This window comes from Gouania willdenowi, chromosome 17 (assembly GCF_900634775.1).
Source record: "Gouania willdenowi chromosome 17, fGouWil2.1, whole genome shotgun sequence".
In the NCBI taxonomy this organism is placed as follows: Eukaryota; Metazoa; Chordata; class Actinopteri; order Blenniiformes; family Gobiesocidae; genus Gouania; species Gouania willdenowi.
Genome location: NC_041060.1, coordinates 24,030,618 through 24,278,787, shown reverse-complemented (window position 1 = coordinate 24,278,787; position 248,170 = coordinate 24,030,618). Strand labels below are relative to the sequence as shown.

Genomic DNA, 248,170 nt, shown 5'->3' with positions numbered 1-248,170 from the left:
TGCTGTTATTCTTGTATTATTTTATGTGTGCTTTTGGTGTTGTTGGGTTTTTTTCTCCTTGTTTTTGTATATTTTAGCTTTGGATAACTTTTTTGTATAATTGCTATTGTTTTGTGTCCTTTTGGTTATTTTTCAATTATTACTATCTTATTTCTGATTTACACCTTCCACATATTCTAGCCACTTTTGCTAACATTGTTGAGAGACTTATAATAACTTTAACTGTTTGAAAATACAAATAATAATTGAATTATTCTTACTTATTGTTTTTTTATTGTTTGTTTGTTTGTTCTTTAGCTCATTGTAAAAGCTTTTAGGTGAAGTCAAACTTAATTTCCTGATACTGCTGCACTTTGTTCAGATTTTGCTCAAGCGTTTTGATGGAGTTTGTCTCCTTCTGCTGGCAGAATTAGTAATGACACCTACAGCTGGATTAAAACTTTATATTTGACATTAATAAATCTAAGTCTGATTTACGAGGCTTCAACAACATATATTTCTTTAATCAGTTCAAACACAGGTATAAGACGGAAAAAAAAGAAAAAAGAATAAAAAAACTGCAGACTTTAAATCTTATTTATCAACAGTTGAACGGGAAACCATGATGAAAATATGTGATTCCCCCAAAACATGTGGGTAGGGCTATAGTGCGTGAGATAGAGGCGTATGTTTAATTCAGGAAAATAATTCTGTGATTTCTGACCATTTTCCCACATCTTCAATGTAATACTGCATCTGAAACATGCAGGACAGGGGTTCTCCAGGAATGAAAGAATAAACAAAACAAAACAAAACAAAAATGTACAAAAGATAGATTCATTTGGAAAATGAAAATTTACAACAATTCAGAATTAAGTGTACAAAGAAAAGTCACAAATAGGGGATAACACTTGTTGAATTTAAACTTGTGTATGACGAATTTACCATGAACAGGTTTATAATGAAATCAACCTCGTTTTTCTTAAGTTCAAAAAGTTCAACTAAATTTAATATGAATCCTGCGCTTTAAGTAATTTTCCATTTGAGCCCAGAAACTAATTGAATGAATACAGTAATAAAATAAATGTGTAAGAGATTCTAGTTCGTCATTGCAAAAACGACATTTATTGTCTGTATCTAAAAATGTGGTTATGTAAATAAATTTGTTTTTTTTTTCTTCAACAAGTCGGTTGTGACGTCATTCCCGAGCACTGCCATGAGCAGCGTTGCCAGATAAAGGATTTTCCCGCTAATCCGGCGGTTAAAAATATTAACTAATTATGAACCCGCTGAAAAAATCTGGATAAACAGATTTAGGGTTTATTTTATGTTTTAATCATAAATGTAGGATTTCAGAGCTCTTATCACACGTATTTAATATCTTCAATGCGGAGGAATGACTGCTATATATGGCAACATCCTGTCCGTTTCTGTGGAAAAGAAGCAAAAATGGCGGAAAGATGAGCGCCGTGTCACCGTAAGTTTCTTAATATTTTGGCCTTTATTTGAACAAACGGGTCCGGTTCTCGGTGTGCTGGTGCCGGGTGCAGCTGGTCCGGGTCTCTTTGTGGATTTACAGCTCCGTTTATCGACCAGGGACAGAACCAGGCGTAAACTCTGTATCCCAGCTGTATCCATGGTCTCTGATTTTAATGGAATATACAGAAAACAAGACATACAGGGGTCGATGAAGGTAGTAACTGCTATTATAGATTTAGATTTACATGGAAACGTATGTATATGGAAGTAGATATACATGATATTACATACAGAGAGACGTAGTCAGAGGTTTTGCTTTGCTGAATCAATCAATTGATTACAGATGAACAGAAAATGAATCAACAACAATATCAAGTCAATAGGAAATAATAGATGCTCATCTAATGCACAGCTATGGGCCTCAGGGTCGGCTCACTTTTGGGCCTCAAACGTAGATTTCTCAGCGTTTTTATTCTATTTTATTATCTAGTGTTTCTCCTCCTTTGGCTGGAACATGGCTTGTGATTGTCAAACATGAGCTCATCAAAGATAAAGACATAAATAAATGATATATAGGTCAAAGCACAGTTTTCTAAAGTTTAAATCTAACGGTGTTCTTTCAATTAGAAGATGTTTTACATTTACAAATCAACCGATCAGTTATTATAGTTGTTTAAAGATGACATGCTGATATAAAGTAATACAAATTATGTTCAAGATTATTGATTTAGTCATTATTGTTATTTATCATTTAGGTGATTTAGTGTCTATTTGATTTATTAGGTAAATGTATACGAGTTGTTCACTATATAAAATAGAATTATTCTTATTTGTTAATAATTTAGATTTTGTGTATTTTCGCCAAACTGTCTTTTTTTTTTTTTTTAGTGTTAATCTGAGTGTCCCAGTTATTTATATCTGATTTGTTTCATCACTTACGTACTTGCTTGTGTTATTATTAGATTTAGATTAAGTTGAAATCAGATGTTCCAAAAAATAGGCTTTGAGAAAGTTGACCTGCATATATTTTATTATGGGTAAATAGGAGCTATTGGACATTTAATTATAGCACGTTAAAAAAGAAACCATGAATAATCCATATTTACATTCCCTCTTTTCACACTGTTTAACACTGTCACTAAACTATAAACATTACAAATAAGACAAAACATTTAATTCAGAGTGTTTTGATATGTTATATTAATGGTATTTAGACATTATAATATCAGGTTACTTAAAGTAAGCTTGTTGATTTATTTTAACTTTATTTTATCCTTTCATTTTATTTGAAGTTATATTCCTATTTAGTTTACTATTGTTAGAGTGGGCCAAAGACTTTTATTTAACTTTATTAAATTTGTTTGGTTTCACTGTAAGACTCTGTTTTATATACAGTATATATAAGAAAAGTTATGAACAGAACAGAATACATGACTTGTGTTTAAGTTGAATATAGAGCGTGTACCCCCTCCTATCGCCCTATGAGAGTCGTAGACGGGCACCAGCAGACCCTGAAAGGGAGCAAGCATTTCAGAAAATTAATGAATTAATGAATAGATGTAGCTCTATATGGAAATTTTGATGTCTATATATTAGAGGTGTGCCATTTTATGTATTAAAGATTATCGTGATATATTTTTCTTTTCCTCACTTTGTGGCTATTTCATACTTTTAAGCAAGGTATATGTCTTGGTATCCATTAATTAAAGTAACCAAACAAATGTATTCCTGTACTATATTTATATCAAATCACCAAATCCAAGAGAAATCATTAGGGGTGTGTCTTGCCTGGCATCTGGTGATACGATTCGTATCCCGATACATAGGTCACGATATGATACGATATATCCCGATGTTAAAGTATAAGGCGATTATTGCGATTTTTAAAAAATGACTTAAGAAACAATGAATGTGTACACCTTGTGTTTGAAATATATTTTATTGGTATATTTTACACTTAAAACATTGGCTTTAACATGCCATGTGCCAGCAACTTAAAATAAAAAAATAACATACAATCTGCCTGTGGCATTTAAACCAACTTTGTCTTTAGTGCAACTTAACTGAGGTATATGCCTAGAACAATAAATAAATGCAGAAAGTTAGTACTTTCTTTTTAGATTTTATTGAAAAAAACACAAGCTGGTCAACATGCCCAGGTTTCAGATCTCTTCTTTGTGCAGTTACAATGTCTCCTGTTGTGGAAAAGACTTTCCTGGTTAAATAGATTTTTTTTTTTTGGATGCATTTAAGAATCGATCAGAGAATCGCGTGACATGTGTATATCGCCGAATTGATTTTTTTCAACACCCCGAGAAATCATATTACAAAATAAATAAAAGTATGTTAAAAAAAAAAAAAAAAAAAAAATCTGATCTAACACTAAAGCTTATTCAGTAAAAATAAAGACTTCCAAACAAAAGTTAAATGAGCAGCGTAAATCCCACAAGAAACTAAACATTTTGCTGTGCACAATCAAAGCAGCTTTAAAAACATAAAACCTACATCAGCTCTTTTAACACTTGTGGAAATTGTTTTTTTAAATAAAAGGTGAATGGCTAAAATAACACCATTATTAAATCATGCAAATAAATGTAAGTGCAGAGACAAATGTGCAACTACTCGTCAGCATCATCGGTGTTGCTTTGACTTTCAAATTACTATGTAAAAAAAAAAAGGAGCTTGTCACCACGCTCCCACTTCAGTGTCGTCGTCATAGGCCGTTTTGCGCTCCTTGCACGCTGGACGCTACATTAATTCCACACATATCTAGCTTACACAAACGGATGCATATTCCTCCACGGCGGACTAATATGTGAGCGCATAGCCCTCAGCGCTTGCTCTGTATGGACCTGCTTAGGACAAGTCACAGGAGTGGATTAGAACCGTTTCACTTGACTGGAAAAACATGCAAACTCTATCAGGTATGTAGGGCCCTATATCTTCCACATTAAGGAATCATTTAATCGACCAATGCAAATGTAATCACTGAAAGTGTCATAATGTGAATGAAATGCCGTCATCATGAAGGGGACGTTCATTCATTCACCCCGCCCTGCACCCCTCCTGCTCCAGAGCTAAACATGTCGAATCGGTCACCTGCAACATCGACTAAACTGTCAAAAAAAACTGCAACTCATCACGCACTCCTAAACAGAGCTGAGCAGTTCCCGCTTAACTTTGTTAAGCTACACCCGCTTCTGGTGAAGCTACACACAGAGAGAGAGGGGCTGCTTCATCTGCTAAGAGTGTTGAATATGAACATCTCATCAGTGCTACGGAACATCTATGGGAACAACTTGTGTTGTTGTTGTGGACGAGACTGATTCCAGAGATTGTAGAGTCTGAAACATCATATGTTCATGATAACTTGGTAGCTTCTAATATCCACCCCAGTGGTGAAATAACTGATGCATCTTGTGTCTGTATTTGTCTAATCATTTGGAATAATATCATCAGGATAATTTAAATTAGGTTATTTTAAGTTAAGTTGATCAAAACTTTGTAAAAATGCTCAGATTCAGTAAACCATTGATCCCTGAGGGGAAATTAGGGCTGGGCAAAAAATCCATTTAATCGATTAATCAAATTTGTAGATAAAAACGTTTTTTATTTTGCAAATTCAAGTAGGGGAAAAAAAATTCCCACCACAGTTTTTTCGGACTTTTTTGCGTTCCGATGTGAGCCAGCCCCCTCTTTGTTTACATGTGTTTACCCTCTGAGTAGGCTATATGTGTGCCACAGGCATGTTCAATTTTTTATTTGCACTATGCTGAGATGCTAAGGGAAGAGTTTTTTGTTTTTTTTATTGTAATGTTATGTTATAAAATATGTAGTTATCTGATTTCTTAATCAGAAAATTTAAGCTACTGTGAAGTTGCTGTCGCACTTTTGCTCAAACCTGGGATAAAATCTTGAAACTGTTGAATGACAGAACCTCATTTACTTTTTATTTTGGGATTTTTCTATACATTTTAACTTTTGAGGACAATCACAGCAATAAAGTTGCACTTCTGACAATATATCTGATGTCTGCAGTCATTTTAAGTACATTAAATAAAAAATCCAAAATCAAATCGGAACTCAATTTTTTTTTTATTTTTTAATTTATTTATCTATTTTTTTTTAGGCAAAGTCACGCAGCCCTTGGGGAAATATGGTGACATTAATGCTGTTCTCATTCATACATCTTTATGAGATATGATTATAAATAATTAAAAAGGAGAAGTAAGAATAATCCATGTCAGTACAATCTATAGCTACCTTTCATTTGGACTTTACATGTGGTTTTAAATGACACTTTTATTTTGACATAAATTTCTGTTTAATTATGGTTTTCTTTTCTTTTTCTAATTATTATTCATTCTGTTTACTTACAAATGTAGAAAACCAATATTTTCTGATAAATTTTCTTTTTAAAAAAACAAAAAAAAACAAATTAAAAATAACAATGAGGAAAACCCAGAATAAAAAAATAAATAAATGCAATATGGAAAAAATAAAACTTGTTTTATAGTGCCCTATGTAAGTCCTGTTAATGTTTGCCAGTTGTTTCACCCTACGATGAAAGTGCAGTGCAGCTAAGAATAAAGCAAAAGCAGTGGAGAAAGAGCGTGTCTGGTAAAAAGCTCATGGATCAACAAAGAAAACTTGAGAGGCTTGTCCAGACCAAAAGAGGAAAGAAACAAGGCCCATGAAGGAAACTGTTAAAATGACTATAAAACAAGTAACTCAGCTGCAGTGGTGTTAAGTAACAAAGCCAATAACTCTACAAATGTTAGGCAATTTTGCCTTAACATCACAATTCTTCATATATGTAATTTTATAGTTTTTCACAAACCACAACTTGAGTGGTGTGAATACATGTTCAAGATTTGTGTTAAAGTCAAAACATTTCTCTGAGGGATCATCCACCCAGACCCCCAATGATGGATTTTGTCACCTTTTTCATGCCTTTGGTATCTGCATGTCTGATAGATGTATAGCGTAGATGGAAGCATAGATGATCTTTCTCTATCATATGTCTAACAGCGTTCATGTGGAGGCTGATTCCATGCTGATGTTTCAGGTGATCGGAGGAGTCTGAAGGAGGATTTTTGGTCTTCTTAGGCAACAGAGCCAAAATGGACGCCACAGAAAAGGTGAGGAAAGAGTAGGGGTGGGCGATATGAAAAAAAAAAATCATATCACAAATTTTTTTTCTTTGTAAAATCACAGCCTTGATTTTATCGCAATTTTTTTCATTCAGATCATTTGGACTATTTTCAAGTTATTTACTAGTAAAACAAACCAATTCACCTACTTAAAATAATCACCCAAAATGGGAAAAAAGAGAGAAAAGATCATTTAAGTCAGGGTACTTTTTTAAAACAATGTTTAGAATTTATCAAACTGGTTTAAAGTACAATTAACATCAAACAAAAAAGCTGAGCGTATTTCTGCCATCCATCCATCCATCTTCTCCCGCTTAGCCGTTTCCGGGTCGCGGGGGCAGCATCCTCAGTAGGGAGGCCCAGACTTCCCTCTCCCCGGCCACTTCCTCCAGCTCTTCCGGGGGGACCCCGAGACGTTCCCAGGCCAGCCGAGAGACATAGTCTCTCCAGCGTGTCCTGGGTCTTCCCCGGGGCCTCCTTCCGGAGGGACGTGCCCTGAACGCCTCGGCGTTCAGGGGGCATCCTAATTAGGTGCCCGAGCCACCTCATCTGGCTCTTCTCGATGCGGAGGAGCAGCAACTCTACTTTAAGCCCCTCCCGAATGACTGAGCTTCTCACCCTATCTCTAAGGGAGAGCCCAGCCACCCTACGGAGGAAACTCATTTCGGCCGCTTGTACTCGTGATCTTGTTCTTTCGGTCATGACCCAAAGTTCATGACCATAGGTGAGGGTTGGAACGTGGACCGACCTGTAAATCGAGAGCTTCGCTTTTTGGCTCAGCTCCCTTTTTACAATGACGGACCGGTGCAGACTCCGCATCACTGCAGACGCCGCACCAATCCTCCTGTCGATCTCTCGCTCCATCCTTCCCTCACTCGTGAACAAGACCCCGAGGTACTTGAACTCCTCCACCTGGGGCAGAACCTCATCTCCAACCCGGAGAAGGCACTCCACCTTTTTTCCGGTCGAGAACCATGGACTCTGATTTGGAGGTGCTGATTCTCATTCCGGCTGCTTCACACTCGGCTGCGAACCGATCCAGTGAGAGTTGAAGGTCACGGTATGTTGGAGCCAACAGGACCACATCATCTGCAAAAAGCAGTGATACAATACTGAGGCCCCCGAACCGAACCCCCTCAACGCCCTGACTGCGCCTAGAAATTCTGTTCATAAAAGTTATGAACAGAATCGGTGACAAAGGGCAGCCCTGGCGGGGTCCAACCCTCACCGGAAACTATTTCGACTTACTGCCGGCAATGCGGACCAGACTCTGACTCTGTTCATACAGGGAACGAACAGCTCCTATCAGGAGGTTCGATACCCCATACTCCCGGAGGACCCCCCACAGGAATTCCCTTTTCCAGGTCCACAAAACACATGTGGACTGGTTGGGCAAATTCCCATTACCCCTCAAGGACCCTGCTGAGGGTGTAGAGCTGGTCCACAGTTCCACGGCCAGGACGAAAACCACATTGCTCCTCCTGAATCCGAGGTTCAACTATCCGGCGGACCCTCCTCTCCAGTACCCCTGAATAGACCTTACCGGGGAGGCTGAGGAGTGTGATCCCTCTATAATTGGAACACACCCTCCGGTCCCCCTTCTTAAAAAGGGGGACCACCACCCCGGTCTGCCAATCCAGAGGCACTGCCCCCGATGTCCACGCGATGTTGCAGAGTCGTGTCAGCCATGACAGCCCCACAACATCCAGGGCCTTGAGGAACTCCGGGCGGATCTCATCCACCCCCGGAGCCCTGCCACCGAGGAGCTTTTTAACCACCTCGGCAACCTCAGCCCCAGAGAGAAATATCTGTGTCCAAGAATCATCAAAACCATCTGAAAGGGTCTTCTCCACAACTGTGGAGAACACTCCAAGTCTTTGCGACAAGGCAAACATGCTGTTTTTTCTGCACAAAAATAGTTAATCTACCACAGTTGATAAGTGCAGCTGTACTTTTGGTTGATAATTAGGGTGTGCGATATGACGATATTAGATCGTTAAGGATTACAACGTGACTACGATCTCCCAAATCACGGAGATCGTAGAACCGTCTGTAGTTCACATTTTAACCCTTGCGGTGCCGTGTCTTTGTCATATGTCTGTCGTCCATACACAGAACATCCAATTTTTGTTTTCTCTTCCAAATCACACTATTTGCTAGTCAGCATTACAGACATTAATTAAGATTAATTAAGTGCTTAAACGTGGCAGAAGTACGCTCCGCTCCCCCTCCCCTCAGTGCACGGACACACAGAGTTAGCTGTTCTGCTTCTTCCGTGTTGGCGACTGTCTGTCAGAGGTTCAGTGCAGATGTCTGTCTGTCTGTTAAACTCCATCAGTTCTGAGTGTTGAAGCACTGAACTATGTTTGAGGAAACACTGCATGTGTTTCTCTTCTATAACTAACGCTCTGTCGCTGCGCTGTAGCAGAGATCTGCTGATGCTGCAGCTAACGGGGCTGTTTCCACACTCTTAGAGACAGTGTCCTGAATGGGATTTACTTTAAAAACGACTTTCAACAACTCAGAGCTGGCCTGAACAAAGCAACACTACATAATTTAATCACATTTCAGCCTTAATGAAGGAAAAAGTCAAAAGTGACTCAAAATGTTGTTATTGTGCTGCTAGTGATTAATAAAAGGGTCTTTGTGGCTTCACTGACTTTGACCCATTATTGTTTTTCTTGTAAAACTATTGAATAGTAATAAATGGTTTATATCGCCTATTGCCATTTTGAGGAAAAATATAGAGATATGAATATTGGTCCATATCACTGAGGCCTAATATAACCAAAGCAGTAACGTTTTATCTTGTAAAGGATTTGGTTGTCTAAACTGTGTGAAATGAGGCATTCAAACACTGCTTAAAGTAGGATTGTATTAATGAGTGTGTTACCTCAATAACAAATATAAATCACTAGACTGATAAGCTGTCTTGTTATGTAGCAAGTGATGCTAATGCTAATGCTACACCACTTTAGTTAAACAAAGTAAAAAGACTGACTAAAATAACTTGTCAGCCTTTTTGTTTGATGTTAATTGTACTAGGAACCAGTTTGATGACCTGCTTACATACAAAAAAAAGATAATTACCTTGTCCTAAAGGATCTTTTATTCCTTTTTTCCATTTAGAGCGATAATTTTAAGTAGGTGATTTGGTTTGTTTTATTGGTAAATAACTTTAAAATAGTCTAAATGATTTGAATGAAAAAAATCGTGATCGTGATTTCACAAAGAAAAAATTTATATATTTTTCCCATATTTCCCACCCCTAGTTGATAAGTTGTTTTTTTTACTGAATAATTATTTGTTTCATGTCAAATCGTTTTGGATCAAGTTGTTCAAAATGAGCACTGTAAATATTCTCAAATGTTTGTAGCCAAAGTGTCAGTGTGTATATATTATTGGCAAAGTGAAAACAATCTATACCTGGTGGATTAAAATAAAGCTGATGTCCCTGCAGGAAATTAAAGAGACAAAGATAAGATAAATCCATTTGTATTATTTCATTCCCTCACCCAATGTGAATCGATGAGCAGTATCAATAATGGAATCGCAAAATCTTATCAATTCCCATCTCTACTTAAGAAAGAGTTTATTGAAGGTTTTCAACCAACGGTAGGTAAAAACCAGTGTGTCACCAGTCAACATCAGAGTGTAGCATCTGAGCCATAACTGCACAGTGACACAAGCGGCAACTACAACATGACAGTCATAATGTTCACACTACTTTTTTTAATGAAATAAAATGAAAATTCTTGGCCGAAACAGAAAATAATGAAACTAAGCCAAAAACAGAAACACCAAAATAAATTATAATACCATTGCATTTATGGCTGGGACTATGTACTAACTTAACTAGAATCAAGGCATTACGAGTCTATATATTAATATAAATTCTTCAAATAATAAATCAAATAAAAAGAAAATATATGGACTGGTGCCCTCTCCAGGGTGTACCCCGCCTAACGCCCAATGTGAGCTGGAGATGGGCTCCTGTTGACCCCCACGACCCTGAAAAAAGGAGCAAGCGGCTCAGAAAATGGATAGTTGGATGAAAATATTTATTTAGCACTGACATTCCAACAATGCATAATATAAAATATACGTATGGATGTGTTTCAGCTGTTACAATACCCAATAATTTAGTACCTCTAAAACTGATTAGCGATAAAAGAAACATGAATAAAAAACACTATACCATACAAATGAATAACAAAATAATATAGGACCTTTATTTAATGGCCAGACATATAAAGAACACTCTGTTACACCCACTCTTTTTATTAGGGAGAGAAGAGGGCAGGGCTATAGACACACACACAGCACAATGAGCAAAGAAACAGGAGTGGTGCTGCCTGCCACTAATGAAAAATGTTTTAACCAATAATCTTTCGACTCATTTATCAGTTAGTCGACTGATCCAAATGATGTGCAGTGCACACACTGGTGGGGAGGGGAGTTACAATGAGACAAGAGTGCAAAAATAAATAGGTTAATAGTAAAACAACCATTTCAGAAATTTTAATGGTGTATGACACCGACTAATTGTGGCAGCACCGAGCAAGTATCAACATTTCATAACGTGAAAGCTCCACAAACAACCTGAACAGACGAATGTGTATAGTCCACCCTTTAGTGAGACTAATTAGACCACTTGTGTTTTACAATGTATTATTGTAGCCCTCAGTTTTATGTCATTTAAAAATACTTGATAAATCGTATGTTTTTACGGATTAATATTTTTTATGCATAATTTGGTGGTAAAATAATGTAAGCGACCACAAAACCACAGAGACTCATCTTTCACTCATCACTCTGCCTGATATCCATGATGTCCACCAATGCTACGATCCATTTTTAATCAGCAAATGTCTTCTATAGGGATCACATTTTAGAAACTAATGTTTAAAAGGGCTTTGTTTTGTTCATTCTCTGTTTTTGTTCTCTAACTGTTGTACAGGACTCTGGAAACCAGAGTAATGTGAGCCATCAGCTCCATCAGGAGGACGACGCTCACCAAATGCAAACTAACGACATTGACAGGAAAACTCTAGAACTGTTTGCTACAGATCAAATCTTTCAAGTGCAGATCCAACCTGGAGTATCACCTAAACCATACACATGTGAAGAATGTGGAAAGATCTTTAGCTATAAATCAAGACTTGTTGTTCATCAACGAGTCCATTCTGGGTTCAAACCGTTCGGCTGTAGCGAGTGTGAAAAGTCATTTAGCACAAAGTCAAAGCTCATTGTACATCAACGAGTTCATTCTGGATTCAAACCGTTCATCTGTGATGAATGTGGAAAGTCTTATACAATGAAATCTGGCTTAATAAATCACAAAATCATGCATAGTGGAGTCAAAAACTTCAAATGTGACGAGTGCGGGAAGGCTTTTGCTATCAAGAAATCCCTGACCAGCCATCAGATGCTTCACCGAGATGAAAAACCGCACCGATGTGATGAATGTGGAAAGGTCTTTACTTTGAAGAGCTACTTATTAAAGCATCAACTTATCCACGGAGAATTAAAACCACATAGATGTGAGGAATGTGGGAAGACTTTTAAGCTTCCGAAGGCTCTCAGAGCACATCTATTCTTGCACCGTGGAATCAAACCTTTTAAGTGTGAACAGTGTGGGAAGGCTTTCCCATTAAAGTCAAAACTAATTGTGCACCAAATAGTTCATTCTGGAGTAAAACCATACAGTTGTGACGAGTGTGGAAAGTCTTTTGCTCTGAATACAATCTTAAAGAAACACAAAGCCATCCATAATGGAGAGAAAAAGTTTAAATGTGATGAGTGTGGGAAGGCGTTTGCTCACAAGAGCTACCTGACGAAGCATCAGCTTCTTCACAGTGGAGAGAAACCACACATGTGTGATGAATGTGGGAGGGCCTTTGCTGCGAAGGACAACTTATTAACACATCAACTTATCCACAGTGGATTGAAACCGTACACGTGTGATGAATGCGGAAAGGCTTTTAGGCATTCTGGAAACCTCAGAGTACATGTATTTATGCACCGTGGAATTAAACCGTTCAGATGTGAACAGTGTGGAAAGTTTTTTCGTACATCTGGGAAGTTATACAAACACCAGCAGACCCATCCTGAGATGAGGGTCACACAGCCGCACCTTTGTGAAGAGTGTGGAAAACAATTTACTTTTGCCTCGCAATTAGAAAAACACAAACATGTCCATAGTCGTGGGAAACAAGACCAGAGTGACCAATGTGGGATGTCCGTCAAGGTAGAAAGTGAGAAAAAAAGCCACCGAAGGCAACACACCGGAGTAAAACCATTCTCCTGTCACGATTGTGGGATGGCTTTTTATGAAAAACGGTTATTGAGAAGTCATCAATTGATACACAGTGGAATTAAAGAGTTCATCTGTGAAGTGTGTGGAAAGGCTTTTAACAAAATCTACTCATTAAGAAATCATCGCAGAATACATAGTGGAGAGAAACCTTATTTCTGTGGCCAATGTGGGAAGGATTTTAGACAACGATCCACCTTAACAATGCATATGAAGACTCACTCAACAGAGATGTACCCCTGTGAATACTGTGGAAAAATGTATTCCCATAAACAGACACTCACCATACACCTGAGATCCCACACTGGTGAGAATGTGTGTGTTTGTGATCAGTGTGACAAGGTTTTCACAACATACCGATCTTTAAAACTTCACCAAGCCTGCCACTCTGTGGAAAAGCCTTACAAGTGTGATGTATGTGGGAAATCCTACAAGAGTAAAGCTTCCCTACGGATCCACCACAGACATCACACTGGGGAGAGACCCTTCATCTGTGACCACTGTGGGAAGGATTTTATCAGCACTCAGAACCTGAAAGCCCACGAACGTACCCACGCCAAGAAGAATCTGTCAAAGTGTGACTGTCAGGTTTGTAAAGATCTATTCATTTATTATATTTTTACATTCAATGATGGTGTGTTTTTAGTATATCTGTCTGCCCCTTGATTAGAACGTGAATATATTACACTTTAAGGAAAGTTTTGTTAAAGAAAATCCAACTAAGACAAAATGGGTTAGCTGATGAGTCCCAATATCATGCATTTGTTGTAGCTTGTTTAGAGCAGGATGAGAACATTGGTTAGTTTTGTTGCTTTTCACCAAAGACGACATAGACCAGGCATGTCAAACTTAAGGCCCACAGGTCAAAACTGCACACGCATCCAAGTCAGTTCATGTGAGGATACGTAAAAAAAAACATTACATGAAATTTTGTCACAAGAACATTTAGTTCCAGATCTTAGTCCCTCCACGTTCACAAATACACTGTAATTAAGTTATTCATGATATGATTGCAGTAACATTTCACTGCAAATTGTTTGCAAAAACTGTTTTCTTAAATTCAACATTTCTGGCAAAAAATCTCACAAAATTCCTTTCAAATTACATGAAAAGTTTTCAGAAAACTATTGTTTAAGTGGTGATTCCAGAGGCACTGATATCTTAAGCACCTTGAATATTGTTTTTTTTTTTTCTACATGAACTTGGGTGCAATAATATTAAAATCACCCATAATCTGGTCTGGCCCACTTGAGATCAAACTGGATCATATGTGGCCCCTGAACTAAAAAAGTTTGCTGTTTATCCTGCCATAGACACAGAACTATAAGAATGTTAATGGAGAAGTTCAGCAGGTCCTACATGGTGGTTCTTAGGACCTAAAAACAGGAACCATGAATCTGTATGAGAAGATCAAAAGTTGCAAAGAAGCTTGTGAAAGTGGAGCAACACATGTATGAGGACAGTGAAACGGGGGAGGTGGAGGATATGGGGACAGATTAATTGATTTATGGTTTGATGGATAAAGGATTTCAGTAAAATACTTCACTCTGTTGTATTTGTCTGTGTAATGCTGAGTTTCTGTCTCTTGTCTAGCAGAGCAGGACAAATGATGCCCCCTCGGAGCCCTGTCAGCACTGTCAAGAAAGCTGGTTTTGCTATGAATGCAGCGAGACATTCAGCAGTTTATCTGCCTTCGACTCACATCTCTGTGTGCATGAAGACATGGAGCCAGCATCATCTTCAGACCTCAGCAAGATGTGGATGGCACCCACACCTTATGATTACAGTGTTGGACTGAAAAATGTCAGCCCAGTCTGTGACGATGACGTGTAAATCGCAACACCCAAAATTAGGTTTCCCACACTGGGTGCTGGGAAGTAGTTGCTATAACATGTGAATGTGGTGAGGTTATGTATTATAAAATAGTCTGCTGTGCAGACCCACCCAAACCCCTAGTGTCTCTGTGTTTATGGTGTATAAAACCAAGGCAAAACAAGTTTTCTGACTATCAAGCCAGCCTGTGCCCTGCCCTACCTTTACACCTTGCTGACCCTGAGAGCTTTGATATGTAGTTCTTTGGACTATACACAACGTGAACTTAAAATTTGGATCAAGTTGGCACTTAGGAGCGATGGTTTCAAAGTGAGGGAGGCCAAAATAACTCAAAAAGTCACACTTTACAAGTTAAGAAAAGCCTATACAAGCTAAGAAAAAAAAAAAGCTCATGCAGACCTTTTGAAGTGAGCTGTATTTTATATTGTGTGGAGACTAGTTAAAAGCTGCGTGACAGCTGAAGGTGTGAGAGGGAAGCCAGGTTATACATGGAGAAACTGTGAATTACTGTGCTCAAGCTGAGAGAAAAATAAAAACCTGTTTAAACCTCAAATCAATAAAAATGACTTTACTACTAAACTGGGTTAGTCCTGAGTTGGTCTAGTTTGACTTTACAAACTGTGGTACTGGGTCAAAGTAGATCTAAAGAATCTAGCCTAATCGCAGGATGTGGAATTATTAAAATTTATGAAAGTTCCTGGGCCTGCTGACACCCCCACCGACCCCACCCTTTGCGGGACTCCAGACTTGCTATTAAATGGTAAATATGTGATCTTCATAAGAGTGAAGACATCCCATGTTTTATAATAATGGCACCTACTGGTGTCATTTAAAGGGAAAAGAAAATTGGGCCCATTATAGAGTCCTGAGGAACTCCACAGGGCAGATTCATTGAAAATGAGAAACCGTGCATTGGACGAAAGGATTGTAATATTTTTTGGTGTTTTTTTTTTTATTGCAATAATATCTCATGACCCTGAAAAAAAGGAGCAAGCAGGTCAGAAAATGGATGGATGGACATTAGAATAATCCCGCAATAATATCAAAAGTTGATGTAATTGACAAATTGTATCATGTTACAGCTCCTATAATGACAATATAAATTCTGAATTAACTCGCATATTGTGAAACCTGGGTTTGTTTAGATTAACACAAAGCTGATATCCTCAAACACTTATGTTGGTCTACTCATCAAAGACCACTGATGCCATGTTTCGCCTTGTTAAACTAATGCTTTGTTCTTTTTGGACCCATTTGGTCTGAAACTCAGACTCTGTCTTAAGTTTTACTCATATTCAACATGATATCACAGTGTGTCACAAAGTGTAACCTAATATTTTATTGTTACCTACTACTCTCTGCAGACCAGGATGGGTATTTAAATGACTGTGTGCACACATGGGATCCCAGATCATAAATGTCTACAATAGCTGCTTTCTGCTGTACAGCTTGGGTCATTGTCGAGACTCGTGGTCCCAGTCCATGTAGTTAAAAGTAGCCCCCTATAGATCCAAATACCTATCCCAAACAGTTGTAATTTATTACTTGGTTTATTTGATTTTTAATTTATTATATGTATATTGCACATTATTCATTAGTAAGTGATATTAGCAACTATGTAAAGTTTTTATATTTGCTTTTTATCCTACATAATTGTGGAGGGTTTTTGTTCACTTTTTACACAGCATACAGTATATATGAATAAATGTCATGTATATACAGTATATTAAAGAGATTAGGATTTTCTTTTCAAACAGATACCTTGCCAACATAGACAGCAGCAATTGCAACACAGTTACAATTCAACAAATATATTCAAAATGCACACATTTTTATATATATTATATAATTATTGTTTAAAATATGTAAAAGCTGAAAGTGAATTAGAAAAACAAAGCACTGGTGCGTTTATAAAGTACATAATTGTATACTGTCTGAGTGTTTAACATTTTTCATTCAGACTTTGTTCATGTCTCGACAGGTGTGGGAGCAACAAATAATGGTGAAATTGAATATCTTAATATAAAATAAGAGAGGGTGAGGACTAGTGAATGTGAGTAGTCAGATTTGTTTGTGTACGAGTTTAATTTATACCTTATATCTGTCTAAAGTGTGATTGTAAATGAAAGCATGGAGCAGATAGGAGTTTATAATGTGTATCAACTTAAAATGTGTTCATACTGTTCATAAAAGCATGGCAGGACTTCTTTGAGTGAATAGCCTATTGATGTTTTCCCAACTGACAAACTTCCCACACCTTCTCATTTCACACAGTGCGGTATGTTATGTAGGTTCTGCATAAAAAATGTCTGATTGTGAAAACATTTGATATTTATGTAGGCGTTTTACCTTCACATTTTCTTTCTGCAATGGACACTATTGGGTTGTGGGTCGAACATAGTGGAAAACTTCTTCAAAATAATGTTTAATTTAGCACATTTACAAAATCTGTACACGTTTACCAGCATGGAATCTGGGTTACTCCCACATTGGCCTGAATAGGTTGGGTTTATCTCTGACACTTCTCCCATTGCAGTGGATAGAGCTATGTCAGAGATGTGTTAACTACTAGGTGCGTTTCTGTGCAGATTTTCTTCCATTGAACATGCCATACCTGTACCCCTCCCTTCTCTATTAAAAAACATTTTACAGTAAATTTCTTGATCCTTAGGAACTGTCGGCAAACACAAAGATTTGGTTCAAATGTGTTCAATAAAGACAATTACATTAAATTACAGCGAACTAAGATATAATTGTGCTTTCACTGCAGTTAGAACAGTTGCAGGTATTGCATTTATAAAAGTTTTCAAATCATTTCACAGAACAAATCTGATGTCAAAATATCCCCTGGAATCCATTAAATCAACACCATCAACCATTCTATGATACACAAAGACACACTGTGGCTGTTTACTATGTGGTGTAGTGTCAAGCTTCTGAACCAGTTAACTGAAAGATTGCTTTAATGGGAACCTTTGTTAAACACAAATCACATGTAATCAGTGTGTAAATGTAGTTGTATTAAATACTGTATGCAGTGAAGTTTTGTACCTTTAAATAAAGACATGTCCATCTCTTTGTGGTCCAGTTCTTTTAACTCATAAACACATGCAGCGCATGCACAAGATTTTACACTTATGTATGTTGCAGTACATTTTGAGAAAAATTGTACTTTATCCACAACTTTTGATTTTAGTTTTGGTAATGCATGTAAAGATTTGATTTAATTTAACTATTTTTAAGTTAAGAGAACATTTTGTGAATAACTACATCAAGACATTTAATTGACAGCAAACATTGTTTATTTTAGTAAATGTTGCTCTTTATTGTTACAAAGAATCTATTCCCATCATTTCTTACAGATCTATGAAATATAGATTTGTTCCTCTCCTTTGTTACAGATGTATAAAGAATAGATTTGTTTCTGTCCTTAGTTACAAACATGAAGAATAGATCTATAGGGCCTCATTTATAGAGTTTGCTTAGTTACACTATATGGTCTGAAAGTACAGGTAATTTCCTGCCCAATCATGAGAATATGCGTACTGTACCTGTACATCAACTTCTGCATTAACATTCTGGAGGCATGGGAAACTAGTAAGGTGATGAAGCTAGATTCACCTCCTACGTTGATCACACATCAGACTTATTAATCTGCATAATTGAATACTAAACTTGATAATACATATCATAGGACAAGATATTGCAATATTAAAACTTTATAAAAGAGTAACGTTGTGGGCACATGTATTTGGTATTGTGAGTGGTGTTGGCAGGGCATAAAAAAAATTCCACACAGTCTACTACACACCAGATTATTATAAGATTACTTGGACTTTTATTCGGTTTGGTTTGTACAGCAGTGGAAGAATAAAGGATAGTTGGTGACGTAGTGGTTAGTTCGCCACCTTATAGCAAAAAGGTCCTGCGTTCAAGTTTGCGTGGGTTTCCATCGGGTACTCCAGCTTCCTCCCACAATCCAAAAACTTGGCTGTTAGGTTGATTGAAGTCTCTAAATTGCCCGTAGGAGTGAGTGTGAGTGGTTGTGTGTGTGTGTGTTGCCCTACAATGGACTGGCGCTCTGTCCAGGGTGTACCGCTGCCTAACGCCCAATGACAGCTGGAGATAGGCACCAGCAAAACCCCGTGACCCTCAAAAAAGGAGCACGTGGGTCAGAAAATGGATGGAATAACAAGGGCAGCTAAATACAACAACATGAGTAAATATAATCGTGTATCAGTGAAATCAATATTTCGTCCCACGCCTGCAGTGTTATAGAGGTCTATGTATGCAAATATGTTCATATGAATGGCCTACGTGATTCATAAACTAATTAATTCACAATCTGACTAATTTAGTGCACGGTGGCTTGGCTCAACACTTGATTTATTTATCCTGATGCGCAACAATGTTGGGAACAGACCTCAGACTACTTGGTAAGTAAATGAACATCTCTTCAATTCAAACCATTAAGATCTGATATATAATTACTCTTCTGTCATACCTTGCAGGTGACAGTGGCTTCCATGGCACTTGATACTTTCATCCCTCAATCAACCCTCAGAGTGAAGATCAGGTCCGCTTCGATGTGCCTATGCCCTTGTGCGTGTTGTGTTGTGGACCCACACCTGTGCTAGACATGAGGAGTTTTAACTGGGAACACTCTGACAGTGCGGTGCCTCTCTCCTCTTGGCCTACACCTTCAGACCAAATGCTTTTTCTTCACCCCTCCCACGTTTCACTCCTTGACACTGTTTACAGCAGTCACTGACTTGTTTTTCATCTATTAGTTATGTCACTACATGTGACCGAAATAGTTGATCAACTTTCTCCTGCCTCCATCATCTAAAGCACGTGTCAAACTCAAAGCCTGGGGGCTAAATTTGGCCCTTTAGAGCAGCCAGTTCGGCCCACAGGAGAAAACATAAATTATTGTGTAAATTACCAAATCATTCAGTTGTAGATGTCTCTGTCCTTCCAAATACACACATTCAATGAAACTAAACAATATTTGCACAGGCTTGCTATTTTTACCTGTGCGTGCATCACCTGACTGCAGTCATTTTTAATCTCGAATTATGGAGAGAACTTTCAATATTTCTAAAATCCTGAAATTTCTCACAAACAATGCCACAAAATTCCTCCAAATGGCTATTGCATAGGTATGGTATAGGTGCCTCACGTACTGTATATATCATGTATATGTAGAACCAAATTAAGGCACATTAATGTCAAATTTGCTCTTTTTTCCCCAACCTATAAACTGTGGCTCACTTGAGATCAAACTGCTCCACATTTGGCCCCTGAGAGAAAATGAGTTTCTAAAATCCTATTTTTCTTTCAGATGTGTGATAAGGAAACTAGGAAGATGTTTTCTCTGTTATTTAGTTTCTCTTTCTAGTAATTTTTAAAACATTTTTGTTGCCCATGCTTTAGTTGTTTTGTGTGTTTTTGTTTTAGATTCCTTTTTGGATTCATGCAGTCATTCCAAACATGGTTGAAGGTTTATAAAAGCCAAACCACTTTTTGGACATTTTTTAAGAGTAACTATGAAACCCCAGGTTTTGGCTGATGTGGCTAATCAATACTCATTATACCTCTCTATTCACAATTCTCTCAATCCAACCTATTCAACACAGATTGAAAAGTCCAACGTGCTAGTTTTTAAAGGAGAGGCGGGGCTAACAGGAACGAAAGAAGCCACCAAAATGTCACAAACCACCATTCTCAACCAATAGCAAAATGTGATTGTAATAGCAACCCATAGAGGGCAAAAATAGGTCAAATGTAAATACTTTGACTAAAATGTCAGGAGTTGGATCAATCAACTAAACTACTTTCAACACACTGCATTTGTTTTCATAAGAAAAAAGTTTAAGCATATGCTGAATTTTGAAAGCTACAAAAACAAAAACCAAAGAAAACCTGTTTATTAATACAAATAATAAATAAAGATATTCTATTACGATTAGGTCTCTCACCACTTAAATTCATATTAGTTCACTTCATTTGTTCTAAGCTTTTTTTTTAGGTTTTGGTCACAGTCCAACTTTCTAAATAATTGTTTTCCCTTTGGTTGTACTTGAGGTTAGGATTGTACCTGCAGGTCACACTGGTAATGACACCCACAGTTTCAATGATAGGCTCCACCCATCCACACACCTGAGCTATATCAGCTACTTAAACTCAGCTTGGTCACAAACAAGCTTTATTCCTGTGTATGTGTTTGGTTTGAATCACCAGTGCTCATCAAGGTAGGAATAGGAGGCTTTCTGGAATGACAGAGAAACACAAAATGTGTAACTGTATTTAATTTCTTCAGGAAATGTGTTAAAGATAGGTTGAATATTACGTATGTGTCTTAGGAAACTCAACAGATGTAAGTACTGTAATTATAAATGATCTCATTACTGTTACTATTCTCTCAAACACTTGAATTAAAGACTTATCGTTACTTTTGACATACCAATCAAAATGGGAAACCATTAATATTAAACAAATGATACTGGCAAAGTGGGAGTGAAATTTTCCAAGAAGTGTCGTGGATTGTATCTACTAATCATACTAACTTAACCTTATACTTCTAGTAATTTATTTATTTTTTGCTTGTAAAATGAGTGATCGCATAGTCTTATTGTGATACTTCTGTGTAGAAATGTGCAACATTCTGAACAGTTTTCTTTAATAAAGCGTAGTGTTTCAACAATTGTCTGCCTGTACATTAACTTTGCATTGGTTTGCAGTGAAAAGCATTAAAGGAGTTTAAAGAAAACCAGTAAATTTGTCTTGGAGTCAAGTCACCCTCATGCAAACGCTTTATGTTTACCTTGAGCTTGTGTTGCACAAGTTTTTTACACAGTCCAAATGAATTATTACATTAGTTGGTGTTTCTAATCTGGCATTGAGTGTGTTTTGTGGATTATTAAGGTGTTAGTTCAGAAGTTGTGTAACTTTAAGTATTGACTTTTCTGCATTAGATGGTTGAAGATTATCACATTTTAATGGAAATCTTCTCTTTTTTTGAAAAGTTGAACATTTCTCTTTCAAGGTCCAGTAAAAAGAATAGTGTTGCAGCTGCAAACCAGGAGCAGCTAAAGGTTCTTTTAGTTTCTTCGTCTCTGAAGAGTGACGATGGCCACAGAAGGATTTGTGCACAGACTCCCTCCTCCTCCTTCAGGCGTCGCATTCTCGCAGCCCAGCAGTGGTGCAGCTCCGTCAGTGCAGCAGGAGTCGGGCTCAGTTCCTCCTCCACAGCCGCCTTTATTCCCCCGACAGGTCTTCTACATGCACGCTCCTCCGCCTCCTCCCCCTCATCTTCTCCATCAGTGGCCGATGCCCTACTATCATCCCTTTATGGGCTTCCCAGGCTCAGGTGCGTTCACTCCAGCCTGCACAGGTTAATGTTCTGCTTGGTGGGAATCCTTTAATCAACCATCAGAAAGGATACAAGCATTTGGACCTATTTAGCATGGCGATAGTTTTAAACCATGTAAAGTTTAAATATAAAAACTATTCGTAACATGTTTGTCTTTGACGATAACATCCCCTTGCATCTCATGGTGGTTTGTTCCACCAAACTTTAATTTGAACTTAAACAACTAAAGTCGTAAGAGATTCGTTTTGGGGCCCTAAAAGTTGCCACATAAGGATGGAGAAATGAAGTTACAAGAATGCTTAGTTTTTAATTTCTAGTAGCTTTATTGAGATTTGATTTAGTGACATTACTAAACACGACAGTGTTTCATTTTGAGTTGTTTTCCATTTGACCTCAGAAGCAGGAATATGTTGTATCTTGTGATGGAAGGAAAAAAATGCCTCAATTGTGCAGAGACTGTAACAATTTAGTTGGTGGTTGATGATTACATTTTTCATGTCAAACTGCTTGAATTGCAGGTTTTTGTGGGACTTAGCTTTGGGAGCTGTACTAAATCAGATGAAGTCTCGCCAGTTGCCCATGTCTGATTAGGTGTTCTCTGAGGTGTTCACAAGTCCTCCCCTGGAGAGTCCCTGTCCTGCACGTTTTAGATGCTCCCTTGGTCCACCACAACTGGTTGTAAAACATAGTTAATTGTCAGGCTTGCTGTAGATCTATAAGGTGACTAGATACAGTACTATCTGCTCTTTGGCTTGAGGAGATGAAAGTCTGCTTTTATTTTTTAATCTTTCAAATAATTTATAGTGAGGTGTCCATCTGATCCATACCATGCATCTGTATTTTCTACATCTTAATCTTATCTTCCCTCAGGCTATGGTATGGTCATGCCCCCCTTCCTTCCTCCCTCCTACTTGGAGCCTTCGGCCTACATCCTCCCTCACCTCCAGCCGGTCGATTATAGACGTCTGCACCACCCTCCGGTAAATGCTCCTGTTCCCTCTCAGCAGCCTCAGAATCAGCAGCACAGGCCCTGCCCTCCTCCTGTCAGAGAAACCATCAGCATCGAGGTGCAAACGGATCCCACGCAAAGAATGGAAGGAGGCTTTGATGATGGACGCTCCGATTCTGGAAACGGGACAGCTTCAAACACATCATCGCCTTCAAGCTCCAGCTCCAAGAAAGAGGGCTCAGAGCAGGTCAAAGGTTCAACGCCGCACTGCAAGAACACGGAAAGCGCCCAGATTCCCGAGCAAGGCTTGACTCATACTGTCCAGTCATTTCTAAATGCAGCTCAAGCAACGCAGCAGTGTAGAAACGCAGCTGGGCAGGAGCCGCCTCTCGTCCTCGCTCACTACAACATGTGGTCGGAAAGTTCTCCCGATGGCATCGTTCCTGTGCTCAGCTCTTCTCAAAGAGAGGAAGGAGTCGAAGAAAGGCGCCGTTCAGTTCCTGACATCCTCATGTTGAAGATTTCCAATGAGGTACCAACGCAAAATCCTCCACTTCATAACACAGGAACCGAATGTGAAAAGTCAGTTTTTCAGAGTCTGGATACAAAAAATGGTTCAGTTGTGGAGGAGATCTCAAGATTACAGGATGATGAAATGCTTTTCAAGATCCTTCGATTTCCTTCCTCTTTAGAGATGTTCAGGAGAGACTCCCAGAGTTTTTCTTACAATCCAGATGAACTTCTTCTCTCGCGTGATGAATCCCATGAGCCTGAAACCGATGACACTGTAAATGATGACACCGCCGAGTTGAGGCGCCATTACGTTACCTCACTGAGACGCCGAAGGAGCAAGAAATTGAACGAATCAGTTTGGTCCGTTGAGTCTCTCGAACCCTACGTCCTGAATCAGGAGTGGCTTCTGCAGAACAATTTCTTGGAGCAGCAGATCATCGTAGATGAAGAGGCGGAAGGAGAGACAGATTTTCTGGCTTGTTCTTCTGATGTACCAATGATGAGCCGGCTTGATTTTAGCACCCCGGCAGGAAAATGGGGTTCCCCGAAGAAACCACAGAATCGGAGTGAAAACGCTGTAGGCCAATTAAAGGGTAAAGATGGACAGGAGGAGGAAGGCAGTCCGATTCTCCTGCAGGATAAAAGCCCCTCCACTCCCATCAATGAGAAAATCCATGAAAACGGTTCCTCTAAAGCTACTCGGAACCAAATCCAGCAGGAGAAAAGTCCTCAAACATTTCCCCCGAACCTTGACACAAAGACAACCACCAAAGGTGTCATGAACCTGCAGAGAGCAGCAGGTGCCGAAGACGAAACAGATGTTCCTCCTGAGAAACGAGGTCCGCCTGATGCTCCCAGGATGGCCGACAAAGGGCCTGAACCTTTGAAGTTGCTGGACTATGCCATTCAGTGTGATCTGTGTGGGTGTCCACCGCACAAAATGGGCATTGGACCAGAGGGGACACCTCGATGCTCAGGTGATCTGCATTCTATATAACGGGTTGGTTTGTCACCAATGCACAGTTTCTGCAAGGTATCATTTTTTATGTTGGGCAAAAAGGATTTAAAAGTTGTTTTAAAAGAATATATATATTGTTATCAATGTGTGGATAGGCAAAAGTAACAGACTTTTGTCTCCTGGCAGGTTCCCTTGACTTTATGTTAAAGGCTGTGTGAGTTATCATACTTGATCTAGCAACTCAGCAAAGGGTTTACACAAGATCTACGTTTGGAGTCTATGCCATGCAGCACACAAATGCCTCTTTGAAAAGCCAATAACTGTTTGTAGAAATTGTTGACATTTTGCATGAGGCAGTATTACTTTCTATTGTTTGATGGCTTAAGAAAATTTTGGATAAAAGTTAGTTTGGAGCCTGCCATTGACAGAGTGAGGGGGTAGCATAATTCCATTGGTAAAAATTGTTTAACTTTTGAACAAGTTGGTGGCTGGATTCTTTTTTTAATGGTTTCATTCCTAAATGATCTTTTTTCAGTTTGGGTTTTGTAGATTTTCATTTTGTTGACGTTCTTCACGTATGACCCCATAGATTACTACCTCAAATGTTGGCGCTGATGCTATGATTTCTCTCAGGTCAGATGGTCATCCCATCCCAGTGCCGCATTCAAGGAGCTCTGCCGAGATATGGGAGGAAATCGAAAAAGGAACACAATCGGAACCGAAATCAAAGTAACCAATGTGAGCATTTACCAATGTTTTTATTAACGATGCGATAACTGATCCTTTTCAACTTCTATGGCAGATGAACAACTCTATACCCCCCCCCCCCCCCCCCCAACCACCACCACCACTGAATTTCACATGTTTTTTAAATAGATTTTTGTTTTTTAACATTCAATAGATTTTTAAATAGAAGTGAAATCTGAAAAACTTGAGCACAGTTTGGGTAAGATGAGGTGATGTACTGTAGCCTGTCTTTATTCATTATTAACATGTGAATTATCATAAATTGCTCAAATTACTTTTTTCTCTTCAGGTGCCAACGGAAGAAGCAGACAATGAAACTTTTTAAAGAAGCTATTTAAAGCCCTAATACAATGTGTTTAAATGTGATGAACTCTTAATAAATATATTCCAATAAACATTTTGTTAATCAATCAGTAAATGGTTTCTAATTGTCATAATTATCCCAACAAATCTCTGTGAAGGGTTAAAATCTGACTTTGCCATAGCAACAGATAAGGTTATGTTCCCTTTTAATGTGAGTATAGGTTAGCTTTGAACACATCAAAGCCCCTCCTTAGCAAATATAAACAGAGGCTGTGAGCACTCTTTCTTGGAGCCCACCTGTGGGAGTTATGGAATTTTCACTTTGATGTATCAGATTGTTTTGGAAAGAATCTCAGCGCTAAACTAATGTCTACAGATCAAATGTATTGAAATGGGATAAAAGCTATTAAAAAAGAAAACCTGCTTTGAATCTTCTTACTAAAACGTAAGACATTTTTGCCAAATTCAGCTTTAAAAATGCCTCTAAATGTGAGGTTTGACTCGTAATCGCAGGTGTTTTTAAATGTATTAATTTAGTTTCTATTTCTAAAGATGATCTCATCTCTGGCTGCAGGTTGCTCTGTTCATGTGATATTGCTAATAAAATCAGACTGAAACAGTGTTTTCAGAGTATTTATTAGTTCCAAGGTCATCTGGCGTTATAAAAAGGATGAATTGAGAGTGATATGAAATACAAGGTTCTTCAGAGAAATCCATCAAATCAACAAACACGCTGACAGACCACCTGAGCTGTCAAAATCTGTAAACCATTTGAGAGGATAATTTAACTTTTTAGTTTAAACTTTTATTTTCACTGTCATTTGCTGATTTGAAAAAACGCACGCCTCCCAGCTGTTTAATCTGATGTTTTGTTGTGTTTAATAAAGAAACGTTTCTAGTCATGAAGTCGAACAAATAGGTGGGTGTTAAAAAATAAATAAATAAATAAAAATTAACAATTGATGGGCAATTATTAAAAAAAACCTGCATTGCAAATCCTTCTGTGTCCACTGGGAGTCGCACTGATTGATTAAAGGTAATACATTTTTATTTTTTTTTATTATTTGTAACGCACTTTTTATTCAAGGAATCGCAGAGTGCTACAAGTAAACACACATTTAAAAACATTAACAATTAAAAGCCTTCTTAAAAAGGTATGTTCGATTTAGCTTTAAAAACCGACCTAAACGGGTGGCAGCAAAACACCTTTGATGCACCCGAAGTTTTGTATTTGATCATTTTTTAAGTGAACTCCAACGTCCCCTCATCACCCCAAATATCAACCTGGAGAAAAAATGGACGTCGACTGTCAGAATCAGAATTCCTTTATTAATCCCAGGGGGAAATTGCTTTTGTTACAGCCACTTAAAGTATCACAAATAAAATAACGTTTAACAAAGACAAAAGAAAGAATAAACGTTAAATAAGTGTATAAGTATGTAAATGACTAGTATAGAGTTTCTCAAGTGATTTTTATTGCTGGTATTCAAGGACCCCCAACAACTTTGACTCTGTCCTTATACTTGTATAGTGAGATCACTAACAGTCAGTGTGTGGGCTTCAGTCCACAGGTGTATCTTCTGCTGGCTGGTCTTCATTTGATAAGCAACTTTCATGGTGCTGGTGCAATCCACAGTTCCTCCTCATAACCAACTGTCCAGACCTGGACCACATTATGTGCCATGTATTATAATTGTCCATGTAAGTATTTAGTACCATAGCATAAGTCTCCTCTAAATGATCCTAAGCTGGTTATATATACAGCCAAATATGTTATATTTATTGAACCTTAGCACATGCAATTAGACACCATGTTCTCACACCAAGAGTAATCAACTTATTTATTCACAGAGGTGAAGGGAAATCTATATGTGCTTAGTTTGTTTACAGTGAGTTTTAGTGCAAAAGAGTTTGATTCACTGCAAATATATATATTGCTCATGAACTACCATGTATGTATAGCGTCGCCTTGTTCCCTAACAGATCACATTTTATTTACAGTACCTCTGCCAAGAAGGGTATGTTTTTGTAGGAATTCATTTGTTTGTCTGGGAAAAGTCTAATTAAAAAACAAATGGACAAATTTTGATGAAATTTTCAGAAAACACCCAAAATGGGATAAGAAGTGATTACATTTTAAAGGGGATCAGGATCAATACACTGATTCTGGATCAGTTTTAAATAATTACTGATTTCCTATGTTCTACAGCATCTCCTGCTGGTGACTTTGAGCCTTTAAAGTGTAAATGATAATGTACCAGGATCGGGATCATTGATCCATCATCCAGATAACTGTGAGTATATCTGGCATGGAGGATATTTGGGGCTTGCGAATGTGTGCGCTCTTGAGTTCTCCTTGGTTTCTGGGTAGTTAGTTGTTGGTTGGCCAGGTATGATAGTAGTTTTATATAATTTCATACTGGTTTTGAGCAGGTTTAATGTTGGTTTCTAACCTTGTTCTCTATCAGCCCCAACTTTAGTTAGTGTACTTTGATGTGCAACTTGATTTAATCCTTAAGTAAAACTCATCAATAGTCAGTAACAAATACCTGTTGTTAATATGGAAACTGTAAAACACTCAGAGCACTTAGTTTACTACAGAAAATATGATACATTTTGAAGAAGAAAAAAAAAAGTCAATAAATAGGAACATTTTGAGTCCTTTAACCTATTGTTATTGAAAAAGGAGGGAAATATGGATTTGTCATTATTTATAGGTAATATTGTTAAAGTGAGGTTAATGTGACCTGAAAGGAGTTTGAAGCTGTTGATCTAAAGTGAGAATTAGCTTTGATTTCTAAAAACGACAGCAATAAAATTCCATCCTGAACCACAAACACATGACAATATCTACACTACCCTGGAACAAACGTGTCATAGGTCAGCGCCCAGCGTGATGATCTCATTCAGCAGGAAGTCAATGTCCTCTGGCTGAGTGGCAGGATTGGAAAACACGCAGCGGAAAAAATTCACCTTGTCTCCAAACGGCTGGTAACCAATCAGAACGGAGCCTTTCTCCATCATCCTGCCTTTGATCTGAGGTGCGACCTGTTCACAAATAAACAACAGGGTAATGTGAGAGGAACTCACATGCACTGTGGAAATACAGGTTCTCAACTCCAGGGTCGCAATCCTAATTTAGCTGCGTCACATGAATTCACCATTAACAAAAAGGTGAAAGAGGGAAAAGCATTGTGCTTTCATTTTGAAGGAATATAATCTATACTATAATGCAAGAAAGGTTGACGTGTGTTTGAGGAGCGAACATCTCCCCGATGCAAGATCTGTTCGTCCTGAAACTTTGTCAACGGCTTCCAAATACATTATTTATTATTCATTATTTCGCCCGGACGGCACATTCATGTTCATCCAGAAATTAAACCTATTTCAGATTTTGATCTCAGTGTGAGGGGGCGTTAACGCACCATCTATATCTGTTCCACTGCACAGCTTCGCTCCGGTGAGTTCCAGAGCCAATCACAGTGGCGAGCTAGAGTCACGTGTGCGGCCAGAGCTCAGATCTCAAAACACGCCCTCACCACACATAAAGTATTTATAATAAAAATTACAAAAAGTACACAAAACAACAAAAATTCACAAAAATATACAAAAAGGCTAAAAAAACAAAACACAAAATGACTCCAAAAAACATATATTACAGGAAAATACACCAAACAATAAAATATGAAAATGACTCAAAATACACAAAACGAAATATTTATGTTAAAAAAAATACACAAAATGACAACAGAAATGCACAAAACTACACCAAAAAAGATACAAAATTACACAAAATGACTCCAGGATCACACTACAATGGCAACAAAAAACAATAATTATACAAAAAATGCACAGAAAGACAACAGAAAGATACAAAAATACACATGACTCAAAAAAACATATATTACAGAAAAATACACCAAACAAAAAAAATGCATAAATGAGTTTTAAAAAAAAAAAACACATTTATCGTGTACATGTCCCATAGAATTAAACCAGGCAAATCGCACATGCTATTTTACTTTACACCCGCAAATAAACCCTGTTATAACACTACATAGTATGAACCTCTTTGTACGTCCAACCTTCAAACACATACTCATTTGGCCATAATTGACAACTCTACTTAAGCTCCTCCCACTATATGAATACATACTTCCAGTGGGCATGTACTAGTTACTTTAATTTGGAACATTATAATAATTACAATAATAGTAATGATTCAATTGTATTCTAATTGGTGTGTGTGTGTGTGTGTGTGTGTTTTTCACCTCATGGAGGCGTCGGTCTCTGTCTGGCCCGGGCTGCAGAGCTCTCAGGCTGGGAGGAATGTACCAGAAACACACGTTACTGTGCTCCGGCTGTGTGAGATACATTAAAAACGCACACACACGCACACACACACACACACACACACAATCAGTCATATATTCTGCAGAATCCTTGTTTGCGTTTTTAACCATTCATTTGAAAACATATCCAAAATATCTTCATGTTTGTGTTAAGGATGATCCTTACAACATGTACATTAGCACCAAGAATGTGAAGTGCAAATACACAATAATTATCAGTCCAATAACGTATATTACTAGATAATGGCATATTTATGAATTATTTCATCAGTCCGATAAGACGATTTGAAACCATAAGTTGTCCACATAACAGATAGCCTCTCCTCACCATCCGTCACCGAAAAAGACGGCATCAAGATGAGGCCGTTTGGAAGATGAGAAGAAGACATTTTTCATCAGCTGCATATTAATGTGCCTTTATGGATAATTTGGTTCATGTTTATATGTTTAAACAGAAATCATATACTGTATTAGTAGAATATCTCGTTGTTTTTTTCTGACGGTCTGTGCAGCGGTCGTTTCATTTTCCTTCAAAATGCCTTCATTCTATATGGAAACTTGAAGGTGATTCTTTGCATTTCCTACTATTACAGATGGTACATGTGCTTTTTTGTATAATTTTGTTTCTTTTTTTTGTGTACTTTTAGTCATTTTGTGAATTCTACTTGTCATTTTTGGGGGGATTGCTTGTGTATTTAGTCTTTTGTTAGTAAATATGTGTATTTTTGCTTTAGTTTGGAGTCATTTAGGACTTTCCAGTCAACTTTCACAAAATGTTGAGAGTGTGGAAGCTTTTTATCAAACAGCTTTACGAGTTTGAAGATGATTGTTACTGCTGAGAGAGAGAATTATTATTGGTATTGTCAAATCACTCATTTTGTGCAGTGCAATTACCGTTGTGTCTCATATTTAATAGTGCAACCGGCTGTGGCAGCTACGATGCACAACAGAGCTCACAATCACAAATTCATACACGTCCAAAGTAACTTCAACACACATCCTTGTGTTATTATTAGTAATTAATGAAACAATTGTAAATAAAGTGTGTAGAAAAACTATTTAAAACCTAAAGAAAGAATGTAAAGACTACACCGGAATCGGTACTTGGCTTTACAAAGGGATGAACATGGCTGCTCCCAATTGTATTTTAAGCTTTAATATCTTAAAGTACTTCAAATGGTCGAAATGGTCGCATGTTTTATTTATTGGTAATAGATTAAACTCATTTTATGGTCTATACATACAGGTCCCCTTTAGGAACTGCATGTATTTTTGTGAACTATGCTGTAAACAGTGTAGAGACGGCAAACAAAGAGTCTCACTTTGTGTTTGAAGACCAACTGGAAATCACTGTTCCTCTTCAGCTGGTCGTACAGATATTCTGCATTCTCCAGACATTTGTTGACCTGAGATCCAAAACCGTCGGAGCCCTGAGCGAGACACGGATACACAAACACGTCGACTCTGAACCACGATACTGCAAAATATGACTCAAACATACAAATTGATGACAGAAATACAGAAAATGACCAAAAGATATGCCAAACCTCAACAAAAACAGACAAAAATGCCAAAAACACAAACAGAAACCCTTTGTCATGTATTATGTATTGTCAGACAAGTCATTATTTAAGAAAAATAAGAAAAGAAGTAGCTTGAGCCTGAATATCAGTAATGAGTCTTATATCTGAAACATGTCCGTTAACCTCATATGACTCATGTCTTTTGTCATTAATGTGGCAGTAATGATGAATAAAGGTCACAGTCAGAGGCCAATAGTACCTTTGCCTTCCACATGAGCCACAGCTTGAAGACGTCGACGTGACGTCCGCACTGGATGCTTTTATCTCCAGTGTCGTAGTTCACGTCGTACGGTTTGTCCGTCTGGAAAAGATATTCTGCTCCCAGTTTGTTACACTCCTGTAGGAGACCCTGAGGAAAGCCAACAGCAGAGGTTCACACTTCAACGTGTAGATGTTAGATTTGATCCTGTGATAAGGTTCACACATTGGAAACCTGAGGGACTAAAACCAGCTTTCTGCAGAGGGAGGAGAGGATTTCTCACCGGTTTCTTAACCAGGATGACGGAGCACTGCAGAGGAACGCACATCATTTTGTGTGGATTCCAGGTCACAGAACAGGCTCTGGAATCATCAGCAGGCACAATGTCAGTTTCATAGAATTTAACACAAACTGAGATCATTTGAAAAAAAAAAAAACATTTAGGTTTAAAACACACTGAGATTGTTCTCACTGTGAGGTGCATCCTTTTTTTTTTTAATAACTCTCATTAGCATAAAAAATACTTTTCAGAAAAATCCTTTATCTGGTGCTGTGCGGTATTTTCATTTTCTAGAATCAGAATCACAAATGTTTTCATGGCCAAGTACAGTTTTTAGGACAGTACAAGGAATGTGACTTGGTAGTCGGGGCGCGAAACAAAAAAAAAAGAAAACAAAGAACAACGAAACAAGTCAGCAAAACAAAAAACAAAGAAACAACCCAGCAACAATAATAATAATAATGATAAATATCAATATATTATTTATCTCCTTTTAGACAAATTTGCTTTCTGTGTTGCTTGGTTGATTTGAATATTATTTTTCTGCATATTTTATGTAACTATGTTGTGTAAGTCTTGATGTAGGGGGACCCTGAGAGCCAAAAAGAGCCCATCAAATTAAAATTATTGTCTCTATTATTAATAGTCTGCAAATTATAGAATATGCCGACTGAGAAGAAGAGCTACAGGCTCCATCGCTCTCACTGATGGCCCAAAGGTTTACAATAATTATATATATATATATAAATATCATCATTGTATGAGGTAGGCAGTAGCGTGAAGGGTCTGGCCCAAGGACCCACACTGGCAGACGGTATATTGCTCATTTTCCCCAGCGGGGATTAGAACCGGGGACCTCCGGCGTGCAAGCCAGGTGACTTACTTATAGGAATTCACAACCCACTTACCACAAATATATACATAAGTTGTTGTAAAATGGAAAAGTTTGTTGGTTTTTCTAGGAAGCTTAAAACACATGAATGATATCATAATAAAGAGATTTGGAAAAAGAAAACACGAGTGCCAAATACCTGTCTCCGACTTGTAGAAGTAAGCAGAACTGCCAGTGCATGTACAGTACATATTGCCTTCAAAACCACCTCAAGGTGCATTGCATAACGTTTCCCATAGCTGGCCAGGTATAGTATATAGGACAAAAACATTCCCTCCAGTTTCCCACACAGACAGTCCGTTTGAATGCTTCCAACAGTGGAGCTGCTTTGAATGAGACCTGTTGACACACGTACCGCTCGATGCCTTGTAGTTTCCTCCTGTGTCTGTCTGACATCAAAAGGCCTCCACCCCAGGCTGCCTGCAGGAAGATAGCCAACACAATGCGTTCACACCCAACTCCCAGAAAATAACATACACACAAGGTGCTTCATGTCACACAAAGCGCTAGGACAAGTGTTTGTTTCCTATGTGGGTTTGTCCACTGTAGATGAACGTAATGATCTTTAAATTAATGATGCTTTCACATTGAGTCACTGAGACAGCCCTAAGGGGGCTCAGAAATGACCTTAAACAACCTCTGGTTATGCCATTAAATCCTAATCTGGGAATCCTTGGGTATATAATCCACTATTGATTGAATACACCAATGACATCAACAATGCCTAATATTTACTGCATGCTCCTTTTAAAATAATATGATTATCAGAGGTGTAAAGAGTTCTGATATATCCTACTCAAGTAGAAGTGATTGAAATTGTACTCACGTACAAATACAAGTAAGTCATACTCAAGTACAAGTAAAAAGTATCTGAATTTAATAGTACTCAAAGTAAAAGTTATTAGTTACTTTCACCCCCCCATGTTTATTTTTGGTAATAAACCTTGCCACGGTTCCCTTGCATACAGTAAATATCTCGTGTAAAAATTTAAAAAGAAAAAACCAAATCAGTTGGAACTTGATTTATTTTCCACAAAGGCATCTGTATAAAATAAAAGGTTTGTCAAAATGTACAATTATAACACCAATGAATTCATTTCAAAATAAAATAAAAAAAAATCAGGCTCCAAGTATAGCTACATTTATGAACTCTAAAACAGAGAAAATAACCAGCATTCAATGTGATGCATTTGATTGTTGTCTGGTTATTTCATTTTTTTTAGTTTCAGTTTGTTGATTATTTCAAAACAAAAAAAATAATAATTGACTCAGTAACTGTTGGGTGTGGAAATGTAATGAATTACTTAACTTCTTTTAAACTGTACTTAAGTACAAGTAAAATGACTGATTTAGAAATATACTCAAAAAAGTACAAGTAAAAGCAACTAAATTACAGTAACGTGAGTACTGTACACCTCCGATGATTAGTCATTTTTATTTTACCATATAAATTAATTTCTAGATGGAGATTTATCGTAATGTTTGTCTCCGCTCGCGTTATTTAGTTTTAAAGTGCTGCCGAACTAAAAAAAAAAAATTGTTAAATTGCTCTGTAATGCATGACATAGATCAGGTGGTCAAAATGTTTTGGCTGCTCTGGCCTTACGTCCACGTGCATCCACAGCCGATGTGTGTGGCAGATGTCTGCAATGGCGGCGAGAGGGTCAAAGGCCCCGTACACGGTGGTGCCGGCTGTGGCGTTCACGTAGAAAGGAAGCAATCCCTGCAGAGACGACCGGATTTAATCAGAGAAACGGGAACATGCAGCACATGTCAGAGACAATCAGAGGGTGAAGGACAGGTTCATCAGATTAAAAGATCTCCACGATCAAAAGTCTGTGTTTGAACTCACTTTTGATTTGGCTGCTAGGATTGACGACTCCAACTCAGCAGGAATCATCTTCCCCCTTAACAATGAAGATAAAAAGTATGATTAGATGGACATAGAGTGCTGATTCAATACGCTATCAAAAAGAAAATGTAATAAAGATAACATAAAATACAAGGAGATGAGATGAGATATGATGGAATGGGAGGCGGTTGAAAACAACCACCCACAGCTCTTTTTTCAAATTGATATTTTGATTAAAAGTTTGTATGAGATAAGCTACAGAAAAAGACAACGAAAAGAGTCAAAATTGAAACAACAAACAAAACAGTTCTATAAGGTTTTTTTTAGATGGCACTATGAACTCAGTGTTATATCTACTAAGGTGAAACATAAACGGTTGTCATATATCCACAAATTTATTAAGATTGTCCATCATGCCATACTGTATAAAACCTTTCCCTTAATCAATACACCAATGTAGGAGGCCCCAGACATAACATGGAAAAAAATGAAACTGTGGCAGCGAAATACTAATTATTGTCATCTTATTGTCAAAAAGATTACACTAAATATGTATGCAGACGAGGTAGGATAACAACAATAATAATAATAATAATAATAATAATAATAATAATAATAATAATAATAATAATAATAATAATAATAATCTATCTATAAAGTAAGGGAGCTCTGTCTGTCTGTGTGTCTGTTCCTCAAATATCTCTGCGTATCAGGCTCAGATTGACCTGAGACTTTCAACATGGCTGCTGCTTGGTTCAAAGGTGTGCAACGTCAGATTTGTTAGGACTGCAACGATACCGTTCATAAATTATTTCAAAAAATTGTCCACCGTGCCAGCACAGTCACGTGCACACCAGAGCCAATCACTGGAGTGCTGGGATTGATGACATCATCACTGTGGAGTAGGACTGATGAGCCTTTGCTGGCTTTGATCACCTTAATTACCAGGTGGCTGTGGCACAATTGGCTGGGTTGCTCGCTTTGGGTGAAACGTGTGTGTGTGTGTGTGTGTGTGTGTGTGTGTGTGTGTGTGTGTGTGTGTGTGTGTGTGTGTGTGTGTGTGTGTGTGTGTGTGTGTGTGTGTGTGTGTGTGCGTCTAAAAGTGTTTCAGAGCACATTACTCCAGTTTTAAAGTCTTTACACTGGCTCCCAGTCAGCCTCAGAATAGACTTTAAAGTTCTGCTGCTGGTGTATAAATCTGTGAATGGGTTTGGTCCAGAATACATCAGTGACATGTTAGTCAGGTATGAACCCAGCAGGTCTCTCAGATCTATGGACACAGATCAGATAGTGGAGCCCAGAGTTCACAGTAAACATGGTGATGCTGCTTTTAGTTGTTATGCTGCAAAGAAGTGGAACAAACTGCCAGCGGAGCTGAAGTCAGCATCTAATGTGAACATTTTTAAATCAAAGTTAATGGCACTTTTTTTCTCTACTGCATATGATTGAGAGAGAGATTTTTTGTCATGTTGTTGATGTAATGATGATTTTACTGATTATTTTAATTGATTTTACTGATGATTTTAAATGTTCTTATTGATTTTACTGATGATTTTAAATGTTCTTATTGATTTTAAACAATTGAATGTTTTATCATGTAAAGCACATTGAGTTGCCTTGAGTATGAAATGCGCTATATAAATAAATTTGCCTTGCCTTGCCTTGCCTTGCCTTGCCTTGCCTTGCCTTGCCTTGCCTTGCCTTGCGTTGCCTTGCCTTAAGTGCGTCTCAAAGTGTTTCTCTAGTCATAACCTCATGCCGGTGCGCTGCTTTTTCCCAATGTGTTCATTTAAATAAATGAAAACACAATAGTTATCACTCTCACATTTCACAACAAACCTAAATGTCCCTGACGTCCTACCTTCAAACACAACATCATTTGGTCATCCATGAAAAAGCTACTTAACCTCCCACTTTTCTATAGCAATGCATACTTACTACGGGCACTGCACTAGCAATAATTCCAGGCAATTCCACAGTATTTTCGTACATTTCTGCTCAATGTGCAAAAATCGGCAACCATACTCCGAGCTTGTATTTTCCTGTATTTGGTTAAATGGTAAATTAACTTAATTTATATAGCGCTTTATTCCTACACTGAAGTAGTCCTAAAGCACTTTACATATCAACTCATTCACCCATTCACACTCACATTCACACACTATTCACGCGCTACTTAGGGTTTAGTGTCTTGCACTTCGACACATAGACAGGTATGGACTGGGATCGAACCCCCCAACCTCTCGATCAGAAGACAATCCCTCTACCACGATTGATTCAGACTAGTTGACTTGCTGATCCCCTATATCCCGGACCTATAGGGGGTCAGCTGACCATCAGTTTCATTAGGCTTTCTCTTGACACTTCCCTCTTTTAGACTTTGGTTTTGTTATCCTGAGGTGCTTAAGTATTTATAAGGCAAAACTGAAAAAATAGGTGAAATACATGGCTTCTCCATACAGTGCCCCACACAACTCCTTTTTGAAATATTTTCTCACGTTAAACCGAAACATGTTACATAATTCAACGTGAGACACAAACAAGCCTTTAGCCTGGGCTGCATTTCAAGCTAACAGGTGCGCAAACATGTCCTTTGTGGTGTGATCGGCTCACCTTTCATCACAAGTCACCACCATCACACTCTCACTGCCTAAACCCAGCACAGCCGCAGACTTCTTCACTGAATAGTGACTCTGAAAGAGAAGAAAAGGAGGAAAAACAGCCTTTGATGCGGCCTTTTTTTTATTGGGATGAAAAGAACAGCTGCTCTGTCTGCTCAACAGGTGAAAAGACATAGAAACAGGTGGAGGGTCAGTTTCGGAGGGTGAAACACAAAATAAATGTTCTCGTTCATTTAATGGGTGCCTGTCTATCTATAAATGCAAGGAACGTCTGTGTGTGTTCGTGCGTGTGGCGCATATCTCCCTGACGCAGTTTCTGATTGACCTGAAACTTTTTTAACAGCTTGCGCATAGGCCCAGGGTGTGCATCCATTATTTTGGACTTATTTGGTGATTATTTTTAAATCAATGCCGAATCAACGCGGCTTAGACCAGATGGGACATGAGTGGGGGCGTCTGAGCCGCACGTACACGTACACAGCCATGTGTGTTAACGCATTAACGTGTTAACACGTCTGCAGACGCTTTAATGTGCATACACATTAAAGTGTATGCACACATACGCCACACCTGTAGTGCACCTAACAAGCATTAATATATCAGTCACACGTAGACGCAGGTGTGACGTGAGTGAAGCTATAGCAGTCAGGTGACCCTCACTATCGATCACTGTCTACGTGACATGTAAACACTTGGAAAAAAATATTAGTACTGTACTGTAAGTGTGTGTGTATAACGGACCACCATTTAGTCCGGTTACAGTATGTGTCATTACACCCGTCCATAGAGTGGTGGTGACTGTAGTGTTGCGCTCTGAGTCAGATCGGTGATGTGACTGGACAGGATACAACACTCAACACATTTACAGACCTGCACGCCTGGACACCTAACAATTTTAGTGTTTACATGTCACGCAGACGGTGCTACATAGTGAAGGTCACCTGATCGCCATAGCTTCACTCACGCCACACTTGCCACTACACCGAACTACGTAAATTAGGTAATAGTGAAAGTTAGGCAGGCAGGTACGCGTGCGATAGACTGGTGCGCATGAAATTAGAAGCGATCCACCCCCCATAGGGCACTACTACTATAACGTACACAGCCGTGTGTGTGTGTGTGTGTGTGTGTCTAATTTGCATTAGGAATTAAATGTTTACAAGGTCAGTTTCAAGAGGATTTAACTTTTATTCTGAATAAAAGAGGAAATAAAGCTCCAATGTAAACCATCCATGAAAAAGCCACTTAACCTCCCACATTTCTATAGCAGGACATACTTCGTACCAGCACTGCACTAATACTAGTAATTTGTACTACATCAATGTCGTTTTATATAATTCTAATAAACAAAATCATTCATTCAAAAACACCTTATACCTGGTTTACAATGATACACACAGATTTATTGACATTTATTATTACTCGTGTACATTCATTTGTCAGGAGTGTGTGGTGTTCTTACGTGCTCTGACGTAAATAGAGCGAGCGGAGGCAAAGCTCCCATTCCTTTGGTCTTTACCTCGGGGCAGACACGGTATCTTGCAACGAGGATGCTGTACAGGTTGGATATGGTTCCTCCTTCAAGAAAACACGGAATTAGGGCTTTCAATTAACTGCTTTCAGCCCTCAAAAAACACGGATAAATCAAACTCCTCAAAGATTCAAATTGACAGGAAATCATGTCACTTAAAGAGCTACAGGTTACTCAAATGCAGCACCTGTCATGAAGTTAAAAATAAGGCATAAAGAAAGCAAAATCCCAGCTCTTTGATTGGCCAGGACAATTTGTTTCCAATAATTAATTTGGACCATATTTATTTCCTGTAAAATGTTATTGACTACACTTTTAAACCTGGACAGAAAATCAAAGATTCGGGACTCATTTTATGAATTAAATTAGTTTAATTATATCACTTTTGTGACACGATAAGTACATTAATTAAGTTCTTCTAACCACAGGATGAACCACATGCTTTGTAATTTCATGAATTCTGATGCATTTCCTACCCGGACAGAAGATCCCATCGCCCTCGTCCTCAGACCATCCCACAATACTCTGCATCTTCTTCAGTAAAACTTCCTCCATCAAAATGAAAACAGGAGACACTTCGTAGGTAAACCTAAAGATGAGACAACACAGGTGTGCCTTATTCCTTGATTGCCTTCTTCTACTACTTAAAGTTGATATCCAGAGTTTCTGAGAAATCTATGTTTTTGTATGATTCTTTTGAAATGCGAAAAAATACCTAACTAGTCTTTTATTATGGGCCAGTGGTCATTCATATACATTAGTGTATATAAGTCCCGCCTTCCTCCTATAGACCCCTATACAAATGCAATAAAGGGCTGACTTTGTCCAGTCAACTTCCTGGAGCGAGGCACTGTCAATCAAAGTGAATGGGCGTGCACCGTCACAACAACAAACAGGTATCACTGAGCAGCATAGCGTCATGGAGGAGCGCTCCGAAACTCCAGTTACCCATTACACGATTGCCAACGCATAAAGCTTCTACTAAAAAAACAAAAGAAAAGTCAGCGTACAAAGCATGTGCTATTAGCTGACTGATCTGTTTATTTAAATATTAGAAGTAACAGCCATAAACTTTCTCCATACTCTTCTTTGGTTGTCCAATCTTTCCTAAACTTTCCTCTTTTGCTTTTCCTTCCTTCATCCAACCTTCGACCCTCAGCCCTGACTCTCGTCTAGTGAGCAACATTTGCCTATGAACGGGTATGTTGGGCTCTTACATGTTGGTGTTTGCTGTGGACGTTAACCACTCTCCTGCCACGCCGATCACATCCAGACCTGAAGAGAGCTGGTTGAAGAAACGAGGATGTCCTGGAAGAGAACCATTTAGAAATACGTCAAGTAAGATTTTGTGTCTGACATAACTTTAATATAGTTAGACTAATCAAAAACACAATTTGTTGACATTCATAATGCATTCAGAGAAAATGCAAGTGAGAATTTTGTACCAGGATTGCTCTGACATTAACCTTGACTGCAAAATGGATTCTCCTGGTGCTCACAAACACCAGAATCCATCTTGTGCTGCTCCAGCCCTTACTGTAACTTCCGTGAGCAAACCAAGCCGGTTCGAACCGATCATGAGGCAGTGTTGTGGTTTAGGGAGGGATATCCGGGAAAGACGAAGGCAGAAGCGTTGAAGTAAAACTGGCGCATGCGCAGTTGCGGGGAGAGGAACTAGCTGGGCTACCGCTATTAGCATAGCGCCGAATCAAAATAGAAAAATGTTGATGCAAGAGGATGAATGTGTGAAAGCTGCTACAAACTCAGTTTTAGAAGAATCCAGCATTTCCAACAGCAACAGCTACAGGCGCTTTGTGCATTTTTGAACGGTAAAGACGTATGTTTTCACCAGCGGAGCCTTGTTGTTGTAGCCATAGCAGTGTCTCTGCCATGTGATTGGTTAAAAGAAATCATGGTGGACAGGCATTTTGCCCAATCATCTTCAAGCATTCTGTTCATGTCCCTCCCTGGTTCCGAAAGGATTTGCCTGACACGGACTCAGATCGATGTGGAGAACTCGAGTTAGGGGGAGGGCTACACATCAATCTGGCTCTTGTCAGGTTACTCTGACATAGCCTGGTGGAGGCTTCCTCTGAGCGAGAGAGAAAGAGAGAGCCCCGGGGTCGTGCTCACAGCCTCTATTTATGCCTCTGGTGAGGAGAACAAACTCTCCTGAATGTCACAGGCTTTCATCAGCAACCAATCAACTTTGAAGTAAGTGCCTTTGAAGTTTAGGTAACAGCTTCTCCTTAGCAGAGGTATAAATAGAGGCTGTGAGCATGTCCTTGGTGGTCTTTCAGTCAGGGAGTGCCTTACATCCAAGGGGCATCAAAATGAGCCTGTGGAACCCTGTGTTGGCATAGAAAGCCCTCCTTCCTTCTTGGGGTTATAGTCCACAGGACCTCTATAGCGGGGGTCTCGCCTCAGTGACGGGGTGCGAGCCTCAGGATGCAATTGGCATAAAAGGCTACAGAGAATACAACAAATGATCTTTACCCCTTGCTGTAAAAAAAATATCTGTAAAATAACAGAGATGCCTGTACTTTACTGTTATTTTTCAGTATTCATACTGTAAAAACTCAAGGTCTACATCAAATGTTTTAACTTTTACTGATTTTTAGAGCAACTCAAAGCAGCGCAAGTTGTTATTTTGACTGAAAAAGCTGCTAAATTATTTTGAATGCTTAAACTCCCATAGAACTCAACAGACTAAAGGGGCTAATCACATCACCAATGATGTCTTTTCAACATGGAGGCACACAGGGTAAAGTAGTCCCAGTTTTAAAAGTTAATAAAATGAATTTGGTGCAAAATAATGCATATTGTTAGGCATAGATCTTCTAATAAGGACATTTCAAAGGCTTTAGGTCACATTTGTAAAAACAGTGGAGGATCCCTTTAAGGGGAATTTTGTTTTTTAAGGACATGAAGCCCCATGAGAAACACTAGCTTCATACTTGACTTAAATCTTTCTGCAGGTGATCATAGGTCTGACCTGTGCTCACTCCGTACTTCAGTGTGTCTCTGCAGTCCACCAGGATCTGCTCCAGGGTCTCTGCATGTTCTGGGAGGTCCAAACTGAAACCCTCCAGACCATCTTTGAGTTGGTGAGGATGATGGAAGTCCAGCACCTTAGACAAACACAGTATTTTCCTTCAAAATAGTTTTTTACTGTTATCAAGCATCTCAATTTAAATTCAAGCAATCTAAAGTATCTTTAGTAAAAAAAAAATATGAATCTCTGTGCAAGCCACACTGGTCAGTACAACAGTCTGCAGGGCATCGACTGCACTTAAAGAGATCCTCTCCAGCTCGGAGCAGCTATTATAGCGGATTCTCACTGAATGTAGACATTTTGTACAGTCTAGTCTGTGCAGATACCTTGTATATGGGTGGGCGAGCGGGTTGAAATGTTACCTAAAACTAACAGTGGTGTGCGTGTGCTCATATCGACAAAACCATTTCCTGGTCAGCAGACCTGTAACACTGACTCAAGATGAAACATTTGGGAAACCATATAGGAAAGCTCCAGTTACTGAAGTTGATTGCTTATATTTATTAATACATCAAAGAAATGTAAAAATGTATACTGCGTGTATGTGCATGCACTGTTTACACATACTATCTGAAGCACAAAGTTACCAAAATCACTGAAACATTCTGAAACAATTCCAATGGGTGCCATCTTCCTTCTGCTGTATATTTTAAATAAATCAAAGAATAAACACTGAAATGTGGTCTACGGTTTGACTGGTAATCATGCTGTTGTGACAGGTTTCTGATGCATTGAGTAACACATTTCAACCGACCTAACTTATAGTGTCATTTTAAGACAAATATTTAACGAAGTGACTAGCCGTACGTAGACGTATGGACAACCCCCTGTGCTATTTGTACGTGGCCGATGACATTACCGGAAGTCATGTGACCATTTTGTACGAACAAAAAATTGCTGAACAAGCAATACAAGTACGAATTCATGGTGGCAAGAAATTCAAATCCACTTCAGAAGGTTAGTGTTAGGGTTAGGGTTAGGTAGTCCATAACGTAGTATAGGGTTAGGGTTAGTTAGTCCGTAACGTAGTATAGGGTTAGGGTTAGTTAGTCCGTAACGTAGTATAGGGTTAGGGTTAGTTAGTCCGTAACGTAGTATAGGGTTGGGGTTAGTTAGTCCGTAACGTAGTATAGGGTTGGGGTTAGTTAGTCCGTAACGTAGTATAGGGTTGGGGTTAGTTAGTCCGTAACGTAGTATAGGGTTAGGGTTAGTTAGTTCGTAACGTAGTTTAGGGTTAGGGTTTGTTAGTCCGTAACGTAGTTTAGGGTTAGTGTTAGGGTTAGTTAGTCCGTAACGTAGTTTAGGGTTAGTGTTAGGGTTTGTTAGTGCGTAATGTAGTTTAGGGTTAGTGTTAGTGTTAGTTAGTTCGTAACGTAGTTTAGGGTTAGGGTTTGTTAGTCCGTAACGTAGTTTAGGGTTAGTGTTAGGGTTATTTAGTCCGTAACGTAGTTTAGGGTTAGTGTTAGGGTTTGTTAGTGCGTAATGTAGTTTAGGGTTAGTGTTAGGGTTTGTTAGTCCGTAACGTAGTTTACGGTTAGGGTTTGTTAGTCCGTAACGTAGTTTAGGGTTAGTGTTAGGGTTAGTTAGTGCGTAATGTAGTTTAGGGTTAGTGTTAGGGTTAGTTAGTGCGTAATGTAGTTTAGGGTTAGGGTTAGTTAGTACGTAACGTAGTTTAGGGTTAGGGTTTGATTGTCTCTAACGTAGTTTAGGGTTAGTTAGTACGTAACATAGTTTAGGGTTAAGGTTAGTTAGTCCGTAACGTAGTTTAGGAATCTACGTATTAATAGTAAACAAAAGTACTGGCCAATGAGGGGCGCTACGTATGAATATCACAACAATTAATAACTACATAGCATGTTCGTACCGTACTTAAAGAATCTACGTATTACTAGCAAACAGAAGTACAAATACTTACACGTGACCTAAACTGGCCAATGAGGGGCGCTATGTACGGGTAGAATGTCGATTTATTGATACTTCTACGTGCGGATAGCCACTGCCAATATTTAAAGACTCCTTTAAGTCTTTGTTCTGAGCAGATAAATGTTTGACAAGTAACCATTTATAATGATAACCAGTTGAAGTAATACACTTAGGTAAATTGCGCTTACGGAACAACAAATGCTTCCAGCAAGTGGTTTGCAAAGTTCTCTGTTCAATTGTTGAAATCTTTACATGACAGAATAAAGATGTGTGTTTGTGTATTTCAGTCAAAATGCAGGAGAAGCAATTCATGGTGTTATGTGAAAGTTCTATACCTTGGAGTTTCTCTGGTTGGACTTGCAGATAAAACCCAGTAAGATGTTGAGAATCTCCTGCAGAAACCCTCTGGTCAGGTCTTCAGCTCCATCAGCAGGTAGCAGGTCTACACACACACACACACACACACACACACACACACACACACACACACACACACACACACACACACACACACACAGACACACACACGTTTTCTGTCTGTCCTCGTCCACTCTAACTAACCCCTGATGATCACCTGTGCTGTAGATCTTTCCAAAGTCTGCAGGTCTCTGTTTCCGCTCTCTGACAGCTGATGAGTCCTTCTGTCTGTCCCTCACCTCAGGCTCAGCGATGATCCTGTCTGTAAATAAAGCACAACCACCACAAATATTATTGATAAGGATTATTAAATTAAAAACTTTTGAAAAATGCATTAAAAAACGAAACATAATGAAAAAAATAATACAAAACGTATAATTTTCATTAAAAAGTTGGACCATTGCGTGTTATAGTTGCAATGATCAACACATTACCATAAACAAGAGCTATAAGTAAAAAACAGTTTAAAAAATTAATAAAACTGTAAAAGCATATAACCTAAAATTAGATTTTTGGTGATATAAACAAGTCATCCATCCATCCATTTTCAGACCCGCTTTTTCAGGGTTGCGGGGGTTTGCCGGTGCCTATGTCCGGCTCACACTCTGCGCTAGGCGGGGGTGCACCCTGGACAGGGAACCAGTCCATCACAGGGCAACACACCGACAGACAACCACTCACATGCAAACTCCACATAGAAAGGACCCAAGTGTCTACCCCAGAGCTGGAACCCAGGAGCTTCTTGCTGTGAGGTGAAGTGCTTAGCACTGACAGTGGTTCCCAAACTTCTTGTGCCCAAGGTACACCAAAGGTCAAGTAAAAATCTGAAGCCACACCTACTGTGCAAAATAGCCTTTATAACACGTGTTATCACTTGTATCATGTACAGTATCTGTAAATGTGCATAATTATTTACTAATGCGACAAAGACAACTATATTACTCGTGAAATATTATTAACAAACTATTAGAAGAAAAAAAATAGGTATAGAGTTAGGCCTCTCTATTTATGAAATGAGTGCATACAAAGTAGTAAATTAAAAAATCATAATTTTTGTGTAGTTGTATAGTACAATAAATTATGTATGGTTGTCACAAAATCCCACGGCACACCCGGACTTGAATGAATTTCCATCCATCCATTTTTAAACCTTAAAACAATAACAGATCAGCAAGTCGGTAAGTAAATAATATAATAATAACAAAGCCAATTCAAGCATAGTATCGTTAAGTGCAACAATAATGGTGTTCATTTGTTTTTGACTATTGATTGAAAACCAGTAAAACAGGAACCTTTGCTTTACTGTATGAAGTTGTCCTGGATTATTATTGTCAGTGCTATCAAGGTCATATGAAAGACATCAGTGGTCAGGAATCAATGTTACACATGTTTGCATATTATTCAAATACATAGAGTTCCATTAGTCTAGATGAGCTGCTATGAGTTCACTTTGATCATCATGGAGTCCACGCGCACGCACGCACACGCACGCACGCACACACACACACACACACACACACACACACACACACACACACACACACACACACACACACACACACACACACACACACACACACACACACACACACACACACACACACACACACACACACAGAGCTGAACAATAAAAGCTGAATTATAACTGTTCAAACAAACCCTGAAGGTAAAATGTGTCCTTTTAAATCAATGAAGTGTGACACTACACCAGACTCACGCTTTTTTCATTTAATCTGATTTTAGGCAACACGGAGGAGACAAATGTTATAAACTTAGTTTATTAATCACAGTTTTACAACATTTCAGTAAGATTCAACCTGTGTTCAGAAATTATTTCAGTTTCTGCTGAATAAGTTATTGTATTCTCTATAGAATAATAAATAACATGATAGTTTTATCATTATTATTATTTTTACATAACCATAAATAATATAATAAATGTTTTGTTATGTTACTTTTTTTTTTAGCATTTAATTGCATTATAATATTATTCCTCAACCTCTATATTAATATTTTTAACAATAGTTTTTAATTTTCTATATAACTTTCCTTAAAATATTATACTGGGACCGTATCTAGTTGTGGTGCTTTTTTTAATTTTACGTGCCTATTTCCCATTAATATTGTACTGGTGGCCAGTGAGCCACCTATCTGTCTGGTTGAGATAGTTGGTGAGTATGTCTGATGATATAAGTGTGATCTGTTTTGTTACAAATTTTTGTTTACTTAAATCCATTAGATTTGATTAACATAATCAAATCTCACTGATCTAATTAAACATAACTTATAAGTTCATTAAATCTAATTGATCTAAGTCACGTCGATAAGTTTGCATGTTATTTAAGTAAAGCTAACTTGATTTTTTCCACAGTGTAGTTTAGACCTGTGTTTGTGATGTATTTTCTGAGTTCCATCGTCTTCTGAATGAGATGTTTGTTGTTCAAATATGTAAAATCGATCAAATAAAAAAAAAAAAAAAACTGTTTAAATTACAATGCTATTTTGCCGACGCTTTTATCCAAAGTGACATACAACACAATTAGTCAGGATTACTGCAAGATACTTGCTCATCACCCTACAGTGATGGCCCAGGCTGGATTTAAACTACTGACCCTCTGATTACAAGCCCGATTCTTTAACCGTTATGCAACCACCGCCACATTATTCATATAAAAAAAAGCTGAGGAAGAAAATAAGTTTCGTGTCCATTCAGAAATATTCCCAGAATTCCTGACAAACCTTGAACACAATACTATGTGGGATGCACAAGTTCTACGTTGTTTAAGTCAATAAAAAATCATATTTTTTTTATACATGTGTACATACATAACCATTGCTTTCCAAAGTTACTCAATGTTGATATATGATGTGAATAATTGACAGGTACCGATCATGTTGAGAAATCTCCCCAGAAAATTATGCAAACTGGAGTCATAAAGCGTTAGTTTATGTAGGTATTTTACTAGAGAAGGGACGATACATTGAGGTTACGATACAAACAATACGATAGACGATAATGGGAATAACAACATAACACTTCGTTTTTGGGAAAGAAAAAAGTAGGGATGTGAATCTTTGGATGTCACATGATTCGATTCGATTCCGATTCTGAGGTTCGCGATTCGGTTCAAAATCGATTCTCATTTCAAACAATTCTCGATTCAAAAATTGATACAATGCATAGTGTGTTAAGGCAAATTATGGCAGCAAAACAATAGAGTTTGCATAAGAGAATTTTAAATAAACTGATTCCACTGATGTAATCACACAAAGGCAAACTTAAGACAAAAGGTAGCATTTATTAATGCTAAACATTACTTACTGTACAAGAAATAACTTGCATAAATAAAATTGCCTACATAAAAGCTTAGACTGGCTGCATTTTAAACTCTACACAAATAACACACATTGGTGTTTTGTGTGATTATTAAAAAAAAAAAAAAAAAAAAAATAAAAAGAAAAAATTAGTAAGTCTCAATTCTCAGTGACTACAAGAATACAGTGTATACAAAAAATATAGCTTCTGTTTATAAATAAAATTGCCTACATAAAAGCTTAGGCTGGCTGCTTTTTTCTCTCATAAAAAGTGCTTATTTCAAAATACACAACAATGAAACTGGTGTTTTCTTTATATTTCAAAAATGAAATTGTACAAATTACACTGCAAACGTTAACTGCTATTTTGTGTGATTTCTCAACAAATCACATAACAAGGGTGGACACATGTAGGGCTTGGTGTGTAGGATTACACTGTCCATAATTGTCCATGTGGGATTACTGTCCATCAGAAAAAGCAGCTGATCTACGTGTTCTGGACTGAGATTGCTTCTCTGTGCTGTCATAATATCTCCAGCGGTGGAGATTAAATACTCTTTCTGCTGTAACACTAGTACCAGGGATACATAGGTAGTGTTTAGCTCATTTGGCTAGTAGAAGGAAAGTTGTGTCATGGTTCCTCCACCAATGAAGGGGGTCTTCTGAGAGAGTCAGTGGCTTTCATCCTGTACTTTGCCTGTTTTTTGTTGTTGTCTTTGTTTTGTGTTTCTACTTGCATTGTTTGACTTACAATTTAAAAAATAAATCAATAATTTTTTTTTAAAAAACTATATATATAAATATTTTTTTTTTAATAATTTTTTTTTTTTTTTTGAAGTTTATGAATTGATTCAGAATTGAGGATGATTAGAATCGCGATTCTTATGTGAATCAATTTTTTCCCCCCACCCCTAGAAAAAAGGCAAATAAATTGCATTTTAAAGATTAACCATGCTTCATTTTAGCCTAATTTAGAGATAATAGTAGATCATGTTTTGTTTTTGTTTTTTTTGTATCTGTTTTAGTGCTAACACTGAACTTAAAAATGGAGGAAAACATTTTATAAAAACATTGATTTCACATGATTAATACAGCTGATAGTAAAAAAAATATAGCTATTATGATTATATATTGTCCTTAATGGTTCTTACCTGGCAGCTTAAGGAAATCCATGTTATTCTAAACCCAGAGGTCCAGGTTTTAGTTTCAGTCCAACTCTTCTGTACAGATGAAAGAATCTCACACACATGCAAACACACACAGACTGAATAGGAAAAGAAGGTAAAACAAGCATTATGTCAGCTCAGAAATATGCCGTGAGTGTGTTTAATAGGCGAGCTGTTTGCAGAGTGACAGGTAAAGGAGGTGTGGTCTGTCAGCACACTCACTGCACAGCAGCTGTGTGTGTATTCACTAGGACAGGGGTCTGCAACCTGCGGCTCTGGAGCCTCATGTGGCTCTTTGACTCTTTTGCAATGGCTCCCTATAGCTTTAAAAAAAAAAAAAAAACCTATTGAAATAAAGAGTTGTTATTTTCCTACAGAGGCTATTATTGATTAATGACAAATAAAATCAAGATATAACAATTTGTTAACCTAAAAATAAATCACATTGTGCAATGATTCAGCACCTTCCTACTTCACTTCCTGCAACATCTACAGACCATCAACTTTCCTGCACCTGTGGATAACCTTAAGTTTTAAATCCCTGGTAAATAACTAAACCAACAAAAACAATATTCTGGAAGAAAATAGAGATTTTAATTGTGTGGGAACAGATTTATTTAACCACCAATGTGCAGGTTAAATATGCATGTTTTATGTGTGGCAAGAAATGAGAAATTAGCATGTGTTGATCACATGATCATGTGTTATCAAACTTCAAGTTACTTTTTGTGGCCCTTTAAATACATGAACTAAAAATAATCTTCTTTATATGACATTGTGTTCATGTAAACTGAGATGTGTAAGAATTTGAAGATGCAAGATACTGTTTAGTTGTTATTTCTTGATGTTAATTTATTTCATTTTATTTTAATCTGTTTTTAAGTTGCCATTTACATGATCAATATAAATCAAATCATGAAATCAAACATTAGTCTATGTCATTTTAACTGTATAGAATTTCATTCACTGTATTGTCTTCATTTTTTCCGGCTCCAGGAGGACTTTAATCCAGGTGAGATGAGGCAAAATGGCTCCTTTGAGAGAAAAGGTTGCAGATCCCTGCACTAGGAGGTCTGCGGCCCACCAACAGCCCATCTTTAACTCTGCATGGGCCCTCATCTTTGAAAGAGGACAGGTAGAAAAATATGGGAAAACAACAACTTTTAGAACAGGAATAAATGAACTGTCGGAAAAAGACAGATAAATGAGAAAATATTTTATAAATATTTTGTGTCTCGTAAAACAATATCTCAATTTGAATTTTATAAATAATCACTAAACCAAATTTCCCTTTCTATATCTAATAACTATGGGTTGGCTAACTATGGGATGACGCTGATTGTAAAACCACTATTTTTTTAGTTACTTTTGACCAGGCTTACAGCAATAATTGTGAAATTTGTGATCTTTTTTTTTTTCATAAAACCATGTCAATGTTAAATCTAAATGTTAAATCTTAATCTAAATGTTCAATGTATATCTTAAATGTTAAATGTAAATCTAAATGTCAAATCTAAGTGTTAAATTTTAATTCTAAATCTAAATGTCACAGTGAAACTTAATATTTATATTAAATATATTTATATTTATATTTATATGCAAATTCACCATTTAGAGTTATAATTTAACATTTACATTTAGATTTAACATTTACATTTACAATGTATATTTAAATTCAACATTTATGATTAAATGTAATATTTAGATTTAACATTTAGATTTAGATTTAACATTGACATCATATTTTTAAGAGGAAAAAAAAGTATCACAAATTTCACAAATATTGCTGTAGATCTGGTCAAAAGTAACAGTAAAAAAAATCACACATTTTTTTAGAAAATGGTTTGTTGCTAAATGTTGCAAAAGTTGCTGTTTATTTTAGCATGCACAGCTTTACAATCTGCGCCCCATAGATAACACCTGCATGTTTTATCAAACGGATATTGAAACTAAAGAACATGTCTTTTTATCCTGTACTGTGGTGAAGAGGTTTTGGAAAAGAGTTCATGATTGGCTGCTCATTGATCTAAAAAATGTATTGAAGTCTTGAAAACATTACAAAACAGAAGCGCTATAAGACTCTCCAAAGTTCTAATGTTCTATGTTGAATAACCCCTGTAAAAATGTTATTTTTTTGTGTGTTTTGTCCCCGAGACCCTGAAAAAACAGGAACAAGCGGGTCTGAAAATGGATGGATGGATGTGTGTTTTGTTTTGTTTTATTTTGCTGCTTGGATATGTGGATTGGATTTTCATTATTGATGCTATTGAGGTAGATTTTTGTCTTTATGTTTCAATCAAAAAAAAAAAAAAAAAAAAATCACTTCAATCAAAAAAACTTTTATATTAAAAAAAAAGTTTACTTCAATCAAAAATAAAAATTTTCAATCAAAGAAAAAAGTGTTCAAATGCAAAAAAATATTTGAGACCCAAATAATTGCATTTGAAACCGTTTTTTTTTTTGATTAAACTTTTTTTATTTTTGATTTAAGTAAAAAAAAATAATAATTGAAAAATGATTTTTTTTTAACTAAAACGTTTCATTATTATTATTATTATTATTATTATTATTATTATTATTATTATTGTTGTTGTTGTTGTTGTTGTTGTTGTTGTTGTTGTTAAATAATGAAGACACAAATCTACCTCCATTGATGCCTGATTTTTTTTTTTGTTTGATTTTTTGTTGTTTTTGAAATATATTCGGTGTGGTTTGTTAAAATACTTGTTTTTCAATAAAGCATGAAAAAAGCAACTACTTCCCTTTCTAACCATTTTGTGAGATTTTTAAATAAAGATAAAAACTCTTGTTGCACCAACAAACAAACACTAGGGGCGCTGTCGATAAAAAAACACACTGAAATCTGAGCGGAAGTTGATGTTTTGGGCGGAACCTTGATCACGAGAAGACAGGGACGCGGAACCACAGTAGTTTGTTTGTGTTTGTGTATTTGCTTGTGTGTCAGTTTGTTGTACGAGGTGAGCAGTGCAGGTTTATGTGAACAGAGATGAGATTAATCCGTCTTTAGTCACCGGGAGTCACTGTCCACTGCTGTCTGACAGGTACCAGGAGCGCCCTTGTTTATCACCTTGTTTGTGTAATTATTTTAACAAGGACTCACACACAAACCCACAATATCACGAAATGTCCAGTCTTTATACTGATTTATATACTAGTGTTCCTCAGTAAATCTATATTTACGAAGGTTGGTGGCGTACGTGAGCGTGGCCATTTCGATAACACTAAAAAGGAAGACATTTGTCAACATTCGACAAAACCAGATAATAGAGCTGCACGATTATGGCCAAAATGATAATCACGATTATTTGGATCAATATTTTAATCACGATTATTCATCCTGTTGGGGAAAACATCTGTCTTTTTATTTAACTTCTTTTTTTTAACAAACAATATGCGAACATTTTAGAGAGCTACAGAAAAGCTTTAACTCTCGGAGCATCTTTGTGACATTTTGGGTGTTTTTATTGGTTCAGCTCTCAATATTCTGCTCATTTTAAAGGCTTGCTATATGAAATATTGACATTATTGTTATTTCATTTTTTATTTGCTTAATTTCACATTCCTGTGTATTGGAAGTGTATAGAAAAGGAGATATGCATCATTCTGACACTTAGTACCCTCATAACCAAATTTGCCCCATTGACTCCCATTGTAACCACATATTTTTCACCCGAAAAAGAACTCCTAAGGACACATCAAAGCGATCAGCCTCTGAGGAAGACTGGCAGTCGAACTATGTCAGGAGATCAAAGTAAATTTCCTAAAGAATATTATCTGAATGAATGAAACCTTAACATTTCGGACATAAAAACAGTTTAAAAATGATAATACATTTTACGTCTATGGATATGTCCGAAATAGTTAAAAAGATCTAATGCGGTGAAGGTAAAAAAAAGTGTATATATTTAGTACATTTTATTGCACTTTAATGAGATGGACCGTTTGTGCACAAGGGTTAAACAAGAATAATGATAAATACAAAACGTACACAGAAATTTAAAATGTACTATGGGCTAACTAACTATATAAATACACAGTTTTCTAGCTTGACTGTCAGATGGACACGAACAGCTGACAGGAGTTTTATGAAGCAACGTTAGCTTTAGCCTTCATGCATTTATCGTATTTGAGTTTGTGATGTTTTTCAGGTGCATGGTTGAACAGATTAGTTGTGTTAACCTGCGGTGCAGACGCACGCACATGCACGCACACAACTCTAACTTTGCTGCACACATACTGTATATTCACCATAGAGATGCACATGGTTAATCAATAATAAAAACTCACCAGTTTTCTCGACTCCCGCCCACTTCTTAATCACGATTAAAATGTGATTAATTGTGCAGCCTTACTAGATAATATACAGAAGAAATGATAGCTAACTCATGATGGGCACCTGCCTGTTATATATCAAAAGAGCCTAGATTGTGTTATTGTTAATTCACAAATTAATTATTGATTTATAAATAGTGATTTACTTCACCCACTGGAGGAACGAACTTAAACTCTTTGACAATTTTTTATCTCTTGTTCAATGCCTTTAAACATGTTTCATTTATGGAAAAACTTGTTTGTTTGTTTTTGTTTTGTCTTTTATGTTGTCTTTCAGCTTTCTCTATAATCTGTAGAAATATGAAAGTTGCCTTATTGTTTGTATTTGTACTTCTTCAATAAAAAAGAAAAAAAAAATCTAAAATAAGAAAATCTGGCAACACTTTACTTGAAGTTTATTACATAAAGCTGACATTACGCTGTCATTATCTGTCATTAGCATGAATAATGTGTCATTAAACTGTCATTAAGTGTCATTCGCTAAATTATGACACCTTTTGTTAGGGTTCGGTAGGGTTAAGGTTAGGTTAACAAAGGTTTAGGGTAATGAACAACACTTAATGACAGCTTTTATAGCACCTTATTCATGCTAATGGCAGGTGTCATGTGATGATAATGGCAGTGTAATGTCATCCTTTATGTATAGGACTTCAAGTAAAGTGTTTCCGAAAATCTAAAAAAAAAAAAAAGTTATTCATGTGTTTTTTAATGTTGAAATTTTAGACTGCACAAACTAAAATCCAGTTTCAATGTGTGTGAATAACCTAATATGTTCACTAACAGTAAAACTACGACTAAAGTCCATGACAATGTTTCGTCGTCCTTCAGTTTCAGTTCATCTATTATGTGTGTTTGTTTGAATCCTGCAGACGCAGAGTAACATCACTCCTCCGATCTTTGCACCTGCGTTCCTCTGAGCGTTCCTGATGGAGCAGACGAGTCGGGAAGCGGTGAACACTGCAGTGCAGCGAGTGGCGGGAATGCTTCTGAGGTCCGATCAGCTGGATAAAGTAGAGCAGTACAGAAGGAGAGAGGCTCGGAAAAAAGCCTCAGTGGAAGCCCGGCTGAAGGTATTATTGTTTATATTGCATTATATTGCATTTGTAAATGTAGCACGAGCGTAATAAGGTTTCTTGTGTATGAATTGTGCAATACATATAATTTGCCCTGCTTTGACAGGTTGTTACAAATACTGTGGTTTGTTCTAATTGGTGTTTGGGCGGGGTTTTTTCAAATTTTTTAATAAGCAAAATAATTAATAAAGATTCATCATGTGTGCAACTACAAAAGTGAGATCAGATAGTGAGTTTACTATATATATATATATAACGTATCAGATGTACAGAAAGCCAGAGACCGAATTTAGACGTTTATGTCAGCTCAGAACAATAAGAATAAGAGGGATGTAACCAGTGTTATTTAGACAAGAAATTTTAATTCAGTTTTAGTTTTAGTCTTAGTCAAGATTTAGTCATCTGATTTGTTTTCATTTTAGTGTGATTTTAGTCGCCTAAAATGCCAAACAATGTTAGTCGACTAAATCAATAACAGATTTACTAGACAATTTTTTTACCGCTGGTATAGGAAACAAACTAAAATTTAACTTTATTTCAATACAAAAGCAGTACTGAATAACACAAACAGACTGTCAAGTTTGAAATTGTATCTTTCTCCCATAATAATGCAAACAAAAGTATTAATTTGCAATTCAAATTATTCAAAACAAATAGTGCAAACGTCAAAGATGTCAAAAATAAACTCAAAAACTAAACACAAAATAAGATAAAAACCAAAATAAATCGGAATTCACTTAAAACATACATTTCTAATTATTTTTAAAAAGCAGGGTTTCAACGTTTTAAATAGTACGCAAACTGCCATAAAATATGTCGACCGGATGTAGACGCGCTTCGCGCATGCGGCCAATGAGAGCCAAACAGGAATAATCGTCATTTCCCCTGCGCAGAGCAGTATCAAAACAAACATGGCAGCCGACACTGACAAGACCATCGCAGCTGCGCTCTGCTCCATTTTAAAAGGATATATAGTTGAACCCACAACAAGAAGAGGCTTTAAAACTGTAAGTTTGTACCGTACGACACGTTGTTTTCGTCTGCTGCCTCCGTTTAGGGAAAAAGATCTACACTTGTCGCGCTAATGTCGTCAGATCCGCTCATTTTTTGATTGGTTACTCTGCACGTGTTTGTCCCGCTCCACCAGAACTCAAACGCCTGGTGAGCATTTCCCGACTAATTGCCTGTATATGAATAATACAAGGCTACATCTCTCCCGTCTTCTCATTGAATTTTCATCACAGTCTATTTTCGTCTCGTCCTTTATTCGTTGACAATAATGTCAATCAATTTAGTCATAGTTTTGGTCTCAATCAATGACTTTTTTAGTTTGCATCTGCAAAATTATATTTGTGACTAAAATAGTGACAAAAATATTTAGTCAACAAAACTAACACTGGACGTAACTTCTTTCTGCAATAAAAACACAAAAACAACAACTAGAAAAGTTGCATTTCCAGTGAGAGTGCAGGTGTAAATTCTGATGGCTGGAAAAAAAGGTGCATCGATCCTTTCTTTTCTGGCTGTATTCAAAGAACCACATATTGTAGGACTTATAAAGTGGTATTGTTAGCAAGTAGGCAAGTATACCTATTTACAGGACATGTACAATTTTAGATGAGAGTTTAACCTGAGGCTGTACCTAGCTGTACATAATAGAAAAACTGAATTAGCAGAAAACGACATTGTTTTCGAAGAAGCATAAATAAAAAGTAGTTAAATATAGAGATAAGATGAAGCTATCAATGGAAAGAGCAGAAGTAGAACAATATTTTATGCTTTAAATGGTGTCAGGTTGAAGTATAGTATATACGGTTAAAGTTGAAATCTCTAAACTCCTTTGTCTGTGCGCTGACAGGCAGCCATCCAGTCTCAGTTGGACGGTGTGCGAACGGGACTGACTCAGCTTCACAGTGCTCTGCTGGACGTCAAAGACATCCAGAGTTCACTGGGTGATGTCAGCAACGACTGGAGGCAGAGCATCAACACCATCGAGAGCCTGAAGGACGTGAAGGATGCCGTGGTTCAGCACAGTCAGCTGGCCTCTGCCGTGGAGAACCTAAAGAACATCTTCTCTGGTACTCATCTCTGGGCCAGTATTCTTAGATTTCGTTCTAATCTGTGTTGTTTTTGGCAGCCTTTTTTGTTTTAGTCTTAGTCTTATGGATGAAAATGCTTATTAGTTTTAGTCGAGGGAAAATCTAAAAGGTTTTAGTCTAATTTTAGTTTTTAGGGGCCAAGCCCGCGGACCTGGGAGCCGCGGCTCCCAGTGAAATGTGCTGTGGAACCCTATTGTAATCTGATTAATTTTCCATTGGTAAAAATGGTGCTGCAGGTTAAACCATGCATGGGAGGGTTATGCAATTTGGAGGATTGGTCCAGACCCCTCCACTTACCTCGGATGCAAAAAATGACATATGTCCGCTTGCAGGAGGGGCTATAACTAAGGTCAACACAGCTGGGTGTGTAGTGGCTTTTATGACATCATCACTGTATGGACTCGCTGTTGATTCTACCATTGTCTGCATGGAGACAGGTTCACGTTCATAGGGGGTCTCACGTTCATAAGGGGCTCCATGGGCGCCGCAAAACCTGGTTCGCATGTGTGTATGCGAATGGACGGGCGAGAGAGAGAGAGAGAGCGGTAGAGCCGTGAGTGAGTGCAGTAGGATACGAGAGTTGGCCTAATGATTAGAGGAAAAGTGTTACTTTAGTTTAGCTGCAAATGTTTGGTGATTAACAGTTAATGTAATAAAGCTATTTCTCAGACAGATGTGTGTGCTGCTCCAATGCTGCTGCTAAAGTGAAGGAGGTTAACCCTGTAGTGATTGACAGTAACTTCAGCCCTGGATAATCAGCCTCTCTGCTTCTTGACCACCGTCAGGCTGCTGATCAGCAACGGTTAACACATGGATCATTTAGTTGCTTCTGAACACCAAGTCCCTTTGTTGAAGCTGCCATCATCCTCCATCAATGAAGTAATTAACTCAATTGCGTGTATGTATGACTAGTGACTACAGTGATGGGCGTGACCGAACAAGGCATTGCTGATATTTTTTTGGCTTCTGAAAGACAGATGACCCACATGAGAGGTGGAAATGTCGGCAATTTTGACCGTCTGACAGGCAACCTACAGTTTCGTCCAGTCTCGTCATGTCAAAGAAAACTCAACCATGTATATCGTCATGTTTTAGTCATAAAAGAGCGATGTTTAGTTTGTTGCGTCTCGTTAACATCATGAAGAAAAGGGGCATCAACGTCATTTCGTCATTGTTGAGGAAAACAACACTGGTTCTAATAGAAATAAGAGAAATGTTCAACATTTCATAGAAACAAGCCATAAAATACTGTTTGGAACACTTACAGCAGGTGTCACTAACAAAAGGAACAATCTGGCTTGGCAGAATGTAACGGCTACAACAAATGGTTTGATGTCCAAGCCAGTGCCAAAAATCCCAGGGTATAGCTGGATGTGCACTTACTGTCAAAATCCATCAAAGTATATCAATATTTAGTTTTATTCAGCTTATACATGTCGGCACACTCAACTCTAAAGCTTCTGGTGTCCACATGGACCTTATGTGAAAAGAAGATTTAAAACAGAATAGGAAAGGTATATTTATCATTAGAAATCAAATTAACTAATATATTTACTAATGTTTTCCTTACATTTTGGCTTATGACGGAAAGAAAATGTATTATTGGCTGCTGATGAGAGAGAAAACTGGAGTCGACAAGGACTTCATCTGATACAAAAAATCAACACATATCTTCAAAAACAAAAAGAAATTGTGAATTTTCCCCAATTTTAAAGTCTATTTTAAAAACCGTCTTCATGAGAAAGATGATTATGCTATAATCTGAAAATTGCATCGCACAATAAAATTTTACAATAAAATGATCTTAAATTAAGTTTGTCGTCGACAGTCCCAGAGATTGTGTCGGAGACGCAGCAGCTGATCGAACAGGCGGACCTGCTGCAGGCTCACAGGAAGCTGATGGAGCTGGAGAGCTCACGGGACGACCTGATGTACGAGCAGTACCGCATGGACAGCAGGAACACCAGCGACATGAACCTCATCTCCATCTACTTTGAAGACGTAAGAGACACGCACACAGTGACCCCTCCACAAAGCACAGGAAGCACTGGACCCTCTCTGCTCTCTTCCAGGTTCAGGGTCTGTCCGACGAGCTGGCCAAGCAGCTATGGATGGTGCTTCAGAGGTCCATGGTGACGGTGCGTCGGGATCCCACCATGCTGGTGTCAGTGGTTCGGATCATCGAGCGGGAGGAGAAGATCGACCGCAAGATGGTCGACCGGAAGAAACAGACGGGTTTCATCCCTCCAGGACGACCCAAACAGTGGAAGGACAAGATGTTTCAGGTCAGAGGGAGCACTTCTGTCTGTATCGGTCTGTTACACTCTGTAACTGTATTTAACTGTCTGTTTGTGGAAATGGCATACAAACGTACTACTGGTACTCATCTCATACTAAGTCTGATGTCAAAATGAGTATGTTGTGCGTTTATTCACGTTAGTTAGGGATGTAACGATTAATCCTAAGGCAGTTAAAAATCGATTCATAGGTATCACGTTCATATCGATTTTCTGAAAATTGAATCACAGTACTTTTTTTATATATTTAAACTTCTCTTGTCCAAATGCTGTGGCGGCGGGCGTAATCTTCTACTACTTTGTTTCTGGCCACCTTCTAATCTTAAACATGTTCATAGATTATTCCTTACCCCTTTAGCACCGAAAGAATATCTGTAATATTACTTGAATATCTGTAAAAGTCAGGTTTTTCTATTAGCTCTGTCTGCTAGCATAGCATCTCTTCTTTACTGCACAGAATATATGCATGCCAACCGACCACTGGGTTACCAACGTCCTCTGCTGGTCCAAACAAATATCTGACATAAATACAGTGCAGACTAGTTTTTTTTTTTAAAGTTCAATTGTTAAGGCACAAAATACATTTTCAGTTGCACTTTTAAAAATAAAAAGAACTATTATGCAGTTTTGCATTGTTTACTATAGAGCCAGAATTTATATTAATAGGCTTTTTCTTCATTTGTATTATTCCTTTATTTAATTCATTCAAGATTTATTTTTAGTTAAATTGCATTGTTTTGAATAGTTTATCAAGGGATTCTTTTGACAATGAAAAATAAAAGGAAAATAGTACAATATTTTCTAGTTTTTTTCCCCAAAAAAATAAAGGAATATTTTACAATCTAAAATAAATCGTGAGAAAATTGTATCGTGAACCCAGTATCGTGAATTGAATCGTATCGGGAGTTGAGTGAATCGTTACATCCCTATTAGTTAGTATGAAAATATTGAATACGTGAGAAATACCCAGATGTATACTATATTGGGACTTTTTTAAGTATGCACAGTGGGCACCTTAGTCATACTCAACCGCCTCATGATGCATTGTGAGCTGAATGTAAAATTGTACTGGGACCGGTTTCAAGTTAAAAGTCAAACATTCCCTTTTCAAAATAAAAGCATTTCTTCTTGTCTTCCTTTAGTTTTTAACCCTTTTGTAAATAGGGCTCTTGTTTTGAAGTTAACCGGATGTTTTGTCAGTAGCACAATAGCAGGTCTCCGAAAATCTCTGAAATGTTTCCGCAAGTTTTATGGATCAAATGACTTCATGTTGATATTCTACTTTCTCACTTAAAATGTTTTCATAATTTTCAAAGGTGGCGAAGCAATGGAGATATTTAGCCTTAGTGTAGGGCTGCACGATTTTGACCAAAAAAACCTAATTGCGATTTTTATGACAGATATTGCGATTTCGATTTGATTTACCATTTTTAAATATGTTTTATACATTTAAATGCATATGCATTTTATTATTTCTTTTCCAAATTCTGTTTTCCACATCAATTTTTTGAAATTCCGTTGTTTTAGAAATATTAATCTTTTTTTTTTTCAGAATATATTAGTTTTTAACTTCTGTGAGGAAACAAAATACTAATACAGTAAATTAAAAAAAACCCATAATTAAACAAAAATTTATGTCAAAAATAAAGTAAGATACAATTAAAAGGAAGATATAAGTTGTACTGTGAGGAAACAAAATAAATACTAATAAAAAAGAAAACTATAATTAAACAAAAATGTACGTCAAAAATAAAAATGTAATTAAAAAAAATAAAGTAAGATACAATTAAAAGGTAGATATAAGTTGTACTGACATGGATTATTTTGACTGCTCCTTTTTAATTATTTATGTCATATAAAGATGTATGAGAACAGCATTAATGTCACTGAATTTCCCCTCAGGGATCAATGGTCTGATCGGGTTTATTGATTAAGTTTTGATCAACTTAATTTTAATTAAACTAATTTAAATGATCCTGATGACATCATTCCAGAACCTAATGATTAAACAAAAATAAATGTGTAAGACACATCACGTGTAAGAAGTGTTTTTTCACCATTAGGGGCCAGAATATTTTACACTATCAGAAGTTTTCATTAATCTACGATATTTAATACTCTACAATCACTGGTATCAATGGTCTCGTCCACAACAACAGAACAACTTTATCCACAGATCTTCTGTAGCTCTGATGAGATGTTTAAACGCTCTGAGCAGGTGAAGCTGATTAAAGCTGACTCATGTTTTTACGGAGCACAGCAGCGCTACATGAGAAACGGACGGAGCTTTATAGACACGTTAAAGTTAAAAGTGGCACTGGTCGGCTCTGATTTAGGAGTCGGATGAATTACGTAGTTTTTTTTTTGCCAGTTTAGACGGTGTTTAGGTGGTGTGGGAAGGCCATTTCCGCATAAAAAAACGTCCTTTCCCTCACGGTGATGGCGTTTAAACCAGATTCTGTCCATTTCAGCGTTCATTAGTAGATTCCGTTTTCTTTGTTCGATTCCGTGATTCCATTAGCGTGGATTGTATAGGGCCCTAGTGTAGTTGTTAGCGCACTCAGAGGCTCGCTGCAGCGCATATAAGCGTGTGTCCTGTAGCCATCTCTGATTGGTCAGCAGCCCAGGAAGGCGGTTCTCTGCAATTCTGTATGGTGAACATATACAGTGGGGCAAAATTATTTAGTCAGCCACCAATTGTGCAAGTTCTCCCACTTAAAAAGATGAGAGAGGCCTGTAATTTTCATCATAGGTATACCTCAACTATGAGAGACAAAATGAGAAAAAAATCCAAAAAATCACATTGTAGGATTTTTAATGAATTAATTTGCAAATTATGGTGGAAAATAAGTATTTGGTCAATAACAAAAGTTCATCTCAGTACTTTGTAACGTACCCTTTGTTGGCAATGACAGAGGTCAAATGTTTTCAGTAAGTCTTCACAAGTTTTTCACACACTGTTGCTGGTATTTTGGCCCATTTAACCATGCAGATCTCCTCTAGAGCAGTGATGTTTTGGGGCTGTCGCTGGGCAACATGGACTTTCACCACCAACAGTCACTCACACACTACATTCAGACTAGGCAATGTGGGTGAAGTGTTTTGCCTAAGGACACAATGACAGATTCCACTGGAGCGACTGTCCCCCACTGTGGCACCTGGAATTCTCAGTGGTCTCCCATCTAACTACTAACCAGGCACAGACCTGCTTAGCTTCTGAGATATAACAAAATCAGGAAATGACAGGCTGGTATGGCCTTTGTGTCTCAGCGTTTTCTCCTTGTGTCCATCAGGTGTTGGAAGGAACAGTCAGCACCCGTATCGAGGGCACCCAGTCTGTGACCAGAGAAGAAGATAAGATGTGGCTGGTACGTCTTCTAGAAATCACCAGAAAATACGTCCTGGACGACCTCATTGTGGTGAAGAACCTAATGGTGCAGTGCTTCCCTCCACACTATGACACTTTCAACAGGTAAAAAGCCTGATCTAAACTCGGGGTCGGAACCCAACCTGCTGCATCATCCTTACCAAGAACTTATCAGCCCATAACTGTGTTTCCCATGTGTGTTGCAGGTTCTTCGGTCTCTATCATAATGCTGTGTCATCCCGTGTTAAAGAACTGGCTTCAGAGGAGTTGGAGGCTAATGAGATTGTGTCCCTGCTAACCTGGGTCCTCAACACTTACACAAGGTAAAACTGTCACAGTAGACACCTGCAGGTGGCACTGTTGCTCACTTTAGGAGTTTTTTTCTCTGTTTTAGTGCAGAGATGATGGGCCACCCCGAGCTCAGCTCAGAGTGTGATATCAATCTGCTGGAGCCTCTGCTGCCTCAGGACGTGGTCGGTGACTTGCTCAGCAAATACTTGAAGACCGTCACAGTAAGAAGAAGACACGCTAACAGAAACGCATGTAAAAACAATGACACACTTCAGGAGAACAACAGAGTTTGTTCTTCATAATACTCCATCTAGTACACCATCAGGTCCAAAATCTAATGTGGATGTGATTTTTGTTATTGTCTCATTCCAAATCAAGATCCTGTGTATGTGTTTGTGTGCTGAATGAACGGCGTGATACGACGCACATCCTGAAACTGTTATTTTATTTGCCATATACAACACAAAGACAGAGACATTTACAGAAAAGAAGAAGGAAAGAAAAAAGAAAATGCTGACAGGTTGCCATAGAGCAGTGTTTCTCAAATGGGGGTACGTGTACCCCTAGGGGTGGCACTACTGTAGATAGAGAGAGTGGAAAATGTACAAAAAAAGTGTCAGGCTTAATCCCATCTAGGCGTGAGATGAAATGATAAAAACTATAGAAATAAATCTGTTCCGGAGCCACTAAATCCGGGTTTTTCAACTTTGAAATTTTTAAATTATCATTCTTTTTTGTTAAATTAAAACAACACTCAATCTTAAACAACTGTATTTCTGTACTTTCACTTTGTGAAATATAAATCTAACTAAAATGCAGTAAAAAAATGTCTGAGCTCAAACATGATCAAAAACTAATTCTAGAAAAGAATTGTCTTTGGGGTCACCAGAAATTCTTGATATCAAAATGGGGTCACGATCCAAAAAAGGTTGGGAACCAGTGAACTAAATACTGTTTCTTTCCACTTATTTACAAAATGAGATTCTTTAAAATGTGTGTTATCACTCATTCATTCTATCATTATGCTCTGTAGTAGTTTTTGAACAATTTTCTATACAAAATGTTGTAGTCGGACAAAGGGGGTACTTGGATTCAGAAATAAGAGAAAGTTTGAGGAACACTGCCATATACGGCATAAACAGTATTTACAAATCTTACACATTATACTGGTAATACAGTAAGTGTGGGTGCGTGTGTGTGATATTCTTAAACATGTTTATAAATGATTCCGTACTGCATTGGAAAAGGTTTTTTCTTTTATTGTGATGAACTAATGGTTCAGATTAATGTCAATAACATCATAACTTCTGTTGAGGGACGTCATCAGTTATAATGAACTCCAGTTGAACCACTACACCCAATATGTAAAACGCACTTTGTCTACAAGTGCTTGTTTAGAACGGGGGACACCAAATATTCCTCCTTACTGTTTCCATCATGCAGCATCTTTCACTACCTTCTTAAACCTTCACATTGAATGGATATGCTCAGTGATTGAGTACAAAACTCTCATGTTTGTGTGAAGTGTATCACACACTGATCGTCTTTCTGTTTGTCTGTCTTTAGTCTAATATAACTGGCTGGCTGCGGAAAGCTCTGGAGACTGATAAGAAGGACTGGCAAAGAGAATCGGAGCCCGAGGCCGACCAGGACGGCTACTATCAGACAACGCTGCCCGCCATCGTGTTTCAGGTAACGTCAGCTTCTGTGAGAAGACATATCGACAAGCGTCACCACTTCTCTGTTGATGTTTTCCTAATGCCTTCTGTTCAGATGTTCGAGCAGAACCTGCAAGTTGCAGCACAGATTAATGGAGAATTCAGAGAACAAGTCCTCAAGCTTTGCCTCAAACAGATGAACAGTTTCCTCCACAGGTAGTTTGTCATTTTACAGCCACGATACACAGATCAGTAGAAATCTATAAAAATATCCTCCTGGCAAGTAGTGATTATGAGATACTGACGTCATAATTATAAGTTAAGAGAGAGTCTTAATTTTGTGATTCAAATGAATTTATTTTGGGATTAAAATCATAATTAGAGATTTTCCAAAGAAAAAAAATGAAGTGATGTCATTTTATCTCATAGTGTTCTGCAGGAAGAGAACGTCTATCATTACACAGACATTTAAAGCACAGCACAGCTACAGAGGAAAGTTAAACAGCACAGACATGCACAAGCACGCAAAGACTCACTAAAAGAGAATTAAAAAAAAAATAATTTTAATTAAAAAAAAAAAGGGCCAAATTAAACATATGTTACAGCATGGAAACCAGTTGACAGTAGACAAGACCAGGTGTGAGGCTTCTCTTGATATGAATAACTAATAAGTCACAAAGACTTATTTAAAAAGAAAAAAAAACAGCAGCAGGAATAGAATTGAATAGAATGACCTTTATTATCATTACACAGTTATACAATGAGATTTGAGAGCTTCTCTCTTTCACATTAAAGCTCCTCAGTTTCCTTATATAAACGCTGTTGAGCTTTTGCTAATCTGTAATTAATGTTAGCATTCCATATCAGTTTGTTGTTGATTATTGTAGTCAGATATGTGTATTCTCTCAGTTATTGATGACCACAGGGGTAAACGATTAAACAGTTTTCTCATGCTGGGCGATATATTGATATTTTAATTTAAATCTATATATTTATAAACACGATATATCGTTTTTGTCGATAGAGTTCATTTTGAGTTAAAATAGCAATACATTTGTTTCCATTGGGCGCAAGTCCGCACCTACTTCTCCGTTCCCTCTCCTGTGTCCATGTCTCTCAAACACAGCCACTCTGCTCTGAATCCCTCGCGCTGATGAACCCCCCCCCCGCCACCCCCCATCCCCCATCCTCCTCTCACTCACCTCTGCAGCGATAACATGCAGACAATGTCTGCTACCGAAAAGTTGGTTTGTACAAAAAAAAGAATGGTTCAATAATTTGGAAATGGTTTGGCTTCAGAGTGTCGGGTCAGATGACCAGCAGCAGAGTGTGTTTTGTAAGGAATTTGTAAAGCTCCGTCCATGCGCTCAGTACAAGTCAGGAAGTAAGCAGGTCTGACTCAAACCTACATTATTATGGCCCTTAAAGGGACAGTCCTCAGAAGGCCATCATTACAGCATGCGTGTGTATCTGTGTGTGTTCATAGTGGTAACTGTTTATATTCTGTATGTCACATTGGACAATAGTAACTGATAAATTCACAATTGTCAGTAATAATAAATAATTGATAGTTATTTATAATAATTAAAATAGAAAGTGTCTGTTTGTACGGTTGCCATACGGACAACCCCCAGTGCTATTGGTACGTAGCGTCTTAGGGTTAGAGTTAGGTTATAACCCCATATTGCAACAATTTTAGGGTTAGGTTTAGTCTTAGTCACGTAACCTAAACTGGCCAATGACTGACCTATCACGTGACCTAAACTGGCCAAATAGGGGCGCTGCGTATGGATAGAATGTCGGCATATTGATACGGCAACTGTACGGATAGCAACTGCCATTAAAAAAAACTGTGCAGCACTTTGGTCAGCTGAAGTTGTTTTTAAAATGTGCACAAATGCACAATTTGTTTCATGAATGTTTATATTGTTTTCTACACTTGTGTTAATAAAGGTCCCGTTGTGACATTTGGCATGTGGCTTTAACTGACTTACCTTATTTTAATGGTTTGCCTCTGAAAAAAAGAAATTAACAGGTAAGCTATGCTATATGTAATGGTTAGGGGAAACCCCAATTACAATTAATCACAGAGAAAATATCAATATATATTGAGTATTGCCATTCTTGTTTGATTGTATGCATCAAAGCAAGGGCAAAATATTGAGATGTGTGTCATACAGTATATCGTCAGATACCTTGAAAATATTGAGATATTGCCCAGCCCTACAGTTTTCCGAAAATCAATTATCATTTCTTTAGTCTTCTTTCTATTTAAAATCAATGAGTTATCAATGCACCTGTTGTAGGAGTGATTTATCTCAGCTCTATGGTTACTCTGTCATTTTTTTATCATTTAAAAGTCCAATCAGAGCAACATCATCAGCAAACCTAATTGATGTGCAACTATCCTGGTCACTAGTGCAGTCACTGGTGTTGAGTGTGAATAAAGGACACAACCCTGTGGCACTACAGGACTAGTGCCGATTAAAGTTGACTGTCCATTAATTTAAACAAACTGTTGCCTGTTTGTGATGAAATTAAATATCTACCTGATGAGGGTTTGATTGATGGCTCTCGGAAAAGAACGCGTTACTCGGTCCGTTTGTCCCTGTTTTGATGCACGTGTAGTGTCTCAGATGGAAGCAGCTCAAACAGCTGAGAGCAAGACCTTATATAAAAAATTATGAATAAAGAGAACTGTACATGTATGTATTTGTTTTAATGTAAAGACTTATTGATACATTATTAAGATGTTGACATTTATTGAACTATCCTTCTACTATAATGAGAAAAGCTAACATTTTAAGAAAATAACTGCAAAAGTATCAATATTGAGCTTCAGTTTATTTACGCATCCCTATTACAACTGACAGACCACAGAGGATTTTACTTTATTTGTTTTGTTTGTATGACCAACAAAAACATCAGCCACTTATCGACTAACTGTGACTCAGCATTTTGCTGTGAACATTTCACTTCTCTGAAGTCCTTGAGGTACTGTGTATAAGTAAACTGTGACATAGGAAATAGTAGTGGGACAAACACTCCATTAAAGCATGGAATACTCAGAAAAAAAGCTGCTGCTCACACATAGTGTTCTTCCATTTGCTCCTTACTGATCATGGAAATGTATAAAACACTGAAAATGTGAACAGCATGTGGCTTGTATTGTATTGTACTATGCATTTTCATGAAAGGAATATAAGAAATGAATAAAGAAATGTAAATGAATGAATGGGAGCTCCCCAGACGGTTTACAACATGACAGAGGCTGGACGCTGACGCCTTTTGTTGTTATACTCTTAAATTTAGTTACATTTTTTTATAGCTCTGCTTATTTTTTAAGTCTATCAGCGCCTACTGTGTTTTACCCCGACTCTCACTGAAACATGGTTTTGTATCCGCTACTCGTACAGTGAGCACCTTGGTTGTCGAATAGACATTTTTTCTGCATTGAAACTTGTAACTGACTTATTGCTTAACATTATGATTTTTCATGGGAATATTGTAGTTTTTTTTTTTTATACCCATCAGCAATGACGTTTGCGTAGATCGTAAACTCACACGTATGTGTAGGTGTGTGCGGTGGTATCTGCCCCGTCAGGGAATTAACTGTGATATGTGTTTGTGTGCAGGTACAAAGAGGAGGCCGTGAATTACAAAGAGGAGCATCTGAGAGACCGACAGCTGCCGCCGTGCTATGTTCACTACATGATAGCCATCATCAACAACTGCCAGACCTTCAAGTAAGTCTTTGTTTTCCACACAGACGTGAACGGAAGGTCACGCTCAGCAATAAGTCATCAAATAAAAGAAAAAACAAAAATTGAACATCACTTAAGTTTGTTCAATTTTTCTTTTGTTTTTTTTTTTCTTTTGTTAATGGGAAACAAAAAGCTATCAGCAGCAGGTTAGAATAGAGCAGAGGTCTAGTTATTAGTTTGATATACTCTATATGTTTTAAAGATGAGTCCCAATGGGTCACTTTGGACCACTGGAGATAATAAACTTATTAAATGGAGGCCTTAAGAGATTAAAATAAAAGCTTAATAAAGTAGATTGCCGTGTGCATATAGTGAGAGTGGATATTATGACACCATTAGGGAGAATTTAGCAAAAAGCAAAGGTGAGAAAAGAAGCCTCCGAGTTTGTGACAAAAAAATGACTCCAAGCAGCCATTATAAGAGTTTCAATAAAAGCTTAGTTAAGATAGAGCAGAGTATCATCTGCATACAGTAAGAATGGATGATATTATACCATTAGAGAGATTACATCAGAAGGTAATGGTGTAAACGATTAAGAAAAGAGCCTCTAGTTCTTTAAGAACATTCAAAAAATGTGATTATTTTGTTAGAATATTATGATAATTAAAATTAAGGAGAGGTAAAATAAACCAGAGTTTTTTCTGCATACCGGGAGCGTGGACATTATTACTCAAAATAGTTTTTATCATCTGAGAAATATCTCCAAAGTGAGGAATCTGCTGTCTAAATCAGATCTTGAAATGAACATCCACGCGTTCATTTTGTCACGTATTGATTACTGTAATTCACTTTTCTCCTGTTTTAACAAGTCGACTCTAAAAAGACTAAAGATTGTTCAGAATGCTGCTGCCAGACTTTTGACCAGTACACCCAGAACAGCCCACATTACCCCCATTCTTTCCGGTCTTCATTGGCTTCCAGTTAATTTTTGTATTGAGTTTAAAATTCTAGTCCTTACTTTCCGTGCGATGCATGGTCAGACCCTCAATACATTGCTGACTTGTTGTGCCCCTACACTTCAGACCGCACCCTTCCGTCCTCAGGCCAGGGTCTCCTTATGATCCCAAAGACTCATTTTAAAACCTTAGGTGACCTGGCGTTCACCAAGACTCTGGAATAACCTACACCAGTCCCTCTGTGAGCTTTACTGTGTGGACTCTTTTATAAAACATTTGAAGACGGCGCTTTTCAGAAAGGCTTTTGGTTAAATTGCTTTTAACTTTTATTATCTTTTTATGATGTTCCTCCTGTTGTTTTAAATTATCTTGTGTTTTAATATCCTTTTGTGATGATTCTGCTGCTGTTCTAGTTTCATTTTTGCCTGTACAGCACTTTGTGATTTTATCTGTGAAAAGCGCTATAGAAATAAAAATGTACTTACTTATTTACTTACTTATAATTAGTGTATTAAAAAAGGAAACGGTGTAAAAATGTAGGAAAGAGCCTCCAGTTTTGTAATAAAAGTCAAAATCTATTTAGATTTTATTTGTTTGACACCAAATACAACAGAGACATCTAATGGCAGGAACTTTCTGCCTTTGTGGGCTTCAAGAAAGGAGGTGTCAGAATAGTTACCACAGAGAAAACTGCTCCGCTTTCATAGCGACGTCGCTTTTTGGATGTTATCTCATCCTGTCATTGAGAAGCAGAGCGTTAATTGTTTATCCACTACTAATAGGGAATGTGGGCTGGGTTTATATCATACTCATAGACAGGTTAGTTTTACCTACTGGTGATGTGAAACATGGTTTGTTTCTGAAGGACATTGGATGAGTTGAACTAAAAACATTGTGAAATGGAGCAGGGTTTCATCAGCATAGAGTAAAAGTCAGTATTCTGATTTTCACAGACAATATTTATATTACTTTATTGTAATCTGTGTTTATCTTTGGTACCATGTCTAAAAGCCAGCTCTCTTACACTCCACAGGGAGTCCATCAGCAGTCTGAAGAGGAAATACTCTCCATCCTCGGAGCAGACAGACTTCGACGCTGCCATTGAGAGAACTTTAAACGAAGTGGCCAAAGAGGGCTGTCAATTCCTGCTGGATGAAGTGTTCCTCGACCTGGAGGTAAAACACCAACACCTCACTGGATTTATAGTGTAAAGAAAAACAGAATGTGTCCATATGAACAGTGAAAGAGACAATGGAAGAAAAAGGAGAGACCTCCAGAATGAGAGAAGTGAACAGTGTAGAGCAGTGGTTCTCAAATGGGGGTTCGTGTACTTATCTAAAAATGTTTTTCTGAATTATTATTCTTTTCATTTTTTTATTTAAAACACACAATCTTAAACAACTGTGTTTCTAAAATTTCAAAGTAAAAAAACAAAAAAAATCTGAACTCAAAAAAAAGGTCTTTGGGGTCTCCACAAATTCTTGATATCAAAATGGGGTCACGATCCAAAAAGGTGTGCGGACCACTGCACTAAATACTGTTGCTTTTTACGTAATTACTCAATGAGATTCTTTAAAATGTGTGTTATCACTCGTTCATTCCATCATTATGCTCTGTAGTTGTTTTTAGACAAAATGTTGTAGTCAGACAAAGGGGGTACTTGAGCCAAAAAAGTTTGAGAACCACTGGTGTAGAGAACATCAGTCAGAATATCACAGGCTGGTTGGACTACAGATACAGATCAGATCGGGAAGTAGAAAAGACGAGATGGTTTAATAATTTAGCTTTCACTTTGGTGTATTTCACACCTCATAATAACAAATAAATAATTTACAATATTTACAAGGACACGGCTGCCTCTGCAAACTGAATTATTAATGCATATGAAATGGATTTCCCAATGATTTAAGTTTTGAATGAATATGATTTGGTTTCTGCTCTGAACAGAACCATCTGACTGAGCTGCTGACCAGGAAGTGGCTGACAGGCTGTCACGCTGTGGACACCATCTGTGTGACGGTGGAGGACTACTTCAATGACTTCAACAAGATCAAGAAACCTTTCAATCAGGTATGAGGTCACAACCACTGCCTTAACTTTGAGCTGCACCCTCAGCACCAGTGTTTGAGCCGTGCTGATTGGGCCTTGTGTGCAGGAGATGACGAGCGAGGCACTGCGCAGGGTGGTGGTAGAGTACATCAAAGCCATCATGCAAAAGAGAATCACCTTCAAAAATGCTGAAGAGAGGAAAGAAGGAGCAGAGAGGATGATCAAAGAGGCTGATCAGTTCAAGTTCCTCTTCAGGAAGCTTTCAGCGGTAAGGAAACACAAATGGAGGGGATTTTAAGGATGTGGACATCTTTTCGTGTCAAAAAACTAAAAATGTTAAACTTCTCAGTGAGTAAGGTTGGTCATCTCCTCTACTTTTGTTTCCTTCTTATTTTCTTCATCCATTCGCCAATGTGTGTTGGTGTTTCCATAGCCTCACACACAGAGCCATCTATTATTTAATGCCACACACACAACCGCCACTACAAACCTCCTGATTTCTCTATAAATCAAGTCACAAGGATAGTTTTAGATATGAGGATTAGGAATTACAGGTATTTGTGTACAAATTTACAATGTAAAAAAAAAAAAAGATAAATACTTATTATGGTACATATACCAGAAAAACCTACTTAAAGAGTATCTAAACCCCTGTTTTCTGTTGACCTGCCACTAGGGGGGAAATTTAAAAAATGCCTTGATTATGGGCGGGGCTCTTGATGCAGTGAGACATACCCACTCAGGTAGCCGGTCAGTGCTGGCAGTTAGAGAGCGCTATCTTCTCAACTACTACACACAATGCACAGCCCACAAGCATAAGCCACACAGACGCTATATTAGTCACAAACAGTTCCTGCTGCCGCCATGAGTCTCAGAACACTGGGGCCTCACACACACTTAAAGACACACACAGCAGCGAGAAGTACATGCACGTTCCCGCACACGCAGAAACAAACAGGGATACACACAATATGTGTCTGTACATACACACATTAGGGGTTGAACAGACTAGTCAACTTCAGTGTAGGATCGCGACTCTGTCCACATGACGTCGACTAGTCGCAGTACCTGACTTTTGCCCAAGATGGCGGCGCAACACACCAAACGAGGGTCCTAGTACCCCTGCACCGAAAGGCAGTACAACATCAAGTGTTTCCCGCTCCTTGCTGGTTTGTGCTCAAACTGAAGCCGCAGCGGTCACAGATTTTTTTGGGTCACAAATTTTGGCACAACACAGGCTTTGGTGAAGAAAGCCAAAGCTACCGTGAAAACAGCCTAAACAAAGTCTAAACGACCAGCTCTGAGGAAGCCTCGGGGCTAAACAGTTACCGTAGACTCACGGTAGGAGAAGCAGCAGTGTTCCTGGGTTTACTTAGCTTCTACAGCATGTCCCGACTGGTCATGTTGTGACAAAGTCTGTGACCCGATAAAATTTGTGACCGCTGTGGCTTCTCTACGGTAGAGAAGAAGAGTGCTACGTGAACTGGGTAAATATCTTCGTAGCTATTAAGGAGCTATTTACTCCCCCTTAAACATGATGCTGAAGTACAGTAAATGCAGACTGGAGAAGAATTACAAACGTGTTTAAGGGGGAGTAAATGTCCGCCGAGAAGCTGCAGGGGTTATAACTGTCGACACCTGTGGTCACAGATTTTTTTGGGTCACAGATTTTGGCACAACACCGGCACTCAGCTGCCGCTCAGCTTCGACTCTCGGTGACGTCATCGACTAGCCGACATCGACTCAACTATGCACATAAAGTTGACTTTTAAAATTATGAAGTCGTTCAACCCCTAACTTACATAGCTTGACGAACCTTCTGAGTAGACCAGAATCTGCTCTTTATAGAAGCTCAAAGTCAAAAACATCACCGCAGGAATGCACGGAGCATCGAATTCCCCAATAGAACTGTCAATCAATGCTCACTGAGGGCCGTGATTGGAGGAAACCCTCCTCCCTCCTCTCAGCTTTTATAGAAGGGGCGGGGCCAACAGTGACAGTTGGTGATGCACAATGGTCACCAGAATCCGTCTCAGCCAATAACAAAAATCAGTTTTAATAGTCGGTGCTCAAACCCTGAGAGGCCAGTGACTGACATTTTACAACTAAATACGCTAAATTAAAATACTTTTACTAAAATTATAAAAGTTGGACTAAGAACAGTTAACAGCACTACTTAATACCCAAATACACATGTATTCAGCAGAAAAAAGTGGGTTTTGCTATTCTTTAAGTAAAGTAACCAAGTACTTTTACTTTGTTACTTCAATCTGCACTGTACTTTTGAACTAAAGAAAGATGTACAGTACGTTGCTTCAGCAAAATGTAGCTTCCTGTTCGTGTACGTGCACAAAAGTTTCATGGTCGAGGTCTGTTCTTGCCTCTATTTATATACCTCAGCCATGGAGGTTGTGTTTTTTCTGGCTTTCGTTGACATTTTTAGGAAATATCCAACATGAGATAAGGAACAAGTGATTAGCAATTTTTACTTTGCTGATGAATTCATGAATTATGACCGAGTGTTAAGTTTTGTTTCGCTTTTTGTTTTGATCATACAACAGCCACGTGCTAGAACGTTCTTCCAAGCCTTTAAAGTGTGAATGATCATGGTGACAGATAACTGGTTTGCGCTCTCTGAGTGATGTTGTTTATTGATACCCGTGGTTCAAATATTAGCTTTTGCAAGTCTTTTGATAATAAAATAATTCTGTTCATTCAGTGATTTTCAACCAGTGGCATTTAAATCATAATTCAGTTTCACTCCTCCAAACCAGTAGATAGCAGAGCAGGACTCTAGAGATGATGGAAATGGTTTGATCATGTGTTGTGGCTCATTGATGCTTTCTATAATGTGGGCCCATCTCGCTGTCCTCTCATATTCCCTGTAAGAAATAGAAGAATATAACGCTCGCCTGTTGAAATAAAGGTTTACTATTACTTCTGCAGCTGCTAATTCTAGTTTAAACAAACCAGCGTGAATAAAATTGTGTCCTTTTTTTTTACTACAAAGTTTAATTTTGAGCGGCTCCTCTGTGCAGGGTGAAGACACCGACCGGCTGTGTGGCGCCATCAGTGCCATTGCTGAAGTTTTCAAGCTGACAGACCCAACCCTGCTTTTCCTGGAGGTCACCACGCTTGTATCCAAATACCCTGATATCAGGTAAACCACTGGTTCTCAAACTTTTTTGGCTCAACTACCCCCCTTTCTCTTACTTTTGAATCCAAGTACCCCCTTATGTCCGACTACAACATTTCGCTCAGAATTCTGTGAAAGCACAACTGATATAGAGCATGATGATGGAATGAATGAGTGATAAAGAATCTCATTTTGTAAATAAGTGTATGAAGCAGTATTTAGTGCTTCCTGAATAGATTTATTTCTATACTTTTTGTCATATCCAATCATCTCCCTCTGAACCTCGTATTTTCAGTTCCTGTTCTAATCAAGATCATTTCTACTATCGTTTTGTGTCATTTTTTGTGTTCTTGGTATCATTTTGTGTATTTTGTTGTTGTTTGTTCTTTTTATTTTTCAGTATATTTTTCTATTATTATCCCCGCCACAAAGTGTGGAAGGTAGATATAGGTTTGAGCTCCCTCCGTCCGTCCGATTTAAAGGGGACAGCTTTTTTCAGAAACTGTTTAAGATAGTATAACCAATTTTGGTGTGTGGCTTCAGGGTATCAATACCTTGATGGAGTTCAAAAATGAGAAGCGCACAATCATTTTTTCCAGAGTTATTGCCCTTGTTCCGTTTTTTGGACTCTGTTCGAGGTTTCTTCGAAGGGGACAGCGTTTCTCATAAACTGTTTAAGATAGGATAACTAAATTTGGTGTGTGGCTTCAGGGTATCAATACCTTGATGGAGTTCGAAAATGAGAAGTGCACAGATATTTTTCCCAGAGTTATTGTTGTTGTTTTTTTGACTCTGTTTGAGGTATCTTCAAAGGGGACAGCTTTTCTTACAAATCATTTAAGATAGTTAACAATTTTATATTCTGATGTGATAATATGTTTTTATGTATACAGCTAAGTTCTTAGATTTAGGACATTTAGGAAAAGGTTGTGCGTTATAATGACAACCAATCTGGCGGGGGATCTTGATGACTGTCTTGTTTTGTGTGTTTTTGTTGTCATTTTTGTGTGTTGTTGGTGTTATTTCAATTATTCTATCTCAGTGAGCATGTGTTGCTGGTGTTGTTTGGTTGTGTCTCATTTTGTTTTGTATGTTTCATTGTTATTTTTGTGTATTTTGTACATTTCTTGCACACAGAGTTTAATTCAGAAGGGAAGGGGTGACAAGGAGCGTCTCACCATTTTACAAACCCGAGCTTTCAATCTTTATTTTGAATTACGTTCAGTGAGGTTTTTCTGGTTTTTCTCCACAGGGAGGACCATATCCAGGCACTGCTGGCCGTCCGTGGTGATGCCAGCAGGGAAATGCGGCAGATGATCATCGGAACCCTCAGTGAAAACAAAGTGTCGTACTCCGCCTCCATTCAGCCCATCTTCAAAGACATCACCGTGCCCACCAACACCATGACGACCATGACAACCATGACCTCCATGGCAACTGCAAAGCTTCTCAAATAGAAGTCACTGTCTCCACCTCCAGTGGTCATAAACAGAGATGTTTGTTTGCCGTGATTAACATTCTGATTTTTGTCTTTCTTCTCTGAAAGATGTGTTTGCTTTAGAAAGGCAATAAAAACAGTTGTAACAATGACTTTTTGTCATTTCTGACAAGAAATCTTTTATTTCTTTTCCACAGCCTTGTAACTATATTCAATTGGTACTACTCATGCCTATAGTATTCAAACCTCCATAAGGTAGTTGACGGAATAACATTGTGTGGTGTCGAAGTGGAACAATTGTAAAACTCCAGTTTAGGGACTCTAGTGGAAAAAGTCAGTCATTTATTCAAATTAACACCAATTTCACCAAAAGATTAGTGAACCTATTCTTTTCTTGTTTCACAGGAAAGGTAACCACAGTGTGGAGGATTACCCCAATGTCAAATAACGAATGAGTTTTTACAGTCCTTAGTGCTAAATCTGATATTAAAGGAAAGTTGATGACAGTTGAAGAAAGCTGTATTTGTTATTCAGTGATGTATGCCTTTTACAGTGTAAGATCCCGAATAGACACTCGAAACAATATTTACAAATTGTGTGTGTGTGTGTGGGAGAAGAAGAAATACTAAAAATGTATAACTAAATTAGAATAAAGGGGAAAAAAATTCTATTGTATTTTATTATTTTTTAATTTCATGACCTTTGTTTAGACCTTTCACGGTTAATTGATTTATCTATATCTGGTTTTTGCTTTGTTTTTTTCTTTCTGTCATCAGTGATACCTAGCAAGGCTCAATAGTAATAGTTACATCTGTGAATATATATTTAAAAAAATGTCATCGCTATTTCAATGTACTATAATGATATAAAGGACTGTGTGTATTTGTTAAAATAATTCAAACATTTAAGTGGATAGATGGAAAACTAGCAGCATTTCTGAGCAGTCATGATAGGTTTTTATTTTAGTGATAGACTATGTTTTGGTGGGCCACACCTGCGATAAATGTTAAACTGCGTCTGGCCCGCGGGCCTCCGGTTGAAAATTACTGACTGACGTAAATGTCAGTAGCATGTTATGTACACGGGGTGGCGCTGTGCAGTCCTACCCCGGCTGATGGAGAAAGGCAGAGGCAGATTGAGGGCGGACGGAGTCTGGATAGCTCAAGATGACCGCGGTCTGTTAGCAGCTGTCCAGGCCTAGGAGAGCGCCGTGTGCCCGGGCTTCGTCAGCGCCGACACCGAGGCTTGACGGAGAGCAGCGGTAAGACTAGGCCGCTAAGCTAACGATGCTAACCGCGGCATCTCACCGAGGCCCGAGATTATCACCAGTCCTGATCCCGGTTCTCGGTCTAGTCCTTCAGATTTCAATCTTATTACTAATTATGTTGGGTAATTGTGTGCTTTTGTTGGAATTGTTTCTCTTATTCTCGAGTTTGATGCTCAGTGGACAGGTGAAGGTAGATTGTTGCCAGATATGGACGATAATCTGCGACGAAAATCTGTTGATAATCTACAAAACAGACGTGAAAACGTGTTTTTGTTAACATTACAAGATACATATAACAGATAGAACGCATGTCTGTTGCAGTGCTTTGCTGTTTTATTGGAGTTTATGAATGCTGGGCCGGTCGAAAACCCTCCAATTTGGCAACACCGGTCAATGGATGCCGCTGTGTACCAATAATCTAAAAAAAAAAAAAGCATACAACAAAGCTATTTAACTGTTTACAGTACTTCTGTTCCCACTGACATTTAGCCAAAACTGTACATATTTAATTAAATTATACGCTGTTTTTATCCTGATGTGAACAGAAAAGTGCAGAACTATGAAAGCTGTCATTTTACTGTTTACAGTAAACATGTTGGTAAAATGAATGGGCATTCAAATGTAAATATAAATTTAACATCAATTCAATATATTTATTTATATACTTTTTCCAGGCACAGCATGAAAAAGTTAACACTCTTAAATAACTGTAACAATAACGTTAATAATTAAAAATGACAGATCCTTGTCCTTTTGATGATAATCTATTTTAGACAGGGGTCCCCAACACGGTGCCCGCGGGCACCAGGTAGCCCGCTTGGACCATGTGAGGGGCCCTCACTCAGGAGCTCTGGTCACCAATGACCTCCGTCTAAAATCTGATTTACTTTCCAGGATTCAAACTCACAAAGATAAATACAGATGATAAATACTGATAAAGTTTTTACTTATTTTCGCTGAAACATTGTGACAAATGTTTTTAAGTCCTGCATATTTGTTGTATGGTCAGTGGTATGTTCTAATACATACTGTATACAGTATATAAGACATGTTTTTAAAAATGCAAGGTGGATTTTTGTAAAATATGACCTCATTTTAGCATTTTATAAATGTTATACGATTAGTTCAAAGTTGTTTGTTAGTAGCCACTAAAATGGGAAGATGATGATTTTCAATGAAAATGAAACCATTGCATTAAAAAAAAAACCTCTGATCTATAAAATGTGTTGCTGCATTAAATGTCAGACGTGTAGAACTTGGTCTTGTTGTCTTTCAGGTGCATTAATCTCACTAAGGTTCCTCCACTGTGACGTTCATCATGGTGGAATATTACCAAGTCCTGGGAGTGCCGCGGGGAGCGTCAGCCGACGACATAAAGAAGGCGTGAGTTAAAACTAGGAATAATGAGACTTTTCTGTCTGACTTGACTTATTTCTAAACCATCAGCACGTCTGAATAAAGCTGTTTTATCCCAGTTGCTAAAGCGTTGGTTAGGGCTGGGCCTTTTTGCCTAAAAAAAAAAAAATCTGGTTTTTAAAGAGAAATTAAATTTTCAAAATTTATTTTTTTTTTTTCAATGCACTTAAAAATGACTGCACTTTTGACAATATATCTGATGTCTGCAACTGTATTGCTTTAATGGTCATCAAGAGTTTAAATGCATAGAATAATCACAAGATCAAAAGTAAATGAGGTTATGTCATTCAGCAATTTCAAGCTTTAACCCAGGTTTAAGCAAAAGTGCAACAGCAACTTCACGGTGGCTTCAAATTTCTGATTAAGAAATCAGATAACTGCATGTTTTATAACATATAACATTACAATTAAAATAATAATAAACTCTTAGCATCTCAGCATAGTGTGAATCAAGAATTAAACATGCCTGTGGCGCACATATAGCCTACTCAAAGGGTAAACAAAGAAGGGGGCTGGCTCGCATCGCGCTACGGTAACCCACAAGGACGGAACACGAAAAAGTCCGAAAAAAACCCTCAAATTTGCAAAATAAAAATCGTTTTTATCTACAAATTTGATCAATCGATTAATATCATTTTTGCCCAGCCCTAGCTTTGGTTCAACCTCACTGTATTTCTGTGCAGATACAGAAAACTGGCCCTGAAGTGGCACCCCGACAAGAACCCTGAGAACAAAGACGATGCGGAGAAGAAGTTTAAGGAGCTGTCAGAGGCATACGAAGTGCTGTCAGATGGTTGGTTCATCACTGTCCCTAAAGAGAGGGCTTTCCTTCCTCTTTCTTGCTGTTATCCAACATCCAAGTTGTTTGTTTATTCCCTTTCCAGCCAACAAGAGGAGCATTTATGACCGATATGGCATAGACGGGCTGACAAACAGTCATGGAGGAAGAGGTCAGTGGTGCTTAAAGTTGAACTTCATCCCAAACCAAAGAATATTCACCTCTAAAGCTGCCCACGATGCACTCTCAGTGTTCCTGCAGAAACGTTCCTGCTGGAGGCTGAAAATGTTTCTTCTGTGTTCCAGGAGCACACTTCCATAATGGAGATCATTTCCACGAACCCTACACATTCCGTAATCCTGAAGATGTTTTCAGGGATTTCTTTGGCGGCAGAGATCCTTTTGCAGATTTATTTGGTAAGGTTGGATGTCAGCTTTCCCAATGAGACTGCTGATTGACTTAATTATTATTTATAATGTATTTTTAATGCATAACAAACCCTGAATACACGATTTATCTACACGTTAACCAAACTATTCAAAGTTTAGAGATGTGTGAAAACTGAAACAGAAAAAGACCACTCCACAAACATGTTTTTTGACACACTTTTGACACATTTTTGACAAAATGCACAAAATGACCCTAAAAGACATTGTAAGGACTCAAAATGACAAGAAAAATACCCAGAACAACTTCAAACAACAGCTAAAGGACATGAAATGAGGATTGTAACACAAAAACTCCAAAAACAAGAACAAAATTACACTAAAAGGACCATGAACAACGATAAAAACACACAAAGTGACATCCAAGTTACACAAAATGGCACCATAAATACTACAAACACACTAAACAATATAAAAAGGACTCCAAAAACGCATCAGAAACAGAATAATACATTTAAAAAGAATAAAAGACAATGAAATATATTCAGAAACCCAGAAAATGAATCCAAAAAAACTATAAACACAAAATGAGACCCAGTTGAGATGTAAATCTCGGTTGTGTGGTGAACTTGACAAGTATATGAAACATTATAACTATAAAGCAGGGGTCACCAACCTTTCTGAAACTGTGAGCTACTTCTAGCGAGTCGTGACTCAATAATCCAAAGGGCTATTGGTTTTAAATACTAAATATTCACAGTTTCACTTTAATTAGACGGTAAAATAATAATGAAGGCTAGCTGTAATCTAAAAGGGTATAAAACGTTTATTTCTCCTACATTATGCAATGGTTTCATTTTCATTACATTTCATAGAAAATGATCATCTTTCTATTTGACGAGCTACGAACAAACAACTTGTATAACATTTGTAAAATGTAACAATTATGCCATATTTTACAAAAATCTACCTTGTTTTTAAAAATGGATTCCATTTACAGTATATATCATATTATATATAACATACCACTGATCATACACCAGATCTGCAACACTTAAAACATCTGTCACAATGTTTCAGTGAAAATAAAGATTTAAAGATGGTTAATTTAATACTAAAACTTTATCAGCAGTATTTAATTTCACTTATTAACTACACGTGTCATCTGTATTTATCTTTGTGAGTTTGAATCCTGGAAAGTAAATCAGATTTTAGATGGAACTCATTGGTGACTAGAGCTCCTGAGGGCCCCTCACATGGTCCATGCGGGCTCCCTGGTGCCCGCGACCACCTTGTTGGTGACCGCTGTTCTAGAGCATTCATTCTCAAGGACTTTGAATGTGTAGTTGCCTTCTGTTTGCTCTCTGCTCCTGGATGAATCCTTCAGAGAGTGAGCGGAAGACTTTGCAACATAAGGGATAAAATATACAGAAGAGTTGGGTTTTATTTTGCAGGTTCTGGTTGTAGCCAAGGGGTAAACATTCTTCACGGTGAGTGAGTCTCAATGCACCTCTCTCTCTCTCTCTCTCTCTCACCCAGGTGCCGATCCTTTCAATGAGGATCCTTTCTTTAGCGGCGGCCGACGACACCACAGCCGGACGGGTCGCAGCCGGACTGGAGGCTCGTTTTTCGGAGGCTTTGTTGGTTTTCCTCCTTTCGGTGCTGGATTCCCCCCGTTCGACCCAGGTGAGCTCTGATGCACCGAGGGCTCAGACAACAGCGTGTGTCTCACTGAGAGCATCTTGTCGCTCCCGACAGGCTTCGGCTCCTTCGGCTCTATGAGCGGCATGGGTCACATGGGTCACATGACCACCATGGGCAGTCTGGGGGGAGGAGGCTTCACGTCTTTCTCTTCAAGCTCCTTTGGAGGTGGAGGAGGAGGCGGAGGCAGCATGGGAAATTTCCGTTCTGTTTCCACGTCAACCAAGATCGTCAACGGCCGAAAGATCACCACAAAAAGGTAAAAAGTGGTCCTTCAAACAAACCCTGGAGCAGTCATGTGACAAATCAATCAACAGTTCTTGTTGAGAGAGATTATTATTGTTGTATATACAGTGGAAACAAACTATAAAAAATAGTGATTATGTGAACCTGTTTATATTGTAATTGTAGGGAACATATAAACATAAATGTAATTGGAGTCTAAAGCCACAAAAAAAACACCACTTTAAAAAGACCATAGACTAATACAAAACCTCTTTACAGTTATTTGGGTCCCCGTACTGCATTCACAGGCTGTAATATCACCAAGTTTATCATTTTACCTGTTGTTAGAGCTACTATCTTTACCTACTATTTATTCCTAGTGATTGTTTTTCGAAATTTTACTGGGCTTTTTAGTTCATTAGATTAGTTCATATCTCCCTTTCGCTCTGCGGTCCAAACTGAAACCATAGACACACACACACACACACACACACTCTCAAACACACACACAAACTGCAGTTCCTATTTGGAACCGGTTCTCGGTGCCCAACCCTAGCGCTGAGTGAAAAGCAGAGAGGGAGAGAGAGAAACACACTCACCAAACCTACATCCAGCTGCTCGTTAAATACAACTGCGACAACAACACGGAACCACAGAACAACAGCTAAGTTAAACAGTTAAAAGATGCTTTGAAAGTTTAAAACTTGCCGTTGGGTTTGAAGAGCTTCCTTCACATTCTGCTCGTGGGTGGAGGGGCTCTGCACTCTGCATCCTCTGTTTCCAGCAAGACGGAGCAGCCTGTGGCAGCCACTCTGTATATAAAGTGGATCGACGAACGCAGCAGAGCGCATCGGCCGATGCCGATACGCGCAAAAATCGGCTGATTAAATCAGTCGATCGCTAGTAAAAACGTTTCACCAGCTGTCCGTGAGAAAACAAAGTGAATCCTTCCCCTGACCTCACCGTCACTTTATTTGGGTGTGTGAGCTGCCAGATGTGCCCTCACACGTCCCCCCCACACCCCCACACACACACTCTAAAACTAGCATGCCTATGTACCGTACTTTAGATACAGTGACAACTGTCAGCACGGTTACGCACCTTCAACGGTTTGAGGGAAGTGAGTTTTGGTGGAGTCCGTTCTATTGGCAGGGACACGTAAAAAAAAGTGATGAATGAGACGGATAACGACATGTTTAGTGTCTGCAATACGTGGAGCTCAAAGATTTCCCGTATCTTCAATTTTCCCCATCCCTCACCTGGAAGGATACACAACATGACGAGGCTTTTAAAGAATATGAAACACAACACAATATAATACATGAAATGACTCCAATAACACAAACAACAACAGAAATACACAATGATACAAAATCCACAAAACGTTGAAACAACAACAATTGAAATATACACATTTACCATCTGCAACGCGTGGAACATAAAGATTTCCAGAGGAGGGAAAACGTGTTCCAGTTTGTTTATCGCTGACCTGGAAAGATGTTTGAAGGGGATATTTCTAAGATGTTTGTTAAAAAGTCCAAATTTGTCTGGAAAATACCTACCATGTTTTCCATGGTATTGGTTGCATTCCAATGATTTAGCAATCTCCCCCAAAAAAATCCATGTAAAGGCTGCACCTTCACATAGGCCACTAGAGCAGGGCACTATATGGAGCAGAAATGTATCATCTGTTTACAATTACAAGGTGAACATTACTGCTTTTGATGTTGGTTTTCTTCAATAATAATAGTCTTTTTCATAATGTCAATAAAACAACAGATATTTGTCTTTAATTTTCTGCCATGCTCCCAGTCTGTCCTAGTGGGACACAGACTTTTGGCAAAGAAAACAAGTAGTTTACGTCAACCTTAATGTGCCCCAGTTTCCAATTCTATGTAAAGTATGTAAGCCACTGACAATATCCAAGCAATAAATGACAAATATCACTCACTGTAATATCTTTACTTTAAATGTCCTTTATTATTTGACCCATTTTTATTTATTTGAGGAAAATTGCAGTATTTTGGAAAAATTGAGAGGTAAAAAAAAAAAAAACCTAAGAGCCCTGCCAATATTGTACATTGAATTTGTGTATTTGAAGGGACTGAGATATCTATAACTGAGTTTTCTATTTAGAAAATGACAGTATCGCCCATATCGATACATATATTTTTAAGCTCATTTTGTAATATATTACTTGTTTTAGGAGTTGCTGCTTTCACTACTTCTCAAAACAGCATAAAAGCACCATTAGATGGATTGTTGAGTGTGTCCTAACCCAGACCTACCACTAAACAAGCCACACTACATAACTCACTCACACATGCTGTCCCTTAGAGGAGAAGAAGCCTAAAGTGACACATATTGTGCAGCTGTTTGTTAAATAAATAAATGAGCTTGTGTGACATTTTGCATTTGCAAATTTAAACCAGAATAGTTTTCCTGGTCTCACCTTATTTTAATTAAATGTATCAAGATTTATATTTGTATATCGCCATTTTAGAAAAAAATATTGTGGTTTGAGTTTTGGTCCATAATGCCCAGCCCCTTCTGGCTGATGAGGTTGCCCTTAAAACGACTAAGCCAATCAGAACGGGCAGGTAGGTGGGCTGCTATAGCAGTTTCAACGGATGAGTTTCCATCTCTACATGAAGTCACGTCCTCGCTGCTCATTTATTATTAGCCCGTTTACAGCTTTTATGGTCACTTTTTACTGGATCCAGACTGATTTCCACTCTGTCCGTTTTTCTTACCGTGAACTTATCGCCTCAGGTTAGGTTGTAACCCTATATCACAACAATTTATTTAAGTCATCTTAGTTTAGGCACAGAAAATAATAACAAATATTCAACAGGTGTAGGAGTTCTGCTGTCACTCGCGCCCAATAAACTGCCCTCCACTCAGACATCGTCCTGCATACGCAGAACAATGCATCCGTCCTGTTATTAAAGCTGTGAGGTCTTTCACTTTTCCTATATTATCCGAAGCTAATTTTTGAACCTTCAGTTCACCGTGATGTTCAGTGGCCGTTCCAGTTCAGTCCTCCTGCTGCAGGGGTGACTGTCTCTAATATTCTGCCTCCAGATATCTGCTGTCACTGGGCAGGTGTGTGTGACTGGCTGAAAAATCCACACATTGGGGCGGATTCACTATAAGGTTTAGGGTTTTTTGAAACGTGTGCAAACATCACTCCACGCGCTAATTAGGGGTATCAGGACTGTGTGTGTTCAGCGCGTCACAATGTGCCCACAATCCATTTAGGGCGTTTCCCTCTGATGAATATGTAAAGTAGATGGATCTCATAAAGGGTGCAAATAAATGGGAGGAGGAAATGCAGATAAATTAATGCAGTGGGTGCAATGCAATTCATCAAAGCAGGAACTGTTTGCAGTGACTGTTTCTGCGCTGAAAAATAGTACGACCCACATTCAGGTGCAAACACACACACAGGGATCATGGCTGCAGTAAATGTTGACACAAAACACAGCGAAGATGGAAAAAAAATGTTCCAGTTTTAGTATAAGAAAAATATTTAAATAAAACAATAAGAAAATGCAGAGTAAAGTGTGTGTGAGGGAGAGAAACAGCTGGAGACATCACAGAGGCGACGTCATTGCCCTTGAGTGTGGTGCTGCGCGTCAACATCAGTTCTTTCTCGGATCAATAATCAATATTATCAACCATTCATTTTCCTGGACCTGTTTATCCTGTGCTGGGACACCAAGCCGAACATGCACGGAGCTCCATATTGTCGATCCGGACGCTCCAGTGAGTTCCTGTGTCTTTCTCTCTATGTTTTGACCGTCAACCTCTCATGTCGCGTTGATGCCAAGGAGCGTCAGGCCAGAATCAGCTGATCTGCTGCGTCATTTACACAGCAATGTCACAATGTTCACATCTGAGCGTGCGGTGACACAGCGCTACGCTCAGACCTGCTGGATGATGTTTTCCATGGACTGATAAGCACATAAGTTACAGGAACTGATGGAACAGACACATTAAATTAGGGGGAAAAAACAATGTTATGGTTTTAAAGTTTATTAAACAGCATTTTTATTTGTTTAGTTTTTTACATTATTGAATGTTTGTGCAGCAGACAGAGAAGTCCATCTGCCTCCAATTTCACTTCTTCATATGTCATTTTGTGCTTCTGTGCACTCACCTCTCCACGTTAAACAAGCAAAGTGTTCATTTAAATAGGGCGGTCTCAACCACGTCTATACTCGCACCTTTACGTGCCGCATTGGTAGTGAATTCTCTTCAGCAGGTGAGTAAACAGCGCCACCAAAGGATTTAGTGACGCACCTGGTTTACCACCCTTTATTTCAGATCTTAATAAATCCGTCCCATATAGCGCAGTGCCACATTGGCCACACCCTCAATTTTAAATTTAAAAAAAAAAAATTGTCCTATAAGCCAGGCAGTACGGTACATTAAAAGTTTTAAATAGTTTTTCATCACTTTTTTTTTTTTTAAATCCACATTTTAAACATTATTATGTTATCGTAGTTTGTTTAGAAAAAGGCTTTGGCTAAAAGTCTAAGGTGCACCAGTGACAAAGTGACAATTATATTGTAATGTTTTTTGTTTTCTGTCCATTTCCTCAGAATTGTGGAGAACGGGCAGGAGCGTGTGGAGGTGGAGGAAGACGGACATCTGCGTTCACTCACCATCAACGGTCGGGAGCAGCTGCTGCGTTTGGAGCACAAGTGAAGACGAACGTCCGAAAAAACTGCAGAAGAAGAAAAGCAACAAAGTGGCGAGGCGCTGCTCCTCATTGGCCGGTGTACATACCTGAGTTAGTTTAGTGCAGGGGTCGGCAACCCACAGCTCTCCAGCCACATTCGCCTCATTGGCTCCTGTCACTGAAAGACAGACTCCTGTCATTGAGTATTGACTAGTTTCCAGTAGCTGACAGAGTAAGGCTGGGCTCGCTCTAACACAAACACACTCCATGATAAGTGACTCCATGATGTTTCCAACAGACTGGTGGTCATGGTAACTAATGACTGAGTCTTAGTGTTAGCTGGTTTGGCTCTGAAGTCAGTCATTAGTTAAAATGGACACCAGTTTGAGCAGAACACCAGTGAAACTTTAATCTGCTCCTCGTGTTGCTCTGCAGTTACACACAGCTTCAGTTTTAAATAGTAACAGTCATGATTTACATGCTGATAAACTTGCTAGTCTTTTTTGTTAGTTTTTAGTCGTTTCAGTTATTTTTGTCTGTTTTTAGATCTCTTTACTGTGTTTTTGAACCATAACATTTAACAACAAATTCCCTTTTTTTTTTTTCTAAAAAAAAAAAAAAAAAAAAAAAATAGTTCTCACCTGGCTATTAGTGACCAAACATTATTGTGTTGGTTTGAATACTTAATGCCAGGTATTATTTTCAGGTATTGCAGTCAGGCTACGATAATTTATAAGACACCTTTTGATGGATATAAAAGCAACAGTCGATCATACAGTGGAGCTTCATAACTCGTACACATTTATCAAATTTAGTTTCCGAAGCATTTTATAAAACAATTCACATTGTACTCGCAATGCTGCCGGCTTTTAAATTGACTTAAACTTCCCATTGTTGCATAACTTGCACTCTCAAGTTAACTTGCACTCTGGATTCTATTGTAAACTTGATGACGGCGTAAGAAAGCTGTAGCTATATTTGTTCTTTCAGGTTTCAGTGATTCATGATGAGTCTTTACGACCACCAGGCTGATCAACAGCACCTAGCAACGCTCAGCATTATCCATCATCATGTATATCAGTGATTCTACATATGATGTGTATATGGGACACCTGCCTGTGATATATACTGCATAGCTGGGCTCTTTGTGTGATGATTGATTAGTGGTGGAAGGTTTGCCGACCCCTGCTTCAGTGTCACGCGGCCGTCGGCACTTTTCTATGCATTTGGTGTGTGTGAGCTGTGCTCAGCTGATGTTCTCAATGTTCGGGACCACGTTGCTGTTTTGGTATGAATTAATTGTTAAATGTGGGCAGGACTTCCAGATGTTGCGCCCCTTCTCCTCCTCCCACGTTTCTGTTGTGAAACAGACCCCCCCTCCCTCCCCCATGGGCTGGTTTTATGTTTATTTATTCCTGCATGTACGTCTTCTGACGTCCAGTCTTAATGTTATGGTTCAATGATGATGTACAAATAATTGAAGGCATTTGATGTAAAAACTATGAAAAGCAGAAACTTTGTGTACTTTGTAAACATTAAATCCTCAGTTTTACCCTCAGTTCTCAGGATTCAGAGGCTCTGGCATTCTTTTGTTTGCATTAAGCTTCACTGGTATTGGTTTGGACCAGTGTTAACTTTATGGATTAAACATTTTTTAAAGTGACAATAACTAGATCATGACATTTTTTAGAATACGTGTTTGCAAAAACTATATCAAAATATATTTATATATTTGTCGACTAATAAACACGAAATTATAATTTGTTCACATGGGATGAAATCCAATCAGAATTTGTGAAGTTATGTATTAATCACATCAAATTTGTGTATTTACAAACATTACTGATCCATATCAAGTTGATCAATAGTAGTTGGGAAAAAATGCATAAACTCTTATGCTTTATATAGTTTAGTCGTCTGTATTTAGTCAACTAAAATCGTAATGTTATTTAGTTTGGTGGTTCTCAACCTTTTCAACCCACAACCCCCAAAATAAAGGTACCAGGGACCCCCACTGTACCTAAAGGTGGCTGAACGCACACATGAACGTTGAAGAACAGTCATGTGGAGACAGGGCCATCTATAAAGAGGAGAGATTTTTGGGGCTCATCCATAAAGTCAGCAAAATGATGGTCCATAGTTCTATGAATCTGTGATAACCACATTTATTTATTTATCTGACTAATATCCACTTTTATCCAGGAAGTTTATTATTATTTGAGCCATAGCATATAGTCATCTTAAAGTTAAATCCTTGTTTTAATCAGAAATTTAAAAAAAATGGGTTAAATGTGACCAAATATGGTGGAAAAGATGGTGAGATGGGATTTTAAAAACCACAGAAATTGGTTAAAAGTTGAAAATTAGAGTGGCCAAAAACTTTTGTATACCAAATAATTTATATTTACATTATTGTTATAATATTACCAGAATAATTTATAACACTTGCAGAAAAATATACTGAATATCAAAAAGAATGGACAAACAACAAAATGACACAAAAACACACACTCTTGATTAGAACATGAACTATAGGTTACTTTTTTAACCCCGGTTCTCTGAGTAATATACAGTAAGTAAGATGTCTCACTATGGGATGTCGCCTCTGCTACAGTCCTCAGAATAGCTATTTCACTTTGCCAATCCTGATTGGCCGGTGAACCCCTCAGTCCGATAGGAGAACCTCCCACCTCCTATAAGAGGAGGAGACAAACAGGTCCGCGTCATTCTTAGTAAGCGAACCTCTTCTCCTCGTTCGAATAAGAAGGTCAGTCTGGTGAGACATCGCACTCATGAAACTGGGGGTACGAAAGTAACCTATAGTTCTATTTCATACTATTTTGTGAGATGTCTCACTATGGGATATGGAAACTCCAGTGCAGACAAGCTAACCAAGCATCACCAGCCCAGGGAGCAGGAGCCTGCTTACATCAGGAAATTAAGACCGCCCTGTGCCATGCACGGGGCGGATACATCCTGCATGTAAAAGTGGGCAAACGTGAGGAGCGAGGACCAGCTTGTCGCCGCACAGATGCCCTGGACAGACACTCCCCTGAACAAGGCCCAGGATGTGGCAAATCCCCGAGTCGAGTGTGCACGCAGACCCTTAGGCTGACTCGAGTAAGCCAAAGCAATAGCCTCCACCACCCAGTGTGACAGGCGTTGCTTAGAGACAGGCTTCCCCTTACGGGGGTTAGCCCAGGAGACGAACAGCTGATCACTCCTCCTGAGGGCCCTTGTCCTGTCCATATAATCGCACAAACAAGACACAACAAATGAGGCCACTGCTCACCCTGTGAGGCAGAAGAGGCCAGCAGGTCAATGGGAGAACATGAACAATTTTCGCATCACTTGGAGAAAGCTGAGCACACAACGGGAAACACCACTGACAGTTCCAAGTAATTTATGTGAGAGTGCTGGAGGGCCGCATTCCAGCGGCCTCTCACAGATCTGCCCTTGTAAACTCCACCTCATCCTGACAGGCTGGCGTCGGTGGAGATCACCTTCCTGTCTGTGACAGCACCAAAGGGTACGCCATCCGTCAGGAAGCCGGGCACCTGCCAGTGAAACAGAGCCGCACAGCACCCTGGCGTAACCAAAACCCTCAGTGCGCCATGACGCACGAGGTTCAACTAAAGTGAAGCCACTCACAGCTAGAATTCCCTCATGCGCAGGCGGCCCAGACGGATCACGAGGATGGCCGAAGCCATCAACCCGAGTAACCGAAGACACAACCTGAACCGAACAGAGTATGCGGTATTCATAGCATATCTCCTGGAAAGCAAACCTTAGGTACTTTCTGTGAGGAGGATATATCGGGATGTGGAAATACGCGTCTTTGAGGTCAACAGACGTAAACCAGTCCCTCTAACGTACCAGACGTAGGAGGGAGGAACGCGTGAGCATCCTGAAAGTGTATTTCCTGAGACCCCTGTTCAGGGCTCGTAAATCCAGAATAGGACAGATCCCGGTCCCCCCTCATTTGGTGACCAGAAAGTACCTGGACTAAATTCCCTCCCGGGAGCGAGAGGCAATTTCCTTCCATTACACGTGGGCTGAATCTCCCCGGGCCCGGGAGTGCACTATTCCAGCAAAACCGGGAGAGACAGACACAAACTGCAGTCTGTAACCCTTCGATAACGTCCGTAACACCCAAGGCGGGGCTGCAAGTGCAGAGCACACTCCTGGATCACTATATTGCCCATGACTTTCCCATAGTCTATAGTGAGCAGGCTTGGGTACGGAGGCACACATCCGTCACCGTGAATATCTCCTCTATTATCGCAGGGTAGTGGGATGCAGTGAAATCCTCACAAAGTTCAGCCTGGTAGGCGTTGAAGAGGGAAAGGACATTCATGGCCCTGACCAAGAGGCCGATAAGTCCTACGGGACAGGTCCTACGGGACAGGTCCGACTGGAGACGGTCCGTTCTCGACAGCAGCATGGGTCACCGTGGAGACACAGCAGGCTGGCATGGGAGCAGGTGTGCCGCAACGAGCGGTTCCATCTGCGGCATCCTGAGCAGTCCACGGGGCTTCACGGCTTCGCAGTCGAGGATGGAGGAGCCTGCAACCGGGGCCCTCCCGGTGAATGGGCGGGTCTGCCAGGGGCAAGCCACTTCCTCAAGAAGCTCGGGGAAGAAAGGGAGTCTCTCTTGGAGCGCCTCTGGAGAGAGGGAACTTCTTCATCTCGTAGCGGGACCTGGTGGTTTCCACGGCAATGGCGGGCCAGGGAATGGCCAGTCGTGCTGCACACGTCCAGGCTTGGAGGATGACAGACAGGTGTGAAGCCCTCCATGTCTTTCCGAGAGGCAGCAAAGGAGGCAGGCAGTCCACCGCATGCCAAAGTGACGAACGCTTTGTCCCCTTCACCCATCCCGGAGAGGGGTAGGTCAGAGGAGTCCCCATCAAATTCTCCACAGTCAATAATGAGGACATCCTTGTCAGGGGGGGAGATATCTGCCAGGTTCAGCTGAGAGCTCCAGCTGGAGCCGTGAACAGCAGCAGTTTCCATGGGGATGTCTTCACTGCGCCCACCGCGACTGTGTTGTGTGTGAAGGAAGCGAGGCCTTGCTCAGGACTCAGAAGCCGCGCCAGTGTCCTGTGGAGGCACTGTGCACTGTGCGTGCAGGAGGGCGGGGATTCGATGGCCACCCGGGTGTGATCGATGACCAGGCATCCGGAGCAGGTCTCGTGTCTATCCTTGCTGGATATATTTCCACCGCATGGACAAAGACAAGCCAAGATGCTTCCCGTTCCCTCGGTCAGAGGAGCCTCATTTTCCATGGCTGCTGATGCAGGCAAGAGAGCAGGTGGTTTAGCAAGCGCTACCACGTGGCTGCTACCACAGGTGCTAGCAGGACGACGAGGACAGTGTCAGCTCGTACGCCGTGGTATAGGAGCTGGGTCTAAGCCAGACACCGTGGTGTGGGCCCAGGAGGGAGACCAACGTGTGCAGGAGCCCGGGGGTGTCAAGGACCGTGGTCTGGGACGGCAGCTATGGTGAGCTGGCGTCCGTGAGCTCTGGTCTTACAGCACAGAGCTAGCAGCGGAGCTGTCACCGTAGTAAGAGGCCGCTGGGGTCAACGTGCACGCCAGAGCGGCAGCGTTGGAGTGGGCAGACAGCCAGAGCAGGAGCTCGGAGCTTCACACCTTGCGGCAGCGAAGGATAGCACTTCACCATAGAGGTAAGAGCTGTTAAACCTTACCTTCCAACCTGGTGTGGTCTAAAGCTAGGCGTTAGCCCTGTCAGCGTTCGTCGGCAAGAAAAGAAGAAAATCCCACCTGCGGACAGTTAAACTGGTCAGAGCCAAAAATACGCGAGGTAGCTGAAAGGAGAAGATGTTTAAGAATGACGAGCACCTGTTCGTCCCCTCCTCTTATAGGAGGTGGGAGTGTCTCCCATCGGACTGATGAACTTCACCGGCCAATCAGGATTGGCAAAGTGAAGGTATTCTGAGGAATGTAGCAGAGGCGACATCCCATAGTAAGACATCTAACGAAATATTATGAAATAGAACAAAAAATACAAGGGTCAGTCTTGGTCCCACATCAGGAGGGAGATGACTAAAATGAGATTCTTTAAAATGTGCGTAATCACCAGGGTTGGGGTCAATTACATTTACAATTATGATTTCAATTATCCATGTTCAATTACAATTCAATTATGATTACAGTGAGCAGCATTTTTTCCACTTGCAAATAAATTACATTTTTTTTTATCCTCTGAAAGTCAATTACAATTACATTCTCAATTACTAAAGTTAAATTACAATAATCATAATTACTGAGCCTCTTGAGTTAGCTGTCTGTTAGCACCTCTCGGTATATATAAATCAGCTGTACAATACACTAAAAACTAATATCTATCATGGTCTGAGCCTTTTATGTGTCAGTGTTCCCCTCGATTTCATTTTTTTTTTTTTAAATGTATGGGAAAACTTGGTATGAAACATACTTTAATAATTGTTGTATGTGTAGAACTGTACATCAACTCTAACAAGGTTCCCGGGTTTAGCTTTAAATTGTAATCGACAAATTTTTTTTAATAGAATTTACATGGCAATTACAAGACAAATAACAATTATCAGTTTTTATCAGTCAAAACTCAATTACAATTTAATTACAATTACAACAGCAACAGATTTTTTAAACTACAATTACAATTATAATTATGCCATAATTGTAATTAATGATCAATTACGCGATTGTAATTATAATTGACCCCAACTCTGGTTCATTCCATATGCTCTATATAATTGTTTTTTTTTTTTTTTTCACAGAATTCTGAGTAAAATGCTGTAGTAGTCAGACAAAGGGGATACTTGATTCAGAAATAAGGGGTACTAACTAGAGCCAGAAAACCTAAACCACTGGTTTAGGTAAAAATAAAAAAAATAATAAAAAAAAAACCTATTAAAGTATTTGGATTTATACTGTAACGCAAACCGTTGGATGGAGAGGTTTCAGCCACTAATTTAAGTTCAACAAAAACAGAAACTTGTTCCTCTGACACATAAACTGTTATTAAAGTGTATTAGTTCTGCAGAGCTACAGTCACTGATCTGGAACCTCAATCCTATTAGTACCGCTCTGTCCCTCCCACACACACGCACACGCACGCACACCCTTCTGTCCTTCAGACGCGCAGTTCCGCGGACACTCTCCACAGGACGCTCCGTCTCCGGGACTCTGCTCTGCTTCCAGTCCGACATGCGGCTCCGCGGCCGCGCATCGGCCGGCGGGGAGACTCGGGGGAGCGGGTAACTCAGCACCGAGCCACGGTGGGACCCGCACTGAAGCTTTTCACCGCAAACCCGCAGTTTTAAAAGGTGAGAGGACGAACCGTGGGGATGATCTTTGTCCTGATCCTCTAAAACTTTTCTTTTCTCTTGTTTTTTTTAATGTAATTTATTATTATTATTTTTTAATCACAAATAAGACATAAATTGTCCTTATTCAACTCTGAATAATGAAGATTTTATTTACAGGCTGTGTTTTAAAAGTGAGAGGCTTAGCATGCAGTGAAGAACATCCATCTTATCCTGATCCTCTAAAACTCTGAAAGTTAATTCTGTTTCTCCTTCTTTTGGCACCTACAAAAAAAAAAAAACATATTTTTGTTGCATTAATAAACGGTACAGGTTTATCACTGAGCTTATGAAAAGCTCCTCTGATGATACAGTTTGTCAATAATCTTTACTAATTTAATCTTTAAAGCTTAGTGTCAAACATACGGGTTGCGGATCCTTTCCTTCAGTCTATATATATATTTATATTTATATGTCCAGTTAATAGTTCAGAAATATTGCTCTTTATGATCATTTCTACACAGCTACAAAAACTAGAATCATTACATTCACGTTGTTTCAGTGGAAGATTAATAATATTAAAATAAAAGAATTAAACAGTTATTAATGAAAACAGAAATCGCACTTTGATATTTACGCTTGAATATCATCTTCATTGTTGGGGTTTTATGTGAAACTTCCGAAGCTTAAGTCTTCTGCAATTACTTGAACTTGTCTAAAGTTTTCTGAGCATTCTTTCAGTTTTCAGAGGATTTCCAAAAGGTTTTCTGAAGTTTTCTAAGGTTTCTGGAAGTTTGTGTGTCTTCATGTTCTCTGACATTTCATGAGGTTCCGAGAGGTTTTAGAAAGGTTTGCACTTCCTGGAGGTCCTTGTCATGTTTTCTGCAGTTTTTTGAAGGTTTTCCAAAGTGTTCTAAGGCTCTGGAGGCTTTCATGGGTTTTCTGAGATCCTTGGAGGTTCTTTGATGTTTTCTAAGAATTTTCAAAGTTAGGTTCTTAGAGGTAGTTTAGGTTCTCCAAAGGTTTTCCAAAGTTTCTGAGTGTTTCAGTGTGTCTTCTTGGAGGTTTTCGTGTGTGTTTTCGGAGGTTTTTGGAGGTTCTTTGAGGTTTTCCAAAGTTTTCTGTAGGTCCTGACAGGTTTTGTATTTAATTTTTTTTTTTTGCTGAAGTTTCATTAGCTTTATTGATGTTTTGGGAGTTTTTTAGTGAGTTTTGCAGGTGTTTGGTGGGTTTTGGACTTTCTTCTGGGGTTATAAACTGTTTTTTTACCATTCTTGTTGGTTTTTGGAGGTTCTCGATCATCCCTGACTAGTCCTATGAGTGTCCCAGCAGAAGATAGACTTCCTATAATTAATCCGAGCAGACTCAAAGCAGTAGGAGACATGGCTAAAGCCACTCCTGGGATTTGTGTCCATTACACAATCAGATAACAGTCAGAGGACTTCTAATGGCAACGTAAGCCCTTTTCACCAAGCGGAGGAAGGTTTGCAGAGCCAGCGTTCACTTTGGGTTTTCCTGTGTCCCTCAGGTTGGATTTAGATGTGTTCTTTACATAACAGCAGAGCTTTCATCATTCTTCCGTTCAACATGGAGATATTTAACAGGTTTTTTCACTTCACTGACCAAAATATGTAAACTTCACTCAAACTCTCCCTTTGTGTCACGCTTCTCCTCAACCCACGAGCAGGTCTATACTTCCTCCAAACCATCTCACTTTTAATTTGAACAAAAAAAGCAGTTTCACACCAAAACATTGTTTCATGAGGTGAGTGACAGAAAGTCATTGAAAAGCAGGAGCTCTTTCAGATCTGAAAACAAATCCCTACCTTTCATTAGATCAATATGGTGACACTCGGCTCGTTCATCTATTGTACCACCGTCATGCCACAAGACATTACAACCTTCTTCTGGCTTTTAACTTTTTACTTGCAAAAACAAAATAAAGTTACAATCTCTGAAGCACGGGGAAAAGGACTGTGACATAATCAGCTTAACAAATATGACTGACGTACAGTACCTTACATCCAATCACCGTAATGAATTAGGAGTGTGTCATAACACAGTCGGCAAATATAGAACCTTTTTAAAACGTAAGTACATTCTTAAATTATGCATATTAAAATAATATAAAACACATGAATTATGATAAACTTAAACTTGTTCTGAAAATCTAAATATTTACACAAATATTACTATTATTAAAATAGTATATTTATGGCCCTTAACAGTATTGCTGATTATTATAGGTTTCTTTCTTTATTTTGGATTTTAAGGTTTTTAAGGAATACAGATTTAGATTAAAATATACTGAATGTTTTATTGTTACCTTGGCTAACAGTGGGTCTTTTCTTATTTTATTTTGAAATAAATTGAATGCATTTATTGATAAATTAAGGGAATTATTCAAATCCTTAGATGTGTTCTATGAAAAGATTTTGCCGCTTCAACCTGTGATGATATTAGTTTTACCTATTTAAAGGTGTAGTCGGCAACTTTCAGATCCCTCCCTCCCGGCTGCTCTCTTGCCCTGCCACCAAACTTTCCAAAGTCCTTCCCTCAGAGGAGCTAACAAGCTAACGCTAGCCCAACAGCAACATCACAGTAATATAACATGCTCTGTTAAAAGCATATTACTGCAACGCTTCTCTCTCTCAATGTGCACAAACCTCAGCAGCAGCAACAACACAGTGTCACTTACAGCAGCCCACACAGAGGCTGCTGCACGCACACAACATCACTACAGAGTTCTAGTGTAACAATTACAAATCAAACATAATGTAAATCAAGCAGAAGTAATTACCTTTCAAGCAGAAAAGTCACCAATTACATCTTCTACTCCTCCAGACCATACACTATAATAAAGACAGCGCTCCAGCCCGGGAAAGGGGCAGGGCCTGTGAGCAACAGCTGTCAGACAGTCCATCAAACACAATCCTGGCTCTGATTGGTTCTTTTTGCGCGGTCACGGTGCATTCTGCCAAAAGCTTGCAGGAGCAGCGGGGGGGGGGGGGCTCAATGAGTCTGAGCCACAAACTACTAGTTTGATGTAAAGCGGTTCATTCATCATGACAGTTTTAGCAAATATGGCAAAAAGTCACTTTTATAAGAGTTGCAGACTGCACCTTTAAGGTAGCCTAACTTTTAGTTTCTACTTATCGTCAGAAAAGATTAGACAATAATCTGCTGCATAAAAATTGCAACTGTTTTAATCAAGGATCTTATACTTTTAAAGTGACCTTTAAAAAGGGGGTTTAAATGGGTTTCTGACCCACTTGAAGGTCCCGAAATGTGCGCTGACAACCTCTAAATCTCGTATATCTATAAGTTTTAAAGCACACACTGAGATCTCAGGGTTCTCATCCCTTCCCCCAAACCACAATTCCTCCACTACCACTCGCAAATGTCGTGACGAGTTTTGTCAAATTAAAGTTTAATCAGCTGTTCAACAACGTTGGCGGGCCACATCACACTAAAATAGGTCCCTCACCCAGTCCAACTTTGACATGTTCACGTCTCGGAAATAACAGGTGAAGTGCCCTTCTTCTATGAGCATTTCAGGTGGCTGCACATCACCATTGTGGAGCACTTATCAATGCTGTCGTCTTTTAACTCATTGGCTGCCAGCCATTTTCAGAACAGCTATCCCCCTGACTGCCAGCCATTATAAAGCATTTTGACTCATCTTTGAAGACCCACAGAATATTTTGTACTATGACTATGTCAAATCTGATTCTGAAAGATTAGACTCTCTATTTTCCTCAGAATTTCTTTTTTGTTTTTTTTCCTAGCTTGTTTTGCTCTTCCTTGTAATCAGTAGGGATGTCCCGATACAACTTTTTCACTTCTGATACAATACCAATATTGCAGCCTTCAGTATTGGCCGATACCGATATCGATGTAATACGATATCAGCACGAATCATACATACTTTTTTTACTTATTTTGTAGTGTGGAATGTTAGAAAAGTCTTGATCATGTGATGTTACTCAAACAGAGAACAATAGTCAGAAAAACAGTAAGGATGAGAAAAACTGACCCATTTATTATTAACCAATTGGTTACATACATTTTAACCTTCAACATAATATCTACAATATTCTACATTTGAAAAAATAATTATAAGACCCTGAAGAATAACCTAAATAAATTCAATAAAAACAACTTGTACTTTTAAAGTGCAAACAATTCAAGTTCACTCAGTATATGGTGGAGGGAGGACAAAAACAACAATAACAACAACACATTATTGTCCACTGTCCACTGCTCCAGTTTCACTGACTGTGCCCAAAACAATGTGATAATTGCTCTGTCTTCACTAAAAAAATCGGAGCACTTATATCGGAGATTTTAGATGCAGTCCGATAAAATCCGATATTCGTTTTCTGGCTGGTATCAGACCAAAATCCGATATCAATATCGGATTAGGACACCCCTAGTAATCAGCAGTTGAATATAGGTAAGTTTCACACAAAACGCCAGCTTCTGAGCAAACCTCTGTCCATTGCGGCTAATCTCTCATCCAAAGGTGCACTGCTGCCACCTACATGGCACCAGTTGGGCACTACATCATAATACAAGGCTGATATTCATGGGAGACCTCCGCCATAGTGTCTCCTAGCAACCCCCATTGAAAAACACAATTGACATACATATACGTCAATGGCAGTGAACATTTGTATTTGAAATGGCATGTATGTACGTCAATGGCAGTCAATGAGTTAAAAGTCACTCATCTGGTGAAAGGGGGTGAAGTTTGCTTTTGTAAAGCTTTCTCTCTACAATGCGAGTTTCCCCTTGAATCCTTCAATATGATCACTCATCTGCATGAGACTCTTGTATTCCCCTTCATGCTTGTGTTAAGTTTGTTCAGTTGTTGTTGTTTATTTAAATAAATTACTAGACATTTCAGGTGACCCCATTTGAATTTCAGGTAACCCCATGTGTGGTCATGACCCCAAGGTTATAAACCACTGGCCTAACATCAGAAACCTTGGCTTTAAGCTAGTTGACACCCTGACTTTTGATAGGCAGATCAGAGTTGTTGTCAAATCAAGCTTTTTTCATTTACGGCAATTGGCCAAAAATCAAATCAGTGCTTACTCAGCAACATTTTGAGATGTTCCATCTCTCGTCTCCAGATGGTACAAAATGCTGCTGCTTTTATCTAGCACAAGGAAATGTGCGCACATTTGCCCTGTCCTGAGCACTTTTCACTGGCTCCCAGTTCATTTTAAGATTGTTTTCAAACTCCTTTTATTAGTTTTTAAATCATTGCATGACCTCACACCCAAATACCTGGCAGACCTTTTTCACCCCCACAGGTATGTCCTTGCTTGGGCGCTTAGATCAGCAGACCAACGACGTTTGTCTGTTTGTGTACACGGTAACTTGAAAAGTTAGGAACAGATTTTGATGACATTTTCAGGAAATGTTGATAATGGGTCAAGGAACAGCTGATTAAATTTTGGTGATGTTCTGGCTCCCAAAAGAATATATATACAGTAGATATATATCCCAATCATTTTCCCACCCACACTGTGGAACTCCTGTTAAAACAACCGTTTTTGTTTTTGAAACAGTGTTTCCGTGGAGACGTACGGATCCGGTCGGCCGTTTTCGAAAGTCTGCGCCGAACGAGCATCACTCACCTAACGAACGCAGCTGGGAATTTAAAAACCTGTGCCATGAAACACTGACATTTCTGACTAAGTTGGTGGTAACTCATATTCATAATTGTTTTTTGTATAATTCTAGTTCCCTGAGGTTGTTTCCTTTGTACTTTGTTGGGTTTTGGCTTTGCCAACGTATGGACTTTTCTTGTCATCACTCCACATGCCTCCTCCTTCTTCTACTCTTCCTACTCCCCCTTCTCCCACCCTCCACCAAGGAGGTAATATTTTATATAATATGTTTAGGTTTCATTTATTAACTGCTCCCCAGGAAATCCACTTTGATCTCCTGACATGTTTCGACTGCCCGTCTTTGTCAGAGGCGTCTGCTGATCGATTTGATGTTTCCTTTGAAGTTTACTGAGGAATAGTTGTCTGAATAAATTAAACCTTAATAAATTATTCCAAAATAAGACATAAAGAATGATGCTGGAATCTATCTATCTATCTATCTATCTATCTATCTATCTATCTATCTATCTATCTATCTATCTATCTATCTATCTATCTATCTATCTATCTATCTATCTATCTATCTAATGGTGTGTCTCTTCTCTTCAGGTATGGATCCCAACAGAAGGATTTAAGAACAGCAGGACATCTCTGTGTGACTGACACACACACAGCCACACACAGACACACACAGAGGCAAACATGACGGACAGAATAAACTATAGCACACCCACGGCCAACATGAGGTCCGCGGCCCCGGTGCTGCCGCCCGAGCCCATTGACATCATCCGGATCAAGGCGCGCTCTCGGCGTGTACGCCTGAACGTGGGTGGCCTCACACATGAGGTCCTGTGGAGGACTTTGGACCGGCTACCTCGGACCCGGCTGGGCCGCCTCAGGGACTGCAACACACACGAGTCTCTGCTGGAGATCTGTGACGACTACAGCCTGGCTGAGAACGAGTACTTCTTCGACCGGCATCCAGTGGCCTTCTCCTCCATCCTCAACTTCTACCGAACGGGAAAGCTGCACATGATGGAGGAGATGTGCGCGCTGTCCTTCGGCCAGGAGCTGGACTACTGGGGCATTGACGAGATCTACCTGGAGTCCTGCTGCCAGGCGCGCTACCACCAGAAGAAGGAGCAGATGAACGAGGAGCTGCGGCGGGAGGCCGACACGCTGCGGGAGAAGGAGGGAGAGGAGGAAACCGGCTGCTGCCCTGACCAACGGCAGAAGCTCTGGGACCTGCTCGAGAAACCCAGTTCCTCTGTGGCCGCCAAGGTAACCATCATCATCACTGATACATCCATTCATTCATTCACACAGCTGAGACTGATAGGAAAACATCATTCCATTGCATCCCTCCATTGTTCAATTCATTCATTCATTCATTCATTCATTCATTCATTCATTCATTCATCTGCAGCTGCCAAAGCCACCACTTATAATCTAATTTATCCAACCTTTAGCTGGAAGATTGAACTGAAAATTTTTTTAGTCTTCTTCAGTCATATTCTGGGGGTTTATTTTTTATATTAGGTTTAATGTTGATGTGAAAAAGCATTTTATGATAAAGGGAACCTTATGTCCCTGGAGGATTTCAGAACACCTCAAACTGTGATAAAGTTAATCAGATCGTGCAATGGCCAAGGTTGGGGGTCAATTACATTTTTCAGTTACAATTACATTTTCAATGATCCATGTTCAATTACAATTCAATTGCAGTGACCAGCATTTTTTCCAATTACAATTACATATTACAATTTTTATCCTCTGAACGTCAATTAAAATAAAATTTCAATTATTTTTTATCCTCTGAAAGTTCATTACAATTACGTTCTCAATTACTAAAGTTCTATTACAATTCATCACAATTCTTGAGCCTGAAATAAATAACCTAATAAAAGTGAACCTTCCTTTTGTGTTAGCTTTCTGTTAACGGGTCACAAATCAGCTGTAAAATACACTAAAAACAAATATCTATCATCTGCTTCTCTCGTCTCCTTTTTCGGCATGTCCAAAAAAAAAAAAAAAAAAAAAAAAAAAAGAATAACAAAACTTCTGTGAATCCAACCATGTCGGAAATAAACTGAATAAATAAATAAATAAATTTCTTTCCGGCTTCCTACTCAATGAAAATATAGGTTTTAACATTTCTGGTGTGAGTGTCTGAGCCTTTTTTGTGCCAGTGTATATAGATTTATATATTTTTAACTGGTGAAATCTTGGAAAGCTTAATATGAAACATATTCTAATAATTGTTGACTACATATGTGTAGAAATGTACATAGAACCACCAGTTTTACATTACATTATATTAATAAATTACAAAGTAAATTATCTGAACTCAATTAAAATTTAATTACAATTACGACAGCAACAGATTTTTTTTCAAATACAATAATAATAATAACACTACATAATTTTAATTAACTATCAATTATGCAATTACGATTATAATTGACCCCAACCCTGGCGTTAGCTTAATGCTTTACACATCTGTCGTGTATCGGCCAATAGCAGGCCCTTCTTTGGTCACATGTTCATCTGAGAGAGGTTTTTACGTTGTTTCAGAGCAAATAGGCGACTCAGATTTCAGACTGAGGACAGCTTCATCGAAACGCAACAATGGAGATTAGTTTCATACACTTTGCATAATCTGTGTAATCGCCTTAAATTTGGCTCAGATTATCATTTTTGGACATGATGCTCCTGTGGAGACATTTCTACACTTTTCAAAGAAACGTGAAGTGCAGCCTGAGCTCTGTCGCCTCAGAGTGACACACACACACACGCACACGCACACACACGCACACACACACACACACACACACACACACACACACACACACACACACACACACAATGATTTAAGAGTGAGGCTTAATCTGCTTTGGGGCTTTTGCCAGCCTACTGCAAATAGACGTGCTGTTGGCAGGTTGGACAGTCTTTCCTATCCTTCGTCTGACCAGCAGAGTGGGCGGGGCTTTGATGATTAGTATTTGTCCGGGTTGGCAACCTTCAACCTCCAAGGAGACATTTTAGCACCTCCCACAAAGAGAGAGGAGTATGGCGACGGCATATCAATACCACACACGACAATGCAGCGCTCTATCTACATCAGTATTCATAGAATCAATGTATGTTTAATTATAATATCAACATATAAATAACTGTATTACTGAGCATTGCTGAGTGTTGTTTATCACCCTGTATACTGTATTTACTGAGAAATACCAGTATTAACCAGTACAAAGCAGTGTATTTACTAATGTTAATGTTAGTGTGACACCCCTGGTGTAAGGCCTTGACTAGTGATCATGCTGTCTTGTTATGGCACATTGAGTCTTTTACTGACTTGGATAAACAATAGCTTATATCAATGTTTCCCAACCTTTTCTGTCTCATGTACACCCTCCATACCTCTCGTCAGATTAGGAGAACCCCTTTGTCACTCTAATTTAGTAACATTTCTTGTATTATTTACATGTTGTTAACATGTTGGCCTCTGAAATCTCCTACAGCTTGAAAATGTCAACCTGTACGTTTAACAGACACTAAATATCAAATTTGTGCATTACAATTATTGTAAATCAGAATTTATTGACCTCAATTTTTAGTAATGTGCATAACATGTTGAGTAGGATATTAAGGCCATTAATGCAGTTTATTGTCAACAGTTGGTAAAGATGTTGGATGGGCATGTACAGTGTATCAAATAGGCTTGAAATTGACTCAGCAAGTAGGAAATAGATTCATCAGTGTTTCCAAGTACCCCCATTGTAATGTGTTCAAGTACCCTTAGGGGTACACGTACCCCTGGTTGGGAACCACTGGCTTATATAGCTGCATGCTACTGGTATTGCTAAGAATTAAGCCACAGTTTCCATCAATAATGAAAAAGAATTTTCCCTCTGTTTGGGTCAGTCCTTCTGAAGGTGTCTTCGTGTTAAATGTTCTTTAAAGATCTCAATGTGTTGTGGACGTATTTTTGCTTCTATAAGTATAATAAGTATATCTGCTTTCTATTTAAAGTTAACCTTCATTTGTCCACAGGCCATAACTCATTGTCGAGCTAAATCGACCAATCAGGCTACAGAGAACACACTTCCTGTATTAATTCAATCGCAGTGCCTAATCTTCCTGCTTTGTACACGTTGTTCTTAAAGTAACAGACAGAAGACCAAACCAAAGATCAGAACTGAGCTGCAGGTTATAATGAATGTTCCTAAAGTGCATTCAAAGTTCAATTCATACACTCTACATTTTCTTGCCAATCAACTTTAGTTTAATAAAAGCTGTAAACTGGATTTGGTTCTGGTTTTGGGAAAGTCTGTTTATATTGGTTTGTAGCTTGTTTGGAGCTACTTTTGAATTGGTTTCTAGGGTTTTTAGATCAGTTCAAAAACACTTTTCCTTGGTTTCATGCGAGTTAATTTGGACTAACTTTGGACTGGTTTGGGGTTTGTTGTTGGTCTGTTTTGATTGTAGTTTTTTAGACTCATTTATTGGTAATTCTGTCCTGGTTCTGAGCTGGTTTTGGGTCGATAACTTAACCTTGTTAATGGAACAGCTCCCACTTTAGATTGGACTGGTTTGATGGTGATTTGACAGTGTTGCAAATAGTTTAAGTTCTGGTTTCAGCTTAGTTTGTTTTTATTTGTTTGTAAACTGGTTTTCAATTCAATTCAATTCAACTTTATTTGTATAGCGCAATTTACAACAAAGTCATCTCAATGTGCTTATCAAAATAAAACCCAACAAGATCCACATGAACAAGCATTTAGCGACAGTGGGAAGAAACACCTCTCTTTTAACAGGAAGAAATCTCCAGCAGAACCAGGTTCAGAGGTGGCAGCCATCTGCGTCAACTGGTTGGGGTTAGTGGACAGAAGGACCAACAGAACAGGATAGAGAGATAGAACATCAGAGTGTCCCAGATTGGTTGAGCCGTGAACCACAGATCAGAAGCTGCCATCATCAGCTTCATGACGCTTGAAACAGAGCAGAGAGAGAAGGGACGAGGAGAAGGCACTGACTGCAGAACAACATGATACATTATTATCAAGTCAGCCTGCCTTGGCCTTGGCCCTCACTCCCAGTGGCCTAGTCAATACTTATTATAAAGGTGATGAATCTCTTCCTGTTTATTGGTAAGCTAACAGCGACTCCAAGGTCTGTAAATGCGACCGTTCACAGACGAGCCCATGTCCGCTCTAGCAGTTAGGTAATGTTATGATTCAGTCCTGTTTATGCGGACTGTAAATCATAACCTGCAACATCAGAATTTGACTCTCTTCCCTTTTATTGAACCAGAAAATGCTACCATATACAGACGAGCCCATGTCCACACTCGCAATCAGATTGTGTTATGATTCAGTCCTGTGTTAAGACTGTTTCTATGTTTTTTGGACCAGATTGCTAATACTTTTACTGTACCTAATTTGAAATAACTTTGTTGATTCTGGGCCTGTTTTCACTGTTTTAAACTCATTGGTTAATGATAACTTCATACTGGTTTGAGCTAGTTTGTCACCGTTTTTTAACCTTGTTATTTAACAGCTCATGCTTTAGTTTGTGTGCTATGATGATTCGGTTCAGGATTTCCATACGTGGAAATGTTTGGAAATGTCGAACCAGCTCAAGTTCTTTTAACCCTGAAATACAATCTGTCACTGGTCAGTTACAGATACCTGTAGTTACATGTTTGTGTTCTGGAAGCAGTTTCATGTAGTTTAAATCATGTTTTGCAGAGCTGTAATTAAAGTCTGTAGAAAAAAAAATAATGTTGGTGACATACAGAGAACCAGCAACTCACTGTAATTTCCCAGCATGCAGCAATGATTTTGTTAATCCAAGGTGAGGCAGCCAGCTCACCTCACTTTGAGTCTCATCTCTGTATTCACACAGGAAATGCAAAAATTATGCAATTTTTTTAATGAAAGTGAAAGTCAGAAATGGACAAATTGTGACCCCCAAACAAATACACATAATGACCCACATAATAAACAAAATGACAAAATAAGTATTAATTATCAGATGGGTCATTATTCTAAATGCTGACATGAATGTTGATCATGTGACCCTCGAATATGACAATCACGTTTCCTTGGCCCCTGCTGTGTTAAAAGTTTTCTATCTCTGTTGTAAATAGTTGCGTTTATGGGGAAAATAAACAAATATCAGGACAAATGTCAATATTTATTGCTCGTTCATGAGGCGACAGAGTTCTGTAGGTTTCCAAGGACACACAAATGTAAAGTCTTTAAATGATCGTCTGTATCAATGCAAACAAAATAATATAAATTCAACTCTCTACATTTAATCCAGCTCAGCAGTTTGATGTGTTGGAAGACGTTTATCGTCATTACAATATGGCATATACAGGCACATCCACATCACTGTTGTAAAAGTGTAAAATAATGATGATAATAATAATAATGATAATGACTGAAACCAGATAGAGTCAAAGCTTGCATGCGAAATAAACCTTGAGAAAATATGAATGTGAAGAACAGTCAGGAGCTTGTGTTTTATTTTGAAGGAGATGTTTTTCCTCATTCGAGTGCAATCCACTCACACATGAAACAACTTGGCAAGAATTGAATTACTACTGTTTTCAAATCACATTTATTTCAACTGTTTATTTGTTAAGTTTTAAATGAAGAAAAAAAACCTTGTCTTTGTGCAGCCTCATCAAACACTTTCCTTCCACGTGTTTTACCATCACAGTGAACATATTGTTAATGCTGCCCTTTTGTGAATGCTAATGCTCACCACTGAAATTACGGAAATCTCATTTGGCTTTCTTTGTCAAAAGTATTGGTAGCCAGTGAAGAATTGACTGCAATTTTTTTTCCCCCTTGGGGATTAATAAAGTATAATGGATTTGATCGAAATACATGCATAAGTTCTTGAGTTGAGTTTCTAACCCAGGTTTTTGCTTTTTTTTGCCACTTTTCTTTGTTAAAAGTGATGGAAATTGTTCAAAAACCAGAAGTATGAGTAAAGCTGTGTAGTAAATGAATTATACAGAAAGCAAACCTGAAATCATTTTTGTTTTTAATGTTTCAGATTTCTTATTTCATATTATTTATTCAAATAAAAAATAAAAATTACATCCAGATTAAAAATAAATTAACAACATTATCCAGTGGCAAAATTGAACAATGTTTTCAAACCTAAATGAAAATATTTCAAAGGTTAAACCTATTTTCACTGCTTTTCGTGGTTACTTCTTTTAGTACAACAATGCCCATAAAGTTATAACAAGCAATAACACAAATAAGTTATTGGAAATCACTCTTCTATGCTATATCTATATCTGATATTCTCAATAATTGATAGATGCTCAGACTGTCAGAAAAAGCCGTGAAAGATATGGTAGAGATATCTTTCATCATTTACAGTTAAGAAGCTGCGTGTTACTGTGCCTTTATTTTTAATTTATCCTAATTTTAATTTTAATCTATCCTTTAGACATCTGTGTCAAAAGGCATGAACAGATCTATCCTTTATATGTCTGCACATTTACACCTCACAGCAGAGGAATGTGTGGCTTGATTCACTTTAGGATCTGCAGCTTGGTCGCAGCTCACTGAGCTGCTGAAGTGTTGCATTCAGGGTCTGCTGGAAATTCTCTTGACAGTCATTCTAGGTGTTTTTTTTATTTCATGGACCCTGAGTCAGGCTAGTCGCGTTACTGAGTGTTCATTTGACCGTAGCCTGAGGTGTGTCCCTCCACTGAGTCCGTAGTGCTGCTGAGGTTTAATTCTGCAGCCTGTAAAGCAGCTTGTGTGTTCCTAGTACAGATTGAAACCTGCCGTCGGTGCCAAGGTCACAGCATTTGCTCGTCATTAAGCCATTAAGACGCTGCAGGGACGAACACACCGTCATCCTGCTCCCTTCCTTTGACTTTCAGTGCTAACCTTTTCCTCACAAAGTACTCATTCTCTATTACAGCTGTCCGAGAAGGTAGGTGTGTTAAAAGGACAGACTCTCCTCGACTTAAAGCTGATATTCGGAGGATGAATAGAAAGAGATAAAATTCAAAACCTTACATCTCGACGTCCCTCCCTAAACAGCTCCATTTCCTCCCCCAATCCACCAGAAGCCACGCCTCTACTAACACACGTGGAGTATTGTTTTTCACTAAAACAACACTCATGGTAGTTTGATTAAAACATGTTTATTACCTGTCCATGAGAAATATCACCAAGTCATGGTCCGTTTAGAATCCTTTTAAAAGCTGCAAGTCCGTCCACCTTTGAAAAGCAGCTCCGAGATAAATTCTGTTGCGGTCACGAAGACGTTTATCTGCAAGCTTTGTACACGGACTTTTCTTTAGTTTTTTAGTAGAAGCTTCGGAGTTTCAAAGCGCTCCTCCATGATGCTACGCTGCTCAGAGTGATACCTGTTTGCTGTTGTGACACGCGGCCTTGTTTCCATGCACAGTTTACGCACGCGCATGCACTACAGGAAGTCGAAGCCTATTGGCTAGGCCATTTGCAATTTGTTTAGGGGTCTATAGGATGAAGGCAGGACTTTTATATATTGACGTATATGAATGACCACAGACAGTAGACCATAGTAAAAAACTAGTTAGGTATTTTTTCGCATTTCAAATGAATGATATAACCATAGATTTCTCAGAAACTCTGAATATGAGCTTTAAGTAGAAAGCTAAACTTACTTAGCTTCCTGCCTTTTGTTGTGTTGCCAGATATTGCTGATAATTTAGCATATCAACTATTTTATTGACACAATAAACCAGACATGGCAACCCAGCTTCTAAAGCCTCTTATAATATAATAATTGTAATTAGAAAAAAGAAGTAATCTGTAAATCTGAAAAACCTCTTTAAGCAACATCTGTTTTATCATCTGTTTCTTGCTTATTTACTTCTTCCATGCACCAAAGTTTTGGTGTTTCTCTAGTAGCACACACACACAATGCTATATTTTCTGCATTGCCAGATACAGTTGATGGTCCCACACAGAATAGAAACAGTCAAAAACCCTGAAAAAAGTCATCTAAAAGCCCTTCTTATGACGAAATACATCCAACATGGCAACCCAGCTTTTACAAGTTCTCAGAAATTTGATGGATGAATATCCTGGATTTCTGCAAAATATGATCATAAAATGTGTTTTGGTATTCATTTAAGTCACAACAATATACAAACATAAACAATGTATTATATCTATGCATTATGTTATATAAGTAAAATGATGTGAATATGATTTACATTTATTTATTATTAATAATTTTTTACCAAAACCTGGTCTTCCGGGGTACAGTGAAACAGTGAAATCATTTCCAAGGCACAGTCGGTGTAGAACATATCCATACAGATGTAGTGTAGATGTATTACAGCCTAATGTGTTCTATGTCTGACATGTAGTGTCCTTTTGTTTATGGCCATTGATGTTAAACGTGACTGTAGCTAACAGCTACTCTTTCACATAGAACTTGTTTTTGATATTATATTCTTACGTCCTTTAAACTTGGGTTTTTGGAGATTTTCTGTTTGTTTGACACACTCACAGATCTGTTGCGTGTTGATGCACCAAAGGATTGTGATCAGGATGCGGTCCACACCATGAGTGTGTCTTTTTTCTACCTACAGTGACAGAGATATTCTCTGTAGCTTGAGATGCTGCATTGTCATGCATGAAGATGATTTAGCAGAAACCAGGGTTCTTCTTTAACCCTTTGTGGAACCCTTAGGGACCCCTAACCTCTCCCAATGATTCATGACTCCGCCCCCTCCTTGCTGACTTTGGACCGCTGTTGGAAAATGACAGCCATCCACCAACCACACTTCGGCACTATCGAGTAATGTAATGTAATGTTTATTTCTATAGCACCTTTCACAGACAGAGGTCACAAAGTGCTTTACATATATGCTCATTCACACTCACATTAACACACCAATGGGGCAGAGCTGCCATGCAAAGCGCTGGTCAACCACTGGGAGCAACTTAGGGTTCAGTGTCTTGCCCAAAGACACTTCGACACTTAGGCCACTGCAGACCGGGATTGAACCCCAAGCCTATTGATCAGAGGACAACCCCTCTACCACCTAGCTGCGGAGTTTTTCAGTATTTAAGTAGAGATGCACCAAAATTAAAATTCTTGGCCGAAATCAAAACTGAATAGTCCAAAAACTGAAACACCAAAATAAATTATTATGCTAATTAGTAGTACCATTGCAGTTATGGCTACAAATGTGTACTAACCTAAATAGTACTAAAATTAAAGCATCACAATCCTGCTGACAGACTCTAAAGCCAAATTTATGCTTCTGATGCCTGGTTAGGATCATTTAGCAGATGCGCATCAAGCTTCAACGTGATATAGAAACGTAAATAACACTTGGTAGTGAACTTTTCATTGTTTTCACCACATGCTATGTCTCAAACTCTGCTTAGAAGAGGCTTTAGTGCTCAGATATACTGAAATACTGCCGATCCGTAGAAACGTTGGTCCATCTCCAGACAAGCAAATGCTGACAAATCCTGTTTCAGCCAGGTCGTTTCATTGAAAAAAAGTGTTTTCACTTTATTCAAGTATTTGAGTATTCAATGTTTGAGTATTCAATTATTCTAATATTCTAATATTGTAGTATTCGAGTATTCAATGTTTGAGTATTCAAATTTTTGGGTATTCTCAGTTATTATATAGTTGAGTATTCTTGTATACATGTACTTTGTATTCAAATATGAGAGTACTTAGTACTAAGTTTTTGAGTAAAGTATTTCAGAATTTGATTCTTTAATGTTCAAGTCTTCCAGTATTTGAGAATTCAATGTTTTAGTTTTCAAATATTCTAGTATTCGAGCATTTCAGTACTCAGGTTTTCACATAGTACTCTTTAATGTTACTTTCTATTTTTGAAACCAGTACAGACAATCCTTGGAGAGATATTACAGGTTCTCATTGCAGAATCAGTGGCTGCTGCCACACAGAGATTAATGAGACTCATAAAGGCTTTCCTTTTTTAACATGTCCTGCTCATCAGTCTCACACACACTGTTAGCTGTCAGCGCTAACAGTAGCCATCCATCTCCACTGCTTTTAGAAAGGAGAGGCCCTACAGCTGTGTGTGAGCTCTGCAAACAGCTTAAAACAAGTATTAGTATGAAAGTGACTGCATTTATCTGTTTCTAAAGAGAATAAACCATCAAACACTTCACAAGGTCTTTAAAGCTGTCAAATCTGAAGAAAACAAGATATTTTTCTTATTAAAAAAGTACATTTTCAAGGCAGTAAAATAGAATAGTAGATTGTGTTGAAGTAAAATTTAACAAATTGAATGAGTGGAATTAAATGATGAATGTAAAAACAATCCTAAAAGTCCAAACATCAAATATTTGTATAGTTTTTTTTTTGAATGATTTTCCTATTTTATGCATTAAATCCCCACTCCAAAAATATATTTTTTTAAATGTATCCTGTAATGGACCAGGGTATACCACCACTCCAACACCCTTTGAGTGCTGGAAATAGGCACCAGCAGATCCCTGGAAAGGAACAAACTGGTCAGACTGAATTAATCAATTAATTCTTATTTCATTAACGTACCAAAAACAGTGTGTATTAAATAATCTTTTGACGTGAATAATAAATACTGGAACACATTTTTTTAACCGCTCATAATATTTTCTAATGTTTACATGCTCTTTTTGTCCTTTAACACAGTATTAGGCCAGTAAAATATATTAAAAAAAATCTAACCCAAAAAGTTAAATAAATAAGAAAAAGTATCTCATCTAGTAATATACGAGATAATAATAGAGTTTTCCTTTCATAGGTTTGACCCTTCGGGGTTGAAAGAAACCGGTGCCTGTTTCTAACCTGGCTCTATCCTTTCTATAGATAGACACACAATCCTATTAGAATTATCTTAAAATGTCCTCACAAGGAAACTCTGACCATACTCTTAACACCCTTTAAAGCTCCAGGGTTCCCTCTTAGTTTGTTTAAACATTACACTCTTGAGTAATAACAATAACTTTAGAAATAAATTACAAAATAATAATATAAATATGATATACTAATATTATATGTATCATTTATATTTTTATTAATATATGATCATATAATATATTTATATACACATAGAACACCACAATTTTTCCAGTTTTTTGACTGAAAATTATTCTGTTTAGTTTATTGTGTTATTGCACACTGAAATGAAAGCATACAACAAATAAGCAATTTGAATTGAAAAAGAAATGATGGAATCCATGAACAATACTGTTCACCTGATGCTCACGAGGGTCTGGTACCACAGTGTGTTCCAACACTGCTTTTATGCAGACAGATGGGGTTGGAAGTAACCAAGAAAAGTTGGAACACCTGTAGGAATGAGTAGCACCAGCTTTCAAGGCTGATTCAACCTTCATTGTTGCAGAACAGCTTTAAATTGTTGACACACTTTGTGTTCCCTGAAAAAAGCCTATTTGTATAATTCTGAAATGTACATTATTTGTCAGTTTTGGGTAACCAAACCTTATACCTTACCTATATATATATATATATATATATATATAATAATACTCTTAAACTTCAAAATGGTTTTCTTTTTTAACCTCTTTATAGAAGGCGTGTGTTGTGATGGTTGAGCATGTAGCAGTAGCTTTTCTTGAATTCCCTCTCAGAACAAAGTTACGTCATCCTTATCTCTCTAAGTTGTGTTGTGTTGTCAAAAACTCGATTTACGTGTGTTTTGTGTTATTATAGTCCCACCTGTGGGTCATTCAGCATTCTGTGTGTGCATGCTGAATGAACAGCATGATCTGATGCACACGGTCACCAGAACCACTGAGACGTATTAAAGCAGTTAAAATACGTCCCCTTGTCTTTCTCCTGTATCTTTAGGAGGAAGATGCTGAACTTTGATTACACTTAGTAATCAGACCAGCTGTTGCTATAGTTGAACTACTGATATGTAACATAAGATGTTATCTTGTGACTGTTTCTAAGGACAGATGTAAAAACTGTAATTGAAAGCATAAGACGTCATCTGAAGTGTGGTTTTATTGTATTTTGATGAACAAGTGTTTCAAATGCTAAGTGACAGCATTAATGCCTCATGATGCTGCACTTGTTGTCACTGATACACCCTGCATGTAAAAAGCATGATTACACAGTTTGTCATCATTCAATTTTTTCAGATATCAAGATTTAGCAAAATTCTGGGCCAATCAGCGTATTGCGTTTGTGTGTGCAGATTAAGTGGTGTAATCGAACGCACACACTCACAAGAACCACTGAAAGATCCTGAAACACTTCAAACGTGTCCCCCCTTATCCTCCTGATTTACTGTTGTGGTTGTACTAGTGGTCATGTTATCTTATGACTGATTAAAGGACAGCTGTTGTAAAAACTGAAAATGCATGACATCATATATAGTATGTTTCTATTGGACAATACAAACATACTGTGAATGAAAACATCAGTTATAACACCAGTTTAATTAGTACAACTTTTACTTTCTCCAACAAATCTCCCCCCTCAGAACTTGTTGTTTTCCTCCATTATTTCAAAATCTGCCTCTTGTTCTTGACTTATCTAAATAAACAACTCATTTTGTGTTTTTGTGCCTCGAGAAAAAGACACATTTCTGTGTGTGGAAAGTTTGTGGAAAGCTCTACTGTTTGTCTTGTTTGACTTTGTGACACTGATTGTTGTATTGATACCAGGTTGTGTTGTCTTTGCTGGGTGTGATTTGTGGTGTGACTTTTCATAGAAATGACACTAACAAGCCATCTTTTCTTTGTGTTACAGATCCTGGCCATGATCTCCATCCTGTTTATTGTCATTTCCACCATCTCACTCTCCCTCAACACCCTGCCCGAGTTGCAGGTGGTGGATGAGTTCGGCCAGTTCAACGACAACCCCAGCCTGGCCCATGTGGAGGCGGTGTGCATCGCCTGGTTCACCATGGAGTACATGCTACGCCTACTTTCGGCGCCCGACAAGTGGGATTTCATCAAAGCTCCTCTAAACATCATCGATCTGCTGGCTATTCTGCCTTACTACGTCACCCTCTGTCTCACAGAGTCCAATAAAAATGTCATGCAGTTCCAGAACGTGCGCCGTGTGGTGCAAATATTCAGGATTATGAGGATTCTGAGGATTCTTAAACTGGCGAGGCATTCGACAGGACTCCAGTCTTTGGGTTTTACTTTGAGAAGGAGCTACAACGAGTTGGGCCTCCTGATACTTTTCCTTGCCATGGGCATCATGATTTTCTCCAGCTTGGTGTTCTTTGCTGAAAAGGACGAAGACGCCACTAAGTTCACCAGTATTCCTGCTTCCTTCTGGTGGGCCACAATTACGATGACCACTGTGGGTTATGGAGACATTTACCCACAAACCTTGTTAGGAAAGATTGTAGGAGGACTCTGCTGTATTGCGGGTGTCCTTGTTATTGCCCTGCCTATTCCTATTATTGTCAACAACTTCTCTGAATTCTACCGCGAACAGAAGAGACAAGAAAAGGCCATCAAGAGGAGAGAAGCTCTGGAAAGAGCCAAAAGAAGTGGCAGCATTATTTCCATCAACCTGAAAGATGCTTTTGCACGCAGTATGGAACTGACAGATGTGCTGGTTGAGAAGAAAGAGGACAGTAAATGTCCCGTGGACAATCATCTGTCCCCGAGTCGATGGTCTTACCACAAACATTACACCAACGTAGAGGGGGGAAGCCCCAGCAAGACACAACATTACCGGGAAGTGGCTCAACAGGGCTCGCCAGAAAGACTTCGGGGCTCATCAAGTGCAAAGCGGGTCGATGAAGCTAGCAAGACAGAGGATGAAAACAAACAAGAGGAGGCCGACACCGACATCAGTGATATCGGCACTGAAAGGAGATTGTCCACTGTGGCAGATGAGATCTCAGTGGAGGAAGGCGAAAGAAGCTGTCTCCTGCCAAAAGCTGAGGACTGGTCGACTGCTTCTAGACAGCATCGAATCCCCCCACCTCTGGATCTAACTCAGATTAGCAGTTTAGAGGTCAATCCCAAACCCGAAAATGTCCAACCAATGACAATCCTTAAAGAGGGGTTGTATGAGTTTGTGTCAAGCCCTGGGGAATGTGTCTCTGAGGACACTTCCAAGACAGCGGTTAAGGTTTGTGACAGCAGCTCTCTGAAAGTTGATTTCATCAGATCCCAGGATGACGTCCTAATGGCAGTGATGACACCTGCCACCACCCCTGGCTCTGCCACCCCAGGCTCCGCCAAGCTAGCTCAGCTGCTTTGTGATAATGTGGTTTCTAGGTACTCTGTGTCTCCCGGCTCCACTGCAGAGGACTTTAAGTCCTCGCTGGTGTCCCTGAAGTCTCCGTCCTTGGTACAGCGATCCGTCAATTCCCCGGGAGGAGGCGAGGGCATGACAGCTCGGAGCTTAGAGGGTGAAGGGCAGCTCATAGGCTTAAGCCACCAGGGAAGGAATCACATGGAGAAGTCTGCTTTCGGCTCAGGATGTGTGAGTCCACTGTCAGCTAAAGCCAGCCCTCTTAACTGCACTCAGGAGCTGGTGACGCTGGATGTGTTGGATATGGGACAGAGGCAAGGAGAAGGTGCAGAACAGAGCGAGGAAACTCGTGAAAACCACATTGTTGTGGATGGAAGTGTGAGTCCGCCCTGTGAAACCAGTATGTGAGCAATCAGAGAGGAACTGAAACAAAGGGGATGAACTGGGAGCTAAACTATTTCCTCCTGCCAATGAAGCTCACTGTGTTTTGGCCCATTGTGGTCTTTCTCTGTTGAGTGGAATCGGCGCCAGCTCAAGTCAGCGCTGCTGCCCTCACATGGTGAAGATGGTATTCACATGTTGGCCAACGTCTATCGCTCCTAATGAGCAGAATAAAGCCTTTGTGAGAGTGACGATTAGGAGCAGACACTGCTTTTATGTCACTGTTGCCTGAACTAAATGCACTAAGAAGAGACAAAGGGGTAAAAATAAGTCTCTTTTTATATATGTATATATTATATACTGGTCCCAGAAGCATTTTTGGGGACTTGCAGGCCTGGAATCCATAATGAAATGCTTCAACCCCTACTTAATATTTTAGTATTAGGACATGAAACAGAGCCTAATTTGAACAGAAGTTGGCTCTCGGCTTAGAAAGGTGAAACTGTGCACTCGCGATTGTGATGCTGGAAGCTGTGGATTATGGATAGAGGAGAGGGGAACGTGTGGACAGAGCGACAAATCGTGAAACCACACAATTGTGAATGAATGTGTGAATCGGTTCTGTGAAACCAGTATGTGAGCAAATAAAGGGGAACAGAAACTAGGACCATACATTTTTCCTGCTCTTCGTAATGCTTTCACGTCACTGTTGCCTGAACTATGAACTATACGCACCAAGGACGGACAAAGAGGTTAAAAGATGTTCTTTTTCATATATGTATATATCATATATACTTGTTTCAGAACCCATTTGAGAACTTGCAGGACTGGAAACAATCAAACACGGATTAGCTTTGATCCCTGGGTACTTAATCCTTTAGTATTAGGAGGTGAAACGAATCCCATTTATCTAATTTAACACACGGACACACGTCATTAAAAAAGGAAATGATCGTATCCCAATTACCACTGGATGACTATTCTTGGACTTATGTTTAGTGTCTCATTGTTTCTTTGTTATTTTTGTGTCTCTACAGTCAGACAGGGAACCAGTGTCTGTAACAAGAGTGAGAGGCTTCTGGATTTACATTTGTATTTGCAGACTTGAGTTAAAAGCAAAGATCCCTAAACAAAAAATTATATTTTACCCTAAGGAAGGCCAGGAGAAGCTGATGTCCGTTGAAGATTGAAGGAGCCTATAGACGGGAAGGAATACGCACAAATACTGTGGATCCCTCGTGTTTTCTACACGATTGGAGACCCAGTTGAGGGTCTTGACTGTGTGTGTTCAGAAGTCCTAGTGTTAGACTGAATGAAGAGCACACCATCTCTTTTGGTCTCCATGAGACTGGTATTGTACTAAGTGATTGTTCCAGTTTGTTGTTTTTGTGAAGCGAAGTAGATCTGTTCGATTCTTCCTTTGCTTTCTGTTGATGACAGCACTGTGATGGACAGGTTGGTACTTGAGGAATATGGCGACACATTTCAAACACTGGCTTTTTTGCCAAAGCTGTACAACACTTAATTTTACCCTTCAGTTATTGGCCAACATTATCAGGCATCCCTACAATATACAGTAAATATAATACTTAAGGTCTAACAGACCTGGTTTAAATACTGTTTAGCTGCCATCTGCTAGTCAGTCCTGGCTTTGGGTTTGTGTTTTGCCTGTTAATCCTACTAAACAGTGCCCCCTGTGGACACATTAGGAATAGCCATTACTGAATTATCACATATAATGTGTTCTGTCATTCTTATAGTGACCTGTGGGCCGCTTGTTTGACACCTTTAGGATAAAAGTTTTAGTTTCTACCATATTTGAAATAAAGGTCAACTCAAACTTGCATTTGTATTTGAAATAACTCAGAACACTGCCGCATACCGGTATCACGGTCTGGCTTTGGCCCTTGGGGGGGGGGGGGGTCCTGACTTTAACAATAACTAAGTCTCATTGTGCTGGCGGCATCAGTAAAGGGTAATCTGGGGCACTCTGGGGGGCTCGGCCGTTGCGCTTGGGGGCCGGTGGGGCGACTTGCAGCATCCCCTTGGTGCCCCTGGTGGCTGGGGATCCGGCTGTCATCCTTGGGCGGGCAGCTGCCGGTGCTGCTTCTGTTCCAGTTCTGGCCTAGGGGCCGGTCTCTACAGCCTCTGGGCACCCGCTGGCTGCCTGGTCAGCTTGGCCCTGGCCGTCTACTAGGTGTGGGACTTTGCTCCTCTGCTAGGGTCTCGAGCAGGTGGCTCTCTGGGCCCTCCCCTTTGGGGGTTTGGTGCTGGTGTGTGGGTGGGGGTGGGTTGGGGTGGGTGTTGGCGGGGGGCCTTGGGGTCGGGGTAGGTGGCGGGATGCGCTGGGTCCTTAGCTCCTTTGGGATTTCTCAGGTGTGTATGTGGGGGGGCGGTGGCTGCCTATCGGCTTGGGATCTCGGGGGCATTTGGGGGGCTGCTCGGTTGTGGGGGGTTTGGTCTGGGACTCTTTGGCTCCCGCTCTTTCTGCTGGCCTGGCTGCATCTTCGGGCCTGGGGCAGCGCTTGGGTTCGCAAAAGCGGTTCTTGCACAAACATTGGTCATGGAAGCACTGGCATGCCTTGGGCTGTGGGATAAACTCGAACTGGGCTTAACCTTAGATACGTAGATTCCAAATACCAGTTTTAGGTATCACCACACACTCCTTCCCTCTGTTCACGGCCACCACTATTATACCTAAGCTTCGCACTTGCCACCAGACTGGCTGAATGGATTTCACGACACAATAAGCACAATATATACTATAACATCACATCTTTCTCTCACTTTAAAGCAGTCAGCCCTTTCCATTTCCTACCCTGACTCCCTCTACATCTCTAAATTCATTTATTTAATTGCAATAACAAAACACGCATTGCTGTCTTTAAAAGATTGCACTTCTTGTAGTGATGACCTTCGACAGCGTGTGCAGACAGAAAAAAAAAAGGTATAACTGGGCTTATAATACAGCATCGTCACCAACTGACTGCACGTTTACATAAATCTAGCAGTGATTTTCTGACTTTGATGCTCCTGTAGGACTTGTCTGAGTATTTAGAATCACCGTGTTTCATTTCTCAGGCACTGATTTTGTTGGAATAACCATAAAGATAGAAACGGTCCTCCTGAGAACCAACCTGTTCATCTCCGTCCTCTGCAGTGGACGTGAACTCTTGGTCCTTTATCTCCTTTTCAACTGCTCTACTCCTTCCTAGTGGGCTTTGTAGGAAATATCCTGGCCTTTTATGTGCTGTAATAAACACTTTTAATGTACTTTCTATTAGTCCATTTAATAAATATATACTTGTTTATATGCATGTTTGATTTTTTTCTTCGTATCACAGAGGCAGAGCTGAAGAGACATCAAATGTTTAAATGAGGTACACAAGGTAATAAAGGTAATCCACACAGATGTTTTGAATTTGTCAAAAATTGAGCTTCCAGTACATTAAATGATTGAACTCTCAACGGTGAAGTAAACATATACTTGCAAATTCTTGCTAAATATATTAATTGCAGATGATGTTTGGAAAATATCCGAATTTTAACTTTAAAAACTGAGGTTTTTTTTTTTGTTTTTTTTCAATGCATACATTGCATTTTTAAACATCAGTGTTTTTAACTTATGGAGCCAGTAAATTATTGTTTAAAACAAATGACCCACATCTCCATGTTGTCGAGGTACAATTTGTGTATTTTCAGACAATTGTCTTAATAACTGAACTTTTGAAAGCTATTTGAAATCTGCCTTATCTTCTTTTGCCTAAAATTGCCTTCCACCGCTCCAACCAGCAGCCACAGTATAAAACAATCTTTAAAATTTGAAAATTAACTTTGATTTTAAAACAGTCGATCCATCCATCCCTTATAGTTTTAAACTCATTTTTGGAAAGAAAAAAAAAGAAGATATTCTGACCTTATTGATACTTAGGTGATTCTCACATAAAAACATTACAATGTCAAACACCATTGGAATGTATTATTATTCATTCATATATTACACAATCCTAGTTATTATTGATTTCAAAATAAGAATGTTGTGTTTATTGATTAAAACGAGAATGTCCACCTTTGCCTTTGATATATTTATTTGTTTATTCCATTAATAATTGAAGCTTTTCCAATATATTCAGAAGATTTCAGCCAAAAAATTTAAACACAGGCAACCCAACCAAAACACAATCAAAAACTGTTTGCTTCTTACCCAAATAACCAAACCCTGTGCCATCACTATGGCAACCAAAATCAGTATCTTGCCCTGCCCCCATCAGGCTCAGGTAAACAAGTAAAATAAAATACAAAAAGGTATAAATAGTGTTAGGAATTATTTCTGGCTCCTACATGGTATAGAGATTGTCATATATTGGTTATATGAAGTATGGCTGCCTCACAGCAACAAGGTCCTTAGTTCAATTCCTTCTTTGGACTTGGGTCCTCTGTGCTGAGTTTGCATGTTCTCTCTGTGCAATGTGAGTGTGAGTGGTTGTTTGTTCATGTTTACCCTGTGATGGACTGACTGACACCATTCGGATGTACAACCGCCTACTGCCCGATAAGAGTTGGATGTCGACACCGGAATAAGAGGGTCAGAAGATGAATGAAGGAATGAAAACAAAATAAAATAAAATAAAAATATTGCATTTTTTAGTGTATGTATAATCTGGAACATTTTTATACCTGTATTTATGTTTAAGACTATTGGCGCCAATTGTAAAGTTGCGCCTGCTGAAATATACAACAAACCACATTTAAAAAACGTAGGTGAATTTTTTTTTATGTTACATTTGACCAGATCTAAGCAATATTAGTGAAATATTTAATATTTTTTCTCGTAAAAATGAAATGTAAATGGTTCAATCTAAATGTAAAATCTAAATCTCAATGTTACATTTAAATATAAATTCAATTCAATTGAACTTTATATAGCGCAAATTACAACAAAGTCATCTCAATTCGCTTATCAAAAACATAAAATTCATAATAAGAAAGAAAAAGCCCAACAAGATCCACATGATAAATGATAAATCTAAATGCTAAATGTTGAGTATAAATGCTAAATATAAATGTTGAATATTAAATCTAAATGGTAAATCTAAATCTAAATGGTAAATCTAAATCTAAATGGTAAATCTAAATCTAAATGGTAAATCTAAATGTCACGGGTGACAATTATTTTGCTAATTCCGGTGAATTTGCAAATTAGCTAAATATTTAGTTTCACCAATGGCATTTAGATTTAACATTTAGATTTAGATTTAACATTTAAATTTACATTTAACATGTATATTTAAATTTGATATTTAACATTTACATTTAGATTTAACGTTTAAATTTAACATGTATATTTAGATTTAATATTTAACATTTAGATTTAGATTTAATATTTAATATTTAAATTCAACATGTATATTTAGATACTTAACATTTAGATTTAACATTTAACAATTAAATTTTAGATTTAGATTTAAATTGAATATTTAACATTTAGATTTAGATTTAGAATTAACATTTAGATCCAACATTGATTGACATTATATTTGTACGAGAGAAAAAACTATCACAAATGTAATAAATATTACGGTAAATCTGGTCATTAAAAAAATCACATACGTTGTTTAAACGTGATTTGTTGCTAAATGTTGAAAAAGTCTATTTTTGCATGCGCAACTTTCCAACCAACGCCCCATCAGAGAAAAGCTGTTCAAATCAAGAAACTGAATTAATATTATATTTAAAATACAAGAACATTTTCCTCATCTTGACTGTGGTAAGAGATTATAAAAATAGTTTTGTTTCGTCGTCTTTTTTTCATTTATCGTTATTTGCTTATAAAAACTAAAATTAAAATAGGATTAAATTAAATGAACCGATGACATACAGCGGACAATAATCCTCCTCTCCAGCAGAGGGCGCTGCAGTTTTTAACGCTGAATTCTATCAGAGAAAAAGGATTATCGGTGTGTTTTGCTTTCACTGAAACCAATATTTCCTCTCATAATCTATCATATTTCATTGGTTTTTGGAGAAACGGACGTGTTTTTGACTGATTCGGCCTTTAAATCGTCAGCTCTGAGGACAAACTTCGTGGTGAGCCGCCGTCTGTTACACATAGACTACAGACAGATGAATATTACTGCCACACCTACAGCATTAGACATAATATTAACCATTGCATTTTCAGCTCCTGAATGTCTCTGTAGGGTTTTTTATTATTATGAAGATGTGCTGCGGTATCTGCTGGAAGAAAAAAAAAAATGCCTTTTTCGCTTTATTTTTAAAATCAAAGGAGACATTACTGTTTCTCATATTTATAAAATTTAACAGAAGAGTATTTTAAACTTATTATTTAATTACAATTGAATATTATATTTAATAAACTAAGTGCATTTTAGAGCTTAGATTAAAAAAAGAGTTTATGGTGCTTTTTTAAAATAAAAAAATCATGTTACAGTGCATCTCAGAAAACAATTTAGGCAGCAATGCAAATTCACATATTTGAAACATAAAACATGAATAAAGATGATATTCATACTTTATCTAATATGTTATAGCTATTAATTATTAATGTATAAATAAGGTGTATAGCAATAATATTTTGTCATCAAGGACATTTTTGCAATCCTGTGCTTTCTCCCAAATTTATATGCCACATATTATTAGAAGTGTGAAAAGTTGGCACATGATAAAGTTATCTTTAACATAGAAATATAAGTTTTTCATTTAATTGTTGTTGCTTATGACCCACGTTTTCATGACAAAATGAATATCTTTATTTTGTTATCTTTATAAGTTCACGTAAAACAACACAAACAAATTGACTGTCTGCTGAGGTAATATCTAGAACTATATTTCGAACACGATAACAGAACAATAGTTTCAAAAATGAATAATTACCAGCAGTAATAGACCATTGATTGAAATGTCTCAATTCCATGTGTGAAAAAGAGTAGCAAGAAGTGTAAACTTATTTATTCCTGCCCCTTTACCTATTACACATTTAGTTTTTTAAAGTACAATTAATAATACAATTACCAATATATCATTATACAAACAATCTACTGGTATATATTGATAAATAGTCTCTAGCTAATCAGTATTACTCAAAACTGAAAACAAACACAAAAACAACTGGTGATTATTAAAGCCCTTATTCATTCCTGCACTATAAATAATTCCTTTATGCCTGTTTTAAAACTGAATTATGTTTGACTTTACTCCTGAAGTTGTTCTTCAACATTAACCTTATATATAACTTACATTTATGCTTAATTTGATCTGTGTTACCTTACCTTATCTATCCTAAATGGTCATTGTTTGGTAAACCTCCTGTGGTTCAGGATGCTGTCGCTGTCTGAGCAGCTGCAGGATGTGCGCGGTCGAGCCGAGGTGTGTCTGTACTCTGGAGGCCGAGTGTCGGAGGTGCGAGCCGGGGTGACGGCCATGGCCAACCTTCCTCTGCCACCGTGCTCCAAATATTGCCACGTCGCTGCCGAGACCATGGTGAAGGAAAACAGCTTTGGAAACAACCGAAAGGAGGTGACAGTCCTGTGTGTGTGTGTGTGTGCGTGTGCGTGCGTGCGTGCTTGGGTGTGTGCATTCTTCACTTTAGGAACTGCATCACCTCCATCCAAAATGTGTTAACCTGCTGGAACCTGAGGATGAGTGCCTTAAGTAATGTTTAAAGTCAACTGGTGATGATTTTAACTGGTGACGGTTGAGTCTGAGGGTTCCGTACTGATTAGAACCTTAGACCTGATCTGCTGAGCAGTCATTAGGGTTGTTGTTTGTATAAGTGTGAATGTTGTTGTGTTGTAGACGCTGGCCTCTCTGCAGCATCTCTCCACCGCTCTGAACATCCTGGAGAAGTACGGCTGTAACCTGACAAACCCCAACAGACCCAAATACTGGAGAACCGTCAAACACAACAACCCAGTGTTCAGAGCCACTGTGGATGCCATCCAGGTAAAATAAACAAATAAAAATGGTTTATCATTGTTGTTATTGTTTATATATATACAAACTACATTTGTTATTGTTTACATCTATACAAACTACATTTGTTATTGTTTACATCTATACAAACTACATTAATTATTGTTTACATCTATACAAACTACATTTGTTATTGTTTACATCTATACAAACTATGATTGTTATTGTTTACATCTATACAAACTACATTCATTATTGTTTACATCTATACAAACTACATTAATTATTGTTTACATCTATACAACTACATTTGTTATTGTTTACATCTATACAAACTACATTAATTATTGTTTACATCTATACAAACTACATTTGTTATTGTTTACATCTATACAAACTACATTAATTATTGTTTACATCTATACAAACTACATTTGTTATTGTTTACATTTATACAAACTACATTTGTTATTGTTTACATATATACAACTACATTTGTTGTTTACATCTATACAAACTACATTCATTATTGTTTACATCTATACAAACTACATTTGTTATTGTTTACATCTATACAAACTATGATTGTTATTGTTTACATCTATACAAACTACATTCATTATTGTTTACATCTATACAAACTACATTAATTATTGTTTACATCTATACAACTACATTTGTTATTGTTTACATCTATACAAACTACATTAATTATTGTTTACATCTATACAAACTACATTTGTTATTGTTTACATCTATACAAACTAAGATTGTTATTGTTTACATCTATACAAACTACATTCATTATTGTTTACATCTATACAAACTACATTTGTTATTGTTTACATCTATACAAACTACATTTGTTATTGTTTACATCTATACAAACTACATTCATTATTGTTTACATCTATACAAACTACATTTGTTATTGTTTACATCTATACAAACTAAGATTGTTATTGTTTACATCTATACAAACTACATTCATTATTGTTTACATCTATACAAACTACATTTGTTATTGTTTACATCTATACAAACTACATTTGTTATTGTTCACAAACTATATTCGTCATTGTTTACATGTAAACAAACTATGTTTATTATTGTTTATTAATGTACACAATGTTTGTTATTGATTATGTGTGAATAAGCTTGTCTATTACACAAACACATCAGGGTCACATTGATTATTGAAAAAGTTGAGAAAGCGTACCACTGACATAGATCAATAAACAACATAAAGCAAACCCCCCTAACAAAAAGTCTGTATTTGTCTGTACCTGTAATGAACCTTTTTCTTCTTCTTCTCCTCCTCTCAGGGAGGGCGAGCAGTGCTCTGTCTCTATGGTTACTCCAATCAGCTGGCAGACGGGCTGAGTTTCCCTGATGACATCATGGACCCTGATGTTGGCCGAGTCGCCGCGGTAACGCTGGAAGTGATGAGTTTAAGGATGGAGCTGGAAATGCTCATTAAGGTGCGTGTTTTTAAGTGTGTGTGTGTTAAGAAACCAGTCACAAGATAACACGATAAAGAAGAAAACCCAGTAAATCTGAACTCATAGTCACAACAGGAACAATATGGAAAATCAATGTGTTGGATTGAACTGGTGATGTTTTAATGGGGAGAAAATGTTGTGATGAATAAACACTAAAACCTGTCAGGCACATCCAAAACTCTGTGTCTCCACTGGTTTTATTCACAGGAAGCTCATCCTCATCCTGAATTCTACGAGAGGATCATCCCAACACTGAGACACAAGGTACGACTCATCATCAACATCATGGTACAAGAAGATCTGTACAAACCTCACCAGAACCTTCAGCTGTTGGTGTATTAACTGAGGGGTATTCCATAAAGGAGGGTTAACCAACTCTGAGTCTATCCATAAACTCTGGGTCAACATACCCCGCGATGGGAAACTCTGGGTATCTGATTCTATTACAGCTGGCATGTATCTTGGGTTACTGACGTGCACGCGCGCGATAAAAAGCCATCATCAATGGATCAGAGAATACTCAAACTGCCATGGCAACCAAACGGAAAATAGTGATTCATTCACCGTAATGGGTGAAATAAGTCAGTGTTTGAGGAATATGAGCCTGTTCTAAAGGTGTGTTCAGTCTTCAGTGACTATAGTGGCTTAAATCACCCGAAATTAGTCACACTTTTTGTTCGCTTCATCACTTTATTGCTTCAGTGACGTGACGAGCGGTGAATAATTTGAATAAAATGTGTCAGAAGCATAGGATGGCTGCGTAGAGTCCTCCTGTTACACTGGATATAAAGACAGTTACTGCTGCTTCATATCTCATCATTTATATTGATTTTTAATGTAATATTAACGCCAGAGTCATCTCAACGTCCTAAAAAAATTAAATAAAAAATCACTGAAGCAGGAAGTGAACCTGCAACCCAACGCTTCCAAGAGTAGCATCACAACTCACTGCGCCATCATATCTTCAAAGATGTGTGATCTACAGATTTAACTGCATAACAATATAAAACAATAATCGAGCCTATATATCATTTCCTCGTTTATATTATCCACAGGTTTGTATCCAGAGAACTTTACTACAGACGTCAGTAGATGTTTTAATGCAGATCAACCTCTCAGTGACTTTCACTTAATGATCTGAATCCACAATGTTATAAAGAAAACTACCATTATCACAAACAAAAAAAAACATAAAGCAACACAACATTAGTAGTGATGTGAGCATGTCTGTGGTGTGTGATGTTACTAATGTGTCATGTTACTAATGTGTTTCAGACAAGAGTCTTAAGGTTCATTAAAGTGTTCAGAAACGGTGTTCAGGTGGGCGGAGCCAGGTAGAAACCCAGGGTTTCTTTGATAAAACCTGCCAGAGACCAGGTTTAGTTCACGGACAATGTTGCTATGGTAACATACTCAGAGAAGAACATACCTCGCGTTTAGGAATGAGATACTCAGAGTTTCCCTCATTTGAGCCTGAACATACTCAGAGTTTGAACATAACCCGCTTTATGGAATACCACTCTTGTGATTGTTAATGCTGTCACTCAGGGTTTACATTAAAAACACTCTTCAGATGACAGATATACATTCTTTAAGTGTTTATATTTGCCCTTATGATCAGTCAGAACATAACATGATCACTAGTTGTTAGGTAACACCAACAAATGCTCAGTGACAAGGTGGTGTTGACCTCACCTCTAAATATTTATATTTTAATACTTAATGTATTTTTGGCACATTTTGATTTTTTTTTTTTTAAATGTAACATTTTATATCCATCATTATTAATATTAATATTATTATTGTAATTTTTCAGTCTGAACAGTTTATCCATGATTTCAAAACTATCTTTTTTCTTAATTTCAACATTTATAATAAATATTCAATAAAATTTGCGTTTTGTGTAATTAGATGAATTAGTTTAGCTTAATCTTTGTATTTAATCAAGGTAATTGAATTGCATTAATCTAAACCACTTGTTCATGACACTACAAATAAAAAAAAAAATCACTCTTCAGATGACAACTATGCATTTATTTAGTTTTTACTACATCTGTCCTTAAAATCAGTGGCAAGCAACCACGATCACTAGGGATGGGTACTTTTCACATTTGAACCGATACAGTACCAATACCCGGTACTTGGAAATCAGTATTGGTACGTTTATGGGTTAGTTCGTATAATAACAAAATTTAAAAAATGTTCAATTTAACATATTTATTTCTTGATATTTGAACTTTAACCTATCAAATGATTTAATTTGAACTATTTGTATTGTAACAGTTTGGTTTAACCAATCGACTACAACTATGCATGTTTTTTTCTTACTAATGCGCAAATTAAAACACAGCTCTACGTACTCCTATTACTCTCCTTTTCCCCCTGAAACATTGTGTTGTGGGGGTCCATGGAGGGCAGGTAAGTTTAAAACAAATGAGCAAAACAGGATTTAAGTAAAAATGTATAAATGAATATTATAATTGTATTATAAACTATAAATGAAAGTGAAGCCAACTTCTGTGCTGTGAACTATATTTTCTGTTCATCTTTAGACCATTTTTATGAAGGGATTTTAATGGTTTATGTCCAATGAGCTTCTTGTTGTCTTCTTCTTTTGCAGGACGTCGGTCTCAACACCGACGCCATCATCGTCGACTCCTTTCCTTCCACTTCAGCTCATTCGGTCAGTCAGACCAAGTCTTTAGGGTTCCCCCTGCAGCATCGCCCCTCAAAGGAGAGCGCTCAGGGCCGCTCTCTGTCCAGTCGCACTCCTGCTGTGAAGTCCAACCCCGTCTCCTCTAAGACCAACTCAGGTCAGCACATAACGTTCACCGCTCAGGAGACCTGTGTGGTTCAGTTGCTGGTAAAACCTTCCTTCAGCTGCGATGGCCACTGGTTTATTCACTGTCTTCATACTGGTTCCCGAGACTGGGTTTGGATTGATTAAACCAAACTCCATAGAGTTTTTGTAGCATTATAAATGTGCTGAGGTTGTTTATTTCCTCCTGTCCCCTCGTACTCTTTAGTGAGGTGATTTATTTTGGTTCATTACCATTTGGCACGAGTTCTCTTTTATATTTAAGGTATAACGTCACTTCAACAAAATTAAGGTGTAGAAAACATTCACATTTTCTTGTTTCTGTTGATTTTGTACAACAGGAAAATTCCTAAAAAAGGATCTGATTGAATACCTGACACTGAATATCCACTGAAAAGAGCCAGAAGGAGGCGCTCTAGAGCCCATTGTTTGGATAACGGCAGGAAAGTGGAGAAAGCGGATTTAAACACACTCTTTTTATACAAACTTTTAAACAAATAAAAGCAGTAACCTAATCAGCAATAAACATAGAAATAAAACCTATAGGCAGCAAAAAAAGGGGTAAAAGATAAGTCATAATGCAAGGTAAGATAAGTAGCAACACTCAGAAAAGTGAAGAGAAAGATGAAAAATATCATTTTGTGCAAAAAAATGTGTGTAAAATGTAATTTAAAAAAAGAAGTAAGATCAGATCATAGTGGATGAAGTGGCCAAGAACATCAGCTAATATAGATGAGTGTTTATCGTCCTGGGACATTCTGACAGTCAAGAAACACTGTATTCATTCATTCATTCATTCATTCATTCAATTAATATCATTTATTTAACCAGGTAAAAAAACCCATGAGATTTAAAACCTCTTTTACAAGAGTGACCTGGTCAATTGTCACAAACCAATGGATTAGTTTTAGCCCTGCCATGAATGATTAACGATAGATTAAAAAAATAAAAATTCAAGTCTATACACAGTGTGTACACATTATTATTTATTATAAATATCAAGACAAAACATTGCAATTCTGCGACACAACAAAAAACCATTGAAAAACAATACAACCTATTTAAAAACTTAAGATAACGCACTATAATACAATATAACACCTACAGCTATTGTGCAAATGTCTCGAGAGAACAATAACAACACTGGTGCAAAATCCAAAAGCAATGCAAAACAGTGCTATCAGAAGTTAAAATAAGATAGAAAAGTTTGAGTTTGGTTTTACTAGTCAGTAACACAAATCTTAAAACCAAAGAACACAATAGAATTAGATAGAATAGAACAAGAATTAAAATAAATCTAAATATGGGCAGAAGATTAGCAGGTAAAGTTACAGATTTTTAATAATAATATTCAGTTAAGAGAAAACATATACAGTGATTGTAAAGGGTGTGTTTCACGTTAATTATACCTTTTGTAAATTAACTTTGAACCCTGATATTTTGCCAAATTCTCCCAACGTGTTCAGTATGATCGGTAAGCCAGTCATGGGTTCAGACAAGAATAAAAGTATATCATCAGCGTAAAGGGATATCCTATGTTCCGAACCATTTCGTCATATCCCCTTCATATCAGCTCTACCACGTAGTGCAACAGCTAGTGGTTCAACTGCTACAGAGAATAATAGGGGCGATAGTGGACATCCCTGTCTGGTGCCACGTAACAGTGGAAAATAGGCAGACAGATTATTGTTCGTATGTACAGCAGCTGTTGGAGAGGAGTATAACACTTTTATCCATGAAATAAATTTGGAGCCAAAGCCGAATTCCACCCTGTCAAAAGCTTTTTCAGCATCCAAGGATAAAACTATCTCTGGGATTTTGGATGGAGTGGGGTCATAGATGATATTAAATAGGCGTCGTATATTGAAAAAATAGTGGCGATTTTTGATGAACCCTGTTTGGTCATCAGAAATAATAGAAGGAAGAATAAATTCTAACCGATGTGCCAGTATCTTGGCTAGAATCTTGCTGTCCACATTTAGAAGGGAATAATTATACTTTTTAAAATTCTCATTATAAAAAAATTATAATAATTGGGGGGGGTGCAATTTGGCACCACTCCAGTCGATGGTGCCCTAGGCGGCCGCCTGTGTTGCCTGTCGGGAAGGCCGGCCCTGTATATAACAGGTATCCTGTTGTTTCCAGACAACTGCTCCATCTGTGGGATATTCAGGATCTCTGCAGACTGCATGAACTGTCAGCTGGGTTTCTGCTCAGAATGTGACCGACTCTACCACTCCTACCCCGAGAGATCCAACCATCGTCGCACGGCGTCCGCGTCACTAAGGGAGAAGAGCGCTCACAGGTCAGCGACGCAGACATTAAACCAGCGTCTCACAGTATCCGTCATTTAGAACTCTGCAGTTTAAAGGTGTGTCTTATTTTGAAAGGTGCTCTGTTGATGACAGCTTGTTCTGCTCTTACAACGTGATCTGATGCACATGGTCAACAAAACTGTGAATCATCCCACAACAGGTCAAATGTGTGAACTCATCGTTCTCCTGAGTCTTTAGAAGCAGGGAAATGATGAGCTGTCATTGCATTGAGCACTCTGGTAAACATGTTATCCTGTGACTGGTTCTAAGGACAGATGTTGTAAAAAGTTTAAATAAATGCATAGCAGTCATCTGAAGTGTGTTTTTATTATGTTGTGTTGAATAAGTGGTGACAACATTAAAGCATCACTTCGATCACCAGTCAAACTGAGACACAACGAACGCACAAAAGGCTCTTTCCTGTTCTCTCTCCTGTTTCAGTGCTTCCACCTGGTGTTGCTTTCACTGCACTAAAGTGAACTCCGCTCAGGATGTTCTCTGTGATGAGTGCGATCGTCCTCGTCTGGATTCATTCATTTCCAAATCCGATGAATCTCAGCCCGGCCTGAACTCTGGTCCGTCTCTGCTTCTCATTTTTTTAACCTTTGGACTTTAAACTGCATGAAAACATGAGACTCTTAAGTGTCCTGCTGTTCCTCCAGGAAAGCTGCAGAATCCAATAACTGCTTTTTGCTGAATTGAACTATGACTGAACTGCACAGGTTTTAAAGATCAAAGATGAAAAAAAAAATGCACCAAAATGCTCTGAGAAACTGAAATTACTCAAATTTATAAAATAAGCACAACATAAGAAATACATGAATATGAAATCTAAATTGCTGCTTATTGTTGCACAAATAACATAAACGTGTGTGTGTGTGTGTGTGTGTGTGTGTGTGTGTGTGTGTGTGTGTGTCCTCAGATTGGCAGTGTAAGAGCTGCACTGTACTGAACGCAGCGAGCAGTGTTCTCTGTGAAGTCTGTGAACGACCTCGTTTGGCCACGCGACCACCGGTGACCCCGTCACACTCCACCATCACCCCCCCACGGCCCCCTGCCCCAGTGCTGGGCATGCCAGGAGACCCTGACAGCCAGGTGTGTGTGTGTGTGTGTGTGGGGAGGTTATTTTCATTTAATTCATTGATTTCTTCATTTTGTTCCTTTTTGTTTTCAGTCTTTTTTTGTGTATTGTGTTTTGATTTTGTGTGTTCATGTCATTTTTGGAGTCTTTGTTTTCATGTTTGTTTTTGTTGCCATTTTGTGAGTTTTTTGTGTATTTTTGTTTCATTGTGTGTGCTTTTCCTTGTTGTTTTGTGTATTTCTGTTATCTGTGTATTTGTTCTTTTCATTTTTTCTATTTTTGTGGTCTATTTTTTTGTTTCTGTAGTCATTTTGTGTAGATATTGTCATTTGGTATGTTTGTGTTGTCTATTTGTGCCTTTGTAAAGTACACACTCTCAGAAATCTCGCTCTCGTTCAGTTCTCGCCCATGAGGTCAAAGGTCAAGAGGGATAAACTGGCCATAGTTGACGGCGTAAAAACAGTGAGTCTGACAGAGATTTATATAATTTTTTCCTCATTGAAGAATTGATTCTTTGAAACAAATATTGCAGAAACGTGGTATTGGTCTCCATGGTGGAAATGCCGAGTTAGCTGCTAAAGCTAATGCTGCACACAAGCTTTTTCAACAGTGACCAATCAGCTAAACAGTGCTGTTTCACATATCCACCTGTTTAGTGTCCATCTTGTGCACTTCCTTCAAATTTGTAAATTGAATTAAAATAATAGCTTAATAAAAAAATAATCACGGACCTGGTTAGTGAATGGTGGACCTCGTAAATTTACCTTTTCAAAGTGAGAACTGATACTGTCCTTTTAACACTCGAAAATCTTGCTTGTCTCATCAATAATAATAATAATAATAATACATTTCATTTAGAGGCACTTTTCAAAACTCAAAGACACTTTACAATTGTTAAAATAACTACAAAAGTCAAAACAAAATAAATTCATAAAATACAGGAGTGTAAAAGCAGAGGAGGTCTGTCGCTTTGATACGGCTTCTCACATCGGTTTTACTAAAGTGCTCAGATATGTGCATCATTCCCAGGTAGAGTCCAAATTCCACCCGCTGGAGACCCAGTTTTCTAACACCAGGTGTAACAGGGGACTTCCTTGCTTCAATACTGCTGCTGAGCTGCTCCCATCGGTTTTTAAAAGTGCTCGGATCGGGCGAAATCGGCATCAGTGGAAAACCCTGGACACCTCCTCGAGTCTGAATATGTGTAATATTAATAATATAAACACTAAAGATCTCTGGAATAAAATTACAAACACTGTTAGGTTGGAAATATCAACAGAGTGAACGAGCTTGTTAATGTTTTTATCCCTCTCGACCTATGACCCCCCCAGGTCACACATGCGCATTTCCCGACTGTGAAAATGCTGATTGTGTGTCTTTTCCTCTCTCTCTCTTAGTGGGTGTGTCAGTTCTGCACCTACCTGAATTACTCTCCTGCTACAGTGTGTGAGATGTGTGATCTGGCTCGTCCTGAGCCCGCCCCTTTACCCGTGAAGCTCCGCCCACCATCGCCAGTCAGACGTGTCCCGGCTCTTCCTGTCAAACCCAAAGACCCGTCTCCTGACGATGTGGACGTTTGGAGGCAGAGGATGATGAAGGAGGAAGGCTTGAGGCTGATCCATCTCATCAGGGCAAGTCGTCTTCATCATCACTGATTATAACAGTGTGTGCAGTCAAGCTGCTCTCGATGTTCTTGATGTTTTGGTTTTAGGATGGAGAGAAGAAAGGAGTGAGTCCAGAAGAAGTTTACACCAGCATGAGAGCGGCGGGAGACGACGGCGTTCTGCCCTGCAAGTGGTTAAAAACACAACTCCCAGCACGGCTCGACCAGATCAGAGCGCTGGCGGCAACCTCCTCACCTCAGGTTGTGTGTGTGGTCAGAGACCGCACAGTCAGGGTCTGTGTGTATGTGCATGTGTGTCAAACGCTCTGTCCTGCTCTGAAGGAGTTATGTGACCCTCCTGATGAAGACACTGGGAAGGAGCCTCGAGGAGCGGATGTGGCGGTGCAGCTGTCCAGAGCAGAGGCTAAGCAGGCATGGCTGGCAACAGGGGGCGACACTGAGCGAGCCGCCAAACAGGCTCTGAGGGACCGACTTGGCAAGGTACCACTTTCTACAGAACAAAACCAATGGCGGTAGAAAGAGCAGAATATCCTAAAGGAATCTGTTTGGTGTATCACTGACTTTGATGCTGTCACTCAGTGTTTACAGTAATCCGAACTGCTTATTCCGTCACAATACCATGAAAACACACAAGATGACATCAGAATCAGAATCTCTTTATTGTCCCGTGAAGGGAAATTACTTTTGCAGCAGGGGAACACATAAGACAACGTACACAATGACATTGTCAGCAGAAAATATAAAAACACAAAACACAATATTAGAAAAAAAACACATACACAAAATAACTAACTAAAGTTTAGTTCAGAGCTCATATCAAAAATAGAAAATTACTACCAAGCCAATTCAAAAGTGCAATGTATGGATATGCAAATGAGCAACAATAGTGCATGAAAAACAGGAGCAACCTAATTGTAAATAGATTACACTGGGGATGAAAGAGGCCTAAAGTCTTTTAGTCCTCCTCATAGGAGCCCTAAAACAACGACTCGAGGGCAAAAGCTCAAATTCTTTTTCAAGTGGATGATTAAAACAATCCAGGATAGCGTTAGTATTTCTCAAGACCTGTCAGTTATAGATAGATATTACCCCAGCCTGCTGACTTCCTGATCACCAGTTGAACTGTAACACCAACTCAGTGGGATCAAAGGTCAGCATCTTCCTCCTAAAGATGCAAGACAAAGACGAGAGGACACATTTGAACTGTTTCAGAATGTTTCAGTGGTTTTGCTGACCGTGTGCATCAGATCACACCCTGCTTTCAGCACACACACACATACACACACAGCATGCTGATTGGCCCAATAAGACTCTGTTCTTCCTCCTCACGTGCTTTCTCCTGTGAACTTCTCTCCAGGTGAAGGATCTGTTCGCACTGGGCTTCACCAATGACTCTGACTGCCATGAGGCTCTGCGACAAAGCGGCGGAGACATTAGAGGCGCGCTGGCTCTGCTGCAGCGCCCCCTACTGGAGCCTTTTCACAAGCGCATTTGGAGTGACAAGCCCGAGCCACCGGTGGACATCCATCACCCTGACAAGCAGGTGAACGACCCCACACCCAACAATACCAAAAAAGATAATAATGTACTGTATGTCTCGCTTTTTTCTTCCAGCGCATCTGTCGACGCCTCCTCGCCGTTTACGATCTTCCCAGCTGGGGCCGCTGCGAACTGGCGCTCTCATTACTTCTGGAGCACAGTGCTCCCTACGCCCTGGAAGACGTAGTGCAGGCTGTTCGCGAGTCACACGATAGAGAGTTCATCAAGAGAGTTCTGGCTAAAGATTGTCCAATCTGCCTGTCCGTCTTCCCTCACAGCAAGGTACAGATGACACACATGCAGTCTGATGTATTTTCAGTAAAGCAGCTTCATTTTTTATACAGGCCATGCACAGTTTGTCATGTATGTGCAAAAAGCCATGGGCGAGCAGGACAAACACTTACTGTATAGAGTAAGTACCACCATAACTTTAAATAACAAGACAGGACCCAAATCTAGAAAAATGCTTAAGTGACCATATTTTGAAGACTTTAGAGCACAGGACAAAACCATAAAAGACAGAACAAGACCTTTGAAGACAATGTGACTGGGTAATTTTTAAGTGATTGTTAGTAAATGTTAAGTTCTTTGTTTAGAAATCTGGCCCTGTCCTTTGAATTCACAATGAGACAGAACAAGACTCTAAAAGGGCAAGACAGGAACTTACAAGACAGAATAGGATACCTTGCAAGAGAGGGTAAGACCTTAAAGACAGGACAAGAACTTAAAGGGACAATATGTAACTTTTCCATGAGCTGCTTTTGGCATTACTATTGGCTGCTCATCTGAAGTCAGACCCGTTCAAGTACCCTCGGTAGTAAAAGTGAAATGACGAACGTCCAAGCAGAAGTCTCCATAACAGCGTTAGACACAACAGTTACACAGCGAATCAAGAGGAAAAAGTCAGACCGAGGTGGAGAAACAACAGTGTAAACTAAAGCCACAAACACTGAGGAGGAACGAATCGCATTCGCTTTGCGTCCTCGCGGACCTCCGTAAAAAGCGCAGGGTCCGCACCACACACACATTGCTGTCAGAGAGAGTGAGAACAGACGGGATGTAAACCAAGAGAAGCTTATTCAAGGTGAATTAATTTTATAATCTGGATGAAGAGTGCTGTTATCAGTCCACTCAGAGAGCGGCAGTCAGCTGGGACCACAGCCCCCTGTGTGAGCTCTCTGGCAGGGACGAGCCGACAGCAGCAACCGCTGCTCAGGACAGTAACTACAGAGTGATACTTGCATTCATGTTTGAGTCTCTAAAACTCCAGAAAAATCTCCAGTAACACAAGATAAAGTCAATACACTTGTCACTAGTCTATACTGAGAAAAAAGTTGCTAAAAGCATTAAAAAAGACACCGATAAGGGAGGTTAAGTTTTGGTTTCAAAACAGAGTGGAGAGAGGATTCTGCAAACTGCAGCTTTAAGAGATGGGATGAAAAAACTATGTTATTCCAAAATCCTGCAATTTTTCTCAAACCATTCCACAAAATCTCCCCAAATTAAATAAAAATTTGTAAATTATGACATTTAAGTCACTTTTTGCTTAGATATTGTTGATGCCTTTCATAGATTATGTCTAATTTATAACTGGAAGTTCAAACTTGGGCACATTAATTGTTAACGTCAATGAGCTTTTATTTTGGTAATTCCGGTGAATTTGCATATTAGCTAGATATTTAGTTTCATCCGTGACATTTAGATTTAACATTTATATTTAACATTGACATTATATTTTTACAAGAAAAAAAAAATCACAATTTTTTACAAATATTGCTGTAAATCTGGTCAAATGTACCATTAAAAAATTCAAACATGCATTGTTGCAAAATTTTGCAAATAGCTGCTGTTTATTTTAGCATTTGCAACTTTAAAATTGGCGCCCCATAGAAATTGTTTGTTTTCCTGTCTTTGGGCCACCTCTGATCGAACTGGACTATATTTGGCCCTTGAACTAAAATGAGTTTGACACCCCTGCCCTAAAATAACTTACAAGACAGGGAACCTTAAAAAACATAGAGGACTGGACAGAACATTAAAATACCCTTAAAATGTGTACAAACAAGACAGAACAGGACTTTGTAAGACAGGACCCTATAAGTGCTTAAAGAAGATGTGTTTAAAGTGTGATGATCTCCTTCCTCAGATGCAGTCTTTGACCTCCTGTCAGTGCTCGGTGTGCTGCGGTTGCTTCCAGCAGCATTTCACCATCGCTGTGAGGGACAAACACATCAGAGACATGGTTTGTCCCGTCTGCTGGGAGCCGGACATTAACGACCCCGAACACCTCAACAGCTACTTCTCCACCCTGGACATCCAGGTAGGCCTGAGCTGAGCAGGTGACTGCAGACAAAACATTACCTGACCAACCACTGTGTTACATAGGCTTAAATAAAACTTTCTTCTAAAACTGTACAAGAACCCAGGGACATTATGGATGACAGCTTTGGTTTCAGGTCTTGATACAGTTTTCTGTGTTCATTGATATGTTAAACATAAAGCACTTATTAACTTACAGCCATCATTCACACTGTGTTTTATTCTTTAGCTGAGAGAGTGTTTGGAACCTGAAGTGTACGAGCTCTTTCACAAAAAGCTGACAGAACAAGCTTTAATCAAAGACCCAAAGTTCCTCTGGTGTTGTCACGTGAGTTAAATAATCATGCAAAGATGAATCCATCTCACTGCCCACACTCACTCCTTTAAGATCAGATAAAGCTGCAGAGGAAGACAGACAGTAGAGAGACGGAAAGACGGATTTATCATCTTGACAAAGTCCAATTGCATTACCTCCTTATGTTTTTAAAAGGCTAGATTTCAAAATGTTCTAATTCAAGTAATTACATTAAAAGGCTAAGATCTTGGAAGTTCCGTCTGTAGCAAGGACAGAGAAATCTTTGTCTCATTCGATAAGGAAAGACAAGACAAGAGCTTAAAAGACCTTTGACGGTAGGACAACATTTTATAAGGCCTTACAAGACAGGACAGGGTACGACCTATATGACCAAACGTTAAAAGTCAAGACAAACCTATTTAATATCGACAAGATGTTCAAAGGCATTACAAGACTGAATAAGAACTGGATAATACCTTCAATGATAGGACAAGAACCTAAACGTCAAGACAGGACAAGACAAGTCCTTACATGACAGGACAAAATCAGTAAAGACAGGAAAGAACAATTTAAAAGACTTGAAAAATATATTATACAATGAAAAACTTACAAGACACGATAAGACATGATTCGACAGGACCTAATAATACGTTAAAAGACAAGACAAGATCTTATTTGACCTTGAAAGACTTTTCAAGACAGAACAAGGGCTTCCAACAAAGGACAAGACTTCAAAAGACTTGATGACTTGACCTTGAAAGACAGTAGTAGACAGGACTGAACAAAGCATTATTTTATTTTGAAGGAAATTAGGCACAGCGAAGAAAGCAGCAGAGACAGCGTTCCACACAACACCTGCACAGCACAAGAATGAATACACAACCATTCAAAGCTCTGACGTTCTTCTTCTGTCCTTCTCAGTGTTCATACGGCTTCATCTATGATGGAGACCAGCTGAAAGTTACATGTTTTCAGTGTCGAAACAGTTTCTGTGCTCAGTGTAAAAAACCTGTAAGTACAGATACACCCGGAGCTTATTTTAACTCACATATGAACAATGTTTCTGTCATTTCGTGGTAGAATGGACACACTGGTTTTGTCTCCACAGTGGGAGTCTCAGCACGCTGGACTGTCCTGTGATCAGTTCCAGTCTTGGAAGAGGGAGAACGATCCAGAATATCAGCGGCAAGGCCTGGCCGGATACCTCCGAGACAACGGCATCAGTGAGCGCACTCAGAATCATTAAAGCTTTTTTACACCTTAATTATTTCTAAGCACAAACCCTTACAAGACAGGACAAGACCTTAGAAGACAGAACAAAACAAGATAAGATAATAAGCCCTTACAAGAGAAACAAGAACTTTCAAAACAAAACAAGACTGGTCAAGTCATTAAAATATAGGACAATAACTTACAGTACATGACCGAACAGCATAAAACAAGATAGGAAGAGACTTTAAAAGACAAGAACTTATATGGTAAGAAACTTCCTATGAGCTAAATTCCTTCTCCCATTCTTCCTTTTTTTCAAATCCCTCTTTAGACCTCTATGGAGGTTTTACTGTATTATCCAGGAGGGTCCTTCTGTTGGTGTTTTTCAAATTAAATCCACCATTACTTGGTATCTTTTAATTATTTTTGGACTTTAGTCCCTCTCACTTGTCTCTCTGCTGCATGTCTCACAATTTTGTCACAAAAAAAACCCGCCATCTTTAATGATTTAGTCAAGTGTAAGTACATTTTATCACGAGAGCAAATATTAGTGGAGTTACAGTCATTTCAAGTAGTGTGTCATCCGCGATATGTTCAGGATCCCTGGGAAATCCAGTAATTTCCTTGGATTTGTAAAATCCGACTGGACGGCCCAGACAGGACATCAAAAGTGGAAATGTCCGGGTAAATCAGGATGTATGGTCACCCTTAGAAAAGACAAGATTAAATAACATAAGACAAGACATGACAACAAATGTCAATGCAAGACTGGACAAAATGAGACAAGAAAGGACAAGTTTAGAAAAGACGAGACTGGACCTGACAAGCCTAGTGAAGAAAAAACAGCAAAATACAAGACATGTGTAGCGGGTATGTGGGACTCGCTGATAGTATTAATGTTTGGCTAATACTAATAGTTTAAGAACTGAAAATGTATAGGCTAGTTGGTCACAGAAGACTAAATCCGACTACCGGAGCTGGCGGTCAGTGACAACACGGAAACAAGAGTTTAGATTTGGTGCAGGTACCATATATTAAATAGTGGTTTACACAAAGTATTTACAGAAACAGAAATAATGGAACCATAGAAAAACCAAATGTTGTTAATCCCTGGTGTGTGGGAGTCCGTTTGTGTGATGTCTGCGTACTGAAACCTTCTCCTTTCTGTGTGGTGCAGCTTGTCCAAACTGCCGCTTCCAGTACGCTCTGTCCAAAGGAGGCTGTATGCATTTCTGCTGCTCGCAGTGTCGCTACCAGTTCTGCAGCGGCTGCAACAATCCTTTCCACACTGTGAGTATCAACGAGGAAGCTTTATACGTAGGATTGGAAGTGTTGCAAAAGGTTCCTTTGCTAATTATGCTTCTATCTGGTCCTGGCACATTCATTAATACATTTCAGACTTGCGCTGTGGACGAGTGCAGCGTGTCAGGACTCCACGCTCACCATCCCAGAGACTGCCTGTTTTACCTGAGAGACTGGGAACCTTCCAGACTGCAGGCTTTACTGCAGGTACACATACATCCACACACACGGTAATATTTCTTCAGCATTACACCAGAAATTGACTTTTTATTTAGTGTTAGGCTTAAGAGACCTTACAATAAATGACAAGATAAGAAGGTACAAGATGGGTTTACACCTTACAAGACAAACCCAAGACCCTGCACAATTAGGTGGGACATGGCGAGACTTTACAGGACAAACCCCTAAAAGACCTCATGAGACAAGATGGATACAGTAATATGTCCTTCAGGGCTGCGGTTGTTTGCGTTTTGTGTCCCATTGTAACTTTGTGTTTGTTTGTTTGTGGCTCTCAGAACAACGGCGTGGCCTTCAACACTGAACCTCCTCCTGGAACACAGACAGGTTGGGCCTGATTCTTCTGTTTTACTCACTACACTGTCCGTCCATTTGTCAGGGCTTAAGGTGCGTTCACACAGAACGCGACCGCAGCGCTGCAGTAGCTTCCATCTCCCCTGATGTGTCGCTTACACATATTGGTGCTTTTTGGTCACTCCATCACTTCATTGCTCCAGTGACGCGATCACCAACGAACAATGTGTGTGTGTATGCGTGGGTGTGTGTGTGTTGAGCCGGTGACAGGGTAGAGAGAAAGAGAGAGAGGGTTGATCACTTTTCCTTCTTGCTCCGCTTTTACGGTTTAAATGATCATCTTACGGAGATATTAAAGGATGAGTTCACTCAGAATGTGTTATGATCAGTAGTTACTGTGGTTTTCAAGGAGTTAAGCGCTTTAATTTTATGAGGGAGCAGTGAGTGGCTGCAGCCTCCGCTCTACAGACAGTGAAGGACCAGAAATTTGTCGCTTGAAGTCGCTTAAAAAGTTCTGATTTTTCAACTTTGAGCGACGCGGTCACGCGCATGTATTCATGTGCGAATAAAAGCATGAATACACAGTAGTCTACAACTTGAAGAATTCCTAACAGAGACGGAGCGGATATCAGAACCTGGATACAGTAAAAGTCAGACAGTTTGTAATGGAAAGAAACAATAAACAGCATAAACTTGCCAAATAAAACACTTAGTTTGTTTAGAAGCGTTCCCGTCTGTATTCTGACTCAGAGTCCGGACTCGGCGTGATCGCTTTGCAGTAGTGCATGGTAAGAACGGAGGGAGTGGTGTATCAGTCTGGTTCCAGTAAAAAGTCACCATAAAAGCTGTAGATTGACTGATATACAGACGTGGGGCAGTCAGAAGGAGACTTCATGTGGAGAAGGAAACTCATCAGTTGAAACTTATCAGAATACAGAGAAATCTTATTTAAAGCGAACAGGAGTACAGCAGCCCACCTACCTGCCCGTAGTGTGACAATGCAGCCTTTCAATTGATTATTCTTGGAAAGTTTCTAAATTATTGGAATGAGGCCAATAAAACGATGCACTTTATAGCCCGGAATCTACAGTAGTCAATACTAAACCGCTGAAGTCTGCAGTCTGGCTCTGCTCTCTCAGTCACTGAGGGGGCGAGGCTTCAAAGAGCCTGTATTGATGTAAGATGAATACTCCTGCTTACTTCCATCGTGGTCCAGGATGGCCTCCTCTGTCATTGCTGAGGTTTGGTTTCTGTGTTCCTTAGGCCTCTGTGGTGTGATCGAGCAGAAGGATGAAGGAGGAGCTCAGCCCGACTCTGCCTGTGGAGCTCAGACTCAGCCTGGACACGCTGGACTCTGCGAGTACGACGACTTCCGTCCCTGCTTCACTCGCTGCTCATTTCCAGCCACACAGCTGCAGTTAGCTTGTGACTGGTGTGTGTTTCAGGAAACATTACAGAGAGTACCTGGTCAGTCTGATCAACAGTCACTCTGTGGATCCTGCTCCTCTGTACAACTCCACCGAGCTGCTGCTGGCCTGCAGGAGATACAAGGTGGATGAGACACGGCGGGAGGAGGAGGAGGACGCCTTCACTTACTTCAGCCGACTGCTTCAGGTGTGTGCCAGTCACACTCAGTCATTTTTACCAACGTTCTCTTTGATTTTCACTTCCATTAAAACAGTACTCAAAGAGCAAGTCCAATTAAAAGTACTTATTTTATATTATACATTATTACCTTAATATATTTCAAATACTAGATTTGCACGATGATTATGTCTTTTAACTTATCAGATGACTTTTCTTTATCGGCCTGATGAGACAGTTTTTAATTGATAAGTTGACCTGATAATGTAGCACCGGCCCTAGCTCATCCAGCGTAGCCACGTGTTAAAGCTGCTATCCGGAGTTTCTGAGAGAACGTCTCGATGTCCCTCAACAGCTCTACTTCCTCCCCTGCATCTGCCAAACTACCAGAAGCTACGCCCCTACACGCATTTCAAAACATAACAAAGTCGCATAACTACTAAAGCTACACATTCGTTGTTAGAGTACCATAACTTTTGATTGTTTATCACCAGTCCACGAGAAATGTCGCCAAGTCCTGGTCCATTCGGAATCCTTCTAAAAGCAGCAAGTCCCTCCATCTTTGAAAAGCAGCTCCGAGATAAATTCTGTTGCGGTCACGAAGACGTTTATCCACAAGCTTTGTACCCGGACTTTTCTTTTGTCTTTCAGTAGAAGCTTTATACATTGGCAATCGTGGAATGGGTAACTTTGGAGTTTCTGAGCGCTCCTCCTTGACGCTATGCAGCTCAGAGTGATACCTGTTTGAGTCGCGCAGCCTCGTTTCCATGCACAGTTGGATTGACAGTCCTCGCTCCAGCAAGTCGAAGCCTATTGGCTGGGCGCACCCAACGATCTTGTCTATTTGTATAGGGGTCTATAGGATGAAGGAGGAACTTATATACATTAATGTATATGAATGACCACCGGCAGTAGACCATAGTAAAAGACTAGCTAGGTGTTTTTTTCGCATTTCAAAAGAATCATACATAAACATAGATTTCTCAGAAACTCTGGATATCACCTTTAAGCTAACCAATCATGTGGAACTGGTCACAAGTATGTAGTTCCTTCCCAGTCCCAGAGGAAGACGACACATTTACCGTCTGCAATACGTGGAACATATAGACTCATCTTTAAGTTTCTTTATCCCTCACAGAGAAAGATACACAACATGTTTGGAAAGAATATGAAACGGCCGCTGCACAGACTGCCAGAGAAAGCCCTGGAAAATGTGTAGTTGATGTTTTTTTTTGGTTTTTTAAATGTCATATCGGTGAACAGCCATAGATATTCAAACGGATGAGCTGTGTGTGTGCATGTAGTTGACTGGTTTAACACTACTTTAAAGTAATGTACCGAAGATAATGAATTATAATCTTGAGGTAATCACACAAAGTCCTACCTTCAGCGGAATGTAACCATTGCCCAGCTGTAGTATTTATAATGGAGGTAAAATGAACTCCTTCTGTTTGTTTCTGCAGAAACTGATGGATGAAGTCCCACTGGGGAACAAAGTGCCTCGCAAGAAATAGTCCAACTTTCCTCCTGTGGCCGTATCAGCTGCTCCTGCAGTGTGTGTGTGTGTGTGTGTGTGTGTCTGCTTTCACAATACACAAAGACTAACACTATGGGGCTGATCCACTAAAGGTGCGCGCTGAAGGACGTTGCAGGGCATCTACTAACCCCATGCAATCAGGATTGCACCAGTAAAGCAGGCAATATAGCACACGCAATTTAGCACAATCCACTTGGCGTGTTTGCTCCTGATGAATATGCATTATGGGCAGGATCAGCCATGGCGTGCTGGAGATTGAGAGGAGAACAAGCAAATACGTTAATGCAAGATGCGCAATCAAAGTTATCATAATCCCTGTAGCAGGTAAGAAAATAACACATCCAAAGTCCTTAAGCAGAGAGGGATTTTGCGCCCTTTATTTAAGATCCTAGTAGATCAGCCCTATGTGTCCTAACTGCTGCACTCTAAATTGTGCCATTTATGCCCTGTTTTATTTCAACTTCATATAAGCTTCATCTTCCACATCGGAGAGAAACAGCATGAAAAATGCACCAGTGTAAAGCTTCTTACCACAAACCTCTGTGAAGGTCAGAGTATCTGCAGAGCTGCAGCTTCCCAGTCTGCAGTGTTCACAGTTGCTCAAAATATTGCTAAGCATTATGACATCATTCCATGTCATAAAGATAACATGGCTACATGTGTGTTTGTTATTAAGGCTTGAGATCCATAAACTGTAAATGACATCCTCACAAGTAGCTGGTTTCCTGCACATTAGGTGTGTAATGTCTGCATGTCAAAGTGAACACTGACCTGTTTACAAAGGAGGGTTAAAAGTATTAATATTTATGAGTGTTACAGGTAGTGATGATGATGATGATCTGCTAAAACTGCTAACAAGCAGCATGTGGAAATAAATGATGACAACACGAGTCGTTTTCTTCACTGGAACTCAATCTATCCTAGTTATGGTTTTTTAAGTTGTCCAACTTCAGAGTCCACATAACTATGCCTGACTGGTGATAATGACATCACATTGTGTTTGTGGTGGGTTGTTATTTGTGGAGTTTTTAGTTTTATTTGAACTCTGCTGGATGGAAGAAATTAGGTGTTTGATAATATCAGATTGTAAAAAAAAATAAGCAATTTCAATCAAAGCTGAATGACATGAAGAAAAAAAAACATTTAATTAGATTGAATTAATTAATTAAATTACCTTCAATGAGCATAAGAATAAAATAAAGAAAAAACAACCAAAACAGAAAAAAAAAAAAACCATTTAAAAGAAAACATATGTACATAAATGATATATTTGTGAAATGAGTGAAAAATGGGCAAAGTTAGGAAAGAAATGTTATAAAGGTTGGTAAAATTGGACTGAAATGAGTCGAATAATATTTTATACATACAACATATCATATATATATATATATATATATATATATATATTCAAGACATTTTAAAAGATAAAGTATTTAAAGTTTATTTAACAGTCAAATGTCCCGAAATTCAAATAAGAAAATAACAGCTTTAGTTTATAGCTACATCACATTCTCTCATCCTCCTCAGATTTGTCCATGGTGCTGAAACCCAGACTGCAACATTTTGGCACAGCAGCAGAAAAAAAAGCGTTATGCTTGCTGATAATGTTCCATTAGACAAACAAACCCAGGTTAAATGTGTATAATATAAATCTAAGTATTTCGGAAGTTTACATTAAAAAGTCAAACTTAAAATATTTACTTTCATTAAAATGAAATTAGCATAAAAGAATAAAGGCCATTCATTAACTAAAATGTGTGTATATAACTAAGCCTATCTCATAATTATGGCTTTTAATCTTATAATTGTGATTTTTAATCCTATATCTAAGTCTTGTTTTGTCTCCTAAAGTCTATGATTTGTATTATCTTTTTTTATTCCCTGTGGTCAACAGACTAACATATATTTTCCCACTACAACCAGTATGGAGTTCAGGGTTTGGGGATGCTGGTGTGACGTGTTGGTGACGTCACAGCCAGGCGGGTGGGTGATGTCATCCCTTTCAGGCGGAGGACGCGGATGGCTGCAGCCTTTTTCCACGCTGCCGACTCCCTCCGTCCGTCCGACCAGAGAGTCTCATGACGCGGGGCCGCCGTTCCCAGCCTGTGCGCCCCGGTTCAGTCCAGCCTAGGACCTGCTGTGACACCGTAGACAAGCCTTTCGGTACCGGACGATGGCGGCCAAATCGGACGGGGTTCTGAAGATGAAGAAGAGCGACGTGGCCTTCACCCCGCTGCAGAACTCCGAGCACTCTGGCTCGGTTCAGGGACTCCACCCGGCCGGCCTGGCCGACCCCTCGGGCGCCGCGGACGGAGACTTCGCTAACGGGGAGTCGCGGTGCTGCGACGGCGGAGGCTCCGGGTCGTCGTGCCTCCGCCTGGGCCGGGACCAGCAGCAGTACTCGGTGTGGGACTGCCTATGGGTCGTGGCCGCGGTGGCCGTGTATCTGTCGGACGTGGGCACCGACGTGTGGCTGTCCGTGGACTACTACCTCCGCAAGGACTACTGGTGGTTCGCGCTGACGCTGTTCTTCGTGGTTCTCGGTTCCTTCTCCGTGCAGCTCTTCAGCTTCAGGTGGTTCGTCCACGACTTCACCGAGGAGGACGGAACCGAACGGGTCTCCGACTGCGCCCAACCGGACGGGAACAAGCTGCTGAGCGGCTCGGCCTCGCACGGAGACGTAACCGGGCAGCACCACCCGACCACGCCGCAGAGGCAGGCGTCCACCGCCAGCAAGAACACCGGCACCGGGAGCAACGGGACGGGCGTCCGGGCCGGAAGTCGGCCGGCCTCCTACACCCTCTGCGTCTGGTTCGGACAGTCCGTCATCCACATCCTGCAGCTGGGTCAGATATGGAGGTGAGACTGTAGGCCTGGATGCTATAGGATCATGTTCCCATTCAGTAACAGCCTAAACCAGTTCTTCTCAAACTAGGGGATGCGGACCGACCTCACATGGGTCAGGGTCCTTTAAGTTCACTCAAAAGAGTACACGTGTTCCCACTGAGATCTTTTTCAGTGGAGTTTACATGTTCTCTTCCCACAATATGATGCACAATAAATGCATTATTTTTGTCCACAAGATTCGATGAAAATGCAGTCTTTACACACAAATGTTTCCTGGTCAGGTCTGGTGTGAATGATACAGTCAGAGGTTTTCCTGTGTTTGGAAGATATTTATTTAGTTTGCATCTTCTCCTCCCACGTGACCAGTTTGCTGTAGATGTGGTTTATTTGAATCATAAAATTAATGTTATGATTCCTTGCCCCATATTTCCGGCAATAACGTAGATAATTGATATTGTCTTTTTTGTCCATATTCGAGATGTCCATATTACCCAACACAACATTTTCAATATTAACCGATACTGATATAGACATAAAAACCCTCCCTGAAACTAATTTTTGATCACATTATATATATATATATATATATATATATATATAAAATGCTTCACAGGGATCACAGTTGTTGATGACCTTATTTCACAGTTTGTTCTGAGTGTTTGACAAACAGTGCTGAGGCTGTGCTCATCAATGTGGTGGGCCGGAGATGGAATGGGGGGAAAATGTAGGATTGAGAACATCGGAATTAAAAAATATATATATTCGGAAAGTAGAAAATGTCAGCAAGTGATAAAGGGGAGACTCCTTTTTGGGGGATTACGATCTCAGCCTGGGAGTAGTATTGACCAATAGATGGGAGAATGAAATTGTTCACCAAGATTGGATTAGTACAGACACATCACGCTGGTATACACTATAGGGGTGGAAATCTTTAGGCACCTCACTATTCGTCAATTACGAATGTAGGGACTGCGATTTGATTATGAATCAATGATGCGTAAATGCACTTTTTCACAGAATTTCTTTTTTGTCACCGTGATCACTGATGAATTGTTTTTAGTTTAATTTACTTATTTGTGCAAAAGAAGGATGATTAAAATAGTACAAATATATGTACAAATATATGTATTACTCCTGAATAGTCAATCAAATATCTATAAATAAGAAACTTAATGCTGCAGTTTGTAGAATCCTCCATCTGCTCTGTTTTGAAACATAAACCGAAACTCAACCTCTCTTACCAGTATGTTTTTGTGAACGCTTTTAGCGACTTTTTTCTCAAAAGAGACTTGACAAATGTGGGGACGTTATCTTGTGTTAGTGAAGATTTTTCTGGTGTTTTAGAGACCATGACATTACATGAATGAACGTATCACTTTAGTTACTTACAAACTTACCAATGCAATAAACACTTTGTATTTAATCTATGGATATGTTCTGACGAGTAAATACGAGCATGTTGAGGTTTCAGTGTTCATTCTTCTTTATGTTTGTCAAACATGTCTGTAGTCAAGTCTCCTCCTTTCTTCTGTCCTCGTCTCAAATGTAGTTACAGAAATCTGAATATCCCACTAAATTATTATACTGTTTGTTTCATATTTGGAGTTGACAAAGCGCATGCGATTTAAACACCATCATTGTTTAACCCTAGCAAAGGCTTTTATAAAACAGACGCCAAACGTCAAATTTATTTGCTATTATTGTCAGATAAATGTAATGTGCGTCAGATCACTTGGTAACTGACCTTGGCCCACTTTGCTGCTCTATGCATCTCTCAGTGATGACAATGATTTTTTAGATGAAGTTTTAGATCCAAAAGTTCTCTTTTAAAACCATAAGAATGATCAGACTTTGTTTTCTCAATTTTATTAGTTAGGACTATTAAGACTGAAAGATCTTAGTCATTCCCTACTTAATATCATTATCATCAGTACAGTGCAATAGATTTTTGTCTATCAATGACTAATAAATTCAGTCTTTACACAGAAACAGTGGGTAAAAAGATATAAATTAGATACACAAACGGGGAGATACTTAAACACAAATGAATTTCATTAGTGACATCGGATTAAACTGAGTCCTAATTTAAATACAAGAGTGTTTATTTAGAAACGTCACATTCTGGGGGGAACTGTCCATGGTGCTGAAGTCCAAATGCAGGCTATCTTACCAGTATTTATTTTTTTATATTCCTTTTTTTTTTTTTTTTTTTTAAAGGAATAAATGAATGGTTAGTATATGTTTCAAGTGTTACAATCATTTAATAAAATCGAATTTTAAGAGTGCTATATATGCAGTATACTACACTTTAAAATAGTTTAGTTTTCATAATTAAATCTAAAATACAATTTTAAAACACATACTTAAATGCATACCATTTTAAAATGATTACTTTTAGTTTTCTGTAATTTAAGTAAAATAAAAAAGTAATAACACAAATATCATATGACTACATTTAACACACAACTTTAGAATAATTTTAGCTCATCCACCTACTGTTATTAAAAGATCTGCCATTAGTGATAATCAGCGCGGGGCTAACTTGTGCTTCTGTTTCCACCCTGAAAGTTGCGCAGACCATGAACTGTAAATGCATATTTAGATGATAATGTCTACATCAACAGGTGAAGAACGTTAATGAAACTCTCCCTCCTCCTTCTTCCGTAGGTATTTCCACACCATCTACCTCGGCGTCCGCAGCCGTCGCAGCGCGGACACGGAGCGTTGGCGTTTCCACTGGAGGATGGTGTACCAGTTTTCCGACGTCAGCATGCTGCACCTGCTGGCCACCTTTCTGGAAAGTGCTCCACAGCTGGTGCTGCAGCTCTGCATCATCATACAGACGCACAAGCTTCAGGCCGTGCAGGGTAACGCACACATTCATCATTCATGTTGTCATTGAGTGTGCCGTCACCTTAGTAGTTAAAGGCACACTGTGTATCTTTTGGCCACAGGGGGCGCTAGACCTGTAACTTTCATGTCAAGCGCCCCTAGTGGCCTCAAGCGCCACAGCACTGTCGCAAAAATCAACAGTCAGTCAGTCAGGCCAGCCTCCTTTGTCTATTAACTGTGTATGCAGAAAGTAGACCTGTAACTTCGGGATAAGGATTGTCTCTAAGGGCTGGGTCGGTCGGGCTAAGGTGCAAAGCGGGGCTGGGCTTGCCCCGCGGCTGGAAGAGTGGGTAACACCGCCCTCCTCTCCCCATCGCCGGAGGCCCGGCACTCGGCCCTCCTCGCTGTGTCGGTGGCGCTCCCCCAAATTCCCTGGCCTCGCCACTGTCGTTGGCCCCCTTTAGCCGCGGGTCGGGACAGAGGGGGGACGGGCGACCTGGCGTACGTAGGGCGGAGACCCAAAGTCGCGGTGGTGGCTTTTTAGCCTCCTCAGAAGCAGTTTTAAACGTTTTGTTTGCCTAGGCCATAGCCAGGAGTTGAACAGGCGGAAAAATAGTAGCAAAAGCCTTATTAGCCCACCGAGTATATCAGAACCTGTGGTCACGTGACTGCCGTAAAGTGATATGTCTCCAGGCATTCTCCAGGTCACATGACCTGGCCAAAGACGGTCCGTCTCTCCAAACTTACATAGTTGGTATTTCAAGAGGGAAGCCCCGCTCGGAGCATTGATACTGGCCTGAGGAATCATTTAAAGTAACTCATATGGGTCAACTCTGTAGGTCAAAAAGTCTGCGGTGTGGCTTTAAACAACATGCTAACGCGCTAGTTTCCTTTTTTTTTTTTTTCAAAAAACTAACAACAAAACTTTTTCAGGTAGCGACATCAACTGTCTGTACTAAGTGTGCTAACTTTATTTACAACATCCCACCTCTGCACAACAATAGGAAGGATGATTAAAAGACAGTGTTTTTCAGTAGTCATAGAAGTTCAATGAACTCCCCATTGTTTGTAATTGTTAATATACAGCACATGTGTCAAACTCATAGCTCGGGGGGCAAATACGGTCTTTTAGAGCATCAAATTCGGCCTCCTTGAGAAAGTAAAAACGATAGAAAAAAAAACATGAAACATTTTGTAAATTACCAAGTGATTAATTTGTAGATATCTCAGTCTTTCCAAATACAAAAATTCAATTAAAATCCACAATATTTGCAGAGCTTAGTCACATGAAGGCAGTCATTTGAAATCTCAAATTGTTGAAATAATTTTTTCCTCAAATTATTCCACGAAATTTCCCCAAATTCCCCAAATCAGGGACATTTAAGTGAAGATCCTGCAGGAACTGATATACTCACATACTTTATCATTTACATTATATATAATTTATACATGGAAGTGCAAACCAGCACACATCAATGTTGAGTTTGCTCTTTTTTCCATTCAAAAATCTGTGGCCCACTTAAGTTCAAACTGGTCCATATTTGGCCCCTGAACTAAAATGAGTTTGACACCCGTGTTAGAGAGTGAATCCACTTGGTTACTGAACTCTGTGTGTGTGTGTGTGTGTGTGTGTGTGTGTGTGTGTGTGTGTGTGTGTGTGTGTGTGTGTGTGTGTGTGTGTGTGTGTGTGTGTGTGTGTGTGTGTGTGTGTGTGTGTGTGTGTGTGTGTGTGTGTGTGTGTGTGTGTGTGTGTGTGTGTGTGTGTGTGTGTGTGTGTGTGTGTGTGTGTGTGTGTGTGTGTGTGTGTGTGTGTGTGTGTGTGTGTGTGTGTGTGTGTGTGGTGCGTGCGTGCGTGCGTGCGTGCGTGCGTGCGTGCGTGCGTGCGTGCGTGCGTGCGTGCGTGCGTGCGTGCGTGCGTGTGTAGGTATGACTGCAGCAGCCTCCCTCGTGTCTCTAGCCTGGGCCCTGGCGTCCTATCAGAAAGCTCTGCGTCAGTCACGTGACGATAAGAAGCCAATCAGTTACCTGGCGGTCATCATCCAGTTCTGCTGGCACTTCTTCACCATTGCGGCGCGGGTGGTGACCTTCGCTCTGTTCGCCTCCGTGTTCCAGCTGTACTTTGGCATCTTCATCGTACTGCACTGGTGCATCATGACCTTCTGGATCGTCCACTGTGAGACCGATTTTTGCATCAGCAAGTGGGAGGAGATTGTATTTGACATGGTGGTGGGAATCATCTACATCTTCTCCTGGTTCAACGTCAAGGAGGGCCGCACCAGGTGAGGAGCGCCACAAAGTTCTCTGCATGGATACTAACTGTACTGATGTGCATATGGGCCAAAACTCATATCTCAATATTTTTTTCTCAAAATGGCTATATACGATATAAATCGTTATCATTTTGTTCGAATGAAGTCTTACCAGAAATACAATTCTGGGTTAAATTTGCTAAAAAAAAAAAATGGCACAGAGGCACATTTATTAAAGGTGCAGTCCGCTACTCTCAGATCCATCTCTCCCCCTCCCTCCCCGCTGCTCTCTTGCTCTGCCCCCACACCTTCCAAAGTCCCTGCCTCAGAGGAGCTAACAAGCTAGCGTTAGTCTGACAGCAACATAACAGTAATATAACATGCTCTGTTAAAAGCATGTTACTGCAGCGCTTCTCTCTCTCTCAATGTGCTCACACCTCAGCAGCAGCAGCAACAACAACACAGTATCACTTACAGCAGCCACACGCAGGCTGCTGTGCGCACAAGAACAACAAATGCCCTACATATTTCTAGTGTAATAATTACAAATCAAACATAATGTAAATCAAGCAGCAGTAATTACCTTTCAAGCAGAAAAGTCACCAATTCCATCTTCTACTCCTCCAGACCATACACTGTAAAAAAGACGGTGCTCTAGCTCCGGGAAAGGGGCGGGGCTGTGAGAAACACCTGTCTGACAGCCCATCAAACACAATCCTGGCTCTGATTGGTTCTTTTTGCTCGGTCGCGGTGCATTCTGGCAATCTGCCAAAGGCAGCAGGAGCAGCAGGGGGGACTCAATGAACCTGTTTTTTTCACACAAACTACTAGTTTCATGTAAAGCTGTCCTTACATAGTGACAGCTTTAGCAAATATGACAAAAAGTCACTTTTATAAGAGTTGCAGACTGCACCTTTAACAAACAGTTAAACAATGGTTGTCACTTTTGGGTATTTCTCCTCTAAGGGACAGCACGTGTGAGTGAGTTCTGTAGTGTGTCTTGTTTAGTTGTAGATCTGGTTTAGGACACAATTAGCAATCCATCTAACTGTCCTTTTCATGCTGTTTTCAGAAGTATAGAAAGCAGCGACTCTTTTAATAAAAAGATAAGTTCTAAAAATTGATATATCTATATAGGCGATATTGTAATTTGCTATATCGTCAAAATATAAAACTCAATATATCTTGAATTTTGTATCAGCTGATATGTTTTTATAAATAAAGGTTAAAGATGGGAATGATGGGAAGCTGTGAGCTCACACTGGTGTTCTGTCGTCTCCTGCAGGTATCGGCTCTTCATTTATTATTTGCTGATTCTGGTGGAAAACGCTGCTCTCAGCACGTTGTGGTATCTGTACCGCTCGCCTCATTCCACTGACGCCTTCGCCGTTCCCGCTCTCTGCGTCATTTTCAGCAGCTTTCTCACTGGTGTGGTCTTCATGCTCATGTACTACGCCTTTTTCCATCCCAACGGGCCACGTTTTGGCCACTCACTGAGCGGGCAGAGTCTGGATCTGGATCCCACGGCTCAGTTCTCCACGCTGCCGTCTGAAGGTGCCACTAACTCCCTGCGATCCAACCGAGGAGCCAGCGCCACCCTGGAACGCGACTTGGGAAAGTACTCCGATCGGGACGGCTGCATGCCGGTCTTCCAGGTTCGTCCCACGGCGCCGTCGACTCCATCGTCCCGCGCTCCTCGCCTGGACGAGACCGTCATCAAGATTGACCTGTGCAGAAACCGATACCCGGCCTGGGAGCGCCACGTGCTCGACCGCAGTCTGCGGAAAGCCATCCTGGCCATCGAGTGCTCGCTAAGCCCTCCCAGGCTGCAGTATAAGGATGACGCACTGGTGCAGGAACGCTTGGAATACGAGACCACGTTGTAGTTCCATCCTGAAGCCCAACAGGAGCTCCTTCATGGACGCAGCAGCAGGGTTGAGGGAATGCAAACTGCTGTCATCCTTCGTCTGTTCATGAATCATCCTCTGCAGAAGGATGATGGGATAGAGGAAAGGTTTAAGGTGGAACTGTTCATTTGTCAGCATGAAGAGAAACCTGAAACTGTCTTGTGTGTTGCAGCGGGCCAGTGTTGCACCAAAATCTGTGACCCGTCAGATCCTGTGACCACAGGGCATAGCACTTTACTTTGTTAGTGTGTGTGTGTAGTCAGAAACAGTCGCGAAGAAGATAAGTTAGGTAAAGTAAACGAGGAGTGTCATTCTGGTGTTAGTTCAGAGTCACATAAACCTCAGTCTGATCTGAAGTGGTCCGGACCAGGAAAACCCTGGAGTAATAACACGTAAAACAATAATTGCTCACACGTTTTCCTTTTGTTTTAGTGACAATAAATAAATATACATTCTGATAATGCTTCTTTTCCCAAAACATTACATTTCTTTTGATAAATATGATCACAGATCACAAACATGTGACCACAGATACTGTATCTGTAACTGACCAGTGAAGGGTTTGACTTTAGGATTAAAACAACATGAAAAGGTTTGACATTTACAAACATCACAGCACAAGAACTAAAGTGGAAGCTGTTGGAAACCAGCTGCAAACTAGCATGAAATTACCATTAAACAAGTCTGAAAATTGTGAACAACTACAATCATGACAGACCAACAGTCTGTTTCAACAACCTAATTGTTATGGCATCTTTCATTTTCCTCATGTGTCCTGCATGTTTTGGTTAGCTTAACACGTAGCACTTTTCTATCAGCAGAATGAGAATAAAAGGGAAATGGGTGTAGTGATTCGTTCTCCAACTGGCCTTCTTGTGCTTCGTTGACGAGTCGTGCAGTACTTCACACCAACATCTACGTATCCTTTCTTCTTCTCTTGGTAAAACGTCGCCTCTTCTAGTCTCATAATCTGACCGGTCACAGATTTCGGTGCAACACTGGTGCCCTGTTACTCGTGATCCTCCCATCGATCTGTGTGTGATGACTCACAATCACTCGTTCAGTGCCAAAAAAAAAACGTTCCTTGGAAATGTTCTCCCGCTTCTGAGGAACTCCTTAAAGAGGTTGCGGGGAGCTCAGAGTAGCATCTATCCTCAGTGTTTCTGCTCTCTTTAGATGAAATCCATGAAACAAAACAAGACCTCCTCCTCCTGGTGGAAGGATCTCCAACACGACGCCAAGAAAACCAGGCAGCTGCTCTCAGCTTCACAGCAGAGAAAAGAACCACAGCAGGAGATGGTGTGAGGGGGGGTATGAGGAAGAGGAGTGGGTGCAGCAGCTCCTTTCACTGTGGAGAGGAAGAGAAAGTAGTTGATGTAGATCTGTTTCTGTTTGCAACGTGCTCTGTGTATGTGTATGTCTGTGTGTAGGGCTTTGAAACGAAGGGTTGAGAATTTATCAATCTGCTCAGGAGGTCGAAGGTGCTCAAAGGCTTTTCTACACTGCAGGAGAACAATACGAGATCAGGTCGTTTTCCCTCGGTTTCTATTAGCACACTGTGTGCTGAGTGATCGGCGTGATTTGACGCACACGCTCATTCCAAACCACAAAAAAAAAAAAATCATCCTAAAACCGGCGAAATGTGTCACCTCATCCTTCTCCTGCACCTTCAGGAGGAAGATGTTGAACTTCGATCACACTGAAAGTTGGTGTTACAGTTCAACTTGTGGTCATGTTGTTTTGTGACCGGCCTCTGATTATTGTGAGAGAGTTTGTAAAAACTGAAGTGGCATCGATGTCATATGAAATGTGGTTTTATTGTGTTGTGACTGAACAAGACAGTGAACAACAGTCACCAGGTATACATTACTGTTCCCCAGGTAAACCACTACACAGACAATTTAAACTGCTGTTTGATTGAACCAGTTTGTGTTGAATGATTAAGAGCATTTTTGATTATTTTTTTTTAATGCAAATGTCCTTTATAGTTCATTCTTAATCATCTGGCCTTTGTTTGCACTAAACCTCATTCAAGTTTCTGCCATGTAGTAAAAGTAAGAGTCGACTAAAACAATAACGCAATATATTCGTCTACAAAATGAATACTGATGTTATGTTGTTACAGAACTTTCTCCTGGTTAGCTCTGGTCAGACTGCCCTAAGCAGGCCAGATACCATCGCACACTGATAGCACATACCGATGTCTCTGCCTGAGGAGGTTCAGCCATGTTTTGACAACCACTATCAGCCTCATACATAACAGGGAGGGCAGCTGGTAGATTCACAGAAGCACACACTCAAAGCTGGTCAACCTCTGAATCCCAGACCGGTTTATTCACCCTAAACCCTGTGTTCACATCTGACCAGCAACCCTAAAACCGTCACAACAAATACTCTGTTATCTTAGAAAAAGTGCTTACTAAGAGAAAAAAGAAAGGTGTGTGGTGTATCGGTATAACTTGTGATCATTGTAAGAAGTGATGTGTTATAACTGAGGCTTTAGGTTTACAATATTATGAATAACTTGTTTGGTCACAATAGAATAAAAAGAGTTAATCAAACAAGTAAAATTCCTACGATACATACAATTTGTAACGCAATTTGTTAGTCTGTCAGTGTCAGGTGAATTAAAACTACATAAGAAATGCTAAAAAACTATTTTGACGGTCATTTTAGGACTCTTCTATCTCAACGAAATATAAATCACCACTAAAACTCCCACTAAGAAGTGGCTTTTTGATTTCCCATGTAGCTGATTTGCAATCGCAAGAGTGTAATGGTCTGAATAGTGATCATGTTCTGTTGTGACACAGTCTGAGAGGTGTGTGTGTGTACGCACACTGAATAAACGGCGTGATCTGATGCGCACGGTCACCAAAACAGTCACGTGTCTTCATTCTCCTGTGTGGAAGGAAGACGTTTAATTTTGGTAACATTGACATTTTGTGCAACAGTTCAAATAGTGATAATATTATTTTGTGACAGATATTAAATTGGATCCATCGTAGCCATCTGGGGCCTATATTACAAAGCGAGATTACCTCTTGAAACACTAACTTCCAGGATTTAATCAGTGTGTGCTGAACTACGAAGCTCGCTAACGTCTTACGGTGCTAAACCATCATGGTAACTTATGCTGAACGACTAGCCTGGTCGGGACCAGGTTTTGCTCGGGCTAAGATCTGATCAGTGCTAAAGTCCCGCCTCTTGACCAATCAGATCTCTTAGAAAGCGAGCTGTCCAGTAAAAGGTGATGTGTGAAGTCATTAATTAATTAATTATTTCATTAATACGCTATGATATGCTAACCCATCAGCAGGAACATACTACAGACTGTGAAACAATGTGCTCTCATCCCTCTGTGTGTGATAAATAGGTCTACTTGAATAGTGTGTGCTGTAATAGAATGAAAATGAATGAAAACACTTGGCTTAAATGAGAGTGTTGTGATCGATCGTTGTAAGACAGCTTCTCTCTGACAGGGAATGTTTGGTTAGTTGAAGCCCGCTAACAGAGATGAATCCAGGATATTATTATCTAGATTTGTAGCCTCGCGTAGTTATTGTTAAAATGGGATCTTACATATGCTGCGGTCCGATCCCACTAGTTATTATGATCACCAGTTGAACTGATACACCAACAGCTAAACTGCCTCTGTATGAGGATATTTTTCCTTTTCCACATCCAAAAGTAGGGGTGTCCCGATCCAATATTGATAACGGAGATCGGTCCGATATCAGCCAGAAAACAAATTTCGGATGTTATCGGACTGCATCTAAAATCTCCGATATAAGCGCTCACATAAGTTTTTGTTGTTTTTGTCCCCGCCCTCAGTTGTTCCCACAGTGGAAAATAACTGAAGTGAACTTGAATTGTTGACTATTGTTCTCTGTTTGAGCCTTTTCTAACATTTCACACTACACAATAAGTAATAAAAATATGTATGATTTGTGCTGATATCGTATCGGATCGATATCTGTATCGGCCAATACTCAATCATATCGGAGGTGAAAAAGTTGTATCGGGACATCCCTATTCAAAACAACTTTGTTTTCCTTTTTTCCACCTGAAGCACAAATGTCTCTGCTCTCCTGGAGTATATAGAAACCTAAACTGAACTTTGCAGTTTTTTTTTCTGCAGCTTTTAACACCAGAAACCACGCAAAAAACACAAACCAGGTTTGGGAACGTGAATACGGTCTGCAGCTGACGGCAAAGATTTCAAACAAACCTAAGTATGTAATATCATAATAGTGTCTCTAGGAAAATGGTGGCTATAAACCGCGATGATCCAAGGCTTTCGGTGCCAAATTTCGAGTAGAAAGCGAGGACCTGATTGAGGCGAGCTGTAGCGGTTGGATTTGCTCTCTGTTCACCAGCTGCATCAGAATCTATACAAACAAGACGTTTTATCTCCCGATCGTCTCGTCACACAACGGTTTTACTTCTGATGGTCGGTGCATCTGAAGCCTCAGTACAAGCACAGTGACTAACCATGTCATATTTGTAAAATCCTTTTTGTACAGTTGTTTAGTTTGGTGAGTTGGTTGAACCTGGAGGTCCAGTTGTGAACTGATTGAAAAATCAATGCTTATCTGTAAATAAATGTATGCCCAGAGTAAATGTTAAAGGAAATACATTCCTCTCTTTTTATGAGTTCTGACTGTGACAGATGGCCTGAAAATACAACACATAGAAAGAGAAATGTGGTGTGTATGCGTGTGAGTGTGTGTGTATGTGTAAAGGAAAAAAAAAACAAAAAAAAGCAAACTCATGTGTAGAACAGAAGTTTATATCTTGGTCTTTTCAGTAAATAGAAATGTAAAATGTCTTAAGTGCGACAATGCTTAGAAATATGGGGAAAGTTCGTTTTGTTGGTAAAATAAAGCGAGAAGAACAAAATGACATTTTTTTATGTCTGGATTTTTTGTAAATTTTTATTTGAATCTACTGCAACAGAAACTACTGAAACCCTGGAATAAAGTTCACTGTGGGATTTTCTCTGGAGTCACGTTTGATCATTTTGTCTCTTTGTTTCTTTTTTATTGTAATCACACATTCAGCAATAATTTAAAGAAAGTTTTATTTCATTTAATGTCATAGTTTTTTTTTTATTTAAAGTAGCATGAATAATACTGTAAATTTCTCGCACATTTATTAGTTTTTTCTGACAATATTAAAAAATCAAAGACGGAACGAACCCAAACGGAACGCTCTTGTTCCGCTATACTCTTTGTAGTCCGCGGACCAATCACAGCCGGGTAAGACCATAGACATATACCAAGACACCGCATCGACTATGGAGGGACACGTAAAAAAATAAACAAATAAATGGAGGGACACGTCAACAGCGCCGCCATCTTGAACCGGTGCCGGTGGAGGCAGTGGCGCATAGACATTACGACAGAAAGACGTATTTCTCAATCTCTAAGTAGAATTATGCGTTGAATTTTTGAACCGATTTCCAAACTGTTTATTTTATTTAAAAACGTCACACATGTAGCTATGATATAAGGTTCTTGGATATATTTAAAATGTTTGTTTTACCACTCAACACTTAATCTCCACACCCACATCCTTAAATAATTCAGTTCTTTGGCAACAATAATTAATGATGATAATATAATAGTAATAGTAATTGTTATAATAACAATATTAATAATAACAATAAGAATAATAAGAATAGCAATAAAAAATAACATGATAAGAATCCAGTAACAATAATAAAAACAATGATATTAATAATAAACAATAATAATAATAATACTAATAATAAGGTAATATAAGAATATGATATGATAATGATGATAATAATATAGCAATACTAATAATAGCAATAATAATAATAATAATAATACAGTGAAAATACCAGTAACTATAATATCAAATATGAATAATAAAAAAATAATAATACAATAATAAATCGATATTTTTATCTGTCTAACTATCTATCTGTCTGTCTGTCTGTCTGTCTGTCTGTCTGTCTATCTATCTATCATGTCTGACGTTGGTTACAAACAAACCCCGTAAAAATTTCTTGAGAACTGAGCGATTTATAATAACTTTATTAGTGTAAACACGTCATTCCTCTATAGATGTAATGTACTGTTGGAGCGATAGCCACCGGTCCAAGATGGCCGCCATGTAGACGCACTGCTCCAGTGGGAGGCAGCAGTCGATGCGGCGTCTACGTATTATAATGTCTATGGGTAAGACAGATAGCAACATGAGTACGCCAACATCATGTCACCGTTAGCGTGTACACTGGAAAATACGACATTTTTAAATCATTTAACCTGGTCACATGAAACATGTGGATGTATTTTGCTCTAGCTGGTTTTCACAGTTGTGGTTATCCTTTATTCAGTTTGTTTATTATAGCCTTGTGCTAAGCTAGCAGACGTCCGAGGCTGAAGTTGGAGCTGTTTGCTTAAATCGTTCAGGTAATACTGCAGTAAACGTTTATTTCAAACCAATCGATTTAACTGTATGTTTTCTGGTTTCGGAACAAGTTGGTTTTAGCTTTAAAAATACATATTTTAAGATATTTACGTCAGGAAGCTAGTTCGGGTGGCGAGTGCGCCTGCGCAACAGTGCACGAGGGTTAAAACACGTAAATAAATGTTAAAAAGTAAACATAATACTTTATTTTTAAAGGGTAACTCACGACGGTAGTTATATTAAAAATAATCATAATTCATGGAGATACTATATATATAATATTATTATGCCTAGCAAGAAGAAAAACGTGTTGTTAAGATACTTTTATTTTCTTAGTAAGTCAAAACAATCTTTTATTGTTCATGTTTAACTCTGACCTAAAATCTAAAGCATTTTTTTCATGTAATTTGTGGAACTACAGCAAACTGTCCTTGAAAAAAGTCTTTTTTTTCACCACAGTGCATTATTACCAATACTGTTAACAATTGATAAGTAGAGCAATGTCATTTTGTACGTAATTTTGTGAATCGTTATCATCATTTGTTTGTTTTTTTGTTCAATTTTTAAAGGTGTTTATTGTTTGTATTTTTTTGTATAGATTATGTTTTCTGTTGTTCTGTGTACTTTTGTAAACTTAGGGTATTTCATGTTTCATACATTCCCTCTAAAAGCCATCCTTTTTATTTATTTATTTTTTTTCATTTTTTTGTTATTTTGTGTGATTTTTCTTTCATATTATGTATTGTGTTGTGTGTCTTCCCAGGTGAGGGATAAGGAAATTTGAAGATTAATTTTGACTTTCAGTGTAATTGTCCAATTAGACCACATTGTGCTGTTACCAACCAATTGTTAATGAATGATGATTTGCATCCTTCTTCAGCTCGCACACGATGAAGAACACAAAGTCCTACAAGCTTCTGCTGCACAAGAAAGGTTTTGGTGGCAGCGGTGAGGCACACACGTCCAGTAAAGCAGCCTAAACGTCTCCTTTTACACTGTTTTTTTACACTCTCTGATCTTCTGCTTCCTGCAGACGATGAGTTGGTGGTAAACCCCAAAGTTTTCCCTCAGGTCAGTTTGGGGGATATCATCGAGATCGCTCATCCTACAGATGAATACAGGTCAGCGTGTCACACTGTCGGCAATTCCACTCACACGCACTTCCACGCTGAAGGATCTAATGTGGTGTTTGTGTTTGAACTGTTTAGCCCTTTGCTGCTGCAAGTGAAGAGCCTGAAAGATGATCTGCAGAAAGGTAGACTGTACTTCAGATGCAAACCAGCATCCGCTACACATGTAGACACTTCATTTTTAGAATCTATCGCTAATGTTAGATTAATATCTGGAGCCAAATTAATTAGTATTGAGTTTAAATGATTAGAGATAAGCACATGTCCTTATTTGTGAACCTTTAACACAAGGACAGCTTCCATTGAAGATATTGATCAATTCATTGAGCAGGGCAAGAGAATGCACGAAGGAACGAAACAAATTGAGATTAATTTAGTTTCATCATTTTAAGAGTCAAAATAAAGATGGAAAATGATAGTTAAATTGACATAGATCATACAAAAATCATTATATGAAACACAATGCAGAATACACACATTTACACACACATTCTAAAGCCTCTTTCACACACTTCCAGTGCAACAACTCAATATTTGGAGTTTTATACATAAGGCTGACATTACGTTGTCATTATCGGTCATTAGCATGAATAAGGTGTAATGAAGGCTGTCATTAACTGTCGTTCATTAAATTATGACACCTTTGGAGCTATGTTGGCATTTTTTGGGTTAGGTGGAAGGATCTAGTGGGGTTAGGTGGGGTTCGGGTTAGGGGTGTCCCAATCCGATATCGGATATCGGTCCGATATCAGCCTGAAAACAAATATCGGATATCGGATTAAAATTTGTGATTATTTTATTTAATTTTTTTCAATCAATTTTTTATGTAATTTATTTCATTCAGTTGTAGAACACTGTAGATATTATGTTGAAGGTTAAAAATTATATAACCAATTGGTTAATAATAAATGGGTCAGTTTTTCTCATCCCTACTGTTGCTGACTATTGTTCTCTGTTTGAGTAACATCACATGATCAAGTCTTTCCTAACATTCCACACTACAAAATAAGTCATAAAAGTATGTATGATTCATGCCGATATCGTATCGACATCGGTATCGGCCAACACTCAAGGCTGCAATATCGGTATTAGGGATGTCCCGATACAACTTTTTCATTGCCGATATGATACTGATATTGCAGCATTGCATAACAACCAATACCGATATTGATCTGATACGATATCAGCATGAATCATACATACTTTTATTACTTATTTTTTCTTTAATAAAGAAAAATAACTATTACTTACAACAATAACAATAGTCAGCAATTCAAGTTCACGTCAGTTATTTTTTACTGTCAGTTTATGGTGGGAACAACTGAGGGCGGGGACAAAAACAACTAACTTATCGGAGCGCTTATGTCAGAGATTTTAGATGCAGTCTGATAAAATCTGATATTCGTTTTTTTGGCTGATATCGGACCAATATCAATATCGATATCAATATAGAATCAGGACACCCTAGTTCGGGTATTGAACAACTCTTAATAACAGCCTTCACGACACCTCATTCATGCTAATGACAGGTGTCATGTCATTAAAATGACAGCGTAATGTCAACCTTTATGTATAAAACTTAAAGTAAGTGTTACCCAATATTTTTCCGCTATCCAAGGCTCAGGATTGTGACGTAAATATAACTGTACTCTTCCCTTCTGACTTTAAACAGGAACAAGGCGCTTCACTCTTGATTTTATCCACTTTTTTGTTACAGAGATGATTAGTGTGGACCAAACCGTTGCACAAGTCTTCAAGTTACGTGCATACCAGGACGTCATTGTCAACATTGTGAATCCTGAGGTACGTTCCAGTGTGTTTTTAAATACTTTGTGGCATATTTTCTCTGTTGTCTCACACACGTCTTCCTTTCACAGGAGGTAACCTTGGACCTTGTGGAGTTGACGTTCAAGGATCAGTACATTGGACGAGGAGACATGTGGAGACTGAAGAAGAGTCTGGTAGGTCTTAGTTTAGTGTAGGTGATGTCAAAGGAAAACCAAACTGCTGGGATTAAACGATAATGTTGAAACTTTAGCTCCTTGTGGAGACTTCCCAGACACACAAAGTGGGGACTTGTCTGGGATTTGAACCCAGGAGTTCTCCACCCAAAGTGAGAGTCATACCCATAAATCAGTGGCAAAAGGATTTATTTTATTTATTCAGTTTATTTCCGACATGGTTACATTCACTTTTTTTTTTTTTTTTTTACATTTTTTTTTTTTTTTTTTTTTTTTTTTGTACATGCTGAAAAAGGAGACGAGAGAAGCAGTTTGCTTATAATAATGGGGTACCCTTTATTGCAGATGGTAAATGTGTTGTCTACCTCTGAATTTATGAAGGAACTCATTACCAGCAACCTGTCCCACTTGTTTTGGTTAGCTTAGCACGTAGCAGCACTGGCTAACCAAGGGTTAAGGGACGGGGCTATGTTATCTGGTCAAATTATCCTGTTGGAATAATAAATTACCAATAATCCCAAATTAAATGGCTGAAGAATTTAGTCTTCAGTGTATATTAATGTTTTTTCTGCTGTCTTTGCACTGTGTAATTATAATTTTACCTTTGTTGTCACCCCCTCAGGTGAGCACCTGTGCTTATGTTTCTCAGAAGGTGGAGTTTGCAGGAATCAGGTATTGTATATAGACACTGAGTTGCCTAGTGTTACCTAAATTAATATATATAAATATATTGATGATATTTACAGTTAGAAAGAAAGTGGTTAAGGAGCCTGTAATTATGCTTTTCATGAGATCCGTAACCTTGGTGATGTTTGTCCCTCTTGTAGAGCCCAGGCCAGTGAACTGTGGGTGAAGGAGGAGAAGGTGACCTGTGGTTACATCAGTGAAGATACCAGAGTATGTCCTTTAGATCGGTTCTGTCCATTATCAACTATAAATAAATACATGTAAATAGTAAAAAAGTTCATTTCCTCCAATCAGGTTGAGAGAAAAAATATATAAAAGCAGAAAAGAAAGAAATGGAGGGAGAGGTAAACCATAAAAGATCTAAAACTGAGCATTTGGCCTTAGATAGAATGACTCGTCAAAGGAAACATTATAAAACATAAAGGTTTTGAACAAAAATACTCAAATAAGATAAATAAGATTAGAAAATATCAATACATTATTCAGAAAAGGAGCCCCTTCTTTGCTACTGTAAGGGAACGTTACAGTATAAACCTAACTATACATCTACACAAGAACTTTTATATTCTATTGTTGATAATGTAAATATTACTTTGACCTTCCCTGTGACCCAGGTGGTTTTCAGATCTACGTCTGCCATGGTGTATATATTTATCCAGATGAGCTGTGAGATGTGGGACTTTGACTTTTATGGTTCGTCATCTGTAAACTTTTTTTTTTTTAATAATTGTTTCTCTTTCTGTGGCTTAGATTTGATGACAATTAAACAGTTTTCTCTTGCAGGCGACCTTTACTTTGAAAAAGCTGTTAATGGTTTCCTGTGTGACCTTTTCACCAAATGGAAGGTTTGTGTGTGTGTGCGCGTGTGTGTATTTTTAGCATCTTTTTAAAAGATCTGTAGCATCACAGTTAAAGACTTTGTGTTAACAGGAGAAGAACTGCAGTCACGAAGTCACCGTGGTTCTCTTCTCACGTACCTACTACAACGCAAAAACTATCGGTGAGTCCGCTTGCTTCCCTTTTGTTGGAAAACAGTTTGGTAGTGTTAAATGCTCGTATTTTTTATGCTCTCAGAGGAGTTTCCAGAACATTTAAGAGGTTATATCAGACGGGATCACGAGGAACGCTTTTATGAGGACTTCTACAGGTAAAATGTTCAGCCTACGTATCATTTTGTGTTTTTCTGATTTTCATTTTTTATGTTTTTGTTGTCATTTTGTGTGTTGTGGGCTCATTTGGTGTGTTGTTCTTGTCATTTTGTTTTCCTAATGTAATCTTTTGCTGTTGTTTTCCGTCTGTAAGTGTATTTTTCATTCAAAGTTGTGTGTAATCTCTTGTATTCTATTGTCATATTGTGTGATTTTGGTGTCATTTGGTGTGTTTTTATTGTCATTTTGGGCCATTTTTAAGTGTATTTTTTAGTCATTTTTTGTGTTTTGGTGTCATTTTGTACATTTTAGTTGTTGTTTTGTGTATTTTTGTTTTCTTTTTTGGCTTTTATGTGTATTTTGTGTCTTAGGCATTGCTTAAAATTGGCCCCAGGGCCACATGTGGCCACCAGTTGCCCATATCTGTCTTACATATATAAAAAGGTATAAACTGTAATGATCTTTGATGCCAAACAGGGTTGTGGCTCAGAACGAGAGGCGGGACGAGTGGATGTCATTACTGGTGACCATAAAGAAGCTCTTCATTCAATATCCTGTCCTTGTACGATTAAAAGAAGCAGGTAATGCACCTTAATCAACTCAACCGTTACATTTCCTTTGTGAGCAGAAGCTTCTATTTCCTTCCAGATGGGTTTCCTGTAGGCCAGAACTCCACGGCTGCACAAGGAAACTACCTGGAGGCCATTAATCTGTCCTTCAATGGTCAGTTTTAACACAGAGGTGGTGATATTTAACACTAGGTGGTTTTTTCCTAATCATGATCAACTTTCTCTGTTAGTTTTCGAAAAACACTACATGAACAGAAACTTTGACCGCACCGGTCAGATGTCTGTGGTCATCACTCCAGGTGTGGGAGTGTTTGAGGTGGATCGGCTGCTGATGATCCTCACTAAGCAGAGGATGATTGATAACGGTAAGTGTGAGGGGCCTTCACCTACTGATTGTTGATTAAAAAAAACATTCCAACTTGGTGGAAACTATGGAACCCATTTACGCGGTTGATGTTTCAACAGAAATCTTTACTAAATGGGAAACTACACATTTTTTTTGTGTGTGTTTCAATTGCATTTGTAGATTTTACAATATTACACAAAATCTCACCTACATGTATTTTATCCTTTGTCACTTAATAAAAACAAATAACATGATCACCAGTCTCACTGTAACACAAGCTGGACGTGATGCTCAGTGTGATCAAAGTCCAGCATCTTCCTCCCAAATATGTAGGAAAAAGAGGAGTGGACACATTTGATCTGTTTCAGTGCTTTTGATAACCGTGTGCGTCAGATCATGCTGCTCATTTAGCACACACGCACACAGACACACAGACACACACACACACACACACACACACACACAGGATGCTGATTGGTCCAGAGGGCAGGACACTAACACCAAACACACTTGTATTGTCACTTTTGCTTTTATGTCACATTGAAAATGAAGAAAGTTTATTTTTTCTCATTCAGGAATCGGTGTTGACTTGGTGTGCATGGGAGAGCAGCCGTTACACGCCGTGCCCTTATTCAAGGTAATGCTTTTAAAGCAGAGGTTTTCAACATGTGGGTCGGCAACAGAAATGAAATATAAAAAATAAGGAGGGGGGGGGGGCTTAGTCATTAGCATCAGACAGATGCTAATGACTAAGATGGTGGGATGCTCCATCCCACCACTGGTGGGATGGAGGGTGAGGAAGTTACCAGTTAAGCAAAATGAGACACCTGTCCAGCAGGGTGGAGAAGGCAAGGACAGTCTGCAGGTTTTGGAGGTCGTAGGCTGTAAGGGGGTACCAAACAGGGCTAAGAGAGGATCAGTCGTAATGACTGTATTGTATGCTGCACTAAGAGACATAAAAATATCAGACCAATATATGGCAAGCCTGGGACAGAAAAAAAATCTGCTTTTATTTTGAATAAAATAGATCTCTGCAACAGAGTGCCGACTAATCACACTTAAAAATAGGTACGTAATTTATCAAAGGCACTTCTTATTTCTTTATATAGATTTCCATAAGATATTCAGAATAAAGGTACATTTTCTTTACTTGCCTTTGTTTTTGAAGGAATTTCTTTGAGAGTGAGAATGAGTATTTCCCTTACTAGCATGATAACCTGCCAGATATCTATAGGCTTTTAGATGAACTTCTTGTTTATTTCAGGTTGAAATTGTGTGTGTGTGTCGCTGTCATAGTTGCCCTTCGTTCCTCCACAGCTGCACAACAGGACAACATCTGGAGACTCTTGTGTTGGAGATGACTTTAACCTTCCTCACTGGATCAACCACAGGTGAGATGATCCAATCAGCATTTGGTCCTGTACAAGTCAGGGTTATTCAAATGGTAAAATGGTAAATGGACTTGATTTATATAGCTCTTTATCCCCCACACTGAAGTAGTTTCAAAGCACTTTATAATATCAGCTCATTCACCCATTCACACACCAGTGGGACTGAGCTGCCATGCAAGGTGCTCGTTGACAACTGGGATTAATTTAGGGTTCAGTGTCTTGCCCAAGGACACTTTGACACATAGACATAGACTGGGATGGAACCCCCAACCTCTCGATCAGAAGACGGTCGCCCATTTTCAACCACTTTTTCAGCGGCACCAGATTATTAATTATTTTTACTTTAAACGGTGTGTAATAATACTGATTTTACTGCGTCTTCGTATTTTCACAGCTTTTTCACGTCCAGGAGCCAAAACTCCTGCAGCTCCTTCATGCCCCGAATCCAACTGGCTGGAACAAAGGTGAACTCAGGCTTTCTGCTCTGCAAATACTGTTATTTGCTCACTCCTCATTAAAAAAAACATTTTTCAGTTTCAGGCAGAAAGATTCAAGCACAGCAAAGAGCACAGTAAGTTTCTTCTTTAACTCAACATTGGTTTATATTAGGATCTTAGATCTGGAGGTGATTTCATGGTTGTCTTGCAGCTCTCTGCACATCCAAGGACTCAGACACCAGCTTACCTATCCAGGTGGACTACGATGCATACGACGCTCAGGTGTTTCGACTCCCGGTTCCTTCACGTATTCAAAGAAACCCAAACTTCAGGTATCTCCGATTGGTTTACACACAACTGATCAGAAACAATATAAACAAGTTGGTACAGTATGTAGTACCATAGGTATCTGTTTGTTTACCTGTTGGCCGATAAAGTATGTAATGGCACAGAGTCAACCTGGTAACATAGCCCCGCCCCCTTTACCTTTTGACTGTGCTCAGCCAGAGTCAAAAACACACACTTGACAAATATACAAAAGACAGTACAGTACACACAATAACTACAAAGACAAGCAAAACAACACAAAAATACACAAAATGACAACGAAATGCGCAAAATGATTCCAAAAGGCACAAAAAGAAAATATATACACAGAATAAGTGAATACTCCAAAGACACGCAAAACAACAAAAACACAAAACAACAACAAAAAGACATTAAAAAAAAATGACTCCAAAAAGACACCAAAACATCACATTTTTCACTTGGAAGACGTGGAGTGCAAAGATTCCCAGTGGAAGAAAAACTTCTACAAGTTTCCTTCTTCCTCACCTGAAAAGACGCCTTTAACATGATTGTATTTGGAGGAAATCTTAAACGGTAGCTGCAGAGACTTCCAGAAAAAGCCCTGAAAGACATGTGTGTGTTTCTGCTGTGCTGTAGGGTAGATTTACTCACACACTCTTTGTACCTGAAGTCCGAAACTGTCCTTCCTTCTCAGAGTGGGTCGAGAAAATGCAATGAGTGGGAGGAAGAGTTGGGGCTCGGCGGAAGTCGGTGTGGGCGTCTCTCCTCCTGTTCGCTTTCGTGGCCCCGAGGAGCAGCGCAGCGTCAACTCTGACGACAGTCTGGGTCCGGTTTCCAGCATGCTGATGATTCCCCGAGTTCCGCATCCCCAGTATGAAGTCAGCAGTTCTCTGGGATACACCAGCACCAGAGGTCAGTCGTCACTGCATGAAGCTTTACGCACGTGCCAAACCTAATCCCCCCCAAGAAAGTCTCCAAGTTGTTCAGAGTTGTGGCACAAATATGACATCATGTTTGGTCTCTTCACACAGAACGGTTGGATAAGATGCAGAACTCTCAGCGGGACTCCAGCGCCCCCGGCAGGTTCACTGTTGGAAGTGCAGAGTCTGCTCCACACGTCCGTCCAGGAAGCTACAGCCTCCAGAGAGCCCTCATTAACCCTTTCACTCCATCCAAGATGCCCATGAAGCTCACCTCCAACCGCCGCCGCTGGATGCACACCTTCCCCGTTGGTGAGATTACACAGAGGGTTTGTTCATCATGTTGGAAGGAGGGCGATGTTTAATCAATCAGCTTTTGATTTATTTATATAACACTTTACAACCCAAGGATAGCCAAAATAGGGCATAATAACCTTTAAGTAATGACACTTCAGACCAGGGTTGGGGTCAATTACGATTTTTAATGACAATTGCATTTTTAATCATTCATGTTCAATTACAACTCAAGTATAATTACAGTTTTTTTTCCAATTACTATTACAATTAAAAGTACAACTGTTATTTTTCCCCTGAAAGTAAATTACAATTATGTTCTCAATTACTAAAGTTCAATTAAAGCTAGGGTAGGTAATTTTCTCCAGATACACTTTTTAAGTTTTTGGTTGAAATTGTCTTTATTTCCTGACAGAAATTAAGATGTCATGTGTCTGAAAAAGGAGCGAAGAAAATCCATCAGCTGTAGCAGCTGTAAATCTGTAAAAACTTCAACCAATGGAAAAAAACAAACCGTTTTTTTTTTTTTTAACCAATCACATCTCCCTGCTCGTTCTCGACCCCTCGCATGCATGAGCTCACACTGAAAGCACGTCACCGCTGACAGAGTTAAAACAGTTTTTGGTCACGTTTTTTAACATATATAATGGTAAAGTTTATTGTTTATTTACTGCTGAATGAGACATGAGACAACGACGTTTCTACACAATACAAGCGATGAGCTGAGCTCCTCTTCAGCAGCAGTTGTGCGCATGCATGTGAGTGAGACAGAGCACAGAGGGGTGGGGCGAGGGGGGTAAAGGCGGAGCCATCTGGGAGGCTACATTCAAAATCATGCCAGCTTTCGAAAATCACCTACCCTACCTTTACAATTAATCACAATTACAGAGCCTGAAATAAATAAACTCATAAAACGTAGCTTTATTAGCATCTCTAATGATAACAGGTCAGTTTGACCCATGTCTTAAATCAGCTGTAGAATACACTAAAAAAATATTATCTATCATCTAATTTGTTTTTCATCTCTTGGTTACCTTATTAAGCTTCCTAATCAATCAAAATATTGATATTAATATTTTTGGTGAGCCTTTTTTCTGACAGCATACCCCTCAATATAAAATGTTTTTAAATAAAGAAAAGTGACAGGTCGTGGGAAAAGTTGATTGTAAACATATTTTAATAATTATTAACTACGTATGTGTGAGACATTGAACTGTAACATGGTTCCACAGGTTTGCGTTTGATTAAATTGTAGAATTTCCATGCCAATTACAATTACAAAGTCAATGGTCTGAAGTCAATTGCAATACAAAAATACATTCAGAATAATGCATTCATGGCAGTCAATAAGCAATAGGATTCCACCAAACCAAAGGACATTTTTTTTGTAGCAGACAATTTTGTGGTATTCATTAATATATTTGTAAATCTGATTATAAAGAAGCCGGTGCCTCACGAGGCATAACTTTAGGGCACTGGTACCGTCACTGGTGATGGGTGTTGAAATGGTCGTGATCTCAGGTTTCGTCCAATGATCCGGTGCCAAACCTCCTTCAGGTCCTTCTGGTGAGACGATCCAGATTCATCACCAGACCAGACAGAACATTGCAGAGCTGCAGGAAAACCACCTGAGGCTACAACCTCAGTCCTCTGCTGAGTTACTGGAGCTGGCCTATCACGAAGCTACTGGAAGGTTTGCCCCTCCTCCCCCCCTTCAAAGATCTGCTGTGTGACAATCTGCAGTGAGGAAAACCACGTTTGTCTGTTTCTCTTGGTTGAAGGGAAACTCGCCAAGCCCGAGAAAACCGCTTCTACTCTGGAGGAGGATTGGAAGAAGAGGACAAAGGCCCAGGTAGACTGGAGCTCTACCTGCACAAAGAACAGTGTTTAGAACAGTTTACACTGAAGACACACTGAATCTATACCACTGAGAGTTGAAGGACCTGCAGATGGTGGAAACACTGACCATAAAGACCAAAATGTGATGGTTCCTCTCTGCTTCTTCTCCACTGTACAGGATCCTCAGCACACTGTGACTCCTCCTTCAAAAGCGTTCCTGATCCAAGTTAGTGTCTTTTAGCTTGCACCCCACATGAATCTCTTCATCATTTCTACATTGACATTGACTTTCTAAGTTAATTTAGAGTGGAACAACAGTAATAATTACTAATAGGGTGCATGCATCGATAAGGAACCTATCGATTTAAAAGGACAAGTTCAACGGATAAGTTTACGATAACATACTGTAGCTACTTCTTTACAATTTGACCCTCCTCAGCCAGTGCCACTATGTGCTAAGCTATCCCATACATGTTAGACCGGTCACTGTTATGGAATTCTTTCTTAGTCCCAGAGGAAGACAGCACCATCTGCAATACATGGAATGCATGAATACAAAAAAACAACAAATTTAAACACAAAATAATAAATGACAATTGTACAAATTGACAACGAAACAACACCAAGGTACACAAAATTACAAAAATATATGGATCACATGTGGACTGGTCGCTGGTATGGAGTTCCTATATATCCTATCCAGATATCTGCAACACATGGAACACAAACATTCTTCTTCAAGTCTCCTTATCCCTCACCCTGGAAAGATACCATCAACATGAGGGTGTGTGGAGGGAATACGAAATGACAGCTGCACAAACTGTCAGAAAAAGATCCTGGAGTCTGGAAAAAAACACCAAAAAGGCTGAAAAAATAAACGGATCGACCCCAAAAACATAAACAACTTCAGAAACTCCAAAAGGACACAAAACAACAACAAAAGCCCAAAAACAGCACATTTACTGTCTGCATCAGGATGTGGATGGGATTTTTTCCAACCATCCAAATAAAAAACTGCATGTCAAAAGTGTCCAGATGATAATTATGTCATTTTGTTTGGTTAAAGATTAATTATTGATTAAGTGAAAGGTTTGGTCGAAATATTTTTAATGTCAAAATTTGAGTACAATTATAATTTTCAAAAAATTCGTTATTGAGGAGAAAGTTCCTGAATTAAATGTCGTAAAATAGTGCTGATATCGCAGGACAAATAAAAACTTAAATAATGATAAAGAAACGATTAGAGAATGTCTCTGATCACCGTTTAATTAAAGAGAATTACAAACGTTGCTAAGCACCACGGCCTATTTGTCTGACCGCTGCTTTCTCCTGGTTTCTCCTGCAGAGTTCCTTCAGCTGTCCGCTCCGCCCATAGTTCCCAGTTTCTGCTGCACTGTGGGGGTGGACTGGAAGTCTCTGACGATGCCGGCCTGCCTCCCTCTGACCACAGACTACTTTCCTGACCGTCAGACTCTACAGAACGACTACACCGAGGGCTGCTACGACCTGCTGCCGCACAGCGACCTGGAAAGGTCTGACTCTACATTGTTTACACACATTTCAGAATCAACTTCTCCTTGTGCTGCCAACAGTGCGCACTGCTGATCTGCGCACGCTCATCTCATTAGCTTTGTGTTTCAGGCGGGAAGACGAGCCCCCGGGGGTAACCGCGTCCCAAGTCTTTGAGGAGTTCATCTGTCAAAGGTTGATGCAGGGCTTCCAGATCATCGTCCAATCAAACCATAAGAATCAACCCTCCGCTGTTGCCACACCCCTTGGCAGCAGTCCTCATTACACCAGAGGTAGGTCAGCTGATCACATCCTCACCACGGAGATCTTGGAGGTTCACAACAGCTCAAATCTGCAGATAGAATAGACGACAATATTTTCATTTTCCAGATAGAAAGCGTCGCTGGTGTTTTGGATAAACCATTTCCATTTTATGAGCACAAACAGCTAACACTCGGACTCAGTCACCAATTAACATGATTACCAGTTGATGTAAAACACCACTGGAGTTACTGCAACATTACACAGAGTGTGTCTCAGAATGAGCCTACTGTTACTCATTCAGCTACTGCAAACTGGTCAATACTCAACAGCATGTGGTGGTTCTCAGGTCTTGTGTCTCTGCATCGAGCTGAGGAGGAAACCATTATCTGGCTCAGCATGGGTCGAACCTTTCACAAAGTTTGCCTCAAAGACAAAATCATCACTGTCACTCGCTACCTTCCAAAGTAAGAGCATCAAAACATCCAACGCACTCTCCTAACACTCCTGCTCTGCCTCTGGAAAACGTGACTCCTTTACTCCTCTTTGTGTGTGTGTGTGTGTGTGTGTGTGCTTGTGTGTGTGTGTGTGTGTGTGTGTGTGTGTGTGTGTGTGTGTGTGTGTGTGTGTGTGCGTGTGTGTGTGTGTTTTGCAGGCATCCCAATGAGTGTGCACAGATCCCATACAGCTACAGTCTGTGTCCTCCACATTGGGACGCCCAGTTCATCTCCTGCTGGGTGGAGTTTGGACACGAGAGGCTGGAGGAGTACAAGTGGAACTACCTAGACCAGTACATCTGCTCTGCAGGATCTGAGGACTTCAGGTACGCTTTGTGAGGGTGTGTGCTTTATAGAGGGAGTCCTTAAATCAGTGGTTTTCAAACTTTCCACAGCCTCGAATCTATGTACCCTCTACTTCTGCACACTTAAAAAACATGATGTAATGTCATATGCAATGTAGCCCTACAGTGAAATTTGTCTCTGAATTTTACCTAACCTGTTGAGGAATAATGTATCGAGAAAAAAATAGAATAGTAATCAATAAAACATCTTATTCAGAATTAGCACTCAATTTATTTAACTATTTAGCCTACTGTCATTTTCTGAGAAACAATCTCTTTCTTTTTGGTAAAATAAATCTACTAAACATTTGTTGATTGAATATATAGCAGTAAAACAACATCCATCACCCTGAAACTGTGAAATACAACGAACTACAACTTTAATGAGAAGGGCGAGAATGAGAGGATGCACGTCATCCATCCATTCATCTTTATACCCGCTTATTCCCGTTTATCAGGGTCGCGGGGATCTGCCGGTCCCAATCTCCGGCTCTCATAGGGCGCTGGGCGGGGGTACACCCTGGACAGGGCGCCAGTCCATCACAGAGGATGCACATCACTCTATAATGCTGAATCTGACAGAGTCTGAGTCTAAAATCTTTCTCCGCAGAAAGTTTTTTTCTGTATTTTGTTTTCATGTTTGTCAAAGCTGAAGATCCACTTTCAAAGCAATGTAGCTCTCGTCATATTTTTGCTTTTTGATGAGATTGTTTCTGTGTCACCACTAGAGGGCAGTCGTACAAAGGCCTATGTGTAATTTGTAGCAATGCATGGAGGCTCCTGACTGCTGCTGTGTTTATATTTGTTGTCACACTGTTTTGTTTTTATTCACGTACCCCTTGTGACAATTTGCTTACCCCTGGGGGCACTTGTACCTTACTTTGGGAACCGAGGCTGTAACTGACCCCTGGCGCACTTATTTGGAATCTTAAACACTGTTTTATTTTGGATGTAGTTTGGACTTGTTTCTCATATGTTCAGACTGTCATTTTCCTGTGTTAAGACAACTCATCCCTGCAGTTACCTGTAGTCGCCACTGGGCATCAGGATTTCTTGTCGGTGCCCTAAACAGCATGGGTTTTAGGACCCAGCAGGAGCAGGCTTACTTGTGCATGGGGGGATTAAAAGGGGTGTTTACCCAGGTGAGCGGCGTTTTTCTGTGTATGGATAGCAGTGGGAGAAGCAGCTGTCAGCAGGAGAGGGCGATCGATCAGCCACAGCATGGCCTATGGAGACACTGAACTGGGAGCACCAGCAGTGCACTTAGAGAGTGGGATCAGTCCTCCAGAGGAGCGGTGTGTTGGGAGATCGGGCTGTCAGCGCGAGCTGTCAGATCAATCTGTCAACGCAAGGAGTGAGCTCAGACACGGTGTGATCTGTAATGATGAATATTTGTTTATAGATTACAATAATGAGGATTGATAATTACCTGTCTGGTTTTACATGATTAAAATGATTAAATAAAGTATGTTTGTGAATTGTTTACACTGTACAAAACTATAAGGTTAAATAACTTGCATTGTGTGTTGTCTTGTAGTTTTCACGGTGCTCTGCTATGCTCAGCATTGAAATAAAGGGGCATTGAGAAGCATCAGTCGAGACTCCAGCATCTTGTTCTTTCAAACCCAAGGGCCGTTACAGAGGCCTTAAAGGGCACTCGACACCAAAATTTGGGTTGATGCTAAATGCAAGAACACATCCTAAATAGTTTTACCATATTATATCCATCTTAATGTTAAATTTAGCCTTTTACTGTGTGATTTTGCACATTTCCGGTTTACTTTTTGGAGCATGACCATATATAGGTTGTGACACAGGAAGGGCACCATGCAAGGCTCCCTTCAGCTTCACCTCAGCCTAAGAGCTCAGACTAACGCCATTATCATTGTTATCGTTACACCAACTACTCTCAGAGATGCCTCCATGTATAGCAGCTAATATAAGAACACTTCTGTGAATGTAGTTTCCTTATTTTGTGTATTGTTGTTGTTTTCTGTTCTTTTGTTGTCGCTATGTGTGTTTTTTTTTTACATTCTGTGCAGTGGCTGTTTCATAACCCTACATTTTTATGGCATCCTCCCAGGTTAGGCATAAACAAACTCTCCTCGAGGAATCTTAGCCTTCTACGTATTGCAGACCGTTTTCTTTCCCCGTGTCATGGATTTATGCGTCTTTTCTCTGCAGTTTGATCGACTCTCTGAAGTTCTGGAGAACTCGCTTCCTGCTGCTGCCAGCTGGCGCTGCTCGGCGTGTGGCTGATGGAGACGGACACTGGGACGTGTACGGAGAGGGAGCCGTTGCTGGGATGAGTGGGAACGGGAACTGGGTCCTGCTGGATGGATTTATTCGGTTCTTAGAAGGGCTGAACCGTATTCGGCGACGGCACCGATCGGACAGGATGATCAGGGTGAGACTCGCATAAAATACACCATTTATTTTAATCCTATTAATAATGTGAAAGTATTTTGGTTAGTTTTTGAAACTTTAATTGAATGAACAGATTTTTCATCGTTAACATTGAAAATTTGAATGTATTGATTATTTTTATCTATTGTTTGTAATTATTATTTATTATTAAAGTAAATTGAATACTTAACAGAAAAATAAATAGAATATAATAAAAAAAAATACTATTAGTAAATTAATTTATGATTTGAATGTATTAAATAAAATGAAACAAAACATAATTAAAATATATATATATTTAGAAAAGAGAATTCATTTAATTTTATTATTAAATTAAAAAACTTAACCGAAAATGTATTGGTTTAAGTAACTTTGTTATATATGTATAATAAAGAGTTCATATATATTATTCATAGATTATTTAGATAACTTAATATTTAAATTAATTGAGTTAACAATTCAGTATTTTGGTATTTCAAGTATTTAAACTCAATGCATTGACATTAATGAGCTATTTATTCATTTATGCATCTCTTATTTATTATCATTAAGCAATTATCACATTAAATATATTTATTTACATTTAATCATTTATTCAAGGCGGACATTAACCCCTCGTGCTATGTTTGCAGCAGAAAGGCTCGTCTATCAAAGGTCTGCAGGTGAGCAGTCCGCTCCCTCCTTACCTGGCTGAGGCTCCGCCTCCGCAGGTGAAGAAAGGCACGTCGGCTTTGTCTGCTCTGCTGGAGATGGAGCAAAACCACAAGTTTGTACAGTTTATATTTTATTCACCGTCTGTGCAGCAGCCGTTTCACATTCTTTTCAGGTGACGGATCAGGAAACTTGAAGAGGTTTTCCTTCCTCTGAGAATCTTGAGCAGGGTCATAGGTTAAAGGGGGCGGGGCCATGTTATCAGGATGACCTGTTGTGCATGTTTTCAGGACTCTGGAGGAGCAGATGAAGACCTCAGCAGCTGTCGGTGACACCTCCAGTGTTTCCTTGGGACACATAGACAGTCCACGTAAGGTGAGAGTGGGTCCGTGGGTCGGACGGGGCGGTCCACCTGCTTCTGTTGCTCTCTGACCTCTGCATCTTTCCATGCTTCTGCTCGGGGCTTTGGGTGCTTGATCCTCTGTTTTCTCCATGCTGACAGGACACTTCCTTTATTTTGGATTTTATTCGTAGCCCTCGCTCCTCCTACATCTATCACTCGCAGGTCAGTAACGGGGTTTCTTTGATTTGTGATTGGTTAACACAACGACTCAGCAGCAGCCCACTCACTGGGTGTGTCCCACTCACTTTAACATTCCTGTTGTTATCACATAGTCTTCACTTTGTGTGTCCATTGGTTAAAACCTCGACTAATATTCATATTTTACTTAATAATCAAACTAACTACATGTGAATTAGATTATAGGTGTGCGATGCATCAGTTTAACATGTCGTGTCAGAGGTGATGCTTTACTGCTTGTTTGAAATGAACTGGAATATTTGGTCACATTAAAAAAAATTTAAATTGTTAAATTTGCTCGAAAAAAAAAAAAGTTGCATAAAAGTCACTAAAACAAGAAAAAGAAAAGCCTCTTTTGTCACAATTTAACATCATAGGAAAATGATTAACTTGATCACACTGAGCGCTTGTACCATTGGGTGTTACGGTTTTACTAGTCATCGTTTTATCTTGTGACTGCTTTCTGACAATTAAAATGAGTGAACAGCATTCATCTGAAGTGTTTTTATTGTGACTGAACAAGTAGATCAAATTAATGTAAAAAGAAAGTGACAGGATCAAGGCCTTGTAACTTCCATGAGGCAACACCAGTTGTAATGATCACCAGTTTAACTGGTATGCCAAAAAGTTAAGTGGTTGGTGTAATATAACAAAATTCAGTTTATAGAATGTGTAAATTCCTTTTCCCATTGAGCGCTTGTCTCAATTGGTTTCAAAGTTGGTCCAGTGATCACGTTACCTGGTGATTGATTATATGAAGCACATACGCTGTAGAAAGTTTTTTGTTGTATTGTGACCAAACAAGTGGTTCAGTCTGATGTAAACACTTAGTGAAAGCACTAACACTTTAAACTTCTGTGATGCATCACCAGTTAAACCTATGCACACAGGATACAGACTGCTGTTTGAGTAGCTTTTCCTTCCACATTCTCAAAAAAATTGAGAAAAAAGATAAATATTTAAAGCTGCAGGCAGCAGGTGTGTTAAGTTTCTTCTTATTGCATTTACTGTTATTAACACTATAATCACTACAGTTAATATCATTGTTCTAAAATGATTCTGCGTAAAAAAATTTTTTATATTTTGCAATGTGCATTCCTGCAGTGCTTTTTATCTCCCAGCAGCACTCCTCTGCTTGTGTTTCAAAGCCCTCTGCATGACCGTACCTATACACCAGTGACGTGCGGTGAGGTTTATGGCTGGTGAGGCACTGACTCCTCTCGAGTCAAGCGTACAAATTTATGAACTCCAAGACACTCCATTCGCATTCATTGAAACATGTATTGTTTTAAATTAATTTTAATCAATTCCATAATGTTCAACAATATGATAGCAATTAAAATAAAATAATGTTTAATATGAAGCCATTTTTTTTGCCGACATTTTTGTCTTGGATTTAAAAAACAACTGATTTTCTCTCATTGTTGCTGTATTTTAATGAGCCTCACCTGCCTCGCTGACTGCACGTCACTGCCGAAATCTCCTCCTGTATGACTGTAAACTCCTAAAACAGGACATGGAGCCAACAATGTGTTTGTAACTGCTTAGCTTCCAGGTGAAACCAGTGAGGCAGTGGTGTCGGCAAGTGCAGCAGCGCTGCCTGCAGGAGATGTTGCAGCCGGCGGTGTAGACAGCAGGTGACCCTTTGCTTTCTGTATGCAGAGATGTTATAAGTCCAACAATCAGTGCGTGGAAACAGCTGGCTACTTTAGTGTTTCTGGAGCTGTGTAGTTTTTTCAGGCTTCAGTGATTCAGTGAGCTTTTAAAAGCACCAGGTTGATAAACAGCACCCAGCAATGCTCAGCGTTATATCTTAAGTCATGATTAAACAGTTAATCCTTCTTATGCTTTTCATTAATTCAACACATAATCGTTATATAAACTATGATTTTTATACAGTATATACAAAACTGCTTGTGATCTACAGCAGTCCTGGGCTCAAACTGTTCCTGTGTGTGGGTTAATAATAATAACACACAGTAATTACATGTATTGATAGTGATTAACATGTGGCAATAATGGCTCTTGGTGTTTACAGTGTGCAGTCGGTGCCCGGAGCAATAAGCCTCTCCTCTTCATCCGCCATCTTGGATATTCTGGAGGCCATCAAACATCCAATGTGAGAAGGATGGGTTTGTGGGAAAGAAACACGATTCATTAATATTAACAACATGAAACACTGATTCTCTGTATTGCTTTTTGTCCACATTCCTTTTCTGGCATTGGTGTTATTTGTGTAGCTCGTGTAGTAAATACTGCAATACATTCTTTCATAGGCAGAGGTTAGAGAGGTTTTGTCCTTGTATGGAAAGATCTTGACTTTGCTGGAGCTAATAGCCGTAGCAATGGTTGGGTAGTCGTCAGAAGAAGGGCCCAAAAGTGGGTCATGGTGCCTAATTTAATAAATAAATAAATAATTATTCATAATACATGTAGATTTTTATATTATATGGAGCACCCAAAGGGACATGAGTATTTTTTAGAATTCTATTTAGTTTTATTAAGCATTCAAAACCTTTATGTGCTTGTGTTTTTTACTTGTGCACTTTAACAGCGTCATGCATGTAAGCAGGTAAATAAAGGATACATACAATACAACTGGAGGCTCCAAAATCAGATGAAAAAAAATTCACACAATCTACTACACCAGATTGTTCTGGCTTTTGTTTTTTTAATTTTCATAGTGGAAAAAGTCACACCCAGAGTGAGTATGTAAGTAAACCCATAGTTAAACTCAAACTTTTTGTCCATTTGCAATTTCTTTTGGTCTTTATTCCTTTCCAAAAAATATTGCAAGGTAATTATCGTCTATCGTGACCGGTGCATTGGATTTGAGCCCTGCATGAACTGTCAGTTTGGTATTCTCACTTCCTGTTTTCCCTCCAATAGAACGGGCGTACAACTGCTCCCGGAGCAGAAAGGTCTCCCAGGGAACTGTTTCATCAGCGCAGAGGTCGTTCACTGGCTGGTCGACAATGTGGAGGGCGTAGTTAATCATAGTACCGCTGTGGACGTCATGCAGGTTGTGTGTGTGTGTGTGTGTCCATGCAGTAACCCTTTTTGTGTTCATATTTTTATTCATCCTTATATTTATTATAATTATTATTATACTGTTTCTGGTTTGTTTTTGGGGGTTTTTTTTCGGACCATGCACCATAGGGGTGAGTGCCTCATGATACGATGCGCAGTACAAAGCTCACGATAATGATTATCTCACGCTATGACGATTATCGATATATTGGTCATAAATCAATCTACGATAATCTATGACATAACAAGAAAAAAAAAAAGATTAAGTGAAAAAGAATTTTATTTTACATCTCTGAAAGACAATAAATTGAAAAAGTGTCCTATGAACAGTGACACTATTTTAGTGCAACATTTTTGTAAATAAGTGTCAACATACCAATGTAAACGAATAAGTATCTCCAATAGTGCTTTCTGTAAACAAAAAATAGGGTCTTTCTTACCAGTGACACCATTATAGTGAAATATTCCAATAAACAATATCTTGGTTCCTTCAACAAACTGACAACATTTCTGTGAAGACCAACGTGCACATTTTAGTGAAAAAGCAGAAAAGGTTTTGAAAATAATAAAACAAATATTACAATTAAAAAAAAAATATTTTTTTAGTTGATACTTAACGCGAGCATATCGATAATCGATCGTGCGAAAAAATATTGCAATATATCGCCGTATCGAGATTCTGATTCTGATTCTTTAGTCTGTGTCGTGTGAATAATTGTTGGTTGATGATATCAACACTGTTGCTCTGCTAGTCCTGATAGTCTGATGCTGTGTTTAACACTTCACTGGTGTTTGTGACTTCTTTCTGTAGAAAATGCTGGATGACGGTTTGGTGGCTCACGCTTCAGGAGACGCGATGCGCACTTTCTTCTACGGCTTTTACTTCTATAGGATTGTTTTGGAGAGAGAAGGTAAAGGCTAGGACTAGAGCTTTCTACATACTATACATGAGGAGGACTAGGTTTTCAAGGTGAAAATAGCAGTCACAGTAGATTAGTTAGTGACGGTACATCCTGCTGTTAGATCAGCTGACGCTACCTGAGCTTTAATACCCACAAAGGTAGTTTGTCAGCGGATGAAAGAAAGCATGCAGGAAGCACTGAGGGAGGAACACGGAGGGAAAAGCTCTCAAAGAGCACTTTACAGGTTGGTGTTTCAGTTAAACTGGTGCTTATTATGAATTGTGATGCTTTAATGCTCAAACTTTTGCTCATCACAATACAATACAGATGACTGCTGTGCAATCATTCATAGTTTTTAATACATTTTTTTGTTAAAGTCGCTCTCGAGATAGCATGATTACTTGTCAAACCTTAAGAACAACTTCTAGAAGTGCTTAGTTTGTCAAAAACCAGTCACAAGATACCATGATCACCAGTCGAAGCATAGCATCAACCGGTAAACCCAAATGTGACTTCAGATGACAGTGATGCATTTCATCTGTAGTTTTAATCAACGACGCTGTCAGAAACCAGTCATAAGGTAACATGATCATCAACCACACCATATCATTTATTTAATTCATTTGTAATTCTTTAATATTTTTATATGTATTTAATGTAATATACTTGTTCATTTTTCTATTGTGACCAAATTAGCGGTTCCGATTAGCCTAAACACAGTATGAGAACCTCGACTCTGACACGCACGTCACTAATTGCAAAGTGCAAAGTGTATGACCGCTGTTTATGAGAGATGACAAATGAATTTGTAGTTCTCGTAGTTTCTTTGAGGACTAAAATACATGATATTTTCATAATTGTTGAAAAGGTTTTTAAAGACTATAATGAGTTCGTACTGGTGTCAGCACCAACACCAACCTGTACGAGCACTTCCAGTGATCATAGTAGAGTGTCTTCCTCCTAAAGACACAGGACAAGGGGACACATTTGAACTGTTTCAGTCATTTTGATGACCATGTGTGTCAGATCACGCCATTCATTTAATACGCACGCATTCAGTATGCTGATTGGTCCAGGAGCAGGACAACAATACAATAACTTTTACACAAGACATGTCAAGAACAAGAAGAGAGACAACATTGAGACAACAACAAACTGACCTCATTTTATTTTTATAACCGAGTTCTCTGTTCTTCGGACTTGTGCAGAATCTTTAATTTTGTGTCTTCCTGCAGCTCAAACGTCGCAGCCTCCCATCACAGCGACCTCAGGCTGGTCTGCTGCTGCCCTGGAGGACTTTCAGAGGAAGTGGTTTGAGGTCGCCTTCGTGCTGGAGGAGGGTCGACCCTGTGACCTCCCAGCCTTCCTCCTGCCATGGCTGCCCAGCCGACCGGCTTCCTATGCCAGCAGACATAGCTCCTTTAGCCGCAGCTTTGGGGGGCGGAGTCAGGCCGCCGCATTGCTGGGTAGGACTCACTGTCAGGATCTTCTGTGCTCCTGAATACCATTATTAGTTTGAGCTAAAGTGAGCCAGATTAGAAAAATCCTCTAATTTATCAAGGAAACATGGTCTAATTTGACTATTTTTATGCCCTTGTTTATACCATCAACATGTAACAGAATGTATATGAATAGACAAAAAATACATTATTACATGCTGTAATTCTTGTGTTTGGACATGACAACAAATAGGTAGTGTATATTTGAGTACCCTCCCAAACATATACTGTATGTGCATACACAGATACACACACAGACGTTACATTCTGTTGCATTGATGGGCAGCTTTTACCAAAGCGAGGCTACAAACTGATTGTTTAAATGTGAGGGTCATTTGATCAACATTCATATCAGCATTTAAAATAATGATTCATCTAAGCAAAAATACAGGGAAAAACAAGCAGTTTGTGTTTTTGATGTCATTTAATGTATTTATGTTGTCTTTTTGTCATCATTTGGTTTTCTTTTATCATTTTGTGTGTTTCTGTCATTGTTATGTGTTTTTTTGGAATAATTTTGTGTAGATGTTTAGGGGTCAGAAACGAGGGCCACTAATGGTCCGTGGGCCACCAGTTGCCTGTGTCTGTCTTAAAGTATCTTCTATGTAAGTAATGAAAACAGGTGAATCGTCTTCTGCCTCTACTGATCTCTCTTCTTCTCCTTCCATCAGCTGCCACCGTCCCAGAACAAAAGACCGTGACTCTGGACGTGGACATCAACAACCGCAGTGACCGAAGCGAGTGGTGCAGCTGTTATCACCACGGGAACTTCTCCCTCAACTCTGCCTTTGAGATCAAGCTGCACTGGATGGCCGTCACTACCGCAGTGCTCTTTGAAATGGTAAAAGTCATTGTTTTCAGCAGACTTGGTAGGAGTTTGTTTACTGACAGTAAGGAGAGCAGAAGGGTATTTCATCAAACCAAGCTCAGGGTTAAGTCCAGGTTTAACCTGAGAGTCCGGCTCCGTCAAGCTGGGTGCTAACTGGAACGGCAGTTTCATCAACAAGAACACATCTTAGTTACCAATGTAACCGTCCATGGCGCAAACCTGCTCCCGACCAGGTTTTTAAGCAGCAGGCTTGGCTTAAGCTGCAGACGCACACGCTCATGAAACCACGTCATCATTTTGAAATAAATCATTTAGCGATGCTTTAAAACACTCAACAAAGATCTACAAAAGGAAACAGGAGTCAAAAAGACTTGTTATAATTTTTTAACCGCTTTAATACAGTATTTTAAAAGGAAATTTAACAGAATATCATGGTAAATGATGATAGAATCATTTCCTTATTACGTTTTTAATGTGTACCATACTTTTTAATGAGATGTTCACAGTCTCCATGCGTTTAAACCATCAGTAATAATATGTCTATGTAAGGATACGAGCTGCGTATCCATCGCCTCCGTTTACCGCACGATTAATAATGAGAAAGCTCTGAATATACAGAGAGGGAGGGGCTTCAGGGACATTCACAGGGCAGAGCACTAAGGCTCCCAATGACTGAACTACACTATCGCTTTTCGGGATGTGCGCGCAGTGCACACACATCTCGTGCGCGCTGCTCACATGCAGTGTTGGGTGTGAAATCCAGCGTCACACAGCACCGCTGAGCTGCTCCCTTCAGTCATTTCAATTTAATATTTAGTGCTGAGTTCAACAAACACTCACAAGTCTCATAAATTACATATTTAATTGTGAGTTACAGCATCGTCTTTTATTAAACACTGACAGGTGTTAAACAAAACTTAATTTCACATGATCAGTGTGTGATCACATGCTTCAGTTGTTTTCTGTGATAAATTGACTAATGAACACCATGTTTAACCCTTTACTACTTTTAAAATGTTCAAACCACAGAAACTTCTTAAACGTGTCCATCCTTTATTCTCCTTGCTCAGTAACAGAAGACGTGCACTTAAGCTAAACACTGTCAGCTGACTTGGCTGAGCTGGGGAGCTCCAAGCTGAGAAGAGTTTGCTGGAATGGGAAAAGCCAGCGTGGTCACGGACGGCTTGGGTAAACCAGATTTAAACCGTAAGCCTGGCTCTACTGAGAACACTTTGATGAAATACCCCCCAGGACCACAGTGCATGTTTGCACACCTGTTAAACTATTCTTTAACCAGTGTTATACCAGTATTAGATCAGTTTTAAACCCGTGTTGATCCCACAGGTTCAGGGTTGGCATAGGAAAGCCGCCTCCTGTGGATTCCTGCTGGTTCCTGCTCTGGAGGTTCCCTTTGCTCTGACGTCCTCGCTGTACGGAGATCCTCTGAGAGCTCAGCTCTTCATCCCTCTCAGCATCCAGTGCCTCTTGAAGAACAACAGCGACAACCTATTTGAAGGTGAGGTTGTCCTCCTGTCTTTGTGAATGTGTGGGGCGTGTCTGTGAAACATGTGTCATGGTATTCAGACACGTTATCTAGATACAATAATTGTAAAAAATATATATGTATAACTGTAAGTAAGTTAGTAATCTTTATTTTTAGAGCGCTTTTCACAGGTAAAAACCACAAGGTGCTTTACAGAAAATTTCAGTATCATCCCGTCTATAGAGAACATGGAAGAAGGGTAACAAATAACATGGGAGACGAGAACGGGAGAACTGTGTGACAATTATCTCTCATGCTCATGCATATAAGACTACAAGATTAAAATTTAATTTAGCAGACACTTTTATCTCTGCAAAGGAGAAGTGCTCAATACCACAGATTTAGACACATTTGTGAACAATATTTGTGAGTAAAAGGTATTGTGTGTGTTTATAGAAAATGTTTTACATCTTTGAGTTCAGCTCATGTTAAGTGGGAGCAAAAAGAACAAAAGTGTTGCGTTTATATTTTTCTTCAGTGTATATTAAAGCTGTAAAAACACACACCCTCTTTAATTCTGAAAGTTGTTTGTGTGAAGTATGACCTGCTTCATGAGAGTCAGCCTGAAATGATTTGTTTTCTAAACAGGATTTGAACCAGAGACCTACTGGGAAAGGATGCAGCTCTTTCAGGAGGCCATATTATACAGGTACGACTAGTTTCACACAAGCCTCCCAAATCCATTGTTCACTTGCTTAAATCTATATATTAAATAATCTGATGTGTTTGTACAGGGAAAACATCAGGGTTCTTCTTTAATAATCATTACTAGAGATGTTCCATATTAGGTTTTTGCTGATATTCAATACACCAATATTGTCCAACATTAAATTTACAATAATAACCGTTCCTAATTTATACACTGACCCCCTCCCCCAAGCTAATTTTAGGTCACATTATTAACTCCTCAACAAACAAAATGTCTTTGATGTTTACTGTGAAACTGTAACATTACAGAATAAAATGGCATTCTAATTCCTCTGTGGAATTCCATACCAGCGACCAGTCCCATGTGTTTGGTTGGATAAGCATGTGCATGGGTTAAGTCAGTGGTTCTCAAACTTTGTTGGCACAAGTACCCCCTTTCTCTTATTTATGAATCTAAGTACCCCCTTTGTCCAACTGCAATATTTTGCTCTGAATTTTATGAAAAAACACATAGAGCATAATAATAAAATGAAGGCGTGTTAACCCACATTTTAAAGAATCTCATTGTAAATAAGTAAAATGAAATTGTATTTATTGGCTCCGTATTTTCAGTTCATGTTCTAATCAAGATAATTTTCATAATCATTATTATAACTGTAATTTTTAACTAAAAATAAACATTATAAAAAGCTCTATTTGTAATGCTTTCATTTGGTAATTTAATAATTAATTCAGGAATTAATCTTTCTCTCTCAAGTACCCCCTGTGATGCAATCTCGTACCTCCATTTAAGAAACATTGGGTTAAGGTGTATCAGATTGACTTAAGGATCTTATCAGACCAGCAAAGAAATGGTAAAAAATTCTAGTTTTAGGGAAGTAGTTTTTTTTTTTTTTTTATTGTGCATTGCTTATATTTCAACATCCCTACCCTCTGCTGTTAGAAGTAGGGAGAGACAGGATATAGCCGCATAAGTAAATCCCCTTCAGAATAAAAGCACAAGGTAATTTGACTATTTATTTTGGACCTGGAAAAAGCCTGTGACCGATGAAGATGATTAGAGGAACACTTGTTCAAACTTCCCAGATTACATATGTTTACATGCAGTTAGTACACCATTGATGTGGAATATATATATATATATATATATATATATATATATATATATATAAACTATGTTCATATGCTCTACATTTCAGATTTGGATTTGTACACGACAAGTTCTCCCTCTCTACCTACAGCTTCCCCTCTGAGAACAAGCCTCAGTACATCCACGTCACAGGTTCGTAGCTTCACATTTTTACAAATCCTCCAGTGTGCTTGAAGGTAATAACTGGGATGTCGCTCCTCAGGAACAATTTTCCTCCAGCTGCCGTACTCCAAGAGGAAGTACTCTAGCGGGCAGCAGCGCCGCCGCCGAAACTCCACCACCTCCAACAACCAGTGTCTGTTCAGCGGGGAGGAGAGCGTGGGCTTCTACTGGGCCTACAACACTATGCTGACCAAAGCCTGGAGGACGGGCGTGCTGGGCGACGAGCGGCTGGCCGAACGCCTGCTCAGAGACTTTACCGACTTCTGCTCCAACAAGGATGGTCGGCTGCTGAACTTCTGGAACGGATGTCAGGAAAAGATGAACGCCAACGCTCCTGAATTTACCCACGATGATCCGCCATGACCCGAATCGAAGAGAATATTTAAACTTCTCTCTAATAAATCAAGAAAGTTCTGCGTGTGTAAGTGTGTGCGTGTGTGTTTGTGGAGCAAATTTCTCCCCGACGCGGTGTCTTTTCGACCTGAAACTTTTTTGACTGCTTGCACATAGGTTGACTATGTGCATGCATTATTTTAGACTTACTTGGTGTTTCAAAACGTCTATTTTAATTTTATTTAACCCGGACGGCACATTCATATTTACCCAGAAATGAAACCTATTCAGCTTTTGACCTCAGTGTGAGGGGGCGCTAGTGCACTGATCTGTTCATTTACAACCTCTAATAATCAGTAGAAGACCCTCCTCCAGTCCACAAAGAAAGGTTAATATTGCAGTGTCTGTTCCACCTGAAACTTTTTTAACAGCTTCCACATGGCCCCATGGTGTGCATCCATTATTTTCGACTTATTTGGTGTTGCAAACCGTTTATTTTTCGTGGTACTTCGGGTCCGTTTTTTTTTTTCTCTCACGCATTTCAACAACCTGTGAAGGAGTATGTGCATGCGTGCGGCTGATGCGCGTGCATGTTTGAGTGTGTGAGGGAACCCACGAAGGAGATGGAGAGAGTTCCACCCGTCAACCAGGACTCCTGGTTGCTGCTACCTGTCCTCCTGGGCTAAGAGGACAGGTAGCGAGTCTCAAAAACACACACACACACACACACCTCAAAACACGCCCTCACCACACAAAAGGTATTTATAATAAAAAATATACTAAATGAGTAAAATAAAATAAAAAAAACTAAACAATATTTATATGAAAAATACACAAAACAACAACAGCAATATACAAAAAGGCTCCAAAAACACACAAAATGACTCCAAAAAACACACATTACACCTAACGACAACAAAAATATGAAAATGAGTCATAATGCACAAAACTAAATATTTATACAAAATTACAACAGAAATGAAAAAAAAAAACTACTCTAAAAACGTACACAAAAATACACAATGACTCCAGAATCACACTACAATGGCAAAAAAAAAAACAATAATTATACAAAAAATGCACAAAAAGACAACAGAAAAATACACATGACTCCAAAAAAAATACATTACAGGAAAATACACCAAACAAAAATATATATATATAAAAATGAGTAAAAAAAACAAACATTTATCATATGCATCTCCCATAGAATTAAACCAGGGAAATCATTTTACTTTGCACCCACAAATAAACACCTTTATAACACTACTGAGTATGTACACCTCTTTGTACGTCCAACATTCAAACACATACTCATTTAATCATAAATGACAACTTTACTTAAGCTCCCATTGTATGAATATATATTTCCAACGGGCACTGTACTCGTTTTTATTAAAAAGAGGCCTCACGCGGCAAAATAATTAAGGGTTTTTTTATACAACAAATGGTTCATTTAATGTTCGTCTAAATGTTTCATCTAAAAACAAACAATATCTGTTACAAAACACAAAATCAACCTTTTTTTCCTCCGTGCCTTTATTTTTGTTAAAACATTCAAACATTTTGTTCACGACTCACCACAGTATGGAATGAAGTACAACAGGTTACAGAGCAACAACAGCTGTAAATGATGGTATTCATGCAATAGGTGTATTGGAAGCGGTACTGTCCACCACTCAAAGACCTGACGTCATCATGTGGTCTCCAGAGGGGAAGAAGATCATCCTGCTGTGGGAGGAAACTGCAGTGAGGAAAAAAGCCAAATACCAGCAACTTGCCCAAGACTGCTGGGATAAGGGGTGGACACCATAGCTGATGATGGTGGAAGTTGGATGTAGAGGATTCCCACTTCAATTGTTGTGGAATCTAGTGACAAAGGTTGGACTGAAAGGCCACTTGAGGAAAGCAGCAGAGAGAGCCTCCTGTTGACTCTGGCATAAGAGAGAGGATACAATCCTATCTTATTTATCCTTTATTCTCTATCTATCCTATATTTATCCTTCATCCTTTATATTTATTGTTATTATTATTATTATTGTTGTTGATGGCTTGTTTCTTTGTTCTTTTTTCTCTCTCTTTTTGTTTCGTGCACCGACTACCAAGACAATTTCCTTGTACTGTTCTAAAAACTGTACTTGGCCATTAAAACATTTCTGATTCTGATTCTGATTCTGATTCTGATTCTGACAATCTGAAATCCAGTAGGAGAGAGGTCATGACCCGCCAACTGGAAGGTGTTGTGGTTAAGGGTCGAAACACCCAGTCCACCTGACGACCTCTCATCTGGGCCAAGGCTTTACCCATTAGAAATGGACATACTGTATGCTAGTATCGTAGATGTATTATACAACTGCATGAGCAATAACATATACTGTACAGCACATATAAGATCACCTTATTGCAAAGAAAATAACAAGTAAGAAAGAAAAGAACAAAAGGGGGGAGTATCTCCTCACTGAATAAGCAGTTTCATCATGGGGCTCAATCTTTTATTAAAAATAATATTTTGGCGCCTCAGAGAATAAGTTATCTGCTCCATCATATAAATATCCCAAATTCTTTGGATCCAAAGGTGATAGCCAACAGCATTTTTAAATGGTAAACTGCTGAATTTGTGATCAAAAGTCAGTCAGCAGTTAAAACGGACACCAGTTGGACCAGAACAGCAGTAAAAGTGGGAACTACTGATGGTGTTTGACAGTAAATAATTCTTCCTCCTTTAATGAACTCTCCCAGTCTTTGTACTGGTTTATAATTGTTCCTCATTAAATCTCACAATAAAGGAAGATGGAAGTTGTGGCTGTATTTGTTCTACTTTCAAACGGAGACACAAAGAGTAAACCAATATGATACAATATTGACTAGTTAGTCCTACACATGACGACGCAGGTGCTGGCCCACGTACGTCGCTACTGCATTAGCTTAGCATTAGCATACATTTGCATGAGCGTTCACGAGCATTAGCAGTAGCTCGCATTACCTGTGAAGATGGCATGCCTAAGTTGTTTACGAATATGTGCCGAAGTTTGTTTTTGTATAATGTTTATTAAAAAAAGAAAAATCAAAAATAACTCGCATTAGCACTAACCTAACATTAGCATCAACCTAGCAATAGCTGGGCATTAGCGTTAAGGTTGAAAAAGGTGAAAAAAGTTGAAATGGGTTGAAGGTAGTTGCTGAACATGTTAAAGGTTAAATGGATAAAATCGGTTGAGGAATGGCTTGAAAAGTTGAAAAAACTAAAATTTCCAACAGAAATGAATGAGAAAGGAGTACATGTGATAAGTCAAAAAGTTTAAAAGTTATAAATGATAAAAGTACAAGCATAAATCTCAAGAACTTTCGAAATTTTTTCGATAGCTTTATTGTCAAAATCGGACAAATGGTGTAGGAGCAGTTAGCGACGACGGAAGACAAAATGATGGCTATAATTTATGTTGTGCTTTTCATGACACTCAAAGTGCACAGAACACAACCACCAACTTTCATACCCAATTCATACCCATTTCATTTCATATGAGGCAATGTGGGTAAAGTGCCTTGCCCAAAAACTAGGATTCGAATCGCCAACCCTTTGGTTATTGGATGACCATGTGAGGATTTAAAAATGAAATTATTATTATTATTTATTTGTTTTTATTTTTTTATCTTGTCTGCACATGCTGTCAAAGGTCAACACCACAGGAAGTGCAATCATTATGAGACAGCAATGCATATTTTGTTATTGCAATAAAATACATTGATTTATTTTATTGCTTAATTGTGACCATCACCAGCCCTCCCTAAGGAAGGGTAAGAAATCTTTTATTATAGGGAGGATATAAAAAGGGAGAGCAGTGTTACACCTAAGTGGAGGGGGAGGGGGAAGGGGAGGGGGAAGGGAGCAGGGAGGAGAGACTCAAGGCAGGAAATAGAAAAGGTGGGGAAGAATAGACTGTTCTTCGTATACCAGCATATGTGCAAAAAACAAAAAAAAGAAAAAACCGCTACTGCAAGCCCAGGAACTGCCCTGGGCCCGCAGATGCAGCCAGGCCAGCAGAAAGAGCGGAGGCCAGGGAGCCCCAGGCAACCCCCCCATGGCCGAGCAACCCCCCAGGTGCCCCCAAGATCCCAGGCCGAGAGGCAGCCACCGCCCCCCACACACACATCCGAGGAAGCCCCAAGCAGCCGAGCACCCAGCGCATCCCCCCACCGACCCCAACCCCAAAGCCCCCCGCCAGCATCCAGCCCCCCCCACCCACCCACACCCAAGCACCCAACCCCCCGAGGGAAGGGCCCAGAGAGCCCCCCACCCGAGACCCCAGCAGAGGAGCCAAGGCCCCCGCTCAGCAGACGGCCAAAAAAAAAAAATGAAATTATTATTATTATTTTTTTTTTCAAGTTTAAAACTAAGCTTATAAATGAATGGTGTTGGTGTTAATATAAAAAACAGTTTTTAAGGTTTTTTTCTCCTTCCTTAACTTTTCTCACACCGCGGCTCCTATTCACCAAATCCGCTTACGTCAGACTTCTCCGCATTCTCCTCTGTCCACCTCTGCTGCTACGCAAAGTGCGGGCTATGTTATGAGCCAGCTGGTAACTGGATTATTTAGTGACAAAGGGCCGACTGCGTCGCTTGGTCTGCTTTCAAATCGTTCCTAACCATTTATTCTCACTCTCACCAGCTGGTTGGTGCCTGTTGTGTTTCATATCACTGCTGGACAGTTTCTGACATGCTAATATAAAATAAATAAAGACGTCTGTCTGTATGTGGTGTCTTTCTCTCTAGTATAGACCTTGTTGATGCAGTATAACAGCCAACCTACCTTATGTGTAGTTGCTGGTCTGTGTGTTTCCATAGTGACCTGAGCTGTGTTTGCCTGTACATCTCTTATACTTATTTAAGGGAAAGTTATATCTATATCTATATTAAAATGCACCGTTAATGCTGGTGACGCAGTCGGAAGTAGCTCATCAGATAGGTCGGTCCCCATTCGAAGTCGAACACCCGCCTTCAGCTGCTTAGCTAAACATGCTCAGTGAGAGAGATGAGGAGGAAACCCAGACTACCAAAGCCACTGCTAGCACCTTAAGGCTAGAAACGACATATCAGCCGCCGTGTCAGGTACGGTACACTGTGTTTTAAAGTCTCCGTGACGTGTTTACTGTCAACGCACTGTTTCGGACAAGCTGCGTGTTTGCGCTTTAGTTTCAGCGGGGGTTAACAGAGGCTAGTAGTTAGCTCTAGTGCTAACACGGCAGGCTCCGGTCTGACTGTGCTCAAAGAGCTGTGTTTTAAAGCATGTATTTGTACAAACTCAGCTGTGCTTAAACCCGGGAATTACTTATTAAAGTTTTTTCAGCGAGGCTTCATTGATTTAGAGAGTGGTTCTCAAATTGGGGGTCGCGGCCACTTTGGAGGCCTGAACTGGAATATGACAGTGTACTATAAACTCTTTAGAAAGCAGTAACCAACTTAGAAACAGTTCCTATGTAGTACTCAGTAGTTGAGAAGACATGTTTTAATTTAATTGTGCAAGAATAATCCACACATTTATGTGCTTTCTAAATCAGATTTACAATTTGTTTTTTTAGTTTATCTTCTTTAGAAATAAATGACTTACTTGTGCACCAATGTGGATGTTTTTCAGCCTATCCGATCATTAAAGGGTGTTTTTCACTTCTCATGCATCTCAACGTGATAAGCTTACCACACATGTGGTGCTGGTGGTTAGTATAGAGTTCCTTCACAGTGTCAGAGGAAGACTACACACACATTTACCATCTGCATTGCAAGGAACACAAAGACTCATCTTCATGTTTCTTAACCATAACTTGCAAAGATTACACAACATGTTTGGAAGAAATATAAAACAGCTGCAGTGCAGACTGTCAGAAACAGCCCTGAAAGATGTTAAGGAGACATTTTTCATCTTTGTAGCAAAGGACAGGAACATATCTATTCTTTATAATTCTATGACAAAGGATAGGAACAGATCTATTTAGTATAGGCCGTGCCACTCTATGCATACGCAGCGCCCCTCATTGGCCAGTTTAGGTCACGTGATAGGTGCACCATGTGACCTAAAGTTCCGTCAGTTGTATTTTAGCTGATATTTATTTTTAGCTACCCCGCTAACCCTTTTATTTTATCCCTATCCAAGGAAATACTGTAAAATGTTTAATTTTGTTGTATATGTATTTTTCAAGGTGGAATTTTCCATGTTAAATATGTTAAAATGTAAAAAATACCCAAAGTCCCAGGGGCTCCGGGTACGTTTAACATATTTTTAGTTCGATCCGATATCAGCCAGAAAACTAATTGAGTTTTATTGGACTGCATTTAAAATCTCTGATATATATTATAGTTATTCAATTGTAGAATACTGTAGATATTTTGAAGTTTAAAATGTATGTAACCAATTAGGGCTGGGCGGTATGACCAAAAATGTATATCACGGTATTTTTTTAAATTCTAATGGTTTCACGGTATATGGCAGTATTTTTTTTTCATGCACAATCAGGTGTTCACATCATTTTCTATTGGTTGAGAGAGGAATTACTGCAGTAGATTGACTTAGGATGGTCTATTTTACTGTCATGATGAGTTAATATTGTAGAATAATTCCACACTAGTAGTAATACTGTACATGTTTGCAACAGCAGCCCAATGGCTAGCTTAGCTTTAGCATTAGTTTGATTTCTAGCTTTAAATGCTGCATACTCAGTGGTGTGGTGGTTTCTTATGGTGAATAAGGTAGCATTTTGTTTGCAGTTCCACCAGAATTTATTTTCGTGTCATAGGAATTCAAATTGCGATTCTTTCCTCTCTTTTTTGTGTATTACCGCCGACATGCTAAGCTAACCGTGCCTCCGTGTCCGTGAGTGTTGTTCTCCTGTAGCAGAGGCATGAGCACGCAGGCACATGTTCACATGCAGCTTCAGAGCTTTCAACTGTGTCTTTTTGTTCCATTTACACGTATGATATACACCACAACTAACACCAGAGCGCTACTGTTTACCTTCCTATTTAGAAGTGCAACGTTGAAAAGGGTCCAAGCTAGGGCTGGGCGATATGGCCTTTTATAAATACCGCGATATTTTTAGGCCATGTCACGATACACGATATATATCTCGATATTTTGCATTACCCTTGAATTAACACTTTGATGCACAAAATCACACCAGTATGATGATTCTATATGTCTACATTAAAACATTCTTGATCATACTGCATTAATATATGCCAATTTTAAACTTTCATGCAAAAAAGGGGATATCACAACTAAGTCAAAGTTGACATAACTGTATTTATTAAACAGTGAGTGGCTCAAACATAAAATTGTCAACAGAAAGTGCACGTTCTGTGCAAAATTGTCACAGAGACATTTCAAAACAAGACATTAGTGCAGGATGCAACTCACATGGCATTTCAAAACACAAAATTAAAGTGCACTTTTTGTACATAATGCCACTACAATATTTTAAAAAAAAAAGTCCGCGAGTTTAACGGTATGGTCATTTTCAACACCGCACAGACTACAAGCTGCGATATATCGAGTATATTCGATATATCGCCCAGCCCTAGTCCAAGCTGAAACGCAGAACAGCGTAGCTTTCCAAAAGTTGTGTAATCAAATACACCGGTATGGCACCATATTAAAAATTAATATCATAACGAAAATATATACCTGTATTCGGTATGAACCGGTGTACCGCCCAGCCCTATAACCTGTTGGTTAATAATAAATGGGTCAGTTTTTCTCATCCCTACTGTTCTTGACTATTGTTCTCTTTTTGAGTAACATCACTTCATCAAGCTTTTTCTAACATTCCACACTACAAAATAAGTAATAAAAGTATGTATAATTCGTGCTGATATCATATTGGTATCGGCCAATACTCAAGGCTGCAATATTGTTATCGTATCGGAAGTGAAGAAGTTGTATCGGGACATCCCTAATATTCACTAATTGTCTGACAAAAAAAAAAAACAAACAGGAACAGATCTAGACTTTGTACGTTTATAACAAAAGACAGGAACAGATCTATTCTATATACATGTTACAAAAGACACAAGATTTGTTTTTTAAACCCTGTAATTTCATGCAAATTGTGAGTCTTTAAATAGATCAGCCACAAACTGCAGCATTTGTTTTTTGCTGTAATAGAAAATACTGTGAGAGGGTGGATGAACTGTATTGAAAAGAACAGTTTCTCAGCTGGTGGGTTGAGAGTGAAAAGCAGGACCGTGGGTATGTTGTTATGGGTGGTGGGCGTTTGCAGTGACAGTAGAGATTCCTGTGTGTTTATTTTGCATAAGATCTGTTGATGTTGTGCCATCTTTTCTGGCAGTAAATTGGGATCTAAGTTGTTTTGAGGAAGTTTTTCTAAACTGGAGATAATAGACACCATATAACCTTGAATTGAATGAATATTTCTTATATTTGAGTTAAAAAAAAAGTTTTCAGCACCTATGAATCGATTTTGGAAAATTTCAATGAAATCGATTAAATAAGTTATTTTACTCAGCTTTAATTATCACTAACTGCACCATATATTTGTATAATTGTCACAGCTTGAGGAAGTTTAATTTCACACTGCTGTCGATTGAAAACAATGCTATGTTAAGGTTTTGTTTATTCAGACAATAATAAACAAAACCTTAACATATATTTTTTTAAAAAGACAATGAACTTACTGGAATGAAAACCGTGCATTCAAACCTGAGGCTCCATGCCTATAAAATCATCTAATTCAGCCTTGAATGCAGGGAAAGCACTCATTATTTAATAAAATGTAATGCTATTTTATATAGTCCCTTAATTTTGGACATTTTTCTTTAACAAATGCTTGGCTTCTTTTGGTCTGGCCCACTGTAGATCACACTGGTCCATTTTTGGCCACCTAAAGTAAAAGTTTGTTTTAAATCCTCCCTCAGAGTGAATCCAGATACTGTCTCTGTCTGAGGATCAGGGAACCTGGACAAAGCAGCCCAGTAGTTAACTGTAAACTTAATATTCTGGTTCAGGAGGTATGTTGGTATTCCTCTGAGGAAGGTTTCCAAATAATAAAACAACTTAAAAAAGCTAAATTCCTGCAAATTACAGTTCAGTTTGAAGCAAATCTGCTGCAAATTCAAGGGTTTTTGGCTGCAAGAATGAGAAAAATCCATGAGTAAAAGCTGCACTCTGTTTTTAGGTGCTCTCACACGCCGCCCTCCCTACACCCAGCAGGGGGTTTTCCAGGACCAGTACATGAGCCTCTGTGGGACACGGACTGATCCAGTCCCGTTAGGAAGCATCCATGCATCCAGAGTAGAAGAGTGACCAAGCATCACCACAGAGAGGCCGGCCAACCCAGGAAGTCCCAGGACAGTCTGTATAGGATGGTGGCATATGGATGAGGAGTCTATGGTGACGGATCAGGGAAGAAACTCTCATCATCCTCATCATCATTATAATCATCATCATCATCATCATCGTCATCATCTCTGGCCCCTACAGGGGGTTAAACTTTCTCATCCCAACGTCTTCTATTCTTTGTTGATCCTCCACCCTCTTCCATGTATTCATTCCATGCTATGATTTAAGGAAGACTTCTGTTCAATACTCCAAGAGCCGGAATCATCTCAGATCCCTCTGCTCCGTGTAGAACTCTCCGTTTGTGTCCCGCGAGCCACCAGGCAGTCGTCTCAGAGCTTGTTTGTGTTGTATGGAATCGGCCTAACCGTGGAGAAGCCGGGCTACCACAAACTAATGGACTTTGACAAGCGAGGAGTTGGAGGAGGTGGAGTCGGAGGAGGAGGTGGAGGTGGTGGAGGAGGAGGAGGTGCTGGAGGAGGAGCAGGAGGAAAGGCAGAGATGGAGGACGGGAAGAAGATGTCTCAGAAGATGGGGAACCGGTCGGCTCACAGCAGCCGAGGCGGCGGCGCCAACTCCGGAGTTCTGATGGTTGGACCAAATTTCCGAGTGGGAAAGAAGATCGGCTGTGGGAACTTTGGAGAGCTGCGACTGGGAAAGAACCTCTACACCAACGAATACGTGGCCATCAAACTGGTAAAACTGTCTGATTTCTCTGTATGTCACTGGGGGCGAACTCTTCCCATCTTTCCTCTGTCTCCGATTCCTTCCATCAGCGCTTCTCTATCAGCTCTTAATTATAAATCTGGTCATTTAAACCTGGGTTTAAAAAAAAGGTTTTAGATCAAATAATATTACTGCAAGTATTTATACCAGAGGGAAGAATTACATTAGATTAACTGTCAATCCATAATGAAGTGCATCTTGGGAACAAATGTAATGGAACACACTGTTCAGAATAGGGGTGTGCCAAAACATCAATATATATCGCAATATTTCGTCTTGCGGTACGTTATTGATACACTCCCGGGTGACCAGGGTCCTCAAAGATCTCTGTCTTCTCTGAAGCATCAGATTCAGGTGTTTCTGAGCAGGAAGTTTTCTGAGACGTCAAACAAATGTTTGATTCGAGACGTGCAGACGTGGCAGCCCAGTGTTCGTTTTAGCTGCAGGACTCAGATTTGTCTCCTTCTCGTCCTTCAGGAACCGGTCAAGTCCCGAGCGCCGCAGCTCCACCTGGAGTATCGCTTCTACAAACAGCTGGGAAGCTCAGGTAAGGCCTCATGAGTACAGTTTAACTTTCCATGACGCAGCTCCAACACCATCTGCTGATAGGGGGGATCTGATCTGAAAGTTTTGTAGCATTAAATGTAGCAGCTGCAGATGATCAGTCCTGATGCACTTAACGGGTACTCGTAGTGAAATAAGATAATGTATATAACAAAACTAGGGGTGCACCGATTGCAATTTTCTGGCCGATCACCAAATTTTTTTTAAAAGCCTGACCTGTCGATCCCGATTATTTTTATTTATTTATTTTTTAAAGAGCATACACCTTGAATATTCCAGTCTTATTTTATTGTAAAATATTGTACAATATTCACGAAACAATACAAACTTGTTGTTCTAACTGCTTATGAGGTAGTTACAGTGGATATAAAACATTTACATACCCCTGTTCAAATGCCAGGTTTTTGTGATGTAAAAAAAATGACACCAAGATAAACAATTTCACAACTTTTTCCACCTTTAATGTGACCTATAACCTGTACAATGCAATTGAAAAACAAACAGAAACCTTTCAGGGAGGTGAAGTAAAAATAAAAACAGAGAATGAGGTTGAAAAACTGTGCACACCCTCTTATTCAGTAACTGGGGACGGGGCTGTGTTCGGATTTAACCAATCACATTCAAAAGTGGAGTCAGCACACACCTGTCACCACCAAAGTGCCTCTGATTAACCCCAAATCAAGTTCAGCTGTTCTAGTAGGCTTTTCCTTACATTTTTGTAGCCACATCTTCCAGCACAACCCATGGTTCACAGAGAGCTTCAAAGCATCAGAGGGATCTCATTGTTCAAAGATATCAGTCAGGTGAAGGGTACAAAATAATTTCCAAGGAATTAAATATAACATGGAAAACGGTGAAGACAGTCATCATCAAGTTGAGAAAATTAGCACACCAATGACTTTACCAAGAACAGGATGTCCGTCCAAAATTGATGACAAGATGAGAAGAAAAGTGGTCAGAGAGGCTGATAGCGACATTGAAGGAGCTGCAGGAATTTCTGGCAAGTACTGGCTATGTAGTACATGTGACATTAATCTCCCATCTTCATATGTCTGTGGTATGGTGGCAAGACGGAAGCCTTATCTTACGAAGAAAAACATCCAAGCCCGGCTTCATTTTGCAAAAACACATTTGAAGTCTCCCAAAGGCGTGTGGGAAAATGTGTTATGGTCCGATGAAACCAAGGTTGAACTTTTTGGCCATAATTCCAAAAGGTATATTTGGCGCATAAACAACACTGCTTATTACCAACAGAATACCATACCTACAGTGAAGCATGGTGGTGGCAGCATCATGCTTTGGGGCTGTTTATCTTCAGCTGGAACCTTAATAATAATTCCCTCCACCCTTAGTCAGGGCGGAGTGAATTGTGAGCAGTTCCAAATACCAGGCAGTGTTGGCACAAAACCTTCAGGCTTCTGTTAGAAAGCTGAAGAGGAACTTTATCTTTCAACATGACAATGACCCTAAGCGCACAGCCAAATCAACAAAAGAATGGCTTCACCAGAATAAAATTGAGGTTTTGGACTGGATCAGCCAGAGACCCGACCTGAATCCCATTGAACATCTGTGGGGTGATCTGAAGAGGGCTGTGCACAGGAGATGCCCTCGCAATCTGTCAGAGTTGAAGCGGTTTTGTAAAGAAGAGTGGGAAAATATTGCCTCATCATGTGCCACACTGATAGACTCTGACCCAAAAAGCCTGAGTGCTGTAATAAAAGCTGCAACAAAGTATTAGTTTAAGGGTGTGCATGTTTATGCAACCAGTTTATCTTAAGTGTTTTTATTTTTCCCCTTTAAAGGTTTCAGTTTGTTTTTTAATTACATTGTACAGGTTATAGGTCACATTAAAGGTGGAAAAAGCTGTGAAATTATTTATCTTGGTGTCATTTTTTTTTACATCACAAAAACCTGGCAGTTGAACAGGGGTGTGTAAATGTTTCATATCCACTGTATCTCAAATATAAATTAAAAAGTATAGAACACTGCTGTCCAAAATACTAAATTGTATAACTTTCTTTAGTCTTTCATTTTTCACATTTTAAAAACAAACTAAATGTGTTTAACAGGTTCCACTGCAGACCTGTTTTCAGCTCTTTACCAAAAATAAAGTGCACAGCATTATTTTTGTTTAACAAATGAAGAAAATTACAGGGTTTGTAAATAATTTACAGGACAAAATGTCCAAATGCAGCAGCTTTGTGGATATTTAAATGTAAAAATTATGCAATAGTTTACAAGATAAAAGCTCCTAAAAGTCAAACATTCTACTGAAATAATAAAGTGCAGCATGTTTAACATTTTCTTAAGTCAACGTGTACAGTCTATGGTAATGACAGAATGAACATGGCACAGGTTAGTTGTTCTCACACTTATTACAGTCACTTATACATTAGTGGAAGCTTTTTATTTTTGTACAAATTACATGAACTTCATTGTTTTCTTCATAGTTGCTTTGCTCTTTTCACTGCTCATTAGCTCTAACAGCACTCCATTGGCTGTCTGCTCCTTTAGCATTAGCATTAGCTTGATTTCTAGCTTCAAATGCTCCACACTTAGCGGTGTGGCAAAGTCTTATGGTGAATGAGGTAGCGTGTTTTTTGCGGCTCCACCAAGGATTATATCCGCATTACAGTAATTATAAATTGCGATCATTTGCTCTTTTTTTTTTGTGTTCTACTGCGGACATGCTAAGCTAACGTGCCTCTGACCCTCCGTGACTGTTGTTTATATCCTGTGTAGCAGAGGCATGAGCAGCACGCACATCCACACATGACCTGGTGGGCGGGTCTGTCAGTCAATTCACAGCTGAAGGAGACAGTGGCTGACTTTATGATGTACTTTAAGACGTTTGCAGAGGTAGAATAAAATCAGCCGATCCCCCAAAATAAGGGAAATCCTTAAACAAAACATGTTTACTAATAAACAAAGTATGTGCACCTTTTTCTATAAAAAAATTAATTCATTATTATGACCGTAAAATTACTTTTTAAGAATGATTTTAAACCTTGAGTCGCCATTTTGGACAGGACGCACGTTTGTTGATTCCTGTTAGCTGTTGCTAGGCAACTAGCTGTTGCTAGGCAACAGTGTTCTGTTGGTCTACAGTTTCTGAACAATGGCGGAATGTAAAGCCAATGGTTGCAACAAGAGAAACACAGAAACATTTCTTTAGCATCTCCAAGCCAAATAACGCTAAGACAAAGTTAGCCAGATGTTGGCTCCATAGTATCAGGATACACACTTCAACCATGTCTGAAACTAGACTTGGTCCTGACAGAATTCCTTTACAGAAAGTCTCAATGCAGCCTATAAATGTACTTGTGGCCATACCTGCCTGTCATTGCCCAATCTCATTAGATCTCTGAAGCTAAGCAGGTCTGGGCCTGGTTAGTAGTTGGATGGGTGACCCCTTAGAATTCCAGGTGCCACTTTGGGGGACCGTTGCTCCAGTGGTATCTGTCATTGTGTCCTTGGGCAAGGCACTTCACCCACATTGCCTAGTATGAATGTAGTGTGAGAGTGTTGGTGGTGGTCGGAGATGGTGCCTCCGTCAGTCTGCCCTAGGGCAGCTGTGGCTACAATAGTAGCTTACCACCACTAAGTGTGGAGTGAAAGAATAACACCTTAATTCTGTAAAGCGCCTTGAGTGTCTGATAAAGCACTATATAAAATCCAATGCATTATTATTATATTATTACTTGTTCAGGGCACTACTATGGCCGGCTGCCATGAAAATAACTGCATCCCTACCAGATTGTTTTTTTTATTTCCTTGTGGCTAAGTGATGAGCTGTCAGTGTTCATTAGGACTCCGTTGGGTGCTGATCCTCGGCACATCATCCCGTCAATGAACAGATAAACTTTCACACGGCTTTCAGCACAGTTGCTCGCCATATTTGTGCACTTCCAACACCTAACTACACAGCCGTGTCTCGTTTCTGCTGGTAACCACAGCTCGGTCCGTTAGGCTTATTCTGAATGCTGAGGTAGCTGCTGAGAAAGGTGATATTTAATCCTCTTGCTGAGGTAGAGGTTACACACAGCAGCATCACACTGAGAGCCAACAGAAATACTATACGGAAATCAAATGTGCGTCATATCCTGTCCAAAATGGCAACTCTCCATAGTTTATGCTCGAAGGTATAAAATAGTTTTAAAAAGTCTTATTAAGAAAAAGGTGCACATATTTTGTTTATTAGTAACACATTAAACACATGTTTTGTGATATTTTCACTACGAGTACCATTCAAAAACACAAAGCTAAAGGAAGACAGATTTATGTCGGAACCACTTTCTAGACTTTAAACACATTGAGACCTATCTAAACACATTTTTGAAGCAGGACATATAAGATATAAATAAACATTGTTATTATTAAAATACATATGCCTACAGCATATATACAGTCGCGTATCGAAATAAAGTTTGATCTCCCCACTTCTAATTTCCTGCTGGTTTAAGTCTGCTCTCAAACCCGGCTGACCCAAGTCAGCTGTGATGGAGGTGCTCTCTGATAGCTCTGTTGGTTCTTCATCTACTCTGTTCCCTTATACTGTATTTCCCATCACCACAGAAGGAACAGAGGTGTTCTTGTTTTAGCTTTGAAGTACCTCAGTACTTCCTTCTTAACTCACTGGAAATCAGAGCCATGTTCCAGTTTGTCCATTCCTCAGATCTTCTCTTGAGTAAGCAATCCTTCTGACATTGGTTCGATCTATCTCTGAACCGCTGAGTCATAAAAACAATAAACAAACTGGCACACGGCAGCAGCAGAAGACAAACAAACTGGTCAGCAAAGTAAAGCCTCTTAGAAAATACACTGTAGTTGTGGGTTAGTTATGACTGTACACCCCTTAAATATATGTATTATGATGATGTCAGTGAGCGAGAGGTGAGCAGTGATCTGTGTCTGTTTTTTAGTTCTGCTTGTTGATATTTTCTGTATGTTTATGTTTTTGCAATGTGAAAGTGATAGAAATCATGAAGTTCACGCCACTGTATGACTTGTACGTAAAGTTGGATGTATGATGCTATTCAAAGCTATTGTTCTTATCATTTAGCGATGATAGGAGAGATTTTTACTCCAACACACTTTCCTCTGTAGGTTTGTTTCTTTGTGTCTCTTTACATTTAGGCCTGTACTACGAAGCTGGAAAAGTAGACCCGGGATATTTCTGTGTTGGCGTGCTTCAACTAACCAAACCTTCTCTGTCAGAGAGACCCTTTCCTACAAAGCGGGATGTAAATACATTCACTTAAGATTTCAGCCATGCTACGTGCACGGTCCTGTGAGAGGGGTGGAGACTGCAGAGTTGCTACCAGTCACAATCACGGAGGGTGTAGAGCAACTTATGTCACAATTAAGCAATAATTCTTTAAAAATATGAAGAATTTAAATCAATAATTCAGACCAAAAACACTGTTGCTGCAGAAAAAGCAAGAAGAAAGGAACACAGACAGGAAGCGGCCGACACTGTTAATGCATAAAAGTGTGAGATTATACAATATTAATCCATGGGATGTTAAACGGACATCGCTCTGATCAGTTTCACTTTATTAAGGAACAGATGTGTTTCTATTGAGGTTGTCGTCCTCAATTTATCACACACACACTGTGTTGAGAGCACATTGTTTCACTGTAGTATGTTCCTGCTGGTACTGTCAGTGTCACTAGAGTGTATGTATAAATGAATTAAAGAATAAATTAATTGATCTGTCCGTACATATGGGGAGTCCCAGACACATGCTTCATCAGCTGATTGTAGATCAGTCCATCAGATGTAAATCTATACCTTTCCAAAAGGATCTGATTAGTAAATGAAAGGATTTTTTTTTTATCCATTAATATTCTTTCTATTATAAACACAGCTGTCAGATCTGAACCAATCAGGATCTTCTAAGAATAGGCAGGTGATTTTCTAACAGAACTGATTGGTCAGGAGGCGGGACTTTTGTACTCACTCAGCTCTTATCCTCTTCATAACCTGGTCCCGACCAGATTAGGTGTTCACCCTAAATTAAAACAGTGATTAAGCCCGGTAAAAAGTTAGCCAGCGTTGTAGTACAGGACACACCGAATAAGACCCAGAAGTTAGCATGATTAGAGGAAATCCAGCTTCGTAGTACGGGCCCCTAAAGAAAAGCTGTTTGTCATCATTAGTTTTTTTTTTTTTTGTTAATAAATGTATCTAGATTATTGTAGAAATGTGCATCCTGGTTGCTACATGTAACTTCCTCATCCACTAACCATTAGTTACTGATACTTGACCTTTCTTTTCTTTCAGAGGGCGTACCTCAGGTCTTTTACTTCGGCCCATGTGGCAAATACAACGCCATGGTCCTGGAGCTACTGGGACCCAGTTTGGAAGACTTGTTCGACCTCTGTGAGCGCACCTTCTCCTTAAAGACTGTGCTCATGATCGCCATCCAACTAGTAAGACCGCTGCTCCTCTACAGCAGTAGTGCAACAAAAGGTTTTAGTTTTGTTGCTCGTATTTTTCTGAGTGCACGTTTGTCTCCCACAGATCAGTCGAATGGAGTTCGTTCACTCCAGGAATCTGATCTACAGGGACGTGAAGCCTGAGAACTTTCTGATGGGCCGGCCAGGATCCAAAAGGCAGCACACCATTCACATCATAGACTTTGGCCTGGCTAAGGAGTACATCGACTCCGAGACCAAGAAGCACATCCCATACCGGGAACACAAGAGTCTGACCGGGACTGCCAGATACATGAGCATCAACACACACCTGGGGAAAGGTGAGTGTGGGAACACCTTCTGACGACCTTTGTTCTGTGTGGTTCTAGACGTGTAAAGAACAAGAAGGTTGCCGTTCATTTAGTGACAGTGCAACCTGCTGTTAGATCACATGACATCACCTGAGCTTTAACAACAGCAGGCGGTGTTTCATGCGAGGGAGGAAAACATCCCACTCGAAGCTCTGAGAGGAAGATTACATATGTGGTGTTTATCACCAATAATCAATCACAAGATGACATGATTACTAATCAAGCCGTGACACCAAAAAATTGATTTCCACCTTTAAAAAAAAGGGGAATTTCTTAATATTTAGACTGTTGTGGTTTTTGTTCAGTTTTACATCTGTTTCTCTGTTTGTTCTCCTCTCATAAAAAGGGCAATTTACTTGTTGGTGTATCACTTTAACTGGTGACCATTATAGCTGGTGGTACATCATGGCAGAAACGAGGCTTTAATGCTGTCACTTATTGTCCATACTAAGGGTGTGCGATCTGACAATATAAGATCGTTAAGGATTACAACATGACTACGATCTCCCAAATCACGAGGATTGTAGAACTGTCTGTAGTTCACATTTTAACCCTTGCGGTGCCGTGTCTGCGTCATATGTCTGTGGTCCATACACAGAACATCCAATGTTTTTTTTTCTTTGCCAAATCACACCATTTGCTAGTCAGCATTACAGACATGACAGATTATTAAGTGCTTAAACGGGGCAGAAGTACGCTCCGCTCCCCCTCCCCCCAGTGCACGGACACAGAGTTAGCTGTGCTGCTTCCTCTGTGTTAGCAGCTGTCTGTCAGAGGCTCAGTGCAGATGTCTGTGTGTAAAACTTTATCAGTTCTGAGTGTTGAAGCACTGAAATATGTTTGAGGAAACACTGCATGTGTTTCTCTTCTATAACTAACGCTCTGTCTCTGCGCTGTAGCAGAGATCTGCTGATGCTGCAGCTAACGGGGCTGTTTCCACACTCTTAAAGAGACAGTGTCCTGAATGTGATTTACTTTAAAAACTACTTTCAACAACTCAGAGCTGCCCTGAAAAAAGCAACACTACAGAATTTAATCACATTTCAGCCTTAATGAAGGAAAAAGTCAAAAGTGACTCAAAATGTTGTTGTTGTGCTGCTAGTGATTAATAAAAGGGTCTTTAAGGTATTTTTCTCCACTGACTTTCACCCAGTATTGTTTTTCTTGTAAAACTATTGAAAAAAATAAATAAATGGAGTTTATATCGCCTATTGCCATTTTGAGGAAAAATATAGAGATATGAATATTGGTCCATATCACCCAGGCCTAATGTAACCAAAGCAGTAACGTTTTATCTTATAAAGGATATGATTGTCTAAACTGTGTGAAATGAGGCGTTCAAACACTGATTAAAGTAGGATTTTATTAATATGAGTGTGTTGCCTCAATAACAAATATAAATCACTAGACTGATATGCTGCCTTGTTATGTAGCAAGTGTTGCTAATGCTAATGCTACACCACTTTAGTTAAACAAAGTAAAAAGACTGTGATGACTAAAATAACTTGTCAGCCTTTTTGTTTGATATTAATTGTACTTGGAACTAGTTTGATGAATTGCTTTCATACAATTTAAAAAAAAAAAAAAAAAAAAAAAAAAGAAGATAATTACCTTGTCCTAAATTATCTTTTATTCCTTTTTTCCGTTTAGGGCGATGATTTTAAGTAGGTGATTTGGTTTGTTTGATTGGTGAATAACTTTGAAATAGTCTAAATGAGTTGAATGCAAAAAATTGTGACAAGATCGTGATTTCACAAAGAAAAAATTGTGATGTGATATTTTTCCCATATCGCCCACCCCTAGTCCACACCAATCTGAACCACTTTTAACAGCTATGCACTCATTTTCAATTTTAATGTCTGAAACCAGTCACAAGATAACATGATTGCTAGTCACATCGCAACACCAACTGATCAATGCATCAAAGTTGAGCGTTGTCCCCCAAAAGAAACAGAAATGAGTCAAATTAAGGTGATTATTCTTAGCCATAAAACACCAAACGACAAGAATGTATTTTTAGTTACTAGAACTACATCAATATGCAGTTTACCTGATGGTGTTTTAAGTTAACTGGTCATCATTGTAACTGGTACTGCTTTAACACAGTACAATAAAAACACACTTCAGATGCTTCAGCTGTGCAATTATTTATAGTTTTTAATACGTACTGTCATTGAAGTCGAACAGTTTTTACAGAATTTGTCAAAAGATAACATGATTACCTGAAGAAATGTAACACCATCTGGTGTAAGATCTCCTAAAGATACAGGAGAAGGACGAGAGGAGACATTTGAACCGTAAAGAGAGAGACGGCTCACATCAGAAAAAAAGACAACAGAAGGCAACAAACAAAACACACCCGAAAGTGCACTGAAGATAAATAACCAATACAGTAACAGAAGCTATATATAAATAGAGAAATAATATAAAAAGTAGGCTTTACACGATCAGGATTTTTTGGGTCGATTGCCGATCAGCGAGTTTAGAAAAACTGATTTCCAATCATATGAATTCAGGTTGTTTTTTTATTAGCTACCGACCAAATTCTTTTGGTACTACCTGATACAGATTCACGGAAAATCAAACACCAACATGTTTCTGGACCTAAACGCAGTCTTGTGACTGAAGGAATGGAAGAGTTGAAGAATTTCCATTCTGGACCTGAACATAACATTCATTGTCTGTGTGTGTGGGTGCGTGGCCCTTTAACTGCAAATGAACACACTGGCTGCTCGACCAGTGTGCGGAGTGAGGGAGCGTGTGAGACCGGAGCAGATTATAAAATGTGTGCTATTTTTGAGTGATTGGCAAAATAAACGTTGCAGTTGTTGAATTAAACCAGAGTCCCATGTCCTACTCAATGACTGCTGTGAAGCAAGGGAGTTAACCCCGAAGCTGAGGATAGCTTCAACTATAGAGAGTTGGAGATGAAGCTGTGGAGGCAGACCACTCTGGAACTACCTAAAGCCTCCACTAGCATTAGCATTAGCATGTAAACCCATGTAAATTTGCGATGGTACAACAGGGGACGGGACCCAGATAAGCCAACTGCTTCTCTCGTCTCCTTTTTCGGCATGTACAAAAAAAAAAAAAAGTGAATGTAACCATGTCGGAAATAAACTGAATAAATAAATAAAATAAAAAAATTAGGAACAAACACATATTTTCTGATTGTGGCATCGCAAAACCTGCTGTTGGTTATATTCACAGGTGCACAGCGGAGGTGGGGTCCACACAGACATACATGTGCACACACGCTTCTGTGTCCACCAACACCCTGAAACGGACAGAAGTTTCTGGTGTGAAAGTAAACGGGACAATAAACAAAACAAGCGCGTGCACACATACACACTAACAGCAGACGCTGTTCTAGCTTTCAGAGCCAGTAGACTGGGGAAGAAGTCCGGCTCCAACCAATTGACATTTTTGCCGTTCGCTCGTAGGTTTTCACCTTTGTGCGCAAGTGAAATAAAGCCGTGTCATGTAAAACAAACAGCTCTTCTGTTTAAATGAGATGATAAAACAATGCAATGGGAGCATCTACAGAATGTTTCATCACGACAATGACGTCATTGATCGGATCGGCGAATTAACACATTAAATGCAAAATATCAGCCAATCAAGTCAGTGTAAAGCCTAATAAAAAGAATAAGGGATACAGATATATAAATATTTATCATGCCGTTTACTCAGCATGCACACACATGCGTACATGATGCTGAATGACCAATCAGCAATTAAACTGCCGCGGTGTAATTCATGCTTCTGTTGTTTTGTATGATCAGAGCAAAGCCGGCGAGATGACCTGGAAGCCCTCGGTCACATGTTTATGTACTTCCTGCGAGGGAGTCTGCCCTGGCAGGGCCTGAAGGTAAGCACACGCCGTCACAGCCTATTTTTCCGTTCCTGATGGTGTAGTGACATGTTCCCTGTTCGTCCTCGTCAGGCGGACACGCTGAAGGAGCGATACCAGAAAATAGGAGACACAAAGAGAGACACGCCCATCGAGGTTCTCTGTGAGAGCTTCCCAGGTTGGTACATCGTCCCTACAACCACACAGAGCTGCTGCTGCTGCTGTGTTCTTATGTCAGTGTGTGTGCAACAGAAGAGATGGCAACGTACCTGCGTTATGTGCGTCGGCTGGACTTCTTTGAGAAGCCCGACTACGACTACATGAGGAAACTCTTCACCGACCTCTTCGACAGGAACGGCTTCGTCTTCGATTACCAGTACGACTGGACTGGGAAGCCTCTGGTGAGCTCACACTGACCACACACACTTAAACGTCACTTATAGGACTTCCAGGAAGATGGTGGAGTGAGCGGACGTGTAGGTGATTCTCTCCCAAGTCGTAGGGCTGGGCGATTTTCTTTGAGTTTTGATTTGATTTTTGTTTTTTTTGTTTTTTTTCCAATACACTTAAAATGACTGCAGGCATCAGATATAATGTCAAAAGTGCTACTTTATTGCTGTGATTGTCCTCAAGCATTAAAGTACATAGAACAATCCCAAAATAAAAAGTAAATGAGGTTCTGTCATTCAAAAGCTTTAACCCAGGTTTTAGCAAAAGTGCAACAGCAACTTCACAGTAGCTTAATTTTTCTGATTAAGAAATCAGATAACTACATATTTTATAACATTACAATTAGAAAAAGAATAAACTCTTCTCTTATCATCTCAGCATAGTGCAAATAAAAAGTTAAACATGCCTGTGGCACACATGTAGCCTACTCAAAGGGTAAACACATGTAAACAAAGAGGGGGCTGGATCACATCGTGCTAAGGTAACCTACAAGGACAGAACGTGAAAAAGTCCGAACAAACTGTGGTGGGGGGGGGGAAAAAAATATATATATATATATATATATTAACTCGAATTTGAAAAATAAAAATTGTTTTTATCTACAAATTCGATTAATCTATTAAATCGATTTTTTTTGCCCAGCCCTACCAAGTTGATGATAATTCATGCCCAAGGAATGAGAAAGTCGACAGCTAAAACAAGGAATGAATAGGGGTAACAGAAGAAGCAGATGGAAAGTGATGGGGCTAATGACACACTCAATGATTTTGTGGGACCACACCTGCCGGAAGGACACGGCTTACCGGAGGATACGCGGCCAAATTCATGGAAAAGCTTCTCATCACCAAATTGAGCTGCCTGAAGGAACCGACCTCCAGATTCAGCGAGCTCACAGAGCCCTTGGACAAAAAACGGGTGCGAGTGCTCTCCCCAGATCCATGATCATTAACTTTCTATGTTTAAAAAAAAAAAGAAAAAACTCCCTCCCCTCTGTTAAAACAGCTGCAGTCGCAATTAGCAAACATCTGAAAGAGAACTGCGTGTTTACTCTGCGTATTGTAGTAGCTATTTGCCTTTACTATTTAAAGATGCCTTCAGTGCACAGAAAAACACAAGTAAACAGCACCCATGTGTGTTGGGGTACAGAAGGGGGAGTGTTCATGGGCGTGTCAGGCAGGCAAGGAGTTTCTTAAAGAGACAGAGGCGAATTCGAAGTGTCATGAGCAGTGTTGCTCCAGAGGGAAATGTCTTAAGTTATTTTTGATATTTGCTGCATTTTCCAAACAATTTTGGGTAGCATAGTTATTTGAGTATGTTATAGAATGGTACTATGTGCCTGAAAAAAAACATGATACCCCCTTTCAAAGATATGGATATAAGATATAAGTATATTGTACTCTAGTGCATACAAAGGTGTGCGTAGAAGGGGAGTTGTAATAATATCAAACACAACTGAATATGAACAGGAAGTTAACGATAAAGAAGGGAGGTTTATAATGGTCAAAGGAAGATTAGAGAATTAACCCACGACATTGGTAAATATTTATGCCCCTCCAGAATGCAACAAATATTTTTTTTCAAATCTTTATTCAATACCATAGCTGGCGAATAGAATTTTGTACCAATTACAATTAGAAAATTAATTAATCTGAACTCAATTACGATTACAACAGCAACAGATTTTTTTCAATTACATTTGTAATTTATCAATTATCCAATTCCAATTAAGTTTGACCCCAACCCTGGTTTGAACTACATTCATGAACTGTAGAGACAACTTACGATAAGGGGGGAAATTGAGTCATTCATGCAAAAAAAATACAGTAGGAGAGTCAGAAAAAAAAAAAAAAAAAATATATATATATATATATATATATATATAGATATAGATATAATAAAAGAACAAAGTCTTACACTTTACGTGAGATTGTTCCTGATATCCATCTTCATTGATCATCCTCATGTGTCAATCCTTTGCATCAGTGGGTCGTCCTGCTGTTTGTTTATTTTAAACTGACCCGGTGTGACAGCTGCTGTTTGTTTTTTTCCTGTGTTTTCAGCCCACTCCCATTGGACCAGTGAGCAGTGAGAGCCAAGTTCAGACCAGCAACAAAGAGAAAACGCCACAGACCAAAAACCAGGTACGTGTGTCTCGTACAGTCATCCTGAAACACAGACGCTTATTTATGGAGAATTCTCCCATCTACCAGCAGGTGTCACAGATTCACAACTGGTGTTCTGGTTTAAGTGGGTACCATTGTAACTGGAGATAGAGCTCCATTCTTATAACTGGTTCATGGTGGTACTGTAGTTGAGTTTCTATTGAAGATACTGTGTTGGTTTGACTTCAGTAAAAATGTTAGTGTTAATATTATGCTGATGTTTACACACAAGAACAAACTGTTTATTGTATTAGTTTTTTTCCTTCAACTCACTAAACTTTACACTTCCTTATTACTCACACTAGAGCCACACCGATTCATTGTCAATCGGCCTGATTTTGGCATGTCACAGATTAATAATCTGTTAATAAATAACCGATGTGGCAGTGCAAATATTTTCCTACACATCAGAGCAGCAGCTCTCTTGATACTCCCCTCCCCCTCCCACACACACAGACTTTTGCTGGGACATCCGTCACTACACTTTTATTACCAAGGGTACCTGAACGCCCCTGACTTCAGACGAGCAGCCAATCGTAAAACAGCTCATGGAGCGCACGTGTTTGTAGAAAGATCTCTGATTGGCGAAATCTGCTTCTACTTTCTTTCTGGCCGCCTTCTACTCTTACACATGTTAATAAATGATTCCTTACCAATTTAGCACTGAAAGAATATCTGTAATATTACGTGAATATCTATAAAAGTCACATTTTTCTATTAGCTCTGTCTGCTAGCATAGCTTCTCTTCTTCACTGCAAGGATATCTGCATGCCAACCGACCTCTGGGTTACCAGCACCCTCTGCTGGTCCAAACAAATATCTCAAGTAAAAAAAGTACAATGACTGTTTTTTTTTTTTTTTTTGTTTTGTTTTTTTTAAAGTCCAATTGTTAAGGCACAAAGTACATTTTCAGTTGCACTTTTAAAAAGAAAAGGAACATCCCTACTCAAAGATGATTATGGATTTTTGACCAAATGACGCCAAGAAAAGTTACATACTGCAGCTTTAAAGTCACGAAGAAATGACTCCATGCTTCAAATAACTTCATAGGTTTAAAAACGGTAAACTTTGTGTTGAATATGTCTTTTTTAAAAGTAAAATCCCTACCTGGAGGCTTCTTGCTTACTTTCAGTTTAGGGGAGGATGATTATTCAGCATCGCTGATCAACATACTGGTATTCTTTAACTATTCATACCTTGTTCACACGTTGTTGTTATTGGTTTTGGGCAAGTAGCTGCACAATGAGGTAAAATGCATGAATACTGAAGCAGCATGAAGGAATTAAAAGTGCAAAGCTCTGACTAAAAACCAACGAACGCTGCAGTCAGATTCTAGTGAAGCCAAAGGTGTAAAGATCCCATCACTTATGCTACTATTGGTCCCACTTCCACCATATAAAACCATTGTAGCATCTCACTGCACTACTACAGTTACCAGAGCTCATTAAGTAATAAGTTAATATCTTTTTTACAATAATTTTATTGTAATAATAAAAATCCTGAATCAGTCGGGCTCTAATTCACACGCATTAACACAGATAGCGGTATAATTGATTTGAATATTTAACAACATAAAATGTCCATTGAACATAAACATTAGTTAATGAATGCATCATGTTTTGAAAAGGTTGTTATACAGCAGTGAGCCGCACTAGGTGGTGCTTATTTTATTTTGTATTTTCCAAACAAAGTCAGAAGCCATTTTATGAGTTTGTCTATTTTTTTCTGCAGAATTGTAGAAAAAGAGGCTATGCTTTTATTTTGAAGGGATTGTTACACGCAGCAGGAAGTTTTTTCCCTACTTCCAGTAATAGGTGACGATTAATCTGTTTTAGTAATTTTTACCTGATGAATAAAAACTTCTGCTTTGAAATGCACTTTTTCATGCATAATTTCAGTGTTGGAGTTATAGGTATAATTAAAATAAGCAGATTTCTTTCATTATGCTGTGATATGAGTTCAAACCTTCTTCAGAATAAGTTTGCAGCCATTGTGATATTATGATGTACTTATATATGTATTGAATCAAAATAAACCACAATTTAATCAGACAGAATGTAAGAATATATTTTCATGTGTTTGGTTGGTTAAGGTTGTCTCCTTTTCTCTGTTGTAGGTGATAAATTCAACCAATGGGGAGCTGAACACAGACGACCCGACTGCAGGCCACTCAAACGCACCAATCACAGCCAACGCTGAGGTGGAGGTGTCCGACGACATCAAGTAAGAGACGCATTCCTTTCATTAAAGCACAAAGACCAATTCATTCAAGTCCAATATTATACTGAGTTATAGTATATCTATGTTTAAAAAAAAAAGTGTCTGAGAACGAGGGTTGGGTACCGAAACGCGGTACCAATATGGCACCGGTTCCGACCTTAACAGTGGTAATCAGACCTAATAAGAAAGAACATTTCGGTGTCCCGCCACACTGACGTGCACACCGTTGCTCTTACCTGATAGCGAGAGGATAAAAGACCACATGGAGTTTACCTGAAAGCCAAACAATGCACCGTGTTTGATAACCTACGTGACCCGGAGTACGTCAGCAACAGCAGCAGCCAGTGTCGACCTCCCCAGACAAATTGAAGTGAGTCCTGCTCCCAGTGCTGCCATTGTGGTGGACATTATCACAGATGATGACAGCAGCCTTTACTCTTAGCAAACACTGTTGCCATTCAACGTGTGACAACAACATATGAGCTATGTCTATACGCAGTGTCTGCTGACTTTCTGTTTAATGTTAAGCTCATAACAAGTCGTGTTGAGGACAAAATGTTGAACTTAGGCTTTAACACCAGATTTAAAAGACACAGTTTTGCATTTACACAAGAATGCAACAGATTGGCTAGCTCAGGGGTTTACTGCAACCTGCGGCTCAGGAGCCACACATGGCTCTTTGACTCTTTTGCAATGGCTCCCTATAGCTTTAAAAAAAAAAAATTTAAATAAGAGTTTTTTTTAAAGGCTATTAATGACTATTGACAAATAAAATCATAACAATATTCATCTCCAGTATTATTTAGTTTAATACAGGATTGTTTTATTTGATATTATTTAGATATGTTTTTCTTTTTATTTCCATGTGTTACTTGTATATATAATTTAATATAGTGTTCACTTTGGCCCTGAAAATAAAAGTGTATTGTTTAATTTTTTTTAAGCACCGGAATCGTTTAAAAAAAAAAAATACCGAGTAGGCATCTGTATCGGATAAAACCCAACCGATACCCAACCCTACTGAGAACTGAGTGAGGCTGATGTAAACGATATGGAGGAGGTGTAAATGAGAACGATGTTTAACACCAAGTGTTTTCCAGGTGCTGCTGTTTCTTTAAGAGGAGGAAGAGGAAAGTTCCGCAGAGACACAAATGAAAAGCGACCCATTTCCTTCCTTTTTTCTCCGTCTGATCCCTCCAACGTTCACTCTCTGCTCCTTGCTTCCCTCGGTGCTGGGAACCAGTAACAGGATGGTGACCCAGCGCCGAGAGAGGAATACACATGTTCACTGGATGTAGGGAGACTCAAAGGCTGCAGAGCTCCACAGACTGAACCCTGAACTCTCCCGAGGTCACTAAGTTCACAGGACTGAGCTCCGCCGTGACCTTTTAAGGACGTGAGCTTTCCTTTTATTTGTAACTGAACAGAGGACACACAGAGTCTATTTTCAGTTTTGCAGGCTAAGTTGTAAAAAAAAAAAAAAAGGTTGTTTTTTTTTTTTTTTCAGTCGCTTCAAACGTCCAAGGACGAGAAGTTGCCATTGAAAGAGAGAGACCAAATAAAGCTTTAAAAGAAAAAAAAAAAACACATATAATTTTTATTTGTTTTCATGAAGCATTTAAACACGTACGTGCGTCTCACATTCTGCACTAAAGGAAGAAAGCATTCAGTGATTCATTTTGCTTTGAAAATTAAACCTCTTTGAAGTTGACACTTAAAATAATGCCAAAGTTTTTCGTACTTTTAAGAGAGCTCCATTTTTCACTGTTGAATTAAAGATAGAAACCTCCAGAACATGGAGACGATTAAAATGTGCCGCTAAAACGATGAATCAGGAAAATGACTCATAAACACATTCTTTGAATTATTTTATTTTCACACTGATGACAGGACGTAGATGTGTATCTTCTCTTTATTGTAGCAATCATTAAATTTTTCACATCTTTAAGATTTGCAAATAATTTATATTTATTTATTTAGAGCAATTTAATACAAACAGAAAAATAATGTATTAACAGTATTAAAAAATATTAATATGTGGCTTATTTTTTTCTATAGGTTATTTATTGGTTATAGTTTGTTTGTACATTTGTTAAAGATTGACATCTTTCTGATCATTTTTTTCTTGGCCGTTTATACTGCTAATATTGTTTCTGTAAAGATAGTTTTATTTTAAATTCCTTTTTTTAAAATTCTTAAATCAATCGGGTTTGTTATCGAATATCAGGCAAGGAACCTCTGTCTGTGTTTTCCTCAAATATCTCTGAATCAGGCTCAGATTGAGCTGAGACTTTCAACTCCTCAGTGAGCAACGTTTGTAACTAAGGTGAGTAAATAAAAATAATAAAATAAAATAGACTTTCACTTATATATATGTAGCTTATATTACAGTGCTAAATATTGTTCTGCGCAGTTCATTTAGTCGACTAGCTACAAGTTTCTGTTTATACTGCCAGATTTCATCCATTTGAGATGTTAGCTTTGTTTGTTGCAAATTTTTATGCACTGACGACATGAATAATAGACATAACTGTATAAGGCCTTCTGTTGCCTTCTTATTTCAAATTCACTAAACCCTTCTGAGCTGTGACTGTGGAGGAAGGACTGTTTAGCCTTTGCTGGCTTTATTAATGCTAATTAATTATAATTGTAGCAGTTTTCATTTGTATGATAAATGAGTTAGTTTAATCGAACGGTCATTGATACAATTACATGCACTTTTATATATATATATATATATATATATAATTATGAATAGATACTTCAATGTAATTAATTACTTTACAAGGAATTGTTTTGTTAAAGCACATTCACAGTAAGAAGTGAACACAAACCCTGAAATGGTCAAAACGCCTATAAAAACGATTTTTCACAAATTTGTTCTATCTATACTAGAAAAAAAATAATGGTTTGAAAATACATATATTTGACTTCTGCAAATATGTGCTCTGCAATCTTCAACAACTTGGTAAATCATTAAATATGAAATTAATACAAAGTGGGAAACATCACGTAAAGTTTATTTACAAAACAGAACTGATGTTTGGCAGGATTTACCTTAAAGTATTGTCTGATTAAATACAATTGTCAAATATTTGCTTGCATGGGTTTTCTACAGGTACGGTTAATGTGCTCAGTAATCTGCTGAGTCATCCAGCAGGGGGCAGCAGTGAGCACTTTAAACAACATATAAAGAAGCGCGTGTCCGTCCTCTGCTGCGTGTTCCACGGCTCTCTACTGATCTTCCATCCGCGATGTACCAAGCTCCAGAAAGACCCCAGCAAAGTCCCGGAGGTCCTCGGCCGCCAGGCAGGCACCCTTCCCCGGCATCAGGCTGGGGTCCACCCGGTGTCCGCTCTCCGTACGGCGGCCCCGGACCACACGGACGCTCCCCGCGGGGCTTCTCTCCTTACTCCCCGAGATCACCGGCCTTCTCTCCAGGTGCACACCGCGGATATAGACACAGCCCGCCGGTCGGATACACAGGAAGCCCCCAGACTTACGGAGATTATCCGACGGGCGGTCAGCGGAACTTTGGAGATTCACCCACCGGGTTTCATCACGACTCCCGGGGTTTTCGAGGGCAGCGGTGGGGCAGAGGGGACGGTTCATGGAGGAACAGATCGTTCAGCCCTTCAACTCAACACTACAACAAGGTAAAGTTCACACGAAAGCGATTAATTCATCTTTTTTCTGTTTTTATATATTTTATCTCGCGGTCCCCCGCGGTGCTGCAGCGAAAAGGTTCCGTGCAGGGAAAAAATTGTATTAAACAAACTAAACTTTATCTTTCACATGTAGTAATGCATAATAACATTTCACAAAAGGCTGAGACGTGTTTTCAGTGTGTTATAGGTGCCACTTGTACTGAAACATTGGTCGTTTTAATTTAAAAATGCATGTTTTCTAAGGTAATGTGTGATGTAAACAAAAGCCACTTTCGAGGCACAAAGTCGCCGTCTTCCTGAATAATACACAACATTAAGCTCAAAGTTTTGATAAATTAACATGTATAGAGTCGATAAATACCCGTGCGTATCCAATAACACTACATTTCATCGTTTTATTAATACATTTTTGCACTCAGCTAAGCTTGTTCAGTCTGCCTGAAACTTCCGGCCGCGCAACCGGAAGTCCGTCACCAAAACAGCTACAAACGCCACTGGTTTTATTTAACAAAGCGGGACCAGTGTGTTTGTCAGATTCCAACATTCCCCCTCAAAGATGTTCACGTTTTGTATGAATTGTGTTTTAATGTGATTGTGTACTAGCGTGGGAATTGCAGGAGTCCTCACGATACCGATATGAATCCGCGGTTTTACAACACATTGCATAATCTGTCTCAAAAGGTGAAAAATATAGCCGCAATACTATCAAATGCAGAATATCTGTTTATTTACTATGATTTAGTGTGAACAAAAAGTGCATAAAGAAAGTTTTGTGCTTTTTTTTTTTAAAGGTCAAAAGCCAGCAGGGACTCCTGTTTTATCCAAATAAATAGTCTGGTTCTCTTTAAATCAATTATCCTCTCTTTTGAATATATATTTCCCAAGGGATATTTTTCATACTATTCTGTGACGGTCACAATTATGCAATAGAATTTAATATTTTATTGCAAAAACAATTAACATATTGCTCTTTGTGTTGTTCACCTAAGATGACAAATGCAAACAATTGTTTTAATTAAAAATAAATAAATAAAAAATAAAATATTTACCTAGTATCACACGAGAAAGGAATGTCTTATACTTTTTTTTTTAACACGTACGTACTTTATTTAAATCTTAATAAATTGCTGCATGGTGTGAGACAATATGAGTAACCCACTGTCTCGTTTACATGACACTAAACCTATTCAAACTGTTTGGTTTCTGGGTCGTTCTCACCTTTCCTCCTCACTGCATGTGTGTACAGCACGGTTCTTCAGACGCACCAGTGGAGGAATACTTCAGCCCGTTGATGCTGCTGGATCCGTGGAAAGATCTACAGCCCATCACTGCAGACAAAGCCACCGCAGCCAGGAGGATGTGATGTACAGGATATTTGTTTTTTTATTTAAAAATAAATACAAAAAACTATTTTCTGTTATACTGGACTTTTTTTTTTTAACAGAATAGTTTGAATTTTATTTTAATAGATCAAGACACTCCAGTCAGTTTTAAGTTCTCCAGCTTGTTTCCCATTTAGGATCAAACTGGTGAAATGTGTATTGACGACTACAGAGAGGAAGTAGAATCCATGGCTGGGAATAATCTTTTTAATTGAGATGAACAGAAGTTTATGGACAGTTTGTAGAAAAATGAAAGGTTTTAGTCAGAAAAATAAATAGGTTACACTGCTCCATGCAAATACAGAGCCAGGAACTTTCTGAAGACTTCAGGCTTGTATCCTGCAAGACCGGCTGGAACCTGAAAGTACACACACACGCGTTAATAAAATATTATACAGACAAAACATAATACCCTAAACCCACCCTATTGGTGGAGGAAATACTGTAGAATGGATTATGTTGAAATCAGATCCATTTAAAATACAATTTACAAGTTCATTATAAACAGTTGATGGTGCAGCAGTGAAAAGGAGTCATAGTAATCATCAGGTTATGTAGCGTTAAACCAGGTTCCTTGTGTTTGACTGTTAAAGTCTAGAAAGTAGCGTCTCCTGGAATAAGATGAAAATTAGATCTTAAATCTTAACAATATTCCCAATTTTCTGTTGCATTCAGTAGATTTCATGATTATCTTTAGATGAAAATGGGTTTAACTGTAAACTACATCCCATAATGATCAGTGCTTTACTTACCTGGACTACTTTCTTTTTGATCAGCGGTCTAACTTTGGCAAAATCATACAGCTCGACATCTTCGTCTATCCAGATCTGCAACGACAAAAAATAAAAATACTCAATTAAGCTTCTCTTTATTTATTCGTGTTACTGTTGAGACTGAAATATTTCTTTTTTAAAAAAAACAGTTTAAACTTAAAAACTCATGTTTGGCTGAAAGTTAAAGAGTAAAATTCATGTTATGTTTTATTAACGTGAGGAGCAGAACCAAATGGTTTAAAATAAATGTACAAAATGACAGAAAAATACACAAAACAAGAGCAAGAATACATTAAAAAAAAATTACAACTTTGCAGGAAAATACAGTAAAAGACAAGATAAACACACAAAAATGACAACAGTAATACACAAAATTACAGAAAATGACAACAAAAAGACAAGAAAAAACACAAAATGACAACAGAAATGCACAAAAAATGCAAAATGGTATCAAAAATACACAATATGACTCCAAAATACACATAAGGAGACAACAGAAATGCACAAAATGTCTCACGAGTAAGACAACAAACATACACATAATGACAGAAAAACACACAATTACTATAAAAGTTCATTTTGTTCTTAATGCTCAGACCGCTCATTATTATGAATGTTGATCATGTGACCCTCCCATCAAACAAACATTAAGTTTCCCACCTCTGGTTCAAAATGACAGAATAAAGCAGCTGTGTGGTTTCTCTCTCACCTGGTTCTTTACTCCGTCATCTCCTGATAAATCGGTCGTGTTCAGCTGGAAAACCATGAACTGGAAAATCCTCCCGTTGGTTCCCACTGCCTGAACAGTGATGGGTCGATCTAGCAGTGGCTGAGGATCAGTCTGACACACACACACACATATATATTCATCACGTACATGTGTGGGAATTACAGACGCTACAATCAGGGTTGGGGTCAATTACATTTGAAAATTACAATTATGTTTTCAATTATCCATGTCGACCAGCATTTTTGTCCAATTACAATTAAAATGAGTATCTGCCCCCTGAAATAAATTACAATTGCGTTCTCCGTTACTAAAGTTCAAATACAATTAATAACAATCACTGAGAATTTAATAATTAAGCCCATAAAACATAAACCTTCCTCTTGTGTTAGCTTCCTGTTAGCATCTCATATGATAACATGTCAGTTTGACACATGTCTTAAATCAGGGGTTCTCATCTGGGACCCACATTTTTCCATGGTCATTAAATCACAACCCATTTTTTTATTTTATTTTTTTTAGAATTAAACCAATAGCTGTTGAAAACATACACATATATCATCTTTTTTTAAAACAAATCTATATATTTTTCCTTGCAATACGCGTTTTACAGCATGCTTGTCAAAATAAAAGACAACTCCAACATGAGAGAAATTAAGTGTTTGATCATTTTTGACCAGCTGTCCAAAAGTGGGTCGCAGACCTGTACTGGGTGGGTACCCAGTACAGGTCTGCGACCCACTTTTGGGTCCCGACCCACCAGTTGAGAATCGCTGTCTTAAATCATCTGTAAAATACACTAAAGTATCGGTGTTTTTGGTGTGAGCGTCAGCGCCTTTCATCTGTCAGTATAACCTTAGATTTATTATTATTATTTTTAATGGTATAAAATGATCTTCTCGAGAACCGACAGGTTAAGTTAATATGACATATTTAATAATTGTTAACTACGTATGTGTAAGCCGTACAATTATAACATGGGTCCCCAGTTTTGCATTTAATTACATTGTAATTGACAGGTTTTTAATAAAATGTTCATGCCAATTACAATTTCACTTATAATTAGTTTTACGTCATAATTGTAATTTATTACAAATTACACATTTACAATTATAATGAACCCCAGCCCTGGCTACAATCAACTGATGGGAAACACTGTGTGACTTAGTACTAAAGGCTGACTGACTTTAAACTGCTACATGCACCCAAATGAAAATTTGTGGTCGAAGCCAAATAAAATATAAATATTTGGCCGAATACTGAATATCGAATACGGTTAAGTTTTTCTCTATTTTTTTTAACTAGTGCATAAATAGCCTAGAATACATTTTTAGACATGTTTTTTTTTTAAAGAAAGTAAAAGTTTATTGAATATTCTGACATTTTTAAACTATTCCAGTAGCCTTTGATTTTCAAAAAAGCACAACAAAGTTTTTTTTAATTTATATTAGGCCTTCAAATTAAAAAAAAAAAAAACATGCATTAAAGTAGATAAACCCACAACAAATGAATTATTGTCCTTTTGGTACAAGTCTGCTTAACCACAGTAGATAAACTAATTAATTATATGTCATATAAAGATGTATGAGAACAGCATTAATGTCACCTGATTTACCCTCAGGGGTCAATGGTTTATTGAATCTGATCAAGTTTATTGATTAAGTTTTGATCAACTATCCAAACCGTAATGATTAAACAAAAATAAATGGACACAAGGAAGCATCAGTTATTTCACCACTAGGGGTCAGAATATTATACAGTATCAGAAGTTATCAATAACCTACGACGTTCCAGACTCGATGGTCTCGTCCACAACAACAGAACAACTTGTCCCATGGGATCCCAATGTTAGAATGTAACATTCTAATAACGTTGCTCCAACGGACTTTTATTTTGTAAACCGGAAGTTCCCACTGAAACGGTTGTACTTGAGGTAGCATGCTGACTGTGAATGTGTATCTATGACACGGATAAAGGGCTGGAATAAAAAGAACTAAAGGACAACACGGACTGAGTTATTCTTAGTTAAACAGACATAACAGTTCAAACACTGAGCAGGTGAAGATGATTAAAGCTGATCACGTTCTCACAGAGTGCCGCTGCGGGCGGAGCTTCACAGGCACAGCAAAGTTAAACGGGCACTAAAAAATGTGCGTCGGACACTATGTCACTGCACATTGTTTGACGAGTCCTACGCTACTATTGGGCCCTGCTTTTAACTCACTCCACCGAAGGACGAATGTTGTTTTTTTTGCAATATTCGGCCAAATATATTTGGTTACTTAATAGTCGGTGCATCCCTAATTTTCCAATTAAGAAAAGCTGGAATTAGACGAAACTTCCTCATCTTCTCATTGTAACCCTTGGTAACAATGTTGGTACAACAATAAAAACCTGTGACTAAATAATGACGAGTTTCTAACTCTGCATGTGATGCTATTCAGCGAGTGTGTATTTACCCCGTGGAGCTTGTGTGCTCGAGCCAGAGCGTTCCCGAATGCGAACATGACCATCTTGGCTCTGAACTGCTCCGGGCGCAGTCTATATTGAGTTTCAACCTCGAAGAAGTAAAGCGTGTGTGCGTGAGGGTAGAGGCAGCCATCCAGGAAGCCTGAGTGTGTAGAGACAGACACGCTGGTTACTGCGTCCTGAGGTTGCAGGTTAGAGTCTGGAGGCCTCACCTGTGCAGTTGATATTCTCCTTGTACACGTAGAGTTTCTGCAGGTCGATGGTGGGAGAGACGGGGTAGAAGGTCTCCAGGACGTGATCTGCAGTGCTGTGGACCTCGCTCCTCTCACTGATCACAGGGAGGGGGTCCATGCTGCAGTGGATCAAACCACTGCGACCGCGAATCTGAAACAGCTCGTCCCCTGGTACGACAGAAACGACAGGTCACACCTCCAAACAAAGACAACGTCCTAGTCACTACATCTGTGCCGCACGCACACACTGACACAGACACACACGTTACGGTCAGTGTTGGTTTTGGTCATTGAATTTTCCGTTCAGAAAAGGAAATCAAAAAACAAAAAAATTATTGGTTGGTTATTTGATTTTCGTTTTCAAATTGAAAAAGTAAAAAATTAATTCAAGACATATTTTTTTTTATCAGGCTTAAAAAGTGATGAACAAACGTTTAAAAATTTGGTTGATTTTCATTTTTTGTTTCGAAAACCCAAAAATACTAGAAGAAAAAAACCAAAAAAAATTATGGTGTGACCGGAAGTTGTTCTTTTCAAAATAAGAGCACATATGAGGACATGTTTTTCTGGCACCAAAATATATGAATTATCTCTATATTTTCCCTTCTATTGAAAATGTCTTTGGAACCGTACTCCCAAATCATTTTTGAAATGGCAAAACAAGGCTTATCGTCTGCAGAAATGACTGCAAATATATCACACCAAAGTGGGAGTAGAAGGGGTTTGTCACCAAGAAAGGACAGGGAATGGTTTAATGCGACTCACTGATGCACATTTGGAGGTGGAAAATCCATAAATGAGGTACGAACCTGAATCTCTCTGTTTTCCAAGTGTGTGTGTTCGTATGAAGACAAGGAATCTTTAGCAACTTTAACTGGTAACTGTGTTTATGACAGTGATCAATTATGTAAATTAACAAAATCTGTATATGTATTAGTCAGTTCAAACACAAATTACATATTTCAACTTGATATATATACATATATATATTATACACAGTATTTATACATTTAAATATACCCACTCCTCAAATGTGCTGTTATTTTGAATAGAACATTTCCGGTCTCACCATAACGAAAAAAGGGCATTTTTTGGTTTTTGTCCTCAGGTATTTCTGTTTTTTGGTTTTAGAACCAAAAAATTAAAATCAAGATTTTTAAATCATTTTGAAATCAAATAACCAGTCCTTTTTCGTTTTTTGATTTCCTTTTCTGAACAGAAAATTCAATGAGCAAAACATCCACTGATCCCTTTACCATGGCAACTGGAAGTAGGTTGCTGGTTAAAATAGTATTCTCAGATGTATTCACAGGTGCTGACTTTGTTCTTACATCCTCATAACAGGTACGGTTGTTGGTTTTTTTTTTTTTTTTTTTTCACGCATTTAATATTTGTTCATTTCATGTTTATGTTGTGAGCTAATATTCAGCCAGGAGAGACCTTACATAACAGTAAGCTAGTCACTTAGTAACGCGTTGGTTACTCTAATATCACTACTTTTTTTTAGTAAAGAGTACTCTAACACAGTATTATTACCAAACCAGTAATCAGAGTAAAGTTACTAACCACAGTCACTGTGAGTCACTATTTATGCCATTTTCCTCACGTATGAGAAGTAATGTTTTCAGCGTGAGCACAACCCACGTGTTTATGTAAACTAAAGTCAACTTTTAGAAAAACATGTCATTCTTTTATTTAAAAATAACATGTTTTAAATTTTAAAAAATGTATCGTATTTTTTGATATGAAACATTTTTATGTTGAGGTGGTGAGGGGTGTTGCCAGAAGTTGCTAAATAAAGTTACTTTCACAATCAATGAACTCATTCAGTGCCAGCCATTTTCAGATTTTCTACCCCCCTCAGTGCCAGCTGTTTTTGAGCATTTTGACTGATTTTAAAGACCCACAGAATATTTTCTACTATGACTGTCTGAAATCTGACACCGGATTCTGAAAGACTGAAGCCTCTACTTTCATTAAAAAAAAAAACATTTGCTTATGGCTCGTTTCATTTTTTTGTAATGATGTGTCTTTGTCGCTCCTACGTGATACAGGAGATTATATGAACAGTTTATGTGGAGATGTTTAATAAAAAAATTAAGAAAAGTGTGTAAATCTGTGCGTATATATGTTTAAATGTGTGTAATTGTAGATATGTAATTATAGATAGATTTTGTATAGTCTAAGTTGTTGCCTTACATCAGAGGTCACCAACCTTTCTGAAACTGTGAGCTACTTCATAGATACTGTAGGCTAGCAGTAACTTAAAAAGTAGGACATAATTCCATCAAGTTCTTCTTGTCTATGTTGAGGTGTAATTTCTTCAGACTGCTATTTTTCACATCAAAGCGATCAGCAGACGTCTCTGAAGATGACTGGCAGTTGACACTGAAAAACAGTTTATCTGAATAAATGAAACCATAACATATAAAGGTAGGAAATGTTGAGGTTCCAACATTAAAACACTTTATTTCTAATTTATTTATTTGTTTCATTTTCATTAAATTTAATAGAAAATCCACCTTGTGTTTTTATAAATATATATATATAACATACCACTGACCATACACCAGACCTGCAACATTTACAACAGTTTGTCACAATGTTTTAGTGGAAATACACATTTAAAGATGGTTAATTAATTACTAAAACTTTATCAGCAGTATTTAACTTTACTATATAAATCTCTCATCTGTATTTATCTTTGTGAGTTTGAATCCTGGAAAGTAAATCAGATTTTAGTAGGAGCTCATTGGTGAGTAAAGCCCCAGAAGGCCCTTCACATGGTCCATGGGGGCTACCTGGTGCCCGTGTACCCCTGCTTTGTAGTTTTTACTTGTTTTTTGTATATTTGTTTATTATATCTTGGTTAAATGTTTCTTTTTTTTTGTTACGACTAGACTAAAATGTAGTTTGTGAAACTCCACCTAATTGATAATCCTGTTCAACATTGTAGCTGCGAACCCTAACGTTTTTCCAGCTGAGAACAAAACATGTAAATCTATTTACTGGTTACAGAAATAACTCAATTATTCAACTTTAATATTTGACTTGAGTTTATTATTAATAGCTCATGTAATAAACAGAGACCGTAAACACAATCATAAAAAAGTGTGTGTTGCTGCTGTCGTAAGGAGCGTTAAAGAACCATCCCATTTCTATTTCTAGTGTTCTAAGCCCTTGCAGCCTCACACAGTGAAGTCAATGAGGGCTCAGGGTTGTGTGTGTGTGTGTGTGTGTGTGTGTGTTTTTCATTATGGAAACCACAAGGCACAAACGTGACCCGTGGTGAGGGTTTGTTACCTCGTGTCCACGTGGCACCCAGATCGTAGCTCTCAGCCAGGATCCTCCGACTGAGGGCGGGGTGGCTGGGCTGCAGCGACGCACACAGGTGGAGCAGGTTGTGGAGCAGAGTGACGCTGAGGGTCAAATACACACACATCAGTCCTCGTCTGACTCTGCACCACCGTGCAGCAACAAACCCAGACTTAGGGAAGCACGATAAGTTAGTTTAAGTCAGGGGTCACCAACTTTTCTGAGACTGTGAGCTACTTTAAAGGTACCGACACATATACATGTTAAACATACACATTTTTAACGGTTTCACTTTAATTAAAGGGTAAGATAAGGGAAACTTAAAAAGCTGGGAATTGTTTCAACATGCAACACTTTTTTTTTCTTAATTCAAGAAATTGTTTCATTTATCACATGATTTCATAGGAAATCATTGTTCCTATTTTGCTAGCCACTAAAACATGTAACATTTGTACAATTTGACATTTTTTATTTATTTTTTAACACATCTTATCACAATATGCAGCTTCTTTAACAAAACCCCATCTGCAACAATGTTTCAGTGAAATTTACATACACAAAAAATGTGTGTGGTGTATCAGTTCATATGGTAATCAATATAAATAGTGACATGTTACGTCACAGGTCAATGTTGTGTTTATGCAAAATATGGAAATCCCTTCAATTCACGATTGAAAGTAAATTTCCCATCGAGCGTTCGTATGAGTTGGTGAACGGTACGACGAGTGATCATGTTAGGGCTGCTCGATTATAGAAACAATTGTAACTATGATTATTTTAGTCATAATTTAAATCTCGATTAGAGGTAGGGTAGGTGGTTTTCAAAAGCTAGCATGATTTTGAATGCAGCCTCCCCGACGGCTCCACCTTTACCCCCCTCGCCCCTCCCCTTTGTGCTCCGTCTCACTCACATGCATGGGCACAGCTGCTGCAGAAGAGGAGCTCAGCTCATCGCTTGTATTGTGTAGAAACGTCGTTGTCTCATGTCTCATTCAACAGTAAATAAACAATAAACTTTACCATTTTATATGTTCAAAAACGTGACCAAAAGCTCTGTTTTAACTCTGTCAGTGGTGACGAGCTTTCAGTGTGAGCTCATGCACGCGAGGGATCGAGAACGAGCAGGGAGACGTGATTGGTTAAAAAAAAGGTCTGTTTTTTCCATTGGTCGAAGTTATTACAGAAATACAGCTGCTACAGCTGATGGATTTTCTTCGTTCCTATTTCAGAGCACATAACATCTTAATTTCCGTCAGAACATTAAGAGAATTTCAACCAAAAACTTAAAAAGTGTATCTGGAGAAAATTACCTACACTAGCTTTAAGTTACTTATTTTTTTGTACAAAACAATGCAAAATATATTCTTTAAACTTAAATGAAACCCTTCAAACACTAATGTATTGCACTTGTTTTTTTTTATTATTCTGCTTTTATTGTAATGTGTGCTTGGGTGGCCTGAAAGGTGCTTTTAAATCAAATGAATTATTCTTAAATCAAGTATGTTCACTTTTGCACAACAAAACCAACGTGTTCCATATCAGAGAATTAGACTTGCGTCGATTGTTTATTAAGTGTTTCAGATGTGTTTCTCCTGCCATGTTTCAAGACCGCTAGCAAAAACTTTCCTCGTGTTAGCCTGCAGGTTAGGCTAGCTTTAGCTTTAGCTATAAGAGGGGCGGGGCAGGGAGGAGGAGCTTGCATGCGCATGCATTTAACAACTCAAAGTTAATATTCTCGAGCTTTATTCTTTGTCGATATCCTAAATTTGGAAGTTTGTTTTAATTAACAAATAAAAAATGTTTAATAAAAAAAATTGTTTTTTTTTTTTAAATAATGTTTTTTTTTTGTTGACTGTTATTTTTAAATCATTGAGTGTAATAATCAAAATTGTAATCAAATGTTGAATAATTGCACAGCCTCAGATTATGTTACCATATCTTGTAACTGATGTAGAAACACTTAGTCACCAGTTATAATAATGACCAGTTGAACTGATACACCAACAACAGGTAAACTACTCTTTCAGTTTTGTTGCTCTCTAAGGATGTTTACCTGTATCGCTCTTTGGGTGTGCGTGTTTCCGTCGTGTCCCAGAAGCGAGCTTGTTTGATGGCGTTCTGCACGCGCTCCTCCTGGTTTGGTATCACATCTGTGGAGCTCTCAGCCAATGACAGCAGCTGAGGAGGCAGCGTGGGGATCACCTTGGTTTTGGTCAACCACGCAGCCTGAGGAACACCTGAGACAAGGAATCATCAAACGTCATGTGACCAAAACAACAACAGACCAACACATATCACAGAGTAGCAGATTCATTGAGTCTGTAGCTTGACTCAGCATGGCTGTATGAGTCTTTTTTTCTTTAGTGGGTCTAATGTTATTGTCAGTAGGGTAAAGTCCAGGGTTGGGGTCAGTTACATTTTTCAGATACAATTACATTTTCAATTACCCATATTTAATTGCAATTACCAGAATTTTTTCTCATTACATTTTACCCTCAACAAGTCAATTACAATTACATTCTCAATTACAATTGATCACAATTACAGAGTTTGAAATAACCTAAAAAAAGGTAAACTTCTCCTTGTGTTACCTTTCTATTAGCATTTATCATGATAACGGGTTCTAAATCAGCTGTAAAATACACTAAAAACTAATATCTATCATCTAATTTGGTTACCTTGTTTTTTATTATTAGTTCCTAGTGTAAATATAGCCCTTTTCTGGTATCCAAAGTTATACAAATTCACAAAATATTAACACAGCATCAACTAACCCAGTGTTTCTCAAATGGGGGTACGTGATGGCACTACCTGGGGTACTTGAGAGAGAGTGAAATTTAACAAAATAAAGCATTAAAAAATATGGGGTTTTGATGTTTATCTTTAATTCAATTATAATCAAGACTTCATTTGACTTAAAATTATCATGATTTAAATCATGTACTGCCATTTTGAGATATGAGTTTTGGTCCATATCGCCCAGCCCTAAATCTGGTTAAATAGAAGAAAAAATTAAATGAATTAATAAATAAAGTCTGAGCTTGCACATCTTTAAATCCTGGTTACTCTGTATTTGCTAGAAATATATGATGTAAAAAATGGGGTCACGAACCAAAAAGGTTTGTGGACCACTGCTCTAGCACATTGCTGCACTGGTTGAACACACACTGGTCTGTCACTACTGTCTAAAGTCGTATATTCAGTCCTGTGTCTGTAGTCTGTGTCAGTGACCTTCCAGGACGTTGCTCCGCTGGTTGTACACATAACACGGTTTCTCCTTGTACAGCTTCATCATCGTGGGCGGTGGAGACCTGTAGTATCTGGGGTCTTTGAAGTCCCGCTCCCACTTCTGGGGCTTGGGTCTGTTGAGTCCCGGCACATAGTGCATCCTGTCCGCGTAGGTCACTAACTCCAGCCCGGGGATCTCCACCTTTTCCGGTTCTTTACGTAACGGAGCTTTCCGGGCAGAAAAGAAAGTCTGACCGCCGCTGATGCTCCTTCCCTGGGTCTGCAGAATCCCCCTGTGTGCACAGAGAAGGCTTAGGTCCCGGAGAAACCCGGTCTGAGAGAGCTGACAGCGAGCTAGAGAAGAGGGCGCCGCCATCTTTGTTGGTTCCTCCTCTTCTTCTTCTTGTAATGGTTTCCGGCAGGCTGTACACTAAAAGAAGCGTAATGCTGCCCCTTCTGTTCAACAGAATCACTGCACTTTAGAGTCTCAAATAGAGGTTGATAGAGAGAGTGTAGATCAGTGACGTGCCGTCAGGGTAGGCAAGGTAGGCAGTACCTACCCAAGGGTGAATTTATATTTTGATTATTTGTTTTAATTATAATATAATTATGAATTATTTATTTTTCCATTTCCAATAGCCTACAGTACCTATAATCAATCAATCAATCAATCTTTATTTGTATAGCGCCAAATCATAACCAATGGTATCTCAAGGCACTTTACAGTAGAGCAGTCTTAAGGACGGACTCTTCATTTTATGGATACACACATATGCATATATACGTATATACACATACATATGTATCCCACACCCAACATGAATTCATCATGGCGGCAAGGAAAACCTTCTGTTAAGCAGCAGGAACCTTGTGTGGATCCCATTCCTATGATGAACAGCCATCCACGTTATGCTGTGTTGGGTGAGTGCAGAGAAAAGGGTGGAGACAGAGCCGCTGAGTCTCTGTAACTCCACACTGAGGATCCCACGGACCTGCAAGACAAAAGCCAGAAGGAGTACAGGAGCAAACACACAAGGGAGTAAGCAGACATAGAGGGAGTGTTTGAAAGAGGAATGGGACCCTCTCCGGTCCCTCTCTAACCTAAATGACCTCTCTCTTAACGCCCTCTCCAACCTCTCTCCAACCGAGCATGCCAGACCCCCCCCCCCGGCAGTCTATGCCTATTGCATCTTAATTATGAGCTATGAGCTGGTTCCTAACTAAAAGCTTTATCAAAGAGGAATGTTTTGAGCCTAACCTTAAAGGTAGAGAGGGTGTCTGCCCCCCGAACCGTGGTTGGTAGATGGTTCCAGAGAAGTGGGGCCTGATAACTGAAAGCTCTTCCTCCTATACTACTTTTAGAGATGAATGGAACAACGAGTAGTCCAGCATTTTGAGAGCGTAGTGTTCTGGGGGGATTGTATGGCACTACAAGCTCCTTGAGATAGACTGGTGCCTGTCCATTTAGGGCTTTATAAGTGAGAAGAAGAATCTTGAATTTTATTCTATATTTTATGGGAAGCCAATGCAGAGAGGCTAATACAGGAGTAATGTGATCTCTTCTCCTAGTTTTAGTCAGTACACGTGCTGCAGCATTTTGAACCAGCTGAAGTGTCTTAAGCGACTTGCTCGGGCAGCCTGCTAAAAGAGAATTACAATAATCCAGTCTAGAGGTAACAAAAGCATGGACTAGTTTTTCGGCGTCGCCCTGAGACAGGATAGATCTGATTTTAGCAATGTTACGGAGATGAAAGAAGGCAGTTCTTGAAGTTTGTTTTATGTGAGAGTTGAAGGATAAGTCCTGATCAAATAGAACCCCAAGGTTTCTAACAGTTGTGCTTTGTGCCAGAGTAATGCCATCTAGGGCAGTTAGGCTAGCATAGGTTTCTCTAAGGTGTCGCGGGCCCAGTACAATGAGCTCAGTCTTGTCTGAGTTGAGAAGAAGAAAATTTTGGTCCATCCAGGCCCTAATGTCCTTTAGACAGGCCTCAAGTTTAGATAGCTGATTTGTCTCACCTGACTTCATTGATACATACAGTTGGGTATCATCAGCATAGCAGTGGAAGTTAACAGAGTATTTTCTCATAACATTACCAAGGGGGATCATATAGATACAGAAGAGGATTGGACCTAGCACAGAGCCCTGAGGAACCCCGTAGCTTACTTTAGTGTACACAGAAGACTTATTATTCACGTGTACAAACTGGTACCTATCAGATAGGTAGGACTTAAACCAGTTTAGGGCAGTCCCTGTGATTCCAAGTAATTTCTCTAATCTCTCTAGTAGAATATAGTGATCTATAGTGTCAAAAGCTGCACTAAGATCTAATAAAACCAGCACTGAGAGTCGTCCTTCATCTGAAGCCCAGAGTAGATCATTAGTTACTTTAACTAAAGCAGTCTCTGTGCTGTGTTGAGCTCTAAAGCCTGACTGGAAGTCCTCGAACAGGCTGTTGTTTTGAAGAAATTCACAGAGCTGAGCTGCCACAACTTTCTCAAGAATCTTTGAAATAAAAGGAAGATTAGATATAGGCCTGTAGTTTGCTAAAGTGCTGGAATCAAGAGTAGGTTTTTTGAGAAGGGGTTTGATTACAGCTACTTTAAAGGACTGTGGCACGTAGCCTATTGATAGGGATATATTTATTGTCTCCAACAAAGATGGGCAGACTAGGGGAACAACTTCTTTAAACAGCTTAGTTGGGATCGGATCTGAAAGGCAGGTCGATGGTTTGGAGGATGAAATAATAGAGTTAAGTTCCTGAAGTCCTATATGTGTGAAACAGTTTAGGTTAGGCCTATTTACATTTAATGGTACAGCAGGCCCAGGTGAAGGCAGGGAGTGGCTAATTTTATCTCTAATCTTGTGAATTTTATCGTTAAAAAATGTCATAAAGTCCTCACAGCTGAGGGCTAGAGGAATCATGGGCTCAATAGAGCTCTGACTTTGTGTTAGCCTGGCTACAGTGCTGAAAAGGTACCTCGGATTATTTTTATTTTCTTCAATTAGTGAGGAGTAGTATGTAGATCGACTATGTCGTAAGGCTGTCATGTATTTACTATGGCTTTCTTGCCAAAGTATTCGTGACTCCTCTGTTTTATTGGAGCGCCACATTCTCTCTAATTTACGGGTTGTTTGTTTGAGTGTGTGAGTTTCAGAGCTAAACCACGGAGCTTTCCTCTGACGTTTAATAGTTTTTTCCCTCAATGGGGCAATTGAGTCCAAGGTGGATTTTAGTAGACTAGCAGAGCTATCGACAAGCAGATCCAGTTGAGAGGGGTTATAATTAATATCATAGTTATTTATTGGATGGTGCACTGAGTTTAAGGCAGCAGGAATGGCCTCTTTAAATTTAGCCACAGCACTGTTGGATAGATTTCTACTTGTAACTATTTTATTGCACAGTGCGAGATCCTCTAGGATAATGTTAAAAGATATTAAAAAGTGATCTGATAGCAGAGGATTTTCAGGGTAGACTTTTAGTTCATTAATATCAAGGCCATATGTTAGAACAAGATCAAGAGTATGATTTAAACGATGAGTAGCTTCATTAATAGTTTGAAAAAAGCCAACTGAGTCTATTAGGGACATAAAGGCTGAGCTCAGGCTATCACTATCTTTGTCCACATGGATATTAAAATCTCCTACTATCAGTATTTTATCAGAACTGAGGACTAAGTTTGATATAAACTCAGAGAATTCTGATAGAAATTCAGAATAAGGGCCTGGAGGACGGTAAATTATCGCAAATAAGACTGGCTGGCAGGTTTTTGATTCGATATGAGATAAATTTAGAACCAGGCTTTCAAAGGAAGTGTAACTGGCCTTTGGTTTAGGATAGATTAGGAGAGAGGAATGATAAATAGCTGCTACACCACCTCCACGGCCTATGTCTCGTGGCATATGAGTATTTAAATGACTGGGAGGAGTGGCTTCATTTAAACTAACATATTCATCTTGATACAGCCATGTTTCAGTTAAACAGAATAAATCAAGGTTATTTTCTGAGATAAGGTCATTTACTAGTAGAGATTTGGATCTCAGTGATCTAATATTTAATAGAGCACATCTAATGGTTTTATGTTTTGGTGTTTCTAGATTTGAGATTTTAATTTTTTTCAGATTTTTATAATTGATAGCTCTTTTATTTGATTTTATGTTAAAATCATTGTGAAATATGGGTCGGGGGACTGACACCGTCTCCATAAAATAATATTCATCACCATCACAACAGTTGTCATGGCGATGAACACAGCTATCCTGATAGCAATGGGAGGGAAACTGTCCTAAGGCAAGCGCAGAGGGGCGTGGAGGACTCCCCCTCTGTAACATGGTCTCATTCATGAGATGTCATAAATGTGCCATGTTTTCTGATAGTAGAGATGCTCCCTCCAAAGTAGGATGGATTCCATCTCTTCCTATCAGGTTCGGTTTTCCCCAGAAGGATCTCCAATTATCAATGAAGCCCACCTCGTTTTCTGGACACCACCTCGATAGCCAGCGGTTAAATGATGACATGCGGCTATAAGTTTGAAAGTGTCCGCATTTTGTGTGTTTCATAGCCCAAATTACTAAACAGTGCTATTTCCTGGAACAGCTATTTCCTCCCTCTGCCTTACTCCGCTGTAAGGATGACAGCGCCAGAGATGATAGAGAAACTTTTTTTTGAGGAAAAACGACAGCTTTTAAAAGATGGAGACCAATAGTTACGAGAGCTTCAGCAAAGGTAAGGTTAGATCATCGTTGGTACTTTCTACAGTGAAAGGTAGGATTGGCTTTGTGGATGCTCCTCCCTGAGGCTGTTCTGAGTTGTTGTTGTTGTTGTCATTTTCTCTGTGTTTCCAACACAAACAACGGATGCGCTGCTGTGTCATGAGATATATCTTGTTGGGAGAGTATGGAAGCTATATAAAATAGTTTTTTATGTTTCTTTAATGGTGTTTATGATGTTGATTTTGTTAGATGGCTAAATGCTTGTTCATGTGGATCTTGTTGGGTTTTTTTTTCTTTCTTATTATGAATTTTATATTTTGATAAGCGCATTGAGATGACTTTGTTGGAAATTGCTTTATACAAATAAAATTGATTTGAATTGAATTAACACTTGCCAGCAGAAACGTGTGAAATTGTCATTGGTGGTCTCGATTTGCAACGTGCCTACCCAACCCTAGTGGTCACGGTCAAGACTGAATTTCTTACAACCTCCCAGCCCCTACATACACGTAGGCGGTAGGAAGCTGGGAGTATTCTGTCCATGCTTCCCTCCACGCTTCCCTCCATGCTGCCAGTTAACAGGCTCTAGGAAGACTCTATACCATTTTCAAGCGGTACAGATAACTTCTTGGGTTTTTCACCCCCGAACCCCAGTATGTTGCTGGCCATTGTCTGGCTGATGTTCACACTTGCCCTTTGGCTAACCATCATGTAAATCAGGGTGTCGATACAGCAACCCCCCAAAGAAACACAAAGGAACATTTCTCATGTGATACAGTCCAGTCTCAGAACTAGGAACTAATATCCCAGTAAATATCCTCCAATTTCCCCTGTTGCGGTGGCTTTTAAGTCACCCCACAAAACCGGAGTAGACACCTCATGTGATACAATCATGTCAACACAAAGACACAAATCTGGCCACAGATTTACATGAGTAGGAATAGGTGGAGCTCTTCTTTTTAAAGTCAGCCTTGGTTTCACTTTCAACCCAATCTCATCAAGGACCAGTTCTTCTTCCTGGTCAACGACATCCAAGGTTTTAGTTTCAGCTGAGAGTGAGACACTGGGTACAGGTGATGAGATTTCAGGGAAGGGGGTTTGATGCAGCTGTTTCTCCATGTCGTCCTTCATCTTTGTAGTTTTCTCTATGTTGTCTTCTATCTTTGTAGTTTCATGTTTGTCCTCATGGTGTTGCATGTTCTCCTTTGTCTCCATCAGCACTCACAGAGACATTTGTGAAGTAGAATAGGTTGGATTTGAGAAGTTTCACTCCATTTCTTATTCAGACACAGCCCATCTACTTTAAAAAGGTGTCTGTGACCTGTTAGAGTTTATAGCTAACTCTCATATTCAGATTGTATACAGAGAGACATAATCAGAGGTTTTGCTTTGCTGAACCAACCAATCAATTTTTTTTTTAGAGATGAACAGAAAATGAATCAACAAGCAGCAGGTTTACAAACAGCACACAAACGAGCAAATCCCGAATTTTGAGAGGAAATGGTGAAATATTGCCGTGTTTTTGGCTGTACCAATCGCTCAGACCGTGAAAAACATGTGGAGTTTTATAGACTGTCAAAAGTTCTAACAGATCAGGGAAGAACAATGTCTGCATTTTATAGTCAGTAGTTCTACATCAGGAGAGCAGTGACATGAGACAAGCTCATCGTTGTTGCACCAGTTGTTATTGGTGTATATGCAAACACCGCCGCCCTCTTTAAAACACATTTAAATCCATCTTCAGGTAGTCCAGTTTGTTCTCCGTGGAGTGGACATTAGAACGCAGGATGGAGTGCAGCGTGCATCACGGGGAAGGGGGGGCGGAGCTTTGGCAGTGGCTTGGCTTTATGTAGAGCACTAATTAAACTGAGTGAGATCTAATTACTACTTCTCAGTGTGTGAGTGAAAGATGGCTACAGCTGCTGCTAACGGAGAACAGACGGAGCGGGTTGGATAGATCACCCGCATCCAGAGCTTCAGCGCCTGTCATAAAGTGTTTGGAAAATGCAACAATCCCAATGGTCATGGACACAACTACAAAGTGGAGGTGACTGTACGTTCAAAGATTGATGCTGTAACTGGAATGGTCATGAACCTGACAGACTTAAAGAAGTATATTGAGGATGTTATCATGACTCCTCTGGATCATAAAAACCTTGATAAGGACGTCCCTTACTTTGCCAATGTGGTCAGTACCACGGAGAACCTGTCCGTTTACATTTGGGACAACATGGTGAAGGTTCTACCAACAGACACTCTCTACGAGATCAAGATTCATGAGACGGATAAAAATATTGTGGTGTATCGAGGAGAATAAAGTGCAATTATCTATTAAAAAACAAAAAAGAACGCAGGATGGAAGGAAGCGGCATTCTCTGAGGATTTGCTTTTAGCTTGTTTGCTAGCACCACTCCTGCTTCTGATCACACCGCTGGCGGACACCGCTGGTACGAGGCTCCGCTGCTTCCTGGGCCGCTGGATGTAGCCACCGTAGCAATCCAAGGTTTTCTATAAAACCTAATGCTGTCCAGTCCCAACAGCATCATTTTTTTTTTTTTTTGCTCAGCATTCTGCAAGGGTACAAAATGTTTGACTGCTTCTTTATTGTCCATATTTACAAGTGTCAGTTACAAACTCACAGAGCAGCTATTGTGAGAAAAAAAAAACAAACTAAACAATGCAGTAGGTATCGTAGGTAATGCAGTAATAAATACAAAAAAATGGTTTTCATAAATTAGAAAATAAATGACAGTTTTATACAGAATTCAATTCATTATCAACACAAATGATCTGCACACAAACCTGCAAATGTGTGTCTAGAGTTTGGGTTTCTTTGAATGACGAAGTTTGATTTCAGGTTAAAATGTGGCAAATTTTTCCAATATTTTTTTGTAAAAGTTATCACTAATGAATTGATGTAGATGTTAAGAGCAGTAGCTTCCAAAAATGTGGTATTTATGTTGTAACTTTAAAAGTGCAACTAGTGGGATTTTACTTTGAAAAAACTAACATTATACAATTTTAACCATGTTTTAATGTACTTTCAGGTTGTAGGGTGTGCAGGGCCGTCAAAGCAACTGGTGTCTTGACAGAAAAACGAGTGGTTATATTAGAGGAGTGGGTTTCATTCCAGATCCATTCATCAAATGAAAACAGGTAAACAGCCTTTCTTGGCATTAAATGTCTTGTTTGCTTTGAATTGTAATAAATACAAAGTTTGAAATGCCTGTGTGCGTTTATATTGTGGTATGGGGGGGGGGGGGGGGTGTCCAGTGCATGGGTAAAACACAGTATACCCACTATAAAAATCAACATTTTAAAATCAAAATTAAAGGCACTCTCTCTCTCTGCGTATGATTGACAGGGAGATTTTTGGTCATGTTGTTGATGTAATGCCTTTGATGATTTGAAATGTTTTACTGATCATTTTAAATGTTTTTTTGAGGTCGATTTTAATGTTCTTATTGATTTTTACATACAAAGCTTCAACTAATTTTCAAAGGCCGATGCAGATACAGATAAAAAAAAAAAAAAAATTCAGCCGATGGTCGATATCTAAAGCCGATATTTGAGGCCAATAAACTTTTTTTTAAAGCACATTGATTATGAAATCTAATTGAAACACTCATATGATATAAATGTATATATTAGAAATTAAATTAAATACACCAATAGAACTCTAAATATTTATTGAACTTTAACCAAGTAAAACTAAAATTATTATCCTATTAGGGATATAATAGGTTTAGGATATTTGATCAGGCACTATTATATTATATCGGCTTCTTATTTGTATTTTTACCTCTCATCACATGCTATTATTACTTTTTTTGTTGTATATTCATACATCCAAATGGATGCTTTTTATGTTCTTTCTTTTTTCCTTTAATGGCTACTCTAAAGTGCTTAAAAAAGGAAGAAAAAAAGAAATTGGCCGATATTGAAAAAGTCCAAATATTGGCCGACCTCTAATTTTTAAGTTGTTGAATGTTTTCTGTTGCACTTTTTGATCATGTAAAGCACATTGAGTTGCCTGGTGTACAAAATTCACTATACAAATACATTTGCCTTGCCTTTAAATATATACATATCAATATTGTAATTTTCTATATCACCAAAGTAGAAAACTCAATATATCTTGAATGTGGACATATCTCCCAGCCCTAATTATTAGCAAACCATTTTTCTAAGCGGAATTTTTTATTTTAAAACAGGATTTGTTGACTTATTAGCCTAATAAGTCAACAAATCCTGACTCATGTCTTCTGACACCTTTCTGTACAAAAAGCAACCTCAATCAGTTTGAGGTTCAGTTAAAAAACAAAAAAAAAAAAAAAAAAAAAAAACAGTTGACACAGGGTCAGAGAGGAGCCTTTTATTGAGCTTCCACACAGCGTTACATCCACCAATGCTCTGAGAGGAATCCCACAGTCATCCTCACTATCCCCTTTCATCCTTTTGGAGTTTTTCCTACATATAAAAGTAAAAAAAAAAAAAAAAAACAGACAACCAAAGCCTTCATCATTGTAACTGTTAGTGCTTGTGCGTGTTTGTGGCAGAAAAAAAAAGTCCCTTTAAAGTGTAGAAAATAGATAATCCTCCCAATAATCCTCACAAAGGTTATAAATAGTCAGAACTATTTAGGAAAAGTCCATGTTTCATCTTGACACACAATTTCAGACCTGTTTGTAAAAATGTTCCCTTTGAAAAGATGAAATATGGTCCTAATAATAAGAATTACAAATGATTTGGAATTGTCTTAATTCCATCCTACGTGTTTCCTCAGACCTGTTTCCTCTAAGTAAACTGTAAACTTGAAAGTACATACAAAGCTTCAACTAATTTCCCCATAAAAGTGGCAGTAATTACAATATTTGGACATAGCTACACAGGTGAGCACTTTCTTTTAAATATATGCTGTCTCACTGTTTTTCAGCTTATGATGCAATACCTTTGAGGTTATAGCAATTCTTCAGTCCTAATGGACATAATTAGAATGCCTGCTTTGATCCCTTGGTGTCCCTTTATGTTCAAGCCCAAAACATTATGACCACCTCTGTCCCTGGTTCAATGCTTCTCCTTCATTGGAGCAATATTCATAGAAACACGTCAGAAACACACAGGAAATGCTCGGACGTCACGATGACGTTTAAAATTATAATAGATTGTCCAACATGTTCAATTTAGGTGCATTTCCTCAGCAGCGGGTCCTGCATACTGTTCACATGAATATTGGTCCACAGAAGCACAAGCAGTAAATGTAGCTGGAAAAACTCTTCAATATCATCATTAAAGTTCTCTCATTCCAGCAGCTGAATCTTAAAAATTCCCTGAGGATTAAAAAGTGAAATAAGTGCTGCAGAGTCAGAGACGAGGAAGATTATCTGTCTCTGGTTTCATTTTCATAGGTGACGGGAACGGCACCTGGAAACACAAAAAAACACACACATTTAAAACATACATAACTGATACAGTTCACCTGTATTTTTAGTACACATTTTGCCTGTTGTAATGTGTTTGGACTTATAACTAAATTGTGTGTGTGTGTGTGTGTGTGTGCGTGTCTTGCACTCACGTTGTCTGATCCTGATTGGCCAAATAAGGATGGAGCAAAGGGCCAGAGCCGCCACGACCGCCACGCCTCCCGTCACTATGACCATGACGTAGTGATAGAACCACACACAGTCTGGACAACACAGCGCAGTGCTGATGACACACACACACACAACACACACACACACACACACACACACACACACACACACACACACACACACACACACACACACACACACACACACACACACACCACACACACACACACACACACACACACACACACACACACACACACACACACACCACACACACACACACACACACACACACACACACACACACACACACACACACACACACACACACACACACACACACACACACACACGTAAATAAAATGGAAAATTGACATTGTATTTCTCTGAATGGGGTAAAGGTAAAATTAGAAAAACATTAAAACCACACATTTTTTAATGTTCTTCTTTTAGTTTAAAATTTGTATTTATTTAATTTATATATATATATACACATATATATATAAATATATAACAGATAAAAGCAAACTGCTTGATGTAATTTGTAAAGCCTTTATTTAAAAAAATGGTTTTTGCATTTCTTATTTTATTATTTGTGTATGTGTGTGTAAATACACTTGTCTGTGCTTATGTATTTGTGTCACTGTGTATTCATCCGTGTGTGTGTGTGTGTGTGTCGCACTAACTGGCAGGGATGCAGGGTCTGAATGACCATCACTGCTAATCCATTGGCCAGTTTGTCGGTGAAGCTCATGGCTCCGTACACAAACGCTCCGCTTTGCTGCAGACGGACGCACAAAGATGAAGATTAAAAACCCGCTGAGGTGCCCCGCCTCTTCCTCACCACTCACCGTCTGATTGGAGATGAGCTCTGCTGTCATTGCCAGTGAAATGACCAGAATAGTAGCAGAGCCGGCTCCCAGCAGCACAGCGGCACCGAACACCCGCTGTCCCATGTGGCCGTCCAGCAGCACCCAGTAGGAGAAGGCCAGGATCAGCAGGAGGCCCAGCAAGTAGGTGAGCTGCACCCAGAAGAACAGGGAGAACCAAAACTTCAAAAATAATTGTGATTGTTGCAGTTTAAAATATTAAAAAAAGTAGTAATAACAATATTCCTCTGTGTAGGAATCAAGTTTCAGTATTTTAGGCCTAAGTTTGACAACCTTTAACACAGGGGTGGGCAAACCTTTTGGCTAAGGGGTCACATGGACTTTTAAAAATTGACAAACGGGCCTGGCCAGCACTCGATGCATACATACATTCTTCTTCTTCTTGTCTAAAGTTCAAATTTATAAAACTTCACAACAAATCAACCATATGCGCTACAGATTTGCAACTTTCCCTCCAATTTAGCCCCAATTCTAAAGAAACGTGTGTACATTTAAGTAGAGACAGGCCTGGTAGTAGAGCAGTGCTTTTTAAAGTGTGTGGTGGAGAATGGAGACATGACAGATGGAAAGTTTCAAATTCATGCCAATCTTCTTAAAAACCCTTTCTTCATCGAATAAATATCATTACGCAAGGCAAATTTAGAAGCTTAAAATGTATGAGAAATTAAAAGAGATTTCAATTAAAAACTGCATTAGATATGGGACCGGGAACAAAATGTAAAGTGGAACTAAAGTGCAAACACAATGTTTTACTTCAGCATGTAAAGTGGAGCGGAACCATGAACAAAGCATTAAAACATTTATTTCCTTTTTTTGTTTTATTAAGCTTTTTGGCACAGATTGCAAAAAGTTTTGTTGTTTCCTGTATTTTGACTGCTGTACTTAGTTTTTGAGTTTTGGATTTATTTATGAAATATACTTGCATTATAAAACATAATGTTACTTGTTCCCTGTCAGTTCATTTCATACTTGTATTCCTTTAAAACCGCAAAAGTTTCTTTGCAAACAAAACCTTTGACTGAACTTCAGCGTAAAAGTATTTACTTGTCCATTCTTTGTTAAACACTCGGCACTCACTGTCGACTTTTCTTTTCTTTGGGCCACTCATTGTTGCAGATGGGTAGTACCCTGGATTTCCACTGGATGCGTAACTGCTCCGTAACTGCTGCGAAACAGCAACGGAGCTGATAGGTTTCCATTAAAGCTGGGGGGAGACCTTTCCGTTGATGCCATGGTTGGCCCAATCCGAGCACTTTCCTTGCTGCTCTCTTCTTGCTGCAACAGATGCATAGCAAAGCCAGAGGCGGTGGGGATTGCTGGACTGCAGATTGCGCTGAAGTTACGCAGCGGAGCAGTTTTGGTGCAGATATGGCAGCGCAGCGAAGCCTTGCGAGCCAGCCGTATTAAAAAAAAAAAAAAAAAAAAAAAAAAAAAAGCCAGCCATATTCACACGACACCGCGAAATCGCGCAATAAAACAACAACAAATTTACGTTGATTCTCTGACGTGGAAGAGCGTAACGGACTGGGTCCTATGTTAATGAGTAATGTTCCAAATGTTGTTTATTCCATGGTTAACAGGTGTTGTCGTTTTCCAGGGCCTTGAAGGCATCATTGTTACTTGCAGCTTTCTCTGCCAATGTTCGTCTTTGTTTAGATGTGTTTTGCGTGTTGATTGGCTGGGAGGCTGGAAAAAGGGCGGTCGTAAGCGGAGAATGGGAGAACATTCTCTTCCCACGGGTGTTGAGGAGATAAATGACGTACGTAAGATGTTTGTGTTTTAATTCTTTATTTTGGCTTCGGCGGGCCGTATTAAAAAGACCAACCAATGTGGCCGTAGTTTGCCCACCTATGCTTTAGCATCATAAGAGCCATTTAAGTCCCGCCCACCAAAGAAATGGGAGGCTGAGAGTCACATATCAACAACTATAAATAAATTATTAATAAAACACAAAAAGTGTCTCAGTGGGTGTGGTTTCACTGTAGTGCTTACACTGCCAAAGATCTTATATCGAATAAGATGAACGCTCACATCTTTGACCTGGAGCAAAAAGATCTCATCCTTTGATCCTGAGATTTTACCACAAATGTGTATCATCTATGCCAGCGGTCCCCAACCCCCGGGTCGCGGACCAGTACCGGTCTGTGGGTCAATTGGTACCGGGTCCCACAGAAAAAATACATAATTTACATTATTTCCGTTGTATTTATTATCTGAGCCTGAACGATGTTTTATTTTGGAAAACTACCGGATTCTCTACTTCTCGCTACATCCATCTATCCCTCACTCTTGATGCATGTCAAGGTGCCTGCCGAAGGATCCACTTTAAGCACATCTTAAAGGGGATGCTCCGGCTGGTAAATTACCTCCAAGATAGTAAAATTAACAAAAAACAAGCGTCTTTGCTCAGGGTAAAAGAGCCAGACAGGAAACAGAAGAAGAGCCTACGACTTCAAAGAAAAAGAAAGCTGCATTTAACAGACAATACAAGGAGTCTGACTTGAAATATGGATTTATTGCGACAGGTTGTTCCCACGCACCATGGGACCGTCTCGTTGCAGAGAAACAAGCTCAGGGATACCAATGATTTAGTGTTAAGGTGAGTAGTTTTTTCATGCACTTTATATTTGTTTTTGTGGCATATCTTATGCTGAAGGCATGTTTAACCTTGACGATGCTAATAAAGTTGTATACACAGTAGATTGACGTTTATTATTATATTTAGATAATGACAGTTTTTTTTTCTTAAAGGCCGGTCCGCGAAAATATTGTCCGACTTTAAACCGGTCCGTTGGGCAAAAAAGGTTGGGGACCGCTGATCTACGCTAAATGACAACGAATAAGCCTGATGACATACACCAGTGGTTCCGGAGCCAAAGGTTGCCAACCCGTGGTATAGGGTGAGTTTGAATTTACTTACACATTTCCCGATGAACTTGCTGAGCGGCTTCATGATGAAAGAAGAGAGGAAGCCGCTGACGTACATCACCAGTGGGATGGTGGCGATATATTTCTGTTAGGGAATGAAACAGTTAGAAAAACATTCCTTTGTTACATTTATGAATAAAAACAGTGATTGTGTCACCTTGGGCAGCCCCAGAGTGTTGATGAGATACATGGAGATGTACGTCTGGGACAAGTTGACGATGAGCCGTGTGGACATGTAGAGCAGAGCCACCTGAGGACACAGAGGAGACGCTTGGGTACTCTACAAAATGTACAGATGAGCACAGATTAACCGATTAAGGCACGACACGTGTAGCTGTTTCACTGGATGGCATCCACGTCTTTCAAGCATTTTTTTCGGACAGTCTGTGAAGCTGCTGTTTTGTATTCCTTCCAAATGGTCTCATTTTGAGGGTGTCTTTTTAGGTGAAGGATAATGAAACTTGAAGAATGAGCATTGTGTTCCATCTATTGCTGACGGTAAATGTGCTGTTTTTATGTGAGACTGTGAAGGAACTCCAAACCAGCAACCAGTTCCACATGTTTAAGTTAGCTTAGCATGTAGCCATGCTGGCTAATTGGGGTTAAAAAGTTAAAGGAGCGGGCAACATTATCGGGTCCAGTCAGCGATTTAAATTGTCTTGTTGTAAGGACTCTTATTGTTCAAAATTTTTAATTGACCTGCTCGCTCAGAATTGTGGCAGAAACATAACGTGAAAGCTCAGGACTTTTTACCTGGTAGAACGAAGGCTGCCGTAGCCAACACTTCCACTGCAGGTACGATGAAGGAGGGCGAGACAAAAGCGGCGTCCTCTCCTCCTCTTCTTCGTTAACATTATTCTGAATCCGGTGCTCATCCTCGTGTCTGTTCACGTCACGTTTGGATTCTTTGGTACCAAGGTGGAAGATGGCAGAGAAAAGTGCCCCGATCCCCAAAACGATGAATGCCAAGTTCTAGAAGTGAACAAAACAGAATTAATAGTCCATTATTGTCATTGTACAGTAATACAACTAAAGTGCTCGGTTCTTATCAACATAACACAAAATGGCAACTACACAATATTGTCATGAGTCAATTATTCTACACCAGACATGGACAACTGGCAAACTAATTTAGTGCGGCCCCCAAAACAAATCCCCAAAAATTGTATTTCAAAACATTGGAGGGAATATAAAGCCTGACATTATACACAAAATAACTCCCAAAGCACACAAATTGACAGAAAAAAAGCACAAAGTATACAAAAACACACAAAATTCCAAAAATGACAACAAAGGCATACACAACAACCACTTAAACAAACAAAATGACTACAAAAACACAAAAAACAACACATTACAGAATAGCTCCAATGACACACAAACTGTCAACAAAACTTTAAAAAATGACAGGAAAATACAAAAAACAAGAACAAAAATACAAAAAGTGACCCCAAAAACACACAAATCTACAACAAAAATGCATAAAAATGACATAAAAAATAACAAAAACACACATCATCCCTAAAAACACACGAGATGGCTAAATGCTGACAAAACAACAAAACCACAGACAAAAAAAAGGACAAAACCCTTTTCCCCAGTTTTAAAGCAGAACTAAGTAACTTGCGCTTAGCTCTCCCCCTGAGGTCCCTTTGGTTATGTCGCTGTCGTAAACACTCCGCACCCCCCGCTGCCTGCCAGACGGTAGCAACCGATCACTGAAAAATCCTAATACAACAGTGACACTAAGGGTGCTTTAGGGCGACCGTGGCTCAGGTGGTAGTGGGTCGTCTTCTGATCGAGAGGTTGGGGGTTCGATCCCAGTACCTGACTATGTGTCGAAGTGTCCTTGGGCAAGACACTGAACCCTAAGTTGCTCCCAGTGGTCGACTAGCGCCTTGCATGGCAGCCATGTCCCACTGGGGTGTGAATGTGAGAGTGATTGGGTGAATGAGCTGATATGTAAAGCGCTTTGAGACTGCTTCAGTGTGGTGATAAAGCGCTATATAAAATCAAGTCCATTTTAAGTCCAAGTCCATTTGCTTTCACACATATAGTCAATGTGACCATGTGAACAGTATGAGGAAGAGAAACATGTAAAATAAATGAATGATGTGGAAGTAATACAGAAGGGAGTGTGGAAATGTGTGTGATGTGTTTGTTTGTGTGCTGTCAAAGTGGCTCTGAAAATGGATGGATGGATATTTGTGTGTGTGCTGCCTGATGGAGCGCTGGGTTGCGAGTGTGTGTGCATGCCTGTTGAAGTGATGACAGTGTGTGTTATTGCTGTGTGTTGCTGCTGAGTTGTCACTACATGAAGTTGCAGCCACAGGGCTGGTCATAATCTAGCATTAGTTTGTATTGGGCTGCCATAAAGCAGAGACAGCTGGGGAGATGACGCCCAATCACCCCATAAACACTTGTATTACCCTCACAGGGAGGATTTATTAAGGTGAAGAAGTTACTTAGTTCTGCTTTAATGCTCAGATTGGTCATTATTCTAAATGCTGACATGAATGTTGATAATGTGACCCACAAATCAGATACAATCACATTTTTGTGGCCCCCGCTGTGATAGAGTTGCCCACCCCTGTTCTACACTTTCATATTATATACAGCCACTTTGAAAGCCTCAGTCACACTGAAAGCACACCTCACTGCTGTCAGATTTACCTTATCTGTATTTAACCTAATAAAAGTAGATAAATAAAAAGACTAAGAGTAGAAACTCTGACTGGCTTCTGCAGCTTTGGAAACACATCAACATACTCTGAAAATGGGAATGTCCGCTGGTCCCAGTGTGTCATCATCTTGTCCGGCCTGGACATGGAACAACAGGTACGCCAGTGCGTAAACTGTGATGTTAGCCACCACTGTGAAGGCATACCTACACACACACACACACACACACACACACACTTAATGAGAATGGCTCTACTGTGTGAGCTGGTGTGTGAATGAAGCACATACTGTACCTGTACGCAGTAAGCTCCACTTTAGCGTGCTCACAGGTGACCATCTCAGGGATGAGTGACAGGTGGGAGATCTGAGTGGCCGCCCAGCCGAACTGGAAAACCACGATGAACGGGCAGAAATAGAGCAAACTGACCCACTGAGGAGTGGAGAAGTCACAGCCCAGACACTGGTTAAAGATGAAGGAGAAGGACAACACCACACTCAGCGTACCTGAGACACACAAAACACACAATGAATCCTCCCTTTCACAATCACAACCTGAACCCTCAGATGGTTTTATTCTTCAGAAGTGCCTTTCTTTTCTTACCGACGAGATGCCAGGTCTTTCTCTTTCCATAGTTTCCGCAACCGGGGGATTGATCCGACTCGTAGCCAATCAGAGGAGTACAGATCCCATCGGCTACCTGCCCGATGAGCAGCAACACACCTGAGAAAGGGAAATACTTAGAAAACAGCCACCTGTTTATCCATCAACCATACCCGTCTACCATTTAGTAAAATTGTGAATTTTACACTCACAATAGAACTAAAATAGATTAAAACCAAAATTATTCTAGCTAATCTTAAATTAGGCCAATTTACATGATGTATACTACATGCTGCAAACACACATATATTTACTATATTATGAAAATAAATGAATACCAAGTAGAAAGATATAATTTAGCATTTATTACTTATTTAAAACTAGACTTAAACCTAAAGATAAGTATAAGGATTAAAATAAGACTAAGTATGCTAATTGAAACATAACTCCACCCCACAACACGTCCACAAAATAGGTGTGGGACTAGGGCTGGGTGATTTTTCCTAAAAAAAATATCTCAATTTTCGAGTTTCGATTCATTTTTTTTTTTTACTATGCACTTAAATATGACAGCAGACATCAGATATATTGTCAAAAATGCAACTTTACAGTATTGCTGTAATGGTCCTCAAGAGTTAAAACGCATAAAACAATCCCAAAATAAAAAGTAAATGAGGTTCTGTCACTCAACTATTTCAAGCTTTAACCCAGGTTTAAGCAAAAGTGCAACAACAGCTTCACAGTAGCTTCAATTTTCTGAATAAGAAATCAGATAACGACATATTTAATAACATATAACATTACAATTAAAAAAATAATAAACTCTTCCCTTAGCATCTCAGCATAGTGCAAATAAAACATTAAACATGCCTGTGGCACACATACATTGTGCTACGGTAACCCACAGGGACGGAACGTGAAAAAGTCCACAAAAAAAAAAAACTGTGGTGAAAAAACAAAATTTTAAAAATTAAAAAAATATTTTTTTTAAAAAAACTCGAAGTTGCCAAATAAAAATCGTTTTTATCTACAAATTCGATAAATCGATTTATTGCCCAGCCCTCAGTGGGACCATATCTTGTGAAATCTTGCGATATTAGAACTCCATAAATGTCTTGTTGGTGGTTGTTTTCTTCTTCATGCTAGGCTTGTACTATGGTGAACAGCTAACCTGGTCGGGAGTAGGTTTTGTCCTGGCTAAGTATTAAAAGAGTGCAAAGCTCCACCTCCTGACCAATCAGTTCTCTTGAATAATGACCTGCCCAAGAATGGACGGGTCCTTCTCTGTACATGTTGCTGTGATCAGACAGGTGACAGGAGAGAATTAATATTTATGGATATGGATTTCCATTTACCTCCTGACATCCTATAGGAAAGGCATAGATTTTTATGTGATGGACTGACCCACAGCTGATGTCAGCTGAGCTGATTGAGGCCGTGTGCGTCTGGCACTCTCCATATCCGCGAACTGATAGTCATTTATTAATTTATTCATTCATACATGCTGTTGGCTACACAGCCTTAAGTTTTTATTAGTTTTAGAAATTAAAACAAGTTTGTGTCTGATAATAATAATTATTTAAAAAATTATGGATTAAAAAAAAATACTGTTTTTTTTTTTTCCTCCATTTTGAAAATATCGTATTGATCTCAACATTATACACGTATCGTATCGTGAACTTAGTGTATCATCCCACTTCTTTTCTGGAATTAGTTTTTGATGGCTGAGTGGTCTAAGGTGTCGCACTCAAAGTTTCTTCCTTCTGCTGCCATGGGTTCAAATCCCACTTTTGACATATATATATATATATATATATATTTTTTTTTTTTTTTTTTTTTTCATTTTAACATATTTAACACAGCAAATTCCACCTTTAAAAATACACATTTCAGGGTATTTCCTGGGTTAGGGCTAAAATAAAAGGGTTAGTAGGGTAGCTAAAAATAAATACGAGCTCAAATAAAAATGACGGAGCTTTAAGTCATGTGGTGGCACCTATCATGTGACCTAAACTGGCCAATGAGGGGCGCTGCGTATGCATAGACTGGCAGTCTATTCATATGTTTCCGTATCAATAGCCACGGCGTTTTAGTTCAACTAGATTTACATTTTGTTTTACAGAGTGAAAATATAGAAATACAGTCGTTTAAGATTGCGCGCTGTTTTAAGAAAAAAAAATTAAATAAAACATTTCAAAAATTGATTTTTGATTTTTCCGAAATTTCAGGCCACCCCACATAAATTCTTAACACCAAGGTTGAAAAACACTGATTTAGTGGCTCCTGAATAGAAATCACCAGTCTCTCTTTCATCACGTATTCCTAGGGGTACACGTACCCCTATTTGAAAAACCCTGCTTTAGTCAACTGAAATTGTATATACTTGTGCAGAAAACTATACCTAAAGTGTAGTTCGTGGTGAATCTTGGGGTTACAGATACAGTAAAAAAAATTAAAAAAAAAAATCGTATACAATTGTATTTTCTGACACACACGCTGAGGTACCTGCGTTGGTGTCCCTGAAGCCCAGTACTGAGTGGTAAAAGACCAGCAGGTAGGTGAACCACATGGAGGCGCACAGGTCGTTCAGAAAGTGTCCCACAGAAAAGCTCAGCTTCCTGACGATGGACAGGGAGCGAACTGTGTCCGACATCACTTCTTCATTCGCCGGCATGATGTTTGGAGGAGCCCCGGTCCGTCCGGGCCCGTCCGGGCTTCAGCTCAGAGCTCTAACAACTGGCTGTAGTGGTGTTACAGACCGTTTGGTCACAGGAGTCCTTCATGTGTACCAGAACAAATATGTCAATAATTAAATGTGCTCAGCCTTCTCCAGGTTTATCACACACATCTACGTTAGTCACGTGACTGACAGTCAGCTGACACGCGGGTGTACCGACACATCCCACGTTACATCACAATTGTCTGTAGACATTGATATAACTGACGAAACACTGGGGACGGACTCCCAGACTACAGACGGGTTAATCAGATCACCGAAGTAAACATAAACGCACAATAAAACGATCTAAATACAAACATATTTCAGCAAATGGGAGCACCTAAGTTACGGTGCTACTTGTTTTCCAGTTAACCGGTGTCATGCTTCCGCTTACGTCACAGGTTACTCTGAGTAACTGCGGATGTTGAAACCTGATGCTGTATTTTTACAAGTTTAGAAACCTATGTAGGTTTAAGCGTTTTCAAAGTTATTGTGCCTCAATGTGCAGTTTTGAAGGGTTAGTAAGCAGAGGAGTTCTCAATTTACATTCTAAAATACTTCAAAAACTCATAAAAACGTATTTTATTTCTAGTAAGGAGCACCGAAAATTAACCTCTACAATGCAGATGTTGTGTTTTCTCTTAATTA

At 39.0% G+C, this 248,170-nt stretch overlaps 13 protein-coding genes and 1 pseudogene across 25 annotated transcripts; 11 read left to right on the top strand and 3 right to left on the bottom strand.

The window, feature by feature from the left end:
- The first annotated feature begins 1,249 nt into the window (after positions 1–1,249).
- On the top strand, positions 1,250–17,836 carry LOC114478713 (zinc finger protein 665-like). 2 transcript variants are annotated; one of them, XM_028471883.1, is made up of 4 exons: positions 1,250–1,456; positions 6,527–6,599; positions 11,572–13,515; positions 14,524–17,836. In XM_028471883.1, the coding sequence occupies exons 2-4, from the start codon at positions 6,582–6,584 to the stop codon at positions 14,758–14,760; spliced, it is 2,199 nt and encodes a 732-aa protein (XP_028327684.1). In that variant the 5' UTR covers positions 1,250–1,456; positions 6,527–6,581; the 3' UTR covers positions 14,761–17,836. The 2 variants fall into 2 exon arrangements, with proteins under 2 accessions (XP_028327684.1, XP_028327685.1); XM_028471884.1 differs by having other exon boundaries at positions 1,412–1,456; positions 6,490–6,599.
- Positions 17,837–26,947: 9,111 nt separating this feature from the next.
- Positions 26,948–48,957, bottom strand: gad3 (glutamate decarboxylase 3). The gene is made up of 16 exons (XM_028472582.1): positions 48,777–48,957; positions 44,468–44,572; positions 44,229–44,335; positions 41,911–42,046; positions 40,133–40,223; positions 39,392–39,504; positions 38,847–38,962; positions 37,377–37,456; positions 34,764–34,818; positions 34,518–34,634; positions 33,267–33,331; positions 32,023–32,101; positions 31,740–31,889; positions 31,280–31,387; positions 29,877–29,966; positions 26,948–28,653 (listed from the first exon to the last, which is right to left on the bottom strand). The coding sequence occupies exons 1-16, from the start codon at positions 48,796–48,798 to the stop codon at positions 28,480–28,482; spliced, it is 1,608 nt and encodes a 535-aa protein (XP_028328383.1). The 5' UTR covers positions 48,799–48,957; the 3' UTR covers positions 26,948–28,479.
- Positions 48,958–51,664: 2,707 nt separating this feature from the next.
- Positions 51,665–75,364, top strand: exoc3 (exocyst complex component 3). Its single transcript, XM_028472581.1, has 16 exons — positions 51,665–51,853; positions 54,014–54,214; positions 56,076–56,295; positions 58,145–58,317; positions 58,389–58,601; positions 61,907–62,085; positions 62,187–62,303; positions 62,375–62,492; positions 63,838–63,963; positions 64,045–64,145; positions 67,565–67,675; positions 69,623–69,764; positions 70,537–70,659; positions 70,745–70,906; positions 73,677–73,798; positions 75,027–75,364. Exons 2-16 carry the CDS (start codon positions 54,071–54,073, stop codon positions 75,229–75,231), a joined length of 2,256 nt encoding a protein of 751 aa, XP_028328382.1. The 5' UTR covers positions 51,665–51,853; positions 54,014–54,070; the 3' UTR covers positions 75,232–75,364.
- A 922-nt stretch (positions 75,365–76,286) lies between these two features.
- On the top strand, positions 76,287–87,233 carry LOC114479840 (dnaJ homolog subfamily B member 6-like). The gene is made up of 8 exons (XM_028473743.1): positions 76,287–76,473; positions 77,756–77,862; positions 78,579–78,688; positions 78,780–78,845; positions 78,979–79,089; positions 80,599–80,745; positions 80,818–81,019; positions 85,593–87,233. Exons 2-8 carry the CDS (start codon positions 77,798–77,800, stop codon positions 85,696–85,698), a joined length of 807 nt encoding a protein of 268 aa, XP_028329544.1. The 5' UTR covers positions 76,287–76,473; positions 77,756–77,797; the 3' UTR covers positions 85,699–87,233.
- A 5,615-nt stretch (positions 87,234–92,848) lies between these two features.
- Positions 92,849–114,284, top strand: LOC114479383 (potassium voltage-gated channel subfamily B member 2-like). The gene is made up of 3 exons (XM_028473042.1): positions 92,849–93,002; positions 99,212–99,883; positions 112,397–114,284. The coding sequence occupies exons 2-3, from the start codon at positions 99,305–99,307 to the stop codon at positions 114,275–114,277; spliced, it is 2,460 nt and encodes an 819-aa protein (XP_028328843.1). The 5' UTR covers positions 92,849–93,002; positions 99,212–99,304; the 3' UTR covers positions 114,278–114,284.
- Positions 114,285–120,183: 5,899 nt separating this feature from the next.
- Positions 120,184–142,709, top strand: rnf31 (ring finger protein 31). 3 transcript variants are annotated; one of them, XM_028473715.1, is made up of 24 exons: positions 120,184–120,337; positions 121,588–121,786; positions 122,066–122,212; positions 123,508–123,663; positions 123,892–123,948; positions 126,305–126,497; positions 128,648–128,807; positions 129,259–129,392; positions 129,740–129,912; positions 131,296–131,529; positions 131,610–131,762; positions 131,844–132,002; positions 132,880–133,065; positions 133,137–133,343; positions 135,208–135,381; positions 135,610–135,708; positions 136,597–136,686; positions 136,784–136,898; positions 138,065–138,177; positions 138,286–138,396; positions 138,705–138,753; positions 139,984–140,080; positions 140,166–140,334; positions 141,768–142,708. In XM_028473715.1, the coding sequence occupies exons 2-24, from the start codon at positions 121,589–121,591 to the stop codon at positions 141,816–141,818; spliced, it is 3,225 nt and encodes a 1,074-aa protein (XP_028329516.1). In that variant the 5' UTR covers positions 120,184–120,337; position 121,588; the 3' UTR covers positions 141,819–142,708. The 3 variants fall into 3 exon arrangements, with proteins under 3 accessions (XP_028329516.1, XP_028329515.1, XP_028329514.1); XM_028473714.1 differs by having other exon boundaries at positions 131,610–131,774; positions 141,768–142,707; XM_028473713.1 differs by having other exon boundaries at positions 131,610–132,002; positions 141,768–142,709.
- Positions 142,710–143,839: 1,130 nt separating this feature from the next.
- xkr4 (XK related 4) lies at positions 143,840–155,426 on the top strand. The gene is made up of 4 exons (XM_028473513.1): positions 143,840–144,700; positions 147,356–147,555; positions 149,445–149,799; positions 151,055–155,426. Exons 1-4 carry the CDS (start codon positions 144,015–144,017, stop codon positions 151,653–151,655), a joined length of 1,842 nt encoding a protein of 613 aa, XP_028329314.1. The 5' UTR covers positions 143,840–144,014; the 3' UTR covers positions 151,656–155,426.
- Positions 155,427–157,851: 2,425 nt separating this feature from the next.
- Positions 157,852–185,579, top strand: depdc5 (DEP domain containing 5, GATOR1 subcomplex subunit). Of its 7 annotated transcripts, none has more exons than XM_028472647.1 (43): positions 157,852–157,885; positions 158,998–159,065; positions 159,151–159,238; positions 159,326–159,372; positions 160,965–161,050; positions 161,125–161,208; positions 161,831–161,880; positions 162,036–162,105; positions 162,510–162,588; positions 162,679–162,740; positions 162,826–162,895; positions 162,970–163,042; positions 163,521–163,624; positions 163,692–163,766; positions 163,843–163,977; positions 164,534–164,595; positions 165,276–165,349; positions 165,744–165,813; positions 165,884–165,920; positions 165,998–166,118; positions 166,790–167,007; positions 167,127–167,327; positions 168,867–169,002; positions 169,091–169,161; positions 169,327–169,374; positions 170,494–170,680; positions 170,790–170,950; positions 171,268–171,385; positions 171,574–171,741; positions 173,944–174,166; positions 174,798–174,931; positions 175,107–175,191; positions 175,319–175,381; positions 176,945–177,033; positions 177,435–177,515; positions 178,286–178,418; positions 179,238–179,337; positions 180,564–180,794; positions 181,499–181,668; positions 183,001–183,172; positions 183,788–183,848; positions 185,047–185,129; positions 185,200–185,579. In XM_028472647.1, exons 2-43 carry the CDS (start codon positions 159,008–159,010, stop codon positions 185,520–185,522), a joined length of 4,701 nt encoding a protein of 1,566 aa, XP_028328448.1. In that variant the 5' UTR covers positions 157,852–157,885; positions 158,998–159,007; the 3' UTR covers positions 185,523–185,579. The 7 variants fall into 7 exon arrangements, 6 of the variants coding, with proteins under 6 accessions (XP_028328448.1, XP_028328449.1, XP_028328447.1 ...); XM_028472648.1 differs by having other exon boundaries at positions 157,872–158,119; positions 174,801–174,931; XM_028472646.1 differs by having other exon boundaries at positions 157,872–158,119.
- Positions 185,580–190,443: 4,864 nt separating this feature from the next.
- On the top strand, positions 190,444–213,177 carry LOC114478985 (casein kinase I-like). Of its 3 annotated transcripts, none has more exons than XM_028472371.1 (11): positions 190,444–190,599; positions 194,676–195,532; positions 196,040–196,109; positions 202,413–202,561; positions 202,653–202,887; positions 206,703–206,788; positions 206,864–206,948; positions 207,026–207,171; positions 209,281–209,361; positions 211,499–211,605; positions 212,703–213,173. In XM_028472371.1, exons 2-11 carry the CDS (start codon positions 195,233–195,235, stop codon positions 212,755–212,757), a joined length of 1,314 nt encoding a protein of 437 aa, XP_028328172.1. In that variant the 5' UTR covers positions 190,444–190,599; positions 194,676–195,232; the 3' UTR covers positions 212,758–213,173. The 3 variants fall into 3 exon arrangements, with proteins under 3 accessions (XP_028328172.1, XP_028328171.1, XP_028328173.1); XM_028472370.1 differs by having other exon boundaries at positions 207,023–207,171; positions 212,703–213,172; XM_028472372.1 differs by lacking the exon at positions 190,444–190,599 and having other exon boundaries at positions 195,068–195,532; positions 207,023–207,171; positions 212,703–213,177.
- On the top strand, positions 199,446–199,563 carry LOC114479898 (uncharacterized; annotated as a pseudogene).
- A 1,515-nt stretch (positions 213,178–214,692) lies between the features above and the next one.
- mplkip (M-phase specific PLK1 interacting protein) lies at positions 214,693–216,690 on the top strand. Its single transcript, XM_028472374.1, has 2 exons — positions 214,693–215,258; positions 216,517–216,690. The coding sequence occupies exons 1-2, from the start codon at positions 214,857–214,859 to the stop codon at positions 216,631–216,633; spliced, it is 519 nt and encodes a 172-aa protein (XP_028328175.1). The 5' UTR covers positions 214,693–214,856; the 3' UTR covers positions 216,634–216,690.
- A 142-nt stretch (positions 216,691–216,832) lies between these two features.
- Positions 216,833–227,796, bottom strand: mrpl37 (mitochondrial ribosomal protein L37). The gene is made up of 8 exons (XM_028472373.1): positions 227,401–227,796; positions 226,223–226,406; positions 224,158–224,273; positions 220,834–221,022; positions 220,612–220,763; positions 218,135–218,266; positions 217,405–217,479; positions 216,833–217,010 (listed from the first exon to the last, which is right to left on the bottom strand). Exons 1-8 carry the CDS (start codon positions 227,771–227,773, stop codon positions 216,933–216,935), a joined length of 1,299 nt encoding a protein of 432 aa, XP_028328174.1. The 5' UTR covers positions 227,774–227,796; the 3' UTR covers positions 216,833–216,932.
- A 6,221-nt stretch (positions 227,797–234,017) lies between these two features.
- Positions 234,018–234,425, top strand: LOC114479687 (6-pyruvoyl tetrahydrobiopterin synthase-like). Its single transcript, XM_028473505.1, is given in 1 exon segment — positions 234,018–234,425. A coding segment is annotated over 1 exon segment (408 nt).
- A 2,043-nt stretch (positions 234,426–236,468) lies between these two features.
- On the bottom strand, positions 236,469–247,915 carry LOC114479841 (major facilitator superfamily domain-containing protein 12-like). 2 transcript variants are annotated; one of them, XM_028473744.1, is made up of 11 exons: positions 247,309–247,915; positions 244,804–244,923; positions 244,496–244,706; positions 244,290–244,407; positions 242,274–242,492; positions 241,678–241,770; positions 241,513–241,605; positions 238,554–238,724; positions 238,389–238,483; positions 237,684–237,814; positions 236,469–237,532 (listed from the first exon to the last, which is right to left on the bottom strand). In XM_028473744.1, exons 1-11 carry the CDS (start codon positions 247,475–247,477, stop codon positions 237,489–237,491), a joined length of 1,464 nt encoding a protein of 487 aa, XP_028329545.1. In that variant the 5' UTR covers positions 247,478–247,915; the 3' UTR covers positions 236,469–237,488. The 2 variants fall into 2 exon arrangements, with proteins under 2 accessions (XP_028329545.1, XP_028329546.1); XM_028473745.1 differs by lacking the exons at positions 236,469–237,532; positions 237,684–237,814; positions 238,389–238,483 and adding an exon at positions 239,670–239,867 and having other exon boundaries at positions 238,587–238,724.
- Between the last annotated feature and the right edge of the window lie 255 nt (positions 247,916–248,170).

Coding starts and splice junctions, on each gene's coding strand:
- LOC114478713 (XM_028471883.1), top strand. Junction 13,516..14,523: donor TGTCAAAGTGTGACTGTCAG/GTTTGTAAAGAT, acceptor CTTGTCTAGCAG/AGCAGGACAAATGATGCCCC.
- gad3 (XM_028472582.1), bottom strand. CDS start 48,798: ATGGATTTCCTTAAGCTGCCAG. Junction 44,573..48,776: donor GGATTTCCTTAAGCTGCCAG/GTAAGAACCATT, acceptor CTTTATTTACAG/ACAGGATCATCGCTGAGCCT. Junction 29,967..31,279: donor AGTTGGTCTTCAAACACAAA/GTGAGACTCTTT, acceptor TATCTCACACAG/CCGGAGCACAGTAACGTGTG.
- exoc3 (XM_028472581.1), top strand. CDS start 54,071: ATGGAGCAGACGAGTCGGGAAGCGGTGAACACTGCAGTGCAGCGAGTG. Junction 56,296..58,144: donor CCTAAAGAACATCTTCTCTG/GTACTCATCTCT, acceptor TGTCGTCGACAG/TCCCAGAGATTGTGTCGGAG. Junction 62,304..62,374: donor GTCCTCAACACTTACACAAG/GTAAAACTGTCA, acceptor TCTCTGTTTTAG/TGCAGAGATGATGGGCCACC.
- LOC114479840 (XM_028473743.1), top strand. CDS start 77,798: ATGGTGGAATATTACCAAGTCCTGGGAGTGCCGCGGGGAGCGTCAGCC. Junction 79,090..80,598: donor TCCTTTTGCAGATTTATTTG/GTAAGGTTGGAT, acceptor TCTCTCACCCAG/GTGCCGATCCTTTCAATGAG. Junction 81,020..85,592: donor CGAAAGATCACCACAAAAAG/GTAAAAAGTGGT, acceptor CCATTTCCTCAG/AATTGTGGAGAACGGGCAGG.
- LOC114479383 (XM_028473042.1), top strand. CDS start 99,305: ATGACGGACAGAATAAACTATAGCACACCCACGGCCAACATGAGGTCC. Junction 99,884..112,396: donor GTTCCTCTGTGGCCGCCAAG/GTAACCATCATC, acceptor TTTGTGTTACAG/ATCCTGGCCATGATCTCCAT.
- rnf31 (XM_028473713.1), top strand. CDS start 121,589: ATGCTGTCGCTGTCTGAGCAGCTGCAGGATGTGCGCGGTCGAGCCGAG. Junction 123,949..126,304: donor TCCCAACACTGAGACACAAG/GTACGACTCATC, acceptor CTTCTTTTGCAG/GACGTCGGTCTCAACACCGA. Junction 133,066..133,136: donor TCCATCACCCTGACAAGCAG/GTGAACGACCCC, acceptor TTTTTCTTCCAG/CGCATCTGTCGACGCCTCCT.
- xkr4 (XM_028473513.1), top strand. CDS start 144,015: ATGGCGGCCAAATCGGACGGGGTTCTGAAGATGAAGAAGAGCGACGTG. Junction 144,701..147,355: donor CAGCTGGGTCAGATATGGAG/GTGAGACTGTAG, acceptor CTTCTTCCGTAG/GTATTTCCACACCATCTACC. Junction 147,556..149,444: donor CAAGCTTCAGGCCGTGCAGG/GTAACGCACACA, acceptor GTGCGTGTGTAG/GTATGACTGCAGCAGCCTCC.
- depdc5 (XM_028472647.1), top strand. CDS start 159,008: ATGAAGAACACAAAGTCCTACAAGCTTCTGCTGCACAAGAAAGGTTTT. Junction 163,625..163,691: donor TGTACGATTAAAAGAAGCAG/GTAATGCACCTT, acceptor ATTTCCTTCCAG/ATGGGTTTCCTGTAGGCCAG. Junction 177,516..178,285: donor GAGGCCATCAAACATCCAAT/GTGAGAAGGATG, acceptor TCCCTCCAATAG/AACGGGCGTACAACTGCTCC.
- LOC114478985 (XM_028472372.1), top strand. CDS start 195,233: ATGGACTTTGACAAGCGAGGAGTTGGAGGAGGTGGAGTCGGAGGAGGA. Junction 196,110..202,412: donor CAAACAGCTGGGAAGCTCAG/GTAAGGCCTCAT, acceptor CTTTTCTTTCAG/AGGGCGTACCTCAGGTCTTT. Junction 202,888..206,702: donor CAACACACACCTGGGGAAAG/GTGAGTGTGGGA, acceptor TTGTATGATCAG/AGCAAAGCCGGCGAGATGAC.
- mplkip (XM_028472374.1), top strand. CDS start 214,857: ATGTACCAAGCTCCAGAAAGACCCCAGCAAAGTCCCGGAGGTCCTCGG. Junction 215,259..216,516: donor CAACTCAACACTACAACAAG/GTAAAGTTCACA, acceptor ATGTGTGTACAG/CACGGTTCTTCAGACGCACC.
- mrpl37 (XM_028472373.1), bottom strand. CDS start 227,773: ATGGCGGCGCCCTCTTCTCTAGCTCGCTGTCAGCTCTCTCAGACCGGG. Junction 226,407..227,400: donor GCGGAGCAACGTCCTGGAAG/GTCACTGACACA, acceptor TCCTTGTCTCAG/GTGTTCCTCAGGCTGCGTGG. Junction 221,023..224,157: donor GGGTGCCACGTGGACACGAG/GTAACAAACCCT, acceptor CTGTCGTACCAG/GGGACGAGCTGTTTCAGATT.
- LOC114479841 (XM_028473744.1), bottom strand. CDS start 247,477: ATGCCGGCGAATGAAGAAGTGATGTCGGACACAGTTCGCTCCCTGTCC. Junction 244,924..247,308: donor CTTCAGGGACACCAACGCAG/GTACCTCAGCGT, acceptor TCCCTTTCTCAG/GTGTGTTGCTGCTCATCGGG. Junction 241,771..242,273: donor GGCAGCCTTCGTTCTACCAG/GTAAAAAGTCCT, acceptor CTGTGTCCTCAG/GTGGCTCTGCTCTACATGTC.